Here is a 236,694-nt window from a genome sequence, read left to right as displayed (position 1 = left end):
CCGAGTCCATTAAGCAGCACTGTGAGATCTGATGTAAGGCCTGTGTGTTCCGATCTTCGCCGAGACACCGTCAGCCAAGGAGAGCCACACCCTTCAAAAGCATCCTCAGGCACACACATAAGTCTTGGTGCCTCCAAGTTCAATCCTGCGTTTGATCTTTTGATGAGAAGGAAACAAACCAGACCAGCCATTTGCACTAAGGTTTCCAAGCCAATGTTATTGACTCAATAAGTGCTTAGCGACTTGCTTCCTCTTCTGTCTCCCTATCTTCAGCTCTGTTTTAACCAGGAGTTATTTATAAGATCTGTCCCTCTGTGTGTTCCTGAATACTGCAGAATCCTGCTATATAACGTTCCTGAATTGGAACCGTTAAGGCTGCAGGCTGGAAAGCGCTGACATGTGACTGGTGAGCTTAGCGATGGAAGCGAGCCACGGTCTCTGACACCAGCATCACTGAGGTTCTACTGTAAAGGCGGGACTTCCCACAGCACTCAGCCTGGTGGCCTTCACACGCATGGACCCACAGGGCTTCTGCTTTGGGAAGTCAGCTGTACCTAGGCTAAAAGGGGATCACATGTCATTTCACATCCCTTTGCTTCCCCCGTGGTACTTTGCCTTAGAATTTTGCGTGGTATGAACTGCCTTAGAATTTAGCTTTGTGGGATCGTAGAATATTAGTCCTGAAGGACCTTCGGCTCCCTCCCTCCTCCCTCCTTCCCTCCCCCTCCCTCCTTCCCTCCCCCTCCCTCCTTCCCTCCCCCTCCCCCTTCCCTCCCCCCTCCCTCCTTCCCTCCCCCCTCCCTTCTTTGCTCTCACCCTTCCTCCCTTCCTCCTTTCTCCCCTCCTTCCCATAAATATTTCCAGAAGCCTATTCTGCTTTGGTTTGGGGCTGGGCTTGGGAAGACAGGGTGGCACATAAAGGCAGTATCTCTGTCTTCTAGGAGTGGAGGGCAGACCATAGACAAATTCTGGCCCCGCCCACTGGGTGCTCCGAGGGGGAGGGACTGTGAGAGCGCAGCACAGTAGGGAACGGGACCTTTCATCTGATCACCTCATTTTACAGGCAGAGCAATAGGCCCAGCTGGTGAGGGACAGGAGGGCACAGGCCTTGTCCCGGGCCCCCAGGCTCCCCATCCAGGGCAGAACCCCTTCCTCTTGCCTGGATTTCATGTTGGTGGGCCAATATAGAGCAAGTGCTCCATGCACGACACTGCTCTAGATGCTGGCCTTGGTTCTGAGCTCTGGTCCTCACTGGGAAAACCTGGGGCTGCTCTGAGGCTGTCTGCTTGTCTGCAGAGCAAGGAAGTAGCCAATGAGGTAAATTAGGCCCAAGCACTTGGCGAACCAGGAAACACTACTAAGGACCGTGGATGGTTATGCTTCCTTGTGCTCTGCCTGTTTCTCCCAAGGAAGGAATGTCTGGAAAGATTCCAGTTAACTGAGGTTTCCAGCCACTTGTTTTTGGTTAATTGAGCCCCTTTCTTGAAACTACAGAATGTCAGAACTGGAAGGCTCTTAAAGACCATTTTGTCCCACATAAGGAAACAGGCCCAGAACAGGGAGGTGACCTGGGTCAAGCCGTGCCAGGGGCTCTATTGAGTGCCTACTGAGGATAGAACCCTCTGCCAGAAGCCCTCTGTTTATGTTCCAGATGGGGCAGTGTTTGGGGGCAAGAGCCTTGGTGAGTCAAATACCACGGTTCTCACAGCCAAGGGAGTCATGGGCTGGTGCCTGCCCCAGCCAGGTCCCTTGTAGGGGCTGGGGATGGAGCATCATGACCCATGCTGTGAAGGAGCTGGACTCCTTGCTCTCGGTCCTATTTAAGTCTCTGGGTCTTAGGGCAAGTCCCTTCCCCTCCCTTAGGGTCTCCGTTTCCTCATCTCTACAACTAAAGGCTTAAAAAATATCCCTAGGGTCTCTGTAATCTTTAATTTTATTTAAGTTTTTGGAAGTACTCATGATGTATGGATCTAAGCCATAAATAATATTTATTACTATAATAGCTAAGATTTACTGCACACTCATTCTGTGTCAGGCCCTACACTGGGCACTTTCTTTGCACTGTCTCTTGTGATCATCACAAAACCCCCTTGGGTAAGAAGGCTCCATTGGGCAGGTGGGGAAACTGAGGCTCAGAGCCATTCAGTGTCTGGCTGATGGCCAAGCACCTGGTGGAGGAAACCGCACCCGCGTCTGTAGAACCCCAAACCTGTGCTCCAAACCTGTCTTAGCTGCTTCCTAGCCAGTGTCACCGGGGCTGGAACAAGAGGGATCCTGACTGAGAGGCCACTGTAGGGTGGTGCTGGGCCCAGCTCTAGGGATAGTGCTCTGGGAGGCTGTTATGGGTCCAGGAGGGAGGCTGCTTGTCGGTGCTCCCGCACCCACCCAGCCCTGGCCCTGGCAGCAGTACAGATGCACCCACAGTGCAAGGTATGCAGGGGAGTTGAGGCCGTGTCCACATTTTGCAGAAGGGGTGCATATTAAAAGATAGCATGCTGGGGGACTTGCCCAAGGCCACATGGCTGGCTAGTGACTCAACTGGGACTCAGCCTCCTGAGTTCCAGGCTACACTTTTCTCCTGCAGCCAGTGTTTGTAGGCAATGCACCTTTTCAAAGGCTCGAAGAGACCTGGGCGTTGACTCAGGAAGCCCCACCCCACCACTTCCCTCGCACCTCCACCCCCATCCCACCATGCAGACTACCAGTGACACTCTTGTATAAGGGAGATCAATTCCCCAAAACAAAACAACCGTCGCGTCTTCCTTTGTGCTAAGCCCTCTGCTCCAGGCTTGAAAGGCAGCAAAAACAAGTCAACGACTCTGTGCTCAGCCGAGCAAAAAGGAAGGTGGCTCAAGGTCAGATGCGGCCTCTGAGACCGTTTCAGCAATGCTGCTGCGGCAACTCTGCCCACTCATCACCTGGTGCTGCAGAGAGCAGGGAGCCCGTTGCCCTTGACTCTGCTGAGTAAGTGGGGAAGGGGGGAAGCTGTAGCAGCGCTTCCTGACAACTGAAGGACAGCACAGAGCTGGTTTCAGCCAGACATTCAGCACATGGTTACTGAGCGCTCATTTTGTGCTGGGCATTGTGCGAAGGGCTGTTGAACTAGTGATGAGCAGAATGGTGCCCCAGCCCTCTTGGAGCTTATGGTCTGGTGGGCATGTCCAGATGCTGAACTGGGTCCCCCAGGCACACGCAGGAGCTGAGCTGAGTGCGAGCAAGTCTGGGCTCAGGGACAGTTAGCATGAGAGGAATACCAGGCCATGCCGGGGTCAGTCCTGAATTCTGAAGGTTGGCAGAATGATTGTAATTGTCAGAGCAGTGGATCCATGTCAGGCCTCATCCTCCACATCCATGTGACGTGTGCCAGGGTGGCCACACTGGTCTTTTGAGTCCTCTCTTCCTTTTTATTTTTTTTTATGAGGAACCACTTTCCCCCGACTTTCCTCCTGCCTCTCTGAATGCTCCTGCTCAGGCTTCTTTGTTGACTCATCTTCTGGGAAGCTTCCTCAGGGTCCTTTTCTCTTTCTAGGAGCATTTCTGCAGAAATCACATCTGTTCGCAGCCTCAAATCTCCCCTGTCCTTGCATCTTACACCCCACTCCTGGAGGCCATTTCTCCCTTGGAGCATCAGGAACACGCTTGCCATGGCCGTCTGAATGTCTACCTGCTCAGCATCTCAGACCTCAACATGTCCTCAACTGGTACAGTTAAAAGGGCAATCTGGATTCAAAGTCATGTACCCTTACTTACTAGTGACCTTGGGGGAGCTACCAAAGCCCCTGGAGGCTCTGATTCATCATCTGAGGTGAGGCCAGGACACCAGCCTCACCAGCTGTGGAATAGAGTTGCACAATGCCTAGCACAGTGCCGGCACAAACTAGACACCCAGAGAGCAGTTTCCCTCTTCCTCCTTTCTTCCCCTGCGGAATGGCTCTACCATATCACTGGCCCTTCAGCCCCAAACCTGGGTCACTCTTAGCTCTTCCTTCTCCTTCACTTTCTAAGTCTATTTGTTCACCAAATTTTATCATTTCTGATTCATTTCTGATGAATCCCTTGAATTCATTCCCTACCTGCATTCCTTCTGCCACTGCCCTAACTCAGACCCTTTTGACTGACCGTTCTGCTTCTAGAGAATTAACTTCTGGAAACACCTTTGGTGGAGCCCATTGCCATCTTATACCATATAGTCCAGATTCCTTACCCAGATGTGCAGAGCATGTCCCAAGCTGGCTCACTCACCTTTCCAGAGACCCTCCTGCCAGCACCATCCCTCTAATACTCCTCTAGGTGCTGTGCCTTTGCACAAGCTATTGGAAATGCCTGGAATGGCCCCACATTCCAACCTCCTCCCTCCTCCCCTTTACCCACCACTTTTGCAGATAATGTCAGGTGATGGTCCCCGCCTCTTCTCCCCTGTGAAGCTGGGCTGGGCACTCTCTGTGCTTCTGCAGCAACCATCACTGACTTCTGTTAGGACGTCCTCACAGCATACTACATGTGTCCTTGGCCAAGGGTCTGTCCTTTCCCCAGGAGAATGCATTGTTTCTGGCTCATCTTGGTGCCCTCAGCACTGGCACAGAGCCATGTGTTAACTATAGCAGTGGGGTCTCTGGTTAGCTGGTGGGTTCCAGTGGTTCAGGAGACCCCATTAATAAACCGAGTAACACCCTGGGGTAATTGTCAGCTTAAGAGAGTACTCTGCTGATTATTTTTTTGCCTGGTACCTTCTATGTGGGAAGCACTGAGCTATACAAAGACTTGCCCACCTGCCCTTGGTGAGTTTGGGACGCAGGAGGCTGAAATGTCCCTGTTGCAGTTGCTTGCCGGTTCCATCACCCAGTCTCCGCTACCTTCTTTTGCCTCCTCCCAGTATAATCTTGCTTATCTGCTTCTTGCCTGTTCTTCAACCCTCTTTCTCTAGTTTAAACAAAAGAGGGAAAGATTTTCTTTTTTCCCTTCCCTCCTTCAGAACCATAGAGATTTGTCAGGATCTGAAATCGCTGTGCTGAGGTACAGGCTGGGTAGCAGTATACAAGGGACTTACCAATAATGGCTCAAGAACAAGTGGAAAGTGCTTTATTTGTTGGCTAGGTAACAGATGAGCTGAGCTTTGCAAAATGTCCACTCCAGTTGCCCAGTGGAAGGCAGAAGCTTGGGGGTCTCCCTGTGGGGAGGGGATGGTGCTGCTCTGAGTTCAACACGCACCCTGGCTTCTCTCCCTGCAACCAGGGCACCCTTCTAGGAGGAGGCTGGCTGTGGCTTACAGCCAGGTGAGGCCAGGCTTAGGGGGTGCTGATGCCCAGGGTGTGCCCTGTTCTCTTGTTCTTTGGAGGGCTGGTCAAGCCAGGACAGTCTGAGGTTGATTACATCCTACAAGGCATCCTGATAAAGCAGTGTGTTCTTCAAAGGGTAGACTGTAGATCACCTGTATCAGAATCCCCTGAGTGTTTGTTAAAACCCCTGCCTCTGAGGCTTCCCTGGTGGTGTAGTGGTTGAGAGTCTGCCTGCCGATGCAGGGGACACAGGTTCGTGCCCTGGTCCGGGAAGATCCCACATGCCACGGAGCGGCTGGGCCCGTGAGCCATGGCCGCTGAGCCTGCGCGTCCGGAGCCTGTGCTCCGCAACGGGAGAGGCCACAACAGTGAGAGGCCCGCATACCGCAAAAAAAAAACCCCCAAAAAAACCCTGCCTCTGGACTCAGAACCTGGGGGAGGGGTGGTGATGCTGAGCAAGCAGCAGTGTGACATCTCCTGGTGGGTGGTCTTGGAGCCCATGTCCACTGGAGAACTGGGCTCTGCACTGCTTGTGGGTCAGTGGCTACTGCCAGGTGAGTGGTGATGTCTGGCCTGATATTCAGACTGGAGTCTTAAGTGATAAAAGAGCAAAACCAAGAATCTGGCACAACTTCAGCGAGTTCTGGAAATATGAGTATAAAATATAGTCCACTATTAAATTAGCAACAAAAATTAACTGCTCAGGAATCTATAACATTTATGAAATCTGTTTTGGCCTCGACACTATCAGATTTTTTTTTCTATTTTTCAACTGTGGTAAAATATACATGAGATTTACCATCCTAGCCATTTTTAAGTGTACAGTTCAGTAGTGTTAAGTTGTGCAGGCAATCTCGTGTTCTTTTTTAGTTGCAAAACTCAAACTCTATACCCATTAAAGGACAATTCCCCATTTCCCCTCCTCCCAGCTCCTGGCAACCACCACTCTGTTTCTTTGAATTTGACCACTCTAGGGACCTCGTATAAATGGAATTGTACAATATCTGACTTTTTGCGACTGGCTTATTTCATATAGAATCATTTAGATATAAGCTGTTCTCAAATGACATAAACTTTTTAGTGTCCCTATAATAGGATTCTGATTTTGATTTTTGCCTGGAGCAGTTGTCCTGGGCCCTTGCTTGGTCCCTAGCTTCTGGCAACCTCAGCATCCTTTGCTGAGGGTCAGAACAGACCTGGTCTTGCTTTGCTAGCTTGGCTCAGCTGTGCTGGCCAGCCAGTGTCCTAAGAGGCAACAGCCCAGCTTCTATAAGTGTTTAGATATTTCCCCTGCATGGTCTCTTCAGTGAACCTTCTTTTTTTCACTAGAGAGAGAGAGAGACAAACATACATACATATATACATACATACATACATACATACGTACATACATACATATATTACTGTGACTTAGCTCTTGACACAAAAGCCAGAAATCAGTGACTGTCTCTCTTTCCAGTAGGGGGATGGTTCCCTTGGCAACCAAGTAACTCAGTTTTTTCAACTAAATGACTTGCTCAGCTTTGAGGTAAAAGTTTTATTTCCTCTAGAATTATGGTTCTCAACCTTATATGCACATTGGATTCACCTGGGGATCTTTATAAAACCACCCCCATGCCAGATCCTCATCTTCCCAGAGAATCTGATTCACTTGGCCTGAGGATGGGACCCCATATTCTTATTTTAAAAAATCTCCTAGAGTGACTCTGTTGCGCAGTGGTTGAGGCTCATTGTCCTGAGGCAGAAGGTCTCTGCCTTGGCGGCACATCGGGGTCATCTGAAGAGCTTGAAGACCCACTCGTGCCTGAACTTTGCCCCCAGAAGTTCTGACCCAGTTGGTCTGAGGTGTGACCTGAGTATGAGGGCTTTTCTGACTCTCCAAATAATTCTGCTATGCAGCCGAGGTTGAGAACTGTTGTTCTAGGTCAGCAGCTCCTGTGGCAGAATCACTTGGAGAGCTCACTGGTTCCTGGGCCCCTCCCTGGAGTCTGATTTGGCGAGCCTGGCGTGGAGCTTCCTCGCTGGTTCCTAAGCAGTGCTGAGGCTGATCCTGGGACTAGGCATTGAGGAGCCCTGCTCTCTATGATATTGTAATAAGCTCAGCCCTGCTCTGCTGCATTTGTTTCCTGGTTAGGGCTTGGGAGCATCGATTCACGCTTGAGATTTCTGAAAGGTACCAAACAGCTCTTTTTCTGAACATTTTCAACATTTAAATAAACATTATGAAATCTTTTTAAAGCAAAGTTACATAGATTTCTTCTCCCAGGGTTAGTAGGCTCAGAGTGTACCTGAATTAAGAATTCATCTGTGCCCAGGATCAGGATGCATTTGGGGATCAGAGCTAAGGGGTTGGGTCTCCGGAGCTTGGAACCAGCCTGTGGCCAGCTGAGGGTCACCCTGTAACTGATATTGGGGTAAGATCAGAGCACAACAATGCTCTCTTTAACACAAAGCTGGACCAGGCACTCTGCCTACCATGACCGTGGAAAACAAAAAAGGAAGGTGGTGATGAGGAAACATCTCACAGAAATGGGCTGATGTGACCCAGGGTTCACACCTGCATTATGTTCCTCCTTCCTTTCCCACCTTCCGCTGGAAAAGGCTCCAGTTGCAACCAGTGAGCTAGTGCCTGGAACCTACCTCAATCTCTTCTGTCTCCAACTGGAGACAAGTCCCCTGCCCCTCCCTCTGAAGATGCCCCCAGCAGTGTGGTCCCAGCGAGCACTTTATCCCCATGGCAGCTCACAATTCCTCATTCAGCCGCAAAAATTTGTTAAGAGAGGAAATAGTTACTGTGTTATTGAAACAAGGTCAAAGCACACCTCACCTCCCAGGGCCACTTACCCAGCAAGTTCACTCAGCCCCAGGCAGCTGTGGACTCAGGTAAAGGAAAATTAAATTTAAGCCCCCAAAGTAGCTGCTATAAAGCTCTGTATCAAAGACCAAATATTTTGCTCACAGCAAATCCCTCACGGCATTCACTTTAATTTTAAATTCAAATCTAGTGAACTTGATTCTGGTTTCTAATAATAAAGCAAATTAAGAGAATGATAACAGGTGCTAGATTTAGCAAGAAGTGGCAGCTAATAGACTAATAATAATGGCATTAAAAAGACCAAGTCTGTACATCTCAGAAAATACCCAGTGATCTGAGGCTATTTAGTGGAGGGGCAAGTAGTTTCGTGGAGGGCCCAATATGTAGTAATAACCCCAAGGGCAACAAATGACCCCTCAGAGCAGCCCATCCTGCGGTATCCACAACAACGTAGAGGTACGAACACACTCAAACAACGTTCGGTAGACTGTGTTTAAGAAGGCAGAGAAGCGTTTTATCCACTTGGAATTATTTCCATCCCCCAACACTTAAAACACATTCATAGATGTCTTGGTGCTTAAAGGATTAGCCCTTAGTTATCTTGAAGTTCAGGTAGGTGAACTAGTTCGTTATCTGATAATATAGGATTCATGAGATGGGCAAACTCATTCTTTTAGACTTAGTTTCCCTCTGACATTTGCTGCCCACACCCGCCCCCCCCAGGAGGAGGGAGAAGGGCACCCCTTCTACCTTCCCGTCTTAAAGGGGCCATGCACCGGGGCTGGTTGTGGTGCCGTCTTAAAGGGGCCGTGCAGCGGGGCTGGTTGTGGTGGCCGGGTGCCTTCTTCCTGCACCGCTGCTTCCACCTGTGGTGCCTCTATTGCACGTGGGAGGGGGATGCGGATCTCAGCCGGGGCCAGGGCAGGCTCTGCAGTGACTTGGCCTGGATTTATTTGTGAATTTAAGAATATGACTATGTTTTTAATATTCTTATGAAAGTGAACACTTCTACTTTCTACACATCTTCATCATCCAATTTCTCACCAGCCCTCGCTGGGTTCCTAGGAGGAGGGTAAGGCAGGTGGTGGCATCCCGACTGGACTGAGGCCCAGGAAGGTGGCAGAGGCGTGCCCCGGTTCACATGGAATGGTGGTGAGCTCCGGTTGGGTGCCCAAGCTCCCCCAGGGGCAGGGGAGGCAGCCATGTCTTACTTGTGTTTTCTTCCCTCTGGGTTGTCAGGCTGACTGCAGTGTGGTTCAGGCCTGGGCTTTACCCCTGGCCATATGCCTTGCCCAGCGTCGGTGAGGTGGGGCCTTTTTGGGCTCCCTTCCCCTCCGGGCCCCAAGCATGGGGGCTGTACCTGGTGGGGGGAGGGTGGCAGCTGCCCTTGGCGGAGGGTCACCCAAGGCCACGGCAAAGCAGGAATGTGGAGGGCGTTGGCAGCAGACACAGCGACGCAGCCTCCTGGTGCTGTGGCCATTTGCGGGGGGGTGGTGGTGGTGGCGTTGCTGGGATCCCAAGTGACAGCTCCTGCCAGCCCTCCTGCACCTTCCCGGGCAGGTCCCTGGCCCCCACTCTGGCAGGCTTCTGAGCCAGTCCCTCTTCCCAGGGTTTGGGGGACAGCTGGTCCTCCCTGAGGCTTCCATGCTCTGCACACAGGTTTTAGGGGTGCAGCAGGGTCTTCGTGGCCTGCAAATTCCCTTTCTGGACCCAACTGACCTCCCTTCAGAAAGCCATAACTCTTCTTCAAAGCCGTATTGTTTGAACTGTGAAATATATGTAAATGCATATGTACTTTTTAAACTAACGCTTTAACTCAATGAGCGTATAACTGTTCAGTGCTACAGTTTGGATTCAAAAACCCCTGCCACCTTGCTCCCCAAATGAAGCCAGGACAGATGATGGCGGACCACAGGGGAGCTGCGGAAACCTCGGCCCTGCAGCCGCGTGCTCCCTGCCCTGCGCCTGCACGTGCTTTCAGCCAGGCTTGATGGCAGTTTCCAGGAGTGCATGTGAAGGCAGCCAGTGGAGTACCTCCGAGGGGCTGGTGGCACGGACTCATCCCTAAGTGGCCCCCCGTGTGTGAAGACAAAGTGGCCATGCGGACGTGACATCCATGTGCTCTTCAGCCCTATCCCTCCCTTGCTTTCCTCTTTCAAGAGCCGCATCACATGGCACTGTGTTCTGTAGAGCCTTTCCTATTGGAGAAGAAAAGGGAGATTGAGATGTTGTTTGCTGGGGTGTAGAGAAACTCGATCTGGGCGTGGAGCTGGAGCATTGCTTAAAAAAAAAAAATCCCTCCCTTCCTCTGGTTGATTTGCTCCCTCTGTTCGCCCTGGAGAGAAACACTCTGTGCCATTCCAAAGCGTTGGGGAGATGGGGCTGCAGCCGTTATCTTATTTTCATGCAAATTTTGTTGAGGAGCAGGGGTTTATACAAACTCCTGCAGCATAATTCTAGCTTGTGGCTGTCCTTGAGTGAACCTGAAGTGGTGACTGTGACTTATGCCTAAGAACATAATCAGGGTAATTTGTATCTGTCACTGTGTTTGAAAAGCCCTCAATTTCCATCCAGTAAAACCAGTCAAATGGCTGATTTAGCAAAGACTCTCTGGCTGTGGCCGTGTGTGTGTGTCTGTGTTTGGGGATGAGGCTGGACTAGGCTGATGCAGCCCAGCCCAATGTGGGGAGGCTCCCAGCTCTTGTGAAGAAGGCATGGCCACTTGGGGCCCATCTTTGGGCAGCGTTGGCCTGTCTGTGTCTGACAAGAGTGGCAATGTAAGCATAGGGGCTCACAGGAAGGGCTCAGAAACCAGATCTAGACTAATTTGGGTGGAGTGCTGAATTGACAGTATACAGGGAGCAGGAGGGCATGGAGGACCGCAGGCTTCCACTAAGGAAGGAGGGTCCCTGAGGGCTGGAGGGCTAGGGCAGGTGGGATCTGAGATGTGCTCACACCTGGAAACAGACCCATTAGCTACATAGACTTGTCTCTCTCTAAGCAAACTAGCTCTTTCAAGGTCCGGAGTCACAGCAAAGGAATCTGAACACTAATTACCCTCTTATTTAAAAAAAAAAAAAAAAGTTCTTTCAATGCCAATATCCACGAGTGTGTTTAAAATAGGATTATATTAAATAAATAAAAAAAATATTCATGCACAAACTGCCTGGCTGGGTCTGGCCTGCTCTATGAGATGTAGATAAAATTGCTTGGATTCCACAAATCTGCATTTTGGGAAGTCCAAAGCCTTTCCTATGATTTCTGCAAGCTCCCAGGGGCTAACATTTTCATGATCCCTCGGCCTTCAGACTTTTGAGCAAGTTTCTGTTTTATAACCCTTAACCACCTAGATTAGATGCAGACCTTTCCTTGACATCAGTGATCATATAATGCATTCCAGAGTGATGTGGGAAGAGATGGGAAAGGGATGGAAAACATTCCAAACAAGCAATCTCAAATGTAATGTTGGGTGTCCTCTGGCTAACCCACTGGCCAACCTCCCAATGGGGATACTTCATGTGGCCCCAGCCTCAGTCCATCTATCTGGCCCTCCTCTCCTCCCCCTTCTTTGGCCTCCTGTTCTTACTCCCCAACTCCCTCTCAATGGAGAACACATTTCTGCTATTTCTCGTTGGAGCTGTTTAAACATTCTCTGTGTACTTGGTTTCCTGCAGAGCCTAGATCTGAGCTCGCCTTTTACCTTCCCCCTAACAAGAATTTCCATGCCAGCTGGAAGATATTTAAACTTTCCTTATTACCATTGTAAAATGCCAAACACTCAAGCAAGCAACTATGGAACCTAAGGATACTGTTTGAAGGTTATCCCTGAGACCTGGGCACTGTCTATTATAGGAAGAAAAAGAGCTGAGGGTCAGGGAAATAGGACTTCCATATGTATTTTTGAATAAATGAATGAATGAACCAATGAACTGGGGAAAGAAGTTGAATGTAGTTCATTTATTTAATAAATAGATGCATACTATTTGTCACTTCACTCATTCATTCAACAAGCATTTCTTGAGCCCCTACTTTGGGCCAGGCAACTTGAGAATTTGGGAATACAAAGGTGAGCAAACACACATGCCATCTCTGCATTTACAGGACATAGAGTCTGGCCAGAGCAATAAAGGTAATCAAAAAATTCCACAGTTCAAAGTTTAATTATAGACTGTGCTTCAAACGGGCGTGCGGTGCTGCAAGATGCTGGGCATATCTCCCCGACCTGAGGTTGAGCACAAAGAGTGCTCTGCTGGAGAAGGGACAATTGAGATGAGAGCTGGAGAGTGAGGAAGGGTTAACCAGGTGAAAGGTAAGGGTGGAGTTGTACAGGAAGTAAGTCCAGGTAGAGGACCCTGGATGGGGAGAGAGCTTGGGACCTTGGAGGAACGATTTTGCAAGGGTAGGGAGGGGGTACATGGCAGGAGATAAGTCTGGAGGGCTGGATGGAGACAAGACTCTGTGGGGAAGAGGTGGGTCATGTTAATGATTCTGATTTTGATTCTAAGAGAATCAAGTAGCCCTTGAAGGATTTTGAGGAAGAGGACATAGTCAGATTTACACTGAAAAAATTTCTGAGAGGTGTGGCCAAGGTAGCAAGTAGGAAGACCCTGAGCTCACCTCCTCCCATGGGCACACCAAAATTACAACTATTTACAGAGCAACTATCTATGAGTATGACCTAAAGACTGGCAGAAAAGATTTTCCACAACTAAAGATATAAAAAAGGAACAATGACATGGGTAGGAGGGGCAGAGATGAGGTATAGTCAATACCTACATCCCTGGGTAGGTGACCCACAAATAGGGGGAAGATAATCACAATTGCTGAGGTTCTCCTCAAGGAGTGAGGGGTCCAAGTCCCACAGTGGGCTCCCAGCCCAATCCTGCACTGGGAAAAAAAAAAACCCAGAATGGCTGGCTTTGAGGGCCACCGGAGCTTGCATAGGGGAGAGCCAGAGGACTGTAGGAAACAGAGACTCCACTCTTAAAGGGTGCACACAAAATCTCACACAATCTGAGTCCCAGCACAGAGGCAGTAATTTGAAAGGAACCTGGGGCAGACCTACTTGTTGATCTTAGAGAGCCTCTTGGAGAGGCAGGAGGCAATTGGACTCCCCCTGGGGATGGGAATGATAGCAGCAGCCATTTTTTGAGTTTGCCCTACTGCAAAAACACTGGCACTCGCAAGCGCCATTTTGGAGTGCTCTACTAGGCTATAAGTGCTGGGAGCTTACCCACCCACCAGCAGGACAAGGCCCCATCCACTAGGGGGCTGGCAACAACCCCAAGATGCTCCTGGGTCATACAGCCAGCTGTCCCAGGACCTGGCCCTCCCCATCAGTGGGCTGGTAGCCACCATGCAATGCAAGACCTGGCAGCCAACTGGGCCAGAGTCCAGCCCAGCCTACCAGCATGCTCACAGTAGTTGACTCCACCACAAAGGAGTGCCCACACAACACACATAGGGGGTGTCCCTAAAGCATATAGCTCTGGTGACCAGAGGGGAGAATGCTGCTGGGCCTCATAGGACATCTCCTACTTAAAGCTACTTCTCCAAGATTGGGAAACATAACTGGTCTATTTAATAAATAGAAAGAATCACAGAGATTTGGACACAATGAGGAGACAAACGAATATGTTCCCAATAAATTAACAAGATAAAACCACAGAAGATCTTAGAAAAGTGGAGATAAGCAATATATCTGATAAAGCATTTCAAGTAAAAACAAAAAATGCTCAATGAACTTGGGAGAAGAATGGATAAACACAGGGAAAATTTTAACAGACTTAGAAAATAAAAAGAAGAACCAAACAGAACTGAAGAATACAATAACTGAAATAAAAATACACTAGAAGGGGGCCTCCCTGGTGGCGCAGTGGTTGAGAGTCCGCCTGCCGATGCAGGGGATACGGGTTCGTGCCCCGATCTGGGAGGATCCCATATGCCGCGGAGCAGCTGGGCCCGTGAGCCATGGCCGCTGGGCCTGCGCATCCGGAGCCTGTGCTCCACAATGGGAGAGGCCACAACAGTGAGAGGCCCGCATACCGCAAAAAGAAAAAAAAAAATACACTAGAAGGAATCAACAGTACATTAAATGATACAGAGAAATGGATCAGTGAACTGGAAGACCTAGTAGAGGAAATCACCCAAGCTGAACAGAAAAAAGAAAAGGAAGTTTTAAAAAATGAGGGTAGTTTAAGAGACCTCTGAGACAACATCAAGCATGATAATATTTACATCATAGGGGGTCCAAGAAGGAGAAGAGAGCAAATGATAACTTACTTGAAGAAATAATAACTGAACACTTCCATAAGCTGTGAAAGAAAACAGACATTCAGTTCCAGGAAGCACAGAGAGCCCCAAACAAGATGAATCTAAAGAGGTCCACCTCAAGATACATTATAATTAAAATGGCAAAAATTAAAGATAAAGAGAGACTCTTAAAAGCAGCAAGAGAAAAGCAACTAGCTATGTACAAGGGAATCCCCATAAGACTATCAGCTGACTTTTCAACAGAAACTTTGCAGACCCAAAGAAGTGGCAAGCTATATTCAAAGCTATGAAAGGAAAAAAACCTACAACCAAGAATACTGTATCTAGAAATGGAAATAAAATAAACAAATGGAGCCTAATGAAAATTAAAAGCTTTTGCACAGCAAAGGAAACCATAAACAAGATGAAAAGAGAACCCTCAGAATGGGAGAAAATATTTGCAGATGAAGCAACTGACAAAAGATTAATCTCCAAAATATACAGACAGCTCATGCAGCTCAATATCAAAAAAACAAAACAACCCAATGCAAAAATGGGCAGAAGACCTAAATAGACATTTCTCCAAAGCAGATATACAGATTGCCAACAAACACTTGAAAGGATGCTCAACATCACTAATCATTAGAGAAATGCAAATCAAAACTACAATGAGGTATCACCTCACACCGGTCAGAATGGCCATCATCAAAAAATCTACAAATAATAAATGCTGGAGAGGGTGTGGAGAAAAGGGAATCCTCTTGCACTGCTGGTGGGAATGTAAATTGATACAGACACTATGGAGAACAGTATGGAGGTTCCTTAAAAAACTAAAAATAGAACTACCATATGACCCAGCAATCCTGCTACTGAGCATATACCCTGAGAAAACCATAATTCAAAAAGTGTCATATACCACAATGTTCACTGCAGCTCTATTTACAATAGCCAGGACATGGAAGCAACCTAAGTGTCCATCGACAGATGAATGGATTAAGAAGATGTGGCACACATATACAATGAATATTACTCAGCCATAAAAAGAGATGAAACTGAGTTATTTGTAGTGAGGTGGATGGACATAGAGACTGTCATACAGAGTAAAATTAGTCAGAAAGAGAAAAACAAATACCGTATGCTAACACATATATATGGAATCTAAAAAAAAAAAAAAGAAAAAAAATGGTTCTGAAGAACCTAGGGGCAGGGCAGGAATAAAGACGCAGATGTAGAGAATGGACTTGAGGACACGAGGAAGGGTAAGAGTAAGCTGGGACGAAGTGAGAGAGTGGCATGGACATATATACACTACCAAATGTAAAATGGATAGCTAGTGGGAAGGAGCCACATAGCACAGGGAGATCAGCTCAGTGCTTTGTGTCTGCCTGGGATAGGGAGGGTGGGAGGGAGACACAAGAGGGAGGAGATATGGGGATATATGTTTATGTATAGCTGATTCACTTTGTTATAAAGCAGAAACTAACACACCATTGTAGAGCAATTATACTCCAATAAAGATGTTAAAAAAATAGAAACTAATAAAAAATTTTAAAAAAGAATACCTAGCAAGGCTTTTATTTAGTTTTGAAGGAGAGATGAAGGGTTCTATAGATGAGCAAAAGCTAAGAGTTCAGTACCAGTAAACCAGTCTTACAAGAAATGTTAGAGACTTCTTTAAGCAGAAAAAAAAGGCCACAACAAGAAATATGAAAATTATGAAAGGAAAAATCTCATTGGTAAAAGCAAACATACAGTAAATGTAGTAAATCAATCACTTATAAAGCTAGTAGGAAGATTAAAAGACAAAAGTAGTAGAATAATCTATATCCACAATAAGTAGTTCAGGGATACATAAAACAAAAATAATTAAATCATGACATCAAAATAATTAAACATGGAGGGGGGAGTAAAAGTAGGGTTGTTAGAATGTGTTCAAACTTAAGAAGTCATTAACTGAAAATAATTATATATATATATATTTATATCTATCTCTATTATCTAGCTAGCTAACTATGTTGTTATATATGAGCCACAAACTATGGTAACCACAAACCAAAAACCTAAAATAGATACACATAAAAAAGAAAGGAATCCAAACATAACAATAAAGATAGTCATCAAATTACAAAGGAAGAGAACAAAATAAGAAGGAAAAAAAGAACTATAAAAACAACCCCCAAACAATTAACAAAATAGCAATAAGTACATATCTATTAATAATTACATAAAATGTAAATAGACTAAATGCTCCAATTAAAAGACATAGAGTTGCTGAACAGATACAAAACAACCATATATATATATATATATATATATATATATATATATATGCTGCTTACAAGAGACTCACTTCAGATCTAAAGACACACATAGATTGCAAGTGAGGGGATGGAAAAGGTATTCTGTGCAAATGGAAATGACATGAAAGCTGGGTAACAATACTTATATCAGACAAAATAGACTTTAAAACAAAGACTGTGGCAAGAGACAAAGAAGGATATTACATAATGAGCAAGGGATCAATCAATTGTAAATATATATGCACCCAACATAGGAGCACCTAAATACATGAAGCAAATATTAATAGACATAAAGAGAGAAACTGACAGTACTACAATAATATAAGGGACTTTAACACCCCACTTACATCAATGGACAGATCACCCAGACAGAAAACTGATAAGGAAACACTGGCCTTAAATAACACCTTAGACTAGATGGATGTGATAGATATATATAGACCATTCCATCCAAAAGCAATGGGATACATATACTTTTCAAGTGCACATGGAACATTCTCCAAGATAGGTTACATGCTAGGCCACAAAACAAATCTCAGTAAATGAAGGAGTATTGAAACCATATCAGGCATCTTGTCCAACAACAACACTATGAGACTAGGAATCAATTACAAGGGGGAAAAAAGGCAAAAACCACAAAAACATGGAGGATAAAAATATGCTACTAAATAACAAATGGATCACTGAAGAAAGCAAATAAGAAATCAGAAAATAGCTGGAGAGAGGTGAAAATGAAAATACAATGATCGAAAATTTATGGGATGCAGCAAAAGGGAAGTTCTAAGAGAGAAGTTTATAGGAATACAAGCCTAACTCAGGAAACAAGAAAAATCTCAAAGAACCTAACCTTACACCTAACAGAATTAGAAAAAGAACAAACAAAACCCAAACTTAGTAGAAGGAAATAAATCATAAAGATCAGAGCAGAAATTAATGAAATGGAGACCAAAAAAAAAAAAAAAAAAGAAAAGATCAATGAAACTAAGGGCTGGTTCTTTGAAAAGATAAGCCAAATGAATGACCATTTAGCCAGACTCATCAAGAAAAAAAGAGAGAGGGCCTAAATCGATAAAATTAGAAATGAAAAAGGAGAAGTTACAACTGACACCACAGAAATACAAAGGATCATAAGAGGTAACTACAAACAATTATATGCCAATAAAATGAACAACCTAGAAGAAATGGACAAATTCCTAGAAATGTACAATCTCCCAAGACTGAAACAGGAAGAAATTGAAATTATGAATAGACCAATTACAACTAATGAAATTGAATCAGTAAAAAACAAAACAAAACAAAACTTCCAACAAACAAAAGTCCAGAACCAGATGGCTTCACAGGTGCATTCTACCAAACATTTAGAAGAGAGTTAACACCTATCCTTCTCAAACTATTCCAAAAAGTTACAGAGGAAGAAACACTTCTGAACTCATTCTGTGAGGCCAGCATCACCTTGATCTCCAAACCAGACAAAGATATCACAAAAATTAGAAAATTACAGACCAATATCAGTGATGAACATAGATGTAAAAATCCTCAACAAAATATTAGCAAAACAAATTCAACAGTACATGAAAAGGATCATACACCACTTTCAAGTGGTATGCAAGGATGGTTCACTATCTCTAATTCAATCAATGTGATACACCATATTAACAAATTAAAGACTAAAAATCACATGATCATCCCAATAGTTGCAGAAAAAGTTTTGACAAAATTCAACATCCATTTATGATAAAAACCCTCAACAAAACGGATATAGAGGGAACATACTTCAACATAATAAAGGCCATAGATGACAAACCTATGGCCAACATCATGCTCAATGGTCAAAAGCTGAAAGCATTTCTTCTAAGATCAGGAACCACTCTTGTCAATTTTATTCAACTGACAATTTAGTATTGGAAGTCCTAGCCACAGCAGTCAGACAAGAAATAGAAATAAAAGAAATCCAAATTAGAAAAGAAGTAAAATTGTCACTGTTTACAGATGACATGATACTATATATCGAAAGTCATAAAGACATCCCCCCCAAAATTTAGAACTAGTAAATGAGTTCAATAACATTGCAGGATACAAAGTTAATATACAGATCTTTTACATTTCTATACACTAAAAATAAACTATCAAAAAGAGAAGTTAAGAAGACAATCCTATCTACAATTGCATCAAAAAGAATAAAATACCTAGGAATTAATCTAACCAAAAAGGTAAAAGACGTACTCAGAAAACTATAAGACATTGATGAAAGAAATTGAAGATGAGACAAACAAATGGAAAGATACACTGTGCTCATGGATTGGAAGAATTAATATTGTTAAAATGACCATACTATTCAAGGCAATCTACAGATTCAAGGCAATCTACAGATCAAAGCAATCCCTATCCAAATAACTGTAGCATTTTTCACTGAACTAGAACAAATAACTCTAAAATTTGTATTGAACCACAAAAGACCGTGAATAGCCAAAACAATTTTGAGAATGAAGGACAAAGCTGTAGGTATTAGGCTTATATATACAAATTATAGTAATAAAAAGTATAGTAGTGACACAAAACCAGACACATAGATAAATGGAGTAGAATAGAAATCCCAGAAATAAACCCACAGTTATATGATCAATTAATTTGACAAAGCAGGCAAGAATATGCGGTGGGGAAAAGACAGCCTCTTCAATAAATGATGTTAGGAAATAGGATAGCTATAGGCAAAAGAATCAAACTGGACTTCTTACACCATGAATAAAAATAAACTCAAAATGCATTAATGACTTATATGTAGGTACCTGAAACCATAAAACTTCTAGAAGAAAACAGTCAGTTTGCTCTTTGATATCAATCTTAGCAACATTTTTTGGATCTGTCTCCTCAGTCAAGGGAAACAAAAACACAACTTTAAACAATTGTGCTTGATGGGACTACATCAAACTAAAAAGCTTTTGCACAATGAAGGAAACTATCAACAAAATGAAAAGGCAGCCTACTGAATAAAAGAAGATATCTGATAAGTGGTTAATACTCAAGGTATACAAAGAGCTCTTATAATTTAACAACAAAAAACAAGCAACCCAATTTAAAAATGGCCTCAGGACCTGAATAGATATTTTCCCAAAGAAGAAATACAGATGGCCAAAAGACACTTTAAAAGATGCTCGAAAGTTGTACTGAGCTCTGCCTACCAGAGCAACAGCCAGCTCTACCCACCACCAGTCCCTCCCGTCAGGAAACTTGCACAAGCCTCTTAAATAGCCTCATCCACCAGAGGGCAGACAGCAGAAGCAAGAAGAACTACAGTCCTGCAACCTGTGGAACAAAAACCACATTCATAGAAATATAGACAAGATGAAAAGGCAAAGGGCTATGTACCAGATGAAGGTACAAGATAAAACCCCAGAAAAACAACTAAATGAAGTGGAGATTGGCAACCTTACAGAAAAAGAATTCAGAATAATGATAGTGAACATGATCAAGGACCTCAGAAAAAGAATGGAGGCAAAGATCGAGAAGATATAAGAAATGTTTAACAAAGACCTAGAAGAATTAAAGAACAAAAAAACAGAGATGAACAATACAATAACTGCAATGAAAAATACACTAGAAGGAACCAATAGCAGAATAACTGAGGCAGAAGAACAGATAAGTAACCTGGAAGACAGAATGGTGGAATTCATTGCTGCAGAACAAAATAAGAAAAAAGAATGAAAAGAAATGAAGACAGCCTAAGAGACCTCTGGGAAAACATTAAATGCAACAACATTCACATTATAGGAGTCCCAGAAGGAGAAGAGAGAGAGAAAGGACCCAAGAAAATATTTGAAGAGATTATAGTCGAAAATTTCCCTAACATGGGAAAGGAAATAGCTACCCAAGTCCAGGGAGCACATAGAGTCCCATACAGGATAAACCCAAGTAGAAACATGCTGAGACACATAGTAATAAAATTGGCAAAAGTTAAAGACAAAGAAAAATTATTGAAAGCAGCAAGGGAAAAACGACAAATAACATACAAGCGAAATCCCCTAAGGTTAACAGCTGATTTCTCAACAGAAACTCTACAAGCCAGATGGAGTGGCATGATATATTTAAAGTGATTAAAGGGAAGAACCTAAAACCAAGATTAATCTACCCAGCAAGGATCTCATTCAGATTTGATGGAGAAATCAAAAGCTTTACAGAAAAGCAAAAGGTAAGAGAATTCAGCATCACCAAACCAGCTCTACAACAAAAGCTAAAGGAACTTCTCTACGTGGGAAACACAAGAGAAGAAAAAGACCTACCAAACAAACCTAAAACAATTAAGAAAATGGTAATAGGAACATACATATCAATAATTACCTTAAACGTGAATGGATTACATGCTCCAAATGCTTGCTGAATGGATACAAAAACAAGACCCATATATATGCTGTCTACAGGAGACCCACCTCAGACCTAGGGACACATACAGACTGAAAGTGAGGGGATGGAAAAAGATATTCCATGCAAATGGGAATCAAAAGAAAGCTGGAGTAGCAATTCTCATATCAGATAAAATAGACTTTAAAATAAAGAATGTTACAAGAGACAAGGAAAGACACTACATAATGATCAAGGGATCAATCCAAGAAGAAGATATAACAATTATAAACACATATGCATTCTACATAGGAGCACTTCAAAATATAAGGCAACTGCTAACAGCTACAAAAGAGGAAATCAACAGTGACACAATAATAGTGGGAGACTTTAACAACTCACTTTCACCAATTGACAGATCATCCAAACAGAAAATTAGTAAGGAAACACAAGTTTCAAATGACACAATAGACCAGATAGATTTAACTGATATTTAAAGGACATTCCATCCAAACCCAGCAGATTGAAATTTCTTCTCAAGTGTGCATGAAACATTCTCCAGGATAGATCACATCTTGGGTCACAAATCAATCCTCAGTAAATGTAAGAAAATTGAAATCATATCATGCATGTTTTCTGACCACAGCACTATGAGATTAGAAATCAATTACAGGGAAAAAGATGTAAAAAACACAAACATGTGGAGGCTAAACAATACGTTACTAAGCAAACAAGAGATCACTGAAGAAATCAAAGAGGAAATCAAAAAAAATACCTAGAGACAAAAGACAATTAAAACATGACGATGCAAAACCTACGGGATGCTGCAAAAGCAGTTCTAGAGGGAGGTATATAGCTATACAAGCCTACCTCATGAAACAAGAAAAATCTCAAATAAACAATCTAAACTTACACCTAAAGGAATTAGAGAAAGAATAACAAAACCCAACGTTAACAGAAGGAAATAAATTATAAAGATGAGAGCAGAAATAAATGAAATAGACACAAAGAAAACAATAGAAAAGATCAATAAAACTAAAAGCTGGCTCTTTGTGAATATAAACAAAATTGATAAACCATTAGCCAGACTCATCAAGAAAAAGAGGTAGAGGACTTAAGTCAATAAAATTAGAAATGAAAAAGGAGAGGTTACAAAAAAAAAAAAGATGCTCAACATCACTAATCTTCAGGTAAATGCAAATCAAAAACCACAATGAGGTACCCCTTATATCTGTCAGGATAGCTATCATAAAGAAAAAACAACAAATAACAAGTGTTGGCGAGGATGTGGAGAAAGGAGAATCCTCGTGGGCTGTTGGTAAGAATGGAATTTGGTGCAGCCACTATGGAAAACAGTATGGGGTTTTCTCAAAAAAATGAAAACTAGAACTGCCATATGATTCAGCAGTTCTGAGTATTTACCAGAAGAAAACAAAAACACTAATTCAAAAATATATATGCACCCCAATATTTATTGCAGCATTATTTACAATAGCTTAGATATGGAAGCAATCTAAATGTCCATTGTTAGATGAGTGGATAAAGAAGATTATAGATATAGATAAACAATGGAATACTACTCAGTCATAAAAAATAAAATCTTGCCATTTGTGACAACATGGATGGATCTAGAGGGTATTATGCTAAGTGAAATGTCAGTCAGAGAAAGATAAATACTGCATGATCTCAGTAACATGTGGAATCTAAAAAATAAAACAAACAAACAAAACAAAATGAAAACAGACTCATAGATACGGAGAACAAACAGGCGGTTGCCAGAAGGGAGGGGGTGGGGAGATGGGTAAAATAGGTGAAGGGGATTAATAGGGACAAACCTCCAGTTATATAACAAATAAGCTATGGGGATGTAATATACAGCATAAGAAATGTGGTCAATAATATTATAATAACTTTGTATGGGGACAGATTGTTATCAGACTTATCATGGTGATCACTTCAAAATGTCTACAAGTGTCAAATCACTATATAGTACACCTGAAACAAACATAATATGTATGACTATATTTCAATTAAAAAATATTTTTAAGCAAATGAAAAAAGGAAAATTTTCCCTTCTGTGGTGTGGAGTGTGGAATTGCTGGGGACCAGCTAGGAGGCTACTGATGGTGATGAGGACTAGGGTAGAGCAAAGGGGCAGAGTTGAGAGCTCCTGAGGAGACCACGGAACAGGTTCAGAGGTGTATTGGATGGGGGGAGGGGAGGGGAAGTGAGCTGTCAAGGATGACACTTTCTCAGCAGAGACACAGAAGGCTGAGACACCAGCTCTGCCCTGAGTACGGGACTGCCCGGTGGAGGAGAGAGATCAAGTGTGACCATGCCACCAAATCGGAAGTTTCAACCGAGGCACCAACCAACAATGGATGCCACCTCCCCAGGAGGTGCTGGGCCATGTACACAATTTTTAGACAAATTAGCTCAAAACTAGTTAAACTGTTCTTGGCCCCTTCATGCAGACTGAAGATTATAAAAGAGGTGGCAGAGTTGATAGAATAGTTGGTTTTTGAGAAGGATTTCCAATGTAGAGACTGGTGACCCCCCCCCCCTCAAGATAAAGGGGTGGGGTGGGGGTCAATGCTACCTCTTAACCCCAGGCTTAGTGAGAAGGGCTTCCATGGGACCACCTGGGGAGCATGTCATGGATTCCCTGCACCTGGAATGCAGGGCACTGGAGCCCCACTCTTGCCTGGGGAAGGTAAAGTGGCCCAGGGCAACATGGTCCAGCGAGTGGGGAAAGTTCCGATAGAGTCCTGGAAGAGATGTGCAGCAGAGAGGTCAGCCAGGGGTCATTTGACAGGGGATTTCTGTGGAAGAGGGTAGCCTGCCAGGGGGAGGGACCCTTGGCAGTGGGGGGCTGTGGGGATGCACTGCTGGGGCAGAAGCTGAGGTGGGATTAGGAACTGTCCATCCAAAGGAGGGGCAGGGAGCTGAGTTGGAAGGAGTCCTAGGAGCAAACACACAAAGTTTGCCAAGGAAGAGTTGGCCTTAAATATCCAAGGGACCCAACCCTGCAGTGGGGTGGGGGTGGGGTGGGGTCAGACCTCCAGCCCCCAAGAGAGGGAGGAGGTCAGAGGGATAGAAGGCTGTTCCGCACCTCCCCACTCCCCCGACCTTGTGAAAATCACAAAGAATGAATTTGGTGAGTGTGGTCAGGTGGGGTGGGGTGGGGTGCAGGGGCCTGGGACTGGGCTGGAGTAGTAGACAGCGCCAGATTTGGGGTCCTAGTCAGCGGAGCTAAGGAGTGGGTACTTTGTTTTCTAGGAGATGGGGCAACAAGGGAATAATGTGTCCACATGATTTTTCTGGAAAAGCAACCTGGCAGGAGTGCAGTGAGGCGGACGGAGATTTGCTGGGCATCCAGCTAGGGGACCTGGTCCCAGTGAGAGAGGAGGGAGGTGGGGACTAAGAAGGTGGCACAGGGGACAGAGAGGCGGGGTCGACTGCAAAGATGTGCTCTAAGGGTTTTTGCCCTTGACAATGGGTGTGTGTGTGTGTGCACTTTTTTTGATTGGGACAGGAAGAGGAGTAGGTGGAAATGGCAGTTGGGGGTTGGAGCCAGCATGGCTGGAGAATGGGGACGGGATAGGGAGGGGTGAGGAGATGAGAGCCTACGGGCCTTGAGAAGGGATCAGGATTTTATTCTATGGGCATGAGAAGCCTTTGGAACATATACACTGGGGAGTGACATGATCTGATTTATTTTTAAGTAAAATCCCTCGGGCTGCTCTGAGCAGAGCGGATAGGAGGAAGGGGGCGGAAGTGGTTGAAGCTGAGCTTTCCTGATACACCAGGTAGCAGGAACAGGGACAGGGTTTGCCTAAAATGTCTGTGAGAACTAACATTTCAGTGAAACAGGAAAACCACCAACCCCACATCACTGCATCACCTGTCCTGCTCCCAGAATAAGAGGTGGTTCATTTTGAGATACCAGACCAGCTGGTACCTTGAATGAGAAATTAGGGACACTAGGTGGGTAGGGAGCCACGGGAGGGAGCCAGAGTTGCCAGGACGAGCACTTCTGTTCTTTGCACTTGTATATGCTCTGTAGCCACCCCCAACACACATACCTGTAATTCACTCATTCACTCATCATTGCTTGAGTCACACTCACACTCTGCTAGGCACTGGGGATACACATGACCTCCTGGGAAGGAGCTGCGTCCAGTGGAAGAGAGAAGTCTTTGGGGAAGACTGAGTTTTTGCCCTGGTTCTCACCCCTCACCGTGTCCACACCCTTTGCTATGTACATTTACAGCCCTTGACACTGGGCTCGGACATGTGCATTGCTTGGCTTGGTTGAGGATGTTAGCAGATTGATGAAAGTGCTTGCCTTGTCAGGGTGGCCCTCCTTGCCCTTCGACCATGGCCATGAGAAGAGTTTTGTCTGGGTAGCTGAACCCATTAGCGCAGGCCTGCCCTAGCCACAGCCAGCTGGTCCTGTAGCTGGATGCAGAGCGGTTGAGCCCAGTGTAGATGTCACCCCAGCTGAGCCCCAGACATGTGAGAAATAATGCTTATGCCACTGAGATTTCTGTGGTGGTTGTGTCGCAGGAGCTGGCTGGTACGGAGAGGCACACTCTAGCTCCGATGTTAGAGTGGACTAGGGCTCGCACAAGGAAAGCACCAGCTATGTTTAGAAAACAGACCTTCTTCAGTTTAATTGCAGTGTGGGTTTCTTAAGGGGGAGGTTGCGTCAGATTACAGGGCCTCCAATGCCATGGAATTCTATTAGCGCTGGGGATATTTGTTATTCTTTTTTTGGCAACCCAACATCTGAATGCCCTTCTAAAGTTTAAGGAGAGCACAGGTCCCAGGGTAAGAGCTGAAAATGCCAAATCCTCACTTTCCCAGCCTCCTTTCCAGCAAGGTGTGGGCACACCACTTAGGCTCAACCAACCAATCAGATGCACAAGCCCCAGACTCTGAATTGGCACAAGGCAGCAGAGTCCATTCTGGTCCAGCATCGGTGGCAGAGGTGTCCTTACCCAACCACATGACCTCAGGCATCTTTCCAGGGTGCAGCCCCTAAGCATGGTTCTTAGCCCTCTGGAAAATCCTGAAACCCCTCTTCCCCCCATTAACTTTTTTTTGTTTGGTTTTTTTTGGGTTTTTTTTTTTTGCTTTACACGGGCCTCTCACTGTTGTGGCCTCTCCCATTGCGGAGCACAGGCTCCAGACGCACAGGCTCAGCAGCCATGGCTCACGGGCCCAGCCGCTCCGCGGCATGTGGGATCTTCCCGGACCGGGGCACGAACCCGTGTTCCCTGCATTGGCAGGCGGACTCTCAACCCCTGTGCCACCAGGGAAGCCCCTCCCCCATTAACTTTTAAATAAATAAATTTTCTACTTAAACTAGCCAGTGTTAGTTTCTGTTGCTTGCAACCCAGAATCCTGGCTGATAAAATTTGGCTGTACTGAGGAGTAACTGAAGGTTTTTGAACTGGAGAGTGACACGACCAAAGGCAAGCTTTAGGAGAATTGATTCAGCAGCAGGGGGATGTAGTTAAAGGGGAAGGAGACAGGGGCAATGAGATCGTTTTGTGTGTGTGAGAGAGCATGTGTGTGCAAGCATGCATTTGTGCACACGTGCCAGTGGTCAGTGGGATAAACAGGCCCCTCCTTTAACCAGAAGTTTGGGGTCCCAATAATTATCCTGTCTGCACTTTGTGTCAGCTTTATCAGGGTGCAGAAGTATACATCCATGTTCAGGGCCTCATGGTAATCCTAGGTTGGACAAGGTGGCTGACACAGACCTCGCTCTGCCTGGGATGGAAGGTAGGTCTGCAAATCATGCCCTGAGCACTTTTTGCCAAGTCAAACATGTACAGGGTCCTCACACCAAAGAGCCTGGGATGGGGATCGGGTCAGCAGCCACGACTGCACCGGGGGCCTGGCCCAGATAAGCTTTCATAGTGGAAGACAGCAGATGAGGCAGGCCAGTGAGAGACAGGGCAGAGCCTGAGGCCCAGCACTGCCCTCTCATGCTCCCTTCCAGTCAATCCCCTCCCCAGGTGCCTAGCCCCTTCAACCACTAGGCTAGTTTCACCACTTCTAGAATGTCAGATACATGTGATCAGACAGCATGTAGTTTATTCTGACTGGTTTCTTTCTCTACGAATAATGCTTTCGAGACTCATCCATGTTTTGGCATATATCACCTCTTCTTCCCTTTTTTATGGCTCAATAGTCTTGGCCAGTCAATGGGCATCTGAGTTGTTTCTAGTTTGTGGCTATTATGAATAAAGCTTCTATGAACATTCAAATGCAGCTTTTGTGTGGACATATATTTTCACTTCTCTTAGGTAGATACCCAGAAGTGGAAATGATGGGTTGTGTGGGAAGGGTCTTTATAAGAAAGTGCCAAAGTCTTTTGCAAAGTGGTGGTACCATTTTACACTGCCACCAGCGGTGTGAGAGTTCTAGTTGCTCCACGTCCCCATCAACACTTGGTATTGTTTCAGACTCTGCTCTCTTAATCAGTGTTCTAAGGCCATGGGATTCTCTAAAAATATTTTGATTTCAGTTTTTTGAAAAAATTCCAATAAAAATTTAAAGTATTTTTTTCTCTGAATGGGTCCTCATGTAAAATGAACACTTTATTCCATTTTTTCCTCTGAATGGATCCTCATGAAAAATGATATTTCCCTAGTGATTTCCCAGTAATCTTTTAAGGTCTCCATCCTGAAGAACCGAATGCATAATACACAATGGAGGTAAAACCATATGGTGCCAGCAGGGGGCGTGCGTCACCCACACTTAAACTTCACTCCTATTCCTCATTCAGTCTTTGAGGGGACCCTACACAATCCCTCAGCAGAACAGAGGCGGAGGTAAAGTTGATCTTTCCTGAGTGATGACGTTTAGGGCCAGAAATACCTTCCCCTGTTAGGGACTTGGGTGGCTCCAAAACACAAAGCTGTCCCAGGCTCTGGGGAGGGATGTGAGTGCTGACTGCTGCTTGGATGTCCTGCATCACTCAGCAGCTTTGAAAACTCCCCCTGCCCAGGCTGCCCCAGACTGAGTCAATCAAGATCTCTGGGACAACCCAGCCATCACCATTTAAAAACTCTCCAGGTGGCTCTGATGTGCAGCTGGGGCTGTGCGCCCCGGGATGGAAGCTTGTTAATCCTCCCCCATGGCCCAGGTGAGCTGATCAAGTTAGTGAGTTCACCTGGGACATATAGGTCACGGTGGCTCCAAATTTCAGTACATAGAAAAACCCCTGGGAGGAGAGGGGGGGTTGTTGAAAATGTAGATTCCAAGTGTCCCCGTCAGAGATTTTGATTCAGTGGTTGGGGGTAAGGGATCAGAAATTGTCATTTTGATGAGTTCTTCCGCAGAGTCGAATCCAGAGTCCTGGAATCCCACCTTAGGAAAAATTGACCTTGACAGCATCTCAGAGGGTAGGAGACTGAGAACAGAGAAGGGGAGGTGGTGCCAGGGGGTCCTGGGCGCTGCGGCTTGGGGCTAAGGGCACTGTGGGTGGGCTCAGCTCTGGGCAGAGAAATTGTGAGGCACAGAGATGACAGAGAGGAACCGTGAAAGCCTTGTGGCTGTTGCAGACCAGCTCCCTCCTCCTCTCTGCACCCCACCTCAGGCTGGGGGGCCAGGCATGGCGGGCAGAGGCCCTCCTGCCCTCCTCAGTCCCTGGTGGTCTCGGGACAGAGCCCCCTCTGTCTGATCTAGGTTCTGCAGCAGAGCCTAGAGCTGGCGCATCACGGTGGCCACTAGCTGGGTGGCCTGTCATGGTTCCTCAATGTCCACCTGCACCTGCCACTCAGTGTCATAGAATGTCCCCGCTACCTGATGGAGAGTCTGCCAGGTCCAAATCCACAAAAGCCCCTGGAGCGCCCCCTGCTGTAGGCAGACAAGCAATGCTATCCAGCCCTCATATCTCTTGTGACACTGTCACCCCAGGCAGTGCTCCCATCCTTCTTCCTGGATTGAGCTGAAACCTGCCTTTCCGTAATCACCACCTGCGGGTGTAAGATTGCCCTTTCAGCCTTGGTCTAGACAATCATTCACATTTTTAGACCCTTGAAATGTCCTCTTCTCCAGGCCAAATGTGCTCAGAACGATATTGGTTCTGGAACACTTTACCAATCTATCTTGTAAAGTGTGTTTACTTTTCAGCCCATTCTGTTTTCCTTGTAGTACTTTAGAGCTCTGCTGAAATTTGTTCATTCGTGCATCCATTCATTCACTGAACAAAGGGGTCCTGAAGGCCACAGTGTGCCAGGCATCTTATAGGTACTGGGAACCTAACAGTGAGCAAGGGGGCACCAGCCCTGCCCTCACAGAGCTCAAGGCTGGGAGAGGCGGGAGATGGGTAACAAGTAAGCAGGGCCTTACAAGACAGTCCTCCCAGGAGACTGGATTCTTCATCTGTTCACTAGTGTCTCTGATGTGTTAGTGTGGGTCGGGACCCACAGAGGAAGGACGACGCCGGCGGTTGGTCCTTGCCTACGGGACCCGAAGGAGGGCTTCTGGGACAATCTGAGATGATAACGAAGCATCACACACAACCCACCACCACCGCCCCCACCATACAAAATAAGAAAGAGAGAAATCCTCAGTCATGAACATTTATTAAGCTTCTACTGTCTTCCAGAGGCTTCTGCTTACTGAGTATTTTCTCCAAGTGCTCAATATGCTTTAATGAGTCATTCTCCCCCTTTTATAGGTGGGGAGACAGGCTTGCCCAGGCTGCACAGCCAGGAGGTGGTGGGCAGACCAGTTTTGTCTGATGACCTCATGCCACCAAGACAGAGGAATGAGAGTTCCAAATGGACTGAAAATTTCTAGCTTTCAGGATTTACATAGAAATCTTAAATTCGGGTTGTAAGAAATCTTAATAAAATCTTAATAAATTAAAATAAGCAAGGAAGAGGAGTCCAGTGGCCCTAAGGGAAACTTTCTTGCTGATCAGGGGTAGAGAGGGGCCTCTGGTTCTCTCTCTCTGACTCAGAATCCCCATGTGGGGCTGTAGGGAAGGTAAGGGCTGAGTGGGGTGGGCATCCAGGTGAGCTCTCAGGGTTTCTATTATCTCCTTGCAAGCACAGAGGGCAATATGGGTAAATGGAGAACTCTTGTTAGAACAGATGCTGGTTAATCTTGCCGGCCTGTTGGGGCACTTTGGGGGTCACCTACGACTCGATGGGCTTTCCCAGTGCCCTTGGCTCTGGCTGCATCACCATGACTCATGACTCAAAAAACACTTTGTGGGTGGTCTGAGTGCTCATCAGAGCAGCAGGTCTCTCCTGGCTGAATGGCCACTTCCAGAGCCGGCAGTCTTGAGGAGATGGAAGCAGAGAGGTCGAGAAGGATCCAGTAAGAACATTGCCTGCCCCGTAAGATGAGCAGCGGTCATGAATAATAGAGAGAAATGGAGTCCTCTGAGTCCTGGGGGCCCGGCTTGTTTGGGGCCCTGCCCTCCTCAGAAAGGCCTCAGGCCCTGGGGGCATCTTTCACGGCCCTTGGGGCTGTGAGGCTGGGGTATCTTTATGGGAGATGCTCCACCTGCCCCTGCGGGGGCTCTGCTGTGAGGCCAGGTAGGACACAGATGCCAAGGGCTTGATGTCACCTGATTCTCCATGAAAGGGGGAGGGGGGCGGGTGGGGAAGGGAGGAGTAAGGAAGATAGTCTGTCCTCAGTCCCCATGAATAAGTCATGAGACCCAAAGAGAACCCCACGGCAGGTGCAGAGGAGGGGGCCAGAGACAGGAAAGGCAGAGATAAAGCACCGAGGTTCTGCTCAGGGGCCAGCGAGGAGGGGAGAGCAGACAGCTCTGTGGGCATGTGTGGGCTCTGGCCCCCCCAGGCGTGTGCACGGGAGCTCCAGGTGAGAGGGCCGCGCGTCCAAGGAGGTGCAAAGGGGTGGGCACCGTGAGCCAGTGAGTGGCGGGAAGGGACAGCCGGCAAAATGATGCCCCAGAAGAGAAAGAGGAGAAAGGAGGACATCGACTTTCTAGGCCTGTATGAGCAGGAGCTGCTGAGCTACGCCTCAGAAGATGATGACGAGGAGCTGCAGCACGAGTACTACAAGGCCAAAGGTGTGCGGGGTCCTGGCCTGCGGGGAGGGGGCACAGGCAGGGGCAGTGTGGCCCATACCATCCTGTCCCTGTTTTTTTCTTTTTTTCTTTCGGTAAGCGGGCCTCTCACTGCCGTGGCCTCTCCCGTTGCGGAGCACAGGCTCCGGACGCGCAGGCCCAGCGGCCATGGCTCACGGGCCCAGCCGCTCCGCGGCATGTGGGATCTTCCCAGACCGGGGCACGAACCCGTGTCCCCTCCATCGGCAGGCGGACTCTCAACCACTGCGCCACCAGGGAAGCCCTGTCCCTGGTTTTGAGGGAGGAACTTTAGGTTCCAACCCAACCCCTTTCTCGTGGATTATCCTGTTGGGTCTATCCTACATCCCCTTGGGGTACACTGGGGCCTCCACTGTACTGAGGGTCACAGAGTCTTATCGGCACAGAATAGACTAGAACCGAAGTGCCCACACTCTCCAGGTCCTACACGTCCCAGAAGCCATGTTCCCGCCTGGTCTCTGAGGTGTGGCCTGCATCAGGCTGCGCAGAGGCCTGTGGGAAGAGACCTGGTCACTCAGTAGGTGCCGAGCAGGGGTGGGGGGCTGCTGCCCACTGCGGCCAATGGAGGTGAGGGCCTGGGGCTTTGCAAGGCGATGGCCCTGGCCCATATGGGGAGGGCAGTTGGTGCTTTGGATCCAGGGCCCAGTCCTTCCAGTCTTACCTTCCTCTGGGGTGTATGGGAGCTGCTTAGAAATGCTCTACCTTCTTGTCAGGTAAACCAGAGAAGGGGTGAACTGGGGACCCAGGAGCCAGTGTTGGCTTGCAGAGAGCTATTTTTTTTGCTTTGTTGTTTTTGTTGGTGTTGTTTTACTTTTACAGTTAAAAAAAAATATGATTGACTGTGAATGCCCATAGGCAGCGGACTTTATCACTCATAGGTCTGTTTTACTCCTCAATGCTGCCTGCCTGGTCCCTGAAGGCATTTAAATTCTCAGCGCTTCCTTGTCTCACTACTCCCTGTAAGCACCAGACTCCCCCATTCATTCACCAGATAAGTATCGAATGCTTGATCTGTGCCTGCCATGGACTTGTTTGCCCTCCTTAATTCCTGTCTGCTGGGAGTTCCTTGATTATATCCAATTCTGTTGGACTTGTGGCCTCAGCCATCCTGACCTCTGTGCAGGGTGTGGGGGGGCTCCTTTATTTGTCTTGACTCCTAACCCAGCTCCCAGGCTCAGAGGAGGTGGTTGCTGCTATGGTACTAGGAGGCTGTGACCCTGCCGAGGCCCCTTTCCTGGCGTGGCGTCCTGGGCACCTTCTGGGGTGGAGGTGGGTATTGTCGGGTGGAAAGAAGGACCTAGAACAAGTGAGGTGTTGCTGCCTTTTCTCAGCACGTGTGCTCCAAGCTCTATCTGGTGGGGCCAGGGGCATCGAGGCTAGATGTGCGGGCAGCACCCATAACAAATACTCTCAGCTTTGGGGTGATTTTCCCCAGCCAACACGAATGCTGGTGAGAGCACTCGAAAATCTCTCTTAGCCGCCATCCCGTCCACTTCTGTTCATGGGTTCTGCCTGCCTTCGTGTGACTATATGATCCTTCACAGCTTCCCTCTTCTCTTTACCCTTCTCAAAGCCTTTTCACTTCCATTCTCACTTTGAATCCTCAAGATCCCCGAGAACAGTCAAGGCAGGTGTGATTAGTCTCAGGTTAAGGACTGAGGCTCCGAGAACTGACGTGATTTCAACAAGGTCACAAGCAGGAGAGACAAGGACTTCAACAGTTCCCAAGACAAGTCCCCACTTCAGGTCACGATGCTGTTCAGTAGAATCATGTATTTAATGCATCAGGCACCACGCTGAGCACTTTACCCATGTGGGTCGGTTTAATCTTCACAACAACCCAACAAGGTGGGTTGGGTTCTTAAAATCTGCTTTTTCAGGCGAGGAAACTGAGACACAGTGAAGTTAAGTAACATGCCTAAGATCACAAAGCTAGTAAGTAACAGAGTTAGGATTTGAATCTTGCTGTTCTGGCTGGTCCTTACTCTTGTACTGTCCAATCTTGACTCTGCTAAAAATAGCTGGAGGAGAGCAAGCCAGGGTGGGTGCCATGCTGACATTTCTAAGAGACCCAGACCCACTGACTCCGCAGTCAGCTACAGGACTGGGCGATAAATGTGTATGATTCTGACAGTAGTCACTTTCTGAACTTTACCTGCACTGTCTTTGTTACCCTCTCTGTTCTAGAACGATGTGCCGCCTACTCCCTTTGAGCACTGGGTTCTTGCATTATGTGGAGAATCTTGATGAGTGTGATGGGGAAGAAGAAGAAGGAAGAGGAGAAAGGCCTAGGTTTCCTTCTCTGTTCCTCAGGTCGCCTCCAGGCTACCCTGGAGTTTACCAACAGCCAGAGGAAGGAGAGCAGCTCCCGCCATGCTCTGAGGGTAGGCTGAGGCTGGTGCACTGGTCTACCTCCTGACTAATACAGGGCCTGTGAGGGGAAGAGAGTGACTCCTACCAGAATCTGAGATCCGAAGGGATCTCAGAGGTCATCCTGCACAAGCTTCTAGCCCTGGGGCCCTTTTCTCTCCTGTATCCTAGATAGGGGGCTACCCAGCGTCTGTTGGAATACAGTTTCCCAAGGCAGCCTTCCTTCCTGGGGATGTTGTTAATGGAGATGATGGTAGTGATGTTGAAGATGATACTGATGTTGATGATGACAACGATGGAGATGATGATGGTGGTGATGATGGTGATGTGATGATGGTAACAGTTTACCACTTATGGAATGTATATCTTTCATCCAGCTGCGAAGGAGTGTCTGTAAGATAAATTCCCAGAAGTGGAAATATGCTAGGTCAATGAGTATGAAAGTTGACAACTTTGTTTTATTTGATTTAATCCTTATGATAATCCTTCAAGGAAGAAACTCTCTCTCTTTCAGTGATAAGGAAAATGAATCTCAGTAAGAAACTTGGTTGAAATCATACAGCCAGTATGGTAGAACTGAGGTTTACATACTGGTCAATTTATTTCCATAGTCCACATTCATTTCATTGATTGTTTCATTCATTCATTTGTTTTTTCATTCATTCATCCATGTAATTATTTATGGAGCATCTCCCATTTGTCATGCTCTGTGCTAGGAACAACCTTTGTTGCTGTTGACAGTTCTTCTTTGTGCTGACCAGGGATGTTACTAGTTGGGACCCTCCTCTCTGGACCAAACAGAGTTTTGTGTCTTCCATGAGGTATTTGTCTTCTCTGAGATAGTTCTTCAGCTGTGTGAACTTTTTAAATTAAAAATTTTAAATTGAAGAATAATATACATATTATATATATGTATATACAGCACATTATAGAATATATATAATATGTATGTGCACATATATATATATAGCACAAAACTCAAAAAGGAACAGCTGATGGATTTTTACACATGTACATGCTTGTGTAACCACCATTCAGAACAGGACACAGAACATTTCTAACCTCCTGAAAGCTCCTTTACTCTTCTTCCCAGAGGTAATGGCCCTCCTGATTCTATCACATACATTAGTTTTTTGCTCTTGAGCTTCATATAAATGGAATCACACAGTACACACATTTTTGTGTGTCTAGCTTCTCTTTCACTCAACATTATATCCAAGAGATTTATCCATGTTGTGACTCGTTATATAGTTTGTTCTTTTTTATTATTTGTGTACTACTGCATTTTATAAATATATCACCATTTGTTTAACCATTCTACTGTTGATGAAATTTGGGGTTATTTCCAGTTTTTAGCTATTATGGATAAAGCTGCTACAGATCTTGCACACATTTTTGGATGGACACATGCACTCATTTCTCTTGGATTTATAATTGGAAGTAGAATCACTGAGTCATAGGGTGGGCTTATGTTTAGTTACCGGGGCTTGTACCAATTTATACTCCCACCAGCAATGTATGAGAGTGCCAATGGCTCCACATTCTTGACAATACTTAGTATTTGTCCGTCTTTTTAATTTTAGCCATCTGGTGGGTATATGTAGTGTCTCATGGTAATTTTAATTTGCATTTCCCTTATGAATAATGACGCTGAGCCCTTTTCCCTATGTTTATTGGACATTTGGATATCCTCTTTTATGACATGCCTATTTTAGTCTTTTGCCCATTTTTCAACTTTATTGCAATATAATTAACAATAAAATGAATCTACTTTAAATGTGCCATTTGATGGGTATGGACAAATGTATACATCTATGTAACCACTAGCACCATTTATATATAGGGCATTTAAATTATCCCTCAAAAGTTCCACGTGCCCCTTCCCAGGCAGTTCCCCCTAACTTCAACCCTAGGCAACCATGCTCTGCTTTCTGTTATAATAGATTAAAGTTCACATAGCTGGCGTTACATATCGTGTAGTGCTTTGTGTTTGACTTATTTTTGCTTCAAATCGTGTGCTTGAGATTCATCCGTATTGCATATGTCAGTTGTTCATTCCTTTTTATCACTGAGTAGGATTCCACTGTATGGATATACCACACTTTTAAAAATTCATTCACTTGTTGATACCTTTAGGTTGTTTTTCCAGTTTAGAGCTATTATGAATACAGCTGCTATGAAAGTTTGTGTGCAGATCTTTGTGTGGGCATGTTCTTATTTCTCTTGGGTAAATACCTAAAAGGGGAATTTCTGGGTCTTATGGTAAGTGTATGTTTATCTTTAAAACAAATTATTGCCCATTAAAGCAATTGTGTGGGCTTTCTTTTTCTTATTGATTTGTGTGAATTCTTTACATTTTCTGAGTACGAGTCCTTTTTTTGGCGACAGGCAGACCCCGGAGATATTGTGGATTCGGTTCCAGAGCCCAGCAATGAAGCAAATATCACAATAAAGCGAGTCATACCAATTTTTTGGTTTCCCAGTGCATATGAAAGTTATGTTTCACACCATACTGTAGTCTATTAAGTGTACAATAGCATTATGTCTAAAGAATGTACATACCTTAATTTAGAAATACATTATTGCTAAAAAATATGCTAACCATCATCTGAGCCTTCTGCAAGTCTATCTTTTTGCAATAGGAACATCAAAGATTACTGATCATAGATCGTCATAACAAATATAATAATAATGAAAAAGTTTGAAATATTGCAAGAATTACCAAAACGTGACACAGAGACAGGAGTGAGAGAATGCTGTTGGAAAAATGGCACCGATAGACTTGCTTGACACAGGGTTGCCACAAACCCTCCATTTGTAAGAAACATGATATCTGTAAAGCACAATAAAGGGAATTGTGATAAAACAAGGTATTAGGGTGGGATGCCTGTGTGTGCATTCCAAATATCTTCTAGTCTGTGGCTTGCCTTTTCATTCTCCTGGTGGTCTTAATTTTAACTGTCTAATTTATCATTTTTTAATGGTTAGTGTCCTATTTGAGAAGTAGCTCTGTACACTTGGGGCAGCTATGGAGGTAGTTTCTTTATCCCTCTCCCATACCCCAGACTCCTTTCTCTAAACCAGGCATCTCCAGGCCTATATGTCTTCTCTCATGTGATGTGGTTCTAGAATTTCCACCGTGCTGGTCATTTTCCTATGAACTCTCAGTTTGGAAACATCCTTGTATATGTGCAAACCATATGGGCAACACTTCAGGTCCTGGAGTTATCTCAGGGAGGGCTCTAGGAGTTGTTTGCCGATCAGGAATCCCTGTGGTGTAGACTGTGCAGAATGAAGGCTTTGGTTATCACAAGAGACAGGGAGTCACGCAAAGGTACTGCTTCCTTTCTCCCCCTCACGGGGACCTTCATCAGAACCAGGGACATCAAAAGAAAAGACATCAATAGCAAACAGAACAAGCTTCAAGGGGACAAAGAGAGGGGAATTCGGTGCCCCTTCCTACAGGGACTCACTGGCAAAGTTCTGCACCCCCCCCCCCCACTAAGATGTGTTATCCTGAGATTGCCATGGCAACACCCAGGAGGTCACAGGAAGTGAGGCCTGCAAGCAGCCTTGTGTAGAGGGCAGAGAGAAAGGTGACAGCCAGGGGCAGGCTCTGAAGAAGGTCTTGGCTAGGATGGCACCCGTGTGCTGTGCTGGAAAGATCACAGACAGGCATTGGGAGGCCTTGGGCTGGGCTCTGGTGTTGACATTGTGTATTGTGTGACCTGGGCTTGTCCCCTTGCCTGCAGGTTCCTTACCTGTAAAATGAATGTGCAGCATTAAGTGGGAGATTATGGTCTCACAGCAGGGCTTGGTGTGGGTCTGACCTTGGCTCAGAGGCTTGCAGGTTGCAGCAGGGGTCCAGAGCATGCTCTGTGGCTGGGCATCCCCCTGTGGATCCAGCAGGAGCTATGGCTTCTCCGAGCCCACGTAGGATTCTGGGCTTTCTTCTGAGCCTGCGGTCTGTCTTCTTTCCTCCTCCAGTGTACGAGGTGGTCACAGCCACAGGGGATGTTCGTGGCGCAGGGACCGATGCCAATGTCTTCATCACCATTTTTGGAGAGAATGGGCTCTCTCCCAAGCTCCATCTTACCAGCAAGTGAGTACCAACTCAGCCTTGGTGGGGTCCTGGGCTGTTAGTGGGGGTTGATAAAGTTCTGGAACCCATGAGAGAAGACAGGTGTGTCCACAGGTGTATTAAGTGGTGTGGGCCTTGCTAACAACCAATCACGTGCCAGCCAGGCCTCTCCCAGTGATTTCCTTAGCTCCTCTCTTGATTTTTTTTGTGTATAGTAATGCTTACTCTGGATCTCAGAATTCCCAAGAATTCATATTAGCTGTCCTTTGATGTGGGAGAATAAGCCCCCAGGATCAAGAAACCTGGTCTAGGCCCAGCTTTACCATTTAGTTGCCATGTAACTTTGGTCAAATCTCTTGGCCTCCAAAGCCTTGGCTTCCTCATATGTCATCTGGAAGTGATAATCCTCGTTTTACCAAACTCATAGGACTTTTGGGAAGAGGGGACAAGGTCATGTATGTGAGGAGCCATGAGCTTAAATGCTCTGCACCTACGTCTCAGCTGGGACCAGCATCAAACTGAACCTGCCTGCCCGCTAACGCACACTCAAATCAGTGCGTGTGTTTGTGTAGATGTGCTTGTGTGTGTGCGTGTGTGTGTGTGCACACTTGTGCCCTCCATTTCATTGTGTCCCACTGAGAGCAGAGGCTGTTGTCTCTTCCTTTCCATCCTCTCCCCCCCACCACACATATGCACACACAGTTACATTCTAGCGGAATCATGGAATTCCAGAGATGGCCAGGGACCTCACTGGTGGCCTGGGCAGCTGTTTTTCACCCTGTGCTGAGTGGAACAGGGGATTGGTCTGTTGGTTTTGGGCTCCCAATGCCCTAGCATTCCTCCCCCTGGAGCAGCTTGACTTATACTTATCATATCCACCGAGTTTCTCAGTCAGATACTCTTTGCACTATGAGCTCTGTAGCCGAGAAAAATTTGAAAACAACTAAATGTAGTCCAACCTGCTCACGGGGAATCTGGGGCCTAGAGGGGAGTGGTGAGCAGCTCTGAGTCATGGAGCTTTTGATGGTAAAGCTGGTCCTCAAACCCCAGGGTCTTGAGGCAGACATGTCCTCAAGCTCATGACCCCGTGGCCCTAGAGGGTGTGTGGGAGACTCCCCTGCAGGCCTCCTGGGGCTCCAGGGTGTGACCTCTGGGGTTTATAACTTGGCACCTCCAGGGGCGGCAGGCGAAGCAGTAGAAAGGTGGGTCCACAGGCCAGGAGATCCACAAACTCTGCGCTTAGCAGACTGACCAGGCCCAGTGGAACACGTTTACCCTGAAGGCAGCCCCTGGTGTAAATGCGGCAGCGTTGAGGCAAGCATAACGTCCTATTTTGTCCATTTCCGCAGAACAGGGTACCTGCCTTCTTGTACTGGTTACACTGCCGAGTGACTCGCTTGTGGAAGCCCTTTTCTCCAGTGCTGTGGGCACGGTAAAGAGAATACATGAAATGTCCATCCTCTCTGCCATGTGTTCTCCCCGGAGTGCACCCCTCTAGGGAGAAGCCACTAGACCCTGGGGAGTTGGCCAGCTTCGTTTCTGGAGTCACCAGCCTGTCTTTTTTTTTTTTTTTAAACAAAAAGAGCCATTTCCCCTCTTGCAGTGGTTCCTCACTGGCTTTCCTCCTTTCATGCACCTGGACCCTCAGACTCTCCCCCCTCACCTTTTTCCTCTGTCAAAACATCTTCTCAGGAAGGTCCCCAGAGTCAACTTTTATAACCCCATGTGAAGGTCTGTCACTGTGTCCCTTCACCCTGGGAGTCTGAGTTCCAGTCTTCCTTCTCAATGGGAAGGAAAGCTGTGTCACTGTAGAAGGGTCTCAGGCATGACTGAGCTGGCAGGGCCAGCAGGTCTCCAGGTGCTTCTGAAACCACACAAAGGCAGCCAGCTTCTCCAAGATAGCCTGCATGTAGGAATCAACTTCCCCCCAATTACTCCATGGGTCTGCTGGTAGGGGTCTCTCCTGTATCTGTGTCCTGCTCCAAGCTGGGCATCAGGGGCACAGATTAGGCCAGGATCCCAATCCAGCGGTCCAGAGGGTTCTTCAGGAGCCTGCAGGAAATGGGTAGTTTCAGGGATACAGGCACGTTTGCAGCATCAGCTGTATGTCCTTGGAGAGGCTGGAGAGGTGATGCATAGAGGGATGCATAGGTGGAGCCAGAGGATGATGGGAAGTCTGTTTTGTGCCTGCAGCACCTATCCCAGTGCTTTGCATATAGAGCTCACTAAATGATTTGGTATCAGTGTGGCTAGAATAGGACTTTACAGGGAAGGATATGTGATCTGGACCTCGACAGGTGAAAAGGACTCATAGAGGAGGGGCAGAAAGAGGGTACTTTAGACGAGGGGGAACAGCTTGAAAAAGTATGGAGGCCACAAGGGACACTGCAGACCAATGGGGGCTGGATGGGGACTTACCGGCTACATGGAGGGGCAGAGAGGAGGGAGGAGGGAAAGGCAGGGGAGGACCAGACTGGAGAAGGCCTTGTGGAGGCTTGACGTACTGTGCAGACAAGAAGGGTTAATCTGACCGCGGTGAGCAGGGTAAACGGGGAAAGAGGAGGCCAGAGTCTGGCTGCTGCAAGAACCGACAAATTGTCTATAAAGAGAATCGCATAGACACAATCCTCACCATCTGAGACCCTTGCAATTCAAGATGGAGATCTCGAGTCTGGGAAGGGAGCACTGCTTTCCGAGGAAGTCCAGGTTGCCGTGTAACCAACATGCAGACGGCCACAGAGGTCACTGAGCTCTGTGAGATTTAGATGCAGTTAGCCCAGCCCTGCCCTCACCCTCAGCAGTCCCTGGGGTCTGGCTCAGAATGCCCACTGATCTCGAAATCTCCTCTCCTCTCACTGTCTGCTGCTGTTCCCTCCTGGCCACACTGTGTCACCCCAAACCCACACCCACACCCCTGTGTCAACTGGAACTGAGCTCCTTTTCCTTGTTTTACACCCACAAACACACACACATACATCCACGCAAGCACACATGTACACATGCACACCCACACACATGCACACACACACACACAAACTACAAGGCATTTTGGTGTGCATCAGACTTCACTGATAACTCAGGGTGCCAGAGTTCACATGGAAGCAACACAGACAACTTAAAATGGAATACTAGATAGACCCCCCGCCTGCCCGCACCAGGGTCTTAAAGTTAAGCCACCACGCTTCCTGGAAGTCCTCCCCAACCCCTTTCTCTGCAGCCTCTGGCGTGTCTCTCACCCCACCTTTCTCTCCTGCCTCTCCCTCATCTTCTTTCTTCTCTCTCCCATCAATTCCACTCTTTCTTGTGGCCTTTCTCCTCTGCCCCAGGCCTTTACCTTCTACTCCCGGGTGGCTTACTAGGATTTTTTATTCTCCAATACAAAATAATTCCTGCTGCAAGAAGAACCTCGGTGCCTGATGTTAAAATGCTGATTGTTCTCACCCTCATGGTCTGGGGTCTAAATTCCTCGGCACACATTGGACCCTCTCTTAGGCAGCAAAGTGTGGGACACTTCCACTTCTATTCCCCTGCTAGCTGACCTCTGCCCTGACCTCCACACTAGCGAAGTGCCAACAGCTCTGGATCCCAGAGGAAGCCCCCTTCCCCGTTACCCAGGACCACCCCCAACAATGAGTTACATGTTTAGGACATGGCAAAAGGATGGGATCTCATGTATCTTCTGGAACACGGTTCTCCTGTTGAGAATTCACCAACTGCAAGTGTGGTAGAATCCTGGCATTTTAGCCTTCTGGCTCTGCCCAGGAGGCAGCTAAAATGCCCTGTGCTGCCTGGAAAGGGTGGGATCCCTGTGGAACGGCAGGCACGGGCAGGGAGCTGTGTCCTGCATTTGAGGATTGACCAGGAGCCGTGGAAAACCTGCCATCTCCCACAAGGAAATGTGAAGAAGTGTCTATTTCTGATGTTTCTTTGGCCAGGGACATCTGTCGTTTGCTGTTTCCACACCGCCTTCAGTCAGTTTTCTGAAACCCACCAGCATTTGCATTCTGACTTATTGGAAGGGGGGATTTCGGAGTCTGACCGCAAGTGGGCTGGGGTTGGAGCTCATCTGGGATTGTTTTGGGCCTTCCCTGAGAGGAGGGGGTCTGTAGAGCCCTGTCTCTGCAGTCCTTTGCTTTCCCTTCTCTGAAGAGAGACCCCTGAAATGCAGAAGGCTTTGCTCTTGTCCGCCAGGATATTGGTCTCCATGTTGTAAACAATGTGGATGATTGAGTCACATCCTGTGATGCCCGGGATGCTCCAGTGTGGTCCTGAGACAGCGTGGAGCATGCCTTCTGCCCATCCTGGCAAACCTTTCCTCCTCGTTTCCCTTCTTCCACCTCGCTTTTTAAAATTTCTTTCTTGAGTGACTGTAAAGCAGCATGGTCGATTATTTAACAAACACGCTGGAAAGCGCCAACCCACATTCCACCTGGTCACGTGCACAGGGCCTTTTTGAAGGTGCGGAGCTCCCCTTGCTGGATGCAGCTGCTGGAGCTGGAACTCTTATGAGAAACACCCTAAAAAGCCAGCTGCTTTCCTTCCAAATCACACCTTGTCTTTTCTTTTCCAAATCACCCTCCTCTTCCCCTACTCATTGGCATTGGTTGTTTCCCAAATTCCATGCACCCTCAGCAGATGAAGCCCAGCGAGCCTCAAATTCATTCCAAAGAATTCACCACAAGCAGCTGTGGGCCGGATGGAGTGGGGGTTTCTGAAACAGGGGACTGTGCTTTTTTCATAATTACGAAAACAAGATGTGCTCCCTTCAGAAAACTGAAAAAAAATGAACACAAGAATAAATAACCAGCACTTCATAATAGTCTTATTAGGTAGACATGATGTTTTTGTATAAATCCTCCCCCTCTTTATTGTTTTTAAATGAACTTGGTGTCCTTTTTGTATTGGTTGTTGTTTATACATTCTAACCTGCTTTTTCTTTTAAGCTTATTTCATAAACCTGTTTCTGTTGTATTAAATACTTTTTCACAATAGGATTTTTAATGGCTGCATAATACTCCATCATAGAGCTTCCCAGGGTGACTGCTTTGTAGGGTATTTATATGATATAGAGACTCCTGTCTAAATCACTTTCCTTGTCTTGTATACTGAAACAGAAAATACCTCTTATTCATTTCCTTGTTTCCCTTTCACACAGTCCTGATGCACATAATCGATGTTCATGTGTTTTTCAAGTCATTTAACAACTGCTTTGACTCTGCAACAGAATACAGGCTATGTTGTCACTCACCCTTGGAAGTGAGATTCTGACAGGCCCATGTCGCCAGCCTGGGGGCGGGCCTTTTCACTCCAGCAAAACCCGGAAGTTCCCGGCACTCTCTCCTCCCGCTCTGTTCCCCGGGCTACACCACTGGGGGTTCTTCTCCCTGACAAAGCGGCCTCGGTGCACATTTTTACCTGATTTTGTGAGCTCTGCACTGCTTTAGGAGGGCCCTGGGCCCCCATGTCTCATGACGTGCCCACCATAAGGAAATATCTCCCCAGACCAGACTGTTTGCCAGAGTGGGTCTGTTTGCAGAATCACAGCTTCTGGGTCTCTAGAACCTTAAAAGCCTTCTGTTACTGAGAGAGTCTGAGCCTTTGCTGCCTTGGGGAGAAGACCTTTCACCTCCCTCTTTATTTTGAAACACATGATGGCCAATGAACAGACATATCTTCTGCGTTTTTCTTTTCCCATGGGCTGTGTGCTGGTGCTGAAAGCCCTGGCCGGGAGCACTGAGGGAGGTCCACAGCTCTCAGCCCTGTGAGGCCTTCACTGTGGTAGCAGGAAGAGCTGCAAGCAGGCCTGGGCTCAAGCGGCGGGTGTCCTGGCCTACACAGAGGACAGAGCAGATGCCCACGTGAGATTCAGGCTTCCACTCCCAGAGGACTTGGTGCTCCAGCCTTCCTGTGTCTAAGCTGATGGATGCTAGGACGCTTCCGAGTCTGGACTTGCTTGGGCATCTCATTGAGAAACATCTTAGGTGCACTTGCTTCTGATTGTACCATCTGTGGGATGCCAGATATGCATTCCATCACCGCCCCCACTTCCCTGGTCACTGGTTGGGGTTGAGTGTTTCCTTCCTTGGAATGGCAGGACCATGGCCCACCACCCAAGGTTTGCATCCACTTGGGGCTGCCATTGCAACTCTTCCCAGCAAGAGCAAGGCAGGTGAGGAGGAGAGGCCAGGAGGCCTGCAGACCCAAGAGCACCATGGCATTTATCACACCTTCCTTCCTCCTCCACTCTCCCAACCCAGAGCAACCACAGAGCATTGGATCATGACTTTGGGAGCCAGGTTCTGGTCCCAGCTCTGCTACCAACTAGCAATTTACTTGTTTGTAAAATGGGGCTTATGTTGCCCACCATGCTTGCCTTAATGATACATAGCAAGGATCCCATAAGAACCTGGGCGTGAAAGCAAGGAATGAATACGAACCATCCTTGCCCTCCACCTCTCCAAACCATGTCAGAAAGGAATCTCAGAATGGGATTGGCTGGCAGTAGCACTTCCTGGAGTGGGATGGTGGAGGAAGTAGGGGGATGCCAGCCTTTGGCTCTCCTCCAGGGCCTGTGAGCCAAGTGCTGGTCTGTGCTAACTGTGCATACCTTCATTGCAGGAGCGAATCTGCCTTTGAGAAAGCCAACATCGATGTGTTCCGGGTGAGAACCAATAATGTGGGCCTCATCTACAAAATCAGGTGAGAACCTGACCCCTGACCAGGTTGGGTGAGAGGAAGGCAAGTAGAATAGGAACTGATTTCACTACTGACACTTTTGGGTGTTGATTGCTCTCCTGTCATCATCTGAGGGGTGACCAAAGGCCCAAATCTTTCCCTCCCACTCTGAGTCATTGTGCCTTAAATTTGCCCATTAGAGTTTCACTTCTTTGGGTTAAGACAACGTGAGACAATTTTTCACACACTTGGGAAATATGCTCTGAAAAACCCTAGCAAAGTGGTTAGTAGACTCAGTCCAGATTGCCTTCGTTCAAATTTCTGTCCTGCCATTTACCAGTTGTGGGACTTTGGGAATGTTTCCTCTCCAAGCCTCAGTTTCCTTGTCTGTAGTAATGGTGCCCAGCTCCTAGGGCACCATTAGAGTTAGTAAGAACTCAATGAGTCAGTGTTTAGAATATTAACTGGCATACAGTAAGTACCCAGTGAGTGTTAGAGATGCCAGGTCACATTGCAGGAAGCCTTTTGACAGAGATCTCCCCTAATCTTGCTCTCTCTGGTGGAGTTTTTGTGAATGTGTGGGGAGGGATAGCTCTGACAGCCTGGTTGCTGAGGAACAGCCTTCAATCGCCCCTTTTTGCCCCCCTCCACCTACTACCACCCCCAATCAAGTCATGCCCATTTGCCAGCATGTCAAGATCACTTATGGTCTGACTGTACCCAGACTAGAGGGCCTGAACAGAAGGAAAATGCTGCCTCCATTCAGCCCTTGTTTTTTTTTTTCCTCCCACTAGAAAATATAGGGCCATGAACTCTCTTTACTGGGAAAATAAGGGACTTATGAGGGCCCTGGCACTGGTTGTGTGGGGAAAGGGGGTTATGAACACGGAAGGGGCTCTTATGGAGGAGGGTCGGGAAGAAGGTGTAGGTGTGTGTGAAAGGCAGCCACTAAGCTGAGGTCCGCTATGTGCCAGGCTCCATGCCAGGCAGAGGCATGCATCCTTGTGTATATCATGTGTGTCATCCATGTGTGTGTTGTCTTAGACTGTGGTTGTCCCGTTAGGACCTGCAAGTTGTAAGGCCTCCCTGTGATGGGATGCTTGGTGCAAAGTGAGGTTGTCCAAGGGTCAAGTTCTGGGGAAGCAACTGGGCCTCAAAGAGAAAACTGGACTGCCAAGGATGAATAGGACTATAGGAAGTGGCAGAAGATAATGGGGGCCAGATTTTGAAAAGTCTGGATCTCTGCTTCCCAGAACAGTAGCCCGTGGCCCCACAGGGTTATTGATCACTCTAATGTGGCTAGCCCAAACCAGATGCACTGTGTGTGCAAAAACACACCAGGTCTTTGAAAAACTAGTATGAAGTAAAGGATGTAAGATAGCTCATTAATAAATGTTTACACGGTTACCCACTGAAATGATAAATGGATTAAACAAAATATATTATTAAAATTAGTTTCACCAGTGTCTTTCTTTTTCAATGTGGCTACTAGAAAATCTAAAGTTACCTATCTGGCTCACACATGAAGCTCATGTGATATTTCTATGGGACAACACCAGTCTATGTGGCCATGGGGGATCCTCTGGGTGGTGGGACTGAGTATCTGGGGTGGGGGGTGGGTCTGGGAGTCAGGGAGAGAGGGGAAGCTCAAGATGGTCCCACTGCAAGCCTTAGCAATCCTGGATTTTCCATGGAAGGCAATATTTCTTTGTGGGCAATGTAACGACGCAACATTCATTCATAAGCTCATCCACCTTGCAAGGAGTCCCCGCTTTGTAGATAAGGAAACTGAGGTCGGAGAGGTAAAGTAACAACAACATCAAAATGATTAAACTTCTCTTTGGAACAAACATTGGGGTATTTCAGTATGGAAGGGGCGTCATTGCTGTTCTGCAAGTGATGGTGCGGGTGTCTTTCTGCACCAGGATCGAGCATGACAACACAGGCTTGAACGCCAGCTGGTACCTGGACCGTGTAATTGTGACCGACATGAAGCGGCCTCACCTCCGCTACTACTTCAACTGCAACAACTGGCTGAGCAAGGTGGAGGGTGACCGCCAGTGCTGTCGGGACCTGTTGGCCAGCTTCAACCCCATGGACGTGCCCAGAGGTCAGTGCCCAGGCTGGCTTGCCCACCATCCCTCCCTGCCTGCACCGGGCTCACCCAGGCCTCTGCCTTGTTCTGGGCAGCCCCATCACCCCTTGCCACCTCTTCCTGTTGGCTAGGGCCCAGGGGAAGCTCCAGCTTTTCCTTGGGTCCCTCCCAAGAGCAAGTTCTGGGGGCTCATGGAAGTGGGAGATGCAGGAGGTCCTGGAGCCATGATGGAGGAATGGGCACAGCCCTGAGTGTACCCTATGTTTTCAACAGCTCTTGTTGATGAGTATGTATCTACGGAGTGTTCCCTCTGAGTTCAAAGGCAGTTTTTCTCTGTCTTCCTGTTCCCTAGCTTTTTTTCTGATGACCAAGGAAGGTGAGTTTCAGCCAGGGGGGGATGGTGTATGTGAATCGCAATCTACAGCTTCCAGAGTTCCATTGTGCTGCCCCCAACTCCTCCTGATTTTATGAGGAGTAAAACAACTTATTTCAAGTACATTTCTGGCCCAAATCCTTAAATTCAGTCATTTTTAGCTCTACAGGAAAAATGGGAGGCGGGGGATCAAAGCATGTAAAAATACACGTTGTATCTCATGTCCTATTTTATCACTCCTTTGTCACCTAAAGTCCTAACATCACCTTACCCCATTATTGAACATATTTGTCTTTTCAAATAAGGGGACATCACATGTGGGTACCATCATCATAATAGCCTGCTTGCACAGAGTCATGGGCCATCGGAGGGGAAAGGAACTTGGCGGCCAGGAGAAGAGAAGTGACTTTCCCACAGTCACCCAGTAGAATACATTTCACCTCCCAGCATGTACCCTGTGGTCTCCAAGTGCCACTGGCTCTTACACCCCAGTTGAGCACATAAGCATAATCCTCTCTTCCAATGGACTTCAGTTCTCAATTTCTCTGTCTACCTCTTATCTCCCACCTCCCAGCAGACCTTGAACACTTGCCCCATTCCTCTGTTGTCCCCATCACAATAACCTGCAACTTCACTGATTCTTTTTTTAAAGATATGTTATCCATCTTTTACTACAAAGGCCAAATTTGATCATTGCAGAAAATTTAGAAAATATGGAAACACAATTATATAAGAAGAATACCTATAATCCCATCACCTGGAGAAACATCACTGGTGAAATTTTTGCTCACTTATTTCTAGTCTTTTCTATGAATATATAGTTTGAAAGGATGGGCTGTTACAACATCTCCTGTTTTAGAGCATGTATATTTCTAAGCCATTAAATGTCACTCAACACCCCTACTTGTAATGGCTCTGTAGCATTCTGGTGTAGGGAGATATCATCATTTATTCATTGAATCCTTTATAGTTGGACATTTATACTGTGTTCCCCCTCTAAAGTTTTTGTTATTATAAATAATACTATTATGAACAATACACCTAAATCTTTGCACAGACAAATGATTCTTTCCTTAAGATAAGTTCCTAAGTGGAATTTCTAGGTCAGATAGAATACACAGGGTTAAGGCTTTTAATGGGTATTCCCAAAGTGTGCTAGAAAGAACCCATCAGTGCACAGTCCCACCAGCTGTGCAAGAGCACCCACTCCACTCGGCCTTGCCAACAGCTGGTAGTATTGTTTAATTTCCCAACTGGATGGGAACAGGGGCTTTTATTATTTTTTTAAATTAATTTTTTATTGGAGTATTGTTGATTTACAATGTTGTGTTACTTTCAGGTGTACAGCAAAGTGAATCAGTTATATGTATACATATATCCACTCTTCTTTAGATTCTTTTCCCATATAGGCCATTACAGAGTATTGAGTAGAGTTCCCTGTGCTATACAGTAGGTCTTTATTATCTATTTTATATCTATTATCTATTTTATATATAGTAGTGTGTATATGTCAATCTTAATCTCCCAATTTATCCCTCCCCCCACTTACCCTCTGGTAACTGTAAGTTTGTTTTCTACATCTGTAACTCTATTTCTGTTTTGTAGACAAGTTCATTTGTACCCTTTTTTTAGATTCCACATATAAGCAATGTCATATGATATTTGTCTTTCTCTGTCTGACTTACTTCACTCAGTATGACAATCTCTAGGTCCATCCATGTTGCTGCAAATGGCATTCTTTCATTCTTTTTTTATGGCTGAGTAATATTCCATTGTATATATGTACCACATCTTCTTTATCCATTCCTCTGTTGATGTACATTTAGGCTGCTTCCATGTCCTGGCTATTGTAAATAGTGCTGCAATGAACATTGAGGTGCATGTATCTTTTTGAATTATGGTTTTCTCCAGTTATATTCCCAGGAGTGGGATTACTGGATCATATGGTAACTGTATTCTTAGTTTTTAAAGGAAATTCCATACTGTTTTCCATAGTGGCTGTACCAGTTTACACTCCCACCTATAGTGTAGGAGAGTTCACTTTCCTCCACACCCTCTCCAGCATTTATTGTTTGTAGGTTTTTTGGTGATGGCCATTCTGGAAAAGGAGCTTTTCAATGTTCTCTCTTTGATTACTGGTGAGGTTGAACATCTTCATATGTTTATTGGCCATTTGTGGTGTGTGTGTGTGTGTGTGTGTGTGTGTGTGTGAATTGTCTGCCCATGTCCCCTGTGCCTGTCCTATCTATTGGGGTGAATTTCACCAATTCTCCTATAGACCTTAAGCACCTTAATCCTTGATCCAGTCTCTTTATCAGGATCAATCCTTAGCAAATTGTCAAGCTTGCCATCTTTCTCTTTTGTTCTCTTAGTTTCCCCTTTCTTGGCCTTTTCCCTCCTTTTAGCTCCTTATCCAACCTTCTGCTTTGGTCACATGAAAATCCATTGCTCCACTGTTAGGAGAAGAGCTTCTGAAAATCACCATTGAGAAAGAATGAATGTAACTCAGTGGTTCCCCAACTTTCCACAAGAACTGTCCAGGGTAGTGTTTTCTTAAAGTCTCTGAATCAGGCTGCCTAACTGGGCTCCCTACTCCTTTATGGGCTGGGGGGCATTGGGTTTTTAGTATTTCCAGGCTAGACTCTGGGAGAGGGAATGAAAAACATGATCTTCAAATATTCAGGGACTGCATTGGAAACAAAAGGTTAAGTTTCTTTTCTTTTCACCTGGAATTATACTAACTTGGTGTTCGGAGGTCTTTGGTCATCAAAATGGGGAAGATAATTATTTCTTTATTCGTAGTTTGACAGGTAAAAATATTTCAAAATGTGGGATGTGGGCCACAATAGAAGGAGGAGAGAGGAAAGGGGGCATTTTCAGTGTGTATTCCATGCCTTCCTCCCCTTGTTCCCCTCTCCCCACCCCCAAGGACCATCTCCCAAAGTTCTGGCTAATAATCAGCTGGAAACTTCTTTCATTCCAGCTCCTCAGGGAAGGTAGATGTTCCAGGCTGACCGACCGACCCTTTGACCAGACCAAGGTGATCATCAGATAATAGCGGAGTGGAGGGGACTGGGCCTTGATTAGTTTTCTAGATGGTTCCTCTACAGGGGATCTCACATATCATGCTTAAAGACACAAGTGCCTGAGGGGAGCTTGCCCTCCCTGGTGCAGAAGCTAAGCCGAGGTGCACTGGAACTGCTGCCCTGGACAAGAATATCACCCTCCAGCTTCTCCAGCTTCGGTTTAAATCTAGCCTTTCTTGAGTGGGGGATGCTGCCTAACCTCCCAGTGCAACCCATCCCACTGCTGAGCGGCACTTGTTGTCAGAAGGGTCAGCCTGAAATTAAACCCCCATGAGTCCCCCTGAGATGTTTGCTAGTCTGATTCAGACCCCCCCTCACCCGGCAGAGGAGGTTTTCACGTCAGCCCTTTGGCTGTAGGAAGACAGGGCTCTCTCCTCTCAGGATTGCACCTCCAGGTTCCTCAGCCTCCCCTCTTGTGACTCATCCCCAGCCTGGCTCCTGAGCAGCCCTGGTTTACCATTGCCCCTCAAGAACGTGCCTCCCAAGCTAGAACCCTGTGTTTCAGATGGGGCCTCATCAGAACAGTGTGCAGAGGGCCTCCCTGACTCCATTGCCTGCTTCTCTTTAAAAATTATTGTGGAAAAATATACATAATATTTATTGCCTGCTTCTTTTAAAAAAGTATTGTGGAAAAATATACATAATATTTACCATCTTAACTATTTTCAAATGCACCATTCAATGGCACTAAGTACATTCACATTGTTGTGAAACCATCACCACAATCCATCTCCAGAATTCTTTCATCATCCCCAACTGAAATTTGTACCTATTAAAGAATAACTCCATATTCTCCTCCCCCTCCCCCCACCGCTGGTAACCTCTATTCTTCTTCCTGTCTCTTTGAAAATGACTACTTAGGAACCTCATATAAGTGGAATCATAGAATATTGTCCTTTTGTGACTGCTTATTTCACTTAGCATAGTATCTTCAAGGTTCATCCACATTGTAGCATGTATCAGAATTTCCTTTCTTTGTAAGGCTGAATAATATTCCATTGTATGAGACCGCATTTTATTTATCCATTTGTCTGTCAATGGAACTTTGTGTTGTTTCCACCTTTTGACTATTGTGAATAATGTTGCTGTAAACATTGGTGTACGACTATCTGTTCGAGTTCCTGCCTTCAGTTCTTTTGGATATATACCCAGAAGTGGAATTACTGGATCATATGGTAATTCTATGTTTAACTTTTTGAGGAACTGCCACACTCCTTTCCGCAGCAGCTGCACCATTTTGCATTCCTACCAGCAATTCCAATTTTTCCACACACTCATCAATACTTGTTATTTTCTGGGGTTTTAATTTGTTTATATTTGATAATAACCATCTTAATGGTTGTGAGGTGGTATCTCAACTGTGGTTCCGATTTGCATTTCCTGGGGATAAGTAATGTTGCTCATCTCTTCATGTGCTTATTGGTCATTTGTGTATCTTTTTGGAGAAATGTCCATTCAAGTCCTTTGCCCATTTTTTAATCAGGTTGTTTGTTTTCTTGTGGAGTTGTAAGAGTCTATCCAGAATATATTTCTGGGTATAAACCCTTTATCAGACACGATTTACAAATATTTTCTCCCATTCCATGGGCTGCCTTTTGTACTGTTTGTGTCTGCTGGTGCGTAAAAGTTTTTAATTTTTATGAAGTCTAATTTACCTAGTTTTTCTTTTGTTGCTTATGCTTCTGGTGTCATATCCGAAGTCACTGCCAAATCCTATGTCATGAAGCTTTTGTCCCATGTTTTCTTCTAAGAGTGCTATAGATTTAGCTCTTACATTTTGGTTGTTGATCTATTTTGAATTAAATTTTGTATATGGTGAAAGGTAAGGGTCCAACTTCATTCTTTTGTATGTGGATATTCAGTTTTCTCAGCACCATTTGTGGAAAAGACTGTGCTAAGACAATTCCCCATTGAATGGTCTTAGCACTCTTGTTGAAAATCATTTGGCCATATATATGAAGGTTTATTTCTGGGCTCTCTGTTATATTCCATTGGTCTAAATGTCTGTCCTTATGCTAGTACCACACCATTTTTATTACTGTAATTTTGTAGGAGTTTTGAAATCAGGATGTGTGAGACCTCCAAATTTGTTCTTTTTATTTTATTATTTTAGTTCATTTTTTAGATTTTTTGATGTGGACCATTTTTAAAGGCTTTATTGAATTTGTTACAATATTGCTTCTGTTTTATGTTTTGGTTTTTTGGCCCTGAGGCATGTGGGATCTTAGCTCCCTGACCAGGGATCAAACTTGCACCCCCTGCATTGGAAGGCGAAGTCTTAACCCCTGGATCTCCAGGGAAAACCCTGTTATTCTTTTTAAAGATTGTTTTGGCTATTCAATGTCCCTTGATGTCCTGCTTCTTTTTTTCTACTTTTTTTGTTTATTGGGATATACTTCACATACCATAAAATTCACCCTTAAAGTGTACATTCAGTGGTTTTTTGTATATTCGTGAAGTTGTGCAACCATCACCACAATCAAATTTAGAACATTTTTATCATTCCAAAAGAAGTCCTATACCGTTTAGCAGTCACTCACAGCACACCCCTCCCAATACTCCCTAGCTCTAGGCAACCATTAATTTACTTTCTATCTTTATAGTTTTGTCTATTCTAGACATTTCATATACACAGAATCATATAATAGGGGGCCCTTTGTGACTTGTTTCTTTCATACAGCATGTTTTCAAGGTTTATTCATGTTATAGCATATATCAGTAATTCATTTCTTTTTATGGCCTAATAATATTCCTTTTTATATTTATACTACATTTTATTTATCCATTCATTGGTTAATGGACATTTGATTTATGTCCTGCTTCTTTAAATGCACCCTAAATTCTCATTAACTATTTTTTTTTTTTTTTTTTTTTTTTTTTTTTTTTTTTGCTGTACGCGGGCCTCTCACTGCTGTGGCCTCTCCCGTTGCGGAGCACAGGCTCCGGACACACAGGCTCCGCGGCCATGGCTCGCGGGCCCAGCCGCTCCGCGGCATGTGGGATCTTCCGGGATCGGGGCACGAACCCGTGTCCCCTGCATCGGCAGGCGGACTCTCAACCACTGCGCCACCAGGGAAGCCCTCTCATTAACTATTTTTAACAGTGACACTACACCATAATCACCTGGAAGAAAAGATGAAAATGCTGTCTCCACCCCAAGTCCTCAGTCCTTGCCCAGGACTTAGAGGCTGCTGGAGAAACCTATGAATTCTCCTGACTCATCCCCACGTGAGTCAGCAGGTGTGGGTGTCCCAATCTTGGCTGGCTCTCCACCACATCTCAACAAAAAAATGATCCAGGCAGACATCACACCTCCTAATTAAGCATCTCAGATATATATGCAGCCTGAACAGGGAGCTTGCAGCCACCTCTATGCTCATTTCCTTCTTAGAATGGGGGTCAGGGGTCCTGGCACTTTCTGAGGCCTGGGGAAGGTTGGCAGCTGCTTTTTCAGCATATCTGTGTTGATTATACCTGGAAACACAGTCTTGACTGTCGAATCGTTCCAGAAGTGTGGCAAATTTTCCCTCCTGCCACCTGCTTCTTTGCATTCCCCCACCTCCATTGACATGGACACCTGATTCCCTTCCTGGAGGATTTATTTCATCCTGTCTGGAATGGCTCATGCTTTTGACACCCAGAACCCAGAGGGACATTGACATTTACACACTGATGAAAGCCCTTGGCCAGGATCTAAGGACAGTCTCCCAGACCTCGAACTGAAGCCTCATCATTAGCCACTGCCATTGGTGATGCCCCCCTGAGCTGCTCTTAGATTCTGGGTCAGGGTGAAAACATGGTCTTTTCCCTCAAGGTGCTCACAGTCCAAGAGAGGACAGACATTGCCATAGTACAAGGTATTCACAAAGAGGGTGGAGGGCATGATGGTTCAGAGCTCCCATCTCAAGTCACAGAGTCCTAGGTTCAAGTCCCAACAATGCCACCTACTAGCTATGGACAAAATCCTTCTTCAGACTGTGTTTTCATGTGCATATACCTTACAGATAGTATCTTATTTAAAATTCATAACACCCCGAGGAAGTAAGGTCTATTATTATCTCCGCTTTGCACCTACAACGAAGGTCAGGGTGAATATCCATGACCCTTAGTAGTCTCCTCCTCTGTTTCTTGATCTCAGGCCAGCAACTCCCCTTTCTCAACCTGTTTGCTCAGACTGTGTTGGCTCTAGTGTCTGGCAGGCAGCGCTCTGAAAGCTGTTCTCTCCGGCACTAATAAACCATGAAGAAGTTTCAAGGGACCCATGGGAAATGGGATTGAAGCCTGAGGGACACGATGAGACACCCTCTCCCCACCTACTCCCAGATTGTGGAGTGGAAGCCAGACTACTGAAAGCAGTTTCTGGGGTTCAGGCCCACCTTAGCCACCCCAAAAGGGACTGAATAGGACTGCTCTCGCCAGAGCCCCAGGGCCTGCCTGCCTGCCTGTTGCCATGGGGGCTTCTCCTTTCTCCCAGACAGCTGTCTCAAGTCAGTTAGAGAGAAAATTGTGGATCACCCACTAAAATATATACCAGGGTCAGAGGAAACATCAGGGCCCGTGCCTCTTCCCCTCCACCTGTTCTCTTTCACCCTCTCCTTCAGTTTTCTCCATGCCACCCAAACCCCATTGGGTCTAAAGCCCCAGCCTCTCTGGAAAGCATCACCTGTGCCCTTGCCTTGGGTTTTTCTCTCCCTGCAAACTCTGGAGAAATTGAAGTCTGTGCCTTCCACTGTAGTGCAGTGATTCTCAGCGTAGTGCCCCCACCCCAAAGGCAGTTAGGGGATGTGTAAGGAATCTCATGGGCAGAGAGGAGGAGCTTTTCCACCTGCTCCCTGAGGTTCAGATACATTCTGGCTGAATCAGCTACAGCCAGAACAAGCCACTGTGGCTGATGGGGGTGTGCTGTAGCCCTCAGGAGTTTTGAGATGGATAAATGGCTGAGAAACACCGTATCTCAGGGACCGCTATTTGCCTCTTTGGGTTCTAACTCCTTAATATGTGTCTATCTGGTGTCTCCAGCTAAGCTCAGGTTTCTCTAAGGGTAACACTTTCACTTGTGCCTGCGGGCTTGGTCACTTCGGTGGGGCTTGGGTGAAGATCGATAGGACGTGGGCTCATGTGTGTATGGGTTGTGTGCAGACACACCCACTCATGAAGACCAGCAGCAGAGATGGGTGGAAAGAGCTCTCCTGGGGCCCAGAGAGCTGGCTTCTAGACTTGCCCCTCTGTAATTGTGCCCCTTAGGCAAGTTACTTGTCCTCTGGGCTGCCTCCTTATCTTACCAGAAAACGCGGATGTTGTCCAAGGTCCCTTGAGGCACTAGCTTCCTCTGGTACTCTGCTAGCTAAGCATCTCTCTGCCCTTTCACCTGGCTCCATGTTTCCTCCGCCCAGTGATCCCTTGATGCTGCATCACCTTTAGTGTGACATTCATGGGGCACAGCACCCACATGCAGTTGATAAGCACACTGCAGACTCACACAGGCTGAGAATGCAGGGCTACCGGTGCCTTTCTGGCCCCAGGGAGGCTCAGGGCACATACCCGAAGCTGGAGGTGGGATGGGGGTGTCACTGAAAGATCAGGGGTGGGGACGTAGAGGCAGACAGGCAGGATAAGATTTGGGGTGACCCAGTGTTGGGGCTCGAAGGAGCGTAAGCCAGGGGCTCTCACCAGTAGGGAGGCACAGGCAAGACCTGTTTAGGGCAGACATGGCCTTCTCACTGCCAATATGACGTCATTTCCTGCCTGCTGGCCAAGTAATTATCCCCATCCTGGTGCCAACCCACAAACCCTCCCACCTTGAAAAGCACTGAGTTGATCACGTGGCTTAAATCAGTACCCAGCCCACATTGCAACAGGAGAGCCTGCCAGCTTGGCAGTGAGACAGGCCTCTGAAGCCAGGAGTTGAGTTCCAGCTGGCCTGGGGGCTGTGCACACCCCAGGGCTGTCAGAGCCCAGGCACAACAGCTCATCAGGGTTTCAGACCAGGCTTCACTGACAGCCGAGAGGGCCCTTGCATTCAGAAGGGCCCGGAGTGAGGGGGGTCCAGCCACCACCCCTGCTCCCAGCTGGGACCTGTTCGTTACGGACAAGCCTTCTTCTAAGGAGCGTTTAGTCTTCTTTGGTGGATTAATAATAAATACGACTGCAACCAGTTTTGTGTTGTGCTCCAAGGAGACTGAGGGGCTGGTAGTTGGAGGAAAGGGAGCCCACAAGGAGGAGCAACAGCTTGGGCAGGTGGGCTGCATGCAGTGTGCAGGCGGTGGGGAGGCAGATGACGTTCTCATTGCTTCCCAGTCTGGAGCAAATGGACTGGCTTTTTTTTTTGGCTCTACCAAATGAGACAGCCAGTGCTGGGGGCCCAAAGTTGCCCAGAGCTGGGGACCAGGTGACAATGACATTGCGTTCCTCTGGCACAATCACTGTTTCCACTCCTGTTTATTTCATCAGGTAACTGGGTTATAATTTCCAGCCCAGGCCGTGCTACACAATGATTATCACACAGCTCCAGGTGTGCACCAGGTCTTGGCAAGACCGTGTTGGGCACAGTGCCCAGGGTGCATTTGAAAAAAGGACATCACAAGAAAGGGATCGTGATGAACATCTTAGGGGCATGTGCAGATTGTGCTGACCTGCAGTGGATTACGGACCAGCCAGAGAACTGCATGGTACAGGAGCAAATGCAAGCAGCCTGGGTGACTGATGCAAAAGACACCCATCGTGAGAGCCCTGCCAAATAAACCGGCAGCCCTGACCTACTCCCAGATTCTACTGGATGATATCATAGAGTAGTTAGATCATTAATTTAAAAATATAGCTCTCTGGATCAGAAAGCACATGGGCTGTGCACCCTGAGTTCTAGTTCTGGCTTTGCCCCCAGCAGGGATGGGACATGGAGCAGAGCTCAGTTCCTCTCCTGTCCTCAGTTTCTTCCTCTGTGGAATAGGGGCACTAGATGGCCTCTTGGGCCTTTTCAGTACTAGTAGAGTGTTTATTTTCACAAGCCAACAGAGGATTGACTGGGGCTAGCCTTCCTCTATGCAGGCAGGAGGAGATTGGCTTTTGGCCCCTCCCCTTCTGCAGTGGATGCTTCTTCCCCATTTCATCCCCACCCCCTACTTTCTACTCTTTTCCACATGCCCATCTCCCCACCAAGAGCTCTGTCTCTGAACCCCCAATCTCTGTGGTCAAAACCTGGCTCTGCCTTTCTACCGGTTAAGCATGAACATATGCCTTAATCTCTCTACCTCTATTTCCTCATCTGTAAAGTGGGGACAACATTAATTCCCACTTCAGAAAGTGCTTGAGCTGGTTAATTAGGGGAGTGAACGTTAAAGGACTTAGTGGAGTGCAGAACATAGAATAAATGCTCAGTACATGAGGCAAGTCTGGTTGTCGCTGTTGTTACAAAGCCAGTGTTTCTCCCCCTGCTGCTTCTTCCACATCTAGGCTTGCGCTGACACTGAGATGCACAGACTCAAGATTCTGGCCTCTCAGACTCAGAAAGGACTTTGGAGGCACTAAGTGCCAGGATCCCCTCTAGAATCCGGCGGGCTCATCTAGACAACTGGGGATAGGCTCATGACCTTGACGGCAGCCAAAGCTTGCGAGGGGCACCACTCCTCCCAAACCCCTTCCCTCTCCCTGACATTTCCCATGAACCCAGCTCAAATGTTACTCAGGGTCCCCTAGCTCTATTTGCTGTGGCTGCTGCATGGGAATCATGATTCCTTGGAACCCTACAGAGGTGGTCCTGGGCCCACGGATTCACAGCCACGAGGGCTTCAGGGTGGGGAGAGCAGGGCCAGCCCCGCAGCACTCTCCTCCTCTGAACTTCACAGCAGCTTCCCACCCACCCCATCTGCTGCCACCTAGCATTGCAGAAAGTCATCTCCGGAAAGAGTGGGAAGAAGAGAACTGCTTTGAATGAGGCCCCAGTGAAGAGTACCAGATAATTTCAGTACCCAAAACGACCTTATCTACCCTCCTCCGTGTTACAGAGAAGAGCTCAGAAGCCCAGGGAAGTTGAGCAAGCTGCTCTTGGTCACACAGTGTAACTGTAGGCAGAGCTAGAGCCTTGGGCTTGAGAGGCCAGCTCATGCTCCTCCGATGTCATTCAGTGATTCAGTGGGCAGTGCGCATTTATTGGGAGTCTTCTCTGCACCAGATCCTGGGCTCAGGGTAAATATGTAAGGCCTTTTCTCTGTAGGAGCTTAGAGTGTAGAGGGGAGAGGGTCAGGCCAGTAAATAATCACAGTACAAAGGGATAGAATGTTGTAGGTGGGGGATGACCCAGGCCAATGGAAGCACAGAGGAAGGAGGAATCAGGAGGGCTTCATAGAGGAGGTGATGCTCAATCTGTGACTTCATGGGTGAGGAGTTCGCCAGGCTTTCAAACAGAATGAGGGCATTTTAGGAACTGATGGGTCCTGGTGGCACAGTGTCTCATTCACAAAGCTGGGGACAGACCCTCAAATTCGCAGCTTCACTGTGGCCTCAGGTTCCCTGGGACCACTGCCAGCAACATTCTCTTTCAACCAACCAACCAGAACCTTTGGGGGAATGCATGGAATTGTATATTTGCCCCATACTTGGTTATTTTGGTTTTCAAATAGGTGTTTATAATAACCTTTGTTTCTATTTTTGGAAATTGCACTTTCACAGAGCTGTATTATGTAATCATGAAAATGTGAATTTATGATACAGATAGTGCCTTGGCCTGTGGGTGTCCATTCCAGCCACCAATGGTTTCCTACTTGACCCCTCTCCTGAGCATCAAGTGTTTTTCAGATTCTTTTCCATTATAGGTTATTACAAGATATTGAATATAGTTCCCTGTGCTAGACTGTAGGTCCTTGTTGTTTATCTAGTTTATATATAGTAGTTTGTATCTGTTAATCCCAAATTTATCCCTCCCCTGATTTCCCCTTTGGTAACCATTAGTTTGTTTTCTATGTCTGTAAGTCTATTTCTGTTTCATAAATAAGTTCATTTGTACCATTTATTTAGATTCCACATATAAGTGATATCATATGATATTTGTCTTTCTCTGTCTGTCTTACTTCACTTAATGTGATAATCTCTGGGTCCATCCATGTTGTTGCAAACAGCATTATTTCGTTCTTTTTTTCTGGCTGAGTAATATTCCATTGTATATATGTGCCACATCATCATTATCCATTCATCTGTTGATGGACATTTAGGTTGCTTCCATGTCTTGGCTATTGTAAATAGTGCTGCTGTGAACATTGGGGTGCATGTATCTTTTCAAATTAGAGTTTTTGTCTTTTCTAGATATATGCCCAGGAGTGGGATTGCTGGGTCATATGGTAACTGTATTTTTAGTTTTTTAAGGAACCTCCATACTGTTCTCCATAGTGGCTGTATCAATTTACATTCCCACCAACAGTGTAGGAGAGTTCCCTTTTCTCCACACCCTCTCCAGCATTTGTTATTTGTAGACTTTTTGATGATGGCCATTTTGACTGGAATGAGGTGTTACCTCACTGTAGTTTTGATTTGCATTTCCCTAATAATTAACAATGTTGAGCAACTTTTCATGTGCCTGTTGGCCTTATGTGCCTATATGTCTTCTTTGGAGAAATGTCTATTTAGGTCTTCTGCCCATTTTTTGATTGGTTTCTTTGTTTTCTTTCTTTTTTTTTTTAATTAAGCTGTATAAGCTGTTTGTATGTTTCAGACATAGGGAGGTATTATCACATCCCCATTTTGCAGATGAAGGAAACGAAGGCACAGAAAGGTTAAGTAATTTGTTTATAAGTGATGGAGCCAAAAGTGAACCCAGAGACTTGAACTTAATCACTGTGTAGGACAGCCTTAGAGACACCTCTGTTAACATTTTGGTGAATTTCTTTTCTGTTCTTTTTTTGTGCGTGAATGTATTAAACACTATTTATTGATGAAAAATGGTATTATATTATAGTCAGATTTATAACCAGTGTTTTTCACTTAATAGCATTGACTAATCTTCTAAACTATTATTTTAACTGGCTGCATGGTATTCCATGAATGAGTGAATACTATAATTCACCCCCAACAATCCCTCATTTTGGGTATTTTTTTTTTTTTTTTTTCTTTTTGCGGTATGTGGGCCTCTCACTGCTGTGGCCTCTCCCGTTGTGGAGCACAGGCTCCGGATGCGCAGGCCCAGCGGCCATGGCTCACGGGCCCAGCCGCTCCGCGGCATATGGGATCCTCCCAGACCGGGGCACGAACCCGCATCCCCTGCATCGGCAGGCGGACTCTTAACCACTTGCGCCACCAGGGAGGCCCTATTTTGGGTATTTTTAAGTGGTTCTCAATTTCTTGTTATTCCTAACAGTGCTGTGATAGCCATCTCTTTAGGTAATCTATGAACACAATGATTTCCTAGCATAAACTAGTTGTTATGCACAGGGATTGAACTGTTGGTTCAAGGGGTTCGCAGAATGATAAGTCTTTTGACACATATTACTCACCTCGGGCAGCAACTGAGAAGTGCTGGCTTCCCAGCACTGTGGGAAGATAAACTCCAGCAATGGAGTGGAATCAGGGTTGGAAAGAGAGGAAATGCAGCCACCGTTGCTGAGTGTGCACGTGGAAGGGAAGGACCTTCGGCAGCGCAGCAGGAGTGGGGCAGGCGAGCAATGGGGCTGCGTGTGGAAATAGCTCCATGAGCCTTGGCAGTGAGGGAGGCAGTGAGCACGAGGAGGAGTAAAAGCTTATCTACTCAATACTGTTCAAACACCTGATAGCGTTAGGCTGACATCACAGTTTCCTAGGAAATATATGAGCTGTATATTTATTTGGGGGTGGGGGGGGATGAAAAGAGCAGAGTATTTTTTCTTGATTACCAGAAATTCATGACTGAGTGATATTTTAATGTTGGGTAACCAGGCCCAGCTGAGTTCAACCCATGGCCTGTGTTCTAGCAAGTGTTAAGTGCCAAATAAGTGATGCAGACCCCAGAAGTTCTGGAGTGGAGCATTTAGGGCTTGGGAGGTAGGCCCTTCAGAGAGAGTCTGGGGTTTAAGCTACAGCCGGTAGGGTGGCTGGAATGACAGCTAAGGAGAGAGCCTTCTTGTCTGGATCCCTTGAGTCCAGGTGTGGGCTTCACTCTTTTCCAACCGTGAAAACTTAAGTGTCTCAACCTCCCGCTTCGATTGCCTCATCAGTAGATGGTGACAATGGTCATTGTGAGTATTACAGGAGATAATAAGTGTGCTGGCCCGCACTGCGTTCTCAGTAAGCCCTGGAGGCTCTTATTATCTTGATTAGTGGGTGTGTCTGCAAGGGCAGCCAGGTCGAGGGCCTTATAGAGAAAGCAGAGGTGTTCCAGTCCTGCTTAAAGAACAGGGTGAATCTGGGTGACAGATTTGGGTCTCTGGACCCAAGGGAAGAAGGAGGAAACTGTCTGGGGACAGCACTGGGGGAGGGAGAATTCGAGCCTATGGGCCTGGGAGGGCATTCACTGATCAGTGGCCGTGACCTAGCTCTCGACATGGAGCCTTGCTGCCCATCCTTGGGCTCTGCAGACCACATTCTCCCCATACCCGTGCAGGCTTGAGTAGCTAGGGGCATTCCCTGGCTGGGGGGAGAGCGTCCCCCCTTGGCTCCCGCCCCCAGGGCAGCCCCCCCACCCCGAATCTCTCTCCCTGCCATTTTCATCTCCTCCCACGCAGCGCCTGTGAGATCTCACTTCTGTGTGTTGGCATCCTGGCTCTGGGTGAGCGGAAGTGCCGGGTGTCAGGGTGTGAACCTGGCAGATGCGGTTGGGGGTGGGGTAAAATCAAGACCCGTCATCCTCCTTCCAACCCTCCTCCCCAGTCTCACCTGCTAAAATAAATAAAGCCACTTTTTAATTAAACAGGATCTGGGGATGGGCGAAAGGCAGGGAAAGAGACTCCGTCAGCTCATCATTAGCTCATTCATGATTCTCTGCTTCCTGAAAAAGCCTGGACCACGTGAGCTTCTCGGAGGCTCCAAGCACGTTGGGCATGGGATGGTCTCTTCCTTGGTAAGTGGGGCAGAGGCTTAGTTATGGGGTCTTTGTTAGGATCCTGCTGTTGGGTACACGATGAGCAACTCAGCTGGCTCAGTGGTGCACGCAGCACCAGGACTTGGGGCTTCCGGCCCCCTCAGGGCTCTACCTCCCCCTGTCGCCCAGGGTTGCTCTCTGGAGATGTGTCCCGTCACTGCTGTGTGCTGACTGTTCCAGACAGCGTGCTGGGGAGGCTGTGGGAGCCACTGGCAAACCCGGAGGCACAGGAGGCATCTGGGGCCTGCCAGTGCCTGTCTTTTCTGGAAGCCCACACAGGCAGCTTCCGGCTGGTCTGCAGGGGACAGATTTCCTCTTTGGAAGGAGTAGCCTTGTGCCTCTGCAATGGGGCGTGCAGAAGCAAAAAAGGACAAGGGCAAGGCTGGACTTGGGTATCCCCTGGGCAATGCAAGAAGGACACAGACAACCCAATGATGTGGCCTTGAGGTAGCAATCTGTCTTTAAGCTGTAAATGATACTATCTGTACAGGACCCCAGCTCAACGCTGTTTGGCTTTGGAAGGCACCAGTGATCGGCACCATGATCTGTATCTGTTGTACATTGTTCAGATCAATGTTTCAATTCGTTTGTCCACTCCGAGCTCCAGCTGACCTTTAGTGGAAGGAGGTTACTACCTGAAAGGTAGGGTTGCTGGGTTCAGATATACAGGCTATGCACTGCACAAGTGCAACTATGGAAGGAGACTGCTTTCACATCATAGAGCTTGTAGATTTATGCATTTATTATGACAGTTATCCAACAGATGGCAGTAACGTGTCTTGAGGAAGGGATCCCTTTATCTAATTTGCACAAAGGCACCCTTTGGGCTAACGGTAACCCTGCTGAAAGGCCAGAGAGAAATCAGTTCTAGGGAGAATTTTATAACAGATAATGTGCCAAATGGGTAAACCACAGGCCAACTCTAGGGCTGGGGTGGGCCCTCTCTAGTCCCTGTTTCTCCCATGCTCACTCAGGAAGGGCGATGAACTCCTTGTTAGCCCCTCCTCCAGCCTGACCTTCCCCTCTCTCCCCATCTCTGCTCCTTGCTCATTCACAACCAGGCAATGAGCTGAAAGGCATAACGCCTAAGGTTGCAGAGCTGGACCTGCCATCGTCCCCACCTTCAGAAAACCCCAGACCAGACCCCCTTCTCCACTGGACTCAAGGGAACACCAGGCTCAGCCTGGTCACACAACATCGTAAGGGCAGGAAAAACGGAGCACAGGACCTGCTCCTTCTCACCCCTTCCACCCCAACAGAGAAAGGGCAATAGTTCCCCCACCTTCAGAGCCCTGAGCTGCTTAGCTAGTGGTTAGGATGAGCTGTGATTATCCTGCAACCAACAGCTGACTCCCCTGCGCCAGGCAGCTCCATTCCCATCCAGGCCACCGAGAGCAGAGTTGCCTGCAGTCCTCTGCCAGAAACACACAGGGCGGTGCCTGAGAGCTCGGGAGAACACAGGCCAGGGGGTGGCCAAACCCGGCCTTCTACCTGTCTTTGTGTGGACCATGAGCCTAGAAAGGCTTTTACATATTTAAAGGGTTGAAAAGAAATCAAAACAAGAATAATATTCCATGACACAGGAAAGTTCTGTGAAGTTCAAGTGTCCATGTCCATACATAAAGTTTTCTTAGAAGAAAAAACTTTCCTTTTTTTTTTCCCCAAGAAAACTGGGCTGGACCCAGTTTTCCAGCTGGGCCCATATGCTTATGTAGTATTTACATAGGATTGTATCCAGCTGCTTTGGTGCTACAGCACAAGAGCTGAGTAGTTGCAACAGAGACCAAGTGGCCTGCAAGCCCTAGAATATTTATTATTTGGCACTTAGAGAAAAATGTTGCTGACCTCTGGCCGAGAGCATGAGAGCCCATGAGGTATTCTGGAAACAGCCCTGGATTTGGAGACAAGAGACATGGCTTTGAGCCCTGCTGGCAACATTTAGCAGCTGTGTGTCCTCAGCTAAGCCACCTTGCTCTCTGAGCCCCAGTACTTCGTCTGTCAGTAAGAATGTCCACAGTACCTGCCCTCCTCACGTGGCCTTTGCATGGATCAGACACCACCAAGGGCACGCAAGTGCCTTGTGAACTGCAACACCTGTGTGAAGGTTTAGTATTATTTGCCAGGGAAGGTGAGTCATTCCTGGCCTCTTCTTTCCACCTTTCTTCTCATCATCTTTCTCCAGACTGCCTTGCTCTCTTGGCCTCTGGGGCAGGGATTTTTCCTAGCCCTTCCCCTTTCCCCCTGGCCGAACCACCCACTGTGCCAGAAAGGCAAGTTTGCGTTTGTTGAAACTCTGATCACGGGAAATTGGGGGGCTCTCATGTGACCACTTAAGAGGAAGCCTTGCTGTACTGTGCTGGCCGTTTGCCAATGGTGGGGGAACGGAGCCCTGCTTTTATTCTTTCATCAATATACGCACTTCATCGCAACTTAGAATGGGCGCTGGGCCCTAGGGCTTGTTTGGAAAATGGCAAATCAGATATTATGGGGTTCTGCCTGAAGAGGAAATATGGGAAAAGGGAGAGAGAACAGTAATAAAAGAAGCTCCTTTGTCTGTCTATGGGGCCTTTTAAAGAGTAGATTTAAAAGGCAGTTCTTGGCTGCTCCTCTAGGGTCATCTTCTATCCACCCAGCCAGCTACATGGGGACCCAGCACCTCATCTTGCTGTAGAAAGTTCCACAGAGTTCAGAAGACAGTCTAGCCTTGTTCCAGAATCGACTTCCTCCTGCATTCTGTTCATCTGGCTTCCTGATCCCTGGGCACGGGCCCCCGATAGCCTCACCTGGTAAGGCCTGGAAGCTTTCTCTGGCTTATTGGCCCCTGACCCTTGGCTTATCACCCTGATGCCTCACTTAGGCCCTGGTACTCTGCTTCTCTGGTCTTTCCAAGGATGAGGATGTGTGTTCCCAAAGCCCTTCATGGGCTCCTGCTTCCCGGGCCTCGTCTGCATGGGTCTTGGGTACCTCTCCCATCCTCTAAGATGCTTCCTTGTTCTCCTGGCTTCCCTCCATAGTCTGCAAGGCTGCCTTTCCTGGTCAAATGTTGTGGAATTGCAGATCAAAGAGGACCCTTAGTGTTCTCACATCCCTCACCTCTGCCATTTTCTCCACAGCATCCCTGACAGGTGGCTCCCCGTCAATGTGCTTGGCATAGAGTGATTGCTTAGGTGTCTCTGGGATTGGGAAACTCACTTCCCCCGAGGGCATCCCAGTCCTTTGTTGGATAGCCCTACATACTAGAAAATGTTTCTTTTGGTGAGCTAAAATATTCCTCTTTATAATTCAACCCACTAATTCAAATTCCGCCTTCTGGAATGATTCAGAGTGTCTGCTACTCCTTCCACAAATATTCCCCAGCCCCCTCATCCTTTCTCCTGCTTCACTGTGCCCAGTTCCCTTTGAGGTCCTGTTGCTCCTCTGACTGATGCTCAGCAGTGGCCTTCAGAGCCTCTCCCAGTCCCCATGCCACCCTGGCACCACCGGCCCTGCAGAGGGGTTTTGCCTCTGTGTGAAGTGAGCCCTGGACTGCACCTGAGAAAGGACTTGAACCAGTGAATGGCTCACAGAGGCCCTGCCAGCCAGAGGAGGAAAGAACCCCTGCAGGAGGCCTGTGCACCTTGGAGGATGATCAAGAACAGGATTCACTGGATGAACCCCCTGATGAAGGGTCCCTGGAAGGCAACCTGGAAATCTGTCTTCTTAACAAGCTCCCCTGGGAGCCTGAATGTGACCCAAGTTTCAAGTCACTGAGCCGGGGTTTGCCTGTCTGGACTCTTCTGAAGGCCCTGGCTCCGCGTCCCATCTCAGAAGAGTCTTAGTGGTGAAGCAAGAAGGGGTGGGAATCTGAGAACAACTGTCCTACTGAAGCCTTCATTTGGGGACAAAGATTGGAGGGTCTTCCCTCTCCCTGGATGGGTTTCACCAAGTAAAGATTGAGGAGAGAAAGAGAAGACTTGGCTCCTTCTTGGCTCAATGTCCTCAGCAGGTCAAAGGCCAGCCTTCAGGGTTGGTGGGTGGAGTGACCTCCGTGGGTCCCCTGCAGGATTCTGCACTGTGTCATCTCTAGAGGGCAGCCCTGTACTGCTGGACAGGATTCGAGATGGGAAGGGATGAAATTAGTTTTCTTCTCACCTCCCCACCTCCGTCCTTTGCCCTGAGCAGCTTCACGAGACTTTGAGATTTAGGAAATTCAATTCAATTAGCTTTTCAAAGTACTCAGTGAGACTCTAATATGTGCCCAGCACTGTGCTAAGGGCTGTGAGAGAAGCCATATGAGAGAAGGAAGTCCTGCTCCCAGACCTCTTTTAAGTTCTTGAGGAACATAGAATTCTCACCTGCAGGAAACAGCAAATAGCACAAGGAGGAGATGGTGAAGCTTGGAAATCACTGACACAGACAACATGGCAGAGCCAAGGAGCACAGAGGAGCAAGACACGTGGGGGCTGGGACATGAAGGAAGGCTCTAGGGAGGAGGTGGGCAGAGGGGCTCTGATTTGGGCCTCAATGAAAACAGCTCTAATTTTTATCAGCTTCATGTATTAGGCATAAGACATCTAAAAAAATATTCTGGTACATGAAAAATAGAAAGCTATTGTAGGAAGGGGAAAGGGAAGGGAAAGTTGCCTCAGCCCTTAGAATTGTTGGCACCCAAAGAAAGTCTAGAGGAACCTCCATTTCACACCACATAGCAACCCTTGGCTTTTGCTACCCCAACCTAAGGCAGGCTCTGGTTGGGGAGACCCGGGCAGGGCTCAACATGTGTCAAGTTTACCTTGAGCCCCACCACCCCCTGACTTGAGGCCATGGCCAAGGCTGAAGCATTTTGGGGTTACAGAGAATGGATTTCTGTTCAATAAATGGAGCAAAGATATAGGTCTTTAAATGAGGTAATGCCTGAACATGCATTTGCTAGCTATTACTGGTTCCTCTGGTCTTTGCATTGGTTATGGCCTTGACAACTTACATATAAATTCGATTTTTATTTGCATAATCAATTTTCCCCCATGAATTTTTATACTGTGATGCAGCATAGAGAACAGATTGGAGAAGACAGAGTAGAGGCTGGGGACCCAGTGGGAGTCATTTCAGTATCCAGGGGAGAAACGCTGGTGGTGGGTTGGTTGTATTTGGGATGATTCATGCATCCCAAGGCAACAAGTTAGTAGATAAAAACAGAAGTCCCCTCTACCTCTGATTTCTGCTCTGCATGGAGTTCAGCCATGACCATTTAGAACCAACGTCAGGCGACTTGTGTCTTGCTTGGTTATTGAAAGTAATGGTGACAATTCATGCATTGATGGAGGGAAGGGTGGATGGTTGGTAACTACTTTGGCCTCTGTTCTTCTCTACTCAGGACCTGAATGAGTTGAGACTTTCTCTGTCTTCATTTCCAGGTAACAAGTATGAAGTCAAGGTGTACACTGGTGATGTCATTGGTGCAGGGACTGATGCTGACGTCTTCATCAATATCTTTGGAGAGTATGGAGACACAGGTAATGGGTTTGAAATCCTTTCTTCAAAAGCCATGCCCAGAACTACTTCTTAAGTGGGCTGTTTTCCACCCTCCTGGCAGAGGAAGGCAACTCCAGTCTCCTCTAGGCTCTCCTGTTGAGCCTCTCTCTTCTTCTTGTGACGTGGTTTGTCATGGCCTTCCTTGGGCAGCATGGTGTCCATCTTGTCAAGTTTATGTGTGTGATGTGTTTTCAGAGTAAGTTGTGCTTGGTTTTTTGGTTGATTTAAAATCGTCTTGCATCCTAGAACAGACCCAGGCTCCACATCTCCAGGCCACTCATCCTCACTTACTCTCTATCTATCTCCCTAGGCTCCATGCCCATCTTGAATTATATTTTGGGATGTGACTGGGCATGGCCTGATTTATTGCAGTGATTTGGGGCAGACAAGAATGGGGCCAAGGGATAGAATTACACTTGGCCTCATAGGTGGAGCAGGAACTGAGGGCACAGACACAGCTGCCGGTGTTGGAAGGAAGTTCAGGCCAGCAGAACTGAGACAGGTGGTCTTGTCCTGCTTCTGCCAATTTAAGGGAATACTATAAGAGTCAGAAAGCTACAAAGACATGAATTTTGGACACGGTATATTAAATAATTAAAAATGCATTGCTGGGATTTTAAGAAAAAAGAGAAATCTCCAGGTGTCAGAAATGAAGAAAGAACTTAAACCAAAGTATCAGCTATGAATTAATGCTGTGGATCTTGGAATCAGGGAGCTGTTATGTTCAACAATCTACAGGTTGGATTTCCATACACATTTGGGGTCAGAAAATGATATTTTGGCTCTGTATGAGGCAAAATATGTAAAAAATTAGAACCACACATAAAGCCAGGATCCCTGAAGTTCACAGGAACATCTTCAGTGAAAAAATAGACTAGGAAAAAAATTGCTCATCAGTATAGTAAACTTATCTCTGTAAGAACTCTAGATTAAAAAGACAGTTGATGGGAAATTGATATCTTAGGCATACACACATGTGGGCTTGAGGTCTGATTTTACAGTACAAGTGTGATTTGGGAACCCTCCCCCTCAGGTACAGAAAATTTGTTCCATGCCAGTAATACCCTTCGGTGTTTGGCAGGAGCACTTGCAAGACTTCATGAGATTCCCACAGATAAAGTACTGGAGATGAGTTCACTTTCCAAAACTACAAAACACTCAAGGACACAATCCACCATGACTAACCATCAATAGACCCAACAGACAATGAGATTAAATTCTCCAGAATTTCAGGTAATAGAGTAATCTGAGAAAGACTATAACTTAAGTATGTTTAAACTGTCTATAGACATGAAAGAAACAGTTAAGGAAAACAACAAGGCACTATGAAAAATATAGCAAACAGAAATACAGTAAATGAAAATATAGTTACTAAATATAAACACTTAATGGATGGGTTAAACAACATAATTAGAAACTGTTGAATAGAGAATTATTGAACTGTAAGAAAAGTATAAACAACATATGCAGATGTGGCAGAGACATAAAGAGTTGGAAAATATCAATGAGAGGTCATGAGATGTGGAGGAGAGAATAAGTTCTGACATGTTGAACAGGAGTTTCAGAAACAGAATATATAGAATAGGTGAGAGGAAATATTTGAATAGATAATGGCTGATCACATTTTTTCAGAATTAAGCAAAGATATGAATCTTCAGATTAAAGTAACAAAAGACACTGAACATGATAAATAAAAACAGATCCACATTTAGATTCATTGTAGTGAAGCCAAGGGCCAAGAGAAAGATCTTAAAAGTAACCAGATTTGGTGGATTCTCTTCTATAAATGCAATTAGATTTATAGCAAATTCCTATCAGCAAGCTATAGAGGATATAAGTTTATGGAATAATATCTTCAGTCTTCTGGGAATTCCCTGGTGGTCTAGTGGTCGTGGAACTAAGATCCCATAAGCTGTGTGGCAGGGCCAAAAAAAAAAAAAAAAAAGCAAAAACAAAACAAAATACAAACAAACAAAAAACAAACTTCAATCTTCTGAGCAAGGACATATATCAACCTAGAATTCTGTACTTAACTAGGTTATCATTCCAGAGTGAGGGCAAAATTAATGGATTTCCAAGCAAACAAAGAGAAATAGGACTGACCACTCACTCATAGACCCACGCTTAAACAACCACTGAAGGATATACTTTAAGAAAAAGAAAATTGTACCCAGAAGAAAAGTGTGAGATGCAAGAAACAAAGGTGAGCCCCCAAAATGTTAATTATATAACGAATTTAAGCAAGCATTGACTATACAAAATGATGCTAATAATAACTATTATCAAGACATGAGAAAATGTGGACCCTAAACACTAAAAGATAGTGATCTTTGAGAAAGAAAGGAGATAATGAGAGTTAAAACATAACTTGGTTGTAGCCTATTCCCCTACCCTAGGAGAGCAGAGAAGTTGATTAACTTTAGACTTAAATACATCAAGTATGCATATTAAAATTGTAAAAGTAACCACCTCCAAATAGAAATGTATAATTTCTAAACCAGTGGAGGGAATAAAAGGAAATAAAGACTCAATCAACTAAATAGAAGTCAGGAAATGAAGATAAAAAAAGCATGGCTACTAGCAAAAAGTAAGGTAAGTGTGTAAATAATACAATAAGTAGAAATAAACTAAACTCATCAATTAAAGAATAGATATTCTCATATTAAATTAAAAGAAATAAAATCCAGCTTAAATATATGATACATAAATGTCTGAGAATATATACAATGGAATAAAGTATACCAGGAACATATCAACTACAAGAAAGAAGCTGGTGCTGCTATATTAATATCCATCAAATTAAACTTTCAGACAAAACACTTCATTAGAAATAAGTATATTATACAATGACAAAAAGAGCAATAAACCTGGAAGATACGATAATTCTGAACTTGTACAGTTTTAACAGCATATTTTCAAAATACGTGAAGCAAAAAATAATAAAATTCTTGGAGAAACTTGACGAGTACATAATCATAGTGGAAGATTTTAATACAACACTCTCAGTAATTGATAAGTCAAATGGATAAAAATTTAGTATGGGTGCAGATCTTAACAACACAGTTAATAGCCTTGATCTAATGGAAGTATGTAGATTCCTAGATCCAGCTGGTAGAGAATACACATTCTTTTCAAGTGCATAATGACAAATGCAAGTGAATCAATAACATAGAGACAACATTCTTTAATCACAAGTCAATAAAATTAGAAGAAACTTCAACCTCTGGGCCCATTTAGAAATAAAATTTAATTTTCATAAAAACTAATGACCATCTATAAAATCATTAGAACTTAAAAATCATTAGAACCAATGAGAAAGTTTAATAAAGGTGTTGGATACAAGATTAATACACAAATATTAACATAAACAGCAAGCAAATATTTAATTTAAAAATATATGATTTACAATAGCAATTATATATCTAAGAAAAACTAGCAAAAGCACATTCTGGAAAAAAATAAAGATTTCTACTTAAGGATACACAAGAATAACTAAATATATGGAAAAATATATTATGTTCATGGATGAGAAAAGACTTAAGTTCAGTAAGATATCCAAATTTCTCAGATTATTCTATAAATGCAATGCAATTTCTGTCAAATTCCCAAATGCAATATCCCACAGCTTAACCTGCTATTAAAATTCATGTCCACAAAGGGCTAAGTATTGCCAAGATAACTTTGAATATTGAAAATAATATTGACAATATTAATAATATGAGGATATTTACCCTGCCAAATATTAAAACATTTAGATCTCTAAAAACTAAAACAGTGAGATATGGATAGAAGGATAAGCAAATAAACGAATAGAACAAAGAGTCTAGAAACACACAGAAAGTGGTATAAATCAGAGGGAAGAGGATGAAATATTCAATTACTGATGTTTAAACAGTTGTCTAACCATATGAGAAAAGATAAAAGTAAATCTTTTTACCTTTCATCATACACAAAAATAGGTTCCAAATGGCCTAGAGACTTAAATGTGAAAAAGCAAACTATGAAATTTTTAGAAGAAACTGAGTGTCTTTTTAAACATCTCAATTTAGGATGGAGTTTCTTGAACAATTCATTAAAAGCACAAACAACAAAGGGAAATATTGATAAAGTCCATTAAAACAAGAAAAATGTCTATATGCTAAAAGCCATAGGCAAAGGAAAGACAATAGAAAAATATGATAAAGTACATGAACAGGAAAATTATGGAAGAGCAAGGTCTAAATGGCCAATATATATATGAACCAACCTCTCAAGTGTATGTATTGAATATATATATGAATGTCTTTCCAAATAATCTTTTAACCTTTTCAAATAATCAAGGGAATGCAAATTAAAACCATAATTAGACGCCATTGTACACACACTGAAACAAAATTTTAAATATATGTGTTAATAATGATTATGGGAAATGGGAACCATCATGCACTGCTGGTGGTAATTGATGTAGTACAGCCATTTTGGAAGGTAAGTTTGCAATACCTAATACATTGAAGATGAATACACCTCAGGACCCAGCAACTCTATAGGTGTCTATTCAGATCAGTTCTTACAAATGGGCAGCAGAAGGTAAGTACAAGAGAGTCCAATTCAGTGCTATTTACAATAGCAATCAACTGGAAACAATCAAATGTACATTGGTGAAAGAATGCACACATAATAGTGTTTTCTTCATTCAGTGACTATTATACAGAAGTTGGACGAATTCTGTTACTAGCATCAACAGAATAATCTCAAAAGCATGATATTAACTTAAAAAAAAGTAAGCTGCACAAGGGTGTGTGATGATAGGACGATGGTAACAGGAGCAATAGCAACGGCCCCGTCCCTTATGCAACACCTACCATCTCCAGGCGCTGCTCTAAGGGCTTTGCACACGTCCATTCAGTTAATTCTCACAGCAGCCCCAATGAGGTGGAGCCCTTATCATCCCTATTGTACAGACAAGGATCTTATAAGACAGAGCGATGTGCACTATGATGTTATTTATGTAAAATTCTAAAACATGCAAAAATAATATATTTTCTTTATGGATACATACATATGCAAGCAAAAATTCATGGGAACAATGGATGCCAGTTGATTATAGTGTTTGTTTGTGGGAGGGTGTGGTGGGGGAAGGGATGGACCATGAGACTTTAGACCTACATGTCATGTTTAATTTCCTTTAAAAAAGAGAAAGGCCTAAGTTAATTACACAAAATGTTAATATCTGTTATACCTCTTACATCTGGGTGGTGGGTACATGGATGACTATTATTATTATCTATATGTTTGAGTTGTGGCAATATAAAATTTAGGAAAATTTAAAGAATCAAATTTTGGAAAAGAAAGAAAACAGAATGGCATAAGCAAAAGGCTGGTGCTTAGGTGGGGTTGTAAGGGTTAATATGACTGCTAGACCTCGGAGGGTAATAATGGAAAACTGCAAAGTAGAAGGAATAGGTTAGATCAAGTCCTAACTGTGTGCTCAATACCTGTGTGACTTTTGGCCAGTTGTTTAACTTCTCCAAGTCTCAGTTTCTTCATCTGCAAAACAGAGTTGATAATACTTCCCTCCTAGATTGTGCCGTGGAATAAGTGAGGGAAGAAACCGTGTTAAACACCCAGCAGTGTCTGATGATAGTTATCATCGCTGTTTTCCAGAGGAGTCAGGCCTAAGGAAGCCTGCTGGCTGATGTCAGGGTCCCAGCCACATCCCGTAGACCAACGACCATGGTTGTGCTCCTAGTTCAGGACCAGCAGCCGGTAAACAAGGCAGGGCCTCAGGTCCAGGGATGGGGGTGCAAATCAGTTTACTAGGGTGGGGACTCTGGGCTAAGGCAGAAATCAGAAGCCCAGTTGTGGGTCCTGGGCACAAGCCACACACAAGGCAAGCCTCGGCCTTGACTGGTGGCTGGAGGGATTTAAGGAGCCTGTAGATCTCGGGGTGAAGCTACCCATTTTTCTTAAATTAATAAACTTTATTTTTTAGAGCAGTTTTAGGTTCACTGCAAAATCGAGTGGAAGTACAGAGAGTGTCCACATACCGCCTGTCACCACCCGCCACCTCCCACCGTGGTGACTTTTGAAACCATCCTTCAGTGGGCAGCCCATTAAAGTCTGGAGCTGTTTCCCTCTCCTCCTCTGGCCTCCTTTGAAACTTTCTCATGTGTCTGTGCATACAGGTGAGCGTAGGCTGGAGAATGAAAAGAACAACTTTGAAAAGGGAGCGGAAGACAAGTTCACAGTGGATGCCCCGGATCTGGGGCAGCTCATGAAGATCAATGTCGGCCACAATAACAAGGGGGGCTCTGCAGGCTGGTTCCTGTCCAAGGTGGGTTCAGCTGACTGTCCGTGGTCCCTTGGCCGGGAGGCAGGAATTCTGGTTCTTCAGAAGTTATATTTCAGCCCTAACTTTCCTCTTTAGATCTGTCTCCACTCTTCTGCCTAAGTCCACTGGCCAACCATGCTGCCCTCCCAGTAGCCTCCAAGGCTTTGCCTGTGTTATCACCTTCCTAGAAGGACCACTTCTGTCATCTGAACCCAGCCAGGGTCTGATCATCCTTCAGGGCTCTGCCATGAAGTGCTTCCCCTCTGGCCACCGGAACCTCTCCCTCCCATGTATGTCTATAACCCCGCCAGCTTGTAGCATTCATTTCACCTTAATCATAAGCTACATTGTGACTTATCTTGGCCTGTTGCTTTGTACCTCAAACTTCTGGACCTCAGGTCCTCATAATTTCACCTACCCAGGACAAAAAGTGAAGAATCAAGAAGAAAGCAAAAAGGCTTCTGAGAAGCTAAGACATATCTGGCTCAAAGTTCATGAGGAGAGCTCATGTCCCTGGCATGACCTTGCCCTGCCCTGATTTTGAAGGCAAGACCCCTCAGATTCTCACTCAGTGCTTGCTTATAATCCCTTCTAGCAAACTTGCTACCTGTAATTTTAAACCTATAGCAGAAAATTAGAAGGAAAAAGAGACACTGTAATTGGTAGGGTTATTGAGAACTTAATGGGGAGTCAGAGAAGATATAAAAAGCCAAAAGAATATTGAAAAATTATGGAACTGAGGTCATTTAGAAAATGGACTATGTATTTTCCTTAGTCACGAGCTCTCCATATATTTCGGCTCATCATGGAATGATAGGAAAAGACTGATGTGTAACATATATTGGAAAATATTTTGAAAAGGTCTTATGGCCTAAAAACAGAAAACCCTCGGATTATAATAATTTGACTATTTAGAATGAAGCTGTCTGATAGTTGAGGTTTTGTTATTCCTTAATTTATCATCTTGTGTCAGTTAGGAACATATTTGGCTGCAAGTATCAGGAAATTGAAGTGCAGTGTTAACCAATCAGGGGCTTATTTTTCTCATCTCACATGAGATACAGATACGGTCAGCTCAGGGCTGGTGCAGCTGCTTTCTGAGACACCTGGTCTCTCGCTGTGTCACCATCCTCAGCACTGTGGCTTTCATCCTCCAGCTTGTTGTCTCATGATCACGTGGTGGCTGCTGAAGCTCTCTGCATCTTATCTGTGTTCGAGGCAGGAAGAAAAGAGAAGACCAAAGGGGAAAGACATTTTTCTGGCAATTCTTGCTTTATTTTGAGAGAAACAAAACTCTCCTTGGAACTTTTGCCTGTGTCACGTGGCCACCCTAGCTACGTTGGAAACTGGGACTTCAAGTAGGCTTTCCAGCCCTCATAGTAGAAGTAGGCTAAGAAGGTGATGGGAAAGGGTGTTGAGTAAGCATCCTTGAGTGTCTGCCACACGTCTCTCCATAACTAGCCTCAAAGTTCCTTGAGGGCACCTCCCAGCTCTTGGCATGGGACAAGGTGCTGAATCAGTGAAGCAAGGAATGGCCAAGTTTCCTTTGGAAAGAGGGGGATGGCCTGGCCCTAAGGGCAGCCAGCCTAATTCTGAACAGGGTTCCAGGAGGCTAAGTGGAACTGCTGCTTGGATTGGAGAAGAAATGAGGCAGGAGTCCAGATCCCAAAGAGCCAATGTGCGGGCAGAGGTGTGTCTTCAGGGCAGACAAGGGAGAGGAGGCAGGTGTGTTTTAGGACCTCAGCCAGGATGGGGCACAGAGCAGGTACCTTGCAGCCCAGTTCCTTCATCCTGGGAGGGAAGACTGAATGAAAACACAGGTGTAGTGGAAGGAGCTGCAAAGGGCACCCAAGGGCCTGAGGGAGGCCTTGACATAGTCGTTGCCACTGTACTTTGTGAAGGCAGCTTCCTTCTTGATCACCTGGGCCCTCACCCGCTATGCTCTCGGAAGCTATGTGAAGGAGGCAGGTTTGCACACCGAAACAGGTCCTTTTGTCATCTTCATGCTCAAAGGACAGGGCAGCTTGGCAAGATGTGAAATATATGGGTGAGAACACTTTTTTCCTATAAAACATTATAAATCTTGTTCTGTTACCTTCTGAAATTTGACATCGAAGCCAAGCAGACTTTTATTTCTTTCTGGACAAACTGTTTTGTGGTTTTTTGTTTTTCAGCCAGGATGCTTATAGGATTTTTTTCTTTTTATTTATAATTTAACTCTTGCCAGATAAAGTCTAGGAGTACGGCCTTTGTTAGTTCATTCATCTCCCCTCCTCTCCCCTCCTCTCCCATTTCCACCCTTCCTCCCTCCCTCCCTCCTTTCCTTCCTTCCTACCTTCCTTCCTTCCCTCCCTTGTTTTTAACTTCTCTGGAACAAGATGAATCTTTTCCATGATGCCTAGGATTATTTGTTTGTTTATAGCTCAGAAAAAAGATTTCCTATTATATACTAGATTCTTGCTTGAATGGCTTTTTTTGGGTCTCTTCTTCAGGAGCACCAGTTATCCGTTTATTGGATCTCCGCTCTCTGTCTTCCAAAGATCTCAGCTTCCCTTTTATTCCTTTCATCTCTATTTTCTTTGCATTCCATAACAACTTGTCAAAAATTCTCCTCCACCTCATTATTGATTTGCTTTTTCACACTACCAGTTGCATTTCTTTCTCCTATTAATATACATTTTAATTCTGAATGTTTCTTCTAATTATTTTTTTGTTCTTACAAAAGTAATATATATTTATTGTAAAAAGTTTAGGAAATACAAGTAAGCAAAAATAAGATAATCTGAACCACCATAATTTCACCACCCAGAAATTACATATCCGCCAGACATTTTTCTGTGAATGAATACACATGTCATTTTTAATAATGGGTTCATAATAAGCACGATCTTTTACAAACTGCTTTGTTTTTACTTTCAAGTGTAACATGCCTGTTTCCCCATGCTATTGAAATGGAATAACATTGATATTTCACAATGTAATTTTTAATGCCTATAATATTTCATTGCCCAGATATACCATGAATTATTAAACCAATTCCCCTTTGTTGAACATTTCAATTTTTTTCTCAAAATTATTGATACTATAAATTGTGCTGCAACAAACATTCTTGTAGCTTATCTTTATACGCATCTATGATTATTTCCTACAATTAATTCCTAGGAGATGGTTAAAGGGCATACAGAATTGTAAGAACTTTGATGTATTTGCTGCTGTATAGTATTGATTTCCTGGATACCTTTCCCATGTAATCTACCTCTCTTTTCATATCATTTTATTGCCTTTTCACTGCAGCCCTTTCTATTTAAAGATGTTTACTCCTGTTCATAAAGACCATATCTTCTTATATTCTATTAAGCATACCCGTTTCTTGAATTCTTTTTCTGTACCCTTTATCCAGTCCTTTCTTGAGTTCTGCTCTTCTTCTGATTCTTCAGGATGATGTTTCCTTCCTCCCTCCCTCCTACTCTCCCGCCTTCCTTTTCTTCTTTTCCTCTTCTTACTGGTTGCTAGTCAGACATGATTTTAAACCAGAAGCCCAAGCAGGCTACTTTCAGTGTGAGATTGGTTATTCTCTTTGGAGCCATTATTATGTGTAGGGGCAAGTTCAGGGTCTGGTTGTCAGGTCCCCACCTGTCCCCCGAGTGCCAAGGTGGGTGTCCCTCCAAAGGTTCACTGGCTTCTGAAGAACTCCTAACAGTCTGTTCCTTTAACTAAAGCCAAACCAAAATGCTCCTTGGGGGTAAGACAAAAATAATTCAAGAATTTTGCAGGTCAGAACACCTGGATTTACTAGATATTTTCCTGAAGGAAGAATTATGATGAGAGAGGAGAAAGGGAGGTTTTAGATTGCAGGCAGGGTGGGCTCAAGCTGAAAACCAGAGGCTAGAAGAAACCCTGGGCCACCTCTCATCACTTTGTGACTACACGATGCATAGCCAGCCCTAACCTCCTGCCTTCCCTCTTGACTGGGTCTCCATGCTGCCCCTCCTCACCTAACCTCCACAGAGACACCAATTAAAATGCTGTTAAATTGTCTGCATTTCCAAATTTGACACTTGCACAGCAAGTGCTCCCATTGCTGAAGTTGCTCAGTTGGTTGCCTTGGACATCACATGACAACTGCTCCTTTGGTATTTATGTGTGAGGGCTTGGTGGGATAAATCTGAAAGCCAATATAATTAACCCCTTCATAAGTCACCTCCCTCCTCTTCTTCCTTAGTGAATTGCCCGTGTGTGTTCCTCAGCCCCCTGTTCTTTATCCCCTCTCCGGGGCTGACATCCTCCCTCCCCCAGGCTTTGCACATGGCTTGGGGCCCCGTGTCTGCTTAGTCCAACAATTGTGACTGACTCAAGTGATCAGTTCAGCTCAATGACCACCATAAAAGAGCAAGAGTCACAGGATGGAACATTACGCTGCCAGTGGGCCTTGCCCTTGGCCCATCTGCTTCAGTAGAGGACTTGCTTGAGGCCCCACAGCTCTTCAGTGGCAGTACTGGGACCTGCCCCAGGTCCTCTGGACCCTGAGTCTGGACTCTCTCCACTGTGCCATGCATTAGAAAATCCAGAATTGGATTGATCGCCTGCCGCATGCCTTAGGGAACGTAAGTTCAACCAGTACCACTGGCTCTAACAGGAAGAGGAGACAGAGGCTAATGAACAGATTTCAGGGACCTCAGGAAGCCCAACATGGCCTCGTGTCACCAATTTATACACAACATTCAACAAACATTTACTGATTGATTATTATATCCTAGGCCCTGAGCTACCAACTGCAGCTGTGGCAGTGAACATGGTTCTGCTTCTAAAAGAGACAAGACGAGTTCCTGAATACGTCCTTACTGTAAGGCAGGTTACTTACCTTAAGCTTATATTCCAAAACTTCAGGGAAAGTCCAGCTTTCAGTGAACAAACATTCTGTCCTAAGTGTCCCACATGTGTTGATCAAACCAAATTTCCCAGTTTGAAAATCAGAAAACAGCATCATCCCAACTTTAATACAAAGCAGGATGAGATGAGTCTTACGTGAGGAACAAAAAAAATGTTGGGTGAGTTGTGCCTGATTGGGCAGCAGAGAAGGCTTCAGGGAGGGTCCGTTGGAGCTGGGCCATGAAGATAGGCAGGGCTTTGCCAGGAGGAGGACTCCTTGGGGCAGAGGGGATGACAGATGAGGGGCAGTTGGGAGGTGGCACAGGGATACTAAATAACTGGACCAGGGCACAGGGCTCAGAGAACTGAGAAATAATGTCAGGGAGAAGGTGAGGGCAGGACCACCGCAGGCGCTGATCAGAATAAGCCATCAGAGGTCTTTATTGAATGTGGCAGGCGAGGCAGTAATGAAGGAGCGGGTGTGTGGGCGGCTCCGAGGGGAGGGCTGAAGTGTAGAGGGAAAGGCGAGAGCACTGGGGGTGTCACCATTCAAATGCTGTCATTTACCGTTACTCACATTTGTGGTATGTTACCCAGTAATTGACACAGTATTGCAGTGTGATGAGCGAGGTGCAGAGCGTGTGGGGAAGGAGGAGGACACCGACCCCCCCCTTCCTTTGCGGAGCTTTGTTCCCCCCATAGAACATTCCCTTGTTCTTCCATGACACCAGGTCTCCCCTGCTAAGCCCTGGATGCCAAGATGTTTTTCCAAGTAGGTTCGTAAACTCCAAAGTCTTCCTCTTTTTATCTTCTCCTGTGTCAAAACCTATCTGTCCCTTGCCCTATAATCTAAGGACTCCAAATGTAAACCACAGTTCAATAGTGGTTCCTGGAATGTGGCAATGACTGCTTAGGAGTCAAGCAAGGGCCACCTTTACTGGATAACAGATATGCATTTTCAAAGGGATGACTGGAAACAGGAATAGGTCTTACCCCGTGGCTGGTACAGAGAGGGAACACTGTGGATCACCCAGACTGTGCATCTCAGGCACCTTGGCACGTGGGCGGGAAGGAGGAGACTCTTCAGCTTCTCCAGATTGCCCTATGTGTGTGGGGTTTGTTTCTTCTGCCCAGAATGGGTCTCCGCTCCAATCAGGTTATGGAAAGTTGGTGGAAATTATTCCCATATGGAGGAGGGAGAGCTGCTGTGAGTCATGGTTGACTCTCTACACTGATCTGCAAGGTATTGACTCCAAGACAAACCCCATGTGCTCACACAGACATGTTTACCCTGTGTGGGAGGAAATGCAGGCCCCCATGTCCTGGACTGTTTGGGTGTGTTGGTGAACAATCTGGAGAGAACAAGAAAGAACCCCTGTTTGGCAGCTTCATCTTTTCCTTCTCTTTTTCGCGGTTGGTTTATCCTTCTTGGCTTTTTGGTCTCACCTCGTAACTGCTGTGTCCCTGTTGCTGCAGGACAGGGCGGGCTCCACCGTGGACAGGCCCCCTTGTCTGGCTGCCATCTCGCCTCCCAAGGGCTCATGTCCACTGGTTTCCCTCTTGCTTCTTAGAAGGTCAGCCCAGCCTATAGGCTTGTCTGCAGGTGAGAATATTCCTCCAGGAGATAACAGCTCTTGTCTTCCATTAGGTTATTGCTTCTGTCTGTCTGTCTGTCTCCCACACACACACTCCAGGTGTGTGCTTCTATCATTCATGATAAAGGCCACTCTGTCTTTCCAGTCTTATTTTACAGTTGTCTCTGCCAGAACAACAGACTGTGAAACTGTGGTCTGGAGGGAGCACCACCATTTCATTCTGTTAGCAAAAACCATTCCTGAGCTGTCTTGAATTCTTAAAAGGAACTTTATGAAAACTCAGGGATGTCTGGGCAACTTGTGAACACAAGTGGAAAAGCTGCTTATTCTCCCCCAGAGGGGCCCTTGCTAATATCCTTTAAGCAACAGGGGTCATGGGTCCGAAGCAACAAGACCCATATCTGCAGAGGCCAGAATGCCTTAGGGAGAGACCTCTGCCACGTCCCCCTGGACAATCTTCCTGTGCTGACGTAGGCTCCTTCCACATCTCATCTCTCTGCTCCTTCTTGCAGCACTCACCATTTGCTACTAGATGTGTTCCAAAATGTTCCACCCTCTGGGAGCCAGCTTCCTCCAGCCTCATCCTGCAGACCTTGGGACTAACAGATGTCATCAGTAATTGTTTATATATTTCAATACTCATTTGGAAAATTTCCAGAACTGTTCCTGGACTTTTATACTTTTTAAATCAGTGCTTAAGTGTTTATGTCTCAGCCTTTCTTTGTGATTTGGTATTTCGGAATGTCTAATTTTTAGAATCTTGTTGGTTATTCAAATATTCATTCATATATTTTCTCTTCCCTTTGTGGTTCAGCTGTGCAAGCTAGTTTTGTCCTACAGAGTTATTTAATGGCAACACGTTCTATTTTTCAGATTAGCTGAACTTCTCAAGCCAGGAATGTCCATCAGCTATCAGGCCAGGAGAAGGCCCTTTATTGATGACATCTTTGTGAACTGTGAGGGTGGTTTGTCATTTGCTCTTGGAATTATGGCTGGCACACCAGTCTGAGAACATTTAAAGACAGAAATGGTGAATCTGTATATCTGTCAATTAGTAGACTTGACAGCTTATCTGATAAACTTAAGTCTTTTCTTTCTTCACCTTGCCTTTCCAACCCTGTGAGGGTCAGTGTAAAGGCGGTCAGGAGGTAGAGCCCAGATCCTTGGCTCCCCAGTCTCCCCACAGCCTCAACCCTGGGAGAGGAAAGACATAGAGAAATGAGCAGATATGTGAATTGGGAGAGGCTGGACTTCCTTTCAAGGCAGAACCCCTTCTGGAGAGGCCACAGAGGTCTCCAGGCACTCAGCTCTGAAAGTACTGACACTCGATAAAAATCAGCAAGCTCTGAAGGCTGACTCACACCAACCAAACTTACAAGGGACTGATTTATAAACCAGAGCTTAAATGCTGATGTATCTGGAGAGAGAACCCTGGTGGGACGGCTGGTCCTGGCCACTGGCTCAGGCCACTGATCCCTCTCTGGTGGGTGGTATACTCAGGAGTTCAGCTCTCAGCCCAGAAGATTCTTTGATGAACATTGCATTAGAACAAGGTGAGATGCCTTTAGGCAGACCAAGACATGCCCTGTTTCCACACTACAGACACTTTGATCTTAGGAAGTGAGTCTTTCACTGAAAATCGGAGCCCCACTCTGTCAGGCAGTCCTGGGAGTACCTGGGCAGATATTTTTACTTTCCAACTCACCCTGTCTGTCACCAGATGCATCTGCCTTCCCATTATGACTGGAGGACTCGGTCTGGTTATTGACGATCACACTTATCTAAGAGTGAGTTTTCAGTTGGATGTTCCTGGGACATTTTAGGAGGGCCCCTCAGCTCCTTGGTGAGCTCTAGAAAACACACTTATCTCAGTCTCGCCAACCTAGCTCACATGTGAGTCCCCGTGGGGGCTTCATGGATGCTCAGTTCTCCTAACTTCACTGTCAGTGGCTGACCTTTTCCAACCTGGTCACCAGATAACTGGGATTCTGTGTGCCAGATTCAGGGCATGTAGTTCCCTTTGTGTGGACTCTGCTTCTCAGCAAGAAGGTCAGAATCCCAACCTTCAGCAGGTGAGGAAGATGGTGGTCTTGATGCTGTCTGTAAATCCAGGCTTCCAGTTCTAGCACCCCAGTCTCACAGGGTCCATCCTGCTAAGTTTCTTGCATAGCATTTTTTTAATGATCCTTAGCAGAGGAGGGAACAAGGCTCAGTAATTCAAGGAGTTAATTGTCAGTCATCCCTGTTTGACTCTCAGTGCTTTGCAATGTTTTCCTGACAACAGGTGTGTCCTTGCGATAAGTTTTCCTTGGGCCACGAGGAAGATGAGAAAGTATACTTGGAGTTCACTCAAGTGATGGAGGAATGGATTCAGTCACCAGGTGTGACCTCAATGACACTTAACCTTCCTTCCCTCTCTTCTCCTTCCCAGATTGTCATTGAAGATATTGGGAACAAAAGAAAATATGATTTCCCTCTTAACCGCTGGCTGGCCTTGGATGAAGATGATGGCAAAATTCAGAGGGATATCTTAGTGGGTGGAGCTGAGACCACAGGTAAAACGGAAGAAAGGGGAGGCCCAATTGGCTAATATTTCACTTTCTGCCTGAGTGTCAGTGTTCTCATCTGTGGGTCTGGAGGCCTGCAATCAAGTGGGAAGCAGCCATGTCTTTAGACAACATTCCTCCTGCCCCTGAAAGTGTTCTGTGCCCCCGGGCTGGAGTCTGGGGCTCTGCTGATACCAGAGGTGATGAGGAGGCACCCCTGAGCAGACACTGACTTCCCAGGGAAAGAGAAGTTATCCACAGGACGGAGCCAGGATGTGAACTCCCGACACATGTAGATATTTATGAGGATGTTGACCGACTCTTACCTCCTCCTACTATTGAGCACTTCCTATATGGCAGACTCTCTCTAGGCACCTGACTCATGTCATCCCCTCTAATACTCACAACAGCCCTATAGTATGGGAACGGTTACTGTTCCCATTTCATAGTAGAGGAAACTGAGTCACAAGTTAAGAGACCTGTTCAAGGTCACACAGCTGATAAGTGACAAATCCAGGACTTGGTCTGCCTCCTAAATCTCTACCCTGTGTGAGTTCCATGGAAAACCTGAAGCTCCCAGCATGGAAGTTCATAGATGTTCCAGAATATCAATGTTGGTGAACGCGCATGGCTGAGAACATGCTCTGGGACAGACCCTCCCATGGCTCCCACTGCAGAGAGAATGAGTCCAAGTTCTGGGGTATAAGATAAAATTGCTCCACGATTGGGCTCCAATTGACCATTTCAGCAGCATCTTTCAACATCTTCTATTACCACTTCCACACACACTCCCTCTCCCTCTCCCGATCTGCACACCTTTCACTCTTTCCCACACCTACCCCCTCTCCCTGTTGCCCCCACCTCACCCACATGCCTTCCCTCTCCCCTCCCCTTAGCTGCTGGCCTTACTCTTTGTCTTCCTTTCTCTTCGGAATATGCTTTCTTCTCGGCCTGTGGTGCCATTTCTCTTCTTTCTGCTTCTCAAATTCCTGCTTCCAGTCACTTCCTCTGAAACGTCCCCTACCCCCTCTAGACAGGCCCATCTCTCCCTCCTCTGGCTCCAGACGTTTTGGGAGGAACGTGATTGCTGTTGTTTAGGAAACCAAAGGCCCCTCTTCTCCAGTGCTTTTCAACCACGGCATCATGGCGCCTCGGCCTGGGGGAGGGGCGCCACATTGTTGGGTGTGTCACGACTTTGTATTCTCTACTTTGCAGGGACTTCCTTGGCGGTCCAGTGGTTAAGACTCCAAGCTTCCATTGCAGGGGGCACGGGTTTGATCCCTGGTCAAGGAACTAAGATCCTGCATGCTGCATGCCGTGGCCAAAAAAAAAAAAAAAAAAAAAATCTATAGTTTGCAAATTATTTACTTAAAACACCCACTAGAGGAGATTTAATAGGCCCCCTTTAACTGTGTTACTATTACTTGCTTCCAGTGGTAGACGAGGAGAAATGACAGTGGGAGGCTGGAATTGCTGACAACCTAGGCTGTGGCAGTATGTCTAGTGTGAGAACACCATCTGTCCATGTGTTGTGAAGTAAAGCTGGACACCCACTCTTTGAGGGCAGTGGCTATTCCTTTGTATCTTCATAGTCTCCCAAGACCTGTCATAGAGTAAGCACTCGGTAAATGTTTGTTGAGCAAGGGAAGGTGCGAATGTGTGAATGAATAATGTGTCCATGTAGTTGCATGTGCTATCTCCCAAAGACATTTTATTTCTCTGAGATCAGGGGATGTGGGTAGAAGGAAAGGGAAGTGGGGGACTAACAAGGCTTAACGTACCACTTGCCTTAGACTCTGGGACAGTGTGAGAAAAGGCAGACCACACCTTAGCAGAATTTCCTATAGTTTCCTGTTCAAATGTTTGTCTTTGGTGTTTTCCTTTAGTCTGTCTCATCTCAGAGTTTAATCTCCTCTTGCTGGAGGAGGTTATGTCCTCACATTGCCTTCTGACTGACCAAAACCCCAAATGGCCCAACCCACAATGTCCTCTCCCTCCCTCAATCTTCCGCATCCTACCACCTCAGGTGGTAAAGGAGGACATTCGTGCCCTCTATGAAGAGTTATGTTTTTAAGTTATGTGCAAAAGAGCAAGCTCCATGAATCAGAGAGTCCTGAATATAAATCTCTCTTAATCGAGTTGACTATTATAATTAAATGAGACATAATAGAATTCATCTGGCAGCTATTAATAATATGCACATGGTAATTAGCATTAATAATAAGTACTATTCTTAACCAACCCAAGCTCTTCCTTCTCTTTGTTAGTTTCCTGTAATGGGAGCTGGCAGCTTCCTGTAACCTGCAGTTTGTTCCTAAACTCAGATGCACTGACACACCAACTCCAAAAAAGATAAAGTGAAGTGGAAAGGGGCACTGGATGTCGTCTGGGGGAGGAGGACTTAGGGAGATGGGGATGTACAGCAGAGGGAGGGCTTAGGGAGGTGTGGTCAGGTGGCAGAGAAGGTGGGTAGGATATTGTTGTCAGCTTGCACTGAACCCTCTCCTTCCCCCTGTTGTTTCCATACCAGCCATCTCATATATTGTCACCGTCTTCACTGGGGATGTCCGGGGTGCTGGGACCAAATCCAAAATCTACCTGGTCATGTACGGGGCCAGAGGGAATAAGAACAGTGGGAAAATCTTCCTGGAGGGCGGTGTGTTTGACCGTGGCCGCACAGACATCTTCAACATCGAGCTGGCTGTCCTCCTCAGCCCATTGAGCCGGGTCTCCATCGGACATGGCAATGTGGGAGTCAATAGAGGCTGGTACTGTGAGAAGGTAAGGGAGGCTGGGGAGGACCCTGCCCTGATTCAACCCTTCTCTTTAACTTGCAAATACAAACTCTAATCTGAATCGTACGTTCTACTTCCTTTGCACCAGTTACAAAGTACTGAGAAATCCCTCTCATGGGGCCATTTTTTTTTTTATTCAAACAGAAAGTCACAAAAATTATAACCATCCTCATCAGTTCACTCAGTCCCATGTAATTAATTTTTTTCATCTTGATCTTTTGTTAGCACTTTTATGAATTCATCAGTTTTCCATTAGAGTTCTGAAAATGCTTATTCATTCAATTCAGCAGTATTGTCAGTTACCAGAAACCTGCACTTGTCAGAGTCTTTTCCATGAATTCCTTAAAGATGAAACCCGTCTATAGGAACATTTTTGTGAAAGCATCAGAGTACACCCAGAACTGTCTGTAAATGATAAAAGACTTAAAAATGACCACGGTTAAAGATTTGATGAAAGTTCATAATAATGCAATTGACAAGGAAATTTAGTTATTTCTGAGATATACATTTTAAGGTAATAACTAGAATAATGACTTATAACATTATACCAGAACATATAAGATTTTTAGAAATTTCATGTAACATCTGAAACATTTATATTAATATATTTCCATACAAATAACCCAAAGAAAGTTTAGTATGAGTTGCTTTTGTTTGTTTGTTTGTTTGTTTTTTATACTGCAGGTTCTTATTAGTCATCAATTTTATACACATCAGTGTATACATGTCAATCCCAATCGCCCAATACAGCACACCACCATCCCCACTCCACTGCAGTTTTCCCCCCTTGGTGTCCATACGTTTGTTCTCTGCATCTGGGTCTCAACTCCTGCCCTGCAAACCAGTTCATCTGTACCATTTTTCTAGGTTCCACATACATGCGTTAATAAACGATATTTGTTTTTCTCTTTCTGACTTACTTCACTATGTATGACAGTCTCTAGATCCATCCACGTCTCAACAAGTTACTCAATTTCCTTCCTTTTTATGGCTGAGTAATATTCCATTGTATATATGTACCACATCTTCTTTATCCATTCATCTGTCGATGGGCATTTAGGTTGCTTCCATGACCTGACTATTGTAAATAGTGCTGCAACGAACATTGGGGTGCATGTGTCTTTTTGAATTATGGTTTTCTCGGGATATATGCCCAGTAGTGGGATTGCTGGATCATATGGTAATTCTATTTTTAGTTTTTTAAGGAACCTCCATACTGTTCTCCATAGTGGCTGTATCAATTTACATTCCCACCAACAGTGCAGGAGGGTACCCTTTTCTCCACACCCTCTCCAGCATTTGTTGTTTGTAGATTTTCTGATGATGCCTGTTCTAACTGGTGTGAGGTGATACCTCATTGTAGTTTTGATTTACATTTCTCTAACAATTAGTGATGTTGAGCAGCTTTTCATGTGGTTCTTGGCCATCTGTATGTCTTCTTTGGAGAAATGTCTATTTAGGTTTTCTGCCCATTTTTAGATTGGGTTGTTTGTTTCTTTAATATTGAGCTGCATGAGCTGTTTATATATTTTGAGGATTAATCCTTTGTCCGTTGATTTGTTTGCAAATATTTTCTCCCATTCTGAGGGTTGTCTTTTCATTTTGTTTATGGTTTCCATTGCTGTGCAAAAGCTTTGAAGTTTCATTAGGTCCCATTTGTTTATTTATGTTTTTATTTCCATTATTGTAGGAGGTGGATGAAAAAAACATCTTGCTGTGATCTATGTCAAAGAGTGTTCTTCCTATGTTTTCCTCTAAGAGTTTTATAGTGTCCCATCTTACATTTAGGTCTTGAATCCATTTTGAGTTTATTTTTGTGTGTGGTGTTAGGGAGTGTTCTAATTTCATTCTTTTCCATGTAGCTGTCCAGTATTCCCAGCACCACTGATTGAAGAGACTGTCTTTTCTCCATTGTATATCTTTGCCTCCTTTCTCATAGATTAGTTGATCCTAGGTGCATGGGTTTATCTCCGAGCTTTCTATCTTGTTCCATTGATCTATATTTCTGCTTTTGTGCCAATACTATGTTGTCTTGATTACTGTAGCTTTGTAGTATAGTCTGAAGTCAGGGAGTCTGATTCCTCCAGCTCCGTTTTTTTTCCCTCAAGACTGCTTTGGCTATTTGGGGTCTTTTGTGTCTCCATACAAATTTGAAGATAATTTGTTCTAGTTCCATAAAAAATGCCATTGGTAATTTGACAGGGATTACATTGAATCTGTAGATTGCTTTGGGTAGTATAGTCATTTTCACTATATTGATTCTTCCAATCCAAGAATGTGGTATATCTCTCCATCTGTTGGTATCATCTTTAATTTATTTCATCAGTGTCTTATAGTTTTCTGCATACAGGTTTTTATTTCCCTAGGTGGGTTTATTCCTAGGTATTTTGTTCTTTTTGTTGCAATGGTAAATGGGAGTGTTTCCATAATTTCTCCTTCAGATTTTCATCATTAGTGTATAGGAATGCAAGAGATTTCTGTGAATTAATTTTCTATCCTGCAACTTTACCAAATTCATTGATTAGCTCTAGTAGTTTTCTGGAGGCTTTTTTAGGATTCTCTATGTATAGTATCATGTCATCTGCAAACAGTGACAGTTTTACTTCTTCTTTTCCAATTTGTATTCATTTTATTTATTTTCTTCTTTGATTGCCGTGGCTAGGACTTCCAAAACTATGTTGAATAATAGTGGTGAGAGTGGACATCCTTGTCTCATTCCTGATCTTAGAGGAAATGCTTTCAGTTTTTCACCATTGAGAATGATGTTTGCTGTGGGTTTGTCGTATATGGCCTTTATTATGTTGAGGTAGGTTCTCTGTATGCCCACTTTCTGGAGAGTTTTTATCATAAATGGGTGTTGAATTTTGTCAAAAGCTTTTTCTTTTCTTTTCTTTTCTTTTTTTTTGCAGTACGCGGGCCTCTCACTGTTGTGGCCTCTCCCGTTGTGGAGCACAGGCTCCGGATGTGCAGGCTCAGCGGCCATGGCTCATGGGCCCAGCCGCTCCGCGGCATGAGGGATCCTCCCAGTCCAGGGCATGAACCCGTGTCCCCTGCATCGGCAGGCGGACTCTCAACCACTGCGCCACCAGGGAAGCCCTCAAAAGCTTTTTCTGCATCTATTGAGATGATCATATGGTTTTTATTTTTCAATTTGTTAATATGGTGTATCACATTGATTGATTTGCATATATTGAAGAATCCATGTATCCCTGGGATAAATCCCACTTGGTCATGGTGTATGATCCTTTTAATGTGTTGTTGGATTCTGTTTGCTAGTATTTTGTTGAGGATTTTTGCATCTATATTCATCAGTGATATTGGTCTGTAATTTTCTTTTTTTTTTTAGTATCTTTGTCTGGTTTTGGTATCAGGGTGATGGTGGCCTGATAGAATGAGTTTGGGAGTGTTCCTTCCTCTGCAATTTTTTGGAAGAGTTTGAGAAGGATGGGTGTTAACTCTTGTGTAAATATTTGATAGAATTCACCTGTGAAGCCATCTGGTCCTGGACTTTTCTTTGTTGGAAGATTTTAAATCACAGTTTCAATTTCATTACTTGTTATTTGTCTGTTCATATTTTCTGTTTCTTCCTGGTTCAGTCTTGGAAGGTTATACTTTTATAAGAATTTGTCCATTTCTTCCAAGTTGTCCATTTTATTGGCATAGAGTTGCTTGTGGTAGTCTCTTAGGATGCTTTGTATTTCTGTGGTGTCTGTTGTAACTTCTCCTTTTTCATTTCTGATTTTACTGATTTGAGTCCTCTCCCTCTTTTTCTTGATGAGTCTGGCTAATGGTTTATCAAGTTTTCTTATCTTCACAAAGAACCACCTTTTAGCTTTATTGATCTTTGCTATTGCTTTTTTTGTTTCTACTTCATTTATTTCTGCTCTGATCTTTATGATTTCTTTCCTTCTGCTAACTTTGGGTTTTGTTTGTTCTTTCTCTAGTTCCTTTAGGTGTAAGTTTAGATTGTTTAGTTGAGATTTTTCTTGTTTCTTGAGGTAGACTTGTATAGCTATAAACTGCCCTCTTAGAAATGCTTTTGGGATATGGGAACAGATGTATATGTATGACTGATTCACTTTGTTATAAAGCAGAAACTAATAAAAAAAATAGAAATAAAAAAAAAGAAATGCTTTTGCTGCATCCCATAGGTTTTGGATCGTCGTGTTTTCATTGTCATTTGTCTCTAGGTATTTTTTGATTTCCTCTTTGATTTCTTCAGTGATCTCTTGGTTATTTAGTAACGTATTGTTTAGCCTCCATGTGTTTGTGTTTTTTACGTTTTTTTCCCTTTAATTCATTTCTAATCTCATAGTGTTGTGGTCAGAAAAGATGCTTGATATGATTTCAATTTTCTTAAATTTACTGAGGCTTGAGTTGTGACCCAAGATGTGATTTATCCTGGAGAATGTTCCATGTGCACTTGAGAAGAAAGTGTATTCTGTTGTTTTTGGATGGAATGTCCTAAAAATATCAGTTAAGCCCATCTTGTTTAATGTGTCATTTAAAGATTGTGTTTCCTTATTTATTTTCGTTTTTGATGATCTGTCCATTGGTGAAAGTGGGGTGTTATTAAAGTCCCCTACTATGATTATGTTACTGTCAATTTCCCCTTTTATGGCTGTTAGCATTTGCCTTTTGTATTGAGGTACTCCTACGTTGGGTGCATAAATATTTACAATTCCTATATCTTCTTCTTGGATTGATCCCTTGATCATTATGTAGTGTCCTTCTTTGTCTCTTGTAATAGTCTTTATTTTAAAGTCTATTTTGTCTGATATGAGAATTACTACTATAGTTTTCTTTTGATTTCCATTTGCATGGAATACGTTTTTCCATCCCCTCACTTGCAGTCTGTATGTGTCCCTATGTCTGAAGTCGGTCTCTTGTAGACAGCATATATACAGGTCCTGTTTTTGTATCCATTCAGCCAGTCTATGTCTTTTGGTTGGAGCATTTAATCCATTTACATTTAAGGTAGTTATCGATATGTATGTTCTTATTACCATTTTCTTAATTGTTTGGGGTTTGTTATTGTATGTCTTTTCCTTCTCTTCTGTTTCCTGCCAAGAGAAGTTCCTTTAGCATTTGTCGTAAACCTGGTTTGGTGGTGCTGAATTCTCTTAACTTTGTCTTGTCTGTAAAAGTTTAAATTTCTCTGTTGAATCTGAATGAGATCCTTGCTGGGTAGAGTAATCTTGGTTGTAAGTTTTTCCCTTTCATCACTTTAAGTATGTCCTGCCACTCCCTTCTGGCTTGCAGAGTTTCTGCTGAAAGATCAGCTGTTAACCTTATGGGGATTCCCTTGTATGTTATTTGTTGTTTTCCCCTTGCTGCTTTTAATATTTTTTCTTTGTATTTAATTTTTGATAGTTTGATTAATATGTTTCTTGGCATGTTTCTTCTTGGATTTATCCTGTATGGGACTCTCTGCACTTCTTGGACTTGATTAACTATTTCCTTTCCCATATTAAGGAAGTTTTCAACTATAATCTCTTCAAACATTTTCCAAGTCCCTTTCTCTTTCTCTTCTTCTTCTGGGACTCCTATTTAATGTTGTTCCAGATCTCTGAGACTGTCCTCAATTCTTTTCATTCTTTTTTTTTTTATTCTGCTCTGTGGTAGTTATTTCCACTATTTTATCTTCTAGGTCACCTATCCGTTCTTCTGCCTCAGTTATTCTGCTATTGATTTCTTCTAGAGAATTTTAAATTTCATTTATTGTGTTGTTCCTCTCTGTTTGTTTGCTCTTTAGCTCTTCTAGGTCCTTGTTAAAAGTTTCTTATATTTTCTCCATTCTATTTCCAGGATTTTGGATCATCTTTACTATCATTACTCTGAATTCCTTTTCAGGTAGACTGCCTATTTCTTCTTCATTTGTTTGGCCTGGTGGGTTTTTACCTTGCTCCTTCACCTGCTGAGTATTTCTCTGTCTTCTCATTTTGCTTAACTTACTGTGTTTGGGGTCTCCTTTTTGCAGCCTGCAAGTTTGTAGTTCCTGTTGTTTCTTGTGTCTGCCCCCAGTGGGTAAGGTTGGTTCAGTGGGTTGTGTAGGCTTCCTTGTGGAGGGGACTGGTTGCCTGTGTTCTGGTGGATGAGGCTGGATCTTGTCTTTCTAGTGGGCAGGACCATGTCCAGTGGTGTGTTTTGGGATGTCTGTGGCCTTATTATGATTTTAGGCAGCCTCTCTGCTAATGGGTGGGGTTGTGTTCCTGTCTTTCTGGTTGTTTGGCATGGGGTGTCCAGCACTGGAGCTTGCTGGTCATTGAGTGGAGCTGGGTCTTCGCGTTGAGATGGAGATCTCTGGGTGAACTCTCACCAATTGATATTACGTGGGGCCGGAAGGTCTCTGGTGGTCCAATTTCCTGAACTCGGCTCTCCCACCTCAGCGGCACAGGCCTGACACCCAGCCAGAGCACCAAGACCCTGTCAGCCACATGGCTCAGAAGAAAAGGGAGGGAAAAAAAGAAGGAAAGAAAAATAAAATAAAATAAATAAAGTTTTTAAAAAATTATTAAAATAAAAATATTTTAAAAGTAATTTAAAAAAAAGAAGAGAGCAACCAAACTAATAAACAAATCCACCAATGATAACAAGTGCTAAAAGCCATACTAAGTTAAACATAAAAATCAGAAACTAGTCAGTTGCATACAGCAAACCCAAAGTCTACAATTGCTCCCAAAGTCCACCACCTCAATTTTGGGAGGATTCATTGTCTAATCAGGTATTCCACAGATGCAGGGTACAACAATTGATTGTGAAGATTTAATCTGCTCTTCCTGAGGCTGCACAGAGAAATTTCCCTTTCTCTTGTTTGTCCACGCAGCTCCTGGGTTTCAGCTTTGGATTTGGCCCTGCCTCTGCATGTAGGTCGCACTCTGGCATCTGTTCTTCACCCATACAGGAGGGGGTTAAAGGAGGGCTGATTAGGGGGCTCTGGCTCACTCAGGCTGGGGGAGAGAGGGGTACAGAATGTGGCACGAACCTGCGGCGGCAGAGGCCAGTGTGACATTGCAACAGCCTGAGGTGCGCCATGTGTTCTCCTGGGGAAGTTGTCCCTGGATCATGGGACCCTGGCAGTGGCGGGCTGCACAGGCTCCCGGGAGGGGAGGTGTGGATAGTGATCTGTGCTTGCACACAGGATTCTTGGTGGCTGCAGCAGCAGCCTTAGCATTTCATGCCTGTCTCTGGTGTCCGCACTGATAGCTGTGGCTCACACCTCTCTCTGAAGTTCTTTTAGGCAGTGCTCTGAATCTCCTCTCCTCGTGCACCCCGAAACAACAGTCTCTTGACTCTTAGGAAGTTGCAGACTTTTTCCCAGACTCCCTCCTGGTTAGCTGTGGTGCACTAGCCCCTTCTGGCTGTGTTCACATAGCCAACCCCTGTCCTCTCCCTGGGATCTGATCTCCGAAGCCCGAGCCTCAGCTCCCAGCCCCAACCTGTCCCGGCGGGTGAGCAGACAAACCTCTCAGGCTGGTGAGGGCTGGTTGGCCCTGATCCTCTTTGCAGGAATCTCTCCACTTTGCCCTCTGCAGCCCTATTGCTGCACTCTCCTCCATGGCTCCAAAGCTTCCCCCAAGCCCACTCCCGTTTCCACCAGTGACGGGGCTTCCTAGTGTGTGGAAACTTTTCCTCCTTCACAGCTCCCTCCCAGAGGTGTAGGTCCCCTCCCTATTTTTTTGTCTCTGTTTTTTCTTTTTCTTTTTCCCTACCCAGCTACGTGGGGAGTTTCTTGTCTTTAGGGAAGTCTGAGGTCTTCTGCCAGCGTTCAGTAGGTGTTCTTTTGATGTATTTGTGTTCTTTAGGAGTTGTTGCACATTTAGATGTATTTTTGATGTATTTGTGGGGAGGAAGGTGATCTCCACGTCTTACTCCTCTGCCATCTTTAAGGTCTTCTCAATGGTGGATGCCATTTAAAAATTTTTTGACATTTACTTTACAATGTGCTTCAATTTATATATATGTTCCAAGAGTTGAATTTAAGATTTTGATTTTATTTATTAAATTCAGTTTGTTATTTTTGTTTTTGAATCTTCTATCTCCTTAATAACGTTTTGTCTGTTTGATCTATTAATTACGAAGAAAGATGTGTTGAAATTTCCAATGTCAGTGGTAGATATTTAAATTTCTTACTGTAGAACTAACAATTTTTGCTGTATATAGTTTTAGGCTACATTGTGAGATGTAGAATTAGTATAACCTTCTGGTTAATTGAATCTTTATCACAATCTTATCTGATACTATCTAGCTTTTAACTGATAAATTTAGTCATTTCTGTTTTTTATAATTATTAAAATGTCTGTTTGTCCTGCTTTTACTATGTCTTTCTTTTTTTTTTTTTAACTGATTGGTTGTGGGGTTTTTTTCTTGATAGTGATTTGGAAATTATACACTCTTTCTGGCTTTTTTAGTGGTTACTATTGAAATTTTAGCATACATACTTACTGTGACAAGACCTAAATTTAACCACCATCTCTAATTCCCTCTTAGACAAATCAAGAACCTTAGAAATTTCTAATGGTAATAACTCTGCATCTAGGTTGCATGCCAATTTTGAAAGTAGAGTATTTTAGCTCTCCTTTAAATTATTTTTAAATTCACATATTATATGCTGTTGTTTTGTAGAGTCATATTTGTCCAGATTTACCTACCTCTTTGCCAGTGTGTTTGCTTGCCAATTCTTCTTGCATCTAAGACCTCTTTTCTGGTGTCAATTTTCTTCTTCCTCCTGAAGTACTATGCTTTAGAAGTTCCTTTGGTTAAGTAAGGTCTATTGGTGGTAAACTCTGTTTTTGTTAATTTGAGAATTATTTTATTTCATTTTCATTCTTGAAAGAAATTTCAGGATACAGAATTCTAGATTGAGTTCTAATGCCCCCACCCCCCAATATCCTCTGGCTTCTGTTAGTCCAATTGCCATCATCTGTCTTTTCTCTCTTGATGCTCTTAAGATCTCTGTCTTTGGCATTCTGATGCTTCTCTTCAAAACGTCTAGGTGTGTCTGGGTTAGATAGAATGCCATGTTCTAAACCCATAAGTTCAGAATGTGGGTAGAGATGGAGAAGGTGTAGGAGAGAAGGTTAGAATGCCATGTTCTAAACCTGTAAGTTCAGAATGTGGGTAGAGATGGAGAAGATGTAGGAGAGAAGGTTAAATAAGGATCAAGTCCTGAAGAGGGTAGTTAGTTTTTGTATTAAATTATAGATATTAATTACCTTTTATGTGATTGACCTTTTTTCCACAAGACAAATATAGAGTATTAATTTAGTTTTCTAGTTAATTTGGTTCAGGTGGAGATTTTACAATGTGCATAAGGAAACATGGTATTCAAAAAGGGTATGTGTATAGAGAAAAATGTTTGAGGTTTGGGCTAGTAAATTGGAATATGGATGATACCTACTTGGGAAGATTTCTTAGAGGAGGTATTTCTTGATCTAAGATTTAATGAAATAGGCAGTGGGAAGAAAAGTGACATTCCTTGAGGGTAGTAATGCAGACAACACTCAGCGTGGGGCTAAGGAGGCTGTTGAACATTACAAAGAAGTCCCAGCCAGGGGACCTACTGTAGGAGATGTGATCTGCTCCCCCAGGTGGTGATTTTGTGCCCCTTCACTGGCATCCAGCAGACCTTCCCTTGCAGCAACTGGCTGGATGAGAAGAAGGCAGATGGGCTGATCGAGAGGCAGCTCTACGAGATGGTGTCTCTCAGGAAGAAGAGGCTGAAAAGTAGGTGGAGGGGCCCAGAGCCAGCAAAGGCCAGGATTGTCAAAGCACTGTGTGCTCCTTCTTCTCAGTTCTCCTCTGGAAAAGAAGGGAAAGGGTCCCCCAGGAACCTCAGTTCTCCAAGGTACAGACCACACAGAGTTACAGACGTGGCACCAAAGCTGATACTCCAGCAGCCCCAAATCGTTAAGCTGCTGTGATGGGCTAGTTGTTAAACTGAATGGTTGAACACAGTGTACTCTGAATGTACTGGCCACAGGGTGGGTGGAGTCAACTCTTCCCCCTATTTAAAACATACTAATAGACTCTCACCATTAAAAGGAACATTAAGGCACACTCTTTCAAATAGCAAGGAATCCTTGGCTTCCCAAATTTAGTATTTGTTATAATGGGTTTCTGAGAGTAGGACACACCCGTATACAACCTGCACTTCAGTCCTGATCACCTTTGATTTGCTTGTCTTCCCCACTGGTAGCTTGAAAATCTCTTCACTTTTGAAGTTTATGGTACAACTTGACCTGTCTCTGCAGAATTCCCATGGTCCCTGTGGGTTTGGACGACCGACTTGAAGAAAGCTGGTACCAACTCTCCTATCTTCATCCAGATTTATGGGCAGAAGGGGAGGACAGATGAGATTCTCCTGAATCCCAACAACAAGTGGTTCAAACCCGGAATAATTGAGAAATTTAGGGTAGGAAGTGTGACAGAGTGGGAGGGAAGAAAGAGAAAGGGGTGTAAGAAGCATTTGTCGTGGGATTCTGGTTTTCTAAGCCAGGTTGGGATCAAGTTTGAAGACAAAAAGGTAAAATAGAGACCCTAGGCCCCTGCAAGGAATGCCACATTTAATGTACGGACAATGTACAGATGGGGTGCAGTGTAGATCTGGTCCTTCATCTGAATCAAACAGTCCAGAACCAAGCATAGGAGAAGCAAGTATGTAATGGATTTGGACATTCAGGAGCCTGGTGACTTGGGGAATCATTGTAGAACAGAGACCCTGAGCACAGTTAGTGTCCAACCGCCCAGTGTGGACTGAATTAGAGAGTGAGGAGCAAATTTAAAGGAAAGTATACATTTTGGAACATTTAAAAAGAAATTCAGCTTTAAATGTTCAGTATGTATATAAGCAGAGCAAGGCTTGTTTTGTCAACGGAAGTGCTGCTCTGACCTTTAGGTAAGAATAATTTGTAATTTGCAGCTCTCTTCTCAGAGCACCCTGTTGGCGCTTCTATTATACCTTCAGTTCATTGCTCTTTAGGTATTTGTCTTCCCGGCTAGACTTTGAGCCCCTAGGGAAAGGGCATGACCACTGTATTGATCTTTTTGTCTGTTTCAGTGCCCAGCAGAGTCCTGGGGCTGTGGGCCTGTGCTAATTTGCAGGGCTGCCATATGGATTTTGTAATTGAAAGCTTATTGCTTGGAAGATTTTATTTAGTCTGGATCCTACTGTGGGTCAGTTATTTTTGTTCCGTTTCACCAGCCCAGATTGAACCTTAGCTCTCTACATGGCTGTCTCTCCCTCATGTGCCATTGGTTAAAAGAGCACAAGAAGATAGAATATATGAGGGTGGTTTGAAGCAAACCCACCCTTGATGCTGAAGAAACAGCTCAAAGTGGGTACCCTCCTGGCAGGGGGTCAGCTGTGAGGGTAATAAACACATTTCACTTGGTTCTGTCCACTCAGGCCTTGTTATTTTTCACCATAGATTGAGCTCCCAGACCTCGGCAGGTTTTATAAGATTCGGGCATGGCATGATAAAAGGACTCCTGGTTCTGGATGGCATTTAGAGAGGGTGAGATGTACCATCTTGGGGGTTAGAAGGTGGTTGGGAGAGGAACAAAAATGGTCTCTTTCTAATGACCTTGTCTTGTTAGTTTGCCTTTATCTGTTGGGGGTGTGGGTGGGGAAGGGTTGTAGTGACACCTAAATTTGGACACATGACACATGGACTTCCTGATGGGGACAGGACTTCCAAAGTAGACTAAGAAGTTGCTTAGGTTTCAGCAGACTTGCACTGTGTCCTAATCACCTGGCTGCTAGGCACCTGTGGGTCTCCAGGGGACCAGAGGGATAAATATTAATCTGGCACTCCATCTTCCACAAGAGTCATCCCTAGGGGACGGCCTTGTCCTCCTTGAGATGAACTAGCAGAACGGGAACCTCAAGGCATGGATGAATATCTCTGGTACACCCACTTGCTCACTCCAGAACTTCATTCCAGATGACCCTGATGAACACTCTGACCAAGGACAAGTATAACTTCAACTGCAATCGCTGGCTGGATGCCAATGAGGATGACAATGAGATCGTTAGGGAAATGACTGCTGAGGGTCCAACAGTACGGAGGATAATGGGCAGTAAGTATTGACTGGCTCTCATCCTGGGGGAGGTAATGGAACTCTTACTTGGTGTGCCAATGGGTGTCTAGCCCATGAGCTGGTAGTCTTGTCCACTATGCATCATCAGGCTCCCTCTGAATGAGGAATGAGTTTAGAAGGTCCTAGACTCAAGACCGGCTTGTAGTAGCCATCTCCTTGATGCTAAGGCTTTATGATGGGCATGGGTGAGAATGGGGAGATTTCTGGGTCTTCAGGTTGGCTATGAGGGGATGAGAAGAATCCACACTCAACAATATTTCTCCACACACTCCCTGAAATTAAAGGAAACATCCTCTTCAAATTATGCATAAGATGGTCCTCAAAAAGGAAGGCTGGATCTGGGTTCTTATAGCCACACTTGACTGCTCCCTTATGAATCCTCTATTTCTTTTTGTGGCTAGTAGAAGAGAGCTGAGCTTTTAAATAAATTTATTTATTTATTTATTTTTGGCTGCGTTGGGTCCTCATTTCTGTGCGAGGGCTTTCTCTAGTTGTGGCGAGCGGGGGCCACTCTTCATCGTGGTGTGCGGGCCTCTCACTGTCGCAGCCTCTCTTGTTGTGGAGCACAGGCTCCAGACGCGTAGGCTCAGTAGTTGCGGCTCACAGGCCCAGTTGCTCCGCGGCATGTGGGATCTTCCCAGACCAGGGCTCGAACCCGTATCCCCTGCATTGGCAGGCAGATTCTCAACAACTGAGCCATCAGGGAAGCCCGAGAGCTGAGCTTTTAATCTGGAGTCTAGCATCCACATTCAAAGAGGGAAAAGGAGATCATTTTGCCTCTAGGTTATACCACCAGAGTGCTGGCAAATACACGACACATGTCCTATCCTTTTCTCTTGGCAGACATTACTGAGTAATCACAGCATTCTCTCCCATTTAGTCTGAAATGAGCTTCATAGCCCTCAATATAGCACTGCAAGCAAACATTAGCAATTGATCAGAATTGGCACTTAATATAATTAACCTATTTTCTAACCTTGTGGCTGTGCTTAATTTTTTTTAAATAGTAAAATAACATTGTAAAATTACAAAAAGTAAATTACAATGTCATCCATAGTTCCAGTAGTCCTTCTAAGTATTTGGATAGTGTCACTTCTCAGGCATTTGCACACCCAGTAGAAGCTCTGTATATATATTTTTAAACAATTTGAACAGAGTTAAATACACAAAAACATAGAAACCGCAAACAGCAAATATCTAAAAAGGGATCACCCTGTTAGTCTAATTAGGCAATGTTTGCAATTAGTATTATTTTATGATTCTTCTTCATTTTTAATTAAAATGGACTATGGAATTAATTAAAATGGACTAATTAAAATGGACTATGGAATATTTGTGTTCAAAGGTCCTTAAAATAGATTGATGCAGATAAGGAAACTGAGGAAGTTCTTGCCCTGATTATACAGTTAGAGACAGAGTGAGACCTAGAACAAGATCTCCTGCCTCCTAGGTCAGCAAACTATACTCTGCCTTTTCACATTCAGCAGTATTTTCTTTGGCAACAAGGCTATCATCTCCCTGTAAATATGATAAATAACATATGATTCCTGCCCACCCCCCAGTTAGGACTCTATGTGACATGTATCCCACCAAGGCAGAAACACACCCGCTGTTACCTGATCTGCCCTCTTTATGTGCCAGAATTGAGCCTGCAGGTATGAACAATTGAGGAGATGGTCTTGGGATCTAACTGCTTTCTAAATCCTTCTAACCAGTTCTCATAATTTTAGCTCCTCGCTCCCTATTTCTAAAGTTACCTGGTGCTGTCATTCCTGAGACTTTGCAACCTTACTTCTCAGATTTCACAGCTGATAGCTCTGATCAATTCTCTCTGGTCTGTTAAGTCAGGGGACCTCAAACTTCAGCATTGTCACCTGAAGGGCTTCTTAAAACACAGATTGCTGGGGCCCACCCACAGATTTTCTAATTCAGTAGGTCTGGGGTGGGGGGCTCAGGAATTTGTTCAACAAATTTCTAGGGGCTGTCAGGGCTCCTGGTGAGGATCCACTGTGCTAAGGCACTGTGAAAAGCACACTTTTCTAGCTGTGCTCCAGCTTCTGAAATTTGGTTGCTGTTGTCTATATTCATCCCTTTTTCTGAGCCTTATTGGTGAAAATGTTTTGTTTGGTTAAATCTTTAAAATACCTGTATGCTATCGTTTTAGTGAGTTTTTTTCAGAGAGAAAGCTGCCATTTTTACTTAAATGCCCAGGATGTTCTTTTACCTCCATCTTCTCTGTACCTTGACTGAAGCATGGCTCCCCTCCCCCCAAACCCCAGTTTTCCGTCCTCACAACTGTGGGGCTAGCGGGAGGGGGGCCTTCTCCTGACTCCCACTGCCCTTTCGGCCTTGAGGCTCACACCACCCACAATGTGGCCTCTGCCCCAGCTCATTTCCATCTTCTGTTCACTCTGGACATGTTCCTCTTTTGCAAGGTGCCCCCTGGTCATTCTCTAAACCCCTCAACTCCTACCATTGTTCTAGGACAGTGAACTAGTCTGCTTGGGCTGCCATAACAAAATACCACAGACTGGGGGGCTGAAAGAACATAAATTTATTTTCTCACAGTTCTGGAGGCTAGAAGCCCAAGATCAAGGTGTTGGCAGGTTGGCTTTCTCCTGAGACCTCTCTCCTTGCCTTGAAAATGACCATCTTCTCGCTGTGTCCTCACATGATCTTTCCCCTGTGTGTGTGCTCATGTCTATGTGCTAATCTCTTCTTTTTTTTTTTTTTTTTTTTTTTTGTGGTACGGGGGCCTCTCACTGTTGTGGCCTCTCCCATTGCGGAGCACAGGCTCCGGATGAGCAGGCTCAGCAGCCATGACTCACGGGCCCAGCTGGTCCACGGCATGTGGGATCTTCCCGGACCGGGGCACGAACCTGTGTCCCCTGCATCGGCAGGCGGACTCTCAACCACTGCGCCACCAGGGAAGCCCCCTAATCTCTTCTTATAAGGACATCAATCATATTGGATTAGGGCCCACACATACGACCTCATTTTACTTTATTTACTTCTTTAAAGATCCTACTTCCAAATACAATCTGAGGTACTGGAGGGTTATGACTTCAACATATGGATTTGTAGGGGGGATACAATTCAGCCCATAACAGATAGTGTCTCTGAAAGTATGCTCAAGGTCCCATTCATATAAAAATCGCCTAGAGTGTTTGTTAAAATGAAGATCCCTGGGCCCAATCCCAGATATACTGACTAGGCTCTCTGAGGGCTATGCCTGGTAATCAGTATTTTTATCAAGCACACCAAGTAATTTTTGCACATATCAAAACCTGAGAGCTTTTGTTCCGCTTCCATCAATGTCCATGTGGAAAACCCATTCATCCACATGCTGGTCCTCATCCACTTTGCTCACCTCCACCTCCCTCCCAAGCAACCAGCCACTTCTCAGTACCTCACTTGGGCTCATCCCACAAAGCTGCTCCTCTGAACTCTGACTCAGTCCCCACAGCTGACTCAGGCTCCTGCCCTCACAGGCCTCTCATGACCTTGATGACACTCACACTACCCTTGAACTTGAACTCCATCCAGTTCCTTCCTCCCCACATTTCTCCTGCTCCGTCAAGGACTTGTGGGTGTGTGGAGGATGTATTTTAGGGTCAAGCCATTAAGAAATCATCCAGGGGAAGGAAAAAGTGGTCCTGAAATTGTGCAGGGTTCAGGTAGACGGTGGAGGCGGACATAAATTCAAGAAATACTCTGAAGGTGGAACTGGTAGGAGTTGAATGAATGCTGTAGACACAGTAGGGAGGTAAACTTCCTGCTGAGGAAGATGGGAGAAACATTGTTCAGGCATTTGAGCTGGGTCTTCCATGGTAGGGATTTGATAGACAAGGAGAGATCACGGTGGGAGGGGCAGGGAGGAAGAGCATTTCTATAGGTTACGTACAAAAACACCCTTGAAACATTTTAAACAGTGTATAAGATATGGGGCTATCATAGCTGTCTTTTGTTTGGTTTTGCCTTCTGTGATACTATTAAAGAACAACTGCAATTAAAAAAAAATTCTCTAACGACTAGTATTGGATTGAAGTGAGATAAGCTGGGACCTGGCACCATTTACTGGAGTGCTTGGATCTCTAGCAACAGAATACAAAGAAACTATAAGGGACTAAAAATAACTGCACACATAACTGCAGTTGGGGGCAATTATAAGATACAAAAAGACCACAAACCAACGGCCATTGCTGAGGTACCGGGAGCAAAAGCATTATCCCTGCACACAGCACCACCAAGGGTGTGAACAGACACCTAAGCCGCCCCTCCAGCCTGACCCACCAGTCCGCCCCTACCCTCACCCCGTTTAAGGGACCAGCTTGCCCTCCTCAGAGAGCAAGTAAGGGCACCTGCTACTTGTTTTCACTCCCTCGTGCTCTGGCACGAGTCCCAGTAAAGGCTTGCCTGAATGTCTCTCCTGGCCTCTTATCAATTTCTATTGATTAAAGCGTTCAAGGACCCGGGTCAGTGACAGAAGGGCTGTCTGTCCTGGCTATGAGGGCAGTTTGATGCCTTCTGGGGGTCCTTGGCAGTACTTTGGAGCCCATATCAACTCGAATTTCTTTTCCCCGACTGTTCTTTCTGGCCCACATAAATTCCTCTTGTTCCTGGAACACTCCTATGTCCTCACTCACCTCTACAGGAACTCAGATCTCCTTTTCTGGTCTGGATGCTTCTTTGTAACAGTAAATAGAGCTGGTGGCAACATCTCACTTCCCCAGTTGGTACCAAGGTATACCAAGGTATAACGTGCAGGGCTTCCTGAAAATCCCTTCAGTGGAGAGTCTTGGACTCATGTAAAATGAGTAAATGCCAATTTAAAACCAATTCTCTACGTTTGAAATTGTGTACTCCTAGTTTACTTAAAAAATAAGGGCCAAACAAGCAATTAACACCACGTCTGAGAGCCAAGGTGCCTTCCGGGGTGATTGCACTGATTAACACAGACCAGGAGACACAGACAAAACACTCACCAGCCCACAATTTATCTCCACCTTGTCTTTCCCTCAGGAGCTACGTGAGATAGTAAAACCAATGAGATCTGCATTCTCCACTGCATGCCCAGCAGAAGGGATTACATACCACTGATGAGCCGGCAAGAGACCACTGGACTCAAGTGCTGAAAACTGTGGCTCTTGCTAATCAGGCTGAGCTGTAATTTTAAAATTAAAGTACAAGAGGCTCTAGTACTTACCCATCTGTTTAAAGTCTTTCACTGCTGATGGCCAATATAATTATTTTTAATTGTCCACAGACTTCTTGCCAGGAAGGTGCTTAGAACCTCCGTGGTGGGTGGGCTGGCAGTGGCCCCTAGAGAGAATTAGGACCCCTGACAATGCCCAGCCAATAGGACCTTCGAGCTCCTGAACAAAGGGGATTGGGATTCCCAGGCATAGAGATTTCTAAATTCCCTCATCAGCTTGCCTCTGGGAATGGCCTAATAAATACAGCCCCAAAAGGCAAAACCGACCTTCATCAAAAGTCAGAATGAAGTGAGACTGGTGCCCTTCCTTCCCTTTAGTGCTTCCACGTTTCAGTACTCACTCCAGTTAATGCTTTTTGTTCCTTTGACTGTTAACACAGCCTATCATTGGGAGCGTAACACAAAAGCGTCAGCTGCATGTATGTGGAGGCTAAAAGTTTAACACATTTATTTCATTTGAACAGAGTTGACTGGAGAGGCAGCGGTGGTTGAGTGTCAGGTGCCGTCCCTCGGAAGAGGCAGTGTTGGGGGCAGGAGACCTTTCCCCACGCTTGACTTCAGTGGCTGCCTTTGCCAGCCCCACTCAAGCAGGTCTGTGGATAAGCGGTTATCCTTGACCTTTTCTTCGAACAAATGCTTTTGCTATAGACACTATATACTCAGAGCCACATATCTAAAGGTCAACTTTAATTTTCAGATGTCTTCATATCTGCAAATAAAAATGGGTATATTACTGAAAAATTAAATGAAACTTACTGGTGATTTGTCTCATTCCTCATGTACTGTATCTTCATTTTAGAGGGACCACCAATGAGTAGTGTCCATTTTTTAAAACAGCTTTATTGAGGTATTCATTTTCCATACAATTCATTTATTTCAAGTATTCAGTGGCTTTTAGTATACTGATAGAATCATGTATCCATGACCACTATCAAATTCCAGAACATTTTCATTGCATACCCATACCCATTAGCAGTCACACCCATTCCCCCACCTCACTCCGTATCTCTGTACTTACCCATCTGTTTAAGCCAATAATCTATTTTTTGTCTCTATAGATTTGCTTGTTCTGGACATTTCATATAAATGGAATCATTTAATATATGACTTTTTGTATCTGTTTCGTTCACTTAGCATAATGTTTTTAATGTCCGTTCACCTTGTAGCGTGCATCTGTGTTTCATTTCTTTTAAATGCTGAATAATATTTCACTGTAAGGATATACCACATTCAACTGTTAATGGACATATGGGTTGTTTCTACTTTTTGGCTATTATGAATAATGTGGCTATGAATATTCACGTAAAGTTTTTGTGTGGACATATGTTTTCAGTTCTCTTGGATATATACCTATCAGCTGAATCGCTGGCTGTATGGTAATTCTGTTTTGAGTTTTGAGAAACTATCATACTATTTTTCAAACAGCTGCACCACTTTGCATTTCCATCAGCAATGTATGAGAGCTCCAATTTCTCTACATCCTTGCCAACACTCGTTATTCTTCTTTATTATTCTTTTTTGCTATTGTTTTGTCTATTCTGGGTTCCTTGAAATTCCATATGTATTTTAGAGATGACTTGTCAATTTCTACAAAGAAATCATTTAAGGTTGTGATAGAGATTGCATTTTGTCTGTAGATCAGTTTGGGAAGCATTGCCATCTTAACAATATTAAGTCTTCCAATCTGTGAACATCTTTAATTTCTTTCAACAGTTTTTTAGTTTTCAGAGCTTAAGTTTTTCACTTTTTTCTTTTTTATTGAGGTATAATTGACTTACAATGTTATATTTAGTTTCAGGTGTACAACATAATGATTCAATATTTGTATATATTGCAAAGTGATCACCACAGTAAGTCTAGTTAACATCCATCACAACACGTTGTTACATAATTTTTTTCTTGTGATGAGAACTTTTAAGATCTACTGTATTAGCAATTTCAAATATGCAATATGGTATTATTAACCATAGTTGCCATGCTGTACATTACATCTCCATGACTTATTAATTGGTTTTCACTTGTTTCTAAAAATTTATTCAAAACTATTTTATTCTTTCTGATGCTATTTTGAATGGAAATGTTTTCTTAATTTTATTTTCAGATTGTTCATTGCAAAGTAATAGAAATACAGTTGATTTTGCTATATTGATCTTGTACTCCACAACTTTTGCTGAACTCTTATTAGTTCTAATAGTTTTTAGTGAATTCCTTATGATTTTCAATATACAAGATCATGTCATCCATGAATAGAGATAGCTTTACTTCTTTCCAATCTGGATACCTAGTTGCCTTGGCTAAAACCTCCAATACCATGTTGAAGAGAAGTGGTGGGAGCAGAGATCCTTGTCTTGTTCCTCATCTTAGGGGGAAAGCATCCACTCTTTCACCATTAAATATGATGTCAGCTGTGGGTATTTCATAGATGACTTTTATGGGTTGATGAAGTTCCCTTTTATTCTTAGTTTGTTGATTTTTCATCATGAAAGAGTGTTGAATTTTGTCAAATGCTTTTGCTGAGTCTATTGAGATGATCATGTGATTTTTGTTTTTTTATTCTATGGATATGATATATTACATTACTTGATTTTCAGAAATTTAACTTGTATCCCTAGGATAGATCCTACCTTGCCATGGTGTATAGTTCTTTTTTATGGGGCTGGATTTGCTTTGCTAATATTTTTTTGAGGATTTTTGCATCTGTATTCATAACATTGGTCTGTAGTTTTCTTTTCTTGTGGTATCTTTGTCTGGTTTTGGAGCAGGGATATACTAGCCTCACAAAATGAGTTCAGAAGTATTTCCTTCTACTTTATTTGAGAAGAATTGGTATTAATTCTTCTTTACATGTTTGGTAAAATTCAATAGAGAAGACATCTAGGCCTGGGCTTTTCTTCATGTGTAGCTTTCTGAATTCTGATTCAATCTTTTACTTGTTATAAATTTATTCATATTGTCTAGTTCTCCTTGAGCCATCCTTTTACTCTCAACCTATTTGTGTCTGAATCTAAAGTGTGTCTCTTCCATATATCAGATAGTTAGATGCATTATTTATTCTTCCAATCTCTGTGTAATAAGGAGTATGACTTCTTTTTCATATTTGACTGCTGACAGCTTTCCAGTTACACCAGTATCTTTCTGCCTCATGCCTGGGCAATTTGGTAAGAAATCCTGGATGCTCCCTTCCTTCACACTTGTGGAAAGTTCAAGCCATACAGGACCCATGTGAAGAAACTCTCACCCCTTAACCACCATAAAATGTCAAACCAGTCATCCCTCTCTGCTGTCTCCAGCCATTTTTGGACCCGCTTGAGGGTCCCAGAACTGCTCATTATGTGAATAATCATTTTATATTCACTCTTGGTACATGCGTGGTATCATCAGCCTTGATAGCTGAGCAAATTTGGAGTAGGGAGACCCATCCTGTCTCTGCAGGATTACCACCATATTTTGCCTTTTGATTGAAATATTTAGTCCATTTACATTTTTTTTTTTTTTTTTTGCGGTACGCGGGCCTCTCACTGTTGTGGCCTCTGCCATTGCAGAGCACAGGCTCCGGACACGCAGGCTCAGCAGCCATGGCTCACGGGCCCAGCCGCTCTGTGGCATGTGGGATCTTCCCGGACCGGGGCACAAACCCGCATCCCCTGCATCGGCAGGTGGACTCTCAACCACTGCGCCACCAGGGAAGCCCTTGTCCATTTACATTTAATGTAACTACTAGTAGGGCAGGATTTATGTCTGCCATTTTGCTATTTGCTTTCTATATATCTTGTCTTTTTTTGTTGTTTCTTTATTCTTCCTTCTTTTGTGGTAAATAGATATTTTCTAGAATACCATTTTAGTTCCCTTGTTTCTTTTAATATATATACATATACATATATGTATATATAGTGAGAGTTATTTTCTTAGTAGGAAGAATTACACTTAGGGAATTATACCAGGGAATTACAATTAACATCTTAACTTATAATATTCTAGTTCAGATTAATACCAACTTAATTTCAATAATATACAAAAACTCTGCTCCAGTGTAGGTTTGTTTCTTTTCACCTCCTTTGTGCTATATTGCCATACAGATTATATCTTTGTACATTATAAACCCACCAATGCAGTTTTATATTTACTGCTTTATGCAGTTGTCTTTTATATAAGATTTGAGAGCAAGAGAGTTACAAACAAAAATTAAAGTATACTGTCTACATATTTGCCTAAGTCATTGCTTTTCCTCGTTCTCTTTATGTCTTTGGGTGTGTTCAAGTTACTGTCTAATGTCCAATGTGAAGGACTCCCTTTAATATTTCTTGTAGAGCAGGTCTGATGGTGATGAATTCTTTTAGTTTTTGTTTATCTGGGAATGCCTTAATATTCCCTTCATTTAAAAAAAAATAGACTTTTTAGAGCAGTTTTAGGTTCGGAGCAAAATCCCTCTGCTTCACTGACTGCTGCTTCTCATCTGAGTTGCCGCTTCTCCTGGCCTTGACCTCTAATGTTGGTATCCCTCTATAGTTCTTGTCTGCATTCTCTCCATAGGGGATCTCATCTGGTCCTCTGACTTTCAATGGAATCTATATGCCTATGATGACCAAAGTCAGGTCAACACTCCTGACCCTCCACACACATATTCAACTGCCATCTTGACCTCTTTTTATGATCATCTAATAAACATCTCAAATTTATAATGAACAAACAACCATTGATTTTTATCTCCAATCCCATCATTCTCCCCAAGTGTCCCTAAGTCTTGTTGCCAACACTATTCACCTAGTTGCCCAAGCCAGAAACCCAGGAGTCATCCCTGGTTCCTCTCTTTCCCTCAATTACCTATCCAGTCCATCATCAAGTACTATTGTTTCTACCTCAAAAATATATCTCTAATCTACCGACTTCTCTCCATCTCCACTGCACCCCCAGTCCTAGGCATCCTCCTCTCTTTTCTAGACTACTGTAATTATTCCATTAACCGGCCTCTCTGATTCACTCTTTCTTCCCCTACAATCAGTTCTCCACATGGCAGCCAAATGCTCTTTAAAACATAGATCAGACTAAGTTACTTCCTTGCCTAAAGCCCTATAAAGGCTTCCTGTTGTATTAAAAACAAAAACACAAAGGAAGCCACATGTCTTACCTTGACCTGTCACACATCCCGGGTCTTAACCCTGTCCAACTCTGGGCCTCATCTCATCCCCTCCTTCTCCCTCCACTCCAGCCATATTGGCCTTCTCTCTGCTCCTGAAACATAGCTGCTCATCTCCACATTGGGGCTTCACACTTAGCAGCACCCTCTTTTCTCACTACGCCTGTGGCTGGCTCCTATCACCAACATTTTAGTCCAAGCCTTGTCTCCTTGCTGCAAGCTTTTCTGCATCTCTAAATCATCTTCACCCCCTTACTGCACACCTCCCTACTTCCATCACACCCTGTGGCATCACTCCATTATACTATCTTTGTTACAGATACAACTCAGATATTTTCCTGTTCATGATTTATGATTTTACTGTCCATCTCTCCTCTCCATCCTTCCATTCTCAACTTTAATATAAGTGCCATTGAACAGGAGTCTGTTTGTCTTGCTCACTGCTGAATCCCTGCACCTATAAAAATGCCTGCCACTTACTAGGCTTCAGTAAACAGATATTGGGCAAAGGAATGAATGAATGAATTTCACTTTTAGCTTAGGAAGTAAGGCCTTATGTGCCAGATGCAGGTTTGCCTGCTCCACTGTACATTGTCAACATGGGAAGAAGAAGCTGCCCTTCCCACGGCAGCTGCACTTGTGCCTTTCTCTCTGCTTCTCTTCCTGGCATGTCCATAGTACTGGGGAGTTCTGAAGAGAAGGGAAGGCTCAGTTCTGGTTCAAAAAAAAAGTTATCTTACTTTTCTTAAGAAGACAGGACTCATGAATTGGATGAAAACCTGAGGCAAAAAGTCTACTGAGTTGGATGGAATCAAGTGCCAAAATGTTTGAATTAGACCCGAGGTCCCCAAACACTGCCAACTCCACCAGAGTCCCCTGGGGGAGCTTGTAAATAATGCAGTTTTAGGGCTCCCACTCTGGAAACTAAGATTTGGGAAGTCTGAGGTGGTGCTCAGGAATCTGAATTCTTATAAAAGTTTCCCATGGCATTCTGACAGTTAGCCAGGATTGGGAACCTCTGGTCTGTCTGGGACAAGGGATTTGCAGGTGAGCTGGCCCTTGACTGGTGTGAGGCAGCTGGCGGAATGAGCAATGTCAGCCCAGATGAGAGCGGGGGGAGAGGGGGAGGCAGTGCTCAGAGGTGGGGAGCAGCAGGGCCAGTGTTGGGAGCAGGGAGCTGCCAGCTCGTTGTGTTCCTCTCTCTGCCTGCCAGTGGCCCGGTACCGCGTGACAGTGTGCACTGGGGAAATTGAAGGTGCGGGAACGGATGCCAACGTCTACCTCTGCCTTTTTGGTGACGTGGGGGACACGGGGGAGCGGCTGCTCTACAACTGCAGGAATAACACCGACCTGTTTGAGAAGGGCAACGTAAGTTCCAGCAGTGCACCTCCGTCAGCCCCGCCCCACCCCTTCCCATTCCCTTGTCTTCCCTGCTCTAAGTAGAGCTGATCACTGGTACTGGTGCCTCGGCCATTAGAGAGGCTGTCTCTGGGTGCACGAACAGGGAACTACATGCATGACAGCCACCAGGCTCCTAAGGCTGGGAGCTGGCCCACACCTTAGCTTTGAGAAGAGGGCAGAGCAGGAAGACACTTGGGGTGGGCAGGGAAGGAAGCTGGGCACCTTTATGTGTGGACTGAAGGTCTCAGGCATGCAGAAAGCTGGGACACCTGAAGGAACATTGCTTCTCCACTAGGCATGACCACTGGTGGCAACTTGTTCGTTTCCTTTTTGAAAGAGAAATCAGGAAAGACGCTAAACATGGAAGTGGGAGAATTGGGTTCTATTCCTAGCCTCATTACAAACGTGCTGGGTGATCCCTTTGGTTTCCCCAACCATCACCTGGATTTACTGGGGAGGCTGTGTGAAACAGTGGGGAAAGAGTCAGGAGGATCGGGGCCAGACCCTCCATTCTCTGAGCCTCAGTTGCCTTGTGTCTGAAATGGGGGAAAGGATGCCTACCTGTGGCTGGCTGTTGTGAGGATTAGAGATGACAGATATACTGCCTGCCAGCAGACCTGACCCTCAGCACACAGTAGGTGCTCAGTTAAGGGTCATAGTTCAGTAATGTGAGACCCAAGGTTGCTCATCAGGTGAAGAGATTTGGTAAGCCTTGGTCCTCTCCTTCTTCTGCCACCTCTTCCTTAGCAAGGGCAGGGCAAGCCCTGGAATTCAAGTGGAGGTCTTTCTCCACCCTTTCCTACTCTTTTCTTTCTACATCTTCTGATTCCTTCCTTCATGAATCCCACTCTCGAGTTCCTGTTCCCAGAGGGCCCCAGGTACACTTGTGTAGACTTGGCAACTCTGCAGCCCCTGCTGCATTCCTGCTGCTTCACTGGCAGGCAAAACTGTGAAATTAATAAGACCACTGGTCCCCCTAATCATTCCCTTTCTCAGAAGGGAGCCAGTGTCCTTCTGTAGCAAGGAGCCAGAGGAGATTAACCAAGGAATTAATTCATGATAAACGGTTAGTGACTGATAACAGCTTAATATATTAATCCTCCTAGAGGATTTACCTTTTAAAAGGAGATCACAGGGAATGGCCATTGTTTGTCCAAAAATACAGATCTCAGCTGTTGGGAACTTGACATCGAACATAGTCCAGTGGGAGAAACTGAGGGAGAGGTGCAATCCGTTCTTTATGGGTAGCCCCTGGCCCACCTGTGAAAGACCAATAGCCCAACCCATTGGCTATGGCTTTTAGGATTTCTGGGCCTGTGTCTTCCCTTGGTGTTTGGGTCCCAGGGGAGCCACATCTAACTGGCCTTGCTGTCTTTCCCACAAAGGCCGATGAGTTCACCATTGAGTCCGTCACCATGCGGAAGGTAAGGCGGGTGAGGATCAGACACGATGGCAAAGGCAGCGGCAGTGGCTGGTTCCTGGAGCGGGTGCTGGTGAGAGAGGAGGGGCAGCCCGAGAGCGACAACGTGGAGTTCCCTTGTCTCAGGTACATGAGTCCTGTCTGTTTTGATTTTCTCCAGCTTAGGTTATGGGCCTTAGTTTTGGGAAGACTCAGCCTATTCCAGGTGCAGGGAGCAAAATCGTAGCTTAAGGATATAGTTGGTCCAGAAAAAGACGTGGCCCTGCTGGTGGCACTTAGACCTGGGCCTCATATCCCCGCCACCCCCAACACACACAGGTGATGGAACAGCAGCATTGGGTGTCCCAGTGTGGTGCTGCTCCTAAGTCTATTAATTACCAAAATGTTGGCATTTTTCAGTGATAAAATATGACAACTTCAGACTTCAACTGAGAGTTACCTCAGAGGCTTTGTTACATGCTGAACTAAACTTTTGAATTAAAGGTGGTTTTTCCCCCATTTGGATGGCCTTCTACCGCATCTTTTCCCTTTTAATATCTTGTCAAGATATTTTACTTTGTTTTCATTTCCTTATCCCAGCTTACTAGTGAGGTAAAGTTTCTTTTCTCTTTTGTCTTAAGCATTTGGATTTCTTTCACAGCCAGTTTGGGCTCTATCAAACGTTCCTGAGAGAGACATTTCTATAATGAGGAGCAATACCAGCATTTTTTGTGCTGTCTGGTTGGCCATTCCCATTCACCCGTAGCAATGTCTGGGAGGTACACTCTTAACTGGAGCTTTGGATCAACTAGGTTCTGCAAATCCCAGTCCCAAGCTGAGTCTTGCACCTATGGACGAGGTGCTGCGTGTGTGTCCAAGGTCACTTCCTTAGGGCTGGCCCAGGCTTCTCGCCTAAGGGCAGCCCTCCTCGGAGTGGGTGGGGGCAGGTTGCCTAACAGCCTGGCAGCGAATGCATTGCTCTTTCTCTACCAGGCACACAGACGCACTCGTGCACACATGTGCATGCAGACACATTTGCTGCAACTGATTTGCTTACCACCACACCAGCCCAGGAAGAGCAGTTTCCCAGCTATGGAGGGCCACTGGGGCAATCCCAGGGCACAATGATTGTGAAATGTTTTTGTCCATGACAAAGGCATCTACAGTCTTCAAAGTATGGCCACTGTTAGTATTAAGAGGATTACACTGGAAAGATAGGTAATGATGCAGGCAGTTCCAAGTCAGTGGCACTAATAGACAGAAAGAGGCTCCGAGTAAGGTTTGGGAGCCAGGGAAGGCTTCCCAAGAGAGGCAGAACAGGACCTGGGCCTGGAAGGAAGATTGGAGAGTGAATGGATGGTGAAGAGAAGGGAGGGTGTGTCATCCAGGCTGGAGAAGTGGTGAGAGGCATGGGACTGAGGAGGTGGTTTGCAGAGGTTGGTGAGGGCTGCCTGGCACATGGGGAGGGAGCACAAAGAAGGAGGGGGTGGGAGAGTTCTGGTCTCTCTTCAACACTGACCCGTTTGCTCCCTGCTAGACCCGGAGGCTGCCTGGCTGGGATGCTGGATGGAGCAGCCTTCCTTGTTTTATTCCCATCCACTCAAAAGATATTTATGAAGCATTTATATACGCTTGCTCCCTGTCCTCATGAAGTTTGTTGTCTGGAGGGGAACTAAGCAATGAGCAAATGAATACACTAAGAAAGCCACAATTGCTAACTTTGAGGAGTGGGCTGGAGGACATGCACAGTGGTGGCAGCAGCTGCTGGAGAGGCCACACTGAGATGGAGAGGGTGGGTCAGGGATGGAGAAGGTGGGTGGGTCTGTCTTCATGGGGACGTTTAGGCTGACTTCTTGCAGGATGAAAAGGAGAGTGCCAGGGGAAAGAGCTTGAGGGTTCTAGAACTCCAATGAGACCAAAGCAGGTGGACAAAGGAGAAAGCCACCCAGTGGGGTCAGAGGTGGGCAGAGGCCCATATCAGGAGGGCTTGGTAGGGCTCTTCCATTTTAGGTAGTTGCCTCTGGTTTCTGCATGGAGGACAGGTGGTAGGGAGTCCAGAGAGGAAACAGAATGGCAGGAGGTGTTGTGGGGTCCATGACGGTATGTATTAGTTTGCTAGGGCTGCTGTAACAATGTACCACAAACTGAGTGGCTTAAACAACAGAATTTTGCCTCGCAGTTCTGGAGGCCAGAAGTCCAAACTCAGGGCGTCGGCAGGACCATGCTCCCGCGAAGGAGCTCTGAACAGGGTCTGCTCCATGCCTCTCAGCTTGTGGTAACCGCAGGCATTCCTGGGCTTGTAGATGGCCATCTTCTCCCTCTGTCTTCACATTGTCTTCCCTCTGCATGTGTCTGTCTCTGTGTCCAGATTTCCACTTTTTATAAGGATATCAGTCATTTTAGATGAGGGCCCACCTTAATGACCTCATTTTAACTCAGTTACCTCTGTGAGGACACTATTTCCAAATAAAGTCACATTCTGAGGTTAAGGCTTCAACAGATCTTTTCTTGGGGAGGGACACAATTCAGCCCGTAACTTGGCAGCCTGCCCCCAGGTGGTGGCAGCGAAGGTGGGGGGAAGGGTTACACCACAGGTGGATCCTGGAGGTGGAGTTCATAGGACCTGCCATTAAGAGAGAGGAGAATTGGAGACCCCAGGTCTCTGCCTTCAGTAGGTGGGCAGAGGTCACCCTCTCTACCGAAATGGGAAGCCTGGGGAGCAAGGGCTGAGGGTTGGGGATGGGTGGCCTCTGCAGGTCCGGTGGGGTCATGTTAGTTTTGAGATGCTTGTGCATCAAGTAGGCAGAGTCAGGCCTTGAGAAATAAATTCAGGAAATGAGAGCATAGAGATGGAATTTAAAGTCAGGGAAATGGAGGGGATCCTTTAGGGAGAGTGTGGATAAAGAAAATGAGGACTGAGCCCTGGGACAGGTGAGGAAGAAGAGGGGGAATGTGAAAAGGGGATGAGGATGAAGTCTGAGTGTCCACACTGGCTGAATTGCCATGAGCGTGGTGCAAGGCCCAGGAATCTGGCCACCTACCTGCTAGGTGACTTTGGGCAAAGCTCTTAACTTCTCTGGTCTTCTGTGCCTTCCCAACCAGCAAGTGTCTTATGGTGATTATGAGGGTGAAATCCAGTTGCACTTTGAAAGGAGCCAAGTCTGCTGATGACACAGGTGATGCTGTTGCTGCTGCTGATTGTAGGGCTGACTAGGAGCTGAAGCCTCTGACATACCCCAGGGATCTCCATGCCCCCAAACACTTAAGAGTTCACACATTTTTTAGAAAATGGATTCTTTTTTTCCCCCCTGATCTATACAGTAGGTCTTTGTTGGTTATCCTTTTTAAATACAGCAGCATGTACATGTCAATCCCAAACTCCCTAACTATCCCTTCCCTCCACCCTTCCTCTCCGGTAACCATAAGTTCATTCTCTATGTCTGTGAGTCCGTTTCTGTTTTGTAAATACATTCATTTGTATCATTTCATTTTAGATTCCTCATATAAGCGATATCATATGATATTTCTCTTTCTCTATCTGACTTACTTCATTCAGTATGACAATCTCTAAGTCCATCCATGTTGCTACAAATGTCATTATTTCATTCTTTTTTATGGCTGAGTAATATTCCATTGTATATATGTACCACATCTTCTTTATCCATTCATCTATTGATGGACATTTAGGTTGCTTCCGTGTCTTGGCTATTGTAAACAGTGCTGCAATGAACATTGGGGTGCATGTAGCCTTTTGGACCATGTTTTTCTCCAGATAAATGCCCAGGAGTGGGATTGCAGGGTCATACGGTAGCTCTATTTTTAGTTTTTTAAGGAAACTCCATACTGTTCTCCAGAGTAGCTGTACCAATTTACATTCCCACCAACAGTGTAGGAGGGTTCCTTTCTCTCCACACCCTCTACAGCATTGATAGTTTGTGGATTTTCTGACGATGGCCATTTTGACTGGTGTGACGTGATATCTCATTGTAGTTTTGATTTGCATTTCTTTAATCATTAGTGATGTTGAACATCTTTTTATGTGCCTCTTGACCATCCATACGTCTTCCTTGGAAAAATGTCTATTTAGGTCTTCTGCTCATTTTCTGATTGGGTTTTTTGTTTTGATGATATTAAGCAGCATGAGCTGTTTGTAAATTTTGGTGACTAATCCCATGTCGGTTCCATCATCTGCAAATATTTTCTCCCAATCTGTGGGTTGTCTTTTCATTTTGCTTATGGTTCCCTTTGCTGTGCAAAAACTTTTGAATTTAATTAGGCCCCATTTTTTAATTTTTGTTTTTATTTCCATTACTCTGGGAGACAGATTGGAAAAGATATTGCTGCGATTTATGTCAGAGAGTGTTCTGCCTATGTTTTCCTCTAGGAGTATTAGAGTGTCCAGTCTCACATTTAGGTTTTTAATCCATTTGGAGCTTATTTTTGTGTATGATGTTAAATAATGATCTAATTTCATTTTTTTCCATGCAGCTGTCCAGTTTTCCCAGTACCATTTGTTGAAGACACTTTCTTTCCACCATTGTATAGTCTTGCCTCCTTTGTCATGGATTAATTGGCCATAGGTGTGTGGGTTTATTACTGGGCTTTCTATCCTGTTCCATTGATCTATAGGTTTATTTTTTGTGCAAGTACCATACTGTTTTGATGACTATAGCTTGTAGTATAGTCTGAAGTCAGGAAGCCTGATTCCTCCAGCTTCATTTTTCTTTCTCAAGATTGCTTTGACTATTCAGGGTCTTTTGTGTCTCCATACACATTTTACGGTTTTTTGTTCTAGTTCTGTGAAAAATGCCATTGGTAATTTGATAGGGATTGTATTGAATCTGTAGATTGCCTTGGGTAGTATAGTCATTTTCACAATATTTAATCTTCCAATCCAAGAGCATGGTATATCTTTCTATCTGTTTATGTCTTCTTCAGTTTCTTTCATCAGCATCTTATAGTTTTTGCAGTACAGGTCTTTTGTCTCCTTAGGTAGGTTTATTCCTTAGGTCTTTTGTCTCCTTAGGTATTTTATTCTTTTTGATGCAATGGTAAATGGGATTGTTTCTTGACTTTCTCTTTCTGATCTTTCATTGTTAGTGTATAGAAATGCAACAGATTTCTGTGTATTAATTTAGTAACCTGCAACTTTCCCAAATTTATTGATGAGCTCTAGTAGTTTTCTGGTAGCATCTTTAGGCTTTTCTATGTATAATATCATGTCATCTGCAAGCAGTGACTGTTTAACTTCTTCTTTTCTAGTTTGGATTCCTTTTATTTCTTTTTCTTCTCTGACTGCTGTAGCTAGGGCTTCCAAAACTATGTTGAATAAAAGTGGTGAGAGTGGGCATCCTTGTCTTATTCCTGATCTTAGAGGAAATGCTTTCAGCTTTTTGCCATTGAGTATGATGCTAGCTGTAGGTTTGTTGTATATGACCTTTATTACATTGAGGTAGGTTCCCTCTATGCCCACTTTCTGCAGCATTTTTATCATAAATTGGTGTTGAATTTTGTCAAAAGCTTTTTCTGTATCTTTTGAGATGATCATATGGTTTTTATTCTTCAGTTTGTGGATGTGGTGTATCACATTGATTGATTTGTGGATATTGAAGAATCCTTGCACCCCTGGGATAAATCCCACTCAATCATGGTGTATGAGCCTTTTAATGTATTTTTGCATTCGAATTGCTAGTATTTTGTTGAGGATTTTTGGGACTATGTTCATCAGCCTGTAAATATCAGTATCAGTGATACTGGCCTGTAAATTTCTTTTCCAGTGGTATCTCTGTCTGGTTTTGGTATCAGGGTGATTGTGGCCTCATAGAATGAGTTTGGGAGTCTTCCTTCCTCTGCAATTTTTTGGAAAAGTTTCAGAAGGATAGGTGTTAGCTCTTCTCTAAACATTTGATAGAATTCTCCTGTGAAGCCATCAGGTCCTGGACTTTTGTTTGTTGGGAGTTTTTAAATTATAGTTTCAATTTCAGTGTTTGTGATTGGTCTGTTCATATTTTCTAATTCTTCCTGGTTCAGTCTTGGGAGACTGTACCTTTCTAAGAATTTGTCCATTTCTTCCAGGTTGTCCATTTTATTGGCATAGCGTTGCATGTAGTAGTCTCTTGTGATCCTTTGTATTTCTGTAGTGTCAGTTGTAACATCTCCTTTTTCATTTCTAATTTTATTGATTTGAGTCCTCTCCCTTTTGTCCTTGATAAGTCTGGCTAAAGGGTTATCAATTTTGTTTACCTTTTCAAAGAACCAGCTTTTTGTTTCATTGATCTTTGCTATTGTCTTCCCTGTCTCTATTTCATTTATTTCTGCTCTGATCTTTATGATTTCTTTCTTTCTACTGACTTTCAGTTTTGTTTGTTCTTCTTTCTCTAGTTGCTTTGGGTGTAAGGTTAGCTTGTTTATTTGAGATTTTTCTTGTTTCCTGAGGTAAGAGTGTATTGCTATAAGCTTTCCTCTTAGAACTGCTTTTGTTGTATCCCATAGGTTTTTGGATGGTTGTTCTTTCATTTTCATTTGTCTCTAGGTATTTTTTGATTTCCTCTTTGATTTCTTCAGTGATCCATTGGTTGTTAAATAGCAAATTGTTTAGCAGTAAATTGTTTAGCCTCCACATGTTTGTGTTTTTTATAGTTTTTTTTCTTGTAGTTCAGTTCTAATCTCATAACGTTGTGGTCGGAAAAGATGCTTGATATGATTTCAATTTTCTTAAATTTGCTGAGGCTTGCTTTGTGGCTCAGGATGTGGTCAATCCTGGAGAATGTTCCTTGTGCACTTGAGAAGAAACTGTAATCTGCTGTTTTGGGATGGAATGTCCTATAAATATCAATTAAATCTATCTGGTCTATTTTGTCATTTTAAGCTTGTGTTTCCTTATTAATTTTCTGTCTGGATGATCTGTCCATTGACAAAACTGGGGTGTTAACATCCCCCACTATTTTTGTGTTACTGTCGATTTCTCCCTTTATGGCTGTTAGTATTTGTCTTATATGTTGAGGTGCTCCTATGTTGCATGCATATATGTTTACAATTGTTATATCTTCTTCTTGAATTGATCCCTTGGTTGTTATGTAGTGTCCTTCTTTGTCTCTTATAACAGTCTTTATTGTTGTCTATTTTGTCTGATATGAGTATTCTACTCCAGCTTTCTTTTGATTTCCATTTGCATGGAAGACCTTCTTCCATCTCCTCACTTTCAGTCTGTATGTGTCCTTAGGTCTGCAGTGGGTCTCCTGTAGACAGCATACACACGGGTCTTGTTTTCATATCCATTCAGCCAGTCTATGTCTTTTGGTTGGTGCATTTAATCCATTCACATTTAAGGTAATTATCGATATGTGTGTTCCTATTGCCATTTTCTTAATTGTTTTGGGTTTGTTTTTGTAGGTCTTTTTTCTTTCCTTCCTCTTTTGTTCTCTTCTCTTGTGGTTTGATGACCATCTTTAGTGTTGTGTTTCTGTTGCTTTTTCTTTTGTGTGTGTGCATCTATTGTAGTTTTGGGTTTGCTGTTCCCATGATGTTTTGATATAGCAGTATATATATGTACAAGGTTGTTTTAAGTTGCTAGTCTCTTTCCCACCTAGAGGAGTTCCTTTAGCATTTGTGGCAAAGCTGGTCTGGTGGTGCTGAATTCTCTTAGATTTTGCTTGTCTGTAAAACTTTTGATTTCTCTGTCGAATCTGAATGAGATCCTTGCCGGGTAGAGTAGGCTTGGTTGTAGGTTCTTCCCTTTCATCGTTTTAAATATATCATGCCACTCCCTTCTGGCTTGTAGAGTTTCTGCTGAGAAATCAGCTGTTAAACTTATGGGAGTTCCCTTGTATGTTATTTGTCATTTTTCCCTTGTTGCTTTTAATACTTTTTCTTTTTCTTTAATTTTTGTCAGCTTGATTACTATGTGTCTCAGTGTGTTTCTCCTCACGTTTATCCTGCCTGGGACTCTCTGCACTTCCTGGACTTGGGTGGCTATTTCCTTTCCCATATTAGAGAAGTTTTTGAGTATAATCTCTTCAAATATTTTCTCGGGTCCTTTCTCTCTCTCTTCCCCTTATGGGACCCCTGTAATGAGAATGTTGGTGCATTTAATGTTGTCCCAGAAGCCTCTAAGGCTGTCTGCATTTCTTTTCATTCTTTTTTCTTTATTCTGTTCTGTAGCAGTGATTTCCACCATTCTGTCTCCCAGGTCACTTATCCATTCTTCTGCCTCAGTTATTCTGCTATTGATTCCTTCTAGTGTATTTTTCATTTCAGTTATTGTATTGTTCATCTCTGTTTGTTTGTTCTTTCATTCTTCTAGGTCTTTGTTAAACATTTCTTGCATCTCCTCGATCTTTGCCTCCATTCTTTTTCCGAGGTCCTGGAACAGCTTCACTATCATTATTCTGAATTCTTTTTCTGGAAGGTTGCCTATCTCCACTTCATTTAGTTGTTTTTCTGGTGTTTTATCTTGTACCTTCATCTGGGACATAATCCTCTGCCTTTTCATTTTGTCTATCTTTCTGTGATTGTGGTTTTCATTCTGCAGGCTGCAGGATTGTAGTTCTTCTTGCTTCAGCTGTCTGCCCTCTGGTGGATGAGGCTATCTAAGAGGCATAGAAAATGGATTCTGGTATCTTGCTGAGGTGTGTGGTGATGGCATTTGCTGCTTCAGGACCCAGGAGGACTCTGAAGAACCTGGAGGTAGAACCTGGGCTCACAGACTGCTTCTTTTTTCACCTGAGCTATTATTTTACTCCCTGGGAGAGGAGAACAAACCAGGCCTATTTATCAGAACTTCTCTGCCAGGATCAGGGAGTGGTGAGCATCTTAGCTATGGTAGGTGTGTGTGTGTTTATGTGTGTGTGTGTGCCTACGTGTGTACATGTGTGTTTAGGTGCATGTGTTTATGTGTGTGTGCATGTGTTTATGTGTGTACATGTGTTTGTGTTTATGTATGTACATCTGTGTGCACACGTGTGCATACTTGCACATTTTTGTGAGCCCAGGGAAAGAGTAATAAAATCTCCAGCAGACTGGCTTATCCATTTAGCAACATCTCACTCTGAAACTGGGCTGAAGTGTTTCAAGCTGAAAGAAAATGACTATATTTGGAAATACCTATTAATATCCTGCAAGTATTTAGGTGGAAACTGAAATGACAAGTCATGGTTTCCTCTGCTGCTGGGGAGGGCCTGGGGATGGAGAAGTGGTGGAGAGAAAGAAGGGAGAGCAGATGGGATTTTGCGAAGGCCAGTGGCTTGCTGACTATCCACCCTCCCTGTCCCTGTGAGCACACTGACAGGGCCACATCACTGCCTCCTCCTCCATGGTCTCCAAGTCTGTGGGAGATGCTGCAGTGACCTCAGCAGGACAGTCAGAGGTTGATTGAGGAGCTCTAGCCAGCACTCCCTTGCTCCCCAAAATCTCTCCCTTACCCTGTCATCAAAGCCATGAGTTTGTACCTTCATGTCTTATAATCTCAGATGGTTTTTGCTGTTCTAGATTCACAGCATGAAAGCTCATGGGAAGCATAACAACTTAATTGTCAGCTAGTGTTTTTTTTTAAATTGAAGTATAGTTGATTTACAATGTTGTGTTAGCCTCAGGTGGTGATTCAATTATATTTTTCAGATTACTTTCCATTATAGGCTATTACAGGATATTGAATATAGTTCCCCGTGTTATACAGTAGATCCTGTTGCTTATCTATTTTATGTGTAGTAGTCAATGGTAGCTAACAGCCAGCTGAAAGCAAGGTCCCATGGAAATGTAAGATCATGTGCTTAGGGAGGGAGGGTGAGAGCAAAGAGATGGGAGAGACCACAGTATTGCTTGAATTGACCCTGGAGAGGGGGGCAGTATACTGGCAGAGAGGACTGTGGTTTAGAGAAGCTTGAGCTCCATGCTGGGAACGCTGGGGAGGAGACAGTGCTTTGACTTCCTTTGATAGGTTCTGTGGCCCAGGAATTGCCTCCCTCTAGGGAGTATAATAGGAGTGGGCTGCAAAGACAAGCACCAAGATGTAGACAAATGGTCAAGAAGCAAGTACCTTGGTTTCCCCATTGCCCTGGAGAACACTGAGGGTGTCTCTTCTCTTGCCATCAGCCCATATCACAGACTGTCTCGAGTACTGGGGCCTGGATAACTCGTGCTTGCACGAGAGTCTGATTTCCCAGCCTGGGTCTCTGTGCTCTGTGGGAGCAGTGCTTTTCAGGCAAATTGGTCCAATGTCTTTTCCGCTGGCAGATGCCACAGCCCAGTCTGACATATTGATGAGTCATAGCCATCAAATCCCAACCCTGCAGGGTCCAGACCCAGCTTCTCCTTGTTGGCAAATCTCATTCATCCTTGAGGACTCATATCAGTGGCCCTTCACCATGAGCCCTTCTCACTTCTCTACACTTCTGTTGCACTTACTTTGGTTTAACATCCATCCTTGTCTTGGTCTCCAGTACCTCAGCCAGTCTATCTGCCTTCTTAACTAGACTGCAGGTTCTCCAGGGGCTGAGCTGTGTCTTATTCATCATAGTGCATGTTCTCTGCCTTCTCCCCACCCCAGAGCTCCCATCACAGTGCCACGCACATGATGGACTCTTAGAAAAAGAGGTGGGTTTTTTTTTTTATGATGATGACACAGGTGTTCATGGCTTTTAGGAAAGACTCTTTACCATGATTACCAAAGTTCCACATCAAGTGACCCTGCCACCTCTCCAGCCTCATCTGCCAGCACTGCACCATTCACTCGTTCTATTCTATCCACACTGGCTGGCTGTCTGCTCCTGGAGGCTCCACTCCATCCTAGCATGTTGTTCACTCTGAATACACCTCCCTCCTCTCCTGGTTAACTCCTTGTCATCCTTCCAGTCTCAGCCAGATATCACCTCCCCAAGGCAACCCTCCTTCCCCAGTCTGGGTTGGGATCCTTTGTTCTGAGCTCTGGTAGAACCATTTCCCTTTGCTGAGTTCAAAGCTCTGGCCTCCTGGTGACTCTGCATGAATTGTGTGATGGTTGGTTATCAGGCTGCCCCACTCAAAGAGCTAACAGCCCCTCGTTTGCCCAGCAGGTGGTTGGACAAGGATAAGGATGATGGGCAGTTGGTCCGAGAGTTGCTGCCCAGTGACAGCAATGCGACACTGAAGAGTAAGTCGTCCTGAGGACAGGTGGTAGGTGTGCCCTGGGCAGGACAGATGCCCTCCCTTGGCTGCTTAGAAGGCAGTTGGAGAAAGCACACACCCTTCACTCCACGGAGGCAGCACTGGGCAGGGTAGAGAGGAAGAGGCTCTGAGGGAGGATCTGGAACTCTGTCTGTCTGCGCTGTGCACACAGCCACTTTATGGCCCTCAGTGTGGGGCCCTGACGCATGTGGGCCTCTGTCAATGAGAGTAACAAGAGCAGTAACACAGGCTAATGTTGCCCATTGCTGGGGGTACCTATCATTCAGGGCCTGGAGAGGATAAACACGTTTGGAAGGGGCTGTACAATGAAAACATTGTTTTCAATGCCAAGAATTATCCTGGAGGCCTTACAGCTTTCCTTAATGGTGTTATTTCTTCAAGTGCCTTGGTTTGATCATGAGCATTAGACAAAGTTTAAAAGAAACATATCCAGAATCCTCAGTAATACCAACACCTCATTTCTTTTACAAGACCTCATATTTATCATTTATTTTCTCATGTGAGCCCTGCGATAACCCCAGAAGGTAGGCAGAGCTGATGTTGTTATGCCCATTTGTCAGATGGGGACACATCTGGCGGAGCTAAATATCTTTGTAAGGTCAGATAGAATATTGAAGTGTTGGAATTCTACATTCTCTGAATGAAGAATTACAGAATTTAAGAACTGGGATGATCCTTAAGAGATGAACTAATGACCCCATTGGATACACGACACATGCCTGTGGCAAGGGAATCTCCTAGTACAGCCAGGTCTGCACCCAGCAGTGGAGCTGGTACCAGTGCCCAGGAGTCTGTGCCTTCCTGCCTTGCCCTTCCCACTCCAGCAAGCCCTGCTTTACCACATGGATAGGACCCTTCAGGCTCTCCACTCCCAAGTCAGAGCTTTTGAAAGGATTTAGATGGAAAATGGTGTAAAGAAGAGGTCTTTTTTTCTCAGTTCCTGCTATATCTTTACAGCAAGGAGGACAAAAGCCACTTCCTCGGTGCCCTCAGGTGTCCCTGGAGGAGCTGAGCTGGGCCATACCCACAGGTCTGGCCTCTACCAGGGCCTGGCGGGTCTGTAGGGCTGCCCCCGCAGCAGCTGTGCTCAGCTGCCTTTCTCTGAGTCTTTTTTGCCAGTGCTGGAAGGCCCTGAGACAGCCATGCACAGCGGGCCTTGGAACTAGCATCACTTGCCTTCTCAGTGCTTCCCTCCTCATTCCCAAGACCCATACCCTGCAACAAACCTATAGGACTTGGGCTTGTGGCTCAGGTTATCCCAGGACTTGCCTTTTACCAGGCATTTGTATCCTCCCTTGTGGACAGACAATGAAGACCTTTCAAGGTCATAAGATGGAGTAACATCAGCATGGCATTTCGGTTGAGAACGGGGCCAAACGGGGTCCATGTTAGGGTTTCACTCATAGCTGACTCCGTCTTCTTTTTTTTAATATCTCCAACTATTTTACTTTAATATATAAACATCAATACATAATAGTTCAAAGGAAGTAGTTGTGATTATTTCAATATCATGCCAGAAACTTTATTTGATAAAACTCAGCTTCCATTTCTCAATTTTCTCAATTTTTAAAAAATGAATACAAGGTTACTTTCTTAAATGATTGTGTAAAACACAACTCTCAAATATGCTTAATGTTGAATGCCTAGTGTTTAATGCTAGGCTGGCTCCTTCTTAACTGTTGCCATCTTGAGCCAAATACATTATCTTCTGAAGCTCAGATTCCTCACCTGTAAAGCCGAGATCAGAACACTCAGCACTAACACCGTGTAAACATGCTACACCCTGTCTGCAGGGAGGTAGATGCTCCCTTTGCCTCAGTTTCTTCATCCATCAGACAAGAAATTGCATGAGGTGTTTGCTTTAAATCCTTGTCTCTTACATTTTAGTATTGTTTGCAAGCCTTACTGTTCCCAGTGCATTCACACCCCGTGGGGCAGGCCAAGCAGGTATTAGAATTCTGATTTTGAGATGAGGGGGGCTGGCAGGAGCCAACCCCAGTCTCAGGGTTACGTAAAGAGAGCAAGACCCTAGGGTCCCCACCCCCAACTGAGCGCCCCAGCCCTGGCGGAGCGGCCTCCTGCCCCACGCTCCCTCCCGCTCACCCTGCACTAAACCCTCCCTTCCTGCCTCCTGCCTTGGGCTGTTCAGACTTCCGCTATCACATCAGCCTGAAGACTGGGGACGTCCCTGGGGCCAGCACAGATTCCAGAGTCTACATCAAGCTCTACGGGGACAAATCTGACACCATCAAGCAAGTTCTTCTTGTCTCTGACAACAACCTGAAAGACTACTTTGAACGTGGCCGGGTGGATGAGTTCACCTTGGAGACCCTGAACATTGGACCTGTAAGTCTTCTTCCTGAGACCACATGATGGCATCTTACCCGTTCACCTGCGTGTATCTGCACATGGATTCACACACACACACACACACACACACACACACACACTCGCAGACACACAGATGAACCCATTTTGAAGGAAAAAAATGCCCAGGGGCACAAGTAGTGAAGTACATTGTTTTCCAGTTATGACCTAGATCAGCAGAAGACATGTGAACAGTGGTCAAGCTTCCAGAATCTCTTTGGGGCTTGAAGATGTATTCTTAGTGGCTGTAATCCCAACATTTCCTTTACCTCCATAGCCAGGACTGATGGACCTGGGTCCCAAACACTGGAGAAGGGGACAGTGGTGTACAGGGAAGGAAGAGAGGAGGAAAAGCTGTAAAGAGGGGCTGAAAATACTTCCCAATTCCAAACTAGAGTGTGTATCAGAGTGACGCTCAGGAACCCTGTTTCAGTGTTTACTCCCAGGCCACACCTGAGAGACTCTGCCTTAGAGGATGGGGCCTCCAAGAGTCTCCCTCCATCATGTCTCCAGGTGGCCCTGCTGCGAGGGGTCTGAGCACTTCACCTGGAGAAGTGTGGATCTGACTGCCTGCACTCAAGTGTTGGAGACTTTTCTAGCAATGTCTGAGCTGGGCTTCATGTTATCACCTGCCCGTCTCAGGCGGTGGCTTGTGGAAACTAAGAGGGTTACAACATCCCCTTTGCTAACCCCTTCCCCTCTTGGTGAGCCTCACCTTATTTCAGGTGCTCTGGGGAATGATCTCATGTCAGTCATTTATATCTTGAAGGTAATGAGCTTAAATCAAGATTTTCCTTGATCAAAATGTATTTACATTTTAAGCTGAATTAATAATTGTAGACTGAAATGCTGTTTGCATTACTAAGGACTTCTGGCAACAGCCAACAGATAAATGAGACATCTGAGGGATGGGGGAGGGCGTTTGGGCCCTTCTTGTGTTTCTGAAACCCCCTCAACAAACAGTGTGGCCAAGAGGGTGGGAGCATGGTTTTAGGCTGCTGACTGCCTGGGTCTGAAGCCCAGTGTTTCCATGTACCTGCTGTGTGCAAGTTACTTCATCTCTGTTTGCCTCAGTTTCCTCATTGCTATCAAAAGGGATCCCAATGGGGTTGTTATAGCATTAACTATGTTAGTAACACCCACATGCAGTAGTGTGTTCAATAAACACTAGCTGTTATTGACTGAACGTCAGCTCACGTCCGGTGCTGGTCATTGTGGAACTGACAGGCAGTCCCTGCCATTAAGGTGCTTTCTGTCACACCAGGTAGAAAATATCTGTCCCAGTCTTTGCTCTGTCACAGTCCCAGCACCGCAGAAAGACAACGAAGCTCTCCCATGCCCCTTGGCACACACCCCAAAGGCTCTCAGGCTGTGTCTATAGATATAGTTGGTCTCCTTCCCACAATTCCAGGGGATCGGGCTACATGCACTCAGCTGTGATAACGTTTCTGTTACCAGCTGCAAAGGTGCACTTAGTATGCACAAGAGTGAGAGCAAGGCTTACAGGGACAATTTTCTAAATCTAGCCTTTGGGCACCAGACTCACAGCACGCGTCACTCCTCCAGACTACCACAAAGAGAATCTAGGGGGTGCTGGAAGGGATCTCAAAGGCCGTCTGATATTTCCATCTGAGGTTAGAATTGCCCTGTATACAGCATTTCAAAAAAAACCCATAAAAGTCATTTGAATGTTGAAGAGCTAGGTACATTTAAGGATGGTAACATGATCATTTATGTGCTCATCTATGTTACTTGTGGGCAAAGATTAACATAAAATATAAAATAGTGAAGCAACTGAACTATGGAGTATTATAGGGAAAAAATGCACTTCAGTGCTGAGAGAGGAGGAATTGCACACAGAATGACAGAGCCCTGAGGTTGTCTGCATATTCTGTCACCTATAGGATGGGTGTGTCGAAGAAGACATGCAAAAATACGTCCAGTAGTGTATGGTTTTAAACAAAACAAAAAGCCAAGTCACCAACATGGCTATCAGAAGCTGATGGTTAATATTTTGAACATTTGCTTTCTTGTGCATTCATCACGTTCTTAGGAAATCCACCACCTAACTTTCAGTATGTACTGGAGCTTTCAAAGCTCCTGCCATAGCTGTTCCCACACTTGTTTCTCACAATGTACCCAGGAGGTGAGCTGGACTAAAGACTTGAGGACGGAGGCTCCAGGCAGGAGAGGTGGTGCCCTGGTGCCCCGGCTGGCTGCTGGCAGGCAAGCCTGGGACCCAGCCTCCTCCTGCTAAGCCTGCGCCTCCCAAGGAACTGGAGACCGGGTTGAGGAGGGCCATTTGTGCCAGTGTTTGGGGGTGGGTAGGGATGGAAGGATGAAGGTTTCTACACAGTGGCTCCTTGCTCACTTGCACCCTGGGTTCCCTTCCAGATCAACCGGCTGGTGATCGGGCACGACAACACGGGCATGCATGCCAGCTGGTTCCTGGGCAGCATCCAGATCCATGTGCCCCGCCAAGGCAAGCAGTACATCTTCCCTGTCAACCGCTGGCTGGACAAGAACAAGGCCGATGGGCGCCTGGAGGTGGAGCTGTACCCCAGCGATGTCGTGGACATCCAGAAACGTACGGAGGTGGCCATGGTGGGACCGTCAACAATGTTCCCCGTAGGGTAGGGCAGCAGGGAAGGAGGAGGGACAGTGGGCGACTTGGGTCTTGTCTCAAAGGGGGGAAGCTTCCAGTTGTCCCTGGTACCAGGGTTCTGGGAGGGAAATGGGGCTCCTTTTACAGATGAGGAAACTGAGGACTCAATGGATAAAACATTGTTTTCGGGGATAAAGGCAGCAAATGACTTTATTAAGAAATATACTTTCTGGGAATTCCCCGGAGGTCCAGTGGTTAGGGCTCCATGCTTCCACTGCAAGGGACATGGGTTCCATCCCCGGTCGGGGAACTAAGATCCCACATGCTGCATGATGCAGCCAAAAAAAATATATAGCTGTCAGCCCTGTGTTCAAGAGGAGTTTGAGAAATAGTCTTCCCCCTGGGAAGATTGGTGAGGAGATAAGCTGTTTATTCATTTATTTATTCAATAAATATACGTTGAATGTTTCTCTGTGCCAACGCTGCCCTAGGCTTTGCAGAGGCAACCATGAGCAAAACAGACCAAGCCCTTGTCCTCATGGACTTTACATTCCACCAGAGGAGACAAACAATAAATACATAATATAATGCCAAGAAAGAACTAGAAGAAAAGGAAGCAGGATAAAGGGTTAGCAATGGCAGGGGGTGAGGGACCTTTTTGGACAGGGTGGTGACATCTTTGAATGGAGGTGAAGTTCAAGGCGATCTGGCCACCATTGCACATGATGTGAGAGCCATAGATTAGGTAGGGGTCAGAGAAACAAGAGGTTATCTAGAGGGTCAGGAAGACCGTGGGACCAACCCTGGTACAGACAGTGTCCCTTCCCTCACCTGTGCGTTTCCGCACCTACCCTGAAAGCAGCCATCCAAGGCTCACTCCCACAGGAAGCTTCTCTGAGAAAGAACCCACTACAAACTCAGCTCTTCCTCTTCCAGAGCTCCTTGTGTCTTTTCATTGAGTGCATCTTCTCTCCCCAACTAACCTGTAAATTCCTTAAGGGCTGTGTCACATATATACAAAGCATATACACATGCTTTGTAATGGTACCTGCCAGTATGAAGAATTAACTCCTTCCCTCTTTTTATGAGTTAAAACTTGATTTCCATCATAGTAATACAGGTACTAGTTAACAAGATAAAGATGAAAAAGCAGGAGTTTCCTTACCTACCTCTTCCCTCAACCCATCCCCTTTCTTCAGAGGTAACAGGTTTTTAATTACTTTAGCTTTTTTCTCTGAAATGTATCTCCATATTTTCAATAATATGCTTACCAATTTCTTGAATTTTCAGTCATAGACATTAATTATTGACTTCCTACTATGGAAGAGGAGGATTTAGCTTTTTTAACACAGGCTCATGTGCATGCATGTGCGCATGCATGCATACATACAATCCCCTCCTTCCAGCCTTCAATAATCAATATTTGATTTGTACATTATTATAACCATGTAAATATTCTTCACTACTGACACCTACTTATAACAATTATATTTAATTTTTATACAACTTTTTGCTTTTTCTGGAGTTAATAATAGCCTCATTTATTCATTAGCAGAGTTTTCGATATACCCATCTATATTTCTATATACCCATCTGTATACCCACCTATCTGCATTAGTGTGCTAGGGCTACCATAAAAAATATCACAGACTAGGTGGCTTAAGCAACAAAAATGTGTTTTCTCCAGGTTCTGGAGGCTGGAAGTCCAAGATCAAGGTGTCAGCAGGTTGGGTTTCCTCTGTGGTCTCTGTCTTGGGCTTGCAGATGGCCACCTTCTCACTGTCTCTCACAGGGTCTTCGTGTGTGCATGTGCATGTCTGTGTCCTAATCTCTTCTTACAAGGACACCAGTCATTGGATTGGTGTCCAATGTCCCACCTTAATGGCCTCATTTTAACTTAATTACCTCTATGAAGGCCCTGTCTCTAAATACAGTCACATTCTGAGATACTAAGGGTTAGAGTATCAGCATATGAATTTTGGGGGTACACAATTCTGCCATTACACCATCTTATCTCCATCTTCCCAATAGAACTAAAATTCTTTTCATATGTTCAAACCCAACAGGAATTCTGTTGGTTTCCTCTCTGCACTCTTCTCCCCCACTCCCTGTCTCAAGGGAAACTCTGTCCTGTTCTCTAGGCTGCCATGCAGCTGTCCTTTGAGACTTCCTTTCTACTATCTTTTGGACATTCCATTCTTCTCTCATCTGGGTCAAATCTCCTGTTTCCTGGATTCCATGCCTTCCTCTGCTTTGGTTTATTCCCTCATTTTAGAGGGAACACATTCTCCACTGCAATGGAAAATTTGAATGTCTGCAAATGTCTTTGGTCTACTCTCACCATTGATCCATAATTTGGCTTGTTAGAGAATTCTGAGTTAGAACTCAGAGTTTAGAAGGAATTATTCTACCATCTTCTAGCTCCCAGGGCTGCATTTGGGAAGTCTGATGCCATTCTGTTACCCAACACTTTGGGTTTTTTCTCTCTAAAAGCCTATAGGATCCTATTTTTATCCCTAGCATTCTGAAATTTCATGATGTCCTCACTGCCTTTTGTGATTTTAGTTTCATCCAATCTTCTGGGAACTCATGGGCTCCTTCAGTCTCGAAGCATTTTTTAGTTTTGGGAGCCTTTTTTGTATTTCTTTCTTTGACAATTTCCACCTCTCTATTTCCTCTGTTTTCTTTAGAACTGAACTTTTAGTGAGATGGTGGACTTCCTCTAATTTTCTTACCTTTCTATCATTTGTTCTTGGGAAATTTCCTTTTTGTTCTTCAGAACTGTCCTTGACTTTACCCTTGCTTTGGAATATTTTATTTCAGCTACCACATTCATTCCCAATAGCTGGCTCTCATTCTCTGAATGCTCATTTTTATCTATCCTAATTTTATATAATCCTGCCTGCTATTGTTCTAAGAACCGAGAGAGGGAACTGGGTTCAGGGTTCTCTCCATTCAGAATGCCGGCTTTTCCTGAGTCCCCCTGTTGTCCATCTGCTAGCCCACCCTCACTCCCAGCTGAGGCCAATATCTCTAGCTCAACTTCTTCAGGCTCTCAGCTAGTCCTCTTGTTTTCAGCCCCCAATTTCTCACATTGCTATGGTAGTGGGAGATCCCTCATCTTGTTGAAAATAACAGTCTTAACTTGAAAAAAGTTATGATTTTGTCTTATAACATTGCTGAGAGAGCAAGTCTTGTAATAGTCACTTTGAATAAATATGGTCCCATAGTTCTGGGAGACATTTTGCTCTCCTATGGGAAGTGCCCTCTAGGAGTAAATACCTGTAACACATTTCCACCCTCTAACAGCTTGATCAAGTATTACTACTTCAAAATACAGACAATTCTCTGTGTAGCTGTATCTGTTGATATCATCTGAAAGGTGCATATATTTAAATGAAAATTGTCATTTCAACCCCTCCTCCTTTACTGAAAATAAGGAAAAGAAACAAACACACAGCCTTTTACTTCTTTCTGCACTGTGGTGTCTGGCCAGGGGTAGACACACAGCAGAGGGTGCCAGCTGGTGTACTGACTACTCTTCATCCCTGGTTCCAGAGGACATGTGTGACACAGAGGATAACTGAGCTTTGGAGTCTAATGGCTTGAGTTTGCCATTTCCACCACCTACTCCATTCTTCTAAGCCTCAGTTTGGCAATCTTCAAAATGGAAATAATGGGGTTTATGATATCGATTTGAGGGTTGGATAAGATAATGCCTAAGAAGCACCAGACACACGGTACAGGCTTGTGAAGTGTTTGCTTTGTAATGATTATTACGACTGTTATTACTAAATGTCCCATTTCTCCCCCATGTGCCCACCCAGTGATCCACTACGAGGTTGAGATTTGGACAGGGGATGTGGGCGGCGCAAGCACCACTGCCCGAGTCTACTTGCAGATCTACGGCGAGGAAGGCAAGACAGAAGTGCTCTTCCTCTCCAGCCGCTCGAAAGTGTTTGAGCGGGCATCCAAGGACATATTCCAGGTGTGTGTGGGCAAAGCAGTGGGGTTGTCAACAGAGGGCCCAGCAGATGTCTGAAAATGTTGGGATTGGTTCTCAGCCCTGGCTTCTTATTAGAATCACCTGGGGAGCTTTAGAAAAAAAAGGCTGCCTGGTCTACACCTGCATCAGTTAGATCAGAACCTTTAGGGTGGGATGTGTTTTCTGGGAATGTTTCTGAATGCTTTACCAGAGATACTAATGTGCTGCCAATTCTGAGACCTGCTGGAGCAGGCGATTCTAATTTAGCAAAATACGGCACGAGACCCTTGGTTACTACATTCATTCCCAGCCTTGGCCTCCGATTCTACCACTCACTCAGCCTGAGGGCTGGGCCGTGCCTCCCAAACAGGATACTGGGAGGCTTGGGGTCACCCGGCTGTGTTCTGAGGGCCCCAGACCTCCTCACTTCCCATCGAGTAGAAGAGGAAAAGAGATGAGAGTGCGAGCATGTTGTTGGCAGGAGAGGAGGGAGGATGCAAGGGTGGTGCCGCTGGGGGCGGCCCATGAATGTTTTATGTGGGACATGAGTGCATGGGTGCATGTGTGTGTCTGCAGACCTGTGTGTGCATGAAGCGTATTCATGCTGGCTCGTCTATGAGTGTCTGTGTGCCACAAGCAGCTTGGCCCTCAGCAAAGAGTCCTAACCCAGTGCCTGGCAGAGAGGGTCCTGGCTGAGCTGGGCCAGTGTCACAGGCGTCTGGAATGTTAGCACTGAAGGGGGCCTCCTGGAGTCCAAGTCCTCATTACACTGCTGAGGATGCAGAGGTCCAAGCGGTTCACCTCTCTGAGCCTCAGCTTCTTTATCAGCTCAAACCTAGCTTCATAATACCTGCCTGGCCTGCTTCACAGCCCCTGGAAAGATCAAAATAGTCAAAGTCAGGGAAAGTACTTGGGAAATCAAGTCATGGAGATGTAAGAGCAGGGCATCTTCTGGATGTGAACAGACTGCATGGCTGGATATGGTGGTGGCTGCATTCACGGCTGGGCAGACAGATGGGGGAGAGGGGACAGCAAGTGAGCTGGCTTGCAAGGATGCTGTGACCTGGAAAGCACTAGAGGGGAGATGGAATGTGCTGAAGAAGGGACTTACCGTATCCAGAACCCATCCCCTGTGTAGCTGAGAAGAATACATTCCTCTTCCTGGGGGCCCTGGGCTCCATTCTGGCTAATAATTTTCTCACAAAGGTGGTTTTGGCTGCACTGTGGCTTCATAAACCGGGAGTCAGAAGGCCCGAGTTCTCATCTAGGCCTGGGCTCCAATTATGGGACACTGAACAACTCATAGGACAGCCCTGGGCCTCAGTTTCCCCAGCACACAAGCAGAGAACTGGTGGGACTGGGCTTTGAGGATTGTCAAACACCCAGGCAAGGGCCCATCAGCACAGGGAGCCCTAAGAGTGGCCCGACCGGCAGGAACTCCATGTGAGCTGTCCCCTGAGCTCTACGGGGGCCAGACCTCCCCTCAGTATGAGGCTCAGAACAGAGTGGCAGATGGAAGGTCAAGGACCTGATCCTCTGAAGCAAAGCTAAATCCACGGACACTGCCCTTTGAGTCAGCCACGTGCTAGGCCCAGTGGGAGAGAAAAGCAAGAATGAACAGTCCCCGCTCTCAGGAATTCCCACTTGATGTGCAGACACCAGCGCACATGGGCAAAGAGGGCATCCAGGCCAGGCCAAGCTCTGGGCCCCCTCCCCTCTGAGCTCCCAGGGAGAGGAGAAGCTGGTGTGTGGGAGGGGCCTGGGGGAGACTTCCATTTTTTAAAAAATAACACTTATTTTTTGCTTCTTGCAAAATTTATATATAATTAATGCTGAAAAAAAATGTTCGGAAGGAGAACACAGAAAAGCACAAACTAAAAAAAATAAAGTAATAATAAAGCTCAGGAACTAGAATGAATAGGTTTTAGAGGTAGAGGAAGGAATGTGAAGGCATTCTGCGTGAGGGAACAAAGATGAAGGTATGGAATTAAAAAAAATAGGAATGGGTGTGATGTGCGTGGTGTGTTGTGTGTGTGTGTGTGTGTGTGTGTGTGTGTAAAGGGGGGAAAGAGAGAGAGGGAGGGAGACCATCTTTGCCCTCTGTACAGGGGTTTAGAAGGACACACGCTTGGGGGGAGGGGGAGGCGGGAAGGGAAACCAGGCTTGCGGGCACGAGAGGAGGAGCCGTGGCATCTTTGAGCTCAGAGGTCCCAGCCTCTTCATCCCACGCTCCTGGCACGAGAGGCGCCAGGCTCCTCAGGGGGCGGGGAGGATGCCACCCCCGACCCCCAGCCACTGCCCCGCGCTTTGAGCAGCTGGAGGCGGCGGACGTGGGCCCGGTCTTCAAGATCCGGCTCGGCCACACGGGCGAGGGCTTCGGCCCCAGCTGGTTCGTGGACACCGTGTGGCTGCGGCACGTGGCAGTGCGGGAGGAGGACCTCACGCCCGAGGAGGAGGCGCGGAGGAAGAAGGAGAAGGACAAGTTGCGGCAGCTGCTCAACAAGGAGCGTCTGAAGGCCAAGCTGCAGAGGAAGAAGAAGAAGAAGAAGGGTAGCGACGAGGAGGACGAGGGGGACGAGGAGGAAGAGTCCTCGTCGGAGGAGTCCTCGTCGGAGGAGGAGGAGGAGGAGACCGAGGAGGAGGAAGAGGAGGAATTCGGACCCGGGATGCAGGAGGTGATCGAGGAGTACAAGTTCGACGCCCACCGCTGGCTGGCCCGGGGCAAGGAGGACAATGAGCTTGTCGTGGAGCTGGCACCCGCGGGCCGAGAGGGTCCTGAGCGTAAGCCTGAGGAGGTGTCAGACGGTCCCCTGGTGGGGGGGGGCCCAGGGAGGGGGAGGGGTCCAGCTCTCCTCTCACGTGGGGGGCCCATGGCTCTCCTCACCTGCCCTCTCCTGAAATGCCTCCACGGACAGTTCTTTGGCACTGGGGTTGGCATTGCCCTTGTCCTGAGACTCTTGGAAGGAGCCCTGGTATAACTCGCTGTAACGCCACGTGGGGGACATCACTAGGAGGGTTGCTGACTGTGAGTTTTGCCAGGACTCTCAGCCTCTTGGGCTTCATGGCAAAGCGAAGTCTTGGGTAGGGAGGAGGGACAGGTTCAATTCTAGGTTAGTGTAGATGCGGGTGTACCCGGAGGTCCTTCCTACTCCCACCATCTGGCTGGATCAAAGGGGTTGAGCCTCAAGTCCACCCCGAGGCCCAGGTGTCCTCAACACTGTGTCTTTTGTGTCCCCAGCCAACACCTACGAGGTCCAGGTGATCACGGGGAGTGTGCCCAAGGCCGGCACTGATGCCAATGTCTTCCTGACCATCTACGGGGAGGAATATGGGGACACGGGAGAGCGGCCCCTAAAGAAGTCAGACAAGTCCAACAAGTTTGAGCAGGGGCAGGTAGGACTCGGGCTCTCTGACCCCAGGCGATGGGTGGGACCCAGATGGAGAGAGCCCTCTGGTGATTCCTGAGGTAGCTCCACCCAGCACAGCACTGCTGTGTCCAGTGGTGTGCTCTGTTCAATCCAGCCAGGTAGAATGGAAGTGCCTCTTCTGTAAGCACCGGCACTTTGTGGTGGGGACGTAAAAAAGGCACAGGTGGGGGTCAGTGCCAGGAAGCCCACAGCAACTAACTGGAGATGGTATGGGTAGCAGATGCTCAGGTGCTGAGTGAGTGGGGCAGGGGTTCAAGGAGGAAGTGCTGACCGTAAGATGGTGCTTTCGGGGAAACAGTGAGAAGGAGCGATGTGAACTGGGCCATGGTGGATGACTATGGTGTCCATGTATAAAGATGACAGTGAGAGGTGTTCTCTGAAGATGTGACCACATGACAAAGACGTGGGGGTGGAAGTGTGGAAGGCCAGTTGGAGGACAGTGGGTCTTCTCACTATGCTGTGGTTAATGCCAAGCCATGGTGGGCGCTGCCTCTGGGAAGCTTGATGGGACCAATTTAAGGGGTGAGGGCATGAGAGCCTTGAAGGACAGGCTGAGAAGCCCGACCTGCATCCTGAGGCAGTGACGCCACGAAGGCTTTTGAGCATTTAGAGAAATGCATACCTCTCCCTCTTCTAGGTATAGTAGGAAAAGCATGGAAAAATACATCTGTCATTCTTGTCCTTTGAGATTTTACTACATCCTCTGGCTAGACTGTCTCTCATCTCACCTTTCCCATTTCTACCCCCATCCCAAAGCCAGATTCCCTTATCAACACAGAGGAAAACCAGAAATAAACCAAATCCATTAAACATACTTCTGGGCTCATTGCTTGATTTATTTCAGGTATCCCCTGCTTTTTCCTTCAACACTGCCTTCCCATGACTTGAGAATCAGGATTTATTTCTGTGTTTCAGAACTTTCCTTTAAAAATTATAGCCACTGTGATGGCTGGAATTGGAAGAAAATTGCTATAGAGGGTGTAACTGGTACAGCTGATGAAATTTGAATAGGGACTGTATGTTAGATAATAGTGTGTTGACTTTAAGTTTCCTGAATTTGGTAATTGTACTCTGATTATATGAGAATGTCCTTGTTTTTAGAAAATCTATGTTGAAGAATTTGAGTGAAGGATCATGATATCTGCCATATACTTCCAAATGATTCAGAAAAAAAATAGAGAAAGGGCAAGAGAGTGTGGGAGAGAAAGCAAATGTTGCAAAATCTAAGTGAAGGGTATACAAAATTTCAATGGGTCCTGGTATCATCTGCTTCCTCCAGTGCGTATGTGTATACTTGTATCGTACACAGTCTCTCTTCTCACCTGAACGGTGAGCAATCCAAGTCTTACACTCCGAATTCTGTCAGTCACTCTAGATTTGCACTTTGGCTTATAGTACGTACTTTAAAATTTATGGTTGAAGGAGTTTATGCACGTATGTGCACACGCAGCACGTGGTCTCAGCACGCACCCAAGCAACAGGTCGTACACACACACACTCCCCATAACACAACTGGCAGCGCCCAGCCAACCTGTTTTCTCCTCTCCTCCTCTCCTATGGTCACCTTCGTCACCCTCCTACTCCTCCCTCCACCTTGCAGGACACAGTGAAAGTGAGACCTCCCTGGCAGGGGCAGGTGTAAAGACAATAGTGCAATAGGTGAAGGGAATTAAGAGTTGCAAACTTCCAGCTATAAAATAAGTAAGTCACAGGAATGGAATGTACACATAAGGAATATAGTCAATAATGTTGTAACAATGATGGTAACTGGTCTTTATGTGGTGATCGTTCCATAATGTATAAAAACATCAAAACACTATGTTGTATACCTGAAACTAATATAATATTGTATATTAATGATAACTCAATAAACAAAAACAAAAACCAATAGAGTAGACCAAACACCGGACAACTGACTGCATTTTCCATTCCCCCTTCCCCCTGATGCTTTGGGTCTTACAGCCGGTCTCAGGCTGCCCCAGGTCCCGGGAGGGGGAAGCTGATGGCGAGGTGGGGAGGGCTGCCTCCCAGTGTGCTACTCTGACCCTTCCCAGACAGACACCTTCACCATCTACGCCATTGACCTTGGCCCCTTGACCAAGATTCGGATTCGCCATGACAACTCAGGCAACAGACCAGGCTGGTTCCTGGACAGAATAGACATCACTGACATGAACAACGAGATCACGTGAGTGGGACTGGAGGGGAGGGAGGGAAGGCCATGCCTGCCACTAAGTAGTCATGGAAAAAAGGGTGGGGGTGGGGTGGCTGTGGCAGTGAGGGTGGGGGTGGGGTGGCTGTGGTGGGTGAGGGTGGGGTGGGGTGGCTGTGATGGGTGAGGATGGGGGTGCGGTGTCTAGGATGTAGGTTTGGCCCATGGAGCTGGCTGGGTGGGCATTGCCTCCCTCTCCTTGAGCAGCCCCTCAGCTGCTGGCCCTGTCAGGTGACAGTCTGGTAGGACGTCCAATCCAGTTCTTGACTCCATCATTTCAGAAAGTCAGGTTTTCTGTCCTTGCCATGGCCCAATCTCCATGGCCAGACTTAGAACCCAAAAATCTCTCCATGTACAAAGTGACTTCCAGGACATTGTTTTAATGTTCTAGACTAGAAATAAGCAAACTTATGCTGTAAAGGCCAGAGAGCAAATATTTTAGGTTTTCAGGGCCATTTGGTCTCTGTTACAACTGCTCGACTTTGCCTTTGCTGCAGAAAAGCAGCCATAGACGATGCTAAGTGAATTGATGTGGCTGTGTTTCACTAAAACTTCATTTATAGACACTGAAACTTGAATTCCAAGTAATTTTCACATTTCACAAAATATTATTGTTTTTAGATTTTTTTCAACCATTTAAAGATGTAAAATCTCTGCTTAGTTTGTGGGATATACATAAGCAGGTGGGCCAGATTTGGCCCACAGGCCATAGTTTGCTGGCCCCTGCTTCAAATTCACAACTAGCCCCAGGAGCCAGGCTGGGAAGGGTGAAGGAACCACACCCCAGGAAGGCCAGGCTGCAGCCCCAGCGTCAATTTGTGCCAGAGCCAGGACCAGGTCTCCAGACCATCAAAGATGAATCTGGTGTGTTTCCACCACTAGGCCACATTGCCTTTTGGGCAAGAGAGGCCAAAGGGCAATAGACAGGAAAAAAGCCTGGAAATGTGGTGGGGAGGAGCAGAGGGATGCAGAGAAGAAAGCAGACAAGATATTGAGGGGGTTGTGGGGTTGCCGAGGGCCTGCCAGTGCCTGGAACATAGCAGGCACTTAAGTACATATTTGTTGAATTAAGCAGCTCCTTGGCCTGCAGCCCGGTGTCTCTTGAAACATGCCCTCTTCTTGAGCTGCTCCCCTCTGTTCAGGGCAGGGACTGATGGGACTCACCCCATCTCCCACCTCCACCCTGCCCCACCAGCCCAAGATATTACTCCAGACAGGGACACTGAGGCACAGCTCACACACAGCCTGAGGTTATGGATTTCCATGAGGTCATCATGGTGGCACAGAAAGGTTGTGGGACTAGCCCATGTCTGGGAACCAGGGTCCTGACCTGGGGTAGGTCTTCTGCCAGAAACTCACCAGGTCACCCTGGAGAAGTCGCTCCATCTTTATGAGCTTTCATTTGCCCTTCTGATAAATGGGCTTAAAGATGTCAGCCCAACTTCTCAAGATGTTCTCAAAATCTAAGGCATTTAAGCTTGAAAAGGATAAAGTGCTGCAAAAAAAGTAAGGACAGGGACAAACTGTGAACATTCTGGCTTCCCCTTGAAGCCTGGTTAGGATCAACTCTGTTCAGTTGATTTGGCACTTCTAGGCCAGCCCAACAATTTTTAAATTATTGTAGCCTTATAATCTATTTTAATATCTGTCAGTACTTGTCTTCTTTCATTATTCTTCAAGAATATTAGCTGTGCTTACATTTTCAAATCAAAATATTAAGTGATTTTAAAAAAATCCTGTTGGAATTTTAATTGTTTTGCTGTTAAATGTATGTGTGGAGAATTGCATATTTAGAATGTGAAGTGCTCCCCCGAGCACACATTTCCATCTATCCAAGTGTTTCTTTGAGGTACCTCAGTAGTGCCATTTTCTACACATTGTCTGCCACTTGCTACACATAGGCTACATGTTCTTGTTACATTTATGCTCATGTGTCTTATATTTTTATCACTCTTGTGAATGGAACCTTCCCTTTACTCCTCTCTCCTCTTCCCCTCCCTTTCTCTTTTTCCTTCCTCCACTACTCGCTCCCCTCACCTCCTCCTCTTCCCTTGCCATCCTTTCTCATTGGTGCTATACAGTTTCTTTTCTTTGTTTCCTTGGTATTGAAGCAGCAGTAAGGGCTCTGTGCTGAGCCAGCTCCAACCACTTGCAAGTGGAGAGAGCAACTCTGAGCAAAGCCTGACCTGGGAGATAGACGTAAAATCATGGGAGACTGGTTCAAGATGGTGGAGTAGAAGGATGTGCACTCACTCCCTCTTGCGAGAATCACAACTAACTGCTGAACAATCATCGACAGGAAGACACTGGAACTCACCAAAATAGATACCCCACATCCAAAGACAAAGGCAAAGCCTCAATGAGGTGGTAGGAGCAGTGCAATCACAATAAAATCAAATCACATAACCTCTGGGTGGATGACTCATGAACTGGAGAACAATTATACCACAGAAGTCCACCAACTGGAATGAAGCTTCCGAGCCCCACATCAGGCTTCCCAACCTTGGGGTCTGGCAATGGGAGGAGGAATTCCCAGAGAATCAGACTTTGAAGCCTAGCAGGACTTGATTGCAGGACTTCGACAAGACTGGGGGAAACAGAGACTCCACTCTTGGAGGGCACACACAAAGTAGTGTGTGCACTAGGACCCAGGGGGAAGGAGCAGTGACCCCATAGGAGACTTAACCAGACATACCTGCTTGTATTGGAGGTTCTCCTGCAGAGGAGGGGGCAGCTGTGTCTCATCACGAGGATAAGGACACCGGCAGCAGAAGTTCTGGGAAGTACTCCATGGCATGAGCCTTCCCATAGTCCACCATTAGCCCCATCAAGGAGCCTGTAGGATCCAGTGCTGGGTCACCTCAGGCCAAACAACCAACAGGGAGGGAACTCAGCCCCACCCACCAGCAGACAAGCCTATTAAAGTTTTATTGAACTCTGCCCACCAGTGCAACACCCAGCTCTACCCACCACCAGTCCCTCCCATCAGGAAGCTTGCACAAGCCTCTTAGATAGCCTCATCCACCAGAGGGCAGACAGCAGAAGCAAGAAGAATGACAGTCCTGCAGCCTGTGGAACAAAAACCACATTCACAGAAGGACAGACAAAATGAAAAGGCAGAGGACTATGTACCAGTTGAAGGAACAAGATAAAACCCCAGAAAAACAACTAAATGAAGTGGAGATAGGCAACCTTCCAGAAAAAGAATTCAGAATAATGATAGTGAAGATGATCCAGGACCTTGGATAAAGAATGGAGGCAAAGATCGAGAAGATGCAAGAAATGTTTAACAAAGACCTAGAAGAATGAAAGAACAAACAAACAGAGATGAACAATACAATAACGGAAATGAAAAATACACTAGAAGGAATTGATAGCAGAATAACTGAGGCAGAAGAACGGATAAGTGACCTGGAAGACAGAATGGTGGAAATCACTGCCACGGAAAAGAATAAAGAAAAAAGAATGAAAAGAAATGAAGACAGCCTAAGAGACCTCTGGGACAACATTAAATGCAACAACATTCACATTACAGTGGTCCCAGAATGAGAAGAGAGAGAGAAAGGACCCAAGAAAATATTTGAAGAGATTATACTCGAAAATTTCTCTACCATGGGAAAGGAAATAGTAACCCAAGTCCAGGAAGCATAGAGAGTCCCATACAGGATAAACCCAAGGAGAAACACACTGAGACACATAGTAATCAAATTGACAAAAATTAAAGAAAAAGAAAAAGTATTAAAAGCAACAAGGGAAAAATGACAAATAACATACAAGGGAACTCCCATAAGTTTAACAGCTGATTTCTCAGCAGAAACTCTACAAGCCAGAAGGGAGTGGCATGATATATTTAAAGTGATGAAAGGGAAGAACCTACAACCAAACCTACTCTACACAGCAAGGATCTCATTCAGGTTCGACAGAGAAATCAAAAGCTTTACAGACAAGCAAAAGTTAGGAGAATTCAGCACCGCCAAACCAGCTCTACAGAAAATGCTAAAAGAACTTCTCTAAGTGGGAAACACAAGAGAAGAAAAGGACCTACAAAAACAAACCCAAAACAATTAAGAAAATAGTAATAGGAACATACATATCGATAATTACCTTAAATGTGAATGGATTAAATGCTCCAACCAAAAGACACAGGCTTTCTGAATGGATACAAAAACAAGACCCACATATATGCTGTCTAAAAGAGACCCATTTCAGACCTAGGGACACATACGGAGTGAAAGTGAGGGGATGGAAAAAGATATTCCATGCAAATGGAAATCAAAAGAAAGCTGGAGTAGCAATACTCATACCAGATAAAATAGACTTTAAAATAAAGAATGTTACAAAAGACAAGGAAGGACACTGTGTAATGATCAAGTGATCAATCCAAGAAGAAGATATAACAATTATATATATATATGCACCCAACATAGGAGCACCTCAATACATAGGGCAACTGCTAACAGCTATACAAGAGGAAATCGACAGTAACACAATAATAGTGGGGGACTTTAACACCTCACTTACACCAGTGGGCAGATCATCCAGACAGAACAGAACTGGAACAAAAAATCCTAAAATTTGTATGGAGACACGAAAGACCCCGAATAGCCAAAACAATCTTGAGGGAAAAAAACAGAGCTGGGGGCTTCCCTGGTGGCACAGTGGTTGAGAGTGTGCCTGCTGATGCAGGGGACATGGGTTCATGCCCCGATCCAGGAAGATCCCACATGCTGCAGAGCAGCTAGGCCCATGAGCCATGGCCGCTGAGCCTGCGCGTCCGGAGCCTGTGCTCCGCAACGGGAGAGGCAACAACAGTGAGAGGCCTGTGTACCGCAAAAAAAAAAAAAAAAAAAAAAAACAGAGCTGGAGGAATCAGATTCCCTGACTTCAGACTATACTACAAAGCTACAGTAATCAAGACAATACGGTACTGGAACAAAAACAGAAGTATAGGTCAATGGAACAGGATAGAAAGCCCAGAGATAAACCCACACGCCTATGGTCAACTAATCTATGACAAAGGAGGCAAGGATATACAATGGAGAAAAGACAGTCTCTTCAATAAGTGGTGCTGGGGACTTCCCTGGTGGCACAGTGGTTAAGAATCCTCCTGCCAATGCAGGGGACAGGGGTTCGAGCCCTGGTCTGGGAAGATCCCACATGCCACAGGCCAACTAAGCCCATGCACCACAACTACTGAGCCTGCTCTCTAGAGCCCGTGAGCCACAACTACTGAGCCCGTGTGCCACAACTAACTGAAGCCCATGCGCTTAGAGCCCATGCTCTTCAACAAGAGAAGCCACTGCCATGAGAAGCCCATGCACTGCAACGAAGAGTAGCCCCCACTCCCCACAACTAGAGAAAAACCGCGCAGCAACGAAGACCCAACACAGCCAAAAATAAATAAATAATAAATAAAAATTTTTTTTAAAAAGTGGTGCTGGGAAAACTGGACAGCTACATGGAAAAGAATGAAATTAGAAAATGCCCTAACACCATACACAAAAATAAACTCAAAATGGATTAAATACCTAAATATAAGGCGGGACACTTTAAAACTCTTAGAGGAAAACATAGGAAGAGCACTCGTTGACATAAATCACAGCAAGATCTTTTTTGACCCCCCTCCTAGAGTAATGGAAATAAAAACAAAATAAATAAATGGGACCTAATGAAACTTAAAAGCTTTTGCATAACAAAGGAAACTATAAACAAGACAAAAAGACAACCCTCAGAATGGGAGAAAATATTTGCAAATGAATCAACAAAGGATTAATCTCCAAAATATATAAACAGCTCATGCAGCTCAATATTAAAAAACTAAACAACCCAATCAAAAAATGGGCAGAAGACCTAAATAGACATTTCTCCAACGAAGACATACAGATGGCCAAGAAGCATATGAAAAGCTGCTCAACATCACTAATTATTAGAGAAATGCAAATCAAAACTACAATGAGGTATATCGCCTCACCAGTTAGAATGGGCATCATCAGAAAATCTACAAAAAACAAATGCTGGAGAGGGTGTGGAGAAAAGGGAACCCTCCTGCACTGTTGGTGGGAATGTAAATTGATACAGTCACTATGCAGAACAGTATGGAGGTTCCTTAAAAAACTAAAAATAGAATTATCATATGATCCAGCAATCCCACTACTGGGCATATACCCTGAGAAAACCATAATTCAAAAAGACACATGCACCCCAATGTTCATTGCAGCACTATTTACAATAGCCAGGTCATGGAAGCAACCTAAATGCCCATCGACAGACAAATGGATAAAGAAGATGTGGTACATATATACAATGGAATGTTACTCAGCCATGAAAAGGAACGAAATTGGATCATTTGTAGAGATGTGGATGGACCTAGAGATTGTCATAGAGAGTGAAGTAAGCCAGAAAGAGAAAAACAAATATCATATATTAACACATATGTGGAATCTAGAAAAATGGTACAGATGAACCAGTTTGCAAGGCAGAAATATTGACACAGATGTAGAGAACAAACATCTGGACACCAAGGGGGGAAAGCGGGGTGGTGGTGGGGTAGGGTGGTGGTGGTGGGATGAACTGGGAGATTGGGACTGACATATATACACTAATATGTATAAAATAGATAACTAATAAGAACCTGCTATATAAAAAATAAATAAATAAAATAAAATTCAAATAAAAAAAATCATGGCCGTTTAGAGGAAGTAAAATTAGAGGAGCAAATCTCCTCTCTCTCTGGAAGAGACACCGTCTTCCCCGTCAGTGCCTGTGGCCTCCCATGACCTTTATTAGCTCAGGAATAAGGCCTTTGCAGCCAGAAGGGTAAATGAACACTGACCTCATCCCTCAGCTGCCCCTGGACCCAGTCACATGTCTCCATGCAAACTGACTCCACCCTGACTCCCCTTTGCTGCTCATGCCCCACCCCCAATCCATCGCCACTGTGTCAGAAAAGCTCAGCCAGACCCCCCTCCCCATCTTCAGCACCCCCTGGTCAGAGCCTCCTGGCTGGTGCCTCTGCTTCACCCAGACCCTCCTAGCGTCTACAGCCATCCAGCCCTTAAGCCACGTCCCTCCTCTGTTCACACCCCGCAGAGGCCTTCTTGGTGATGAAACTCGGGGCCCAGCAGCCACACAGAGTGTAAGGGGAAGAGCAGGGGCACAAACCCAGAGTTCTGGAATTCCAGACCCACTCTGTTGCTACGCCGCTCTTCCAGTACCACCAGTTGACATACTTGATGTGCTCCAGCCTTTATGCACAAAACGGGAAAGGCCACACATTAAATACATTTTACAGCGTTCAGTTTTGCGATCCACTCCTTCCAGTTTAACTTTCAAGTGAAACTCGTACTTTCAGTGGCCCCGAGCTTTGTTCCAATGCTCAGTTTAAACCTCCTGCTGACCCAACCCCTGGCTCTTCCTTCCATGGCCCTTGCTTAAGTGGAGTGGTGGGCATACCTGGCCAGAACACCTGCGTGCCTCTCTTCCCCTTTCCTCCTGAAAAATCCCTACCTACTCCCCTCTGCAGACCTGCTTGAGCAGGATTTATTCCTGTGGGAGGAAGGGGAGGGGCGAGTAGGCCCAGTCCTCCACTAGACCTCCTGTGAGTGCTCGTTGTTGCTGTGGGGATAGAGGCTAAAACGTCCAGCGCTCAGGCCCATCCTGGCTCTGGCTCTGGCTCTGGTTCTCCTGCCTGCGGAGACTGCAGCCATGGGCGTGCTAACGGCCTTTAACTTCATGGTGCAGGTGTCTCAGGGGCCACGGGGGTGGTGCCAAGAAGCCAGGCTCTGATTCCCCGCGCGTGCGCTCTTCACGGGTGTGGGAGGGCTTGTGCCTTCCCCTCTTCCTGACTTTTTTCTCTGCCAGCATCAGTCTCCCCCAGCTCTTCCTTTATGCATCTCTCTCCCCCGTCCCTGTCCTCCTCCAGCTTCCCATACTCTCAGTACTCCACCTCGGCCCCAACCCCACTCTTTTCTTTATTTCTGTCTCTCTCCCTTAATCGGCCATAATTTTTTTTTTTTTTTTTTTTTTTTGCGGTACGCGGGCCTCTCACTGTTGTGGCCTCTCCCGTTGCGGAGCACAGGCTCCGGACGCGCAGGCTCAGCGGCCATGGCTCACGGGCCCAGCCGCTCCGCGGCATGTGGGATCTTCCCAGACCGGGGCACGAACCCGTGTCCCCTGCATCGGCAGGCGGACTCTCAACCACTGCGCCACCAGGGAAGCCCGATCGGCCATAATTTAGAACTAAAGCCTATTATTCATAAATTAGTAAAAGTTTAACTTTCCCACTCATATATTTGAAAGGCAGAGAAGTGGAACGATATACATTTTCCACTTAAACACTAATTTCATAGCAATTTGGTTTATATCTCCCAAGGTTGAGCTCCTCCCACCCTTTAAATCCACATCTCTCAATACACAGTTGCCCCTCTGTGCCCCATCCGAGCCCCTGGGCCGAGGTGGCATCCTCTGGCGCTGCCCCCCTACCATGCTGATGTCGGGAAGCAGTAAGGACTGTAGGAGGATGTGGGGCTCAGACAGGGACGAGACCCTTGGCCTACACTGCTCCCACCTCTCCAGACTTTGACCAGGCCCTGAGTGCATCTTAGGCACCTGGACGGTGGTGGGGAGGGGGTGCAGATGGGGCTGTAGAGATGGGCTGCATCCACAAACCCTCTTGAGTTGTTCTGGAAGCTCAGGGGCCCAGTGGGAACTGTCCAACCCACAATCTCCAGAGATCGCAGGCATGGACTGAAGAGGAAGAAAGGAAGCGTAAGAAGAATCATCATCATCTTCACAATAGTTTTAGCAAATTCCTAACGAAGAGCATACTGAGAGCCAGGCATTTTTTTTAAGCACTTAAAAATGTTTGAGTCATGAAATTCTCCCAACCACCTATGAAATAGGCACTATCATCCTCATTCTACAGAGGGTTGCCTGATAAACTGCAGGATGGCCAATTAAATTTGAATGTCAGATAAGCAATGGATAATGTTGTAGTATAAGTATGTCCCCAATACTAGACAGGACATACTTATATTGAAACATTATTACTTGCTTATCTAAAATTCCAATTTAACTGGGAGTCCTGTGATTTTATTGGCTAAATCTGGCAACCTTTGCACAAAGAGGTAAAGAAACTTGTTCAAGCTCACATGACTGTAGGCAGCAGAGCCAGGATTCAACCCCAGTCTGGCTCTAGAGGCGAGTCCTCAGTTCCCGCACCCTGGTGCCTCTCCCCCCAGCCTTCTTTCCCTTCCGTCCAGGCGCCTTCCTTGCTCTGCGTTCAGCCTCTCCACTGAGGAGTCTACCTTGGACCTCCCTTCCCTGAGTGGTGCCTGCTGTCTGCTATGCCAGCTCCTTAGCCATACTCTTTGCACCTTCCAGAAGCATAATTGGGTCATTCCATTAAAATCCACTAATTCAGCCCTTGGGTATGAAGCCCCTCCTATGTGTACAACATTCTCTGCCAAAGTGGCCCTGGCTAACAGGTTGATTCTAGAAAAGGCTGGAACAGTCCCCAGAAGCCCCTTTTCCTCTAGATTCCTCCAATAGGACCCTGATTGAGGGTTTGCTGTGCTCCAGGCACTGTTACCCAGCCATTTTCAGTGGGGTTGTATGGAAACCACATCCCATGTTTGCTGTCTACTCCAGCCAAGTGACTAATGGGGTGACTCCCAGGCTAGGTAGGATGGGAGGGCAATGCTGGGGGTGTGGGGGAAGACAGGGGAGCATTTGGGCCCCATCATGGCCTCTCGTTCCTTAGCCCATGACTACTGTTTCATGAGACCTTTCCAAAGAGACATCCCCCAATTCTCCTCACCCCCTGTCCCCACAGGTACTACTTTCCATGCCAGCGCTGGCTGGCAGTGGAGGAGGATGATGGCCAGCTGTCCAGGGAGCTGTTGCCAGTGGATGAGTCCTATGTGCTGCCACCAAGCGAGGATGAGGAGGGTGGGGGAGATGACAACCCCCTCGACCGCCTGACCCTGGAGCAGAAAGGTTTCCTAACCTAGAGCTGATTTCTCCCCTCCAGCACCCCTTTCCTCTGTCTCTCCCCCACTAGGTCTCCATCTTCCCTTCCCCTATGGGCTCTGGGCACTTCCTTCCCTGGGAATCTATCTGTTCTCTCATTCCTCCATGGCAAGAATGGGGAGGTGAAGGGGGCGTATTCTCACATGTCTAGCATACAGCTGAGTATAAAGTACATGGCCTAGCATGGAGTTATTGTCAGGAATAGAATGGAATGGAAGGAATGGAATGGAATGGAATAGAATAGAAGAGTTATAGCTGACTCTGACTTAGTCTTCTGTCCTCCCCTCCAGGCACATTATAGACTCTCAATATGAATATTTTTGTCAAGGGAAAGAATGAACTTTCAAGAGTTCTATGATGCTTGTTCTCCCTTCCTTGAAACATGTGTCCCTAAAACTTCCCAACCTGAAGGAGTCAGACCAGGGCTCCTGGCTGATGAGCCTCTGAATCCCACAGTCACCCCAAGTCTTCCCCAAGCATCCTACAACTTTACTGATTGAGGGTTTCCTGTGTGAGCTGGACGTGGGCTGGGGGGACCTCATCTCTGCCTTCAGGAAGTTTCCAGACTAAAGGCAACTGCAGAAGAACACATGCTACAAGTAAAGTGATTCATGAAAACAGCCCACACGAGCAGAGAAACATGCTCAGTATGTTTTCTTCCTCCTCCCTTCATGGGAGGTGCAATCTACCACTCACTTCTCCACACTCTTCTCCTGGCAGATAAATCTACCACATTCTCAGTGACCATAAAGACCGGGGACAAGAAGAACGCGGGCACCGATGCCAATGTCTTCATCACACTCTTTGGCACTCAAGATAACACTGGTAAGAGAGCAACGCAGGGCCGAGGTTCACCCAAGTTCCCCTCCAGGGAGACTGGGAGATTCAGTGCAATTTTCCAAGGAAATACTGGACATGACTCTCCCTCTTTCTCTCTGTTATTTTAAGAAACCATATTTTTTAATTCTCTTTATTATTTTATTTTATTTTATGAAGAATACTTAACATGCAATCTATTTTCTTACCAAATTTTAAATGTATGATACATGGTCATTGACTATAGGTATGTGGTGTACAGCAGATCTCTAGAGCTTATTAAACTTACTAAACTGAAACTTTATGCCTGTTGATTATTAAACCCCCATTTCCTCCTATGCCCAGCTCCTGATAACTACCATTTCCGTCTTTGATTTTATGAATTTGATTTTGATACCTCATTTAAATGGAGTCATGCAGTATTCATCCTTTTGTGTCTGGCTAATTTCACTTAGCATAATACCCTCAAGAACCATCCACATTGTTGCATATTGGAGAATCTCCTTTTTCAAGGCTGTATAATATTCCATTGTATATATATATATATATATATATATATATATATATATATATATATATATATATATATATATATACCATATTTTCTTTATCCATTCATCTGTCAATGAACATTTAGGATTTTTTCCATTCTTAGCTATTGTGAATAGCACTGCAATGAACACATGAGTGCTAATACTTTTCAAGGATCTGATTTCAATTCTCTTGGATATATACCTAGAATTGGGATTGTGGGTCCATATGGTAGTTCTCTTTTTAACTTTTTAAGGAACTTTCATACTATTATCCATAGCAAATGCATCATTTTTCATTCCCACCAACTGTGTGCAAGGGTTCCAATTTCTCTACATCCTCACCAACACTTGTTGTCTTTTGGTTTATTTGGGTTTTTTAAAAAATTTATTTATTTTTGGCTGCATCAGGTCTTACTTGCAGCACATGGGATCTTTCACTGCCCTGCCCGGGCTCTTTGTTGCAGCGCAAGGGCTTCCCGCTAGTTGTGGCACGTGGGCTTTGTAGTTGTGGCACGCAGACTTACTTGCCCCATGGCATGTGGGATCTTAGTTCCCGACCAGAGATGGAACCCACGTCCCCTGCACTGAAAGGCAGATTCTTAACCACTGGACCACCAGGGAAGTCCCCTTTTGTTTTTTTTGATAGTAACCATCCTGACAGGTGTGAGATATCTCATTGTGGTTTTGATTTGCATTTACTTCATGGTTACTGACAATAAGCATTTTTTCTTATACTGTTGGCCATTTTTATGTCTTCTCTGGAGAAATGTCTATTTAAGTCCTTAGCCCATTTTTAATTGGGTTCTTAGTTTTTTTGTTATTGAGTTGTAAGATTACTTTATATATTTTGGTGATTAACCCCTTATAGATATATAGTTTGCAAATATGTTCTCCCATTCTGTATGTTGCCTTTTCACTCTGTTGTTTCCTTTGCTGTGTAGAAACTTTTTAGTTTAATGTAGTCCGTCTTGTTAATTTTATTTTTTGTTGCTGTGCTTTTGGTGTCATATTCATGAAGTCATTGCCAAGATCAATGTCATAAAGTGTTTCTTTTATGCTTTGTTCTAGGAGTTTTACAGTTTCAGTCCTTCTATTTAAATCTGTAATTCATTTTGAGTTGATTTTTATGTATGGTATGAGATAAGGGTCCAAATTAAGCATTTTACATGTAGACATCCATTTCCACCATGTATTGGAGAGGCTATCCTTTCCCCATTGTGTATTCTTGCATGCCTCTGATTCTTGAAAGATTTCATGCAACTAGCCCCAACAGAGAAAGGCAGTTCCTTTTTTCTTAAAAATCTCCCTGTGAGATGACTTGTCTGCCTGGGTTGTGAATGCCAGTTCTTTTAAAATTCTTCCTAAATCTTACTAAGTCAGGCCTACCGCACTCTGGGGGCGGAGAGCTCCCTGCCCTCTCTTGGTCCTCACTGCTGCCTCTACCACCCTACAAGTGTTTGGAAGCCATGTGAATCATCTTCCCTTCAGTATCCTCTCCCCAAGTAATGGTGCCCAATTCTTTGTCCAGGACTTTCTGAAAGTTTTTACCATTTCCTGTGCCGTCCCTTGAGGTGTCAATCTGTTTGCCTTTCAAAACTGTAGCAAAGGGGCTCCTCAGTCCAAACAGCGAGTGATCTCTTCTCCGTGTCCTTTGCCAGCTTTCTCCTTCTGTTCTAAAGGCAGAGGTAGCCCTAACTCTATCTCTACCTCAGTAACAACCTGGGAACCAGTGGCTCTTCCCAACCTCCAGTGAGATTCAGCCAATCGGTTCCATGTTACTCTCCGTATGAAATGCTCAAGGAGTCTTGGGGTCATTCTGGAGCCTCTGTCAAGGCAATCAGAGAAGGTGGCATATAGTGCTGGAGTCAGCCATCCACTTGGACCACGTGTCCAGCCATTCTGTCTGAGTTCAGAGAGGAACCAGTCCCTCAAATATGTAATCATCCCATAGTTGCTCAAAACCCTGTGGGTCCAGAGCACTATGCCAAGAACTGCTGAAGAATGAAGGAGCTTAATCCCTGACTTTGGGGTGCTCATATTCTAATTCAGCACTGTGGTGATATAGAGCATGGACTCAAGCTTGACTGATTGGTTTAAACTTCTGCTCTACCACTCATTAGCTGTGTGACCTTGGGCAAGTTCCTTAATCTCTCTGTGCTTTAGTTTCCCCCATTTGTAAAATGGAGATTATATTAGTACATGCCTCATAGAGTTGTGTATTTAATGAAATTGAACATGTAAAATATTTGAGACAAAATGACACTCAATAAAACATTTATTATTATTATTATTTACTAGGTTAGGTAATGCAGCTATAGTGAATGAATCAGGCCAAAACTTATAAATGTATGTCTTTGCAATAGTTACTGAGCCATGGTCAATGAAATTGAGGGACCCTAACAACTGCTTTTATTTGCCAAGGGATTGCTATGTGTTAGGCACATTCTTGAAGACACAAGTCATCATCTTATTAAATACTCACAGCAGCTCTATGGGGGAAGACCATCCCTTTTGACATTCGAGGAAACCAGTTTCAGAGAATTAAGTAATTTGTCCAAGGCCATCCAGATGCTAAGTGGCAAAGCCGGGCATCTAACCAAGTTCTGTCTGACTCTTTGTGTGCTGAAACCAGTCTGCAATGAGTCTGGATTATCCGAAGACTTCCTACATGAGGTGGGACTTACAGGGTTAAGGAGACTTGAAAGCTGAGGCAGGAGGAGATGGTGATGATGCTGAAACCACCTTAAATTTCAGACTGACACGCAGCCAGAGTCCCAGGACAGATAATGTATGTGAGATGGCTGGTCAGGGGCATTTGAAGCCACCCCTCCTTCTGTCATCCAGAGAAGAGTCTCCAGAGAATTCCCACATGCCCCATCCCTGCAGGGGAGGCCCTGTTTCCCCAGGGAGCATGGGAGGGTGGTCCTGTCACGGGCTCCCTCCCAGCCATGGAGAAACGTGGGGATTGTGAAAGGGGAGCACACACTGACTTAGGGCCCCACCACTTCCTCCTGGATGACCTTGAATAAGGCACTTAATTTCTGGGTGTGTCTCCTTTTCTTTAGATGCAAACTGGAAATAAAAATATGTATGCCAAAAGATTATTGTAAAGCTTAATAAAAGGACACACACACACACACACACACACACACACACACACAAAATGCCAAAGACACCTAGTGGATGGTAATTGTACAGTCTAAATTTGATGAAAGTTCAGAAATTTGGTCATTATGAGGAGAGATGAAAAAAGGTGGTCAGACTAGGTTGGAAGGTCTCAGGCCCAGCCAGTCACGATGGGGTCATTTGGTTGGCAGGAATGACCCTCCTGAAATCCTCCAAGACAAACAGTGACAAGTTTGAGAGGGACAGCATCGAAATCTTCACAGTGGAGACCCTGGACCTGGGAGATCTGTGGAAAGTCAGGATCGGTCATGACAACACAGGTCTCTGCCTTCCCTCTCTCTTTTCCTGGCTAAGGACGTGAGGACCATGGGCAAGTCCCCGTGAGTGTCTAGGCAAGAATCTTAGGTAGACTTGGATGTCATCTGCCTTCCATAATGACACAGCTTCCTCAGTCCCTTCAGTCTGGTGGGGTCCTGGCTGCACGCAGAGATTCTGGTCTAATTGATCGGGGAGGGGCCAGGACGCTGGTGACTCTTAAAGCTTTCCCCAAAACCGCACTCTCAGAAATTTCAGTGGGCAGCCAGATTTGAGAATCCCTGATCAGTGGTTCTCAAATTTGAATGTGTATCGGAGCCATGTTTGGGGGCTTGTTAAAACACAGATTTCTGGGCCCCACCCACAGCCTTTAGTTGGAGTAGGTCTGGGGTGGGACCCTAGAGTTTATGTTTCTCACCAGTAATGCTGAGGCTGCTAGTCCGGGGGCTCCACTTTGAGAACCACTGATGGAGCCAGTTCTTCCCAGAACCCACTGACATTGAAGCCAGACAAAAGCTGTGCCCAAGTTTATTCTCTCTCAGTAAAGCAGACTCATTTTCTTGGTCTTCAAACCATATCTTCTAAGCCTGAGGAAGGAGGCCTTCCTCCTTCCCTCTGGGACTGAGGGACAGGGTCTCTGCCTGGCTTCCATTTCTTTCTTTAAACCTGAGCACTCATTTTCCCAGGGAGGAGCATCAATCCTTCACTAGTTTCCCTTGCCTTCATGCATCACAAACTGAGGCCAGGGAACCCAGTGTTTTGCCCCATCACTGGGTGAAACTATGGAGTCCTCATTAACACAGGCTCTCTCTGGCATCTCTGGGCTCCCTCTTTGGAGAACCTTCCACCTTGGACAGTGTCCTTGCTTCCCTCCCCTCAGACTCTGCCTCCTGTCATCTCCTCCCCATGCTCCTTTGCTCTTGCTAATTTCACTGACAGCAGGCTGGAGTGTGATCCACCTTCAGCTGCGTGCAGGGGAATCAGTTCAGTAATGCTGTAAGCAAAAGGGAAGGCATGTTCACGGTGGAGCTATAAGCACCAGCCGTCGAGTAAGGAAGGATGTTTGGAGTCCCTGAAGTTGTTCACAGGAAACCATCTGTGTAGAGGTCCTTGATGAGTTCTGTGTCTCCTTCCCTCCAGGCAAGGCTCCAGGCTGGTTTGTAGACTGGGTAGAGGTGGACGCCCCATCCCTTGGAAAGTGCATGACATTCCCCTGTGGCCGCTGGTTGGCCAAGAATGAAGACGATGGTGCCATCGTCAGGGACCTCTTCCACGCGGAACTTCAGACAAGGCTGTATACACCATGTAGGAATCTTGCACAGCAAGACTGGGCCTCCTCCTGCACCCCATTGCTCACCACCCCAACTCAGTCCCAGTCCATCATCCAGTGTTGACCCTTGGCCTGGTGCACCTTGGAAATTACCCTGGCCCTGTGCTGGCTGTGGACAGAGCCCTGGACCCAGGGAAAGAAAATATGGGATGTATTCCACACTGTACCCCAAACTAGCTGGTGACAACAGGCAGAAAGCCTGACTTCTCTAGAGTTCAGTTTTTTTGTCTACAAAATAAAGATAATGTAGAATAGTTGTAAGACCCGAAAGGAAGAAAAGATAAAGGTCGAACAGTGAAGGATCATTATCAACCCCTTCACCAATCCTCATTCCAGTCATTAACACGCCAAAGAAATCACCACTATAAGACTTTATCCTGATTGGGGGGAAAAAGAACTTTAAAAAAGGTAAATGTAATTCCTTTACCAGCTAAAGGAAAGGAGGAAGTGGAACAACCAGGTGAAGTTTTGACACTTCCCTTCCTCTATCATCATCAGAAAGTCTGTGCTGAGGGGTTGAGGGGCAGGCCAGGTGGAGCCAGTGGATGAGTAGCAAGGGGTGGGAAGAGAAGAGAAAGGACTCTCTCCACTGTAGACTGGCTGATCCAATTGGCTGTTGTCCCCTGAAACATAATGCTCCTGTGTATAGAGTGTCTAGAACCAAGGACCCCATTGAGGACACTTTACAAATGAGGAAACCAAGGCTTGTAGGTGACTCGTCCAGGTCACACAGATAGTCAGGCTAGAGCCTGTGCTTTCAGCCAGTCTGTTGTTGTACTAGCTCTGTGATGGGAGAGGCACGGAGACCCTGGTCTGAGGTGACAGGAGCTTTCTGTGGGCACTAGGCATGACAAAACATCTCCCCTCACCCTGTGGTTGCTAGGCAACCATGTGACATTTCAGGTCCCTGGGTAGCAGCTCCCAGTGAAGGGACCATCTGGGGTGGTGGTGCTTGTGAAGAACTTGACCTGCCTGTGTCCTGTTTTCCCCTCCCCTCTGACTTTGCCCTCTGTCCCCCACCCTTAGTTGTCCCTTACGAGATCACCCTCTACACCAGTGATGTCTTTGCCGCTGGGACAGACGCCAACATCTTCATCATCATCTATGGCTGTGATGCCGTGTGCACCCAGCAGAAGTACCTATGCACCAACAAGAGGGAGCAGAAGCTGTTCTTTGAGAGGAAGTCCGCCTCCCGCTTCATAATGGAGGTACCTGGGTCTGGCAGGCTGCCAGGGGAGCCAGGACTGGGGGCGGGATGGGCCAGAAGACAAGGAGAAGGAGCCCTTTGTCCAGAGTCTGACGTGTGCCTTCCCTCCGATGCGCTGCTGTGAGTGAGGGACACAGGCAGTCCATCCAACCTCTCTGAGCCTCAGCACATCTGAGTAGCCAGGAGGACAGTGAACCTACCCTTCCAGGACCAGTGTCTGAATCAAAGGTGATCATGAGTGGATAGGGCTTAGGGAGCTGGATGCACAATTCCAGTTCCATTGGGGCCATCTCCAGTGCTACCAACAACAGAGACCTGTGGAGAGAGCTAGCTTCCAGACTTTCTCATCGTATAATTGTCTCCCGTTCATCTGCTAAGCTATGGCCAATCCTCTCATATACAAAAGAGCATCCGTATATTCCTCGGTTCCCCCTCAACTCTGGCCTGAGAGTTGTTCGACGGTTACTGTGGATGTATGTCACCACATCCACACCTTGGTATTCTGTGCACTCAGTCCCGTGCCTCCCTGTGCACTCCACTGCGTGCCAGGTGGGGTGGGAGAGACAAGGGAAGAAGAGGACCCAGACTATGCCTGCAAGGGGCTTGCAGTCCAGCTGGGGAACTCCAGATCTCACACGAGGCTAATGAGAGAGTCTGGTGATCATCATAGTAACTGATGCTGGGGGTAAGAAGGCACCGTCATAGGGCTTTACCCATATTAGCTCACTTAACCCTCATAGCAACTCTGTGCTTTAATTATCCCTGCTTAAATATGGGGAAACTGAGGCACAGAGAGTTTAGTAGCTTACATGAAATCACACAACCAAGGCATAGTGGAAGCAGGATTCAAAGCCAGGAGGACTGGCTCAGAATATGTGCTCTTAGCCGCTGTAGTAGACTAGTCCATGGTGATGAGGGCAAACAGTGGGGCTGGCTGAGCGTGCTATAGGTGTTCAGAGATGGGAGACGGCTCCCTGGAAGTGGTGGTTTTGAGCTGGACCTGAAAGTGGACATAAGCGGGAACAAGGAGGGAAGGCATTCCTAGCAAGGGGAACATCATGGCCAGAGGTGGAAGTAGACACAGCAAGTGGTTTGAGGTTTGGCCAGAGGGGATAGGATGAGAGTGATGCGATTTGGGTAGAGGACGAGATGGAGCAAGACTTAAAGGGGATGACTCTGAACGACGAGAGATGGGAGCCTGGGCTCTCCAGGTAGTGGGGACCTTTGCAGATGTGCCCCTTATTTTCTGGTGGGAAACAAAGTCCAGAGCCCCTTCCTGCTTCCTCGGGCTGTGTCTGCCCTGGGGTACTCCCTTTCCCCTCCCCACCTTCTCTGGGAGCAGTCAGCACTTGTGGGAAGTTTGCCACCTTGGTGGAGTTTTTGTTTGTTTGTTTGTTTGTTTTTTGCGGTACGCGGGCCTCTCACTGTTGTGGTCTCTCCCGTCGCGGAGCACAGGCTCCAGACGCACAGGCTCAGCGGCCATGGCTCATGGGCCCAGCCGCTCTGTGGCATGTGGGATCCTCCCGGACCGGGGCACAAACCCGTGTCCCCTGCATCGGTAGGAGGACTCTCAACCACTGCACCACCTTGGTGGAGTTTTTTAACAAGGAAAATTCAAGGGTGATTCATCTATGCACACAGAGCAACACCTCACCCACCTGAGATGTCATGGCGTGTGTGTCATCCAAGCCTGATGCCGTCAGGGGCCCGAGCTGTGATGACACCTCAGCATGGCTTCCGGGGAGTTGTATCAATGAAGTCCGCCTAATGGGCAGCTATAATTTGCCAGCAATTTGTTGCTATCTTCTTTCTTTTTTCTTTTCAAATCTATCTGGGAGCTGGGTGTATGAGAGCTTAGAAACAAATGAGATCTCTTTGTGTCCCTGTCTCTCCATTTCTCTTTTCCAGTTGATCTTCAGATAAGAGGTGGAGCACTGGATTGCGAGCCCATAACCCTGGGTTCTGGTTCTGCTCAGCCTCTAACTCATGAGCAAGCCCCATCCTCTCTCTGTGGCCTCATCCTCAGACACACGGATCGGCTGCGCAAATAACAACAATAGCTAATATTTACTGAGCACTCCCCATGTGCCAGCCTTGTCCTCAGCACTTGGTGTGTGTCAACTCATTTAATCCTCATCACCATTCCAAGAGTCAGGCTGGCGAATTATTCCATTTGCCAGCTGCCTGGCAGCTCAGTGTCCTTGAGTGCAGATTCTGTGAGCCACGATCTCACCCGTAGCTTCCTGTTTCTCCTGTTGTCAAAGGATAAGGCCCTGTGAAATCACTGGTCTCTGTTTAATGATTCAGAAAGCCCGGGGACTCGTGGGGGACACCACTTCTCTGATGATGCATGGGCGAGCTGGCCAGCGGGGAGTTGGAGCGGAGCTGCAGGGCAGCAGAAGCAATGACAGTTATAGCATCTTGTTAACTCAGGGCGTCTCCAGCCATGTGGCGCCATATTGGTCACTTGGAAGGAGAGAATCATTGACAAAAAGAAGCACGTCTGCGATCTTAGATGTAGGAGTGACCTCGAAGGGTTGCTCTGCCCATGCCTCTGCCTTCAGCCGAGCAATCTTCCTATTTGATAGATGAGGCAGCTGAGGCCTGGAAGGTCAAGTGCCTTGTCTAGATCACACAGCTTGTAGGGCTGCAACTGGGAAGGATGGAGGTGGGGTGGGAATAGGGGGAGGTTTCTCAAGCAGTGCTGATGGGCCTCCCCATGGCTGCTGACTGTGGGTAGGTGTGTGCGGAGGGTATGCAGTGATAGGAGCTGTTCTAGTTCATTCCCAGGTCACATCTATCTAGGGTTATAGAGGCTTTGCATTTGATGAATGACTCAATCACTCATTCAGATGCCATTCACTCATTGGGAGCTTTCATCCATCCTGGAGCCGTCTCTTTGTAGCACTGAGACCTTGATGGAGCAGGCCAGGCAGGTAGCTTTGCACAGTTGCTACCAGGAAACTCAAGTCTGCACACCCTCTTTAACCCCCAACTGTCAAAGCAAAAGGCATGAATTCCATGGACGAACCATGAGCCAGAGCACCTGGGTATTACCATATTTCCCTACCCTCTTTTCCCTTTACCCCAACTTCCTTGTTTATATCCACCTGTGATTGCCCAGATCCCCATAGGGCTGAGGCAGGGTGTGAACTGATACATACAGCACCATTTCAGAAGAGAATATGACACATGAGAACTGGGAGAGGCCCTGGAGTGGGACCTGGTGGGATGATGGAGGGCAGCCTGGCAGGGAGAGAGCCGGGGAGGCAGGTGCCAGCTGAGTGGCTGCCTCGCCTTGTGTCTGGCCACCTCCCTGCTTCCTTAGAGGGCTCCAAGGGAAGAATCTGGGGATCAGTCACTCCTGGCTGAGTTCCTCCCTTGCACCTTATGCCCATAGGCTCCAGGCAGGAGAGACAGGAGATCACAGCTCCCTGAACTTCAGGGACTCACTGTGGCACGCACGTAATCAGCTTTTTCATTCAAGGGGACGTTCATACATACCTTGGTGGTTAAGGTTCAACACTGCATGTGAGAGAACCCAGCTGACTTTGTCACACCCATTTTTCAAATGAGGAAACAATCATTCTTTCATCCTTCCAGCCAATAGTTATTGAGAATCTAGTTTCTGGGCTTTGGGGATGCAGTGATGAGCAAAGCAGATATGATGCCTACCCTTGTGGCTTTCAGTTGTAGAGAAGAAGGTATCACACCTTCTTTATCACACAGGTAAATGCAAACTCCTAACTGAGAACTGCTGTGGGGGGTGGTTATAGGGTGCTGTCAGACCCTATCATGAAGAGATTTGACTTTCTTAAGGGGGTCAAGGGGGTTCCCTGAAGAAGTGATCCTTGAGCTGAGACCTGAATGATGAGGTTGAACAAGCACTGGTTTAGGTAAAGAAGAGAAAAGGGAAGGGGTAGGGGCAGCATGTGCAAAGGCCCTGTGACAAGAGAAAGTAGAGTTTGAGGGACTGGAATTTGAGGGATATAGAAGAGGAGTGGCTGGAGATGAAGGGGGCTCTTGGGGGCCAAGGAGAAGGTAAGGGTGGCAAGAGAGGGCATGGTCAGAACTAGAACTCACCTCCTGATGCCCCCCAGGCAGTTCTTAAGCCACTGCTAGAAGACAAGGAGCTGGGCTCCACCATGAAAAGGCGGGGTGGCAGCCTCCCAGAGCTTGCGTGAACTGAGTTCTGAAGTCTAGGCTGATGTTAAGCTTCGGGGGAGGAAGGGAGGTATGAGCACGGCATAGGTAGGGGAGGGCGGGGGCTTTGACTGGACAGGAGGGACATATTGGGAGAAAGTGACCCCAGGAAGTTCAAAGGGACTCACGGGTGGATGCCCTGGGGAGGTAGGGTTTTGCTGAAGTTGTAATTTCCAGGACCTTTCAGCCAACATCTGGTACATTTTCTCCTTTCCGAAGTTAGAAGACGTGGGAGAAATCATTGAAAAAATTCGGATTGGCCATGATAACACGGGCATGAATCCTGGTTGGCACTGCTCCCACGTGGACATCCGCAGGCTCCTCCCAGATAAAGACGTGAGTTTCTGACTGCTCTGTCCTGCTGTTTCTTTTGTCCCTTTTCAGAAGAGATTAAAGACAGATTCTTTATAAGAAACGGTAGCCTTTTTTAAGTTGAGATAAAACCATCTAAGGAAAATTCAGCCAGTTCACTCCGAGTGCAGGAACGAACTCAGGTCCAAGGCAGAATCTCTTAGAACATGGTTTATGGGTCAAGAAGGAGGGTCTGGGCAACCATGTCTCTGCTCCCCACCCCCAAAGCCATACTACCAGTGAGTGACCAAGTGTGCCCTTTCTGCAACTCAAGGTCGACTCAGAGAATGAAACCCACCTGACCAACTTGGAAACCATTCCCAAACCATGAAATTCTAAACCTAGGAAGCAGCTGTCAGTCATGACTGTGGTATGAGCTGGAAGCTGGGAGCAGTTTTAAAAAAACAGAGCTTCCTCCCCTTGCCTGCTGAGTCTGCGTCTCTGGGATGGGGTTCAGATATCTATTTTTAAGTGACTCAGGGAACTCCACCTTCAAGAGCCTACCCCTGACATGGTGTGGAAAGTGCTTTAAGTAAGACTGGATCTGCCGGAATTGGGGCAGGCCGGGCGGGCTCCTCTGTGGCTTTTGTATTATCAGTGGGGCTCCATCACCCTTGTCCTTGGTTGGTCCCTATGAGTGTTGACATGGTGATGGATGACTGAAGTTGGTGGTTTCCACATTAAGGGCTCAGCTTCCTCCTTCCTCCTCACCCCAGGGCACAGAGACCTTGACCTTCCCTTGTGATCGATGGCTTGCCACCTCAGAGGACGACAAGAAGACCCTTCGAGAACTGGTCCCTTATGATATCTTCACTGAGAAATACATGAAAGATGGGTCTTTAAGGCAAGTCTACAAGGAAGTGGAAGAGCCTCTGGACAGTAAGTGTGGTGTGATCGCCCTCATCACTGTCCGCAGAGCCCTCCCTGTAGGGCACCTGTCCTGTGCTGGGCGGAGCCTTTGCACCCAGGAGGTAGAGTCCATAATTATCTTCACTCCATAGAGAGGGCAACTGAGGCTCACAGAGGTTACATAACCTGCCGAAGTTCACTCAGCTAATAAATGGCAGGACTATTCTTCAGAGGTACTCAGCTATCTCACTCTAAGGTTTGTGCTCAGATCCTTTCCTGGTCTGACAGTGTGATCATACATCTAAATATGTGCTCTTCTGTCCTGGACTATGCTGGTCCTTGTTCTCTCCCTTGCTTAGTTAATTTGGCTACTAATCTGCAGGGCTTGGTCCTCTCTGCTCTTGCTGGATCCAGCTGTCCCAACCAAGTATGAATCAAATAGCATCTTGGCTTTGTACAGAACTGGATCTGTGGTGTGTTTGTTCTCAGGGGCTAGGTGCAGCTTCAGTGTCCAAGGTCATGGGTTTCTTTTCTGTATGTGCCAGTTTGCTTGTTCTCATTGATGAGGTTTTTTCTGCCTGATTTGCCCCAGCCTGACCACACTCTTCTTGCTCTCATTCCTTTGCTTTTGAGCTACCATTTTCTGGTTCTCTTCTTACCTCTCGGGCTGGCCCCCGAGGGCCGTTCTCCCTTCCCTTGCCGGGTGGTATTGCTCCAGGCTCAGCCCTCAGCCTCAGCTGAGCCTCTGCTATAGCTCTCACATCTCCTTTGGTCTGAGTTGCCATTTGCTTAAGAGATAAAAACAAGTGTTGCCTCGGTAACATGCCTTTCCCTACCCGTGTCCCTTTCTCCAAATTTGCTTTGCTATTGAATCTGGCGGATAATTCCCTTTTCTACTTGGATCCCAGAGGATGCCCAGGAAAGCGGGCCCGGTGGCACACTGGACTGTTCTGTATTAATAACATGCCACAAACCCACTCTGTGCTGGGTGGTGCTTCTAGGGAAACATCTTTCCACGGAGAGCTGTGTGGCCTTGGTGGGACAGGGAGGGAGGAGGAACCAGAAAGAGCAGGATTCGACTGCGTGACCACATTGCTCAGCTCCCAGAAGCTGAATCGGTTTTCCTAATTCCCAAAGGACTGGAGAGTTTGGCGGGGGGGCGGGGGTGGGGAGAAAGGGGGCAGGAAGGCCATTTAATCACAGCCCTGGGGACACAGCACCCCACTCTGGGACGAGGGCTCCTAGAAGAGGTCCCGCCCAGGTGTGAAGTAGGGCTGAATGCACAGCCAGCAAATGGATGGGGAGAGAAAATGAGGGGGGTGGGGACAGTCGACTGTCTGTCTAAACCGTGGCGAGATTCCTAATGTTACCTCATGTCAGTATTAGCCAGACAGGCGTGGGTGATGTTTGCTCTTTTCGACACGAGAGGATTTGTTTAATGCCCACGTGAAATGCTGGCCAGATTCTGAGCTGAGCCGAGCAAGGTGGGGGCGCTGGTTCCTGTCCTTGAGGGGACAGGCCTCTGAGAGCAGTTCTCCCAGTGCGCCAAGGAGGTTTAGCCAGCAGAGTGCTGGGTGGGGCGGCAGAGAAGGGAGGATGAGGGAGGGGACGGAGTTCAGGATTGGATGTGAGTTTGTGCTCTGTGGTCTAGTCAAGGTGGACATGGGGGCGTGGGTCCAGAGCACAGGAGGGAACTGGGCTGGAGATGCAGCCGCGGGGAACTCACAGAAGTCAGCACCCGGAGCATGCAGGGTAAGAGCTGCGGGAAGTGGACTGACCTGGGAGACGTGGGCATCCGAGGGGTAGGCAGACGATCAGGAACCTAAAGGCTGCTCAGGGAGCAGCCAGAGAGGCAGAAGGAGAGCAGGAAAGAATAATGCTGTGGAATCCAAGGGAAAATGAGGATAATAATAGGAACCGTGTTGTGGGCGTGAGCGTGTTCCATACCAACGGGTAAGAGCAGCTCACATCACCTTACTCTCCGACATTTAATGACATGTGGTTTTGAGCCCACTTGCAAGGGTTGGTAAGAAAGTCCATCTCAGTCACTGCAGGGAGGGGGTATCCCCTTTTCTAGGGTCTTATAAAAATCCTGAGGCTCACATTGGGGCCTGGCCCTTAGTCCAGGTGGGAACAACCTACACCTGTGGTCTCCTGACGCTTGGTGACACTGCTGCTGCTTGCTCCCCGCCGACATGCAGGTTTTATCTCTCTGGATGGCTAGCAATGCTTCTCCATGGACCCCGGCTTTGTCAAAAGACCCTCTCTCTTTTTTAAAATAAATTTATTTAGTTATTTATTTTTGGTTGCTTTGGGTCTTTGTTGCTGCGTGCAGGCTTTCTCTAGTTGCGGTGAGCGGGGGCTACTCTTCATTGCAGTGTGCAGGCTTCTCATTGCAGTGGCTTGTCTTTGTTGAGGAGCACGGGCTCTAGGCACGCGGGCTTCAGTGGTTATGGCTCGCAGGCTCAGTAGTTGTGGTGCACAGGCTTAGTTGCTCCATGGCATGTGGGATCTTCCCGGACCAGGGCTCAAACCCGTGTCCCCAGCATTGACAGGCGGATTCTTAACCACTGCGCCACCAGGGAAGCCCAAAAGACCCTCTCTTCAGCCTGGAGGCCTCCTTGCTTCAAGTCCCCAGATAAGTCAGGCAGCTGTCTCCTTATTGGGTCCCTTTGTGCAGGTGAGGACTTCCTACCACCCATAGGGACTCTCGAACCCTCACCTGCTCCCAGGCTGGGGAAACTGACCTTCTTCCCAGTTGGACCATTTCCGCCTTCACCTCAAAGCCACAACTTTCATCCTTCCCCTTGGGGATAATCCAGCTAAGTCCCCTCTTCCCTGGCCTGAAACTCCAAAGCCCCTAGAATAAACGAATATGGAGAGGAGACAAAGAATGCTCAGTCTTCCTAAAAACAAAGCCTTGCCTTTCCCTCCTGGGGTGGGGATTGGGAAAGGGGCTACTTTGTTCTTCCCTGATGAGTGTATAGCAGCAAAACAAAAACAAGACAGTGTTTAGTGTCATTTTCCTGAATAACTTTTAATAACTGTCACACCAGTATTTATTGAGCCCTTTCCAAAGGCCATAGGAGATAAAGGAGTGGGTGGCAGTGACTGTGACTTTGGTGAGGGGGGTTTCCCTGGAGTGCTGGGGGCAGGCTGGTTGAAGGGTAAATGAAAATACGAAAGACACTGAGGGGAAGCTATTCTTTCAAAAATATTTGATTTTTTCCATAAACCGTTTAGAAGGATCTGGCATTGATACCGGTCACCCTCACATGGGAAGGCACCTTACTGTCAGTGTGTCACGGTAGATAGATTTAGTGACCACGGTGTGCATGTGCGTCAGGCAGTTTCCTGAGTCTTTCCCCCGGAAGCTGTAAGCAGCCGGAGGGGTGGATGGTTTGAGGGGGCTGGAAAAGTCTCCATCCGTTGGGTCTCTTAGAGGTAAACTTCCCACTGGTGAATCCACTCCGACCTGTAGCAGAATGTGCATAAGGGAACAGACAAAAGGAGGACACTGAGTTCTCCTGGAGTCCTGGGCCACAAGCTGAATACCGCCTACAAATCCAGTTCCCCCAAACCTAAACGCCATCCCTTTCTTCCCTTTGTCCGGCTGCCCACCCAGTTGTGCTGTACTCGGTGCAGATCTTCACAGGAAACGTTCCCGGGGCAGGGACGGACGCCAAGGTCTACATCACCATCTATGGCGACCTCGGGGACACGGGAGAGCGGTACCTCGGCAAGTCAGAGAACCGCACCAACAAATTCGAGAGAGGAACGGTAGGCGGAGCCCGCCGAGTTACCCCGCCCCTCTTCCTCTCTGTTGCATTATCATTATGGGGGGTGGGGATGAAAGGGGCCAGCTCTTCTTGTCTTGGAGCTTTGCGGGACGTCATGCACCCTTATGTGGGCATTTGCCCCCCACGGAGTCTGCTCTCCTTCTCTCAGCCCACGCAGGGTCCTGCATGTGGAGTAAGGGTGGGACCTGAGCAAGCAAGAGGCCATTTGAGCCCCAGGTTGCTGGCTGTAAGGAACTGGGTTGCCTTCAAAGACTCCAGCTCACTGCAGTGGGTCATGAGCGTGCAGTGGTGAGCGCCTGCAGAGCGGCGGCGTGGCCCGGACGGCGGCTTGAACTAGGGGTCTGGAGGCCTCGTTCTGACATCCACACCTTACATGGCTGAGCATCTCTGGCCTCAGTTTCCTCATCTGTGAAATAAGGAGGCTGATGTGAACCAGCTGAACTGTGTTGTGCAGAGTCCCGGGCAGCACCGAGGCCCACGGGAGCCACAGAAGGGTGGGGGCAGCAGACAGGCAGCCACTCCTCCCACACGGGTCCATCTGACCTGGCCTAGCTATTGGAGTGCCAAGCAAGCCCTCTCTTAAGCAAGGGGCTCTGTGGCTACAGAAAAGCCTTGAAAACCACACCACTGGATGGTGTCCAAGGCCCTGCCAGCTCGGACCTAACAGTGGTTTTACAAAAAAGAAGATATCCGACCAAACTTGCCGTCCCGCCAGCTTGGCCTCCCTCTCGCCGCCAGAGCTCCCCTCTCTGGAAGGTGGCCCTGCCGCCTTCCCCCTTCACTGCCCCTCGGCCTCTCTTCCCCCTCCGTTCACGGAAATCTGCCGAATCCCCCCAGACCAGGCTACAGCTGTGGGGATGAGAGCAAGGTGATTGGCTCCTAACTGAGTCTGTGGCCCTCCCTGTGGCCAAGTGCCTGGGGAGATTCCCGCATCAACCAGCGGGTGTTTATCAGGGGTCTCCTTAAGCCCGACCCCCAGCCAGGCATGACCTTTAGTGCTGAAACATTTGCTACTTGGTGAGGAGGAAAGTAGCTCTGGGCCAAGGAAAGCAGGTGTCACTAAGCAGGTCTGCAGCTGGTGGGTAACCCCAGGAGCCAGGCCCCCTGGAAGGAGCCCCAGCCTGACCTCGAGGTCTGGGAGGAGTCAGGCCCCAGGGCTGCCTTTGCTCTATCATCCGAATATGAACCCATTACCTTTAGCTTTGGTTTACTGCTTCTGGAATGGGAATAGCTACTTAGACCCCTGAACTGAAAAACTGGACAAGAGATAGAAGAGCACTTTGTATCAGGGAGAAAAAGTTTAACACACACACACACACACACACACACACACACACACACACACACACACACAATGCAGTTGTTTGCCACACTTACAAGGTAGCTAATAGGAGGTCTATTCATTTTGGAAAAATAGAATGACAAAGAGGTCAAGTGACTCATGTGGTGTGCCTGACTCTGAAGTGGAGACGTTATTATCAGGCTGACTCACGTATGCTGCTCTGGCACGTGGCCATGCATTGTGGCGCAGGCATGCCCAGACCTGCGGCTGGGGCCAGATCACACGCGTTCAGCTCCTGTCTCTGACACTGACTAGCTGTGTGATCCTGGGCAAGTTCCCTAGCATCTTTGTGCCTCGGTTTCCTCCACCATAAAATAAGTTCGCTGAATTAAAACATGTGAAGTGCCTAGAACCATGCCTGGCATGAAGTTAGCTCCTTGTTAGTGCTGGCTGTTGTTGAGGCTGGGGAGAGCCCACCTTTCCTGTAGCTCATCACAGTGCCTGGAAAATGCACCATCAGACAGCAGCGTGTGTCATATGGACGATAGGTCGCTCGCTCGTGGCTAAATCCACAGGGCCTAGCAGAGTAGGCGCATAAATATTTTTTGAGTGAATAAATGAATGAAGGTATAAATGAAGGTGATGCAATCCATTCTCCTCTGTATTTAGATTCAGATTTTTTTCTCTCTTAGCAATTATGACTTCACAAGAAAAGTCTCTGCCTCATCCCTTTCTCTTCCTTCCCTCCTGTGTTGATGTCCCACTGGGGGAGCTGCAGCTACTTCTGGCTCAGTCACTGATGAGTTTGGACTTTAAGTTCACTGCTGAGCACCTCAAAGCATCCACTTCTCTACTTATTTGCTCCAGAATCTAGGAGTCACCTGGACGCCCCTCTCCCTACCAGCACTCCCTTCCCACCCATATCCAATCAATCTTGGAGAGTTGTGGAGAGGATCTCTTCTAAATAACTCTCAGATCAGCCCGGTCAACTTTGTCACCACTCAGCCCTTCCTTATTGCACCTTGCTTAGTGAGCCAGTCTGATCTCCCTGCTCCAGGCCCCTGAAATCCAATCCATCCTCCAGCTTTCCCCAATTAACCCTTCCAAAGGTGGCCGAGTCACACCCTCACTTCAACCAGTCAAGCTCCCCACCGATCCCAGATCTGGTCTGAGCCTTTCATGGGATTCACAAACCTTCACTGCCTGCCCAGCCAGCCTGCATAGAATGTCCCCCTGGGCCCCAGTTTCCAGAGTGCTCCACACTTTCTCCTGTCTCCAAGTTTTTCCAAGCCTTTTCTCTGCATCTGTGCACATATGCACATAGGTAATACATAGTGCTGCTCTGTGGTTTTAACTTTTTAGATAAAAGGCATCATCCTATATGCGTGCTTCTTGCAGGCAATGGGGTATCGTCGAAATCTATCTGTCAGGAGAGTCAAACACAGATGTTGTCTTGTTCTTTGTAACCACTGCACACATAACATTCCACACACGACATTGCCATGGTTATTTACCATTCCCTAAGCACTGTGGACACCGAGGTGGGTCCCAGTTTTCCACTGTAAAAAATTATCCTGCAATAAGCATCCTTGTGCACATATGAAGGTGTCCCCCAAGGACAGATTCAGAGTGGAATTGCTGTGTCGTAAGGTGTACCCATTTTTGCTCTAATGAACTCAGCCACTTGCTGGTGCCCCAAGGCCTGCACAGGCCCACACCCGCCATCAGCACACCATTCACGTGCACTTTCCTCAGCCTGCAGCCTGACCTGCCCTGGCTGCCTAGAAGGCCCAGCCCCCCAACTTCAGCTTCATGCCTCCACCTGGCAAGTCCTGCCAACCCTGCCCCTAGTCATCACGCAGGTGGCTGTTCCCACCACCTGGGCTGTCCTGAGGAGGAGCACAGGGTGTCCTATCATCCCTGGGTTCCCAGCAGTCAGCACAGTGACTTAGCATATCTTTCAGAAGGGAAGTGGGTGTCATTCAGGGTCACTTCTCCCTCTTTCCCCTCCCCAGGATTCTGCCAGCTGTGTTTTGACCCCACTTCACCCAAAGCCTAGAACTCCACATCTCACTGAGCAATCCTAAAAGAATGCAAGCCCCCAAGAGTGCAATGTCACATCACTAAAGATATAATCAGGGACACAGTGAAGGGCCAATGTCACACCTCTGACAAAATCCCTCATGAACCCACAGTCCAGGTGATATGCCCTGTGTTCTCCCCAGCCTGGCCTGGCCTCCGCCACAGCCTCTCCCCTCTCTGCCTGCACTCCTGCAGCCGACCTGGCTCCTCCAGCTGCCAGCCTCCCCTGGGAATTTCAAGCCCCCCTCTCATTATTCAGAAAGATTTCACCTCTTCCGTAGCTCTTACTGTCCAGCCTCCCACCTGACCTCAAGCCAATACTCAGCATAACTAAGGATGCCCAGGTACCAGGCTGAGCACCCCACTCACACAGCTCGTCAGGGTCCATATTCCAAACACCCACAGGGCTTATCCCAAGAGGAGCTGGACTGCAAAACAGGGCCATTGTGGAAGTGAGGCCTTGGAATACCAAACTCTCTGCATTAGGGATTTGGGCCTGGAAGGCTCCTGGCTAGAAAGGGTCTGTTCAGCCCAACAATTGAGGGGGATGGAAGGTACTGGATGGATGGGGTTGGAGTGGGTGGAGGTGGGGAGTGCCCCGCCACCCAAGTCCACACATCTGGACTCCCCAGGCCGACACCTTCATCATCGAGGCTGCTGACCTGGGTGTCATCTACAAGATCAAGCTCCGTCATGACAACACCAAATTGTGTGCAGACTGGTACGTGGAGAAGGTGGAGATCTGGAATGACACCAACGAGGACGAGTTCCTGTTCCTGTGCGGGCGCTGGCTGTCCCTGAAGAAGGAGGACGGGCGGCTCGAGAGGCTCTTTTATGAGAAGGTGCGTGAAAGGCAGCCGGGGGCTTGGTTCAGCCATGGCCTGTTATCCTCATACCTGGGGTGGCTCAGTGGAACCCAGGGTGCCAGAGGTGTAATGGGCCTGGGTTGTGCTCCTCCGGACAGGAGTACACTGGGGACCGGAGCAGCAACTGCAGCAGCCCCGCTGACTTCTGGGAGATCACCCTGAGCTCCAAGATGGCCGACATCGACATCGCCACCGTGACAGGGCCCATGGCGGACTACGTTCAGGAGGGCCCAGGTAAGTCAAGCAGAGAGCTCATCAGAGGAGGAGCAGGCACATGGATATGTTCCAACTGTTCTTGGACAGGCCATGTGTTGACCCCATCATCATTTGACCTACATTTAACACTTTGTAATTTACACACAGTTTCCTCACATGTTGTCTATTTCCATCCCCACAATAGCCCTGTGAACTGAGAGATGTTGACCTAAAACAAATAGATGGCCAGTCATTTCTCCAATGAAAATGGGTTTATTCAGGATCAGCAGAGAATTGCAGCTTGGAGTCTGCAACCAGGGCAAGCTACATGCAATTCCCCATAGAGCAAGGGAAGGAGAACTCTTTTATAGAAGAGAAAATGAAGTTGGGAAGGCTGTAGTAAACAAAGAGTCCGTGGCTTTTCACTGGCTGAGTTGTTGCCAGGAGAGAAGAGCAGTCTTTCTTCTTCCTGTTGAGCTCTGTCTGTTGTCACAAGGCCTGAGAGCTCCCCCTTCTGGTCTCCTGACTCTATTTAATTGAGGTTTCTATTTATTAATTTTTTACATTTTCTCCTCTTGATCAAGACCTTTCTATGAAAGTATCGCTGATCAAGAGTCAGGTCTTCTGGTTTCAGCGGCTTTTTGTCCCTTAATGTCAGGAAAGGCCTTTCCTGGGTATAGTGTCCCATGTTGGAGAGAAAGTGCACAGATTGGAATCCTAATGAGATCACGTTTGAGTAACAAGGAGTTGTAGGAGAGAGACCTCTGAAGCATTTTTTAAATCCAAAGTCTATGTTACAAAGATAATAGACTCTGGAGATTATCTGAAGTGTTATGTCATCATCAAAGGTTTGGAAAGAAACTTCTGACAGACCTGATCTGGATATCTTGGGAAAGTTGTCTCATCAAATATTGTATGCTTCAATTCCAGGAAATATTTACTTTCATGTCACTAGATGATGTGCAAGTCCAATCAGGATTTGGTTGCCTTCTTTGTCACATGAATCCAAGAGTCTGTTCCCTGGAGTTTGGCAGCACAAGTGTTGGTTAGCAGTACTTGATAGGGGCCTCTCCAGCAAGATTGAAGATAGATATCTGGAGATATCTTTTCCAACAGACAAAATATCCAGGTTGTAAGGTGTGATGCTTAAGGTCTTTGTCCCCAGAGAGCACGCTGTGAAAAGATTGCTCTACAAAAAAACATGATTATTTTTAACAAAAGCAGTATGAGAGTATCTCTCCTTTTATTGGCTGTGGATCAGAAAAAGCAGAAGCCAAGAGCTTTGGGTGTCCTGTGATTATCTCAAAGGGCGAGTGTTTGTGAGTTCCAAAAGGAGTGGATCTAAGATTTAGAAGGATCAACGGCAAAGCTTCTGGACAAGGTATGTGGAGGGTTTCTACACATGTTGCCATTGAGTCTTAATAAGGCCATTAGTGCACGTGACTAAACCAGAGCATTGAGGGTGATAAGCACAGTGAAGTAAAACCAGCCAAACAGTGCAGACTTGTCAAAGTACCTGACTAGCAAAATGAATTCCTCAATCACTATGAAGTTCAAGAGGAGTTCCTCAGGTAGGGATAATCTTTTCCAAAAGGACTTTAGCCACAGAAGAGACAGTAGCCTGTCTGCAAAGGAAGGCTTCAGTCCAGTGTGAAACAGACAGACCATGACTGAAAGGTATTTATCTCCATGAGACAGAGGAAGTTGTATGAAATCCATTTACCAGACCTCAAATGGTCCATTAGGAAGTTTAAAATGTCCAGGGGCAGTACAAACAGGCTTCCCTGAGTTGTATTTCAGATAAGTGGAATAGTGAGGTAGGCACTTTTTGTGGCCTTGTTAATGTTTCCTCACTAATATTGATTCATGGGTGCTATCTTTCTGCCAGTAGACCAATGGTTTAATGCATGTACAATGGTGATTAGTGGGAATTTTAGATCTCTCGTAGGACTGGGTTGTTATTTGGTCCAAATCAGAGCTTTCTCTTTTTATCAAACCAACAACTGTTGAATTTTCAATCTTGTTTTTCTTTTTTCTGAGGCCAATTGTTGGGCTTCTCTAGCCAGTTTCGCTATGTTATCATTTGGGGAAATATCCCTTTGGACCATGACAGAGGTTTGACTGCTTTCAGTTCCTTTAAGGTCAGCATTCTTTGCAGAAATGTCAGCAAGGTGATTTCCCTCAGCTTCCAAAGAGTCAAGTTTAGAATGCCTCAGAATCTTATCAATAGCTAAAACATTGCACCCAATAATTCCTGAACATAGGGATCATTTTAAATTTTATTTCCACTGGAAGTAAAGAAGCCATGCTCTCCCCACAACATTCCAAAATCACAAGCTATTCCAAAAGCATATCTACTATCAGTATGAATATTGACAGTTTTGTCCTTGGCTAAATTATGAGCTCGTGTAAGATTGTAACCTATTGAGATCACTTTTGAGTAACCATATGAACCACAGGGCTGAAGTAGCCATAGGTAGCAACATCAAAAGTAGTGGCAATAGCATACCCAGCACAATATTTGTCCTTGTCACCTTCTGAATAAGAATTATCAATGAACCATGAGAAGTCAACATTACCCAAAAGAATTTCCTGAAGATCATCAAGAGGAGTCGGGAGGTGACCCATCAGCATTAAGCAGTGGTGAGGGACTTCATCACAGAGAGAGAGGAGAAGAGTAGCCAGGTTAAGGTTATTACAACGTAAAAGAGTTACGTGGGGACTTCCCTGGTGGCGCAGTGGTTAAGAATCTGCCTGCCAATGCAGGAGACACGGGTTTGAGCCCTGGTCCGGGAAGATCCCACATGCCACGGAGCACCTAAGCCCGTGCACCACAACTACTGAGCCTGCACTCTAGAGCCCACGAGCCACAACTACTGAGCCCACGTGCCACAACTACTGAAGCCTGCGTGCCTAGAGCCCATGCTCTGCAACAAGAGAAGCCACCGCAGTGAGAAGCCCGTGCACCACAATGAAGAGTAGCCCCCGCTCGCCGCAACTAGAGAAAGCCCGCGTGCAGCAACGAAGACCCAAAGCAGCCAAAAATAAATAAATTAATTAATTAAAAAAAAAAAGACTTATGTGAGGAGCAGTTAACAAAAGGACTTCATAGGAAGTGAGGTGGCTGACTTAGAAATGTTGAGTATGATGAGAATTCAGGAGGGCTTCTACTTCATGAGGTAAAAAATAGTTAAAGAAGATCCCACGATGATTTCCTCAGTAGCCCTTAACCAAAAGGGCAGTGGTTGTAATGGCTCTAAGGCAAAGGTGGTATCCCAGGGGCACAGGCTCCAGTTGCCGGCTACAATGCCCTATGGGCCAATGGTGGTCCCTGTGTTTGGGGGTAAATACCCCAGGGATAGCCTCTTCCTTTTCATATACAAAAAGGGAAACGGAAATCTGATATCCATATGGGATGCCCAAGGGCAGGTGGGTTCATCAAACTCTCCTTTAAGGCCTTAAAAGCTATGTAACTGGTTCTTCCCATAATATTAGTTCAGGGTTGTTATTGTTTAGTAAAACACACAGAGGTTTGGCCATAAGAGAGAAATTTGGAATCCAATTTTCACAATAACAAAGTAGCCCAAGAAAACCGAGCAGTCGGTGCTTAGTTTGGGGTTTGGGGAAACTTGGGACATCATGAAGTCTATCTGGAACTAGGTATAGCTCTTGTTCTGATATAAAATGCTCTAAATATTGAAACTAGGTTTGGACAAACTGCAACTTTTCTTTGGCAATCTTATATCCCTTCAAGATTAAAAGCTTTAGCAAGTAGACACTGTCTTCCTATGAGGAAGCTTGAGGAGAGAAAGGAAACAAATCACCCACGTACTGCAACAAAGTAGATCCCTAGGGAAATTTATATCATCCAGATCAGGCTTTAGGATTTGTGAGAAATAAGGACTCCTAGAAAAACACTGAAGCATTGCTGTCCAGGGGAATTGTTTTTCTTCCCAAGTGAATGCAAAAAGGTACTGGCTAGCTTCATCAACTGGAATACTAATTGATGTACTGCATAAATCATTTACAGTCAAGAATTTGCTTCAGTGGGAATGAATATTAGTAACATTTGAGGTTTAGGAACAATAGGGTGTTGAGGGATAACTATTTTTTCTATTGCTCAAGGTCCAAGACAAACCTCTACCCTTGACCCTTAGGTTTTCTCACCAGCAAATGGGAGAGTTACAGGGGCTAGTACAAGAAATAATGAAGCCTTGAGCCTTGCAATCTTCTATTATTGACTTTATGCCTTGAAGGGCTTCTTCACTTATACGATATTGATGAATTCTGAGAAGAGATTTCTGGGAATCTATTTGAATCTTGGTGGGAATTTTTGCCAGTATTGGTTGGAGGTTTTGCCCTTAAGGAAGCTGGTAGCTGATTCAATAGGGACAAATCATCAGTGTTTCCAGAATCATCTCTAGTACTGTCAGAGGTGGAACAAATAAAAAATGTCAAAGGGTCATTTAACTCATCTGGTTGGCTGCTTTGATGACTACTGTCAAGTTCTAGAATTATTTCCCCTTTGGGGGAGAAATTCCAACATGATACTTCTCTAAGAAGTCTTGGCCTAATAAATGGGAGTGGAGGAACAAAGGAGAAAAGGGTGTGTATTTCTCAAAGGGCCTAAACAAAAGCGAATAGGTTCAGAGACAGGAACCTCTTGAGGTTCATTAGAGATCCCCACTAGTTGAAGTGTTTTAGTACTCTGGGGCAGGGGCTGCTTGAGTAGGGGGGTTGAGCACTGGGAGTGTGGCTCCGTGACAGTTAGGACTGGGAGAGATTCATTCCCAACCTGGAGAAACGTTTCTCCAAGCTGTTTAAGAGGGAGGATTGGGAAGGGCTCCTGTATTTTCTGTGAGCCCTGTCACTGAGAACTGGGAGGACGTTGGAGGGCTGAAGGTGCCTGAAGCACTTAAATCTGTAGCAATCTCTTTTCCAATGTCCTGTATGTTTGCAATAATAGCAGAAACTAAAGGGTTTAGGTTTTGTTTAGGGGCCTTCAATTGTTGGAGATGAAGAATAAGAATTTTGGTGGTCCTCCTTTTAGGTGGCTCATCTAGAGTGTGAGAGAGCTGGTGTGCCAAGTTAACTAACCTGGCGTGGACACAGCTTACCATTCCATCCTGGTTCTTTTTTGCTGAAGGGAAAGTTTCCTGTTTAGCTATTAATAAACACAGAGTTAAAAGCTACTCAGGTGGAATCAATCATCTGAAGTCAATTATTATAGTTATGAACAGGTTTATCAGATTTTTGTGTGCAAACCTGAATTTTGTTGCAATCAACAGGCTTTGGAAAAGCCTTAGGAATCACCCGATGAAGTCACCTAGTGATTGCCTGAGCCTGATCATATACCTCGTTTTATTGCACTTTGCTTTATTGTGCTTCACAGATATTACGTTTTTTACAAATTGAAGGTTCGTGGCATCCCAGTGTAGAGCAAGTCTATCAGCGCCATTTTTCCAACAGTATTTGCTCATTTCCTTGTCTTTGTGTCACATTTTGGTAATTATTGCAATATGTCAAACTTTTTCATTATTATTATATTTGTTCTGGTGATCTGTGATGAGTGATCTTTGATGGTACTATTGTAATTGTTTTGGTGTGCTACAAGCCTATATAAGATAGGTGAACCAATATAAGATAGTGAACTTAATCAATAAATGTTGTGCATGTTCTGACTGCTCTACCAACCAGCCATTCCCTGTCTCCCTCTCCTGTGGCCTCCCTACTCCCAGAGACACAACAGTATTGAAATTAGGCCAGTTAATGCCTACAATGGCCGCTTGAGTGGTCAAATGAAAAGAAGTTGCAAATCTCTCACTTTAAGTCAAAAGCTTAAAATGACTAGGCTTAGTTAGGAAGGTATATTGAAAGCCAGGACAGTCTGAAAGCTAGGCTTCTTGCACCAAAGAGTTGTGAATGCAAAGAAAAAGTTCTTGAAGGAAATTATTATAAACGTGCTACTCCAGTGAACACACGAATGATGAGAAAGTGAAACAGCCTTATTGCAAATATGGAGAAAGTATTCATGGTCTGGATAGAAGATCAAACCAGCCACAACATTCCCTTAAGACAAAGCCTAATCCAGAGCAAGCCTTTAACTCTTCAATTCTGTGAAGGCTGAGAGAGGTAAGGAAGCTGCAGAAGAAAAGTTTGAAATTAGCAGAGGTTGGTTCATGAGGTTTAAGGAAAGAAGCTGTCTCTATAACATCAGAATGCAAGGTGAAGTAGCAAGTGCTGATGTGGAAGCTGCAGCAAGTTATCCAGAAGATCTAGCTAAGGTAATGAAGGCAGCTACACTAAACAACAGATTTTCAATGTAGGCAAAACAGCCTTATATTGGAAGAAGATGCCATCTAGGACTTTTATAGCTAGAGAGAAGTCAATACCTGGCTTCAAAGCTTTAAAGAACAGCTGACTCTCTTGTTAGGGGCTAATGCAACCAGTGATTTTAATTTGAAGCCAATTCTCATTCACCGTTCTAAAAATCCTAGGGCCCTTAAGCATTATGTTCAATCTACTTTGTCTATGCTCTATAAATGGAACAACAAAGCCTGGATGACAGCACATCACTTTACAGCATAATTTACTGAATATTTTAAGCCCACTGTTGAGACATACTGCTCAGGAAAAAAAAAGATTCTTTTCAAAATATTACTACTCATTGACAATGCACCTGGTCACCAAGAGCTCTGATGGAGATGTACAGTGAGATTAATGTTGTTTTCATGCCTGCTAACACAACATCCATTCTGCAGCCCATGGATCAAGGAGTCATTTTGACTTTCAAGTCTTATTCTTTAATAAATACATTTTATAAGGCTATAGCTGGCATAGATAGTGATTCCTTTATTAGATCTGGGCAAAGTGAATTGAAAGCCTCTGGAAAGAACTCACCATTCTGGATGCCACTGAAAATATCTGTGATTCATGAGAAGAGGTCAAAATATCAGCATTAGCAGGAGTTTGAAGGAAGTTGACTCCAGCCCTCATGGATGACTCCGAGGGGTTCAAGACTTCAGTGGAGGAAGTAACTGCAGGTGTGGTGGAAATAGCAAAAGAGCTAGAATTAGAGGTGAAACCTGAAAATGTGTCTGAAGGGCTGCAATCTCATGATAAAACTTTAGCAGATGTGAAGCTGCTTCTTATGGATGAGCAACGAAAGTGGTTTCTTGAAAAGGAATCTACTCCTGGTGAAGATACTGTGAAGATTGTTGAAATGACAATATAAGATTTAGAATATTACTTAAACTTAGCTGATAAAGCAGTAACAGGGTTTGGGAAAACGGACTCCAATTTTGAAAGAAGTTCTACTGTGGGTAAAATGCTAGCAGAGAGCACTGCACACTACAGAGAAATTGTTCATGGAAGGAAGAGTCCATTGATGTGGCCAACTTCACTAGGGTCTTATTTTAAGAAACTGCCCCAGCTACCCCAGCCTTCAGCACCACCACCCTGACCAGTCAGCAGCCACCAACACCGAAGCAAGATCCTCCACCAGCAAAAAGGTTATGACTCACTGAAGGCTCAGATGGTGGTTAGCATTTTTTGGCGATAAAGTATTTTTAAATTCAGGTATGTATTTTTTTAGATATAATGCTATTGCACACTTAATAAATTACAGTCTAGCATAAGCATAACTTTTATATCCACTGGGAAACCAAAAAGTTTATGTGACTCACTTTATTGCAGTATTTGCCTTATGGCAGTGGTCTGAAGCTGAACCTGCAATGTCCTCAAGGTATTTCTATAGTGAGATAGCAGGATGGCTTCCCAGTTGTGAGACTAGACACCTTTCAGGATTTTCCCAATTAACAGTTTTCTTTTTTAATAAATTTATTTATTTATTTATTTATTTATTTATTTATTTATTTATTTATTTATTTATTTATGGCTGCGTTGGGTCTTTGTTGCTGCGCGCAGGCTTTCTCTAGTTGCAACAAGCGGGGGCTACTCTTCGGTGCAGTGCGTGGGCTTCTCATTACAGTGGAGCACAGGCTCTAGGCATGAGGGCTTCAGTAGTTGTGGCTTGTGGGCTCTAGAGCGCAGGCTCAGTAGTCGTGGCACACAGACTTAAGTTGCTCCGTGACATGCAGGATCTTCCTGGACCAGGGATGGAACCCATGTCCCCTGCATTGGCAGGTGATTCTTAACCACTTCGCCACCAGGAAAGCCCCAATTAACAGTTTTCATTCAATGCTGGGCCTGGCCTTCACCACCAAGCATATTCACTGAACTGAATATCACCACTAGCTGATATGTCAGAGAAACCAGGTTGATGAGTTTGAATTACTATATTAAATTCCTTCTCAAATCTGTAAGGATCATTGGTTACTTTGGGAAAATCTTTGACTATGGCTCAAAATTCAGCTTTATCCCAGGGAATAAAAGAAATTAATGATTTTGGAAGGAGGTGATCAAGATGGTGGAGTAGGAGGAGACCAAGCTCAACTCCCACCATGAACACATCAAAAATACATCTACAGGAGCTTCCCTGGTGGCGCAGTGGTTGAGAGTCCGCCTGCTGATGCAGGGGACACGGGTTCGTGCCCCGGTCCGGGAAGATCCCACATGCCGCAGAGTGTCTGGGCCCGTGAGCCATGGCCGCTGAGCCTGCGCGTCCAGAGCCTGTGCTCCGCAACGGGAGAGGCCACGGCAGTGAGAGTCCCGCGTAACGCAAAACAAACAAACAAACAAACAAACAAAAAAGACATCTACACGTGGAGCAGTTCTCACTGAAAATAAACTGGAGGCTGGCAGAAAGACACTTATCAACCAAGGCTGTAAAGAAAGATCCACGTGGAAGTCAGGAAGGGAAGAGAATCGATCAGGTCAGGACCTGTGCCCTAGGAGGGGACACAGAAGAGGAGGGGCTGATTACACAGGCTCGGAGATCCTCCTTGGGGAGTGAGCAGTTCAAGTCACATACTGGACACCCCTGCCCTGGGGTCTGACGCCAAGGAGACAATTTCCCTTAACTGGCTTGAAAACCAGTGGGACTAACAGGAGGCTGTAAGAAACCTAGACTCTGCACATAGGCTTGCTTACTCCCAGGAACAAGGCAGAGGAAGCAGATTGACACTTCCCAGAACTCCAGCCTGTCTCCCACACCGAGCACCCATTCCACCCCTCTAGCTCCAGTGCAGCTCCACTAGGGTGAAGGCTGTCATTGCCGAGGAGAGTGTGCAATTTTGTGGGGGACAGAGCCAGCTTGGACCTGGCACTTCATCTGAATAGGGTGAGCGTGACCATTACTGGCACTCGCAGAGATGGTGGATCAAGAGCACACTGGAGCTCTGACCGATGTACCAGGACCAGCCAGTGCATGCCCTGGCCCACACTGGGTGCCCACTCTGACCTATCTTGCTCCAACACTACTCCCCTCTTGGACAAAGGTGCTAATGCTGGGAGTGGGGAGAACCCACTTAGAAGAAACGGAACCAGTTTGGACCAGACCCTCAGGACTTCTGCCTCAGCAACGTGGGACCTGACCCCAACCCCAAGAGGGTGGTGTTGGCCACTGAGCATAGCAGAAGCCCTGGCTCATAACCAGCTCTGGCTCTAGGCTCTCCATCTCCAGCCCCACTTCCCACCAAGGTGATAGCTGCCAGCACACCCCAGGGGAAGACAAGACTTGTGTTGACTTCAGATCCAGCTCTCTCACCAGAGCCATTGGGCACACACAGACTGCATAGGATTGCTCCCACACAAGGACACCCCTTCAAGACTGGGATAGGTAACTGTTTTACCCAATTTCAAAGAGACAGAAAAAGTTAAGCAAAATGCGAAGACAGAGGAATGTGTTTCAGATGAAAGAACAAGACAGAAACTCTGAAAAAACAACTAATAAAACAGAGGTAAATAATTTACCAGATGAAGAGTTCAAAGCATTAGTAATAAGAACGCTAACTGAACTAAGGGGAAAAATGGATGAACACAGTGAGAATTTTAACAAGGAACTAGAAAATATTAAAAAAGAACCAATTAGAGCTGAAGAATACAATAACTGAAATGAAAAACACCTGAAGGAATTAACAGCAGACTAGGTGGTACAGAAGAATGCATAAGTGATCTGGAAGGTAGAATAATGGAAATCATCCAATGAAAACAGCAAAAAGAAAATCAAATTTAAAAAAATGAGGAGACTTTAAGGGACCTCTGAGAGAACATCAAGCACACTAACACTCAAATTATTAGGATCCCAGAAGAAGGGAGAGAAAAAGGTCAAAAATGTATTTAATGAAAGTATGGCTGAAAACTTACTGAACCTGATAAATGAAACAGATATCCAGATACAGGAAACCCTGAAAGTCCCAAACAAGATGAACCCAAAGAGACCCACAGCAAGACATGTAATTACAATGGCAAAAGTTAAAGGCAAAGAGAGAATTCTAAAGGCGGCAAGAGAAAAAGAGAGTCACATATTGTAAATCAACTATACTTTAATTAAAAAAAAAAAAAGTACCAGACACTGGGGAAAAAAGATTCACATACAAAAGGACCCCCATAAGGCTATCAGCTGATTTTTCTGCAGACACTTTGTAGACCAGAAGGGAGTGGCATGATATCTTTGAAATGCTGAAAGGGAAAAACCTACAACATAGGACATTCTACCAAGCAAGATTATCATTCTTGCTGGAGAGATAAAGAACTTCTCAGACAAGCAAAAATTAAAAGTTCATAAATACTAAACCGGCCCTAAAAGAAATGTTAAAGGGTCTTCTCTAAGTGGAAAAGAAAAGACTGCGGAGACTTCAAGATGGCGGAGGAGTAAGACGTGGAGATCATCTTCCTCCCCACAAATACATCAGAAATACATCTATATGAGGAACAATTCCTACAGAACACCTACTGAATGCTGGCAGAAGACCTCAGACCTCCCAACAGGCAAGAAACTCCCCACATACCTGGGTAGGGCAAAAGAAAAAAGAAAAAACAGACAAAAGAATAGGGATGGGACCTGCACCTCGGGGAGGGAGCTGTGAAGGGGGAAAATTTTCCACACACTAGGAGCCCCTTCACTGGCGGAGACAGGGGGTGGTGGTGGGGAAGCTTCGGAGCCACAGAGAAGAGCACAGCAACAGGGGTGCAGAGGGCAAAGCGGAGAGATTCCCGCACAGAGGATCAGTGCCGACCAGCACTCACTAGCCCAAGAGGCTTGTATCTCACCCGCTGGGGCAGGAGGGGGCTGGGAGCTGAGGGTAGGGCTTCAGAGATCAGATCCCAGGGATAGGACAGGGGTCGGCTGCGTGAACACAGCCCGAACGGTCTAGTGTGCCACAGCTAGCCGGGAGGGAGTCCGGGAAAAAGTTTGGAGCTGCCGAAGAGACAAAAGAGACCATTGTTTCCTGGTGCATGAGGAGAGGGGATTCAGAGCACCACCTAAACAAGCACCAGAGACAGGTGCAAGCCGCGGCTATCAGCGCAGACCCCAGAGACGGGCATGAAATGCTAAGGCTGCTGCTGCCGGCACCAAGAAGCCTGTGTGCAAGCACAGGTCACTCTCCACACCTCCCCTCCCGGGAGCCCGTGCAGCCCACCACTGCCAGGGTCCTGTGATCCAGGGACAACTTCCCTGGGAGAACACACAGGAGGACACACAGCGCACCTCAGGCTATGTCACACTGGCCTCTGCCGCAGCAGGCTTGCTCTGCATTCCGTGCCCCTCCCTTCCCCTGGCCTGAGTGAGCCAGAACCCCCTAATCAGCTGCTACTTTAACCCTGTCCTGTCTGAGTGAAGAAAAAACGCCCTCAGGCGACCTACACAAAAAGGAGGGGCCAAATCCAAAGCTGAACCCTGGGAGCTGTGTGAACAAAGAAGAGAAAGGGAAATCTCTCCCAGCAGCCTCAGGAGCAGCGGATTAAATCTCCACAATCAACTTGATGTACCCTGCATCTGTGGAATAACTGAATAGACAACGAATCATCCCAAAATTGAGGCAGTGGACTTTGGGAGCAACTGTAGACTTGGGGTTTGCTTTCTGCAAATAATTTGTTTCTGGTTTTATGTTTATCTTAGTTTAGTATTTAGAATTTATTATCATTGGAAGATTTGTTTATTGATTTGGTTGCTCTCTTCCTTTTTTAAATATATAGACATATATATATATATCTTTTTCCTTTTCCTCTTTTTGTGAGTGTGTATGTGTATGTTTCTTTGTGTGAATTTGTCTGAATAGCTTTGCTTTTACGATTTGTCCTAGGGTTCTGTCTGTCCTTCTTTTTTTTTAGTATAGTTTTTAGCACTTGTTATCATTGGTGGATTTGTTTTTTGGTTTGGTTGCTCTCTTCTTTCTTTCTTTCTTTTTTTATTACTTTATAATTATTTAATTTTTAATAATTTTTTATTTTAATAACTTTATTTTATTTTTCTTTCTTTCTTTTTTTTTCTCCCTTTTCTTCTGAACCATGTGGCTGTCAGGGTCTTGGTGCTCCAGCCGGGTGTCAGGCCTGTACCTCTGAGGTGGGAGAGCTGAGTTCAGGACATTGGTCCACCAGAGACCTCCCGGCTCCATGTAATATAAAACAGTGAAAGCTCTCCCAGAGATCTCCATCTCAACGCTAACACAGCTCCACTCAACGACCAGCAAGCTACAGTGCTAGACACCCTATACCAAACAACTAACAAGACATGAACACACTCCACCCATTAGCAGAGAGACTGCCTAAAATCATAATAAGGTCACAGACACCCCAAAACACACCACCAGACATGGACCTGCCCTCCATTTACATTTAAGGTAGTTATTGGTCGTGGAGCTGGGAGGCCTATGGTGGACCAATGTCCTGAACTTGGTTCTCCCACCTCAGAGGCACAGCCCCCATGCCTGGATGGAGCACCAAGAGCCTGTCGTCCACACGGCTCAGGATAAAAGGGAGAAAAAAAGAAAGAAAGAATGAAAAAGATAAAATAAAATAAAATAATTAAAAAAATAATTATTAAAAAAATTTAAAGTAATAAAAAAGAAAGAAAGATGAGAGCAAACAAATCAAAAAACAAATCCACCAAGGGAAACAAGCACTAAAAACTATACTAAAAATAAAGGAAAAAATTTTAAAAACAGACAGAACCCTAGGACAAATGGTAAAAACAAAGCTATACAAACAAAATTGCACACAGAAGCATACACATACACATTCACAAAAAGAGAAAAAGGGAAATATATATATATATATATATATATATATATATATATATATATATATATATATATATATCATTGCTCCCAAAGTCCACCTCCTCAAGTGTCCACTGACAGATGAATGGATAAAGAAAATGTGGCACATATATACAATGGAATATTACTCAGCCATAAAAAGAAACAAAATTGAGTTATTTGTAGTGAGGTGGATGGAGCTAGAGTCTGTCATACAGAGTGAAGTAAGTCAGAAAGAGAAAAACAAATACTGTATGCTAACACATATATATGGAACCTAAAAAAGAAAAAGAAAGAAAAAATGGTCATGAAGAACCTAGGGGCAAGACGGGAATAAAGATGCAGACCTACTAGAGAATGGACTAGAGGACATGGGGAGGGGGAAGGGTAAGCTGGGACAAAGTCAGAGAGTAACATGGACATATATACACTACCTAATGTAAAATAGATAGCTAGTGGGAAGCAGCTTCATGGCACAGAGAGATCAGCTCAGTGCTTTGTGACCACCTAGAGGGGTGGGATAGACAGGGTGGGAGGGAGGGAGACACAAGAGGGAAGAGATAGGGGATATATGTATATGTATAACTGATTCACTTTGTTATACAGAAGAAACTAACACACCATTGTAAAGCAATTATACTCCAATAAATATGTTAAAAATGTAAAAGAATTAAATGCTCCAACCAAAAGACATAGACTGGCTGTATAAACAAGATACCAAACAAGACCTGTATATATGCTGTCTCCAAGAGACCCACTTCAGATCTAGGGACACATACAGACTAAAAGTGAGGGGATGGAAAAAGATATTCTATGCAAACAGAAATCAAAAGAAAGCTGGAGAAGCAATTCTCATATCAGACAAAATAGACTTTAAAGACTATTATAAGAGACAAAGAAGGACACTACATAATGATCAAGGGATCAATCAAGAAGAACACATAACAATTGCAAATATTTATGCACCTGACATAGGAGCACCTCAGTACATAAGGCAAATGCTAACAGCCATAAAAGGGGAAATCGACAGTAACACAATCATAGTAGGGGACTTTAACACCCCACTTTCACCAATGGACAGATCATCAAAAATGAAAATAAATAAGGAAACACAACCTTTAAATGACACATTAAACAAGATGGACTTAATTGATATTTATAGGACATTCCATCTAAAAACAACAGAATACACTTTCTTCTCAAGTGCTCATGAAACATTCTCTAGGATGGATCATATATTGGGTCACAAATCAAGCCTTGGTAAATTTAAGAAAATTGAGAGCAGAAGCAAGAAGAACTACAATCCTGCAGCCTGTAGAACAAAAACCACATTCACAGAAAGATAGACAAGATGAAAAGGCAGAGGATTATGTACCAGATGAAGGAACAAGATAAAACCTCAGAAAAACAACTAAATGAAATGGAGATAGGCAATCTTTCAGAAAAAGAATTCAGAATAATGATAGTGAAGATGATCCAGGATCTCAGAAAAAGGATAGAGGCAAAGATCAAGAAGATGCAAGAAATGTTTAACAAAGAACTAGAAGAGGGCTTCCCTGGTGGCACAGTGGTTGAGAGTCTGCCTGCCAATGCAGGGGACACGGGTTCGTGCCCCAGTCCGGGAAGATCCCACATGCTGTGGAGCGGCTGGGCCCATGAGCCATGGCCGCTGAGCCTGCGCGTCCGGAGCCTGTGCTCCACAACGGGAGAAGCCACAACAGTGAGAGGCCTGTGGACAGCAAAAAAAAAAAAAAAAAAAGAACTAGAAGAATTAAAGAATAAACAAACAGAGATGAACAATACAATAATTGAAATGAAAAATACACTAGAAGGAATCAATAGCAGAATAACTGAGGCAGAAAGGATAAGTGACCTGGAAGACAGAATGGTGGAATTCACTGCTGTGGAACAGAATAATAACAAAAGAACAAAAAGAAATGAAGACAGACTAAGAGACCTCTGGGACAATATTAAATGCAACAGTATTCACATTATAGGGGTCCCAGAAGGAGAAGAGAGAGAAAGGACCTGAGAAAATATTTGAAGAGATTATAGTCGAAAACTTCCCTAACATGGGAAAGGAAATAGCCACCCAAGTCCAGGAAGTGCAGAGAGTCCTATACAGGATAAAACCTATGAGAAACATGTCAAGACACATTGGCAAAAATTAAAGACACAAAAAAATTATTGAAAGCAGCAAGGGAAAAACAACAAATAACATACAAGGGAACTCGCAGAAGGTTAACAGGTGATTTCTCAGCAGAAACTACACAAGCCAGAAGGGAGTGGCATGATATACTTAAAGTGATGAAAGGGAAGAACCTACAACCAAGATGACTCTACCCAGAAAGGATCTCATTCAGATTCGATGGAGAAATCAAAAGCTTTACAGACAAGCAAAAGCTAAGAGAATTCAGCACCACCAAACCAGCTCTACAACAAATGCTTAAGGAACTTCTCTAAGTGGGAAACACAAGAGAAGATAAGGACCTACAAAAACAAACCACAAACAATTAAGAAAATGGTAATAGGAACATACATATCAATAATTACCTTTAACTTGAATGGATTAAATGCTCCAACCAAAAGACACAGGCTAGCTGAATGGATACAAAAACAAGACCCACATATATGCTGTCTACAAGAGACCCACTTCAGACCTAGGGACACATACAGACTGAAAGTGAGGGGATGGAAAAAGATATTCCATGCATATGGAAATCAAAAGAAAGCTGGGGACTTCCCTGGTGGCGCAGTGGTTGAGAGTCCGCCTGCCGATGCAGGGGACACGAGTTCGTGCCCCGGTCCGGGAAGATCCCACATGCCGCAGAGCAGCTAGGCCCGTGAGCCATGGCCGCTGAGCCTGTGTGTCCAGAGCCTGTGCTCCACAACGAGAGAGGTCAAAACAGTGCGAGGCCTGCGTACCGCAAAAAAAAAAAAAAAGAAAAAGAAAAAAAGAAAAGTTGGAGTAGCTATACTCATATCAGATAAAATAGACTTTAAAATAAAGAATGTTACAAGAGACAAGGAAGGACACTACATAATGATCAAGGGATCAATCCAAGAAGAAGGTATAACAATTATAGATATACATGCACCCAACATAGGAGCAGCTCAATACATAAAGCAACTGCTAACATCTCTAAAAGAGGGAATTGACAGTAACACAATAATAGTGGGAGATTTTAACACCTCACTTACACCAATGGACAGATCATCCAAACAGAAAATTAAAAAGGAGACACAAGTTTAAATGACACAATAGACCAGATAGATTTAACTGATAGGACATTCCATCCAAAAACAGCAGATTACACTTTCTTCTCAAGTGCATATGGAACATTCTCCAGGATAAATCACACCTTGGGTCACAAATCAAACCTCAGTAAATTTAAGAAAATTGAAATCATATCAAGCATCTTTTCTGACCACAATGCTATGAGATTAGAAATCAATTACAGGGAAAAAAACGTAAAAAACACAAACACATGAAGGCTAAACAATATGTTACCAAATAACCAAAAGATCACTGAGGAAATCAAAAAATACCTAGAGACAAATGACAATGAAAACACTATGATCCAAAACCTATGGGCTGCAACAAAAACAATTCTAAGGTGGAAGTTTATAGCTATACAAGCCTACCTCAAGAAACAAGAAAAGTCTCATAAACAATCTAACATTACACCTAAAGGAACCAGAGAAAGAAGAACAAATGAAACCCAAAGTTAGCAGAAGGAAAGAAATCATAAAGATCAGAGCAGAGGGGGGCTTCCCTGCTGGCACAGTGGTTGAGAGTCCACCTGCCGATGCAGGGGACACGGGTTCGTGCCCTGGTCGATGCCCTGGTCGTGCCCTGGTCGATGCGATGTACAGCAAAAAAAAAAAAAAAAAAAAAAAAAAAAAAAGATCAGAGCAGAAATAAATGAAATAGAAACAAAGAAAACAGTAGCAAAGATCAATAAAACTAAAAGCTGGTTCTTTGAGAAGATAAACAAAATTGATAAACCATTAGCCAGACCCATCAAGAAAAAGAGGGAAAGGACTCAAATCAATAAAATTAGAAATGAAAAAGGAGAAGCTACCACAGACACCACAGAAATACCAAGTATCCTAAGAGACTACCACAAGCAACTCTATGCCAACAAAATGGACAACCTGGAAGAAATGGACAAATTCTTAGAATGGTATAACCTTCCAAGACTGAACCAGGAAGAAACATAAAATATGAACAGACAAATAACAACTAATGAAATTGAAACTGTGATTAAAAATCTTCCAACAAACAAAAGTCCAGGACCAGATGGTTTCACAGGTGAATTCTATCAAACATTTAAAGAAGAGCTAACACCCATCCTTCTCAAACTCTTCCAAAAAATTGCAGAGGAAGAAACACTCCCAAACTCATTCTATCAGGCCACCATCACCCTGATACCAAAACTAGACAAACATACTACAAAAAAAGAAAATTACAGACCTATGTCACTGATGAATATAGATGCAAAAATCCTCAACAAAATACTAGCAAACAGAATCCAACAACACATTAAAAGGATCGTACACCATGTCCAAGTGTGATTTATCCCAGGGATGCAAGGATTCTTCAATATAAGAAATCAATCAATGTGATACACCATATTAACAAATTGAAGAATAAAAACCATATATATGATCGTCTCAATAGATGCAGAAAAAGCTTTTGAAAAAATTCAACACCCATTTATGATAAAAACTCTCCAGAAAGTGGGCATACAGGGAACCTACCTCAACATAATAAAGGCCATATACGACAAACACACAGAAAACATCATTCTCAATGGTGAAAAACTGAAAGCATTTCCTCTAAGATCAGGAACAAGACAAGGATGTCCACTCTCACCACTACTATTCAACATAGTTTTGGAAGTCCTAGCCATGGCAATCAGAGAAGAAAAAGAAATAAAAAGAATACAAATTGGAAAAGAAGAAGTAAAACTCTCACTGTTTGCAGATGACATGATACTATACATAAAGAATCCTAAAAATGCCACCAGAAGACTACTAGAGCTAATCAATGAATTTGGTAAAGTTGCAGGTTAGAAAATTAATTCACAGAAATCTCTTGCATTCCTATACACTAATGATGAAAAACCTGAAAGAGAAATTATGGAAACACTCCCATCCCATTGAAACAAAAAGAATGAAATACCAAGGAATAAACCTACCTAGGGAAACAAAAACCTGTATGCAGAAAACTATAAGACACTGATGAAATAAATTAAAGATGATACCAACAGATGGAGAGATATACCATGTTCGTGGATTGGAAGAATCAGTATTGTGAAAATGACTATACTACCCAAAGCAATCTACAGATTCAATTCAATGCCTATCAAATTACCAATGGCATTTTTTACGGAACTAGAACAAATCATCTTAAAATTTGTATGGAGACACAAAAGATCCCGAATAGCCAAAGCAGTCTTGAGGGAAAAAAACAGAGCTGGAGGAATCAGACTCCTTGACTTCAGACTATACTACAAAGCTACAGTAATCAAGACAATATGGTACTGGCACAAAAACAGAAACATAGATCAATGGAACAAGATAGAAAGCCCAGAGATAAACCCACGCACCTAGGGTCAACTAATCTATGACAAAGGAGGCAAGGATATACAATGGAGAAAAGACAGTCTCTTCAATAAGTGGTGCTGGGAAAACTGGACAGCTACATGGAAAAGAATGAAATTAGAACACTCCCTAACACCATACACAAAAATAAACTCAAAGTGGATTCAGGACCTAAATGTAAGACTGGACACTATAAAGCTCTTAGAGGAAAACATAGGAAGAACACTCTTTGACATAAATCACAGCAAGATCTTTTTTGATCCACCTCCTAGAGTAATGGAAATAAAAACAAAAATAAACAGGTGGGACCTAATGAAAGTTCAAAGCTTTTGCACAGCAAAGGAAACCATAAACAAGACGAAAAGACAGCCCTCAGAGTGTGAGAAAATATTTGCACATGAATCAGCAAAGGATTAATCTCCAAAATATATAAACAGCTCATGCAGCTCAATATTAAAGAAACAAACAACCCAATCCAAAAATGGGCAGAAGACCTAAATAGACATTTCTCCAAAGAAGACATACAAATGGCCAAGAAACACATGAAAAGCTGCTCAACATCACTAATTATTAGAGAAATGCAAATCAAAACTACAATGAGGTATCACCTCACAGCAGTTAGAGTGGGCATCATCAGAAAATCTACAGAAAACAAATGCTGGAGGGGGTGTGGAGAAAAGAGAACCCTCTTGCATTGTTGGTGGGAATGTAAATTGATACTGCCAGTATGGAGAACAGTATGGAGGTTCCTTAAAAAACTAAAAATAGAATTAGCATATGACCCAGCAATCCCACTACTGGGCACATACCCTGAGAAAATCATAATTCAAAACAAGTCATGTACCACAATGCTCATAACAGCTGTATTTACAAAAGCCGGGACATGGAAGCAGCCTAAGTGTTCATCAACAGATGAATGGGCAAAGAAGATGTGGCACATGTGTACAATGGAATATTACTCAGCCATAAAAAGAAACAAAATTGAGTCTTTTGCAGTGAGGTGGATGGACCTAGAGTCTGTCATACAGAGTGAAGTAAGTCAGAAAGAGAAAAACAAATAACATATGCTGACACATATATATGGAATCTAAAAAAAAAATGGTTCTGAAGAACCTATGGACAGGACAGGAATAAAGACTCAGATGTAGAGAATGGACCTGAGGACATGAGGAGGGGGAAGGGTAAGCTGGGACGAAGTGAGAGAGTGTCATAGACATATATACACTACCAAATGTAAAATCAATAGCTAGTGGGAAGCAGCCACATAGCACAGGGAGATGACCTCAGTGCTTTGTGACAACCTAGAGGGGTGGGATGGGGGGTAGGAGGAAGACGTGGGAAGGAGACCCAAGAGGGAGGAGGTATAGGGATATATGTGTATGTATAGCTGATTCACTTTGTTATAAAGTAGAAACTAGCACACCATTGTAGAGCAATTATAGTCCAATAATGCTGTTTGAAAAAAAAAAAAGCTGCAACAAGAAGTAAGAACTTCTAGGAAAGGAAATATCCCACTAGTAAAGGCAAATAAATTCTATAACTATAATAGCTAAAAGATAGACATGAAGATATAAAATATGACATCAAAAGCACAAAACATGGGGGAGGAGAGTAAAAAAAATGTAGATCTTTTAGGCAGTATTTGAACTTAAATGACTACCAGTTTAAAACAAAGCAGATATAGCTATGGGTCAACATATACAAACCCCAAGATAACCACAAATCAAAAACCTACAATAGATACACAAAAAGCTAGAGAGAAAGGAACACAAGCAAATCATCAAACCAAAAGGGAAGAAACTAAAAAGAAGAAGAAAAGAACAAAGAACTACAAAAAAACAGAAAACAAGTAACAAAATGACATAGCTATCAATAATCACTTTAAATGTCAATGGATTAAATGCACCAATCAAAAGACATAGGGTGGCTGATTGGATTAAAAACAACAGGACCCATCTATACTGCTACTTACAAAAGGCTCACTTGCAGAGAGGCAATTTTAGGCTTATGATAATATTTGGAAGCCTCAAAGTACCAATCTAAATACACATTCCATTCAGTTCTAGAAATTTTAGCACTATTGTATTCCAATTTGGCTTTAAAAAAATTCAGTTTGGGGATTTCAGAAGTTCCATTTGGCCATTGATATTCTAAATTGCCTTTGGTCAGGTAGATCTATTTAGTTAGAAATGTGTATGAGGAAGAACTGAGGTTTTTACACATAAAATTGACCAGATTCCCTGTAGGAGGGGTGCCCTCAAAATATTTAGATAACTGGGATCCTACTTCTCAGAGGTTTTCCTACAGAGTAAAAGAATAATTTTTAAACAGATTAAAAAACTCAACCATCTTACATTTTTAACAACTCAATTCAATAGCTTAAACAGTTCAAATATCTCAAACAGCTTGCAAAGGAACTGCAGGCCTAATACTAGCAAGTTCTAAGGGAACAGGTTGGTCCTAGAGGAGCCAGGCCAAAGGTTTCTCAGCCCACTTCTCATAGAACAACCCCTGCTCCAAAGGAATGGGTCAAAGGCTGAAACAGCACAGTTGCAATGAAACAGCCCCCGTTCCAAAGGGAACAGGTTGAAACCTAACCAGTTTCAGCTGAAAGAGTCTGATCTCAAAATCTGACCAAGGTGGCAAATGATTACTCGTATACAGAACAAGGCCTTAACCAGAAAGGACAAAACCTTAAAATAGATCCCAGATAAAGCCTGGAAAGCTTCAAATGCTAAGAGAGTATGCGCTCAGATCCAGGAAAAAGACATACCTTCAAACTCCAGGGTTGACAAGAAAAGCAGTGGGCACAATGGGCTAAACTGTGGGTATCTCACCTGTTTGCTCACCAGCCCCAGACCTGTTGGGGCTCTTCTCTGGATCCCTGTACAGGCCACCAAAATGTTGACCTAAAACAAATAGACTGCCAGTTATTTCTCTAGCAAAATTGGTTTTTTGGGATCAACAGAGAATTGCAATTTGGAGTCTGCAACCCTGGCAAACTACATGCAAGTTCCCACAGAGCAAGGGAGGAGAACTCTTGGAAAAGGCAGTTGGGAGAGTTGTAGTAAACAAAGAGTCCAGGACTTTTCATTGACTGAGTTGTTGCCAGGAGAGAAGTGGAGTCTTTCTTTTTCCTGTTGGACACTGCCATCGTCATAGGGAGTGAGAGCTCCCCCTTCTGGTCTCCAGACTCTATTTAATTGACGTTTTTGTTTATTAATTTTGTTTACAGAGGGCAGCAATTAGCTTCCTTTACAGATGGGGAAACAAAGGCTAAGAGAAGTTAGAATGATGATATCCGTAATCTGCTGATCTACCACCAGGAGGGTATCATCCTAAACTCTGCCCTCACCCAGACTCCCAAGAAATAGTTTCAGCCCAGAGAGCCTAGGACAATTCTCATGAGACAGAAATCAAGAGCAGCAATGAGAATTCCTTGTATGTTGTTTAGGACTCAGCCATGCAAATTTTAGGCATGAGCAGTGTGGGGGGATGGGAAGAAGAAGTCCTGAGCTGTTTTTTGGGAGATTTAAGTTCCATTTCTGTCTCTGACAAGAAACCGCATGGCCTTGGACAAGTCACTCTTTTAGCTTCAGTTTCTTCCTGCTTCTTAAAACAATATTGTAATCCCCTGAGAAGTTCATTTTTTCCAACCAGATTTTTGAGATAAGGCAATTGTATATTTTTCTGTTGGACATTTAAATCCACTGCTTTTCTGTTCAGTTCTCTTAGATATAAGAGCATGTCAACCACTATATTTTTCTCCAGAAGACCACATGGAGGGACTGTGGGATTGGGCAGAGAGGCAATCTTTTCATACCCTACCTTCTTAGACAGGACCTACAAGAAAGTGCTTCTCCTTAATTAAGCATGATGATCAACTGTGGAAAGGCCAGTGGCGCTCTCCTTGTAAAGATGAAATGCAGCCATGGGCAGAAAACAATGCAGGTAGTTCCAGCCAGGAAGGTCTAATCTGGAAATTTTTCAAAGGGCTACAGATTGCATAACCTAACATCTACTACCCCAGGGCAGTGTCTCCCAAGCTGTTGAGGAAGATGAGCCAGGAGAAGGTTTTCCAACCTGTTTCAGTTAGTAACTGCAAGTAACAAGAGACGTAAAGATAGTGTCTTAAATGAACAAGGAATTTTTCTTTTCTTACACATAAAAATTCAAAGAGAAGCAGTTGGGAATGATATAGCAGCTCCAGTGAATTCAGGGACCTAGGCTCTTTCAACCTGACCACTCTGGCAATCTTACAAGTGGCTTCCCTCCTAAAGGTTGCCCATGGTTCCAAGATGACTTGGAGCTGGAGCTCCAGACATCACATCCACATTCCAAGCAGAATGAATGGAAGGGTAAGGGGCAAAAAGGTGCTCCTCCCGGTTGAGTCAGACCCTTTAAAAGAAATTTCCCAACATCTTATATATCATGACCACCTCTAGCTGCAAGGAGAATGGAAACTGGCTGGGCAACTAGAACTCTATGCCGTACTACCTGAGCAAGTTTTTATGCTGTTTAATCTGGATTGTTTTGGAAATGAGTGCCTTCTAGAACTTTGATTTACCAGGTTACATATATAAATGCTATTTTATTATCTTCCCTAAATTCCTGCTTTCCGTGAGACCTTGCTTTTGCCAACCTCATTTTTGCTGTGATAAGCTTTTCTTATCTATGATAAGCTTTTCAGGCATCTAACCCCTGTACTCGGCTAGCCATTATTGTTCTCACCCCACTTCACATGGGAGTGCTCGGTGCCACGAAGATAATTGGTCAACAGGGCTTTTAGATGTGGCAGCGATGCTCTCTTTGATCTTCTCTTGGGAGTTACCAGCTCCCTCAGTCCTTGGAGGGCAGACACTTGCCAGTCTGAAAAGCTGTGTTGTACTTTGTCTCAGAGGCGGGGAGCTGGGATCAGTGCCTCCAGAGGTCATTTCCAAGTGTCCGAGCCTACCCTGGTCCACGTGGCCCGTGATGAGTCTGGGCTCCCATGATCTCTTGCAGTTATTCCCTACTATGTGTCAGTCACCACGGGGAAGCACAAGGACGCAGCCACCGACAGCCGGGCCTTCATCTTCCTCATCGGAGAGGATGACGAGCGCAGTAACCGCATCTGGCTGGACTATCCCCGAGGGAAGAAAGGCTTCAGCTGCGGCTCAGTGGAGGAGTTCTATGTTGCAGGCTTGGATGTGGGCATTATCCAGAAAATAGAGGTGCTGGGCCCTAGGGCCTCGGGATGGTGACCACCCCTAGGGAAGGAAGCAAGGAACTGACCAGTACACAGGTGGGAGGGTGAGTGGGCCCGACCTGAACCCCACTGAGAACAGGCAGCAGAGGAAGAGCTCCTGGCCCCTGCCATCAACTAGCTGTATGACCTTGGTGGCATCACCTGCCCCTCCAGGTCCGTTTTCCACCCACCCAATGGGGAGGCCTGTGTATTCGTTTTTTATTGCCGTGTAACAAATTACTACAAACTTAATAACTTAAGGCCACAGAAATGTATTATCTCACAGTGTCCTGAGTCAGAAGTCCAGGTCTGAGTTAGCTGAGCCCTCTTCTCAAGGTCTCACTGGGCTGAAATCAAGTTGCTGCCACGGCTGGGGTCTCATCTGAGACTTGGGGTCCTGTCCCAAGCTCAATGGTTGTTGGAGGAATCTGTTTCCTTGTAGTTGTAGGACCAAGGCCAGAGGCTGCCTGCATTCCCTGCCACGTGACCCTCTCCAAAATCAGGCAGTTTGTTTCTTCAAAGCCATTCAGAGAAGATCTCTTCTGCTTCACATCTCTCTGACTTCTTCCATCTCTCACGTCTAGACCCTCTTTTAAAGGGCTCACCTAATGAGGTCTGGCCCACCTAGAATAATCTTTTGATTAATTCAAAGTCGCCTGATTAGAGACTTTAATTACGTCTGCAAAACCTCTCCACCTTCACGGGAGGGACAGGTCAGTGAGTGTGAAGCACATGGGAAGGCGATGCTGAGGGAGGAGGCAAAAGAGGGGAAGCGGACGCTGAGCAGGGAGGGCTTCTTCCCAGTTGCGCCCTGTCCTCATGGCCCCTGTGTGTCCCCTCCTAGCTGGGCCACGACGGGGCCTCCCCTGAGAGCTGCTGGCTGGTGGAGGAGCTGTGCTTGGCTGTGCCCACCCAGGGCACCAAGTACATGTTGCGCTGCAATTGCTGGCTTGCCAAGGACCGAGGAGATGGAGTCACCTCCCGTGTCTTTGACCTCCTGGATGCCATGGTGGTGAACATCGGGGTGAAGGTACAGGGGGCACCTGTGTCTGTGCGTTGTGTGGCTAAGGGCAGTGCAGGCTGAGGTGGGCGAGCAGCAGGGGAAATGGCAGTGAGAGAAGCAGCAGACTCATCCCTGGGGCACTGGAAGGGGCTGCAGCCCAATATAGCAGCCAGACCCACTTTGCTAGGAGCCAAGAGAATCAAGTCTCTTCTAGTCTGCAGCTCTGTAACCTTGCACAAGTCATCTGGCCTCTCCGGGCCTTGGTTTTCTCATACAGCACATGGAAATAATGCTTCTTATCCTGTTCCATGCAAGATCTTGAAGAGAACTAATGAGACCATGAACAGTCCAGAAAAGCTTTGCATGCTCTACACAGACAGGCAGAGTCATTATTCTCCAAAGGATGCTGCAACAACACCGGTAGGCCAGTCATGAGGACAGATGGCACATTTGAGAGACTGTGAGCCTCTGGGTCTCATAGTGTAGTGAGTGCTGTCTGCACAAGACCCCCTTAAGGGGAGAAAGCTGGAAGGCAGGTGCTCTAAGCTCCTGTCCCATCTCCACCTCTAACTAGCCAAATGACCTGGGACAAGTTGTATAAAGTCACAGGTCGGTGTCAGGCAGGAAGCAGGATGCCTGGGTGCTGGGGCCCAAGGAAACGTGACCAGCTGGTGGCGCAGAGGCCTCTGTGTCACATGACCCTACAGGTTCCCTTTCTCTCTGAAAAGCTGTGGAGTAAAAGGAAGGTCCTAGCCCTCATCTCTATTCCTGAATCCAAACCCATGCGCTACTAGATTTAGGTCAGAAGCCGTCACACAAAGGTAAGGAGAAATCGCTCTGGGCCTGAGCATGTCCCACCTATATAGTATATGGAAACAGAACGAAGGGCTGAGTTATGGGCTCTAAAACTCTTGCCAGGCAGGAGTGTGGATGCCAGGCCATCCCCTGCTTGAGAGCCAGAGAGCAGAAATTTCTACGGCATCGATAACCCCCCTCCCTTGCTCAGCCATCTCCATCTCTGGCCAGACAGTCAGTGTAGGAGAGCACACGACTCATCCAGGGACCTCCGTCCTGACCCAATTCCCAGCACGCACGTGGGCATGTGTGTGGGTCACTCCCAGTGCATACGCACACCCCGCTCGGTACAGCTGCATCTCCCTCTGAGCCCTTTAGTCTGTGGAAATCCAGACCCACACCCCAGTTATTCCTGTTACAAAAGAACACACGTTTGTCACTTTACAAAGAACTGTAGGGCTCTTTGGACTGGCCACCTCCCCAGGACATCTGATATCAGACTGGAATTACAAAAGCCCTGTTTCTGTGTCTCTTTCTGGAAACACACCTATGACATAAAAAGAGATGTGTCTGCATAAAGGAGAGAAAGATGGACACAGAGAACACAGGAGTCTGGAGATATCAGCCTTAAAGGGACTGTCTCCATGGGGCCACCGAGCACTCACTTTGATCATTCTGTTTCTATGTCTGCTGGATTAGAGCAAAATAGTGTCAGGCTTCTGCTTTCATTTCTGATAGCTCCGTGCCCATCACACATGCCCCTGTTAGGTGGTCTAAGAGGATTTTCCTGGTAAAGCAAGGGGCTCTTCAATGACTCCCTTGGCAAACATGTCCTCCTGGCCAGGCCTGAAATACTACTTCGAGCCTTGCAGTAGCATGGTGAAGGTTCTAGATGTTGCCTGAAAAGACACAACATCAGGGGCATGATCACTGCCATGAATAACTTGGGTTATGAGTCCAAAGGCATCTGGGTGATGGGGACCTAGCGTCTTCACGAGTGACAGCAGACACTGGGGAAGGGAAGGGCCGGGCACAGGTATATGCAGAGGAGATGATCAGCCTGGCACATCCTTGGCCACGTGTGCAAGCCTCTCCTGAACCTCTGAGACCTAATTGCTAGTCCTTGGGCACCTGGTGAGAGGCGTGGAGTAAGAAGCCAGGACCAGAGAACCTTCCAGGTCAGGGGTGAAGATGGCCCCTCTTGACACGAGGCTGCCTCTTGGAGGAAGAACCAAGGCAGGGGCCTCAGTGAGGGCACCGTCCTCGGAGGAGTAGGCTGCTCCCTCCCCCTCCAGCAGAGACAAAGGGAATACGTCCTCTTTGGAGCAAACCTCAGGCAAAAGGGCAAAATTCCAATCTAAAGTGAGAACCACGTACAATAGGCGGCTGTCCCACTTCACAAGTGAATGGAGGCAGAAGTCCCTGAACCATCAGACTGGGCGGGCTTCCCACTCACCGACGTGCAGGGTGTGTGCTGCCTGCAGCAGGAAGGAGGGAGTCCCCCAGAACCATCCCCAAGGCGAAGTGTCTGCAGCTCTCGCAACTCTACAAAGTGCTTATCCCTATTTTATGGGGGAGGAAGCGGAGGCTGGAGAAGGTGTGGCCTCTGTCCAGGTCAACAGCTAGCACGGGACGGATCTGGGACTCAAATGGCGCCCTGCATGGCTCCAAAAGCCACTGTCTGGCCAACACACGCTGCTGGGATGAACAGACTTAGGTTGAGATTTCAACTGACGTAGAAATCGGTTAACGCTGGGGCTTTTGGTCATATTCCTACTGCGCGCGTGTTCTCTATCAGAAACTGAACTCTACAGCACTGAACTGGACACAGCCAGGGACACAGACAGTAACAAGGCCTAGCTCTTGCTCTCCAGACATTTACAGTTGATTAGGGGGAGATCTCTTTTCAGAGCCATGGAGCTTGGAGGGCGTGTTGTCTTGCCCCAGTGAGAGTGAGGCAAATCACTGGGGTTAACGGTTGCGACCAATGCCCATGACCCACATCCCTCTCGTGGCAGGTGCTCTATGAAATGACGGTGTGGACGGGTGACGTGGTTGGTGGTGGCACTGACTCCAACATCTTTATGACCCTCTACGGCACCAACGGCAGCACAGAGGAAGTGCAGCTGGACAAAAAGAAGGCCAGGTATCTGGAGGTGGCCGGTGCCACTTGCCCCTTTGCCCCTCCACACACCCAATCCTCCACCATCCAGCCCCATCCTGCCTTTAAATAGACTGCTCCCCTCACTATCCCCTCATCCCCTGGGGCCTCCATGCCTCTGTGTGGTTTCTCCCTCCTGGAATGCTCTTCATCCACTCTCTCTGTCTCAAGACCCTTCTGTTTCAAGGGCTAGCTCAAATCCACCTCCTCCAGGAAGCCTTCCTTGATCACCTCAGCCCACAACACTCCTTCCTTCCTACCTTCCGCCTTTCCTTCCTTCCTTCTCTCACTCAAAAATGTTTACTGTAAGGTCTGTGTTAGTTGATAGCGTTGCGTCATTGTGAATCTCCTGCTTTCTTTCTTTTTTTTTTTTTTTTTTTTGCGGTACGCGGGCCTCTCACTATTGTGGCCTATCCCGTTGCGGAGCACAGGCTCCGGATGCGCAGGCTCAGCGGCCATGGTTCACGGGCCCAGCCGCTCTGCGGCATGTGGGATCTTCCCGGACCAGGGAACGAATCCGTGTCCCCTGCATCGGCAGGCGGACTCTCAACCACTGCGCCACCAGGGAAGCCCTGCTTTCATTCTTTGTATGGTAGTAATGTAACCTGTTCACATTAGGGGAAGCTGGGTGAAGGGAACACAGAAACCCTCTTCTATTTTGCAACTTGCCTGCAAGTTCAAAATGATTACAAAAAGGCTAAAATAATTTTTAAAATATTAAAAAACAATTGAACACCCGTGTCAGACACTGTCTCAGACACTGTCGAAACAATACAACCGGGAAGAGAAGATGTTCAAACTAACAAAGCTTAACACCTGAGGGAACCACAGCAACAGCATGGACACTGATGTGGGCTTATTTTGTGCTGGACATTTTTCTAAGCCCTTTGAATGTATTGATACACCTAGTCCTCCCTACAACTCTATGAGGACCGTTATTATCATCCCCATTCTATAGGTAAGAAAACTGAGGCACAGCAGGGTCAAGTCATGTTGCTCAAGGTCCCAGAGCCAGCAAGTTATGGCACTGGGCACTGCACCCAGGGGCCCCAGTCTTTTTATTTATTTATTTATTTATTTATTTATTTATTTATGGCTGTGTTGGGTCTTCGTTTCTGTGCGAGGGCCTTCACCAGTTGTGGCAAGCGGGGGCCACTCTTCATCGCGGTGCACAGGCCTCTCACTATCGCGGCCTCTCTTGTTGCGGAGCACAGGCTCCAGACGCACAGGCTCAGTAATTGTGGCTCACGGGCCCAGTTGCTCCGTGGCATGTGGGATCTTCCCAGACCAGGGCTTGAACCCGTGTCCCCTGCATTGGCAGGCAGACTCTCAACCACTGTGCCACCAGGGAAGCCCCCAGGGGCCCCAGTCTTAAGCATTAGGTTCTACTGCCTCTTAAGATAGTTATTTGTAGTGGCAATAAAGGTGAACCTCTTGTAGTGCTTCCTGCCTGAGCCTTCCATCAAATCCTCAGCTTAGTCCTGGCTTTTGTCTGGTTTTCTATGTTCAGCCGTTGTCCCCCAAACCATCCCTGACCCCTGATATCTTAAGCCTCAGAGGGGAGAGACTCAGAGCCCAAGCCTAGGATTTCTAAAGCCCATCCACAGCCACTCACCCCTGAGGCCACACTGCTGCCTTCCCAGGCTGGAGGACAGGATCCAGAGAAGCCTCCTTTCTGAGTCCTCACAGCTCCTGACTCTGGCCTTGCATGTAGCAGGCCTCAGTAAGTACTTCTGGATGGTGGCAGTGGTGGGGATGGTGAGGACGATGCTGAGGATGAGGATGGCGGTGCTGAAGCTCTTGGGAGCCAGGCACAGGTTTCTTCCCATGGACAGAGCAGTTCACGAGAGCGGGAACTCTGCTCATCTTATGCAGCTCGTGCCTGGGTGTCTGATGAGAACAGTTTTTGCCTGTCTTCTTTAGCACTTCTACACTCTCTTTATGCAACTCCTGTTTCCTCGTGGAATTCTCCCCTGACCAATTCTCCCCCGATGATGATTGTAACAATGGCTAACATTCAAAGAGCACCTGCTTCCTGCCAGGCACCATTGTAAGTCCTTTTTAAAGATATATTAACTCACAACCAATAAGGTGCCTGAGACACAGAAAGGTGAAATAACTCCTCAAGGTCACTCAGGTAGTAAGCAGGCGAGCTGAGGTTCGAACTCCTGAAATTGTGGAAATAAACGAAGGCCGAGTGAGAACAGAGGCTATTTCTTTAGAGCTTACTATAGCAAGGGTGTGAGCCACCATCACTTTGGCAAAGGCTAAGGCTGTCAGGACTCTGGCAAAGCTTCAGAATGTAGCATTACTGGGGGCATGGCGAAGCTGGAGGGGGGCTACCTAGAATCGGGCATCTTATGTGATTGGATTGGGGAATGTATCTGGGTTTCTCTGGTTGTCTTGAGTTGGGAGAAGGGGCAAATCAGGGAAGCTGGCAGTCATTCCCCACATCCTGACCATCATGGGCCCACTGCTGTCTGGCTGCCTGGGATGGATGCTGCTGCAGAGGTGGTGGGTCAGAGTTCTGTTATCATCTCTGGTCTAGCTAGTGTCTGTTTGTATCTTCAATCTCTCACAATCTTTACCGCTATACTTTGACCCTAATCTCCACCCCGACCCCAGATTCCTGGAATTTCTCAGATTAATTATTCCACGCCTACATTCCACCTTATTTTATAGACACACGCAGACACAGTTGCTGGTGGGAAAGATAGATACCTCCTTTCTGGTAGTATCTAAATTCCAAAAATGTTGCTTGAAAGTTACACCATATTGTAAATGCTTCGAGGCACCTTGTTAAAGAATTTTGGTTTTCCCAATTAAGATTTATTCTTTGAAGAGAGCCATCATTTCTTAATTATTCTGGAGGGCAAGCTCAGGGCTCTTACCCAAGACATATTTTGCTTCATTGCATTTGCGAGTGGCCCAAAGTTTGACCTGTGTCTTGGAATCCTCATTATAGGCGTCAGCATCTTGACTCAGGGACTTGGACTGTAAGACCCACTGGGCTTGTGTCATGCACACAGCTTAGTGTTGTGCAAGGGAGCCTTTCCCAAGAAATGGTGTGTGACCAGAATGGAGGCAGAAACGTGCATGTGTCACACAGAAAGCATTGTGTAGGTTTGCCTGCTGCAGCGCCCCTGTTGTAAAATGCTATACCCAGAGTCCAAATTTGATAGCAATTCCCTCAACCCCACTCCCCAGCTAAAGTCCCCAACTTGTTGTCTTGCCACTTTGGGGGAAACTGTTCTGGTAAATTAATTCACAGTGAGATGGTCGTGAATGGATGTAGCATTCAAAAAAAATGATGCCTTCAAAAGGTAATGCTTAAACCCAAGGAATGACTGTCTAACAGTGGAACTTGAGGCAATTAGTTTCTAATGGATGTAGGGGCTATTTTTAGGCAAATAGATGCGGTTTTTCTCTAGAGGGAAGTAAGTACCTGTAAGGAATCATTCCTAGGCCCATTGGAGACCCCATAAACTGGGAAATTCTTTGGTCTGGAAGCAAACCAGATTCTCAGAGTTCTGTTGGCTTTGCCCTTCCGGATGGCCCCCTGGCTTCCACTAACCCTTAGTGCAAAGAAGATGAGAAGAGACTCAGCTCAAGAGAACTCAGATGGAAGGCAGAGCCCAGATGGCTTTCCAGTTGCCACTTCAGGAGGCATTTGGGAGCCACCAGTGGTGGTGGCCTGGGCTTAGCCTGTAATAGCTTGTAAGTTTTGAATCTTTCCTTCATATCTTTCTCACTTAGGTCTCACACTACCTGGTTAGTGATAAAGCTCTGAGAATGGAAAGGGCCCATCTTTGGGGACTTCATGGGCAGGGGAGCTGGTGGGGAGGCTCCTGGAGTTGGTCAGGCTTGGAGGGAGGTCTCAGGGCTGAGTGGGAATGGTGGTAGTCTGAGAGAAGAGGCAAGCGGGCTGAGTTCCAGGGACGGGTGCCTTTGAAAGATCAGGCAGTTGGAAAGTCCTAGCACCCACTGCTGGGTGACCCCTCTTGACACATCATCTTCAACTCAGAGGCTGCCCTTTAAAGGGACACTGGAAGATTTGAACATGTGCTGGGCCTGATCATGGCATTTGAGGATGGTAGAGATTTAGAATCTGTTTGAGATTTCTTTAACTTTGATCTACTCTCAAACCAAGGCAAGGATGCTCATGAGATACGGATGCAGACGGGTTGATGCAGCTCCCTGCTGGGCAGCAAGTTCAATGATCTTATTGGTCCCTGAGGAGCCCGGTTCAGAGGAGCCAGGGCCTGTGGGCTCTGCCTTTTACCCCTCAGTCACATCAGCACCTGTGGACACCTACACCACCGCTGAGGCAGTCCTGCTGCTACTCACCAGTGCCTGGAGTTCTCTCTGTGCTGGGTCTCTCATCTGCCCCTCCTACAGTCCCGAAGTGCACATTCTTGCCACTTGGGTCTGTGTTAGTTTCCCGAGGTTATGACAAAAATTTACTACAAACCTAGTGGCTTAAAACAATGCAAACTTATTCTCTAACATTGTGCTGATGAGCACTTCGGGCCTGGAGAAGAGAGGTCTGGTGGCCACTGCAGGGGCCTGGGGAGGGGAGACTGTAGAGGCACCGAGCTTGGCCAAACGGTTGACAATTAAACAATTGGCTCTTGGGGCAGAGCTGGGCCGACTTAGTAAGGGTTGGCCAATGCTGTCCTTAGAGGGACAGAGCTGCCCCCAGTTGCTGTGGGATGGAACATGGGCTAGATGGCCACTGGTGCTGGAAGGGCCTGGGTCTAACATGAAGCTACGGGTGAGCCTCTGATCCCAGCCAACTCTGGGAGCCCCAGCCCTACCTCTAAGATGCACAGAGGCAAAGTGCCCGAGCCGCTGCCCCAGGGAGGCTGGCTTTGAACCCCATAACCTTCTTCCCTATCTTCCAGCCACCCCCTCCCCAGGCTCCCTACCCATAAGTCTTCCCCAGCTTCTTAACAATGTCTAAAACTTTTCCATTAAATACTGGCCCTTCCAGCCTAAGGCTTTGGGTTTGGTTAGCCTTGGGCTGTCTTCCATCACAGAGACGGGTGAGTGAGTGGGCGCTAGGCCGATTCCCAAGGACAGCCTTTGATGGGGTGGAGAACAGAAAGAAGGGATAACAGGAAGCGAGTGAGGGGTAGCTAAAGCTGCTGAGCTCCTTCAGGTGGATGAGCAGGGCAAAGCCCGGGCCACTTCAGCAGCCCCATCCTTCTGAGCCAGAGGCAAGGGGGCCTGACTCAGAGGCTGACCACTTCTCCAGCGGGGGCCCCTCAGTGTGGTGGCTCTCTCTCGTGGCAACTGGGATGTCTCGAGGGGCTCGGAGCAGCAGGAAAAATGTGGCTGGTGAGCTGTGGAGGAATGAGGGCCAATGAGGGGCTTTCCTTTCGGATGCAGGCCTTTTACCCTGAGGAGAGGGGTCTATCCAGGTGTGATCGGGGTTTAGCCTTTAATGGAGGGTGAGGGGGCAACTGTAACCCAGTCTTCGGTTTTCTAAAAGAAAAGCTTATTTCTCTCCCCCTTTTTCCTTACACCTGCCCCACCATAAAATCTCCATAAAAGGGAGATATTTAGCTAAATTCAAAGGGCAAAAATTTTTAAAAAACTACAAAGCACAGATTTCTAAAGTTCCTTTGTTCTGCAAAATTATACACCTGGCAAGAGTAAGGAATCAATGAGTTGAAAGATTATTTGAGAGAATCTCCTCTATGTGAGATGAGCTTGACAGGGGAGTTTGTGAGCACCGCCTTCCAGTTCCCACGTGACCAGAGGGACAGACAGTTTAAACTAGAGCAGGAGGGATTTAGGGCAGACTTCCGGGAGAGTGTTTTTACTTCTAATAATCATAAAGTGCACATAAGCAAGTTATCAAGGGGATTAGGCCTCTGTTCCACTGCTGTCTTGAAGACGAGGGGTAGTTAGTTCTCAGTTTGCAGCATTTGCAGTCCCAGCTCCCACTGGCTGTGGCCTCTGTTTTTAAAAGTATGTTTTGTTCAAGGAAGCATAAAATTGCCATGCAGTGTCATATCTTCAGTGATACCTGCGTTACCCCCAGGGGCTTAGCAGCAGCAGCATCTGGAATTAGTGAGCAGTCAAGCAATGTCAGCACTGAAGGTCACGTTTTGCATGCAGCACTGTGGGAAGAGCAGTAAGAAATAAAGATAGAGCGTCTCTGAGATGATGCGGTCATTCGGTAGAAAAATAGTAATAGCAACAAAAGCAACGTTAACTGCCATTTTACAGTTATTAGTAGTATTACCCAACCTAGGGCCACTGCCTTCAGTTATGCATATTCTGTACAGAAAAAAGTGAACAGCACTCTCTAGAGTTGTGCACAACTTGCCCCACCATTCATGGCAGCCAGGTCACTCATAGAGTCTCATTTAAAGCTTTGCAGGTATGGAATTCTTTTCACATGTTAAGTTGATTTCACATCCATTTGGTCCTCATGACAGTTTTATGAGATTGCCGGGCCAGTGTCATTTTCCCTAGACTACAGATGAGGAAACCACGTCCCAGAGAGGAGCCGGGACTATTCCATGTGGTTAGCAGAATGAGATTAGGACCCAGAACTGGTACCTCTTGATTCAGGACCTTATCTACCAGCAACTCACTTAACCCAGTCTTTTGGGAACACGTCTGGGGCACAAGAGACAGGCTAGTGGGGAGTCACTGGGAGCTGAGAGGCCTCTTCTTCTCTCCTTACCCTGAATCTGGTCTCTGGCACGACCTCGCCCTCTCACCATGGCCAGCCTCCCTTCTTCATGCCCCTCCTCTCCACCCCCAGATTTGAGCGGGAGCAGAATGACACCTTCATCATGGAGATTCTGGACATCGCCCCGTTCACCAAGATGCGGATCCGAATTGATGGCCTGGGCAGCCGGCCCGAGTGGTTCCTGGAGAGGGTAACATGGCTGGACCCTCACCCTCCCTTCCACCCACTGCCCACCCCCTCTTCCTGCTCCTTTGGGCTGTCAGTGGGCCTTGTTAAAGTGCAAATGTCACCTTAAAGGGTTGTTATGCGGACCTGGCCCAGATAATCAATACACCCTTTGGTGTGAATTAATCAGGCAACGTAGTTTTATTTATTTGAGTCCAGTCAAAACTGAACCAGCTGCCAAGGCGTACAGCCTGCCCTGTCAGTGCAGTGTGGACAGAGACAGGGTGTGGGCTTCCTGGAGGAAGCGAGTTGGGAGGGGTGAGAGGGGAGCGGGAACTGGGACGGCAAAGCTCCAATGGTGGGAACATTAGACCAACGGCAAGGCAGCTTCCGGTGCCCCTGTGATCACGGTTAGCTGGCTGCCTCTTCTTCCATCTTGGGCCAGTGCTCCCCTCTGAGTCATCCTCTCATCCCTCCTCCATCAAAGGCCATCTGTTCCAAGTCCCCTCAGGCTCTGCTCACCTGTCCAGCCTTTAGCAGATTTTTCTTTTTTTTTTTTTTTTTTTTTGCGGTACGTGGGCCTCTCACTGTTGTGGCCTCTCTCATTGTGGAGCACAGGCTCCGGACGCGCAGGCCCAGCAGCCGTGGCTCACGGGCCCAGCCGCTCCGGGGCATGTGGGATCCTCCTGGACCGGGGCACGAACCCACGTCCCCTGCATTGGCAGGCAGACTCTCAACCACTGCGCCACCAGGGAAGCCCCCAGATTTTTCTTGAGCCAACAGTATGGTGCTCCCACCAAGGACAATCTGGCGAACTTGGGTACACAGTTCCAGGGGTCTGTGGCTGACAGTGGTTTGGTTGGTCTGTTCTTCTGTCATTCATTCAGCAAACATTTCTCATGCACCGTGATGGGCACCTCTCGGAAATATATTTAGACGAATTGCCCATTTCCAACTCCCTAAGTGAGGGTAGTCATGACAGGGGCTTCAGACCCTGTGCCAGGCCCGCGGGGCAGGGTCTTTTCCTGGAGAGGACCCTTTCCTCATGCCTCGAGTCTAAATCAGAAGAACTTATCTCAGGTCTGGGATTATGGGTCCCGGGGGTCCAGATGAGGGGGCTGCATAGCGGGTGGGCAGCTGGCAGAGGTGAGGGAGGTACTCCCACACTGACCCCTCTCCCCCAGATCCTCCTGAAAAACATGAACACTGGAGACCTGACCATGTTCTACTACGGAGACTGGCTGTCCCAGCGGAAGGGCAAGAAGACCCTGGTGTGTGAGATGTGTGCCGTCATCGACGGGGAGGAGATGATGGAGTGGACTTCCTATACCGTCTCAGTGAAGACCAGTGACATCCTGGGTGAGTCAGTGGGTCCCTCCCTTCTCCTATACCCGCCCCCTGCCACTAACCCTGCCCCTCCTTAAATTCTGGCTCAGGTCCTGGGCTCTGGTCAAGACATTTTTCTCTGGATGGCCTTCCAAAAGTTAGGCCAGCTCCTTTCCACAGTGTGCCGCCTCCTGCCTGAACGAAGTATTCCTCCCAGTGACAGACTTGGCTCTGTCCTTCCTGGCTCAGGGAAGTGAGGGAGAACGTCATCAGGCCATATCGTCAGCACTTTTTTTTTTTTTTGCGGAACGCGGGCCTCTCACTGCTGTGGCCTCTCCCGTTGCGGAGCACAGGCTCCGGACGCGCAGGCTCAGCGGCCATGGCTCACGGGTCCAGCCGCTCTGCGGCATGTGGGATCTTCCCAGACCGGGGCACGAACCCATGTCCCCTGCATCGGCAGGCGGACTCTCAACCACTGCGCCACCAGGGAAGCCCCCCGTCAGCACTTTTGAAAACGGTGCAGGAGCTTGGCTCAGAGGCCCTCTGTTCTCCTGCTGCCTCCTGACACCCCTCACCCGGGTGCCATGCATCTTGGATGCCCTTGGGTTCCTTCCCACATCCCTGTGCTTGGCCGCCATCTGCTGTGTGCCAGCTTTGGCCTGGGGTCTTAGGATGGGATAAGTCCCTGAGCCTGTGTGTGACTGACATTCGAGGGCAGCAAGGACAGTGAGGCTGTGACAGAAGTTGGCACAGGTGCTGGGAACCCAGAGGAGGGCACCTTGCCTAGCCTGAGATCAGAGGCAAGGGTCATGGAGAGCTTCCCAGAGGTGGTGCCAAAGTCTGGCCCAGAAAGACCAACAGAAGCCGGTGAGGCAGAGGGGACCCCACAGGAGGGGCCTTCCAAGCAAAAGTACGAGCGTGCTCAAAGGCCAGCAGCTGAGAGGAAAGCAATGCCTCCTGCCTCCCCTCCCCTATACCAAGCCTGTTCCCCAGCAGCCGGTGCAAGGAATCTGGCAAACTCACTCACACTACTTATAAATGGCTAGTGAGAGAGCCCCTTGTTGGCCCTGGTAGCTTACATTTTCAACAGAGAAGCATTCAGCCAAAGAAATGAAGCATCTCCGGCATACGTGATGGGTCAGGACAGCTGGCAGAGGTTTTTCTGGCACCTCCCTTCTTCCTTTCCTCCTCAGAGCGAAGCCTTCACTCTCTTCGCTTAAAGTTCCAAGTGTTCACAGTTTTCGAGTCCCTCATCCCTTCATGATGTGCTCTCAGAAAACAATAACTTCATTTTGAACCACAGGGTGTGTATCAGAAAATCTTCAAAGAGTGACCTTTCCCAGAAGCCTTTTCTTTTCAAGTGGGGTCAATACCTCTATTTGGCTTAAGCAAATGATGTGAAGCTCTAGTGTAGAATGTCAACCAGAGGCAGATTTGGGAACAAGGAACTTTCACATTTTACAGGAGGGAGTTTATTTCTAAACTGTAAAGCCAGTTTACACGGCACATGTTTAACTATGGGTGTATTTCCCCCAAACTAGGTGAGTTCTTGTACCAAACCATTCACACTTGGTAACCAGATCCCAGTTAGCCCAACAGCATTTACAAGCCACAGAGGTGAGATGAAGGATAGAGTTGGGAGCCCTATGACACTGACCAGCCCTTTCCGACCTCACCCCTGGCCTCGATGACTCTGAACTTGCCCATGTGCCCCCCTGGCTCCTCCCAGGATCCCAAGAGTGAGGCCAGAACAAGAGAGCCATGATTCACAAAGTCCAGCACCCAGAGCCCTTGTCTTGTGCACCCCAGGAGCGGGCACCGACGCCAATGTGTTCATCATCATCTTTGGGGAGAATGGGGACAGCGGGACCTTGGCCCTGAAGCAATCTGCCAACTGGAACAAGTTCGAGCGGAACAGCACCGATACATTCAACTTTTCCAACATGCTGAGCCTGGGCCACCTCTGCAAGCTGAGGGTCTGGCACGACAACAAAGGTAGCTCAGGGTGGGAGGGAGGGCAGGCCTCAGCTCTCCACCTGAGCCCCACCCTGTCTCCCTGGCAGCATGTGGACCCTTCTACAGCAGGGTGACGGGAACCGAAAGTAGTTGATTGCCACCATTTTAAAAAATTTTATTTATTTTTGGCTGCGTTGGGTCTTTGTTGCTGAGCGCAGGCTTTCTCTAGTTGTGGCGAGTAGGGGTTACTCTTCATTGTAGTGTGCAGGCTTCTCATTGCGGTGGCTTATCTTGTAGCAGAGCACAGGCTCTAGGCACACGGGCTTCAGTAGTTGCGGCACGTGGGCTCAGTAGTTGTGGCTTGCGGACTCTAGAGCGCAGGCTCAGTAGTTGTGGCGCACGGGCTTAGTTGCTCCACGGCATGTGGGATCTTCCTGGACCAGGGCTGGAACCCGTTTCCCCTGCACTGGCAGGTGGATTCTTAACCACTGCGCCACCAGGGAGGCCCGATTGCCACCATTTTGACTGTTCCATCAGTTAGAAAGCCAATGTTTCTGGGCAAATTTTAGTTCCTCCTGCTCCCCCCTGCCCCTCGGGGTGTTGAGTAGCTCTTAATTTTCTGTTATGTTGGGGCATTAATTCTACTTAGTTCAGATTTAAAAATTAAGAAAAGAAGGGCTACATCACCAAATTCACTTCCCATGGATTTTCTATAAAGGATTATGTTTGTTTATTTATAATAGCTAGTCTAAAATTAGTCAAATTCACTTATAAATATGAATGATGGGATAGACTATAAGCCAAGCAAGACATTTATTTTTAACTTCAAAATACCTAAAGAATACTTTGTCATATCTGTCATTGTGCTGAATTTTTTCATTATCCTTTTGTTGTCTTCAGGCCACTCTGAACATTTTTTTCTGGCTTTGGGTCTTTATGTTACACATTATATAATTAGAAAAGAGTTGTTAAATACTACATTTCACCTCCTTGAGACACATTACTTTCTTAGTTTATGTGTTTGAACTCACCCTCTTGTCTTCCATTGAAACTGGCCTCAACAAAGCTATTCACTCAAATCGTTCTCCAGTCTTTCCTGAGTTTCCCCCAGGAGTGGCCCAGAGGTGTCCTGAGTGTTGCATTTGTCCTTACTTCTTCCAAATCCTGACAGAGGACCAATATGTCTGTCATGGTATCTGATGAAGCCCAACTTGGCAGCTTTAACATGGGTTAAACAGTAAAAATTTTTCAATACCATGGGATAAGCTCTGATTAAGCACAGAGAAAGTACTCAGTCTTCAGAGCAATAATCTAATGAAGATGTGCACAGCCCTCCGTTTTCAAATCTCAGTGTACCCATTCAGTCATTCATTGAGTGAACATTTACAGCATTCACTGTGGTCCTACTGCTCTGTTAAATATGAAAGATACAAACATTTGACCCTTACAACAATCTTGTGAATTCCTGCAACAAAAGCACTGAATTATCTCTCTTTTCTACAACCAAGGAATACTGAGGCCCTGTGAAGTTTGAACAACTTACTCAGAATCACACAGCAAGAAAGAGACACAGCCAAAACTCAAATCCAGGTCTTCTGATGCCTGTTCTGGGATACCAGCCCTACCTGCCAGTTCCATTGTGCACCCTCACCAGCCACTGTGCCAACAGGTCAAAAAAGCAGATGAGGAGACGAGGACAGCTTCTTCTACCTCTCTTCTCCCCCATACATGTTTATTGTCAGGGTATAGGGGGAGGATGACTTCTCCAGAAAAGTGGAAGGGGCTGCTTGCTTATTCCTCTCCTGTTCATTCAGTGTCCTTATATGTCTATGGAAAGAAACATACTTGCAAAATATTCTCAAAATATCCCTAATGAATCTGGACTCTTTCCCAATAAGGAAACAAAACAAAGACCCCTGAATTCTCTCACTCTCTCACCATCCATTATGATTGTTTTAGAACTAGTAGAAGGTTGGCCGGTGGTCGAAAGTCTGGCTTAACAACAAGAGCCAAATTATTAAGATCATCTCCTGCCCCAGACAGTTCATAAGATCAAGATGAGCCGCTGCCCATGACACTCCACAAATGGATCACTCAGTCAAGACCATCACTTCAGTGTTTGATCAAGATGCCAGGGGCTCAGTAAAAGCACTGAACCCCATTGTGTGTGTCACCACAAGCCTAATTAGAGTGATTTGACAGACCAGATTGATGAGGGTGGGTGGGGATGGGGTTTGTCTACCCTAATATCCATGCATACAGTTTCCTGTTGCAGTGTCCACGCCAGAGGCAAACCATAGTTTAGGAAGTATATTCCTGGGAAGTGTGTCCCTGTCCTAATCAGAAAGAAGCACATTTTATCTCTGGACTGCCAACACACCCTGGCAAGGCATTACTCTTGAGAGCAGGGGCCATGGCTCATTCATATTTATTTTCATAACTGCCTACAAAGGTGCCTGTGGCACAGTGGAGACTCACTAAATCTTAGCTTAGTTGAGACTCCACCCCTCCCCCACTCCCAGGAGAGAGCTGAGAAATACCAGGGCCTTTAATTCTGTTCTGCCACAGCCCCTACCTCAGAAGCAACAGAGAAGCAAAGGGACTAGAACCTTGAGAAGGAAGAAATATTATTCCCAGCCAGTCTGAACAATCCCCTTAGGGTTCAACCACATGATGGGATCAGAGGTCAAGGGGCTCCCTGATCGCCTCCTGGTCAGGTCAGAGAACTGGGCATGGTAGAACTTCATGTAGACCATGATGACCTCCATCCCTTTTCCAAGAAGGGAAGACAGTGTCAGGGCCATTTTTAATATGAAAGTTTCACTCACAGGGTTGTGAGGGTGGAGGGGATGACCAGAAAGACTGAGGATGCCCGTGTTAAAGACCACAGTTCTGGGTAAACACGCTATAGCCTTTGGAGCTGTGTAGCTGTCCAGGGTACTGACTTCTCTCTGGCTTCTCTCAATTCTGGACTCTGCCACCTGTTTCTAGGGTTCCCACCTTTGAGGCTGACTATTTTCAGCCTGGACTGTTACAGACTTCCCTCAGCTTGCCAAAATGGTTCAACTTACCATACGTCTCATCCTCAATTCACAGCAATAAAAGACAGATAATTGCTGATCCAAGATCAGAGTTCATCTCTGTTTCCTGCCTTCAAAGGCTGCTATCTTCAACTCCATCTTATCTAACTCCACCTGACTAACTATCTGAAACCCTACTGGTTCTTTGTTCCTTGGATGACTTCTCCTGTTGCTACCACACCTTCAAAGTCTGCCTTCTCCTTCCATCCCCATCTGTTTCTCATCACAGACTTTCCAGAGTCTTCTTAGGCATTCCTGCTCCATGTGGTATCCCTACTTCCAAACTACCTAGGAAAGCAAAGGCACACATATTTGAGAAAAATGTTCCAGAAAGTCAGGCAGTAACATTCCAGGAGTCAGGGATAATGTTTGCCTGTAGTGATGCCTGTTTCCCCTTTCTTGTTTTTCTCCTCCTACCTGACATGTCCTCTTCCCAGACAACATGAGCCTTTCAGTTCCTCTACTACTGTAGTCCTAATGATTCCTAACAAGTCCTAACAAGTTTTTATATTGATTTCAGTCAAGAAATCAAATATAACCAATTCTCATTATCCACAATAGTTTTGCACTCTAAGGTTGCTGCAAACACTGAACCACTGCTCCTAGGGAAAATACAAGGTTAGGTTCCTGCAGGCCTCTGGTCACAGCATTTTCATCAACCAGTCAATACATAACTTTGTTTTATGTATGTTCCTGTTTAAAGACACTTCATCTAATATATATTCTTGATTTATTTTTTTAACATCTTTATTGGAGTATAATTGCTTTACAATGGTATGTGAGTTTCTGCTTTATAACAAAGTGAATCAGTTATACATATACATATGTTCCCATATCTCTTCCCTCTTGCATCTCCCTCCCTCCCACCCTCCCTATCCCACCCCTCTAGGTGGTCACAAACCACCTAGCTGATCTCCCTATGCTATGCGGCTGCTTCCCACTAGCTATCTATTTTACGTTTCGTAGTGTATATGTGTCCATGCCACTCTCTCACTTTGTCACAGCTTACCCTTTCCCCTCCCCATATCCTCAAGTCCATGCTCTAGTAGGTCTGTATCTTTATTCCCGTCTTACCCTTTGGTTCTTCATGACACTTTTTTTCTTAGATTCCATATATATGTATTAGCATATGGTATTTGTTTTTCTCCTTCTGACTTACTTCACTCTGTATGATAGACTCGAGGTCTATCCACCTCACTACAAATAACTCAGTTTTGTTTCCTTTTATGGTTGAGTAATATTCCATTGTATATATGTGTCACATCTTCTTTATCCATTCTTCTGTTGATGGACATTTAGGTTGCTTCCATGTCCTGGCTACTGTAAATAGAGCTGCAATGAACATTTTGGTACATGACTATTTTTGAATTATGGGGTTTTCTCAGGGTATATGCCCAGTAGTGGGATTGCTGGGTCGTATGGTAGTTCTATTTGTAGTTTTTAAAGGAACCTCCTTACTGTTCTCCATAGTGGCTGTATCAGTTTACATTCCCACCAACAGTGCAAGAGTGTTCCCTTTTCTCCACACCCTCTCCAGCATTTATTGTTTCTAGATTTTTTGATGATGGCCATTCTGACTGGTGTGAGATGATATCTCATTGTAGTTTTGATTTGCATTTCTCTAATGATTAATGATGTTGAGCATTCTTTCATGTGTTTGTTGGCAATCTGTATATCTGCTTTGGAGAAATGTCTATTTAGGTCTTCTGCCCATTTTTGGATTGGGTTGTTTAATTTTGGTTATTGAGCTGCATGAGCTGCTTGTAAATTTTGGAGATTAATCCTTTGTCAGTTGCTTCATTTGCAAATATTTTCTCCCATTCTGAGGGTTGTCTTTTGGTCTTGTTTATGGTTTCCTTTGCTGTGCAAAAGCTTTTAAGTTTCATTAGGTCCCATTCATTTATTTTTGTTTTTATTTCCATTTCTCTAGGAGCTCTTGATTTATTAACAGTGAACTCATGGTCATCAATACTATAACTCATGCCTAAAGACAAATCTATTTTCTCTGTAAGGCACATCACAGCCTTGTTGCACTTAGAAACACTAGACAGCTCTCTAGCACTATGCTTGGGGGGCATTTAAAGCAGCAAAATTACCAACAAAAAGCGTAAAAAGAAAAAACCACAGCACTAAACAGACCACACAAAGGACACTTATTCATAGTGTGAGAGCTGAAACAAGGAGGCAGGGTATCATCTTGTTTAACCTCAGCTGGCAACATGTGCATCAGACAGCTCAAATTTTTTGCCACTCTGCACATGTCCATGAATAACTGTGAAGGCACTGTGAGTATTGATTTTAGGGTGACAAATACATTTTAGCAAGTAGGTTAATTTGTACATATGGGTAATACACAAATAATAAGGTTCAACTGGATCTATCTTTGAAAAGGTGATATTTAAGCTAAGACCTGAAGTATTGATAGGAATAGACATTTGGTGAGGTGTGGTGTTTACCAAAAATGAAGCATATTTGAGGCAGAATGAATAGAAAACATAAAAGCCCTGAAATATAAAAAATATTGATATGTTCCAGAAATGAAAGAAGAGTTCAGAATGACTACAAAATAGGGAATGGGGTTGGGAGCCAGAAAGTAGACTGGAATCAGGCTGTGCAAGGTATTATAAGCCATGTCAAGGATTGGGTCTTTATCCTAATTGTCCTGAGAAGCCATCAAAGGATCTCAGAACAGTAGTCACATGGGGAAGATTATCATAGTATCTGTGGGGGATAGGTTAAATGGAAAAGAAAACAAACTTCAAAAGACTGGCTAAGAGATGATGGGAGATAATGATGCTTTGCACAATGATGGTAGCAGTGGGGAATGGAGAAAATGTAGAAAGAGTTGAGAAATATTTAAGGCAGAAAACTTATTAAAGGTTTGGCTAAGAAGGAAACTTGAGCAAGAACGGTGAGGATGCTTGAGGAGTTTCTTCATCTTGATATGTTTAATTTAAAGGTCTGGAAGACATCTAAGAGGTGATAGCTAGTAACAGTGGGGTCTGGAGCTCAGGAGGAAAACTAGTTGGTAGATATTGATCTGAGATATTGATCTAAGAGTTGTTAGTGCAGAGACATTACTGACGCCATGAGAGTGATAAGAGCATTTGTGGAGGAAGTGCAGCTTGAGAAAAACAAAAGTGGCCGAGAGCAGATTCCTGAGAATTCTAACCTTTGAGGTTAGATAATAGAAGGGAAGGAAGAGGAGAAGGAGGAAGAAAAGAGGAGGAAAATGGATTGCTTTAACATTTTTTACTTCCAAAGGGGAATGTGTCTGGGGAGATGGACCCTGTCTGGGGAACTATGTAATGTTGAGGATCATTCACTGGCCATGAAATCCCAAGAAGTGGTGTGTTGGTTCATGATGTCATAGTTTCCTGGGCATAAATTTAATAAAGGAAATATGAAACCACATTTGTTTTCAAATAGAAAAACAATTTAAACTATTTAAAATGTTTATTTCTCCCTAGCAAATTCCCAGAATCCCTTGATGAGAAATTTTTTTATGCAGCCGAACATTTAAATCACTGTAACAAGGGAAAAGGAGGGGAAGATAAAGAACCTTCTGTCATTTATGGATTCATGTTTATAGGACAAAAATGTTCGTCATTGCCTCCTAAGTACTCCTCCCCACCCCACCCCCCCACACAAATTGTCAGGGAAACTTTCTCACCTAGCTTCACCCTCTCTGTTTCTTGTCCTTTTTGTAATGTGGAATTGCCTTTTTATTCCTGACTGTTCCAGTCCATCCAGTGAATGGTGTGGTACATATGAATTTGCAACAATGAGAAATCTCTAAGATGAACTTCCATTAAAAAGGTTTTCTCTTCTCTTCACTCTCTTCTCTTTCCTAGCTCTCTGAACTTCGAGGCCAGCCCTTGTTTAAATTTTACCTGTCATGAAATAACTTACATCTTTGGCCAAGCTAACAGTTATTCATAAATAGATACCTAAGAGATGAGTTTTCTCCTGAAATTCTCTTCCCCTGATAAATTCTAATGCATCCTTCAAACTCCAGATTAACTACAACTTTTTACATGAAATGAAATTAGATGCTCCTTACTCGATGCTCCCGAACTGTTCTGTTTATATCTCTATTCATAGTGCTTACTGAGCTGAATTGTAATTGTCTTGCCAATTACAACTGGCAGACTTTGAGTCTCTAAACAGTAGGTTTCTAACTTGTTTGATTCAACTTTGAATTCTCAGTGCCCTGCACTTAGTGGCTATTTAATAATTATGTGAACAAATGACTAAATTCATGTCAAACATCAGCTTGTAGCAGCTTCTTAAGCCTAAATGGATGACTCCAAATGCCATCCTTTTCTGGACTCCCAGGGAAGCCTCTTTCTCCTCTCTAAGTGTTTGAGAAGCTCCAGATGTAGCACATCCTATCAGACACTCCTTCAAAGCATTTGTAATTCTCCAAAGGCAGATTTAGTGGGTCGAATGTTCCCCCTGAATACTTGGCCACCTAGAACCTCAGAATGTGACCTTAATTGCAAATAGGGCCTTTATTCGTTAAGGATTTTGAGATGAAATCATCCTGGATTTAGGGTGGTTCCTAAATCCAATGACTTCTTTCCCTATAAGAAGATGAGAGGGCACAAAGAGACATATGGAGAAGAAGTCCATGTGAAGATAGAGGCAGAGACCGGAAATAGAGAACACAGCTCAAAGACATTGAATGCCAGGGATTGCCAGGAGCTACCCAGAGCTAGGAAGAGGCCAGGAGGAGTCTTTCTTGGAGTCTTCAGAAGGATCATGGCCCCACTGACACCTTGTTTTCAGACTTGTAGCCTCCAGGGTGGTGAGAGAATAAGTTTCTATTTTTTTTTAAGCCACCAAGTTTGTGGTAATTTGTTACAGCAGCCCTAAGAATTGAACACAGTAAAAAAAAAGAGGCCCTTCCAGGGAATAGTGTAGACTTCCTGAGGGCTCCAATTCAATCACCCCTCTGCAGCAAAATATCTGCCTCAGGATTTGCTGCTGGATAGAAAAATATTCAAGGCCATTGGGCCAAGATAAAATGCAGCAAATCAGAGTGAAGTCCCATCAGAGAGCCTGAAGTCAGCAAGGTTAACTGCAGCAGCTTAAAGTACAGTGAGGTGGTCCAGAGCTATAATTCTCAAGGTGGTGTCAAGTTGGGATCTGCTTGACAAACTCATTGCTCTTAACTATTGCAGCTGGGGTCTCCATAGCCCTGCAGGCAGTTCAGTGGTAACTGGGGCTCAGAAGCCAACTATTCTTCTAAGCAGGAAAAAGAGGAAGAATCTAGAACTAAAAGGCATCAGACTAGCTTTTGTTTCTACTATGTGCTTGACATTTAATTCCAGCCCCTGAGACTTCTGCCTTGTGACCTAACTCTGAACCTGCACCCTGCCATGATTACATCTCCCTGTTTATGATTAACAAACTCTCTTATGTACTGACCTCCTCACTGTAAGTTCTTCCTATTGCCTTACCTTACTTAAACCGTCCCCCAGAATAGTCATTATATTTGTAACTACATGCTTAGTCTCTGTCTCCCTTACTTATCATCTCCATGAGTACCATTGTCATGTTCATTGCTCTTTCCCTAATGCTTATCACACTGCCTGTAATATAGTAGGAACTTAATATAGAATTTATTTATATCAGAGCCTCTGATCATTCCTGTCTTTTTATGCCTCCACCGTAGGTAACCCACATTTCTCCTAAATCAGAATTTTTCCTTGTGTCTTAGTACTTTCAAAAATTGAGTACCGGCCATGAGCCTCAGGGTCATCACTAGGTCCTCTCATAATGGCTGTCCCCACTCCTTAGACACTATGCACATATCTAGACTTTCTCAGTTTTATCAAGAAAAAAAACTGCATTTTTCTTCTATGCAAAAACTCTGCATTCAAATCTGTCTCATCACTGTCAAAACCTTGAAAGAAAAGGGAGGCAGTTCAGCACCTTGGACAGCTCTAAGCCATACTAATGATTGTTTGTTGCTACTACTTTGGCTCTTCAAAGAACTTGATGCCTCCCTTGGATAGCCCAAGACTGATTGCCTTTGGCCCCATAATGGCTCTGAACTTAAAGAAATCCCAAGTCATTGATGTTAATCTCTTCCCTTTGTAAGCAGAGAAGTGGCCTTCTCCTCTCCAACCAGACTTTAGATCTGAAAGCAGGATCCTATCATCGGCAGGGAAAGAAAGATTTTTGTGTCTTCATTGAGCCCAAGTGGTTGGGATACTAGGGTCAGGAGAAGAACAAGGTTCTGTGCCTAACTTCTTCTTTACAGTAACTTTCTCTTCCAGAGATGAAAGTTTAAATCTTAATATAAGTCAAGACAGCTAGATATGTATAATGAGCTTCCACATACCCATCACATGGATTCAACACATGATTTGTCATACCTGCTTTACCCTTTTTTTCTTTTTTGGCTTCTTTTTGGTTGCTGAAAGATATAAAATCAAATCCTAAACCTCATGTCATCTCACCCAAACATATTTAGTATGCTTCTCTTTTAAAAGTAGATATGTTCTCAATGCCATTATCACACTTAACAATGATTTATTTATGTCATCCAATTTCCACTCCATATGCAAATTTCCTTAATAACATAAAAAATGTCTTTGTACTTTTGGTTTTATGTGAATCAGGATGCAAACAAGGTCCACACAGCATATTTAGTTGTTATGCTTCTTTAGCCTCCTTTAATGAAGAGCCATACCTAATCCCTTAATTTTTTCATGCCACTGACTGTTGAAGGAACTGGGTCCAATGATCTATAAAATTTCCACACTCCAGACCTGCCTGTTTGCTTCTTCTTGGTATCATTGCTTCCTTATTCCCCATATTTCCTACAATCTGGAGGTCAGCTCTAAAGGCTTGATTAGCTTCAGGTTCAACATTCTTTGGCAAGAATGCCTTATAGGTGGTATCAAGGCTACTTTAAAATGGGACCTGTGTCCTTCATATTACATCACAGCTGTCTCAGTCTCACTGATGCTCACATCTAATGATGGATCCAGGAGCTGTCTACTTGATTCCTCCATTGTAAAGTTCCCCCCATCACTCTTCATCTAATGGCTTCTCCCAGTGATGATCAATTAGGGTTACAAATGATTTTCTAATTATTATTTCTTATCCACTTATTAGCTAGAATTCTTCTGTAAAAAAAATTGTCCCTCAGGCTATTTGATTACCATGAAATATAGTTCATAGATGAAAATCAAGATAAATGATTAATTCTTCCCCTTACTTCCAATCACAGCTTTTACAACACTGAACAAATTATAACAGAGTGTTTATTTTCTAATTCATCTTGTTCTTCTTGCTTGCTTCCTCTGAAAACTCTGATGAAATTAAGAATTTTTTTTATCACAGAATGAATTTATATATTTTCTTTTGAATAATATAAATTCATAGAAATATAAAGGACCACAGAAATCATGTATTTTAACCCAGTCACATTGCTCAAGTAAGGAAACTGAGGCATGGAGGTATTATAATACGTTTAGTATGGTGGGTATGCTGAGAATGCAGTCCAGATTTGCCAAATCCATGTGTGTCATTTTGGGCATCCTAGTTTGGATGATGTACATGTGAAAGTGTTTGTGGGAGAATAATAACTAGATTCTTGTATTCTTTTTTTTTTTTTTTTTTTTTTTTTTTTTTTTTGCGGTATGCGGGCCTCTCACTGTTGTGGCCTCCCCCGTTGCGGAGCACAGGCTCCGGACGCGCAGGCTCAGCGGCCATGGCTCACGGGCCCAGCCGCTCCGCGGCATATGGGATCCTCCCAGACCGGGGCACGAACCCGTATCCCCTGCATCGGCAGGCGGACTCTCAACCACTTGCGCCACCAGGGAGGCCCAGATTCTTGTATTCTTTAATAGCTAGGACTGTGATGGTTCCATAACTCATTTCAAACCATCTATTTATCTTGTTTAAGAAATTTTGTTTACCCACATAGACCTTAGCTTGACAAAAAAAAACACCTGAGAGTTCACTATAGAAAGTAAATATAATTTATCAATTCTATGTTTATTGAGCATTAAGTCAATATCCCTGTGATGCAATCAAGAAGTCATAAGACATGGTTCCCACACCTTAAAATCTAACTGGAGAAGTCAGACATACAACATAAAATCAATAAAAGAGTTAGTTCATGTTCATGACCTCAATAGCAAAGATTTCCTAAGCCATCTGTGTTCATAGCCAAGTGAATGGACAGATGATGAATGCTATGGGACTGGGGAGTTTAGAGAGTTTCATGGAGGAGGTGGGGCCTAAGTTGTCCAGAGGATAGGTGGGAATTTAGGGCAATTTAGGGCAATTTAGGTGGAAATAGCTTGGAGCCTTAATGAAGAGGAAGGAAATGCTAAAGTGGTGCTGAATAAATCTATCTAACTAGGGTGGAGGATTTGCATTAGGGGTCTTCCTTACTGAGGTAAGGAATGAAGTGTATGGAGACAGAGTGAAGAAAGCGCTACATATGAAAACACAGAATTGGGCCCTTTTTCCCCATCAGGTATGGAAGGCCACTGAGGAATCACAGATAGTGGATGGCATGATGAAATCCAGGAAGCATGTAGCAGTCAGTCTCGCTCCCATTCAGAATCTGCCCTCTCTTGGCTGGAAAGATTGGGACCCCATGCTCATTCAGTTTCTAAGCTTTTTTCTTATAGTAAACCTTAGGACAATTGGGATAAAATAATCAGTTCTACTAGGGCAGGCCACTGCTCCCTGGTGGCGCTTTGAATTATTTTCCCCCTCCACTCACAGAATGTTACCACCAGTGTCCTTCTTCCTTGTTCTTCCCTATTCACTAATAGTGCACACTCATGCATTCAATAAACATTTGTTGAATAATGTGCTAAGCATTGCTCTAGGCACTAAAATATAGTGGTGGATATATCAGGCAAGACCCCTGCTTTCATGGGGCTTACAACCTAGTAAAAGACAGACAATATATAGAAAATGTGCAAGGAAATAAAAACAAAATTATTTCAGATTGTGAAATGGGTATATGTTGATGTGATGGCAAGTAATTGAGGATGAGGAAACCTCTGCAAATAGTGTGGTTAGGAAAGGTCTTCCCAAAGACAGAACATTTGATCTGACACCTCAGTGATGAAACACTATGGGCATTCAGAGCCTGGGGTATATTGTTCCAGGCAGACAAAAAAGTATATGCAAAGTTTCCAAGGCAAGACTGGATTTCGTATATTAAGGTACTAAAAGGCCAGTGTAAGTGAAATATAGTAAGTAAAATTGCAAGTAGTATGAAATGAAATCAGAATGGAAAGGGACAAAGTCATGTTGATTCTTAGAGTTGTTAGTGAACTGTTTGTATTTTATTTTGAGAGTGCTGGGAAGCCATTGAAGGGTTTTCTATGGAGAAGTCACAAAATCCTATTTATGATTTTAAAAGATCACTATGATGCATGTAGAAGGATAGTAATTATACCATTGCATATAGAAGTAAAAGTCTGGTTAGCAATCCATCAATAAGAACAAGGTAGAAAATTTCTTTTGTGAGCATACAATGGAATACCATGCAACTGTGAAAAAGGATGGGCAGATATTTATGTACTGATATAGATTGTAAGTGAAAAGGTAAGATGTCAGGCAGTGTGGGGTGTTTGTTATATTTGTGTAAAAAAATAAAGTAGGACTCTAAAAGAGGAGACTTTGTAAAGAAATGGATTCTCTAATGGTGCGATTCAGATGGTTCCCTATTGGTCTATGGTGGAGACCATCCAGGTAGTGCTGGCCACACAACTAGCCATGCTATAACTGTCGGTCTGTCAACTTCTCTGGTGCCTTCATCAGCAGAACCCAGACACATGGCATCAGCCTGCCCAGGGCTGCCTGTTCCCATGTTTGATAGGTTATTAGTCTAGAAAGTTGTAGTAGGATCCCAGTCAATCACATCCAACATTTCCAAAACAAGGCAACTAAATAAGCAGTGAGCATGAAGCTGAGAATGAAGCTTCTTTATCTCAGAATGGTTGGCATTAGCCTGCTATTTACCATGGAAAAAGTTCTTTTGCAGAATCAAACTTGGAAAGAGAACTGGGGATGGGGTGAGACAATGCCATGCTTTCAGAGGAGAGAGGAAAGGGGGATGCAGAGGGAAGGGAGCAACCTGCCAAGAAGCACCAGGGCAACCCGGGCCAGGTAGGCTTCTCCTCTGGTTGTCTTCAGCCACACACTGGGGCACTGAATTGCCTGTGGATGAAGTCAAAGCCAGCCCAGAATCCACTCTTCCCATCAACCCACTGCTTTCCTCTGTCACCACCCTGCCTGGAGCACAGGAAGTGTAATTCAGGAGTGAAACCTGCCCAGGACGTACAGCAAGGTGAAGAGTGCATTCCAGCAACAGAAGTGATCTCATGATGACCCACCTCTCCGGTTAATGTCATCCCCCTCCACTAACACTCACACACACTTAGGCACACACTAACACAAAATCCTCATTGATTCCCATTGATCATTATTGCCATGATATCATAGAAAGACCATCATCCTGGAGGAGAAGAGATGACTCCGATACATTAAGACAAGGTGTGGCTCTGGGACCAGCAGAACCAGGAGCACCTGAGAAATGGTTAGAGAAAGAAATTCTTGGACCCCACTACAAACCTACTGAATCAGAATCTCTGGGGGATGGGGCCCAGTTACCTGTTTTAACAAAGCCCTCCAGGTAATTGCGATGCAGGCTCAAGTTCTCAGCCTTGGCTACACATTGGAATCACCTGGGAAGCTTTAAAGACTGTTGATGCCTGGGTCGCACTCCAGAGATCCTGTTGTAGTTGATTTGGGTAAGGCCTGGACAGGGAATCACCTCATTCATATTCTCTCTCTCTCTCTCTCTCTCTCTCTCTCTCTCTCTCACACACACACACACACACACACACACACACACACACGGTAGGGGATTGGGGGAGAGCAAAGAATGTTTTCCACTGGGACATCTTCCAGCAGGACCAATGATTTGTCTTCTCTTCCTCTGCCTCCCTCTTTACTCCCTCTTCCTTCCTATGTTCCGCTCTCGAAGCCTGTTAGGACTGCTTCCATGGGTCTGACATGCACCATCTCTAGACTAAATACTTCGAGCCTTATTAAGCAGTTTAATTAGTGTATGATAGTATCAGGAATCATCTCAGAAAGCAACCAATTTACAGACTTACAGATGGAACTGGCCCTAATGCAGGAAAGTAAATATATTTATTTCAAAAAATGTTTATCACAAATATTGACATTTTAAAATAAAGCACCTTAAGTGTATCTAATAGAATGTAAACACTCGAGCAGTTTGATGCCCACATTTATCCACTTAAATGAATACCCAGACTGTTACTAGTCAAATCTTTGACATCATTTCTTAATCTTTTTGAGCTTATATTCTATGTAATTCTGAAAAGATGAGGAACAGGGAGGTGAAATAACTTGCCCAAGGTCACATAGCATGTATATGGCAGCTCTGGGTATGAATCCAGATATCTTGCTTCGGATTCTGTTATTTCCATTCATTACTAACCATTTGTTATTTACATTTTGAATTTAAATAAAACTTAAAACATGCATGCCAAAAAAATTTTGTTGATAAAATAACTCACCACTTTTTAACTCGACAGAACTATTTTAAAATTTAACTTGTTTTAGGACTCGCTGTTTTCCACTTTCAGTAAAGATCTATGTTTTAAAACATATGAAGTACTTTTTACACTGGGAATGAAGCTATACTAGGACTGCCAGTATGTATGCTCTGTCCATGAGCCTTAATATCTACTCCCTGTGGACTGGGCGACTGCAAGTGTGTGTCCACCTTTGTGTGTCTCTTTGTATTTATAACCCTTGAGACCAATGGCAAGATCTAGAGTTGTTGCTTCGAGCAGTGTCTGATCCTAGAGAATGGCTTTTTGGTGGGGACAGTGGGACTGCCCCCATGGCCCCAAGTGGCACGAGAAGGCAAGATGTGAGACTAGAATATATACATGCCTTCCTTGTAGGGTTGCCTTGTGGACATACTATGGACATATACATATTAAAGGACATACACGGACCCTCTAAGAGTTCATGAACCCAAGTTAAGGATTTTGCAAAGAGAATGATAGCCTCGGGGCTAGAAGTGTCTCAGAGATAATCTAACCCAACCCTTCATTTCATCAACAAGGAGACAAAGGCCCAGGAGGACAGAGAACTTGTCCAGGGCCACACAGCCAGTGGGCAGGGGGAGTGGAAGTCTGATAGGGGAGGGAGAGCACGTTCAGCTCCCAGTGCCCATGTCTCTTTCCTACAGGGATATTTCCTGGCTGGCACCTGAGCTATGTCGACGTGAAGGACAATTCCCGCGATGAGACCTTCCGTTTCCAATGTGACTGCTGGCTCTCCAAGAATGAGGGCGACAGGCAGACAGTCCGTGACTTTGCCTGTGCCAACAATGAGATCCACGATGAGCTGGAGGAGACCAGTACGTGGGGAGACCGGTGGGCCCTGCTTAGATTCAGCCTGGGCTGAAGCTTCAGTTAAACGAGAGTTAGCTCAGGAGGGAGGTGGGAACAATGTTGGAAAATCTAAAGAAGGAACTCTTACAGCTGCAGGGGAATCAGATGCCCAATGAAGGAAATAATATTGGAGAGGTGCATAAGTAAGCACCCTAAATGTTGTTTCATGGACCTGGAACAGCCAAGATACTGGTACCAGCTCATGGCTCCAAATCACAGGGACTAATTAGGTAGAGGAAAACCCACAGGGGACAAGCTTACTCTACCCTGAGGGCTGGGCTGGGCAGTTTGATGTGATGCTCCCTCTGGTTTATTTTTTTGTCATGGACTCTCGCCAACTGATGTCTATGACAACAGCCACCAAATCAAGCCTTCCTGGAAACAGAATGTGCAGGGTAGCCAGCTTCTCCACCAACCACTTCCTCTTTGGTTCCTTCCTCAGGGGATGTTTAAAGGGAAAGAGAAATTGGTCCCTAACGTGGATGGCCATCCAGGACCAGGGAAGTGTTTCTTTAATACAGATGCTAGTATCTGCATCCAACAGATTTGACAAAGGCTTATCAATAGCAGAGCCTGATGTGAAGAAAGGATTTTCCAACCTTAGTTATTAAGGTAACACTAGCTGCATGAAGACATAAACCCCCAAATCTCAATGGCTAAATACAACAAAATTTGTTTCTCACTCACATAATAAACTGTCCAGTGTGAGTGTTTGGCAAGAGGCCTTCCACACTGTGATTCAGGGACCCAAGCTCTTCTCATCTGTCTGCCATTTTCAACACGTGACTCCCACATTTCTTGCAGAGGGAAAAGAGAGCATGGAGAAGGCACACTCCCCTACCTTCTTAACATATTAACTCACATTCTATTAGTCATGCAGCTCCACCTAGATGTAAAGGCATCTGGGTAATGCCATACCTGGCTGGACAGTCACCCCCTGGCAAGCACTGTACACCATGTGGCAAGGGAAGCATGGATCCTTGGTGGAAAGCCACTCAGCCTTCTCCACCATGCCATCCATACTACCCAATGATGGACTTAGCTACTTTGGGAGGTAGTGAACACTGATGTCCCTGGGAGCATTCAAACAAGGGCCAACTACTCATCTATCAGCTTTACTGCATGGGGATTCCTGCCCTAATTCAGAGGGTGAACTCTCAGCTTCTGTAATTGCACTTACTGGGAAGTTACTGGGGGCCCAGTTTTATTTTGGATGCTAAGTGCGATGCACACTGCTTTGTGATTTCTAGTTTATTTGTATTGACCTTTGTCCATGTGTAGTACTCCCCACACAGCTGTAAGCTCCCAAAGGTCAAGGACAAAATCACTCATGTTTGTAGCCCTCTGCAGCTCTCTACGCTTCGGGACTTAGTAGGTACACAAGTCGTTAGTGCTCAGCAAATGGAAGAAGATGCAGTCAGTCGTTTTCCTTATAGCCTCACAATCTCATTAGAGGGAGAGGCTAATATACAAATGCCAACACAAGCAATAGAGGCTCCTTGGACCATTGGTGTTTAGGGGAGAAGAGGTTCGTGAGGCTGGGAGAATAACCACTGAGCTTCCTTCCCAGATTTCCTGCCAAAGAGCTGCTAAGACCTATGGGATTTGGGTTGGCAGGGAGATTGGCAGAGGGGAAGCGGCACCTGCATTATTTCCAGAAGGATGTGTGTGGGTTAGAGATGGGAGGGCAGGGACATGGAGCCCAGGAGATGGCCTGGATCAGCCCATCTTTACTAGGAGCCTGCAGAGAGCAGAGTGGCGCCCTCTAGGCTGCCCAGAGCGGGAGAGACAGTGGCACTCAGGTCCTAAGATGGAGGCTTATCCTGGGGAGAGCCAGGGACGCAGTTCAAGCCAATCATTTCAACCCTCAGCTAATTTTATTTAACCACTTGGCAAGTACTTATTGAAAACCTACTGAGTGCCACGGCCTAGTGTGGGTTCTGGGGACACACTGATGAATAAAGCAGAGACCCTGCCCTCGTGGCACTCACATGCTGTGTCTGTGTCCCCAGGGGCACCTCTGGGCACTTGGCTTGTGAGAATAAACATGCTCTCATACTTGAACAGAGCTTCACGTGTGTGAAAGCATTCCACACATCCCCTGCTCTCACCGAGTCCTTGCCACCCCATTCCCACCCTATGAGCTAGATAGGGGGCAAATTCACCCCTCTACATCATAGGTAAAGAAAACCAAAAACCAGAAAGGTGAAGTGACATGTCTAAGGCCTAGCCATAACTATTAGGACTCATATATCCTGATTCCTAGACCACGACTCATTGCAACACCGAAGTCTTATTGGGCCTGGCTGGTACTCCAGACTGATCCATTGCCCCACCTTGTTTAGCCTCCTGTTTTCTGCCTTCACTTCCAACTCTTTTTTTTTTTTTAATATAAATTTATTTATTTATTTTTGGCTGTGTTGGGTCTTCCTTTCTGTGCGAGGGCTTTCTCTAGTTGTGGCAATTGGGGGCCACTCTTCATCGCGGTGTGCGGGCCTCTCACTGTCGCGGCCACTCGTTGCGGAGCACAGGCTCCAGACGCACAGGCTCAGTAGTTGTGGCTCACGGGCCCAGTTGCTCCGTGGCATGTGGGATCTTCCCGGACCAGGGCTCGAACCCATATCCCCTGCACTGGCAGGCAGATTCTCAACCACTGTGCCACCAGGGAAGCCCCACCTCCAACTCTTATTAGCAGTTCCTGAAGCTGCTCCCCATCCTCTGCAGGTGATTCCAATGTGCAGGCAAAGCTGAAAACCATTGGCAAACTTCAAATAATACTGATGTCTGAGTCTCACCCCAGATATTTGTAATCAATTGTAATCAATCCAGGCTAAGTCCTGAACAGTAGGATCACATGCTCATATGTGCATACACATGCACACAGCACACACACATACATGCACACCCTCATGCATACACACACACACATGCATGCATACACACATGCACACCTGGGAGGACAAAAATATCTCTCTCCCTGGAACATTCTCCAACAAGACCAATGTCTCCCTCTTTACAGCCCTCCTCCTTCTTATCCACCCACACTTGAAGCCTTTTAGGGCTGCTCAGTCAGCCTTATCTGCAACATTTCCAGCCCAAATACAGTCCAACTTGATGGCCAACTCCCCAAGGATGGAAGACTCACTGCTCCACAAGGCAGCTCTGTTTAAAAAAAAATTCATCTTTATATTTATATTCTTGAAGTTTCTATCCTTTGGCAGTCCCAATGGGATGGGGTCAAACAGAAAATTTCAGGAGTGGTCAGGACCCTTGGTTGTACATATACAGCTTAGGGTGTACCCCACCCCTAAGCTGGCTCCAGCAAAAAGGGAGCATATTGGTTCCCAGAACTTGGAAGTTTCAGGTGGAGCTGGCTGGGACTTGGCTGTCTCCAGAGGCTACAATGGTTTTGTAGCCTACAAAATGTCTTTGTCCCCCTTTTCCTCTTAACTGTTTCTTTCTCTACATCATGAGAAGATGGCAGCTGGTACCCGCAAGCCCACTGCCTTCTAACTTAACAGCTTCAGTGGAAGGGAAGAGAGCGTCTCTTAGGGAATAATTCTGACTCTCCAGGCCCAAGACTCTCAGTCCCATGCAAACCACATGGTAGGAGCTTGCCAGAGAAGGGTCCTGACAACATGAGGTGGGGAAGGCAATGTGGAGCAGTAAGGTCCCTGACGCCCACCAGATGCCCAGGCGTCCTCTGGTGCTCCTCCATGGAATCACGTGCCCCTGCAGTCCTGGCCTCAAGGCGAACACCTGTCTGTTCAGGAGCTGCTCACCTGATGGGATGTTGGATCCCCTCGGTGCATCCTGGGTTGCTGGTTCATCTCCCTCTGAGGGTGCCACGCCCAGAGCCCAGGCAAGATGCAAGTGTGGCCAGATATCCTCTCTCCTCTCCTGCCACCTGAACCACATTCACCACATTCACTGGCTTTGCTGGTGCCCCCTTCATGTGAGTGACTTGCACGGTGGCTGCTGAGCCACTTTCTCCAGCTGGGCTGGTCCTGTGTGGGTGTTGGCCCCGAGGTGAGCCTCATACGGACCCCTCCTAGGCTGGGCTCCTACCGGCCCCACTCTTTCAGGTCCCTGGTCCTCCTCTGTCCTTTCCTCCCAGCAACCTATAAACAAAACTGAGAGTCATGCCTTCCACATTTTTATCAAGCCTTTCCAAGGTGGACATATGCTGATTGAAAGACCGTTGATGCAGCTGGCCACATTTGTTTCTAATCTGTCTAAATGTCCTGACTTACACACTTTCCTGCTTTACCTTCTCCCCGGGGCCATGAGGAGAGGATTGCTTATGGTCCACATGCGCTGCTTCTCGAATGTTCCACTTGAGTTGATTGTAGAGATCAAGTAGGTTCCTAGCGCTCCCTGCCGCCTCTCCTGGGCGCTGACAAGCCATTTCCTCTACAACGCCCAGGATCCACTTTGAATTCACAGGTGTCTGGTTTTCAGAAATACTTTACCGGCTGCTGGGAAAGCAGAATGGCAGTGGGACCACCCCCTCCCTGCAATGACTTCGAGCTGTGGGCAGTGACTCAGCCATTTCACATCCCTGGGCTGTGAACGGTCGGGCCTGCAGAGCCCCGCTCTTCTTCCAGGGCTTGTGCTGTGGATCTCTTCCCCTATCATGGGCATTTTTGCCCTGATTCATTCTACCTGTGACTTGAGAGAAGTCACAAAGGCAACAGTTTGCGGAGAGGCCGGGATTGAGGTTACATTGAGCTGTAGGCACAGCCATCCCTTCTAATTGTCTTCATCACATCTCTGAGATAAAAGCCCAGAGATCAAACTATCCCTTTGGATCCAGAATCCCAAATCCTCAATGATTCACTTACTGCAGCAAGAGCTGTACGCACAGGGAAACCTCCAGACAAATATTGTGTCCTCCTGTGTGCCAGCTCCAGCCCAGCCTGGTCCCTGGGGAGTGGGGCTGGATCATGTGGATTTCAAGCCCCTCTCATGCCCCTCAGTATCTTTGCTTATGCTGCTCCCTCCTCCTACAGCATCCCTCGGTTTTCTGCTGATCACAGTCATGGCTCTTTTTCAAGGCCAAGCTCATGAAGCTTACTGCGATTAGCCCAATCATTCATTGTTCACTCAACAAGTATTTATTGAGTGCCTATGTGCCAGGTTCCTATGTGTTCTGGGCTCTTGGGATCTGTAAGTGAGCAAAACGAAGACCCCTGCCCTCATGGAGCTTACATTCAAGTGGGAGGGGGGAATACAATAAACGATAAAATAATCAGTAAACTCCTTAGCATGTTAGAAGGTACTAGGTGATAAGAGAAGATAATAGAGCTCAGTAGGGCAGGCGCTGGGGAAATCAGGCAGGAAGCGTGGTTTGGGTGGTCTGGTAGACCCTGTGAGAAGGTGACATCTGAGTAGGGAGGAAGGAGGGGAGGGAGTGAGCCAAGCCAACGTGGGTGGGGGTGGGGGTGCTCAAGGCAGAGTTCTAAGGCCAGAGTGTGCCTCCTGTTCTGGAACGGCACAGAGGCTGAGCGGAGCGAGCAAGGGAGAATGTACTGGAAGGTGAGGTTTGAGAGGTAATGGGAGCCTGCTTTACCCTCCCTCCCATGCTATTTTGGCCCTTCGTTTAAGGTTATTCTGTCCTGTGGTGCAATCGGTGTTTCTGTCTGGGGCTAGAGATGAGTTCTAGTGTCGCCCAGAGTCTAGCCCAGTCCTGACACTTGGCAAATGCTGACATGCTTGTGGGAACTGCGGGGGAGGGAGGTCGTGATGCTGAGCATGACACCAGAGTGAGAGCTGAGGCAAGACAGGGAACGAGACTGCTTGCTACAGAAAGTTCGAGGCAACTGGATCTTCCCCTCCCCTTTCTGTAGCTGGGCCCCGCCTCTCCTCCCTTCTCTTTACACACCATCTCCACTTTGCATCTCACAGACTCTTCCATCCCTGAGAACCAGGCCCCAGCGTCTCTCCGAAAACTCATCCCAACCTCATGGATCCTGGAGGCAGAGGCGTTTGGCTCTTCACTCCCAGTGGCTCCCATGCTTGCCAGGCAAAGAGACTGCTACTATAAATAAAATGAGAACACCACTCTAGACCCCAAATTGAGGCAGGTTCTATTTATAGTGCCTCAGTTGTAGCGATTTTAACCTGCGCCCCACCGCAACCCCCTTAAGGCTGTGATCTAAGACCAGATGTAGGACCTGCAAGGAGTGGCCAATTTGCTCCTGCTCTGATGGCGGGTGCTGCTTCCCCTCTGCTGACCCTCTCCCACCTTCTCCACCACAGCCTATGAGATCGTCATAGAAACCGGCAATGGAGGCGAAACCAGGGAGAACGTCTGGCTCATCCTGGAGGGCAGGAAGAACCGATCCAAAGAGTTTCTCGTGGAAAATTCTTCTAGACAGCGGGCCTTTAGGAAGTAGGAAGAGGGGTGCTCACAGGGGAATGCGGATGGGTGGGGTGGGTAAGAGAGGGACCCCAAGAACCAACCCTTTTAGTGGGGGCCATAAATATACAAATGGGCCTAACCAGCAAGAATTTATTGAGTGCCTACTGTGTGCCAACCCCATTCGAGCTCCAAGGCATGAAACAAGGAGATTTAGAAGAGCGAAGAGAGGGGACTGTCATTTAAAGAGAGCCCCCTCTAAGAGACTAGAATCTATATTATTCCAACTACTAGAAAGAAAGGATAATTATGTAATATGATAGAAGTGCTAATTATGGCTACAATGGCAATCACAGTACAATATATAAATGTTTCCAAGTAACATGTTGTACACCTTAAATTTACACAATAGTATATGTCAAATGTATTTCAATTTTTATTTATTTATTTTTTATTTATTTTTATTTTTATTTTATTTTATTTTTTTTGCTGTACGCGGGCCTCTCACTGCTGTGGCCTCTCCCGTTGCGGAGCACAGGCTCTGGACGTGCAGGCTCAGCAGCCGTAGCTCACGGGCCCAGCCGCTCCACGGCATGTGAGATCTTCCCGGACCAGGGCACAAACCTGTGTCCCCTGCATCGGCAGGCGGACTCTCAACCACTGCGCCACCAGGGAAGCCCTGTATTTCAATTTTTAAAAAGTTAATGGAAAACTACAACAAAAATCAGTTAATAAATTAATTAAAGCTGGGCAGGAATCATACAGACATTATCCTGTGTCCGTGCAGATGAGGAGCTCACAGTCTAGTTGAAAAGGGAGACATTCATCCACAAGAATGCAGAAGGATCATATAGGACAGCGTAGACTTTTAGGAGGGAGGGAGGGGAGAGCCTCTAAGGTGCTTTATAGGAAAATCAAAACTGGGTCTCGTGTAATAGGTGCCTCTGCTCAGCACTCCCACCTGCCTGCCACACGCCGGAGACTCTCACCTCCTCCTGCATGTCTGAGCCGCCTCTGAACTGCTCAGAAGCCCCCTTCATCTCCCCGCTCCCTCCAGAATTGCCTACATAAAGTCTCCCCCTGCCATAACCCCACTGTACCTTCTATTCAAACCCGTCTGAGTGGGGATGGTCGGAGCTGACCCCCTCCCCCCGGCAGACTGCCCCTCCCCCTTCTTTTCCACTGCCCTTTCCCTCAATGAATCCAGCCAAGTCAGCACTCCCCCCAGAAACGTCTGCACCTCCAATCCCACTGTTCCCATCCCTTGACTTTGCCAAGTCATATCTACATCAGAGGACTCTTCCCTTCCCCCGCCTCTGCTCTCTGAATCTCATCAGCCTCTTCAACCCAATGTCCAAGGCCCAGGACCTCACCCGCCTCCAACACCATCCGATATTACCAATCATTGATTCTGGGACCAAGTAGCCGGAAGGGCTTTTTAATGGTTATGATTGTCTTGTTCCCAAACTAGACTGAACCCTTAAGCAGTGGAGACCTGACATCAGGTCTTGCTTGCTCTTCTATCTCTGTTCTTCAGACCAGTGCTTAGGATACAGTTGGCACTCAGTAAATGCTTACTTCCTTCAGTGGGCATGAGCTGTTCTCACTGGCCATATCTTTGCATCCTGCAGGGGGACCACAGACATATTTGAGTTTGACAGCGTCTATTTGGGAGACATTGCCGCCCTCTGCGTGGGCCACCTCGCCAGGGAGGACCGGTTCATCCCCAAGAGAGAGCTGGTCTGGCACGTCAAGACCATCACCATCACCGAGATGGAGTACGGCAACGTGTATGTCCTGGGCCTCTGCCCTCTTCCCCAGGAAGTGCCACGCCCTCAGCGGGGAGGGCCTGTGGCCAGACCAGATGGCAGGGTGTGAGGTGTCCCCTTTGAGGCTGAGGTCACCTCACTCAGGAGGCATATGAGGCAGCAAGGGAAGAGGCAGCTACACTGGTTCTTGAGCTTTCTGAACCAGAGGCTTAACCCAGAGGCAGGGGACTAGACGGGATGACCTTGGGTGCTCCAGTGATGCTTCTTTGGAAGGAAAGAAGATCCAGTCAGACAGGACCAGACAGCTGAGTCTGTCCTTCCCTTCCCCCATTATCACTGTATAATGATAAAGAGATACAGCTTTGAAGCCTGCTGCTCCACAGTCAGAGTGAAAGCCCGTCATTCCTGTGGGCAGAGTAGAGACCAGCTGGAGTAATCCCATGGGCCACCGGCCCTGAGGACCCCAGATAAGGAGATTTACATTTCCCCCACCAAGGCCTTCCAGGGACTCAGGCATTTCTGGAGGATTAAGGGTCTTAGTTACCTGGGTAACAGTTCACAGCCATCAGTTTTTCTAATTAAAACTACTTGGTAACCACCATTGGAAGACAGAAAGAGCCCTGAGGCTCTGGAAGGCAGGAAAGACACTAAGAAGGAACCAGGAGATGAGGAAGGGGAGGCCAAGGGCAGCGCATGCCTCGGGGAGGGTAGGCCCAAAGAGCAACTAAGGCAGTTGGACATCCCCCCAGAACCACTGCCGGCCCCTCCGAGCTCCCCTCGTGGCCCTCCAGGCCTGGCCCTGCTCCTGGCAACGCCTTTCACAAGAAGCGCATGGGACAGAAGCAGCAGCCCTGCCTGACCAGGCGGGTCCCAGCTTCAGGCTCCAGCCTTCAGGAGCCCAGCTTCTCAGAGAAATGTCTGTCCACATTCAACCTGCCACCTCCCTGGAATTGGCTGCCTCTGACCAAGCTTCCACTTTGGGAATTAAGCAGGAAAGGTTCTCACATTTGAACTTCTGTCTTAGCCATCTCAGGCTGCCATAACTGAATCTACAGACTGGATGGCTCAAACAACAGGCATTCTTTTCTCACAGTTCTGGAGGCTGGAAGTCAGAAATCAGGGTGCCAGCAGGGATGGGTTCTTATGAGGCCTCTCTTCCTAGCTCACTGTGTACTCACATGGCAGAGAAAGAGAGAGGGAGATCTGGCATCTCTTCCTCTTCTTATAAGGGCACTAATCCCATCATGAGTCCCCACCCTCAGGACCTCATCAAAACCTGATTACCTCCCAAAGCCCCCATCTCCAAATACCATCACTTTGGGGGTTAGGGGCCTCAACATGTGAATTTGGCAGGAGAGGACTCCGTTCATAGCAGCTTCCCTCTCAGGCTGCAATGTTATTTATGGCTCTTTTTGAGAAAAGAACAACAGTAAATCCTGTAGGAGCAATACTGACGAGGACTTGAGAGCTGGGATACAGGGGCCTGGAAGAGTTCCAGCTCACCCAGCGAGCCAGGGCCAGGTCAAAGCCCCTTCTGCAACTTGAACTGTCTCCCTATGGCAAGGAGCGTGGCTGCTGATACTGCGCCTCTGCAAATGCCCAAAATAAACAAAACAATACAATACAATAATAAGTCACCACCTGAGTTAGCTTTATACCCACAGTGTTGGCTGTGAGAGAGAGAGCCAAAGATCTCAGCACCACTTGGCACCTTCTAGTGTCAGGAGGAAGCGGGTGAAGAACTTCCCATCCCACAGTCCTGGGGCCGTTATAGGATTTTTCATCCAGTGGAAAGAATCTGCCACTCCCAGTGAAGCATCTTTTCCTGCATTCTCAAGAGTGTGGCCTTTTGTCAGCATGGTGCTTGGGCTGGAAGGGGAGGGAGGGATGTCCATGGGGGGGGATCTTCCCAAAGGGAAGTGAGTGCAGGGAGTGCAGACACCCAGATGCTAGAGATGTCACGGATCAGCCGTGTAGCCTCAGGCCATAACCCAGCACCTCTCGGGGAAGAGAGCTGGATGCCCTCTAGAGTCTGGTGGGAGGGGAAGGATGGAGGGCTCTCAGAAGTCATACTCCAGCCTACCTACCTGCGCTGGTCTCAAGCCTGTGATTCCTGGTGTATGAGAACCTCCCCCCAACACAATATCACCTCTATACCAAGAGGGGACAGTACAGGGGTGTTCCATCATTGTGGCTATTTTCATGTCACCATTCTAGAACACATTTAAATTCTGTCATGTAAAGACCACTTAAATAGCACTGTATATGGATCCACAGTTCCTTTCTAAACAGCATGTTGGACCATAATATTTGGATTTCCATGAAATACAAATTAATTTAATCTCAATCTCATAAGCACAACAATCTCAAATTTTTATGTTCCAACCGATTCCAGTCCTGACTCTGCTTCTTCAGCGTTTCTGACCAGCTCTTTTTTGTTCACTAATATCCTCAGGACCTCAGTGGAAGGACACACAGAGAGGCTTTTGTTTCTTTTTTTAAAACCCAAAGTGGAATCGTTGTTTTATCCCATTATCATATATAATACATAATCATTATAAAATTCAAATAAGGTAAAAAAAAAGTGTGTAAAACAAAGTAAAAATTCTCTAAAGCCCTACCCATCAGAGATGGCCATCTTGAGCATTTGGTGACCCTGTTCTCTCTGGCATATTTCTAATGTCTCACACACACACACTGTTCACAGAAGTGTAATCATATTCTACTTGGTTTTCTTAACATGTTCATTTTTTTGTTTGTTATTCTCTGCCTTGCCTTTATTCTCACCCATGACCCTACCCCCATTGCCAGTGGGAACAGCCTGGCATGTTCTTCTGCAGCTGGAGTCTTAACTCCACAAAGCCCTGAGGTCCCACATTTTGGTGATCTTATAATTACATCTATTAGGAAACATTTCCTTATAACTACACCCGTGAATATTTTTCAGCCATTAAAAACAACAAATTAGGTTTCCCTGGTGGCACAGTGGTTAAGAATCTGCCTGCCAATGCAGGGGACACAGGTTCGAGCCCTGGTCCGGGAAGATCCCACATGCCGCAGAGCAACAAAGCTTGTGCACCACAACCACTGAGCCTGCACTCTGGAGGCCTTAAGCCACAACTGCCAAAGCCGATGTGCCTAGAGCTTGTGCTCCTCAACGAGAAGCCACTGCAGTGAGAAGCCTGTGCACCGCGATGAAGCGTAGCCCCCACTCGCTGCAACTAGAGAAAGCCTGAGCGCGGCAAAGAAGACCCAATGCAGCCAAAAATAAATAAATAAATTTATTTTTTAAAAAAAGAATTAAATATGTACCAGAAGACTTGGAGCAATTCCCAGGACGTATTGTTGAGTGAGGAAAGTAAGATATGGGAAAGAATGCATTATATGATGCCATTTTGTAAAGGGAACACTGACGTCCTGAATGTGTCTGTGTCTATGTGGGTCTGTGCAGGGTTGGGTGAAATGGAGGGAAATTTGGCAAGATACATCTACAGCTGTTACATGGGTTATCTGAGGTGAAGGCGAGATGCAGGAGGGGTATGGAAAGAGAAAAAGGAGATAGAGCCAAGCAAAAAGGAAAAGAAAAAGAATGCATTTAGAAGAACACCCATATGATCACAGGATTTTTGCATTTATATAGAATTATGTATATTAGTGGGCATTTGCATAAAGAAATACATTTTAAGTGAATGTTTAAGCAAAGAATGCGATTATATCTTCCTCTTAGAAAGTATGGTATGTAACAACAATCTGGATTTATCAAGTGACGAGTTGGGGGCAGAGAGATCTCAAGACAGAATAATGATTTCTTGTGAAGTGTCTTTAAATGGCTGGCTTGTCAGATGGCCAGGCAGGCTGTCTCTGGGCCCCAGCTCTGTGTCACTTGTGCAGTAACTTCTCTTCTCCAAGCCTTCATTTCCTTTCTGTGAAATGGGAAGACGAAGTCTACGTATGGCTCAGGGTTGTTGTGGGAGTTGATGAGATGTACGAATGCAAAGCCCAGGCATTTAGTGAGCATGAAGAAAACCAAGTTCTTTTTGCTGTTATGTATTTTCATGTAAAAATTGATTTTGCACCACTGGGCACGCCCTTTCAGGTCTGCGTTCCTGAAATCATTAACCAGTGCCAGGATTGCTTATTTCCAAAGCTGTTAAAATATTAGCAATTTGGATGGGAAAAACACCATGGCAGTTGTTCAGTCCAAACCTCTAGCACTGCCGATGGGAAAATCAAAGTCGCATAGGTAGTAGGTGGCAGGGCTGAGGCAGACCCCAGGCCCCCTTACACCCTATGCAGTGTTTTCTCACTGTGCCCTCTGACTTCTTCCTTGGTAATTATTGGACTCACTATCATTACCCAGAGGCTAACATTGGGGGTGGGGGGTAGAGAAGGGACTTTTTGGTTCAAGACCATTTCTCTTGGGCCTGGACTTGCTTCTGCTTGTGGCAGCTTCTTTCAGTACTTTGTACTGAAGTACTTTGCACCCCTTTGTACTATGTTGTCCATGAGTACATGCGTGTATGCGTGTGCACACGCAACACACACACACTCATAGTTCAACTCAGCCAAGTGCAAGGGATTTGGGAGCGTACATTTCATAGCTATTTTTCCACTGGCTTTGCCTGAGATTGTTGTTCTGGATCCCATAGCTCCTCTGAAGGTGACAACACTGGGTAAAATCATTCATCAGTCCCTTTGCAGAGGCAAGGGGATCAGCCTGGTTGGCGTGGAGTGAGCTTAGAGAAAGGCAGACAACAAGTCAGGAAGGTAAACGCTGGGAGGAGGGTCGGATCATGTAAGGTCTTGCAGGCCTTTGTAAGGTGGTGATTTTTATTTATTCTGGGAAGCCAGTGGAGGGTTCTGGGCAGAAGGGTGACATTCGTGGGCTTACATCTCCACAGGATCACTTGGATGCTGTGGAGAGGAGTCACGATAGGTTGCGCGAAGCAGGCAGACCAGTTAGGAAGCTGACCCGTTCCAGGTCGAAGATGGTGGTGACTTGGATGAGAGGAGCAGCAGGGCAGAGAGTGAGATAGCGCATACTTTTTCAAGTGGGCTGATTCTGGACCTATTGTGAAGACGGGGTCAATGGGAATTGCTGGTGGATCGGATGTGGAGTGTGAGGGGAAAAAGAAAAGGAAAATCAAGGAGCAACTAAAAATATAGAGATGTCACTCACTGTCAATTTTCAGATAAACGAGACCCATCTTCACATTTTAATGCAGACATTTCCCGCCCTAAGATCCTGTCACCTGGGGAAGGAATCACTTGTGGATGCCCAGGGTCCTGGGGTGGGGGGGGGGGGCGTGAGCCTTGGCTGGTGCGCACTAACCTCCCCGACTCCCCCGCCCCTTCCAGGTACTTCTTCAACTGCGACAGCCTCATCCCCCTCAAGAGGAAGAGGAAGTACTTCAAGGTTTTTGAGGTCACCAAGACCACAGAGAGCTTTGCCAGCAAGGTCCAGAGCCTGGTGCTGGTCAAGTACGAGGTCATCGTGACGACGGGCTATGAGCCAGGGGCGGGCACCGACGCCAACGTCTTCGTGACCATCTTCGGGGCCAACGGCGACACGGGCAAGCGGGAGCTGAAGCAGAAGATGCGCAACCTGTTCGAGAGGGGCAGCACCGACCGCTTCTTCCTGGAGACACTGGAGCTGGGCGAGCTGCGCAAGGTGCGTCTGGAGCACGACAGCAGCGGCTACAGCTCCGGCTGGCTGGTGGAGAAGGTGGAGGTCACCAACACCAGCACCGGCGTGGCCACCATCTTCACCTGCGGCAGGTGGCTGGACGCGAAGCGGGGCGACGGGCTCACCTGGAGAGACCTCTTCCCTTCCGTCTGAGGGCTAGAGGCCCTCGCTCCCCCTTCCCACCAACCTGTCCCGACCACCCCTGCTACTCCCCACCTTGGCTTTCAGCAGTCCTTTCCCGAAAGCCTCCTGGAGCTGGGACTGGGGGCCAGAGCTCCATGGTCCTTCAGAGGCCATTGTGGGCAATGGCTTGTGGGGTCCTACACCCTCTCGGGTCCCCTGGATCCAAATGAATCCATCAACCTGTGTCATAATCCATTGCTGCACAAAAATAACTTTTTGCATTTTCTTTTTCAATAATAGCAGTGACCAGGCTGAGGCTTGCTGCCAGGCGTGGATGGGAAATTGGGGCTTCACCCAGGGGATAGAAGTGGGGAAGAAGAGGCCATCAAGATGATGTATTTTAAGCAAAAACTAATTAACACTTTTTTCCCAGAAAAGCTGGGCTAATTAAATTATTACCAACCACACCCTGCAAAGGACTCATCTGGGCATCTGCTCACTTAGATATGCATCCTTTTTCCCAGTTTCAATAAATCCAGTGGCAAACAGAGAAAAACATCAGGAGGAAGAATTTTAGCTGGAAGGATTTATGACCCTGTGAACAGGTACATGATTCTTTCTGTCACTTTACAAAGGACGCATTGCCAAGTGCCGGCTGGCTGCCCCAGCCAGTGATAACACAGTTGAGACCTGGAGACCTGAGCAGGTGATCGGGTACGGGGAAGAGGGGGAAAAAGGTGCCTGGAACAGTGCCTGGAACTGCCTGGTCCCTGCTGCACCCGGGCTTGGAGGGGAGGAGGGCATCGGTGGTGTTTAGCGCTATGGATCGCTGTGGGCAATGTAGACTGAAAGCTGAGAAGGGATTGGAACAAAATAAAGATGTGGTCTCTGCCCTCAAGGGGGATGTGACCCTGATGGAGAGGCAGCAAGAGAACCATATATTCATGTGCGTGCACAGATGTGCACGTACACACACACAGACACACACACACATCCTGATCAAGAATCACAGCTGGAGTGCAGTACAACTCAGCCCCTGACTTCTGATTTTCCTGCGGAGGCAGGGGTGGGACTGAGCAGAAAGGTGCATCAGGCCAGGAAGTCTTCCTGTAGGAGGTACCCAGTACCAGGATTTCTGCTGTGTCACCAAAGACCCTCTAGCCCAGACAGGTGTAAACTTGGTGAGGCTTCATGGCTCTGAGCTCTCGGAGACCCTTGGAGAGAAGCTGTGGCAGTGAGCACAGGCCTGGAGGCAGCAAGAAGCTGTCTTGGGTCCCAGCTCTTCCTTTTCCCTGCTGGGAGAGCTTGAGCACATTGCCTCATCTCTCAGGCCTCAGTTTCCTCATCTGTCAAATAGGAAGAATGATAATACCAACCTTGTAGGCTACTATGAGGACTACGTGAGTTAAAATGCAGACAGTTAATTCAGCGCCTGCACTGAAGGGTTTGTCCATCATGTTAAACAAGCAGGACTTAAGGGGGCTGGGGTGGGGTGGGAGAGAAGTGATCATTAAATAGTTTTATTTGTATCTTTTTCTGGAGCCGGTTCTTCCCTTGTCCCTGAAAATTAAGGCAAGCCTCATAACTCTTCCGGACTCTCATAGGTAATAAAACATCCAGCAACCACTTTAAAGTCACAAAGTCCATCTCAGTTCTGTAA

General features: G+C 45.7%; 1 protein-coding gene across 2 annotated transcripts; it reads left to right on the top strand.

Moving 5' to 3' along the window:
- The first annotated feature begins 30,917 nt into the window (after window positions 1-30,917).
- LOXHD1 (lipoxygenase homology PLAT domains 1) lies at window positions 30,918-235,064 on the top strand. Of its 2 annotated transcripts, XM_060119179.1 has the most exons (41): window positions 30,918-31,047; window positions 37,441-37,555; window positions 44,153-44,233; window positions 46,135-46,319; window positions 67,194-67,292; window positions 73,476-73,624; window positions 82,517-82,640; window positions 85,162-85,412; window positions 95,017-95,152; window positions 95,680-95,840; window positions 96,856-96,942; window positions 97,372-97,507; window positions 109,091-109,245; window positions 110,664-110,824; window positions 121,726-121,802; window positions 123,987-124,183; window positions 126,599-126,791; window positions 130,637-130,797; window positions 133,110-133,575; window positions 134,033-134,187; window positions 136,277-136,410; window positions 146,267-146,430; window positions 147,184-147,288; window positions 151,130-151,258; window positions 152,394-152,558; window positions 153,610-153,791; window positions 158,213-158,329; window positions 159,061-159,223; window positions 162,819-162,973; window positions 166,990-167,199; window positions 167,322-167,457; window positions 191,193-191,401; window positions 192,260-192,445; window positions 195,232-195,359; window positions 202,156-202,273; window positions 203,433-203,607; window positions 205,384-205,569; window positions 220,891-221,061; window positions 227,357-227,489; window positions 229,088-229,246; window positions 234,584-235,064. In XM_060119179.1, exons 1-41 carry the CDS (start codon window positions 30,918-30,920, stop codon window positions 235,062-235,064), a joined length of 6,825 nt encoding a protein of 2,274 aa, XP_059975162.1. The 2 variants fall into 2 exon arrangements, with proteins under 2 accessions (XP_059975162.1, XP_059975163.1); XM_060119180.1 differs by lacking the exon at window positions 192,260-192,445.
- Window positions 235,065-236,694: the final 1,630 nt, after the last annotated feature.

Source organism: Mesoplodon densirostris, chromosome 15, assembly GCF_025265405.1.
Source record: "Mesoplodon densirostris isolate mMesDen1 chromosome 15, mMesDen1 primary haplotype, whole genome shotgun sequence".
Lineage (NCBI taxonomy): Eukaryota > Metazoa > Chordata > Mammalia > Artiodactyla > Ziphiidae > Mesoplodon > Mesoplodon densirostris.
Note: the sequence above shows the minus strand (reverse complement) of the source record. Positions and strands in the feature narration are given on the sequence as shown.

Bases quoted from the DNA above. Each gene is read 5' to 3' on its own strand.
- LOXHD1 (XM_060119179.1), top strand. From the start codon at position 30,918: ATGATGCCCCAGAAGAGAAAGAGGAGAAAGGAGGACATCGACTTTCTA. The intron at 96,943-97,371 runs GTGAGATGTACC...ACTTCATTCCAG, and splicing joins CTGGATGGCATTTAGAGAGG to ATGACCCTGATGAACACTCT. The intron at 110,825-121,725 runs GTACATGAGTCC...TTTGCCCAGCAG, and splicing joins GTGGAGTTCCCTTGTCTCAG to GTGGTTGGACAAGGATAAGG.